This window comes from Barbus barbus (genome assembly GCF_936440315.1).
Source record: "Barbus barbus genome assembly, chromosome: 44".
Lineage (NCBI taxonomy): Eukaryota > Metazoa > Chordata > Actinopteri > Cypriniformes > Cyprinidae > Barbus > Barbus barbus.
This window is the reverse complement of record NC_136722.1, coordinates 15,331,453-15,617,814: the sequence shown is the minus strand read 5'-3', so window position 1 is coordinate 15,617,814 and position 286,362 is coordinate 15,331,453. Positions and strand designations below refer to the sequence as shown.

The following is a 286,362-nucleotide window of genomic DNA, read 5'->3' as shown; positions in this document are numbered from 1 at the left end:
ATGCTTTCTTAGGAACAGTCATCTGAGCAACAATGTACCAAGATTGGATTTTCATTTTCCTCTGTTATGTTTTGGTATTGGCATTTTGATCTTAGAGTTAGAATATTTTGCAAACTTTCTACAATTAAAATGTTTTATTTTAGAGTTGTCACTGTTATACTGATGTGCTGCATATAGATATGCTGGAGAATTGGGTTTAACCCAATTGGTGTGTGTGTTCAACACGCAGTATATCCAAAAAATTATTTTTCTGTAATGTTATCCATCAAAACATCAAAAGGACATTACTATTCAGACGTTTTGAGTTGGTAAGACTTTTTCTTCTCATATGCCCACCAAGGCTTACTTTGATCAAAAATACAGTAAAAGCAGTTTAAAATAAAGCAAGTTAGAACAATTTAAAATAACTGTTTTGTATGTTAATATATTTGAAAAAGTAGTTTATTCTTGTGATGGCAAAGCTGAATTTTCAGCATCATTAGTCATTATTATCATCAGTCTTCGGTCATATGATCCTTCAGAAATCATTCTTAATGTGCTGCTCAAGAAACATTTCTTCTTATTATCACTGTTGAAAACAATTGTGCTGCTTAATATTTTTGTAAAAACTGTGATGCAGTTTTTTGCAGGAGTTTTGGATGAATATAAGTAAATAAAATAAAAAATAAAAAATAAATTTCTGGAAAAAAATATTACTGACCCCAAACTTTTGAATGGTAGTGTAATTTAAGTTAAAGAAAGATTTTTTTTTTTATATAAATTGCTTATAATTGTTTTATTACTATCATTGAGAAGAGACCCCCAAATGATTGTAAAGTGCTTTGGGTGTACAGCTATACACAATAAAGCGCTATATAAATGCATCATTCATTCATTCATTCATTCATTATTTGTCTGTTGTATGTTTTTTAAAAAGTTGTCAAAATGCTTTTAAAATGTCAAATTTTTACCGATAATAATAATTGACTCTTGATGTCCATTTATTACTGTTGACTCTACTTGTTTGTTTTCTTCTCTCTCTCTCTCTCTCTCTCTCCCTCTCTTACAGACACTCACCTAAAGTGGTAAAGGCAGCATCTCAGGTTCTCAGTAGCATGTGGCAGTACAGAGATCTCCGGAGCCTTTATAAGAAGGTAGGAGACCTGCTTCCACTCACAACAGCTGTGTCCCACTTCATCCGTCCCAAACTGAGGAATTAATTTAGCATGCTAACTGATCTCCCACTCCCACACGATTGTGTTTGAACTTTTAGAGAAAATAGTTTAGAATGAAAAAAAACTGGAGAAGAGTTTTTGTACCCCTCCTCTCCGACAAAGATATGCAACCCACTATTTATTCAACACAACACCTTGTAGCCGACTGAAAACATTAATCTGCAGTGACTAGCAATGAATGCTCTATTGAGCAGTAACGGCCAGGCTGAAGAGATATTTCCATTCAATAAGTGCTTGGTGCTCTTACTATTGTGTGTATCCGTTCAGACGTCTCCGTTGCTGATTATTGAGGCAAACTTTGGCCTTGGCGAGTGCTGACGGCATTCAGAACGTATTGTATGGTCTGAACAGCATGGTAAATAGACTGACGTGAGGAGACCTTGTATGAATTTTGCCATATTTCAGCAATAAAAAGCATATTTATTTTCATTTCCAAACCAAACGTTTTTAAGCTAGCGTGTTTTTGGGGGCTTTGAATAGACAATGTGCTCATGAAATTAAATTTTTTTCTGTTTATAAACTTTTATAATAATAGAAGAATGAAGATACAAGAGAATAGAAACAAATATTTTTCCCAACCCTACCCGCCACCCCAACACCAAATTTTACAAACCAAACAGACAAAAAAAATAACAATAATAATAAAAATAAAAAAAAACTCATTACATAATTATGAAGTGTATGTAAATTATGTACAAAATAAGTTTAGAAGCAAGATAAATAACAATCACCCAAGTACATTGTACACATGTGCATCGGCAAACAAAACATAAAGATTATGTACATATGGTCCACATTCGTATACTCAATAAAATCAAGCCCCAATCATAAGGACATCCTAATGATTAGATTAACCAATTACAGAAGAAGGATTCACCTTACCAGAAAAAAAAACTAATAAAAGGGTCCCAGGTTTCATAAAATATACCAGTGTTGCCCTTTATTGTGTACCTATTTTTTCCAAATGAATGAAACTCATAACATCTCTCAGCCAGTCATCAAAGGATGGGGGAAGATTTTGTTTCCATAACAGAAGAATACGCCGTCTAGCCAATAATGTTGAAAAACCAAAAGCGTTTGCAGAACATCCAGGCAAACCTGTGACATTTGGAGGAAGTCCAAAAAGTGCAACCAAAGGACAAGGCTCGATTTGTTTTTTGTTACAGAATAAAAACATTTAAAAATTGACAGCCAAAAAGAGATTATGGATGGACATAACCAAAACATATGTATTAAGTCTGCAGGGGTCTGATGACAACGATCGCATATATGATCAACATCTTGCCAAAATGTTTTGTCCAATAAATTCGATGAATAAATTTTAATTGGATAAGACTATGACGTGCACAAATAGAAGAGGTATGTACACGGGACAATATTTGGCTCCATCATCAAATCTCATCATCAAATGTGAGGCCAAGGTCTGACTCCCACTGTTATTTAACAAAAGAGAGAGAAGGAGTAGAGATAGAGGAGATCAGCCTGTATAGAGTAGACAATACGCCCTTTTTATTTGAGGGTACTTCAAAAATTTGATCTAGATGTGATTTAGGTGGAAGATTTGGAAAGTTGAAAAAATTAGTTTTTGACAAAGTTTCGGAACTGCAAGTATCTAAAAAAATGAGCACTAGAAAGGGTACATTTTTGTGTTAACTGAGAAAAGCTGGGAAAAGTATTATCAATGTAGATATCATTAACGACTGAGATGCCTGCTTTCTGCCAACTATTAAATGCTTTATCATTAAGAGGGGGGGGGGAATATAGGATTACGATTAATCGGTGAGACCAATGGCAATCGTTGAAGGCCGAAATGGGTTCGAAATTGGGAACAAATTCATAATGATTGTCGGACAATGGGATTACTGTATGGAAGACATGAGACGGCAGTAAGAGGACCACACAGTAGTGCAGCTGGGGAGCAAGAACCCTCTTCAATGCTGACCCAAACTGGAACCCAATGACAGAGCCCAAAGTGGCTCTGAAACCAGAATATTGTAGAGTGTATATTTGCGGCCCAGTAGTAAAATAAGAAATTAGGAAGGGCGAGCCCACCCTCAACCCTTGGTTTCTGAAGTATTTCCCTCCGAATTCTGACTGGTCTTTTGTTCCAGATAAAAGATGAGATGTGTTGATTTAAAGACTTAAAGAAAGATTTAGGTATAAAAATAGGAACACACTGAAATAAGTGCAGAAATCTAGGTAACACGCTCATCTTTACTGAATTCACACGTCCAGCCAGAGAATTATATTCTGAAGTTCTGAAGCAAATTCGTTCTGAAGGAGCGGAGTGAAATTAGTTTTAAAGAGATCTAAATACTTACGAGTAATTGTTATTCCTAAGTATTTAAAACTATGAAAAGCAACTTTAAACATTGAAACGCTCATTGGTAAATCTCACTTTTACTTATATTTCATTTATAACCGGAAAAGAGGCTAAAGGAATTTATCATTCTCAGGACTTCGGGTAAAGAAACAGCCGGATCAGAGAGATACACGCTGAGTATGAAATAATCTGACCCCAAACCATCGAAGGTGAAGTCTCAGGAATAGTATTTACCTGCAAAAAAAAATCTAGTTTTTTTTTTTACGAATCACAAAATCTTTTATCAGAAAGAAGCAGAGAATTAAATCTCCACCCTCCAGAGTCAAGCATCTTATCTTGAAACAAAATAGAAATTGTAAGTGGAGCGTGATCTGATATGACAATACTGTTATATAAACAATCCTTCACTTTAGACAACAATTTCTTGTCTAAGAAAAAGTAATCAGTACGGGAGTAATTGTGGTGGACATAGGATAAAAATTAATATTGTCGTGCTGAGGGGTTGAAAAAACACCATACATCAGCTTGACCGCAAATATTCAGAAGTGACTGAAGTGTAATTGCAGATTTAGAGGGTTGGGTAGGTTTGTTGGATGAGCGGTCCATAAAAGGGTTCAATGCACAGTTAAAATCACCTCCCATAATAAGATAATGTGTGTTCAGGTCAGGGAGTAAAGAAAATATTTTTTGAATAAAGTTTTCATCATCATAATTCGGAGCATATATATTAGCCAGTGTTACTGTTAAACCATATAAAAGACTTGAGACAATCACATATCTACCACCAGAATCAACCAAAGTTTGTGAAGGAGAAAACTGGATACACTTATTGATAATAATTGCCACCCCTCTAGATTTACTGGTAAATTTAGATTTATATACCTGTCCAATCCATTTCTTAAAGAACTTTGAAGCGGCATCAGGGGTTTCAAAGCTGCGCGATTTGCTGTTGAAGGGGAGAAGTCTGCAGGTATACAGCATTCTAAATTTGACACCTGCTCCGTGCAAGTCGGCCTTGACTGACTTAAACTGATCGCGTCGTTTCTTGAGTTCCGTGGAGAAATCCGGGAAGATCAAAATCTTAGATTCCTTATAGTGCAACTCTCCATGCTCCCGTGACAAACGTAGGATTTCCTATCTCATTTGGAAGTGAAGAAAGTGTACAATCATAGGTCTTGTAGGCGTGCCGGAACGTGGTTTCGGTGCGAGGTACCGGTGTGCACGTTCAATCTCCGGCGTCTGAGATAGTTTGTCCCCGAAAAGTTCCGCGAAGAACGATACCATGAAATGAGAGGGCCTGGCCGTTTCCAAATTCTCTGGGATACCCAATATACGAAGATTGTTCCGCCTCAAACGGTTTTCCAGATCGTCTGCCTTAGACTTTAGCTCTTCGTTATCTCTTTCTAGGGACTGACATCCACGCTGTTCAAAGAAGTTTCAATATCTTTAATCTTGGATCCTTGGCTAGAAATGGTGGCTTGAAGAGCAGCTGTAGAGGCACGTATTTCAGCAAGGAACTCAGACTTCAGCGAAGCAATGTCCTCACGAATTGTTGCAGTGAGCATTTCTTTTAGAAGTGCTGGAGTTTACGCCGAAGCAGCCACAGCTATGTTGTCGGCGTCGTCAGCTTCATCACGAGCAGGGAAAATAGGAATAGTAACGATCAAAACATGCACCAACCGGGATCAAAAAGTTGTTTAGCGTTGTAGACGTCGTCTTAGATTATTAAAATCACTAAACGTTCCCATTAATTATTACAAAAAATACGATTTACGGAGCAGCTCCCGGATGCGCCTCACTCACTCAACTGCATACCGGAAGTTGAAATTAAATTTAATTAAGGGCAATAGGAATTAACCTACTTACATGTAGCCAGACCTCTCGTGTTGCATTCAAATAAAGATGAGCAGCCAAAGTAGTGCTAAACATTAACAAGGTCAAACCAAGCAAAAATGTTCCCAAATGAGTTCACTAATAAGAGCGTGAGAAGAGAAATTTTGGGTTGTGACAGACCACCGTCCCCCACAAGCGCTAGAAGCCTCCAGGCTGCGAGAACACACCGTTCTCCTTCACAGAGCAATAGCTGTCCTGACAGATACGATGCTGGGTGGTGAGGAACGTCCCGGACCGAGCGCTATAATGTGTCGTTTTGCCCACTTGGCTCTGTGGAGAAGGCGTTGAAGAATTACAGCCCACGGAGACAGCGACGGATGCCACGCTGACCTTTAGAGATGAGAAAAGGCCAAGAGCCTACTGCCTTCACCGCCAAGATGAGTTTAGAAGTGTGTCTGAGGAAATAGAGGCACCCCCTCCCCGAACTGCGTCGGAGAGCAAAATCACAATGCCTGTTTGAAAATGCCTGTAATGATATGTAATTATGGATGTTTGTGAGTTTACCCCGCTGAGCTCGTCGCCGTCAAAACCAAAGTCGAATTACGAGCTCTAATTTTATGTGCACATACTATTAATTACCCTCTCTGTCTTTTTTAAATATTTAGAGTGTTCGTCGAAAAGGTACCATGTGTAGATTATAATGAAAGAGAGTTATTAGATGAAATGCCGATTCCCATTATGCTAGCTGACTAAATATCTATAAATAATGTCGAAGTGCTCACAGGTTCACAGTGGCGTTGTGTTTGCATGCCGCCTTGAGGCAGGTTATCGAACAGCTGCTTTAGCTGACACAGATAAAGTGACAAGGTCTAGAATGTGGAGGACAGCCGGAGCTATAAATTCATCGTCAGAGAGGCCGAAGTTGTTAAATCTACACTAATGCTTATTATTGATTTTCGAGGGATAGAGCTCTGTGGATCCCTCTCGCACTCATTCCAGCCCCCTCCAGGTTGAGTTTGCCAGGTTTTTTAAAACCTCCCACAACCTAACCTGTTTCCTCCAACCCAGCTGAGCCCTGGAAATGTCACCGGGGATGGTATTAAGCAAAGGGCAGCAAGAAAGAGATTGCTATTATTAACATTTGCAGAGCCCCATCTCTCATCTCATGAGTGCATAATGACAGTTGTTCCACGTGGATGTGTCTTTCTCTCCTTCCATTGAAATGAAAGGTGTCAATTAGATGAGTTGGGCCACCTGAGGCGCGATTCTTTGTGTTTTGGGTGGTGTGATGGATGAAGCTGAGAAAGAAGAGAGAACACAAGAGGGGAGGAAAGCGAAAACAAGAGGTTTGGGAAGCCAGACGCCTCCCAAGGCTGTGAACAATGGCCTTGTGCCCAGGAAGCATCTGTGATCTTTTGGTTCTGATGCTTCTAGCCAGTATTGGAGGAAGTTGTGTGTTATGGAGTGTAACAGTGTTAAATAAAATACTTAGTTCTGTGTGTCCTGTGTGCGTTATTTTCCTTTGACGTCTTGTTTTATAGTTTCTTTAGGAATTAATACGTCAATTTTTAATTTTGTACAATTTTTAAACATTATTTTATATTTTATTATCAGATAGATAGATAGATAATATCACTATTGATTATTTTCTTTCTCTAATTTAGTTTTAAATATTATGTCTTAAAAAATAATTATAATAAAATAAAATAAAAAACACACTGATGCTCCAGAAGGAAAAACCATGCATTAAGACCCGGGGGGTGAAAACTTTTTGAATTTGAAGATCAGGGTAAATTTAACATGTCTTCTGCAAAACATTTAACTATCTTATGTAGCCTCTGAAGGGCAGTACTAAATGAAAAAAACAATTATATTTAGGCAAAATAAGAAAAATGAACACATCTCCATTTTGTTCAAAAGTTTTCACCCCCCAGCTCTTAATGCATGGTTTTTCCTTCTGGAGCATCAGTGATCGTTTGAACCTTCTGTAATAGTTGCATATGAGTCCCTCAGTTGTCATCAGAGTGAAAAGATGGATCTCAAAATCATACAGTAATTGTAGGAAAGGGTTCAAATACACAAAAATGCTGGAAAACCAAAGAATTTGTGGGACCTGAAGGATTTTTCTGAAGAACAGCAGGCATTTTAACTGTTCAGGACAAACAAGGGACTCAGAACAACTATCACTAAACAAAAAAACCAAAACTGCTGTGGATCATTCTGGTAAGAACACGGTATTAAGAATCAAGCGGATGTAAACTTTTGAACGGGGTCATTTATATATATTAAACTATTATTTTGTAAACATCTTTTATGGGAAATATCTTATTCAGATCTCTCTTATTTTGGTAAAATAATTAACATTTTGTAAATTCTGAAAGGGGAATGTAAATTTTTGACCTCAACTGTATATATATTTATATTAAAATGTATTATATTTTCATATTGTTTCAAATATATTTGTTAAATGTTCTCTTTGTGTTCGGGCCATTTGCGGTAGACCAAAGCCTGAATAATTTTTATGTTTCACAGATTCATTGTTTGAGATTGTGCATTGAATTTCTGCTCTAGGGAGGTCCAGATGTACTGTAAACAGATTTTGAAAACTGCTTTTTGAAATGTTTTTGGCCTATAATGCATAAATACAGTATTTATAATTTTGCATAATAAAATGCATTTAATTCATATAAAGTTACAGCAGTTAATCTACATAGACAGAAATCTTTGAAGAAGTGCAGACGGCTTCCAGCTCCAACTACTAATAAGGTGTGTGTTTTTGTGAGAAAGCCCAGAAGCGCTTGACTTGATTTACTCAGTATGACGTAGAGCAGGACTAAGATGAAGTGAAGTTCTAGCCTGAGAGAAGAGAGAAGTTGCTTATGCCATTGATCTTGAGCCTGAAGCCTCACTCATGTTCTGCTGAGAGGTGTTGCATTCAGCTGGCAGCCTCCTGAGATGCAATTCCATAGTCATCCCTCCCCAACGCTCTCTACGAGGAAGTATCAGGGTAGTCAATTGCCTCAGCGACCCGAGGGAGCCAACGCAGCAAGAGCAACGCTCCTGGCTCCATCCACCTCTGGGAGTATAATAATGAGCGCTTGTCATTGGTTTGCTTCAGTGCACATTTCCACGCCAGAAGTTTTTTTTCTGTCTGACACACAAGCAGCATTATTGAGGAATCACGGGTAGGCAGGTTGCCATAAATGACTCATTTTTGCATGGTCTGCTTGGTCTTTTCAGTCTTGGTCTGAGTCAGAATCAGTCCTGTAATGGTGCTTCATGCGTTCAACTGGAATTAACAGAATAAATTGGAAGTTTTTGAGTTTAAAAGACGAACGTGCATTTACCGTTCACCCTTTTTACACCTCAGGAACAATTACCTTAGCACGAAAGTCCATCAATTCAAGCAAATTATTCTGTTAGACCTGATAAAGAAGAAAGAAAGGAGTTATGGGATGTAATGAATACAGAAAGATTCTTTAATCACATTGAAACTCAGTCTTCCCTGCAAGTATTGTTTTCAAATGGCAGGAACGTCTTCAAAAGAAGTATTATCCATACTGGTATCTTTGATTCCACAGCCAGCCCAAATGTCCATCATCATGAAGAATATAGGTAAAAGTTTTCATTTCTTCTCATGTGGGAACTTCAAAGTTCAAGTAACACTTACAACAGCGTAAGTAAAAGGAAATGACAAACTCCGCTACTGAAGAGGTCTTTAGTCGACAGGCGACAAGTACCGTTTTCTCCTCGTTCCGTGCCTGGCTTCACGCCCCTTGGAGCCTTCAAATACCTGTCCAATGTCATTATTTGCAACAGGCACATTAGGTGGAGAGCGGTGGTTTTTCCTGCCAGAGTTTCTGCCGTGTTGAAAAAGTAGGGCAGCTTTGAACTGCACTGAGTCAGAGGGACCGACCGTTTGATCTATTCCTCACTTTTCCAAAAAAAGCAATGTCACGGAGGGGCAAATGGGATGTCAAGGGTAGTGTTCGTTGTCCCTGTTAGAGAGCTTGTTCAGTAGACAGCAAGTTTTCGGACATTCTCCATGTTTCTTTATTGTGTATTTGTAGCCTGTTAGCCCAGATGTAGCTAGCAGAAATTGAGCTTCTTCATTGACCCATTCTGAGACCTCGTAAGATGTTTGAGCTCGTACACTGCTCTGCATTAACGTTCACATGAATCAACTGTATGAATTATTTAATCTTTATTCAGTGAGAGTGAACTTATGTATGATCTGATACATGCTCTTAATATCTTATACAAGCAACATGATCCACTCAAACATTTGAAAGACTTCATATTTAAATAGAATCAGACCATCCAGGAGGATATCAAATATGTTTGATATTTTGAGGAAATTTTTGAGCACATATTGTAATAGTTTGTCGCTCGTCACAAGTCTGGTTTGTGATCTTCAGTCATCTGCTTAGATATTAAAAGTTGTGTAGTGTATTACTGCTTTAAGTTGTTCTTTTTAGTAATGTAATACAGGACTGTATGCTCTCAGCATACTCAGCAGACCCACTGATTGATGTTCACAGTGATATCACGTGTCATAGAGCCAGTGGCCAATGGCTTCAGTTTATCGCCTCCATCAGCCTTTCAGGTTGCTTCAGTCACACATCAAACAGGCTTTCTTCACAGCCACTGACTCCAGATCTTTCGTCCATTGATTTCTGTACCTCTATCAGCCCATTGATTTTTGTAATGACTCCACACTGGTAGGCCCTAAGCTAAACTGACAGAATAACAGTGGGCTAATGTAGCGTACATAGATACTGGATGTTGTGTTGCGCGCCCTTGTCTAGTAGATAAAATAAATGAATTTATGCATTATTATAAACTTTTCTCTGTCTATTTCTTTATTTTTTTAGGATGGCTACTCGCAGTATCACTTTGTTGGCTCTGCCTCAACAATAGAGAGAGACAGACAGAGACCGTATTCATCCTCACGCACTCCATCAGTATCTCCGGTCCGGGCGTCCCCTAATAACCGATCAGGTGAGTATACGAATTTATCTTTCTCAACAATGACAACTTCCCCATTTTGATCTAAAGTGCTGAATTAGCAAGTCGCTCTCCATGGTCCTGAAGTCCAAGATCTTCAGCCTGGATTTAAAACAATTACAAACAGTAGGTTGATTCTCTGTTTAACCCTGATAGAATCCTATTAAACTGATGGGGATTTCTCAATGCGTCCTGGGACTCAAGGTTAATGATCCACACTACTGTTGGGGTTAGTGGATTCACGGCTGGCTGGTTGTGCCTCTAATACCTTTTCCGGTGGACTTAGCATCTCGCTGAAGCAGAAAAGTACTTTTCTCAGATTCAGAATTTGAGAGGACCGTTGGCGGTGGAGGCTGAGCAGCAGAAGTGGGAATTTTAGAGCTAATGGGTCTTTAAATGGCTGGAAGGTGAACAGAGTGATGAAATGAAGTTCTTTCTTCCTTAATGCAAAATTTAAGGTGTTATATTAAATTTTGTATTGAATTCCTTCCCAGGCCATTTCTGGTCTTATCTGTGATGAATATATAGCCAGTGTTATCTTGCAGTTTTATTTTGAATTTTTTTTCCATGATATAATATAATATTAGTGGTCGACCGATATTGTTTTTTTATCCGATTAGAAAGGCAGATGATCGATATAAAGCCGATATACATATATATAATTTGCCATTTACAATTTTTGTTTCATTAATATTTAAGAAATCTGAAATCATTTGAAAATAAGATTTTTTAAAAAATGTGTAAAATAAACATACTTTAGGTGACAACTTCTTGATTCTGTCATTCTATTACAGTATTTTTCACAAATAAAGAAATATTTTAAAATACATAAATAGAAAGGAAGTAAATGCTGTAACCAACAGGGCACTAAGTAATCTGGGAAGTTTGTGTGCATTGGGAATCATATTTTTTAAACTAAAGCAATTTAATATAATATAATATAATTTCATTATTTACCCATATTTTATTTTTCTATTTTATTTTTACTGTGTTTTATATTTTATAATAAAAAATTAATAATAATAATAATAATCCCAAAAAGCAGAACCAGTCAGTAACAATATTGATTCTGACAAACCTTAACTACACAAAATAGTTTGGTTCAATTTTAACGTGACTGAAAATAAAATTTTGGGGTTAAGTAAATCAGATGTTAATTCATGGATTCAGTAAAGGATTCATTAGGCCAATTTTGTCAGGGTGATTCATTAAAAGATTTGGGTCATAAGTGTCAGTTCGTTCATTAATCGGATTAAACTAAACACATTGTTTTTACGCACAGACAGGATGGTGCGTTAGTTTTGCATTCAATTCAGGCTGAAAGCTCACGTCTCATGTAAAATGTAATTTATTTTGCCATGACACTAGATTCAGTTGACTAGCGGTGTAGGAAACATGGCGTAGAGCAGTGCTCACATGATTCAACATGCTCTCTGCAGCTTTTTAGAATAAATAGATTTATTGTCTGCTTGTTTTTCTCAGACAATCTCTGATGTCTCCAGTCATCCTCTGGCTTGCAACTTGGTTTCATGCTGTTCTGTTGTCTGCAGGCTTTTCCTCTATGGTCTGAGCTCCAGTGTGTGTCATGAAAACGGTGAACAGTAGATTTTTGCAAGAGATCAAAGCTCTGAGTTAGACAGAGAGAAGGAAGGTAGGAGAAAGAGAGACAGTGGTGTGTCTGAGGTAGAGTAGACACACACCAGAGTAGCTGCGCTCTTTGGCTCAGAGCTTCAGAATGTGACAGCAGGGTCTCGCCTGTGCTACTCAATTAACATTTCCTAAGATACATGTGAGCTCAATGCCAAAATAATACAGCAAAATTGGCAATACTATGTAATTCATTCACTTCACAACTATGCAATTATTTCTAATACCACGACCTTGCCATTTAGTTGCAGCATTAGAGACGTGTATTTACTGTGCGGAAAGATATTTATTTGTATACTCATTATTACCAAGTTCTGGCAACTTTTCTGAAACCACTTTTAAAAAAAGAACAAACAAGCATAGCATGAGTTTAATGTATTTTTTATTTCAAATTGAAGTAGCAAAAAGTGGTGCAACACTGGAGTATCAAATTTAAGGTAAGAAAATTATTTATTTAGTATTTCAATTTTAAGATTTCAAAAATTTAAGAATTAAAATTTAAACTAATTTTTTTGTAATTATTTCAACTTGTTTAATATGCCATTGCTAAGAGCTACTCAACTTTGAAAAAGCTCAGGGGCCCCAAAACAGAATTGTTTTTTAATTATTTTTTTTTAGGCAAGTAGACACAATCATATCATGATTTTATATAATATGATATTGTATATGATATATTTTTCCTATAAATCAGCTTTTATTTAGTTTTTTTGTTTTTGTTTTGTTTTTAATGATTCGCTAAATTAAATATTTTACAAATGAAAGGTACCTATTTTCTTGCTTTATTACTTTTTTTTTATTGGAGCTTGATGGACACGAACATGTAAGATTATTCATAACAAATGCATAAATTTGGCGGAAGTGCAAAAATAGATTCACTTATAATGTAACACTTGCATAAAAAATAAAAGCAAAACCATAATAGATTATAAATATGATTGGATGAGCCACATTTGGCACCATTGTAAAATTAGCTGATATAACCTGCAGCACCTGCACACAGTCTAATTCTGTATTAATGCACTAAGTTTTGCAATGTTACTTGGCAACCGTAAACGTATAGTTAGAGCAGACACCAGCAGAGCGTTGTGATACATCAAAAGTGAATCACTCCCATTATAATCAACGGATACACTGGAAGCGCTCATCTTTGAATTTGCAACATGAAAGCATTCATCACACAGTTCGCAGAGTAGATTATGGTTTTGTGCTTGGTGCATGTGTGAATATATTTATGTAGAATAATAAAGTAGATAAATTCAACTAAAAAAACATGCAAAATGCCTTAGTGTAAATCTTTTCATTTAAAAATTACTGAGCATCGCTGATATTTTTCCTAATTTATATTAATATCAGCAGACCTCACATTAAAATTACACAGAGATCAATGTTTCTAAGGCAGTTGCTCAGCTAAATTGGAGTTCTGCCTGGTCAGTACATCCACATTAAGGATTTTGGCATGAACTTCAATGCAGAGTTGACACGTTTTTGCTCACTTTTATAATTTAATCATGAAGCACGAAGGTAATGCTTCTAATGCCTTCAGATATACTTTTATGGGATGCCAGACCCTAAGAACACAACAGCCATGATGGAGTTGCCAGCTATTACTGTATTATTGAGACACATTGAGGCCAGCAACTCAGAGCTCTTTGTTAATTTTAATAAAGTACAATTGAGTTCATTACTGATGTTTAAAGGAGTAGTTTACCCAAAAATGACAATTTACTCACCCTTTGGCCATGCAAGATGTAGTTGAGTTTGTTTCTTTATCGGGACAGATTTGGAGAAATGTAGCATTACATCACTTGCTCACTAATGGATCCTCTGCAGTGAATGGGTGCCATCAGAATTAGAGAACAAACAGCTGATAAAAACGTCACAGAAATCTACAAGTTATCCACATGACTCCAGTCCATCAGTTAACATCTTGTGAGGCAAAACTATTTTAAAAAACCCATCAAGGAATTTTAACTTTGTACCATCACTTCTGGTAAAAAATGCCAGTCCATAAACCCCCTATAATGCATTTTACAGTGAAAAAGTTCATCCCCTCTTGTCCTCTCACATCAGAGTCCACAGACATATTTGATTAGAACTGTTTGGGACTGCTTTTGCATGATCTGTGCATAATTCTCTCCTGATTCAGACAAGATTACTTTTTCACTGGAGAAAGCAATATTATGGATAGAGGACTTGTATTTTAGCCGAAGCAATGGTTTAAAGTTTTAATGATTGATTTTTTTCTTACAAGCATGCAGCTTTTTCTGGATTTCTGGACTGGACTGGAGTGGTGTGGATTACTTGTAGATTATTGTGATGTTTTTATCAGATGTTTGAACTCTCGTTCTGATGGTACCCATTCACTGCAGAGGATCCATCGGTGAGCAAGAGATATGATGCTAAAATTCTCTAAAACTGTTCTGATGAACAATCAAGCTCATCTACATCTTGGATGGCCTGAGGATGAGTACGTTTTCAGCAATTTTCATTTTTGGGTGAGCTATTCCTTTCAGTAGAAATATCAAATACACGTTGTGTCTTTAATGACCCAAAAGTGTGAGGAAGCAATCTGTAGAGATCACTTCAAATACAACTTATGATGTGGCTAAGACTGAACTGTTTGCCCTGACTGAAAGAGCTTTTTATTGTCACAATTTAACATTTTTGAGGGAAAATGGAAAGTCGGCCTTCACACCTGAGTTTTTTATAGACATACAGATGGTTAATGTCATCAGATTTCTTAGGAATTTGCTTTCATTCACATGGAATTTATTGACAATAATGGTTGTTGTGTGTATTAGCTTGTATATATCAGAACATATTTCTCACAGAATCGAGTCTTTTCAGTGCTGTAGGCAAGGAGATACACACAAGTTTACCAATAGTTGAGTGTTCCTCTCCTGATACCATTGGAGCTCAGACACAAAACCCCTTTTGCCAAATCCGACTAAATCACAAAGATCTGCTGTGGTTCTTCACAATATAAAGTTTTCCTACATGTAATATATTTTCATTTTCTACCATTAAGGTCATCAACTGTTCGGTAGAGTTGCAGCTTTACCTGAAGAAAATCAAATCAGAAAGCACTGTACACGGAGTTAAATGCATCAGTAGTGATTTTCTACGAAACTGCTTTATGTGTTTCTGAGAATCTGTATTCATGAGGTTTATGGAAAGATGACAGGAGCCTTTGAGAGTCTTCTAGCTTGTTGACTCCGTAACCGCCGTAGCTCCTCGATATTTAAGACTGATAATCAGTTATGTGCATATTTTTGCAAAATCATGCATTGTTGAGAAGCAAAGATTAGATTAGGAGTCATATCAAGGCAGTTTAGAGGAGGGTAAAGCACTTGCGGTTATAATCTGATTATGGGTTTGAAATAATTAGCATGCTAATGTTTCTCTTGGCCATTGTGGGTAGAGTGGTGCTCAAAGCTATTATGTGTTTTATTAGGAGTGTGTGTATGAAAGAGCGTGTGTATATGTTTCGTGGTCAGGGCTAATCAGTAATAGGTGTTTGTGCGAGCGTGTGTGTGTGTGGGGGGGGGTGTGTCTAAATCCTTCTATGCTGGCCAAAGAGGTATTCCGTGCCCGTGAGCCCTCGGGTAGCTGTGTGCTTTGGAGATAGTGCCGCTGCCCACTATCCAGGGATCCAGGCTCGATCAGACCAGGCTGTAGGAGGGCCGGAGGGGGAGTGGCGCTGATCCGGTTAGAGCATTGAGGCTGGAAGGGATTTTTAGGCACAGAGGGAAGACTCTCTCCTGATCTCTGTGACCTTCATACAGCTGTTTTGAAGTGGCTAGGACAAAGCACAGAGTTCATGGACAGAGGGAGAAATCAGGTCTGGCAGCACAATTATAGGCCTACGTGAAGTGAGACAGTTTAGATCAGGGCTACCCCATCGTGTTCTTGAAGATCTACCTTCCTGCAAAATTCAGCTCCAACCCTGATCAAACACAACCAGCTAATTTAGATGTTCAGGAGCAATTGATAATTAAAGATAGGTATGTTGTATCAGGGTTGGAACTGAATTCTGCAGGTAAGTAGATCTCCAGGACCAGGTTTGGGCATCCCTGATTTAGATAATACAAGAAATCTGCTTTTATTATAATTCTGCATGAAGTAATGGTGAAGGACTTGTGCTGAATTGTAATTAACTTTTGCACATCGCTAGCATTTCCAAAGTTTAAAGGTGTCCGTACACTGAGTCCGAAATTTATGCATGCGGTTTTTCATATTCGTTATCCTAAAAATCCGTCTCGCACAGAAACCTTGCACACTGAGTCCGATCCGTATTAAGCCGTTGCGAAAAAATAAAATAAAAAAGTACTAAATGGAGTCTTCAAGAATTGAGGATGATTTAGTTGTCCTCTTGTTTCTTAAAAAAAGAAAAAGAAAGGAAATATTGGGTCCATCCAATCCTTAGATATAGAGAGGACAGAGAGTTCCCCCTCCTTATTAAGGAGCTGTGGGATTATCACAGGCAATTCAGAGTTTACTTCAGGATGTCAGTGGCTCAGTTTGATGCTTTGCTAGCAATACTAGAGCCACATATTCAAAAGAAGACCACCAATTTCTGTGAACTCGGTGCGCAAGGATCTATGCTCTGCGAGGCGAAGTGGATGAACTTGACAATCACCATTTTGGATTTTGCCGTTCGCTTGTATGGTGGTTCTGAACTGTCAAAACACCTCTCAAAATGCTTGCCACGGATGTGAAAAATACAAAAAATCAAACCAAATCCGAATTTTTATGACGGATGAAGCCTAAGGCACCTAAGGCCAGCCTAAGGCACACCTGTGCAATAATCATGCTGTCTCATCAGCATGTTGATATGACACACCTGTGAGGTGGATGGATTATCTCGGCAAAGGAGAAGTGCTCACTAACACAGATTTAGACAGATTTGTGAACAGTATTTGAGTGAAATAGGCCTTTTGTGTGCATAGAAAAAGTCTTAGATCTTTGAGTTCAGCTCATGAAAAATGGGGGCAAAAACAAAAGTGTTGCGTTTATAATTTTATTCAGTCTATGTTAGAAACTTTGCATCGTGATACAAATGCCAACTTTTGTGCCGATGCACCGAATGTGAATCTGTGAATCTTACCATCCCTATTATTTATAGATTTAAAGGGGTCATATGATGTGATTTTTAAGTTTTCCTTTCTCTTTGGAAAGACTAAAGTCTCAAACCCAAAGAGATATTCTTAAAAGTTAAGACTCGTCCACACCCCCCTAAAACGGCTCATTCAAACACCCCCCCACATGTCTACGTCACGATGTGGAAATATTGGCATAATGTAGCCCAAATGTTCACGCAAAGAAAGGCGGCGTGGTTTCAGTAACTGCAGTAGTGTTGATGTAGCCATGTCAGGGAGACGCTGTGTGTTTCTATGCGAAAGCAAAAGCACTTTATTTGGCCCTCCAAAAGTAGATGCAATTAGGAATCATTGGTTAAGATTTGTTTACAACACAACACCACAACCCAAATGTTCGAATTTGTGCAACGCATTTTATGGACGACCACTTTGTTAACCTAGGAGAGATTTGGCGCTTCTGAATCAGCGACTGTAAGTATGTTTTGTTATTAGTTCAGGTATTTGCTATTGACTGCTCAAATGCAGAGTTTTGAGCATAACGCATTGTGTGTGTGTGTGTGTGTGTGTGTGTGTGTGTGTGGAACAGGGTCACATCACAGCAGAGTGTACAGCCCGTCAGAAATAGTCTTAACCGCGGCTTGAGTACTGCAAATACATATGAGCATTATTACACTGTCTGTCACACAACAATGTTCCCCTCTCTGGCTTGAACTGATAAAACTAACTTGAAAGCTGAAGCTCGCGATTATGGTAAGGGGCGTTACATTTCCGATGCGTGCTTGTGGTGTTCGGCCAATCACAATGCACTGGGTCAGTTGGCCAATCAGAGCAGACTGCACTTGTTGGAAGGAGGGGCTTTGTAGAAAACAACGCGTTTGAGAGAGGCGGGGCATAGAGGAACTACAATAATGTACAGTATTTGAAAAATAATGTGTTTTTTGAACATTAAAGCATGTCAACATATTTCGTTACACCAAATACACAAAATAATGATCTTTAAAATAGCATCATATGACCCCTTTAAATGTTAAATCCAGATTACACGCAAGTAGTGACTACCCAGCACTGACCATAGAAACCACCCATAACCCCTAATATTCCCTCTGGTCTAATTACTTCCATAGAGGTGATGTTTGTCACACGGTAACTTTTCTGTCATGACTTGACACTTTTTTTCCAAAAGATGGCACTTCAAGGACAAATATGATATTCTTTGTGTGATTTGTTGTTTTTATGACTTTGTGGAGCTGGGTAGATTGGAGCTGGCTGTTACAGGACCTGTTGGAAACATCCTTCATGCTGTCATGCTAAACAGCACTAATGATGAATAATGATGCACATCTCTGCATGTCCAGCCTCGTACAGGCAGGAAATGTTGAACAAAGACAGTAAGAAAGAGAGAGAGAAAATTGGACAAATTAAAAGAAATTGAAAAAAGAGCAAATAACTAAATCGTCAAAGTTGGTTACACCGACATAAAGATGGCAGACAGCATAATATCTAAATAAAAAAGAAAAAGCTACAAAGTGTAAAATCAGGCCAGTGTGTCTCCAGATGCTCAATAAGAAGGTTTGTGTGATGATTTGAATTGCAGCCAGTGCCCCCACCTCACCCAGAGAGATGATCAGCCTCAAGGACAGGAAGAGCGACTACGACTCCACTGGAGCCAACGCCAGTTACCATGGAAACAAAGGAGAGCACACTTCCAGAAAAGACACAATGGCAGGTAGGTCTAACTTCAGGAGCAGGAGGAAGATCAGAGTTTTATTTGAAGCACTTAACAGCAAATAAACTAGATGTCCACTTACAGAACAGTTTTCTGAGCTTTTATATCAAATTACTTTTGAATGCACAAACAAATAAAGTCTAAACTCTACCATTCAAGAAAACATCCATGGTAAATTATTTTCCAACTGCTGTTGCACAATGTAAAGTTTTACACAAGAGAATGTGAACTTGAATAATTACAATAATTTTGCTAAAATTAAAAATAAGGTAAGATAGAGAACACAGTTATTTTATATCCATGAATTAGAATATATGGATTAATGTATATAATATTTTGTATTTATTGTTATATTGGTGCATGTAAATTATATCAATGTTGATATATAGTTATATAATGAAAATATATTAATATTTGAATTGTATGCTTTTATTGATCATATTAATATGTATTAATTTGCAATTATATTAATTAATAATTTGCATTTGTACTGTAAATATTAAGGGGGGCAACAACCTTTCTAGCAGGATTGATCTAAGATTCATTATTAATTCAGTGTATTGTGTATCAAATGTCATAAAATGTACATACGCCATAATATACAAATCCAAATTGGTTTGATACTGAAATGATGTATTTTAATATATATGAAAAAAAAAACAACAACACTGTCTGGGTTTGAACTCTTGGCCGGCCACATGTAAGTGTTATTAGGATGAAGTGTGTTTACGGTCCATCAAGCTTTATACCTGACTCACATTTGGTTGAAATAGAGCCCAGAGTTCCTTGCTACAGCCCTGCCAGAGTATATAAAACCCCTTATAAAAGGATGGATTTGTTTCACTCTCAATAAGTACAATTTCCAGAGTTTTTCATAGTTGTTTAATGCTTGATTTATTTTAAAAAACATTCTCTGCACATTCTCACACTCGCTTTCATCCCGCAGTTCAAACCTCCTGTGGAACATCCACATTGTTCCGCAACTCGTACGAGACTTCAAATGACGAGATCAAACACAACCAGGTGAGCAATGAATCAGCCTGAGACGTCTCAACTAACCAGGGTCAAACAGGGACTGCAGTTCCAAGGCTGCATGAGAAATATGTCTCCAATTGTGGAAATCCTCGCGAAAATCAGACACCATTTACAGTTACTACAACTGTTATGCGGCTATGTTGGGATAAGTCATTAGCAAATTTTTTCAACACAAGGCAGCTGTCTATCTACCAATCCAGAACTGTGTTGAAAACCAAAAGGCTGAAGATCTATCCATTCTTGCATAGACCTGTCAGATGTTGTTTATTTGACTTTGTGAGCCGTCATGCTATGCTAATGAATCGCAACTATATGCTTCCAAGTGCTAGACATATAGAAGATATATTACTTCTACTTGACAAGGTTCATCATGGTAAATTTTCTGATTTCATATGGATAAAGTTTGCCAGATGTCCCTGGCACACTTCCGAACCACACCGTATGTTGAGTTAGTCGACAGAAATACTTTCCCAGACGAGCAGCTGCGAGGAGGCTGGGTACTGATAAGCCTGGCTTCCACATGGATCTTTCCTTTCTGTAGCTGGAGAGCATTCAGCTCTGAATCTTTTTCAATTAGTAACATTTTCTGCTTCAAATCTCTCTGTTATCGAAAGCAGCTCTGAATGGATAGAATAATGTGAATTTAAAGGGTTAGATCACTTAGATTACTCACCTCGTGTTGTTCCAAACTCACCTGACTTGCTTCCACAAAAGGAGATGTTAGGCAGAATGTCTGTCTGCGTATTAAAAATATTCCGTTTTTGTTTTCATGAAATATTAAATGGGTCATGAAATGCAGTTTCAGATTTTTGTATTATGTTTCTCAAGGTTAGTTTATAACGTTTGCTAAGTTTTTTGCACCAAAAAAGTAAATAATCATTTTTCATCCTCATTGCACTCTCTGTGAAAAACACTCAATTTCAAGGGGCGTTACCTCTCGCAGATACAGACGTAAATGCTCACTGCTGCGATTGGCTAAATTCACTGCACCATATCCATAATAACAAATAATCTGGTGGGGGGGTCAGAATTCAGAACAACACCAGCAGCATGTTTCGAGTAATTCATAAAACAGTCTGTTGTGAAATGTGAAGGATAAATGAAAACTTTATCTCTCAGGCACAACATTAAAAATAAACTGAAGTCATGCATTTCTTTAGGAGGCTATGCAAGGGAAGTGCAGTTTCTTTACATCCACTGACAGAACAATGTCTGAGTTTGACAGTCTTACTCCTCGGATTGCTTACAATGATGATTAAGGGCGTCTCTAGGAGAATTGTGACATCACGATTTTCCAAATGTCAAATCTGAGCATTTCAGAAGGCTATAGAATAAGTCATGGTTTAAACTGGTGAGTTAGTTTTGAATTTTGAAACTGGCGATATTTTGATTCTCCTTTAAGTGTTCTTTGCGAAGACATTTTGCTATAACAGCTGGAAATTATGATTTTAAAAACTCCAGACAGCAGTAAATTCATAAATAAATACAGAGCCAAACATTATTGATTGGTTTGTAATTTTCAACCCATTTTTACTGATGCTACCAAGACATCACAATTTTTGGATGAACTAACCAACTTTTGCAGGCTTAAAGGTACAACAGAACTCAACAGTGAGGATTTTCTGTTTGCCAGATCACAAAATAGTAGTTCACAAAAAAAAATTATTTATTTAACTTTTTTCCACTATATATGCAGTGCCCTCCAAAAGTATTGGAACAGTAAGGCCAATTCCTTTATTTTTGCTGTAGACTGTAAACATTTGGGTTTGACATCAAAAGATGAATATGAGATGAGAGATTAACATTTTATGTACAGCTTTTATTTACAGGTATTTTCATCTGGATCTGATACACAACTTAGAAGATAGCACCTTTTGTTTGAACCCACCCATTTTTCATGTTACCAAAAGTATTGGAATGTGACTGACAGGTGTGTTTTGTTGCCCTGGTGTGTCCTATTAATTTATTATTCAAACAATAAATACCACTAAATGTCTGCGCTCAGTTTCAGATGCGTGCAGACTGCATTTATAGTTAGTTAGACGTGTAACCAACATGAAAACCAGAGAGGTGTCTATGGGTGAAAAACAAGCAATTGTGAAGCTGAGAGAAGATGAAAAATCAATCAAACCATTGCACAAACACTGGCAATAGCAAGTACAACCATTTGGAATTCCCACGAGGAAGAAAGAAACCACTGGTGTACTAAGTACACCTCAAATGGGTAGATCAAGGAAAACATCTGCAGTTGATGACAAACATTGTGACAGCTGTAAAGAATGACCCTAAAACAACTGTTAGTGACATCAGCAACAACCTCCAGAGGGCAGGAGTGAAGGTATCACAATCTACTGTTCGCAGAAGACTTCATGAACAAAAGTACAGAGGCTACACCAGAAGATGCAAACCACTCATTAGCAAGAAGAATAGGATACGAGCCTCAAAAATTCTGGGACAAGGTTTTATGGACTGATTTTATGGACCAAAGTGATGGAAAGGCTAAAGTTTGGAGAAAGAAAGGATCTGCTCATGATCCCAAACATACAAGCTCATCTGAAACACAGTGTACACAGGTGTACATTATAGTACACATTACACAAGTAATGTAATGGCTTGGGCTTTTATCGCTTCTTCTGGGACAGGCTCATTAATCTTCATTAATGATGTAACATGATGGCAGCAGCAAAATGAACTCTACAGAAATATTTAGTCGGACAATATACAGAAAGATGCAACCAAACTGATTGGGAGATCCTTCATCATGCAGCAGGATAATGACCCAAGACATAGTGCCAAAACAACAAAGGAGTTCATCAGGGGCAAGAAGTGGAAGGTTTTAGACTGGCCAAGTCAATCTCCACACTTGCTCCCTGTAGAGTATGCATTTTACCTGCTAAAGAAGAGACTGAAGGGAGTAACCCCCCAAAACTGAAAGAGGCTGCGGTGAAAGCCTGGAAAAGCATCACAAAAGAAGAAAGCAAAAGTTTGGTGATGTCACTGGGTTACAGGATTGATGCAGTTATTGAAAGCAAAGGATTTGCAACTAAATATGAAGTCTTTTTCACTTTAATCTATGTTAATTCTATCTGTTCCAATACTTTTGGTAACATGAAAAATTGGTGGGTTCAAATAAAAGGTGCTATCTTCTAAGTTGTGTATCAGATCCAGATGAAAATACCTGTAAATAAAGGCTGAAATGTTAATCTCTCATCTCATATTCATCTTTTGATGTCAAACCCAAATGTTTACAGTCTACAGCAAAAATAAAGGAATTGGCCTTACTGTTCCAATACTTTTGGAGGACATTGTATATATACACATACATACATATATATATATATATTGTCACTGAAAACTAAATGTTTGTGTTTGCAAGGCATAATGTATGTACATTATCAAAAAATGTATGAGAAAGTACTGGGCCATCCTTATTGCTGAGCTTTGTACAATATAAAAGAACATCAGTTCAATTTGGAAGCACAACAGCTGCCTTTTCCTCCCAAATTTGAGATGTGAGACTCTGGATGGTTCTATTGATTAACTTCACTCACAAATCCTTCTTTCACTTCAGGTCCCAGTGCCACCCGCACCACAGGAACCGCCGCGCAATGACTACGAGGCATACCCCATCTATCAAAACTCCACTAGGAACTTTGAGGAGCCATTTTTTGAGGATCAGGTCCATCGCCCCCCTCCTGCCACTGATCTGAATATGCACCTGGGACTCAAGTCCACCGGGAATTACGTGGACTTCTACTCTGCCGCCCGGCCCTATAGCGAACTCAACTACGAAACGAGTCACTACCCCGCGTCCCCCGACTCTTGGGTTTAGGACTTCGAGCACGTAGAGGCCGGAAACTGCATGTGCATGCATATCACAAAACATTTTTCAGCGAGTTTTGTTAGTCTAAGCTGGTTCCATGGCGAATATGAGTGAGTTGAGCAGAAAAAAAAGAAAGCGAGAGAGAAAAGAAGGCCTTGACACAGAAAGAAAGAATACATGAGATGAGAGAGAGCACATACTTTAAAGAGAAGTAAAAGCTTAACCTTTGGAGTAGAAAGTGGGTTTGTATTGAAAGGTATTTGAAAAGTGTAGAGGAAAAAAACTGAATTATAGCAGAGGAAGGTGAGGTATGTAAGCACAAGAAAATTAAGTTTGTAAAACAAGCTACGGGAACAGCTTTTCACCATTTTTGAAACATTCTTTTCTTTTATTTGGCGTCACGGTGGATCAAAAGCTTTTTCTTAACACATTTTCCACACTATTTTTGTTTGATCTTTTTTAATTCGATGTAAAGTATTTGGTGTACATTAAAGAGATGCATTACACAAGTGCATTGTGTAAATTACACAGACCACTCGGTTCTCCCATGGCTTTGGGTATTTGTTTTACAGTACAAGAAAAAGACAAAAAACAAAAAAAGAACTTTCAGTGTCCCTTCCTCAAAATTACATTTGAAGAACAAGGATGTAAATGCCAGTATCGTTCGTTCTGAAAACGTGAATATGTCTGTGGCAACTAAAACAAAAGCAGATGAAGACAGGAGCATCATTCCACTCTCCTCTCCTCTCCTCGTCGATGAAGTGCTTTCTCACTGCCTACAAAAATAGATGTAGATTTTTGACATAGTTTCTTTTTTCAATTTCACTTTTTCTTTCTTGATGACTCAGTGTGGAATAAAAATAAATGCGGCTATTTATCATCCATATTTGCAGGAAAACTGTCTGTTTCAGTTTTCCGTGCTAAGTGACTGTGCCAAATTTAAAAATCTCTTCAATCAGCACTGGAGAATACGTTTTTCAGTTGGTTACTTCTTCGATTTGTACCTGTGTTTTTTTTTGTTCATAAGTGTGTTTTACCGGAATTAAGCGGCATCTAGAAAACACTGGAATACTACCAGGAGGGCAAAACGTAACTTTGCGAGCTTAATTCCCTCCAAAGATGTACAAAAAAACCCTGTCTCTCAATGTTAGTTGAGTGTGTGCTGTATGTCGATCAGTGTTTGCTATGAGAGGCTTTGTTTCTGACACGTGGCTTCTTCTGTTTGACTTGACCAGAGATGATGAACTGCTACACTGAGATGTTAATAGAGAATGATAAATATATAAATATGAATATAAATATAGATCTATATAATTTTTATGTGCTGATGTCAGTGTCACTGAAAGCAACAAACCAGAAAAGACTTGTACAAAAAAAGAAAAACGATTCTGTTTACCTTCATGTTCTGATTCCAACAGAGAAAAGAGAAAATGAAACTTGAAATGTTGACCTGGTCCCAGTTGTGTTGTTACCAAGCTACTAAAATAATCACGCTGGATTTGGATGATGTTCTGTTGTCAGGACAATAAATTACTCTTTGCGATTTGGAGCCGTTTTCTTATGATCATTTTCACACCCAAACAATTCTGAATTAAAAGCAGTTACACCGGTATTACCACTGCTTGGACACTAGGCGGTGCTATGGAGTAAGTTTCACTACACAATAGCCACACACACACTGCAGCTAAATTCGGTTGTCAATTCACCTCTTAGTGCTTTTTGTACACACACAGTTCAGTAATTTATGAAAGTGAAAACCAAATTGACTTCTGAAAAATGCAGGTAGTGACGACCACATTTGCAGAAATTCTATGCTGTGTGTGCGGAACATAACTGAACAACTAGTTATTTAAATTTGTTGGCCTATCAGAGTTGTGGTACAAGAAATCACAGCCAAGGAGGTACGTCTTGACTTGAGTGTTGCCAAATCTTGCTATAAAAAAAGAATAAGAACAAGCCTATAATAAACTTAAATAAAGCTGCAGTTCGTAAGTTTTGCCTCTTTGTCGCCATCTCTTTTTGAAAACCTGGAATTGCAGCTCTGTGTGGAATTTTCTTCCTTGCGTGGGGTTGTGCTCCAGCACAGCTCCAGCGTGGAAGAATCTAATGTTTTGAGGAGTATGTCCTAATTAAATCTAACGATCGGTTAGCTCATATAACATCTAACCGTTCAAATCATTATTACTGTCATACTTTATTCTCAAATTATTAATGTTAACAACATCAGCATTGCGTGACAATGAGTATAGTGTGTAGGCTATTAGCGTGTAGATTTCAATGTCTGTACAGTCTAATTTAATTGTCGTGCCATTCGAATTTCATATTAAGAGATTATTTTAACCCAAAAAGCACTAATCTCTGCTCCCTTCGAACTGGTTGTCTTTAAAATACAAATCTTGTGTAATCCCACACTATCTGTAATCAGAAGCACATTTAAAACTGGAATATAATTTAATTTCATTCACGTGTTTCATAAACACATAATCCTTTCTGGATTACAATCAGCAATCAAAATTATACATTTAATTATTCTAGCTGCTGTGAGAAAAGGCTATAAACGTTACAGGATCCTCACATCTGATAGCCTAGTTGCCGGGACAACTTCTTTGTTTACAGACGTGACGTAATGGTTTAGTTCAAATTTCAGAACATAAGTCGCTGTAAATAATAAAAACGCGATGCCAGAATGCTGCTTGGCTACTATAGTCATCGCAGTTACGAGAGTGAGTTCTGTTCCATACACACACACACACACACACAAAAAAGATGATTTGGGGATTCACTCCTGTATTTAAATGTATTTAAACACTTGTCACTGGTGTTGGGAAGGTGACTGTGGAAATGTAGGCCTAATAGGTTACAGATTACCTAGAAGTTTCACTATTTAAAAAGTAATGTAGTGTAATATCAATTACTTTATTAAAATAATGTAACTGATTACTTTTTGATTACTTTTCTAAATTTCTAACAAATGTTTTTTCCAACTGTTAATCGTTTTGAAACATTTAAAGCAGGCAGGGTTAACCTTACAGTAGTCCTCAACACTGATTACAGTCAGACTTTCAAAATCCTTCATCACTTGAATTAAGATTATAATAATTTAACCTTAACCTCAAAGCACAGCCACCACAACATCAGACTTTAGCGCCTCTTTTTACTTCGAGATCGTTCTGAGTTTAAATACAGATTTAAAATCATAGTTTAATACCTACGATAATGTTTTTGAAATCAAATCTTTGCATTACTGTGACAAGAAACACTGGCATCTAACAAAGCCTTGGAAAAAAACAGCTAATCTTAAAAAATAAAGCATATACATAAAACAATATAGGAAATAAAACAGTTATTAAATAAGCACGTGTCCTATTCTGTGTCCTAAACTCAAACACTGGTGTCTCATATTTTAAAGCAGTCAATGCAATAATGTAGGGCAGTTTGATTCTAAACATTGTATGTGTTTTTTTTGTTTGTTTTTGTTTTTTGACAAAAATCAATTAAAAATAATTATTCATGTATACACTTAAAGGATAAGTTCAACTAAAATGCAGCAAGTTATCTAAAACAATGTAGAATAATTTCACATTTAAGTATCCTTTGTTCATGGCCATGCCAACCGCTTACAAGTGTTTGAGTTTTTTTGTGTATAAACAGGAAACCGAGAACTGTTGTTGTCAAGTCACTTCATTATTAATAAAATTTCTGTACATGGCATGCCTAAATTGTCCACATTAATGTGGTTTAAATGAATGGTATTATGTGTTTTCTATATTCATAATAGCATTGTATTTGTCTTTTAAACATTTGGAGACTCACCATGTAGGATTACAAAGAACCTTTGGCCAGATACACACAATCCCTTTATTGATCCGCTCCTCCACCACTTCAGGTGCGGTATTGTCAGATCCACAGCCATCTGAATGTTCTATCACCGTGATGAAAGAGACTACTGGAGCGTTCCCTAGGAAACAGGAAAACAGAAGCAAAAGATGCTGGCTTTGAATCCTTCCCATAATCCATAGCTCAGTGGAGAGCACAGTTTCAGAGCATTACATGCCCAACAAGCTTTGCAGGATGTACAACAGGGGTTTCTTGCGCCGATTTAGGCTACCCAACAATTCGCACATGGGCACACAGACGTGAAGAGAGGGCCTGTAACTGTTATTACCTGTAGTGGGAGAGGAAATAAATAAGCACACAGGATGGATTCTCCTCTTAAAGAAGGAGGATGTGGCGGCTCATGCCTGGCGAGGCATTAAGGGGATTAAGTAACAGGCACCTTAAATTTAGCCCTTTGAGACGGACTCTATCTGCTCATTTCCTGTCAGTGTGAGTATTGTCGTTACTTCTCTCCTTTCAGGGACAGAGTTTCTCCATCCAGCACAGAAGAGAGCAGGAGAGACAGAAATGAGATGTGTGTTTGGGTCTGTAGCACAAGAATGAGGGTCCTGATGGTCATGGCAATGCAAGGGAATTTTAAAACGGATTTTCTAGTTTTTGCTCTGCTCTGTAATATTGCATCAGCTAGATATAGTAGCTGGAGTAAAACTTTCCCTCGAGCGATCGTGATAACATCAGCTTGTCCGCTGAGGGTCTTATTGGAGACATTTGGACACTAGCAAGTGTCCTTGTTGAAATCTATTTTTTAAAAGATTTTTTTATTTTTTTCCTGACAACTGGGAATCTACCTCAGTGATATCTAATAAAGTGATTCCTTACAAGCAAGTACACATGAGCTGACTGGGAATGTCAGGGAAAAGTCAATGAAATTTTTTGATCATTGAATATTATCCATACACTTCAGTTCTTAAGTTTGGGTTAAATAAGATTTTTAATGGCCAAGGCTGCATTGATTTGGTTAAAAATACAGTAAACACAGTGTGAAATATTATTACAATGCAAAACAGATTTTTTTATATATATATATTTTAAAAATGTAATTTATTCCTGTGATGGCAAAGTTGAATTTTCAGCAGCCAAGTCTCCGGTCTTCATCCTATAGAAATCAGTTTCATATGCTGATTTAACTATTGCTATTAATTGTGAAAATGCCTGAGTTGCTTAATATTTTTATGGAAACGCTGATCAATTCTTTTTCAGAATTCTTTGATGAATAGAAAGTTCAAAAGAATAGCATTTAGGAAACTTTTGTTTTTACTGTCACTTTTGATTAGTTTAATGTGTCCTTGATGAATACATGTATTAATTCTTTCAAAATCTAACTGAGCCCCTTTGAAGGGTATTGTATAATGGCAGGAGAAATATTGTATGTAATAAACCCTTAAAAATAAAGGTTCTTTATTAGCATCTGGCTCCACAAAGAAACTTTAACATATTGCACAAAAGGTTCTTTAATCCCCCTTTTGAAACCTTTATTTTAAAGTATTAAAGGTTCTTTATTGGCATCAGTGGTTCTATGAAGAAACCTGAACATCCATAGAACCTTTCAAATGCAGAAAAGTTTCTTTGGATTTTTTAAATGTTCTTCAAATGATTAATTTAAGAACTGTTGACTGAAAGGTTCTTTGGGGAACCAAAAATGCTTCTTCAATGGCATCACTGCAAAAAACTTTTAAAGCCTTTATTTTTCAGAGTGTATCAGGACCCTCGCTAACAAGCAAAGTACTGCGGGAAGAAAAAAATTTTTTTTTTTTTTGGCTTCAGTCTTGCACAAAACATAAAACAAAAGTCTCCTCATCTGGAGTCCATTATTAGATTTGTGAGTCTAGACTCACAAACATTATCAAGTCAATAATGTTAGATTAACAGTATTTGCAGACTTGAATTCTGGGATATATTAGTCTGTATGTTGGCAATTGTAGACTGCTTGTCTCCGTTATAGTAACCTGTAAATGTTTCTGACTCGCAGGTTGAAATATTTCAATGCAACACTCAGTGTCAGACCCTCTCTGTCTCATCCCCTCGGCTCTGTGAAGTTGTAAAATTAAATTCAGAGGGTGTGCAGAATAGCTCTATTTCCCCTGCACCCATGCGATGATTAAGTGTTCAAAACCAAAGTTTCATTTTCAGTGTGTGCCGGCTCACACTGTGGGATTATAATCTAATGTGGCATGAAAATAGGTCTTCAATTGAACAATGTGATTCATTTTACACCAGGGCAAATACGGCAAGAACTCGAAACCCATCTCTCTTCCATACTGTTGACACATCCATGAATTAGAGTCCAAAATGCAGATTTGGCACAAAATCAATTTCTGTGTGGACAAAAGTTAAATAAAAGGATCATCAGCCCACTGCAGATGAAATTATTCATGAAGGGAAAATGAATTTCCGTCAGGATTCATTCTAGAGTCTGAACAGATTGAACAGGGTTGTTAGTTTAATAGGCATCTGTGAATGTCAGACGCTACATTTTTGTGCCAGACCTGATTAAATCAGTAATTCCCCAACAAAATGACCAGTAGTTTCTTTTTCATGGGATACAATGGAATATCAAAAGGAGTTCAGGACACCCCAAAAAGTCTACTATTATAATCATTATGATTGTTTTTGCATTGAAACATAATTATCAGAACAATTAAGATAATTCTACTCCACAATTGTCATTACTGTCATGTAAAATACAACCTTAATCTAACAACATGAAATTTAAAAAATGTTATCATGATTTTTATAATAATAATTGCTTCAACGCCAATTTTTTTCAATGTATTTGCAATTTTTACATTAATATTTAGGCCTAAATACTCAAATAATAAACAAATTAAATACAATTATATTTATATACAAAATGTTTTATGAATTATTATTTTTTTTTATTCTATTTTTAATATGAACCATGAAAATATTCATTTTTAAATAATAGCAAAACAATAGTTTTACTGTAAAAAAAAAAAAACATTGACTATTACAGTCATAATTATTTAAAAATACTAAAATTACCAGACATTACAGTATTAAGAATTGTGGGGAAAATTTGCTTTATATGACGTAAAAATATAGGGGGTGAATATATAGGTTGTATAAAAATATAGGTTGTCACAAAGTAACTTCATCTTTAAAAGTCCTCAATAATAATCAGAACATTATGGTTATTAGAGCATGCAAGCTAAAGGTTACATAAAGCTCCCATCAGTCTCCCATGATAGGTCCAATGTGAACGTCATAGTGCTTACTGACAGAGTCAGACATTACTGGCACAAATTTCTCTGCACAATACTGCTCTTCAACCAGTGAGCAATATATATCATGATCAAATACTGCCTCTGTCAGGCTCAGATCAGCAGCTCCTCTAGGTCCTAAAACTGTATGACAACTGTTTTCTTAAACCCAGAACACACTAGGCTTTTTGTGGTCACTGATGTTTATCCTTTAATGATGGGATGCTTCACCTAGTAACTATGGATAGTTTCTGATGCTACAAATGAAGAATTATGCTCCAAAATATTTAATCATATATTGATTTGTATGCAGACTGTGCATTATTTAACAGCTGCTTTAAAAAGTGCCATTCCAAAAGGCTTGCTTGTGTGGCTTGTTTCAAAATGAAGACTCCTGTCATTTATTAAAGCATTAGTCTCCCCTCTAGTGGTCATGATTCACCTGTGTAAATTCATCAATGCAGCTCAACATCTGCCTGGTGCACAGAGAGTACGATAGGGCAAACATCTCAGATTTATCCTATTGAAAAACTGATTTATGCACTTTTGAAGAACAAAACCTGATTTACTGATACTGAGAAATTGTATTTGCATCGCAGCTTCTGACTTGAATAGCCTTGGGCCAAACTCTGGCCCCTTTGATATGATACTGATTCTGCACACAATAACACAGGAGTTAATATTAAGTATAAAGGACAATGATCTCAAATAGGCTATGCATTCTAAAAAGTTTAATGGGAGGAACCCCTTGTGTTGTGTAGCCTACTTGTGTAAAACGGACACGATTCCCTTTTCCCTTAGTGCAGGAGTGTCAAACTCATTTCCTGGAGGGCCAGAGCCCTGCAGAGTTTAGATGCGACCCTAATTAAACACACCTGATCCAACTAATCAAGTCCTTCAGGCTTAATTGAAAACTGCATAGTTTGTGTGTTGGAGTAGAGTTGGAACAAAACTCTGCAGGGCTGCGGCCCTCCAGGAACTGAGTTTGACACCCCTGCCTTAATGTAAAACAGGCATCCTCAAATCTGGCCCACTCCTGCAGAGTTTAGATCAGGGTTCCTCAAATCTTACCCTGGAGGTCTAATCCACTGCAGAGTTTAGCTCCAACCCTGATCAAACTCACCTGTCTGTGATTTTCTAATGATCCTGAAGACTCTGATTAGCATGTTCAGGTGTGTTTGATTAGGGTTACAGCTAAACTCTGCAGGAAAGTGGATCCCTGGTTTAGAGCTAACCCTAATCAAACACACCTGAGCATGCTAATCAGAGTCTTCAGGATCATTAGAAAATCACAGACAGGTGAGTTTGATCAGGGTTGGAGCTAAACTCTGCAGCAGATTGGCCCTCCAGGGAAAGATTTAAGGAACCCTGGTGTAAATGTAATTTACCATTAAAATCACATTCAATGTATTTCTGATGATTAGAATGATGTTTTTTCTCTCTTAATTGCAGCTTCATCTGATATGATGTAATAGGCCTATACCAGCTGTAGTGATATGTGCACAAGCACTGTGGGGAGTTCTTGAATAAATTTTCCCCAGACATAATAGTTTAAAAAGATTCCCTATATGAGATTCCCTATATTGTGTCTGTTACAGTTTCCCAAACATAAATTTTAGCCTTCGTAAAAATTAACACACTTGCGCTTATTGCTTAACCCAGGTTGCGTCGTTCTAAACCCCGCTTTTAACCCCAGGTAAGGAACGTTTCACACTTATAATTTAGAAGCAGGTTATTAAACCTATAAATCTACACCAATAAGCTCTGCTGTATTATAAACCAATGAAATTGGAGGTGGGCGGAGCTACACGTGTCGCCCCGCCCCATCGTCCAGGGTGCACTGTCTCTAATCAAACGAGATTGAGGTCTCTGCAGAGTAAAAGAGGGCGTTTCTGAATTTGTGGGTGTTTTCAAACTGCTGGGAGTTTCTCAATCATACAAACAAAATAAGTCCAACCTGCCACAGGACTTACTGAAACAGTTCTACTCTGCCATCATTGAAATCCATCCTCTGCACCTCAATAACTGTCTGGTTCAGCTCAGCTACCAAATCTGACCTCAGAAGACTACGGAGGGTAGTCCGAACTGCTGAGCGAATCATTGGTACAACCCTCCCCACTCTCCAAGAACTGTACTTATCCAGAGTGAGCAAAAAGGCTGGTAAAATCACTCTGGACCCCTCACATCCAGCACACAACCTCTTTGAACTTTTACCATCTGGTCGACGCTACAGAGCTCTGAGCACCAGAACGACCAGACACAGGAACAGTTTCTTCCCTCAGTCAATACATCTCATGAACACTCAATAAATAAACGTAAAACACACAACTAATACATTATCCATTCACCACACTCACTTATTTTATTTTCTCATTTCTAATTTGCACATACTTGACCTGTACATACATAGTCGCCTATATTATATATTATATATTGTGTATTTCTTTTTTTTTTTTTGCTGCTTGTACATTGGTCATTGGCTATTTCCTGTTATTTTGTTTCATTACCTGTGTCCTGTCCTGTTACTGTCCTTCTGTTGCACTGTGGAGCTTCTGTCACTACAACAAATTCCTTGTATGTGTAAACATACTTGGCCAATAAAGCTCATTCTGATTCTGATTCTGATTCTGAAATGATCCCCCTTACCTAACCTCACCCCTAAACCTACCATCACTATGACGTCAGCCAATCAGGACACATGGTCTAAAAACGCCCCGATCTGGTAACTCCCATTACTTTGCTGCAGAGACCTATACTTGAATCAAACCGCAGTTGGGTTATTTTGACTAGGTTAAAAAAATAGCTAACCAGCACAATTGAAAATGTTATCTGTTTTTGCAAATAAACTCTTCATGCATAGCTGCAAGACGTATTTAGAGTGTTTGCTCATCTGCAATATGTCAATAGGCCGTTTCCTATCAGATGTTACCATCAATATTATTTAATTAAATGATTAAACACATGTGCTCGTGATTTCTTTATGATTTTCAAATAAATTTTCTTCCCTCTATCACCTGTTTGGGTTAGTATGAATTTATTAATAAAAGATACACGGCTCTTCTACAAACGCGTGCAGGTTTGCATTTTCTGGTTCTCCTTGTATGTTCCACCAGACTTTCCATAGTAAAGAGGAGGAACGTCCTTTCTCAATAAACGCTCCTATTGGTTGGAGCCGACCACTGACGTCATCACGCACCGTTGCCAAACAATGGGCAGGAAAAAGCCACGTTGACGAAGTAGACAGAAGTGTGCGTTAATTTTAGCCAGGAAACTGAAGGTTTTTTTATTTTGAAGACAACGAAGCAACTCTTTGGAAGAAGCGCTTGACAGCAACCATGTCATCGCCGCCCAAAGAGAAAATCGAGACGAAAGCTGGACATCTTCCTGCTGGTAATGTGTCTGTGCTACTGCTTCTGCTGCTGTTGTTTTTCTGCTTGTGGTGGATCGGTCCACCAATGGACGCCTTTTTCATTTGGAAAATGTGATTTATGAAGTGCATTATTGTAGATTTTAGACATTGCATTGGATCTCTTATTTAATAAATGTTACTTAAATAGCATTGTGCCATCCCAGGTTAATACTGCTATATAAATAAATTTGTTGGGATATAGCTATGCCTAAATAAAATGACAGGGTTGTTGGTTCTATTAGCCATGTGCGCAGGGTCATGACAATTTTAGGTGTATATTAGTTGTTTTTCACATGTTTTTTAAGTTTGTTAACTGCAAAAATATGCTAACAGAGTTGAGTATTATATATATGTATATATTGCATTATTATTGCATATAATGAAATTAGGATAATTTGGAAAGACAGGGCTGGAATGGGCAAAAAAGACAAAAATATAATATTAGTTACTGGATTTTGGTCCGCGTCAAGAAAAATACCTATAATAACAGAGTAAAAGTTGGTGTCAGCTCTTCATTGTTTGCACATATGCTCACAAGGGATGTGAAAGGCATACTTTTATGGAATTTCCCTAGTGCATGATTCAGCTGATGTGTTATGCTGCTTGCAAGCTCTTCCCAAGTAGCCATTTGTCTCTAAGAGGCAGTGTATATTAAAGATCAACCATGTTTGATTATGTGACATGGCGCAGATTTTCATCCAAATATTTTTCCTTTCACAGAATGTAAAACGTGTGATTTTTACATTGTGTTTCACTCTGTCAGCATATCTGTCAGTGCAGAGTAAAGTACACAAGAAATCAGATAACAACGTGTGTAATGGCCCTAAAAGTAGGGCAAGGGGAAAAAGATAGCATGAAGTTCCACATTAAAACGGTCACTTGTGATTTATATTATTTGATGACATTGTATAATAAATGCAATTTCAGTGACCACCAGTGTCTGGAAATAAACTCTGAACTGTTTGTGTTTGTTTGTGGCAGTGAAAGCAGGAGGCATGCGGATAGTTCAGAAGCACCAGTCTGGAAATGATGTGCCAGACAAGAAGAATGACAAAGACAGTAAAGAATATGAGACTGAGATGTAAGTATGCTGACCGTCACATTTCTGAAGTATGCATTTCAATTCCAGTTCACCATACACCTCTGCACTGACAGACTGGTTTTTTTTCTAGTGAAGCATATGGTCGTCTCTATTTTCAGCTATAGCTTGTCAGAATCATTATTGCTTTGTTTTTTTATTGATTGTTTTTATTTATGAAGTATATTTGAAGAGATTCTAAGTCTTATAATTCTGATGCTTCTCCAACAGAGAATAAAAATCATAATAGTTTTCAGTTCTTATACATCACTTCATAACTCTGTAGTATCTATATGCTCATGTTTATACTTTTTAGTTTTGTTTACTTGCATGCTACCAACCTTTTAAAACCTCTTCAGATAAACTATTTCCAGCAATAACCAGCCTCTTATCAAGAGAAACAGCATTTTATTTAAATTTATTGCACGGCTCACTGTAATACTTCATTCTGATTGGTCAGTCGCTGAATTCTGCAGGTGGATATTTTGAATAATAATATTAAACTCTGTTTGATTGTTTAAATGGATATTTTCAATTTTCTCATAGAAGTTTCTATTTATAATAAGGTTGTTTTTTTCTCTGAAACACTGAAAACAGCATATCATGAGCTGCTGGCATGTAAGAAAATGCAGTACCGTACTGAAACGCACAGTATATACATTTATTTAATTGAATTGCTTCTTTTGTGATTTGATAATTGCACTAAGCCATATCTCGGTTTCATTTTTAATGTTATTTAATCATGCAGTCCTAACTTCTTACCTTCTAAGTAACACAATTCTTTATGAACTTTAGTAACGCTATTAAAGTCTTGGTTTAGCATTGATCATTTGATCAGTGACACAGCTGTGCAATTCCCATATGACTGTCGGCACATGGAGAGGTTTCTGCTAAAACAAGAAATGTTTTTCTTGGCTTGGACTTTCTCTGCTCTGTGTTGTTGAAGCGGCCCACACTAAACCAGAATATTTACTATGATGATCAAGTCACTGTTAGTGACCATCTGTCTCTCGATGACTTGGAGTGAAGGTGAATTTGGCCTTCTTTAAACACATTTCTGGATTGGTGAGCACGTGACAATCATTTTTGGTTTCAAACTCAACGTAACAATCTTGGGTGAGACGGTTAGGAAAATGTAGCAACAGCCGGATATCGCCACATGTTCTTTTTTCCTTTTTCTTCATTGTGGTTGAGTGTGTTTTGGTTTCTTTCATTGAGTTTTCTTCTTGCTTGGTAGCTTTCTATCTGTTAGTTGCGCAACTGCACATGTGCAGTGCAAAAGTTTTCAGCGCTACTGAGGTGTGTTCACAGGGTTTGACTGCTGTTTCTGATGGGCTTAATGGCTTTGTTAGCGATCCCCTCCAACCCGGTACCTGATGACAGATGGGCCGCCCTGTTACAGCGGGTCTGCAAGCGAGCCCTTATCAGCTCGCTCAACCTGCTGCAGGAAATCCTACGAGTTGTATCATTTCCGAACAAGCTTAAAGCTGCTTTTAATATATCTTTGGCTTTCCTTCAGAAACGTGGCAGCCATTTGCAAGTGGACGTTTCAGAGAAGAGGTTGAAATGTGGTTTCAATGCCCAAGCACTGTGATGTTAGAATGTGATCCGTCCACCCACGTTATTAGGTTTGGCATTTTCTCGCACCGCTGGCAAGCCAAGAGGAAACTCTCCATTTTCCTGTGTAGTCTCTTTGTGCTCAGATGGTTTTCCAAAGCTTGTTTTAGTTGTTGACAACAATGAGATTCTTTGCATGGCTATTATGGTGGTTGGTTATTATCAGTTAATTCAATATTTTTTGTTGTAGTTATAGGCTAATAGTATGTTATAGGCTAGTTATGTTGTCTGCTTGGCTGATTAATTGATGTTTCTTCACCTTTGTGTTGATTCCCAAAACCCCCAATTTAATTGTTTTTATTATTTTTTTAATAAATCTTTTTATTTTATTTTTTAAACGGGAACAAATCCTTACACCAGAAATCATCTTCTATAAATGTTTTATTTTTCTAAATATTTAATATTAATATAAAAATATGTAAGTCTTTTTACTTTTTTCAAGTGAATGCTAAGTGAATTAATATAATGAATGTATTAAATATTTAATGCAATTAAATTTAAAATACTCTTATTTAAATATAATTGTAATACATTTAATTGATTTTTAATATAATTTCACCCATTTTCTGTATGTATCTGTATTTATGTAACTGTATACAGTATGTTTTCAGTCACTAAATGAGCAAAAATAGTGCATTCACACTATACCGGAATTTACAAAATTACAAGGTTCTGACTTGTAAAAAGTGTTCACATCTTCGTAGAACTCATAATCACAATTTGTAAAGCTTCAAATATGCTCTGACTTGCATCTTCTGACTACTGTAGTGTCATGCACAAGTGGCAGCAAATTTAGTAGTAAAATTCTTTAGTAATATTTCTGTTTAATAATTCTAAAACTGACTTATAATACTTATAATGTCAAAATAAAGCTAGAATAATTTGACATGAATCTGATTAAATAATATATATAATAGAGATGAATAACTAACTTATGTAAGTTTATTAATAAGGCATTTGCAAAAAAAAAAAGATTATAATTTGGTTTTGCCTACTGATTACTCAAATGTGACCCTGGACCACAAGACCAGTCTTAAGTCACTGGGGTATAGTTGTAGCAAAAGCCAAAAATACATTGTATGGGTCAAAATGGGTTCAAATGATTTTATGCCAAAAAACATTAGGATATTAAGCTAAGATCATGTTCCATGAAGATATTTTGTAAATTTCTTACCGTAAATGTATCAAAACTTAATTTTTGATTAGTAATATACATTGCTAAGAACTTCATTTGGACAACTTTTAAAGGCGATTTTCTCAATATTTAGATTTTTTTGCACGCTCAGATTCCAGATTTTCAAATAGTTGTATCTCGGCCAAATATTGTCCGATCCCAACAAACCATACATCAATGGAAAGCTTATTTTAAAAATTGACACTTAAGTTTTGTGGTCCAGGGTCACGAATTACAAAGATTCATTTTGGCATTAATAGTGTTGCCATAGAAACTCATAATTCCAAATCAAAGGAAATGAACAGCTTAGAGCTAATATTAATGTTAATATTTAGGGCCACTAGAAAAGTGTAATTATCATACCCTAATTTTAAAAGTATATATAGATAATCAAGTTACATTTACCAACCAAGGAGATATTTTTGCATCTGATCCACCATGTTACTTGTGTCCCTTCATTATAATGTATGCATCTGGGAGACTCACAAAACGAAACAATAATCCATCAGCAAAAGTGACTCATTTTGCTGAATGCTTGCCATTTAAAAATGTCTGACACACATTTGGTGAGTAAAGGAAAGAGATTTTGCCAATATAATGAACCAGACAAGGACAAAATACAAGACAATCGTTGCAAATAGAAGCTCAACAACAGAGAGACAAAATCCTTCACGATACATACTCAGAAAGTGCTGTGGAATTAAATAAGGACCTCTGTGACCCTGTCTCAGCTGGGTTTAGCTTCAGAACGCTGGAATAAAGGAAATTGTACAGTAGTTGTACAAGGCCAATACACAAGACCTGGTATATGGAGCCAAAACTGAACAATGGACAGAAGTAACATTGCTGAATTGTCATCTTACACTCGATTTCCTTCATCTGGGTTGGTTTTGTTTGGCGAAAGCTAAGCGGTGTCCTCTGCAAACATTATTCCTTCACAATGCTCCCATACATGCCTTTAAACAAATTCACTGATGTTTTCAGTGAGATCAGGATGAAGTCTAATGCTTTCCTTCGCCACGGATTATTGAACCTTTATGAGCAGCTCTGGAGTGAGAACGTCCATCTCAAAATTGAGTTTCAGTTTGATTGAAGTGTTCCTGCTCTGTTTTCCATCTTTTATTATAGATATTAATACATTTTTAAGTGTGTCCAGTGGCCGAATGTGCCAGACGTGCATAGACTCTTCCATGTCTTGCTCTGTTCACTCTTCCTCCATGTTCTCTTTGCTATCAGAGGGATGGCCTGTAAGCAGGTGGCTTCTGATGGAAAAAAATTGCACATTTGTCGAAGCAAGTCAAGTGGCACTGTCTGGGGACCACCTGTCATGTGATTTAGTCTTCTCAGATGGATCGTATGTGATGTGCTGTGCTGGTGAGCTCACTCCTTAATGCGTCCGCCTCCGCTGTCTTTTCTTCATACTTAAACCCAAAGTATATTTTGGCCATCCGCGATTTGCAATGATCCATAATTTTTGTCATCAGGAGTGTCCATGCATGCCGCATTGATTTTTGGAAAATCCAAAAGAACAGCATTTATTAGAACGTTTTATTTTTTTAAAGTTTGTTACTTTTAATTAATTAATGGAGGTATTAGCCAACTGAGCAGTAGTGTAAATAATATAATGTAATATTTATGTATAAATATACATTTTATAACATTGCTTATTTTGTGATCTTTGTTTGTTTTCATTGAAATAATTAGTCCGAATATTAAGGCATCTCAGTATGTCTGATTTAGAAGTTGTAAACAGTTTTCATGAGACCGTAAGAGTGTGTGTAACACATGGAGTGTGATTGCTAGTAACTGACAGGCAGATTCAGGTCATTAGCTGAACCCTGGAGCAGAAACTATTTCTGTAGAAGCTCATAGGCTGGATTGCGACTATTCTCTCACACACTGCAGTCAATTTTTGGCCACTTTACAGTAACTTCATCCACTGCGCTGGGGGAAACAACACCACATTTCAGCCCCTGCTAAAGCACATCCTACTGCCTGCGTTCCTCAGCGGATGAAGCGATGGTGAAACTTGGGATGGGGTGCTGACTTTTAATAAAGCAACACGAAAAATAGAAAAATAAAAATTGACAGTTTGATGACAATTATTTCCACACTAGTTTCCCTCTCTGCACTGTTTAGCGAAGTGTGCTGACGCTATTGGAATAATGGGCTCTTGGTGTGTTGTTTCAGTTAATCTGCTTAAATTTGCCTCACTGTGTCGGAATAATTTCTGTATAACTATATGTTCTCTCATTACCACAGAAGTTACTTTTTAAATGTTCCGCCTGTCAGTCAACCCACACATGGAGCTGCATAACTAAAGTCCAAATCTGACTTCCCCATCCGCCCTGAGGAAAAGATCTTTTGTGCATTATCTAGATTTTTGCCCAACTGGATCCTAAAATCGGTCATAATTGTGAGTATTTTAGTTTGGCAACACGTGTTTCCCAATTTTTCATCATCGGCTTTTGGCAGGAATGTGAATTTCTAATTTAGGAAAGACCTCAAGAGTTAGTTTCACTACTGCAAACTGTTGTATGATTATAAGGAACAGATACTGATGCCGTTTTACCCCATACCTTAGTTAATTTCAGAGGGGAAGGGTTTTTTGATCAGATAATAGTAATTATAGCAAGCCATTCATCAGAGTGCTATTGTGTCTGTGTCGTGCCACCTGTGTGTGGTCTTTCTAACCTATCATCAGGCCACACAGAAAGCTCAGCAGAACTGTAACACCTCTCATTAACAAACTCCTGCTCATGTCATTTCATGTTTATTGAATATTTTGGTTAATTTGATAATGGTTCCAGCCACCAGTAAGAGTGTACTACTCTGAGCTCTGTTTTACAGATGCTTTCCTCCGTCCACCCCTGTGTTTATATTTTGTTGATGTTGAGACTCAGTCTTGTTTGCTGCAGAGACTAAGCATGGAGCTTCAGGTCCAGTCCAATTTTGCTTCATTTGCACGGTTCATTCCCTCAGCTCCAGACGAGAGGTTTTTGCTGTTTCCTCCTGATTTAGCTCATCAGTAAATAAAAACTATGCCACGTGGTTGCCATGACGACAACAAGTTGTCTGTGCCGACTTCTTAATTGCAGCAATCGCCTTTGCTCCTGAAGCTGAGTTTGCTTGTAATGTACCAGCTCACTCTCTTCCTACACACAATCTCTATCACTCTCTACAGGGGGTCTTCCCACATCATACGTATACCGCTCAAAAGTGTGAGATCAGAAAGACTTTTAATGTTTTTTGTTTTGTTTTTAAAGAAGAGTCTCTTATGCTCATAGAAGTTGCATTTATTTGATCAAATATACAGAAAAATATTATGAAATTTTCTAACAATTTAAAATAATGGTTTACTATTTTAATATACTTTAAAACATAATTTATTATAGCTTCCAAAAAAAATTAAGCAGCAAAAAATGTTTCCAACATTAATAAATCCGAATGATTTCTGAAAGATCATGTGAACATTCAGTTTTGCATCACATGAATAAATGACATTTTACAGTATATTAAAATAGAAAATCTTTATTTTAAATTATAATAATATTTCACAATGTTACTGTTTTTTTTTTTTGTTTTTTTCTGTTTTTGATCAAATAAATGCATCCTTGATGAGCAGAAGAAACCTCTTCCAAAAATATTAAAAATCGTACTAATCCCAAACATTTGAACGGCTGTGTGTGTGCATGTGTATATATGAATGTGTGTGTGTGTGTGTGTGTGTGTATATAGATAGATTGATAGATGGATGGATAGCTCTTCAGTATCACATGAGCTATCAGAAATCATTCCAATATGATGATTTGCAGCTTGGGAAACATTTCTCATTATTATCAGTATTGATCATTAACTGTTGATATTAATGAATATTTTTTGTGGAAAATACAAATAAGATGGATTTAAAAATATAAATTAAATACCAATTTTATTCACAAAGGAAACTTTCCATTTATCAAAGAATTCTGGAAACAAATACATCACGATTTCCACAAAAATATTAAGCAACAAATACTGCCTCAACCTTAATAACAAGAACTATTGTTAATAAATAAGCATCAATAATAATTGATAACCGCATCAAATCAGCATTTTAGAATGATTTGAGAAGGATCATGTGGCACTGCTGCCTTCAGTATAAACTGTAGACTGCGTTTTCTGCACCAGCAAATTCTGCCTTGGCTTTCAGTTATTGACCTTCATATTAACCTTGTAGTCTATTTCAGCTTGTGTTTCTCCATCAATGATTTTACCTAAAGTAGACCCTCTTTAGGACTTAAAACGTCTCTGGCCTGGTGTAAATCCAAGCACCCTGCTGCCACTCTCAGGTGAGGAACGGCATTGCCGAGAAAGGAGTTTGGGTGAACAGTGTCCCCGATTTACATTTTATGTATGATAAATCTTAATCTGTTCACAAAGAAAGTTCAAAGTATTGGGGTTAATAATTATATCCCAAAACATACCTTTTTGAATGACCTCCAAATGAGAAATAGATAACATGTATTTGATCAGTTTTTATGTTCTCATCATTTTCCATTCAGCAAATTCTAAACAAGCTATAATTTATATTCTGTAAATTTAGAAATATAATCCTGCTTGCTTTTTTGAATTCGTTCACAGTATGATTTCAACAACTTGGCGATTGATCCCAAAATCTCTAATTTTCTTGAAAGAGGGAAAAATGGAGTGTCCGCTTAATCTGAGATTATACAGCTGTCTCTTTTAAAAGATAGGAAGCTATGAGACAGGTTGAACAGCACTGTTATGCCTCAAAGTGAGATTATCCCTTTGGCAAGTCTCTCTCTCTCTCTTTCACTGTCTTGAGCTATCTTTGGAGTTTCCTTGGCTTCTCAGTGAGATGAAAACCAAACTTCTGACATATACTGGATTTCACAGCATTAGAGATGAAGCCCTTTCTCACAAATCCCTCATTTATGTTCTGTCTCTAGTATGTTGAGACATCAGGATGTGTCTCACGCTGCGATTAACAATTGAAGTGTCTCCTTTTCTAGCTGTTTCCTGCAGCGTGCGAGCGGTGGTGTAAAGCACTACAGGCGCTGTAGTACTTGACTGGGGCTACTGGAAAACGGCCACTCTTCAAACTTTCTCTTTGACATTATAATTCTATTTCCAATAGACCATTTTTCTTGTCAAGGTCAGTTATCACTCTTGACCTTCTCTTCTGACTTGGTGCTTTAAGGGAAACGTTTGGCTTTGGGAAATGAATGAGTCATTTCTGAGGCGGACGGCTTGCACAAGCCTGGGGCCATGTTTCTGCTCTGTGCTCAGATGGTGGCGGTAAATCCCCTGTCCCTCGGGAGTTTTTATAGGCCGTTTTGTTACCTTACCCACTGCCTGGAGCACCTGGTTTTGTGTTAGACCCCTCCGCTTACTCCCCCCTAGTTTCCACATGCAGGCCTTGAGAACTGACCAGGATTTAAATATTTCACCTATAAAATTTACATTTTGCCGTCATTTTACTCTGGGTACATGCAATCTGGATTACATAATCAGATTCCAAAAATTAAGTACTTGTAATTAGATTAAATTACATTTTAAATACTCTCTATCAGACTACAGTTACTTTTTTTTATTGATTACTTGATTACGTATATTCACACAATAGCAATAAATTATTCGTAATTTATCATTTCTCCCTAATTCTTTTTCATCTTTAATATTTTCCTTTCTGTTATACCTACGTTATATATTTTCTTTGCATTTTAATATCAATATGGTGCAAAATTATCCTATTTAAATCAATGTGATGAACACGTTAGGTGAAAAGGAATCATAAAGTAGTCTGATTATATTACCTAAAATATGTAATGGATTACGTTACTAACTTGGATTTCTGTCATGTAATTTAGAATCAGTAAGTTATAGTATATTTGATTCAACAGTGGATTCAGTGTAAATTATTTCCCCAAAAAATCTTTTATAATACTATAACAATTTGTTTTATTTTAGATTTATTTTAAGTTTTATTTTAGTTTATAATATCAAAATGCATTTACTTTTGTTGACCTCATCAGTGCCATGTGCTAACCAATGTACAAATAGCTCTTTAGACAGTATCTTGTTTATTGTCTTGTTTTACTCATCTGTGGTATTGTATTTCATGATAGGCCACAATTAGAAGAAGAATTATCATGCTAATCCCGCTGTAATTGTTGGCCCCATCACACATGCAGAATGTGAAATCTATATGATGATGTTTCCATCAGTGCTGTAGCTAATTTGCTGCATTAGCATTCCATCCATGCATCCGATTAGATACGTGTCCGGACGGAGAAAACGCTTCCTTCCAGCGGTTCTGTAGAGTAGAGGGCATCTGCTGACAGTCGCGTCCGGTCTCTGATTGAGCTCGATTTTGCTCGAGCTCCCGCGAACATGATGCTGCCTGTTGACCTTTAGCTAATCAGCACAGGCCTCACACTTTGATTTCATACAGCCGACAATCTACTGTCAGCTCGGCGTTAATACAATTATAAAATATGTATTTGCGGATGCTGATAAATGATCTGTCAAAAAGCCTTGCTGTATCTATTGGGCTTTGTGATATAGCTGCTACAATACAATATCTTAATATATCTTAAGTATACTAATTAATGTCCCAATATTAATAACTCATTCATAACTATTCACATTCAATTTATAATTCAGTAATTATTAATTGTGTAATTTTTATTCTATTTCTTTTTTAAAGTTTACTTTTCAAATATTAACATTAAAATATATACTTAATAATTATTATTTAAATACAGCCATTTATGCAAAATTGTATATGTTTGGAAACCTCCTCATCTTGTTGCACTTATCTTACCAGCAAACACAAACTTTGGCCTTCATCGACTGAATAAATTTAGTTAAAGGTATCTCTGGCCTAGACACAAGGCTGCACTATTGAGCCAAATCTGGCTGAAATCTGTGAGGATTTTTCCCCCACTCTAAAATATGAGTGGTGTCATTCATTACCAGAATACAGAGTCGTTTGTGTTCTCCTTCACATATTCCCTGTGGAAAAATTAATGCTGCTAAAAAATCAGAGACTGATTAATATACAAGCTTATTTACAATTAGTTGCTATTTGACATGAGAGCTTTGCTTCATAGACACTGTCATCTGTTTTTCTTATACTTCATTAACTAGCTCATATATTTAAACGTTTTTGTTTTAAATGCATTACTTTCTGTTTGTAACGGTGGCTTTCTTATTTTCCTCTATCTCTAGCCCACCAAAGCTACCTGTTGTGGTCTCAGGAGTTGTCACTAAGGTAGGTACACATGCCAATTGATTACATAACATCTAAATCAAAGGCCAGATTGTCTCTGGTCCAACATTTTAAGTTTTTATCGGTGTCTACCAGTTAACTTTTTATTGGCTCCATCCAGAGCAACTTGGAGCAACCGCTGCTGTTTGCAAAAGATCTATTCATACCAAAGTTTGATAACTGAATGCTTATCAGGCTAAATTCTCCCTTGTACTGTAGGTGACACTGATGTATAAATGCACCAGTTGGTCTGCCAACAGAGTAGAAAAAAGGTGAAGACAGTCAAAACGGCTCTTTGAGAGAAACACAGTGACAGGATGCAGATCAAGCAAGCTGTTAGGATTCATTTTAAGTCCAAATAAATTGCCAGTTTTTTTGTTTTAAAGGGATAGTTCACCCAAAAAGGAGCCCACTGCCTGTATGTACCTAATAGGGGTAAAACAAAAGTTACAAAATATGTCCTTTTAAGGGTGCTGCTCCATTGACAAGCTGTTGTACCCCAAAAGGTACAATTCTGACCCTTTTTTTTCTGCATGTATATATTAATGTACACAAATACAAAGTGTAATGTTATACATTTCTATTCTATTATGTACATATTTAAATATGTCATTCTCATCTTATTGGTCTGTAATTTTTACTTTTAGACATTTTGGACTGCTGTACGTATAAAAAATATTGAAGCATGTAAATGTTTGAATAGCACTATAGGAACACCTTATTCATATTCAAACATTTATCTGCAAACAAATATTTGCATCTGGTGTAAATGGTTCTTTAAATAATCAAAAGCTCATATTTAAAATCACCAAAGCTTGGCTTTCTGAAACCCGAGCCCGAGGCTCAGGCATTGACAGTTTGCTCTGATAAAAGGCGTTTTAGTCTTGCATCACTTATTGAGATGATTTCAATAGTCCAATGCACTGGAGACTCTGTATTTGGTTTGTTGAAGAGCTCGTCGCATAAAGTCCACTCTGCTCATTTCCAGCCCGAGCTGACCTTAATCCGCTCCGCCGCCACAGGATTGGCCGCGTCTCAGGATTTATTGTGTCTTGATGGAGGCTGTGACATAATGCATCCATCTGTGCACACTTACAAGGATGAGCGTACAGCGTTATGTGGGAGAATTTGCTATATTATTATATACAGTCCTCAATATAAACATGTCAGGTGTATAAGAGAACATTGTGTTTGATTACGCATGTCACAGTGTGTGACCATAGTTGCTCATGGAGCACTTTTACTGAGGCAGTGGGCTCCTTTTACTTTGAAGTGATCTAAATAGTGCTCAAGTGGTACAATTTCTGCAATATTTCCTCTCTAAATACTCACATCTGAGGCTCTTTTTGTCCTCTGGCAAGCTGGTAAACAGACGGAAAACAGAAAATGCCACGCTTGTGTTCAGTCTTGGCTCGTTACACTGTCTTGGACTGTCCACCCTGTAATCTACTTCAAAAGCTTCACACATTTGCTCTGAAAGGACTCTCTCATACAGATTAAAGTGATGCTGAAGAATGTGTGAGACTGCTGCTTTCTCGCAATAGGATTTTTATCCACACTGGGAATCCAGCGGCTGCATGTCAGATGCTTCTGTGTGCTGCTTTTCTTTTCATGTTAATAGACATGAAACTAAGGCAAAGAGCTCTCAGCTTTTTTTTTTTAAAAGATGGCAACCAGAAAATATATACAGATGTCTTTGTTGTTGCTGATATGAATTATCATAATTAAGCAATATCACATTCGGGTACTGTATTTAATTCTGAGCAGCAGCACAGCTGTGAGTATGATATTCCTTGGAAATTTAATGTTTTACATTACATACAAAACATTCACATGTTCGTTCTGAGCAGAAAATAATTTTGTGGCATTTACAGCTTTCTTTTCAAAAGGTAACCATTTAGAACTAAACAAAAGGAAAGTTAATGTCTTATTCAAATGGAAACAGTTATTTATGTTTTTTAAACTATTGAAGCAAAATATTAATGCATTTACAAAATGATTTTTTCTGAAAACATGAACAAAAATTTATTTTAATTGTTAAAATTGCATTGAATTTAATTTTGTTAATTTTCACTTGTTTATTTAGTTTAAGTTCCAGTTTTTAAACCCTGTCTATAATTTTTAGTAATTGTTTTTGCTTTATTATTTATTGTTTCAGTTTTAGGTTAGTTCTGTTTATGTTTGTATGCATTACCATTTAGTAATTTTAGTGCATCAGCTTATTACAGTTAGTTGCCAAAACAATATTTCTAATTTTCTTTAAATTCTCACGATGCTTTTGAGAAAAGCAACCCTGGTTAACAACAGGGCACTCTTGGAACACCCTTCGGCCAATCAGATTAGAGAACCATGACTGAGTTTTGTACATTTATTGGTGTGATTTACTGCACACAAGGCATTTGCCATGTCACTTATCTTATGCACATATTGTAATTAGCTGTGTTGTTATTGGTTGTCCTTCTCAGGGGGATAAAGACTTCACCCCTGCTGCTGCCCAGGTGGCCCATCAGAAACCTGTGCCTGCGGCACAGAAGCTGCCCCTGGCCCACAACATCAACCAGCACATCCACCAACCCCGGAAGTGAGCCTTACACAACTCTAGACCACCCCGCCCCCCCACATCACCACGACCACACCACCCCAAACACCTGCTCAGGTTGCCAGGGATCTCTTGCCGTCAAGCATTCCGTACGCGCCATCCCCTTCCGTCTGTGCCTGCAAGTGTCCTGTTTCCACCAGTGTCATGACACGCGTTCCTGTTTTTTTTTACCTGTAGATCATTGCAACACTAAAATTGAAAGCTCCATTTCAAATCACTGATCAGAAACATGTTAATTATGTGCATTCACTTCATGAGGGGATGCATGGAGCTGTGTTTTATTTTGTTTTAATTTTGTCTTAATTTTGTCTTACATGAATAGTGCCAGAGATGTAAATTGTATAAATCTTTTTTTTTTTTTTTTTAAGTCGGTGAATGTTGTATATTAGGCATTAGGTACTAGGTGTGGCTAACTGAATAAAGAGTTAATATAAAACCACACATAAAACCTTTTTGCTCCTGAAAACATATTCATAAGATAGAATTTCATTGCCTGATGGAAATATCAGTGCTTTCTCAAACAAGTAGTGGCATGTAAGGCTGAAATGATTTACAAAACTGTAATAGGGAGTCTGTGTGCTTTGGGCTGAATTAATTTCAGACATTTTTGGAGAATAAAGTTCCTAGACAAAATGATCGGTTATTGAAAGATTGCAAGTGAATGTTAAGAAAATATAGAGGGGTAAATACTATAGCCATCAGTGCCAGTTTGTGTGTGTGTGTGTGTGTGTGTGTATTTGTATATACATACAGACACATTAAATATAATTTTACATAGACATTTGTATTATATTGAATTAACTGCAGGCATTTATATAGATTGAAAAGAGGAATTTCAATATTTGCTTAAAACATCATGCTAGAATTACCGTGTGTCTCTGTGTGTGTACATATGTGTCTTTGGAAGAGTCCAAGATAATAGAAAAAGTAACACAATTAAGGTTACAATTATCTTCAAAACAATGTTTTATGCCATTTTGAGCTATTCATGACAACAGTCTGAGCTGAATTGTACAAATTTGTGGAGATTAAGAAGTAGAGGAATTTCAATATTCGCATTGCATGCACTGAAATGTTATATATATATATATATATATAAACAATTGCCATGTCCTATTAAATATTTTTATGAGGTTAGTAAGTATATGCACTCAGCTCAGCATGAAAAGTTCATGTGTAATCCCATGGCCTACTTTTCCTGGTCTATGAACTAGTAGAGAGTGACAAAGCCCGTCAGCTTCCTGTTCTCCTCCGCCTCAGCCCATGCGGCGCTGAGCCACCAAACTAATTTTTTGTTTGGTGGATTTCACTCAGGATTTGCCCCGTTCTCTTCATTATCGCATGTTCTCCAGCTCTCCTCCTAGCTCGCTCCGTTCACTTTGTGCTCCGTTCAGGTGTTGATAAGAGCCAGCAGCTGCCACAAACTTCAGGTTGTTCCCACAGCATGTTCTGAGCCCAAAGCAGCAAGACTTATGCATGCATGCCATTAGCAGACCAGCTGGCCAAACCTGCTGTGCCCACTCGGACAAGGTGAACCTCAAAAGCATGAGTGGCAGCTAAACCCTTATGAAATGTCATGTTTCAGGTCAAGGTTGTTCTTTTCCACAGCATGGTATCTAGAAATTGAGCACTGGCTTTGAAGCCAGTTAAGAGTGACCCAAACCCTGGGGTCTATCTGACATTCAGGCCTTCTCAGTGTATTTGTTTTTGATAGGCTATCAGCACTAGAGCAGATCCCACATCGGTGCTTTGGTTCTCCTACAGAGGGCACTTCATTGTTCTTCATACAGTGTTGTCCTGAGGTAAGTGCTGACCTTGCAAGACTGATAAGTCCCCCGGCGTCTGTCAGCTCGTGCCGGTGACCTCAATAGTTTAATGAGGTGTGTGCTTCACCTTTACTCCTGCGCAGAGTTCAACAAATGGAGTCACACTTTGGATTTATAAAGTAGTTTTTATTCAAAAGTTACAATGAGATTCTTCTTCCAAGCATTGCTGGTCATTACTTTTGGTTTACAACCTAAAGTAGTGTAAACACGGTGTTATTTTAAGATAACAGGGTGACCTGACATTAGGTCTGCACTGGTCTTTGCATCTTTATGAATTTAGCTGTGTGGAGTGTGTTTTGTGTAGTCTGAGTGTTGGACACCGAGGCACAGTGGTGCTGTTTGAGATGATGTCTGTCAGTGAGAAGATATTTCAAACAGATAACCCTACACATTCTTTAATTAAACATTGTATTTTTCTGCATGCAGAAGCATTCATACCTGAGATTTGTTGTGATATGTTTGAATTTGGATTGTTTCCAGCTCTGGAAGAAATTATAAGGGAGAACAGGGTAAGCTGTGCCACTTTTTACTTAAGCTGCCTCCTATGAGAAGGGGGGAAAAAAGCCTAATATTTCAGGATGTGTTTATAAAAGGGCCCATGTTAGGGGTAAACTCTCATGTCAAGGTTAAATCGAATCATTGGGAAATAATGTACAGAAAATATTTACTAATGCACAGTGTAACCTTTGTAAAGTCTTACTTTGCTGCACATTATTTTCATTTTCATAAACCAAGATATCCAGGATAAGGTTAAATATTAAGAATATTTCATAACTTTCAGCATTTATATTATTAATAACATTATTCCCTATATTTGAAGGCAAATTTCAGTTTCACTATTGGGAGAGACACTGGCACAGCTTGCTACAAAGCTATTGTTTTTGGAAAATGGCTTAATTCCTGGCTAATTTTCAGCTAAATAATGAGTTGTTTTTTTCACAAGTAATTCACCAAAATACAAGATTTACAAAGTTCTGGGTCGGTAAGATTTTTAAAAATGTTTTTTAAAGAATTCTCTTATGCTCAAGGCTGCATTTATTTAATTAAAAAAAAGTAATACTGTGAAATTTAATTTAGAATAACTGTTTATATATATATATAATTTTTTAATGAATAAAAAGTTCAAAAGAACGGCATTTATTGTAAATAGAAATCTTTTGTAACATTATAAAATTCTTCAGTCACTTTTGATTAATTTAATGTGTCCTTGCTACATAAAAGTATTAATTTCTTTAAAACAAATCTCACTCGCCCTAAAGCCTGAACATTAGTGCGTATGATATATATTTTTAAACCTGTATACATTTGTGTTGGCTTTCATGTAGAACTATTTACTTTGACATGCAAAGAAATGTTTAGCCTTTTTAAAATACACCTCTCCATCACAGGCAGCTTTGTATGTAGAGCCCTTGAAACATAAAACCCAATCATTTAGTGTGCAAGACACATCTTACCCCGCTCTCCCCATATAGTTGCAAATGCCATTTGGTAAAAGACAATACTTGTTTTTTTTCTTGAACAGTTATAGGTTCAGAACAAAGTCATTAAATTAATGAACTTAGAGTGCTTTAGTAGTATAAATAATCATTAAAATACATGTACAGAAAAAAATCAAATAAGATCCATGATATCACGATCTATTTTTCCATCTTTCATTACTTGCTGGTGATTGTCTGTAGCATTTGTCTCTGAAATGTGTGCAAAATACGAAATACCATCAACATCTACAATGTTTAGAAAAAATAGTTTAAAAATGAGGTATTGACAAAGTATGTCTGTTAAATACATTCACAATGCTACTGTTAAATCTGAGACAATGCTAGCATTTGGACAACTCTAAAGATCAAAGAACCCTATTTTAAGAATGAAAACATATAGCTATTTTCCTGATGCTCAAAACACATGAAAAGGGATTAAAGGAGATGCTCACTTTAAATCCTTCACTTTACCCCATTTAAAGAACATTAAGGAGTTTAAAAGCATGTAACATTATAAAAAGAAATAACAATAAATAGTCAAATAAATTTGAATCCAACATCAAAATTGCATTTCAAGTATTAAATGGTGAGCAATATGTTTGCACACACTTATTTCCTTTTGCCCGTAGTGAGTTGACTCTTCGTTATGGCCTCCAGTCTTTTCCTTTCCGCCTCCTCTGCTTTCTTTCGCTCCTCTTTTAGTTCTTTATATCTCCACTTTGGGATCTGGAGGAACTGGTCATCTCTACAGCTGCTTTTCCGCCGCACTTTCTCCGGCATGTAGGTTGGCGTAGGTGCCTTGGTAATCCTCAGCTTGGGCATCACCATACCTGGCCTAACGCTGCTCCTCCTCAGCAGGTGTAAGGGGAGCAGACTGGCCCTGCGGATGGCTGTAGAGGAAGAGGAGGAGCCGCCTGATTGGGCCTGGGGTTGCAGACTCGCACGGCGATCTTTCGATTTGGGCACCAGCAGGACGCGGGAGTTCTGAAAGAGACGTTTGTAGTTATCGAGGCGTTCGGGTCCCAGACTTTTCAGCTGCTCGATGCGTTGTTTTTTTAGTATCTCCTGAACAGAGTACCGGCGTTTTCCGACACAGGGTGGGCTGCTGGGACACACCGTTCGACATGCCATTGCGATGAACGGGCTCCCCAGTGATGTTGTCATGCGCACCATGTGATCCAGAACCCCGTCTTCTGAAGCCTCGGTGACGTTACTGATGTCAAAGAAGTCACGTAGTGTCTCTGATATTTTCTGAATGCAGCCTTTGGGCGCCTGAGCTTTGGCCACCAGCGCGGGGAGAAGGGGCCACTCAGACCGATAGGTGTCGCAGAACTGATCCGCACACGGCTGCTGCATAAGCCGAGTTATGGCGAACACGGTGTCATAGCGGCTTGTGAAGATGGCCCACTCTAGTGCAGTGAACTTCCTCCCGTTGTCCCTGGCATTTATGTCAGCTCCTGAACAAGAAATCAAATGTGATTGTGTAATTGAAGTTAGAATTACGGTAATAAATCTGACTTGTACAAAAGCGTAATACAACTCAGAATCTGCTCTAACTTATAACCTGTAGCGTAAGCCACTGTAGCGTCATGCAGAAACATTCAAAATAGTGGTAAGTTTAGCAGTAAAATGTAGTTAAGCAGTTATTTTGTAATAATTCTGTTTAATAATTCCTATTATTGACTATAATTGTGTTACAACTGAGTTGAGTAACAAAAGAATTAAGTTTTGTAGAATCATTATGTAGCTCTTGGCTTACAACAACAAACACAGCAAAAAATTGGTAAATATAGTTCACTACATTCTTGCACTACGTCGTCTTTAGCCTTTAAGTCGTTATTCACAGATTTTCAGGGGATAAATAATAATTATAATAATTTTTTTTCTTTTATAAATATTAGTTGTATGAAAAATGTTATACAGTACATACCATGGAGCTTCACGTGTTAGAATATAAAATCATTTTAGAAAAAAAGAAAGCATGGCAAGAATATAATATTAATAATAATAATAATAAAGAAACAAGAGTAAAAAGCATCAAAATTAATTAATGATCATGAATAATTTTGTTAAAATAATTATTTGGGTGACATTTTATATATAAAATGTATCTTTACAGGTCAGAATATAAAATTGACTTTAGAAAAAAAATAAAATGTCAAATAAATATTGATAATATATATATTTTTTGTAGTATTATTCCTATGGCACACATCATGCATAAAATGCAGCTTCACAGGTCTGAATACAAAATCACTTTAGAAAAAAGCATAGCAAAAAATTAAATATATATATAAAAAAGATATAATATAATAATTTTAATATATAATATATAATAATAATTTTTAAGAAGTATTGCTATTCGAATGGCACACATCATACATAAACTGCAGCTTCACAGATCAGAATTTAAATAATTTTAGAAAAAAATTAAAGAATAAAATATGAAAAAAAGAAACAGTAACAAGCAACAAAGCCAAGATAAAAGCCAAAAAAAAGACAATGAAAAAAAATTCTGTTCCTCACACATTTGTGTGACTATTGTGTGGCTCCAAAAGATATATATGAACTTCTGTTGTATGGCAAGAGCTGCATTTTTTTCCACAGAAAAAAAATAATATCATGAATAAACAGTGAATAAATAATGACAACTTTTTTAATTTTGGGTTAACCATCTCTTCAAAATCATTTAGTAAATCTGTGGTATGATGATGTATGCATTGTATCCTTGTCTTGTAGCTAAACAGCTGCTTTATATTGTAGTGTTTCCTGACACGTCTGTCAGTCTATCACACAGTGATCTGAGGCTCAAGTACCTGCCAGCATCAGGGCTCTGACACATTCCACTCGACCCTGTATAGCAGCTTTCATCAGAGCGGTGAAACCATGGCAGTTCCTCTTCTCGATGTCAAGCCCGGGAAAGTAGTTGAGTAGGTAGTTAGTGATTGTGATGTGACCTGCAATTGTTCAGGTGATTTATGGAAATGCAGTCAGCTGTTGAATATGTAACAACATTTCTAGGGCACTCAGTGGTTCATTTCTAGTAGTATTTGGAAGTTTTCACACTCATCCATTTACTTTGAATGTTGAAACACTAGTTACTTAAACTTTACGGTAATCTAAATGTAAATATGTGCAGGTAGTGATTTGGATTGAGGCTGTCTGATCGCTCTTACCTGCCTGAGCAGCAGTGGTGAGCGCTGTATTGCCTTCGTTGTCCTGCCAGTTCACATCCAGGTGAGGACACTGGAAGAGAGCAACCACCACATCCACGTACCCTTGGTAACATGCCACTATTAGTCCAGTCTGCAAAGTCAACACACACACAAGGCATTACTGTCAAGAAGTTTCCACCCTGGCCAGGAACATTTAGTGGAACTAGCAGTTGGTAAATCTGAGGAAAATGGCTGGGTATTGATACAGATTTCACCAATCAATTTCCATTTGGATTTGGAAATATATATGGTACAGTAAGCTGTAAACTATGCAAGGATCTCTGTCAGTATATTTCTATAATATTACATGTAAAGTAAAAATATAATTAATATGTAATACGGTGTATATATTTAACAAAATGATCCTCTTGAGAATTCATTATAATGGCTTTCCTGAGATAAACGTAATGATACTTTACACATTGTTTACAAGTGTTTTACTGACGTCTATCCGCTATTAAAATACTGATATAGCGATTGCAAAAGACATTATATATTTCTGAACGTTCTATTGTTCTTTCAACAAGTTGCCAATTGATTGATTGAATTTTGAGTTAAAACTGAGCTAAGTGAATCTGAGTAGACAGCGAATCGATTCACGATTCATGTTTTCGATTCAATTCGAGAATGATTTTTTCAAATTCTATATGATTCGATTCAGTTCACTATTACCAAGAAAAGTTTTTGGTTTGTGCATCAGTGAAACAGTATGATCTGCTGAGCTGGGCGTGTGTGAATTCTAATCTGGCTTGACGTAGGCAGATTCAAACCTGAAAATGTGCAGAACTGCAAGTATTTCGCAGTGTCATTGGCATGATGAAGCAATGCGGCTGATTTTTGAGGGGGTTTCTGTAGGCGTCTGGCATGCCTGTTTCTCTCTTCACAGTCAGTCTGGCCTGTTTAAGTGTGAACAGTAAGAGTGTGGAACAGAGTGTCAGCAGCTTCTCATCACACTGACACACAGCTGGAGGCTGCGGACTAAAAATAAACCCCGGACAAGCTAACTTTACACAGGTATGACAATAAGAGAGAGATGCTTCCAGTTGCTGCACATCTGATGATGGTGAAAGTGTGTGATTAAGGTGACGTATGTAATTTTATTGACGTTTAATGTAGAGACATTAGTGAGCCATTAGTAGGTCAGTTTTCAACTGTAAGCACTGTGGCCATGTGACGCTGTGAAAACAGTATCATATGACCTCTGATTTGTATGTATCATGTATATTATTGCACTTTTTTGGAGCTTGAATGATGGTCACTATTAACTGTTGTTGTGTCATAAAAGAGAAGTGTGAAATGTTCTTTTGTGTTCATTGCAAAACAAATCAGCATACAAATGTGAAACAACACAAGGGTGTTTTTGGGTGAACTGTTTTGCAGTTTTGCTTTTCATAAAGTATTTTTTATAAATACATTTGCACTGTAAACTCATTTATAGGTAGATTTATTATTAAAATTTAATTTGGGGTGCAACCCGTTTCTGTTAGTCTGTATCTTTATATCAAATATACTGAGCTTGGTTTAAACACAAATGTAGACGTGTTGGGGTAATCTGTGGCCTGGTTGATTCTTAAAATAGAAAGGATTAGCCTTGTGAGCCATTGAATGATAGAGGAGTTACATGTTTTGTCCTCCAGTTCAGCTTTTGACAATGTTTTAGACAAAATACAGTAAAAAGAAAGAAGCTGTCCTCAAAAAAGTGTGACAGGAGCAAACTGGCCTGGATTTGATAATATCGTGTCAGTCTGGCTGTGAAGTATTGGAGTCCCAGAAAACAGGTCAGTGGGTAACATCCATCCACAGATGTTCCGTCAATGACTTGATATTACATCAACACCAGGCTCAAAGTGATCCTGACGCATTCATCAACTGGAAAGCCCTACCTGCACAGCAGTGTGTAAATGAAATGCCTTGAATCTGCCAGAGAGTGGTCAGTTAAGATGGCTGAATTTACTTCACCGCTAGGCCCAGTGTTGTAGTTTAACACTATTAAGCTTTCCTGAAATCAGCCCAGATTCTTGATACCAACAAATGCAAGAATACATATTTGCAAGAACACATATACTGAACTCCTATAGCAATAGTAGCTAGCTGCAAGGTAAACAGGATGTTAGGGGTCATGAGTATGGATGTAAGTAGGGCAGGGCGATATGGCCTAAGAAAAAAATCCCCGATTTTTTTTTACAGAAAATCCGATTAACGATTTAAATAGTTTTTTCCCCCTACTTAAAATCAATCTGCCAATGACAAAGAAATTGTTCAAAACAAGTTAACTTCATTTTGTTTTGATTTTCCCTTCTGGGATTTCATCTGGACTTCCCCCTTAGGGTTAAAGTGCAATCAGAAACAACAAGACAAAAAGACAAGATGGCAGGCCCTGCCATAGTAAAAAGTGAGTATGTAACTTAACATAACGTAACATAACATAAAATTATGTGACCCTTTTTGATAAGTTTTCTTTAAACACAAGTTTTCAAGTAGATAGGAGGTAGTTCTGATAAAGTGTAAACAAAACATTCAACAGCATTAAATATCAGTGACTGTTTTTGCGGGACGATGACAAATGGTTTGCAGATCCTCAGGACCACTGACAAACATCTGATCTTGTAAAATGTGTGGCAAGTACTGCCGCTCCATAGTATAAACAGTTCATCGCGAATCTCGAAGGTGAAACTAAAAAAACTATTGTGCATTCAAAAGCCGTTTCAATGCCAGGCGTAATCCCTGATGCCTGCAATTTTATATACAATCCGGTAGGGCTGTATACCTTGGAGAACCTGGCGATACGATACATACCTCGATACACAGGTCACGATTTGATACGTACCTCGATACAGAGCTGTCTCGATACGATTTGATACAATGTGACACGATTCGATACGATTCAATAAAAATACATGGGCCAGAGCCAATTAGTTAATGCTGAACACATTTACTCAACAAACAGAACTCTGCATTTTTCTTCAATTTAATGAAGACAAAAGTGCATTATAACAAAGTGCATTTTGCTTAAATATTTGCAACTTTAAGTGCTCTGATTAATTGTACACAAATTGTATTAATCTGGAAATTACCACAAGTCAACATTTAACTTTCCAAGGGTACAGTCTGAGCTCACACAAGCACAAAATCATCATCTTCTTATTAAATCTTCTTATAATTCTTTTTTGTGACACCATGTACTGCCATAACATATTTCACTATGAAATCACTTAAAGGTGCCATAGAATGCATTGATACAGTATTTTAAATTGTTCTCTGATATCTACACAGAAGGTATGTGGCTTAGGTAAGGGCAAAAAATCTCCAGAAACGATTTTACATGTCCATTTACAACCCTAGGATTTCTCCCTAGAATTAAACGGTCTGTTATTGGCTTATTTGGCAGGGTCATGAATAATAATGAGCTCTGCTCTGATTGGCTGTTTCACAGTACGGCTCATCAGCAAGAAGGAAGCACAGGGAGGAAAATATATATTTAAATACTTTCTCTCGCAGTTATATCGTCGGGTAATTATACTGTATATAAAACGCGGGCATCCGTTATTAATATGCGAGGCATTGAAACTGCTTTTGAACGATCCATCGATCGAGTTATAGTTCACTTTCAAGAGACGCGATCACACAAACTATGTTTACATTATGGAGCAACAGTACTTACCACACATTTCACAAGATCAGATGCTTGTCAGTGGTGCTCAGGATCTGTAAGTCATTCGCCATCATCCTCATCTCTCCTTACTGAGAGTGAAATCTTATGTACTGTAACAGGCTACCGCTAGCAAGGAGCTAACCATGTCCCTTTAGTGGCTCGCGTTATTTGCTTTCTGTGCCTTTCTGAATACAGACACCAACCCATCCCTGCACTTCACACCCCCTGTACAGCCTGGAACATAACATTTATTTTGTTATTTTCGCTGTTGTCCGCGCTTGTTTATTGACAATACCTGCAGAGCTTCTGATGCTTCGGCCGGCTTAGAACAAGTGCGGGTTTATGCAAATGTTGGGGGCGTAGTGATCCCGACTGTTGCGTCACAGTCGGTGTTATGTTCTGATTCGCCTGTTTTTCAGTGGTCTTTTTTAATCACGAGATTTACATATGAAGGAGGAAACTATGGTGTTTGAGGCTCACTGTATGTCATTTCCATGTACAGAACTGTTATTATTTAAATATGCCAGGGTAAAGACAGTTTTTCATTCTATGGCACCTTTAAATGCTACATCTTGCTTTAACATTTTCCATGAGTTTTTTTGAAACTCGCGGGCGCCGCTGCGCCCCCTAATGGCTGGGTGGAGTATCGATACTAAGGGCTAGAATATCGATACTGTATCTTTTTTTATTATATCGGTATGTATCTAAGAATCGATATTTTGAGCACACCCCTACAATCCGGGCTCTATGCTTACTTTTCTTTTTAGGAGCGCGTCAAATCAATAATAAAAAACTCTGATCAAAAATGAACCTTCCCATTACGAGGTGATATTTGACTCCTTAAAGTGATTTACAGGGAATTTAGTTTTTACCTTTGTAATGGCATTTTTCAAACTTTATTAAAAGTATGTTATCTTTTATGTCAAATAGGCCCGGTTTCACAGACAGGGCTTAGACTAAACCAGGATTAGGCCATAGTTCAATTAGGACATTTAAGTACTTTTTATTAACATGCCTTAGAAAAAAAAACATTACTGGTGTGCATCTAAAGACAAAACAAAGGCACTGATATGTTTAAAGATCAATCAGTGCAAGTTTATTTCAGTTGAAACAACTCAGAATTACATTTTAGTCTGGGACTAATCTTAAACCTTGTCTGTGAAACCGGGGGTACATGATTTAAATAACAGAAAAGATACTTAAAAATTAAATTAAATTAAAAATTAAATTAAAGCGGTATGTCACTGATTTGATCACTGAATCATTCATTTAATTGACTCGTTCGAACGCTGATTCATTCAGGAATGAAGTACACTGTCTTTATGAATGGGTAATTGAATCATTGACTCACTAGATTCGATTAAAAACGCAGTTCATTCATAAATGAAACACCGCTGTGTTTGAATGGAGATGCGCTGGGACTTTGTTTGAAACTATTTTCGTTGATGAAATAGAGCAAAATAAGTGAAGTGAAGTGAAGTGACATTCATCCAAGTATGGTGACCCATACTCGGAATTCGTGCTCTGCATTTAACCCATCCAACGTGCACACACACACACACAGCAGTGAACACACACACACCGTGAACACACACCCGGAGCAGTGGGCAGCCATTTATGCTGCGGCGCCCGGGGAGCAGTTGGGGGTTCGGTGCCTTGCTCAAGGACACCTCAGTCGTGGTATTGAGGGTGGAGAGAGCACTGGACATTCACTCCCCCCACCTACAATTCCTGCCGGCCGGAGACTCGAACCTGCAACCTTTGGATTACAAGTCCGACTCTCTAACCATTAGGCCACGACTTCCCCGTGCTGTTGGGAAGTCGTGTAAGGCAATAATAAGGCAATAGTGTTGTAGTCAGACAATATAAGTCATTTATTATTAACTTCTTGTTTAATGAACTGTTGTATTAAATCAATATCACATTTGCAAACTCCCTTAATAATCATTAAAAGCTGTCCCTCATCTTAGTTCATCGCGATCTCACAAAACTCCATTATAATCAACGAAGCTCCTACACTGTGTAAATAAGAGATGCATTGTGCACCGTCTACACTTCTTTGGTTATGTGATACATTACTCAACGCTGCAAAAACACGTAAGTACATTAGATACCCTTAAAGCTCCCTCAGCACAAACACAAATATGCTGATCGGGTCAGTCGCACTGGTGCTCCTAAATATTTGTTATCAGTCATGACTTAACGGGGAAAAATAGAGCAGACACTGAACATGGTTGAAGCTTTCTAGAGCGCATGCACCGGCCGCTTCAAAACTAAGTAAAGTTAGGCCTTTAACATCATGATGTCTATCAGCCATCGGCCAAACCCTATATGGCAAACGCACGTGGGGAGGGCTGAGCTCGTTCGGCACTACTGGAGCTCAGAGGGGAGCGTCGGTGGATGTTAAAAAAGAAAACCGATTTTCATTCAAACAAATCGACGTAAACTACACATTCGAGTTAATCGATAAAATAGATTTATCGCCCAGCCCTATATGTAAGTAATGGAAAATACAGATGGGCTTGAAAATACAGGTGTTATGAATCCTGTAATGATATTAACAGTTCAACAGCACTAAGATATTTGCCTGATGCTTTGTAACGTAAAACTAGTAATATAATGTCATTAAGTATTATGATGTGTATACAGCGATTAGTTCTTTTCCACAAATCTGTGATGTTCCAACAGTACTGGGATGTTTTACTGTGGTATCACTCTGCTTCTGTGTTTGCAGTATTCAAATATGTGAGCTGAGAAGAAATTTCTGCATGGTGTAATGCTGTAAATAAAAACATTAGTCCGGTTTTAGTAGTTGCCTTTATGTGAATTTGCTTAAGTATGGCAACAAAAATAAAGAAATTCTCTGAAATATTATTACAATTTAAAATAACTATTTTCTCAAATATATGTATTCCTTTGATGGTAAATATTAATTTTCAGCAGTCAGTCTTTAATGTCAATGTCACATGATACTGAAGAAATTATTCTAATATGCTGATTTGGTGATTCTTATTATTATTATTATTGATGTTGACAACTCATTTTTTTTGCTACATGAACAACAATACATTTTTTTGTGATTCTTTGATGAATAGAAAGTTCAGTGAACAGTATTTATTTGAAATTGCAATATTTTGTAACATTATATAAATGTCTTTACTGTCACTTTTGATCAACTGTATCCTTGCTAATGTATTAATTTCTTTTAAAATAAAAAAAAAAAAAAAAAAAAACCTTTCTTACCTCAAACTGAATGGTGTATCACAGTTTCCACAAAATATTAATGTTTTTAACATTGATCATAATAAGAAATATTTTAGCACCAAATCAGCATATTAGAATGATTTCTGAAGGAGTAATAGCTGCTAAAAAATTCAGCTTTGCATCACAGGAATAAATAAAATGTTTAAATATATTCAAATGGAGGCTGCTATTTAAAATTGTAATAACATGTCACAATATTTGGTTTTTACTGTGTTACTGTATTTTTTTTGTCAAGTCATTCGGCCCAGAAAGAGATGTAATACTCACTGACTAATGACCTTATTTACAGCATTACACCATACATTGTCTCAAATGAACAGAGCACATGCTGGAACTATTAGTGGGGAAATCCTGTGCCTGTTGCTCTGAACTGCCCTGTTTAAGAGTGATGAGAAATGAGATAAGAGATGAGGCTGTGTGAAGAGAAGCTCTTGAGGTCTCATCCCACTACAGCTCTGTCTGTTAGGCTACCAGGAATGGATAGCCATGCCATCATATCAGCTTCTCTTTATAGAGTGTATTGATTTTACGTTTTTAAACACATTCTCTTGAATCTAAGCTTTTAAGTTGTAATGTGATACATTCTGAACTGCTGAGGCCTCAAGCTCTGGGAGGTGATGTCATTTGGGGACTCATTTTTGTGAGGAATGACCAGGTTTGGGCTAGAAAGAGAAAAGGCAAGAGGCTTGTTCTTGTGACTGTGCAACTCCATTATTAAACCCTCAAGGCCTGCAAATTATTTGTGCATTACTCGTGCACACTTTGCACAATGTGTTTTGCATTTAGCTTTTATATAATGTAATTATCCCACAACACATGCCTTAGAGGTCACAGCAGACTGCCAGAATCAACCCTGAAAATTCACATGTTTTATGTTCATGTAAAATCGATTGCCTAACTAATTTTGTTAGTGGAACGCTATAACTCTACCACATTCACACCAAAATATAAATTTAAAGGCTAGATCACACTGCCCCAACAAGAAGTGTTGGGTTTTGTTAGATATTTGTTGGACTATCACAATTACGCTAGGTTAGATTGAAATACTTTGGGTATCTTGCGCATTATAAAAAGGTTTGGCATGTGGACAGCCTTTGCATTCCTCAATTTTTACCACAAACGTATACATCAGGGCTGTTCAGACTCGGTCCTGGAGGGCCGGTGTCCTGCAGAGTTTAGCTCCAACCCTAATTAAACATCAAGGTCTTACTAGGCATACTAGAAACTTCCATGCAGGTGTGTTGAGGCAAGTTGGAGCTAAACTCTGCAGGACACCGGCCCTCCAGGACCGAGTTTGGACAGCCCTGATATACATAATTAATTAAGCTCCCATCATTAACAATTATGAAACAACATCTTGTTCTTTATGAAAGTCTATAAAAAAAAAAACTCTATAAACCTATAAATAATAATATGAAACTATTTAAATCTGTTCTGTGTGGTAATTTCCAGTAGGCCTACGTTTTATTTGAAACATTTCTTCTATTTGGCTATTAAAATTGTTTTCTTTTCTCATTTGATTCCAAATGCTTTAACTATTAGCTCACTCATTGGTTCTCAACTCATTACAAGTCGATTTGGACACGTTCAAGCAAGGCGGTTCTCAGTTAAGTGAGTTGTAAAAGAAGTAGTTCACCCAAAAATGAAAATTTGCTGTTAATTTATCCATCCTTAGGCCATTCAAAATGTGACTTTTTTTCTTCAGTGGAACAATAAAGAAGTTTTTAGCTGAAATCTGATCCTTGGTGATTCATAAAGTGAAACTCAATGGCTGCCATCACTTTAAGACTCAAAAAAGCATATCATGCAACACAAAATGTATACCAGTGGCTCCTGGCGATATATTGAGGTCTATCTGACAATGCATTATTACCTGTAATTCGTAGCCTCAGTCAAACGGTCCAGAGTTATGTCCAGTTCACGAGCAAATGATTCTTTTGAACCGGGTCTTTTTAGTGAACTAGATGAATCGGTTCACCAAATCAGACTAAACCTTCTGAAACAGTTTGCAGCTCGAGCAACACAGATCTACAAGTTACTCAATCAAAGCTCACTTTTGGACATGACCAGCAGTCACTCAAAGGATTATACCAGTGTATATGATCCTATAATGCTGGTTTTTGCCAACTCGTTCAGTGCTCCAGTTCCTCCAACCATACACTGAACTGAGGAAACAGTTTGAAACTGAACCAAAGAATTGGTGAGCTGCTGATACGAGTATGTGTGAACAAACACGTTAAGTTTTATGGCTTCTCATAGTTTATGTAAAAAAAAATTGAGTTGATTATAGTTTATTCACTATGTAAAACGTTCAGTTTCTTGCACAGACCAATCCTTTTGCTTCATAAGACCTCAATATAGCGCCAGTAGCCATTGACTTACATTTTATAAATCACCAAGGACAATGGTTTCAACAGTTCTGCTGAAGTTGTTTTGAAGTTGAGTAAATTAACAGCATTTTTTTTGTTTTTGGGTGATCTCTTTTACCTGGATTACTGCAAATCGCACAAATCCGAAGACATCTCCTCAGACCGCCTCGCACACCCCTGATTCAATTCAATTCGTAAATGATTCGTTCAGACCAGTTTTGTTCAATTGCTTAAATGAAAAGAGCCGACTCAAGAAAACGATTCGTTACATCCTTGTTACACACTTCTCCAAGCATGCGATAGAATGTGTACTGTAATGTAAAGTGTGCCAACACTTAATTATTCATTTAATTTGTGTCTGATATACTTACTCTATTGTTTTTGTCCGTCTCCTGGACATCCTCCTCCGTGACACCTTGTCTAATCATGAGCTTCACTATAAGCGCGTTGTTGTTGCAACACGCCTGAAAAAAGGACAGCGGTGCGGGACTTTCTGGGGAAGGGGTTCTCTCCGAGTCATCGACCGGTGGATAAAAGGAGTCATCTGAGGCGATGCTCCTGGTATCCGGCAGATCTGAGAAGTCATCCAGCTCCTCGAAGTCCTCATCCAACTCGAGGAATTCATCATTATCGTTATCGGCCGAGCGATCAGGTGATTCCTCCACGATAGTGGGACAGATCTGGGCGCTTTTAGCATGTTTAAGTAGTTTAACCTTTCCTGGAGATGATCCTCCGCCATCCCTGCTGTCCGTTATCAGAACCATTTAACCCCAATAGGATAAAATCCTCAAGTCATGCGGATCAAACACCTCCTGGTCTCCTTTGGCTGCATTTAGGTAACGTTAGCCTAAGTTAAAGTCATAGATACCAAACGAGCAAAAATAAGCGTTTAATCTCCAAATTGAGGTTCAAATCTTCGTTTAAGTGTCCGCGACTTCATTTTGCCCCACTCATATAGAAACAAGTGCAATTGGTGTCCATGAAATAAAACCTTACCGTGGTTTTATCATCTGTTTTTGATTCTGTTTCTATAACGCCACTGTCAGTGTAGCACTCGGCGACGATCAGAAACGCACGTGGAAACAGAAAACTCACGAAAATAAGTATTTGCAGTTCCATGTAGTGTGAAACAATCTTCAGAATGTCGCAATTTGTTTCCTGAGAAACTTTTCAGATATTGTGATGTTCCAAACAAACTGCACTGAGTGAGGGTGGAAGCGCTGGACAATCCCCGCGGAAGATAACAGAGAAAAAGACGAGTGCGCTACAAAACTCTGCCTGCCTCCATAATCCGATTAGATGCCCTCCCCTCTCTCTCTCTCTCTCTCTCTCTCTCTCTCTCTCTCTCTCGCTCTCTCTCTCTCTCGCTCACACACACACACACACACTACTTTTTCTTCCTCCCTTACTCTATATTTATTTTTTTGCATATATGGGTCAGTTTTTCTTCTCCCCTGAACTATTAGGCTAGTTATTGAAAAATACACTATAATACTTATATTTAAAATTACAAAACACTTCGTTCATGAAAAGTGAATTTCTTTTATTATTTTGTTAGTTTTGTGGGTCAAAATGATCAAAGTGATGTTACTGTCATTTATTATAACCTTTGAAAAGAATGACAGCGAAATAAAAAAAAGTTTGGATTTTTTTTTGCCTTTTATAAAATATAGATTAAATTTAAAAAAATGCCTTCTTAAATAATTGTTTTATATCATGCGAACACAAAGTTACTGAAACGTGTTATTTCTGGAAAGTACAAAGTTTTGTTTATCATCATTGTGGGGTTTTTTTCTCAGCTCAGTGACTGTGTTGGGGATGTCCCTTTGTGACAGAACCAGAGTAATTAAGCAACTTTCCGTCACTTGTGGTTCTTTTTTAGACTTCACATATAACAAAACCTTGGATGGTTTCTATCATCTCAACTTTCTTCACTACAGTCCCTTTCAAATGATGTCATTCACATTTCAATTCTGAAAGCAAGCACAGCACTTTCAGATTCAGATTGACATTTAATTTAGGGAAGTTACGCCATACACACACAAACGCCTCCAAGTCACACATTACAGCTAATGTGTGTGCTCTATTACAAGCTCAAGCTTTTTCCACAATCCTAACACTCCCATTTCCTTGAAGTTCTAAGATAAGTGCCATAATTGCTGTGACTAATTAGTGAGTCGTTTAGCCTCAAACAGCTGGGAGCTTGGGCTCCATCCCCTTCACTTGCAGCTGTGATCTTATCAGTCAAACATACGTACAGTGCAGCAGTCCACCCCGCTTTGTATGCTTGCGCCTGACCGTTACACATCTGTTATAGAGGAAGTACTGTTGGTTTTAAAAACAAGTAAACTGTGCTGCCAAAAATGAGTCATTATCTAACTGCCAGAGCATGACTATCATTTTACGCCAGTGACACAATGGTGTTTCTGCAGAACTTCACTCTCTATTGTATATAATCCACTATATCTGCACAACTACTGCACTGCACAGTAGCCCTGCAATATTAATTATAATATTTAGAATATTAATCAATTTTAGAATTGACATACATTTGGAGCATAGTACTGATTATTACAAAAAAAATATTTTCACTTGTCCCTCTTTTTAAATAAATAAATAAATCTGGGTTACAGTGAGACACTTACAATGGAAGTGAATGAGGCCAATCCGTAAACAAAATACTCACTCAATATGAGTGTTAACATGATTTTATGGGGAAAATCACTTACTAACCTTTTCTGTAAAGGTTTGTCAACTTAACAACTTTGTACAACAACACCATAAATCCTAAACCCTCAAAATGGTTGTAAAAAAGGGCTTTACAGCCCACATAGAAAACACAATTCAACAGAAGATTGTAGGTGCTTTTATAAATTATTTCAACTTTTAAATCCTTCAAAAAAATTTCCATTTTCACTTCAATTTGAAATGCATACTTGCTTTTATTCTCAGGTTTGTTAGAATCAGCCTCATTAGTGAATTGTTAGTGAGAGATCGAAAAGGAAAACGACTGTCATCTCTCTTAGAAATGATAGACGCCTTGCTACTCCTTGGCTACTTTGGCTTAGACAATTACATTAGCTCAGCACTCTGGCCTGCTTAGGTTAATAAACCCTCAGGAGCCGATCAAGAAGGGAGAACTTCATGCTGAGTGAAGTTCATCTGGTATCTTCTGTAAATCATCCAAAAGCACCTAAATAGATCCTTGACCAGCAAGCTTGATATTACCCGTCCTGGTCTGTATCAAACAAATATTTTTCAGTCCGTTTCCAATTTAAAATAGTTTTAGATTATGCTTGCTGAAAATATTTTTTCATAAAGTGAACAACATCTCACTGTTGAGACTGTCATCATTCAGAAAGCCCTGTTAATCTAAAATTAGCTTGATTACTGATGGTTAATCAGTTCATTTCAGAGAAAATGTTGAGAATAGCCTTCATTAACAGGTCTGTGAAGGTTGAGTAGCTCCTTTTGGTTCCAAATTAGTACACAGCTTCTTTCAATCCTCAAAAAGGCAATTAATTATGCTACTGTTGCCTGTTGCTGTGCCACTGCTTCTCTGAAACACAAGACAAATGTGCGGTACAATGCAACGACAGAAATGTGATCTAGTTCATGTCATTGTTTCCAATATAAAAAGATTATGTGTGAGTGTTTGAAGTACATACAGAGTACAGTTTCTTTCAAACAGAAAACCACAATGGTAAGTGAGGTAATGGGGTTCTGAAAACCCCAACCTATAGTATCAATGGGACATCTGTAATCGAAATTGAAAGTTCATTATGCTCACATAAGCACCTAATATCCCATAAGCCTTGTTTTGTCTTTCACTTTCGCAGCATTATTCCAGGCAACCTAGATTTGACATTCAAGGATTTATTTGGGTTAAATAATCAAATCACATCACAATATCAGGATAAAGAGGGCAAACACAAGACAAAGTAACAAAAATCAATAGTTTTCAAGCATGTTGAGATACCACCACCTGAGGATTTGTACTGGATTTCACTCAGACTTCTCAGCACTCCGGAGGCTTGTAAAATTTGAAGGTTGCACAAATCCTCCTTGGCATTCTCTGGAAGCAGGAAAAACAAAATTTACAATAAAATGTCAACAAATGTCATGTGTAATGTGTTTTTCATCATGACAGGAGGTGTTCTTGCTTATTAATTGTTTATTAACATCCTCTTTTCATTTCGTTTTGTCATGTGTTTTTCATCATGACAGGAGGTGTTCTTGCTTATTAATTGTTTCTTAACATCCTCTTTTAATTTTGTTTTGTCATCATTAGTCTAAAACACTTCCCAAACATTGTGTATTCACAGGAACGGACTGCTTTTGTGTCGAGAGATCCTGTTAACACTAATAGACATTAGAGTGTGTATGAGATTGTAATCAAGACCACTAAATGTGACAAGAATCAGCTTATAAGAATTCATTTGAATAGTTTCTAATTGTTTTAGCACCTTGAAGATCTGAGCTTCTTCATGTACACAGAAGCAGACATTTTTAACTCTCTATGTTTGTTGAGAGTTAAAAAGGGTGCCCTGTGGTGAAGTTGGGTTGGTTTAGTGGTATCAGTGACTGGTACACACATGCAAAGCAGCAGAAAAAGACATATCTGTTTTTCTGTTGTTAAAAAGACATCAGTTTTTTTTAGACTTAAAGGCACAGTGCACCCAAAAATGAAAATTCTGTCATCAGTTCATGTCATTCCAACCTGTGTTACTTTCTTTCTTCTGTGGACACAAAACACAAAATATGATATTTTGAAAAATGTTTAAATGACTTTTTTATTATTGTGTGTGTGTGCGTGTTCCACAAAATAATTGTATTTTTTGGGTAAACTATCCTATTAAATGCCATTTTTGTTTAAGTTATATTATGGGAAAGTTACTTTTAATACTTTCAGGCCCTATCTAGTACACTGTAAGAACTCTGAAAGTCCATGTCCATTTTTTAATTCATAATTTAAATAACTTAAATTACATAAGTGTCAATTTGACTTTTTCATTTCTGCCTTTTAAAGTGCTGAAAACCTATGAAGAAACATATTAAATATTCTTCCAAGCAGAACTGGCAAGTACAAAGCACCTTCTGATGTATTGTCTGAATGGCAATTAAATAGACTAAAATAATATTTGTACTTAAAAATGTTAATTGTTACAAAGAGGTTGATTTATAACATGTCATACAAATATATAACAATACTGTACATAGGTTTTTGACCAGTATAATTATGAAGATTCATTGCTGGTCAAGATAATATGGTTCATGCAACGTTTGTTCATAAATTCCTTAAGTCTTAATTGTAAAATAATGTGCTGGGCTTTTGAATTGAGTTAAAAATATATTTCAAACATTCAGCAGCAGCTAATATAGAAAACGTGATGAAATCATATTTCTTTGAATGCAAGTGATAAAGACAATTGTTGTTGGTATGCTGGTAATGTACGACAACAAAACCCCATCAAAATGTAATAAACCACCCAAAGAACAAAATTCTTACAAATGCAATGTTCATTCCTGGTATTGTTTCTGCAGTTATAGACTGAATTGTCTTAAGAGTAAAGACAATAGTGGTTCAGATTTTTGTCTTGTATTATGGAATTGGAGAACTACATAACCTTATTGCATTATGTGATGTTTCAATCATTTCAATCATAGTTTTGAATATAGAACAGTTTTTTCTTTTTAAGAAAGAAACAACAGATGGTTTTGTAATTTCAGAGGTGCCTCAAAAAAGACTTCAAGGTGCCTCAAGTAACAGATGTCAAAGCAATTAATTTTATTTTGTATCACTTGTCCTCCTAAAAGACCTCTTTGGCAACAAAAGTAAAACAGAAAACCCTCAAAAATGTGTCTAATTCATTCAATAAATCTTGCCATTTTGTCTCAAACTACCGACTGTCAAAATTACATATTTTGCTCCTGCAAATGGGCACCTTTGATCATACCATTTTGCTTTTGTTTTACCTTGTTTTCCATTAACCATTGTAGTAGTAGTATTAAAATTGTATTTAACTGAATGCATTTGTGCGTGCGTGCATGTGTGTGTGTGTGTGTGTGTGTACACTCATGCATACTTCTCTAAACTATGCAAGAAGCTGTCGATCTGTTCTTTAGGAATTTCTCCATCCAGATGGGCCAAGTATGTGTAGAGACTCTGAAATGTGTCGAAAGGAATCTGGGCTTCACCACCCTCAGGGTCCTCTGTGAGTATTTCACAAGCATGTTTCAAAGCACTTATGATGGTCTGTGGGAACAGTACAGTAGACGCTCTTTCAAAAACATACACTTTTTTGACCTTGTTTAGCAAACTTTGAATGAAATGAATTGTCTGTATTGTCTTTGTAAATCCTTAGTTCTTGTTCAACTCCTTGAAATTTGATACCATTTAAAATCCAACACTGCCATCTAGAGCTCGTTAGTAGAATTACATTTATAGCATCTCAAATGAAGCCACCTCCATACAATATCATGAAAATAACAGTTCACCCAAAAATGAATTTGAAAGTCTACTGAAAATCTGAAAATTTACTCACCCTCAGGCCATCCAAAATGTTGATGAGTTTATTTTTTCATTTAAACAGATTTGGATCAATTTAGAATTACATCACTTGCACACCAGTGGATCCTCTGCAGTGAATGGGTGCCGTCAGAATGAGAACAACTGATAAAAACATAAGTAATCCACACGGCTCAAATCCATAATTTAATGTCTTGTGAGATGAAAAGCTGCATGTTTGAAATATCATTTTAACATTTCAAACCATTGATTCCATAACTCCATAATTAAGGATTATGGACTTGTATTTTGTCCAGAAATTATGTTTTAAATGTCTTAATGATGGACTGCAGGTTGTAATGGTCCCACAGATTACTTGTGGATTATTTTAATGCTTTAATCATCTGTTTGATGTCTCATTCTGATGGCACCCATTCACTGTACAGCAGGGGTCACCAAGTTCGGTCCTGGAGGGCCGGTGTTCTGCAGAGTTTAGCTCCAACCCTAATCAAACACACCTGAAGCAGCTAATCAAGGTCTTACTAAGTATACTTGAAACTTCCAGGCAGGTTTGTTGAGGCAAGTTGGAGCTAAACTCTGCAGGACACCGATTAAATCACACAAGTGATTTAATGCTAAATTTTTCTAGATTTCTTCCAATGAAGAAACAAACTCTTCTACATCTTGGATGACTAAATTTCCAACAAATTTGGATGAACATATCCTTTAATGTATTGTTAAATACACAGTTAGATATTTATAGCCACTCACCCCACCCAAAGCGCTGCATCCTAAAGCAAAAAACTGCACCCAATTGATATTTTCACTGAAGTTGCCAAGAGCAAGGATTGTGTCAAGCTGTTCTATAGGCAAGCACAGGCCTTTCCACTTCTGAAGAAGCTCCTCTTTTGTAATGATTTCTTTAGGTGCAAACTACAGGCGAGAAAAATTTCATCAATATTCATAAATATATCTGCTGTACTCTGTATAAAACATACAAAAGAAATGCAGTGGATCATACCTGTTGATGAAGGACCTTTAGAAGGCCTGGTGTAAGCCCTGTGTCTGTTTTCTGAGTTGCCACTGGTATTTCCAGCCTCTCTTTAACTGGTAGGTCCTGACCTTTTGATAATGCTGAAAAATAGCTGGAGGAGATTGTTGTCATTTGTCATACTATATTATATTTCCATTGTTTTATAAAGCATACATTATATATAATGCCAATCTGATGCATTACCACAGTATACAACTTACTCAGTTGCCCATTGCAGCACATCATGTGGCTGTGTCTTGATTGCAGCTTTTGTGAACTGCTTTAAAATATCAGGCAGTTCTGGAGGGATGTTGATCTGTTGGGCGCAGTACATTGTCTCAGGAGGAGGCATCACTTTTTTTGCGTTTCAAGATAATGACAAAGAGAGGGTGAACACAAAATAGCACAAAAAGGACATTAGCCAGTCAGAATATAATTCATACAGAGAAAGGCTCAGTCAGCATCTTTTCCGGACCAAGTACCAGCTACACACTAACACATGAAAACTGTATTACTTTAATTGGCTAACGTTATACCATATAGACTTGCGTTCAAGATCAACTTATTAGCATTTCATTTAAACAAACAAAATAACCTACCGTTTTATGGTTATTTTCAAATACAGAAGTCCTTCTTCATAAATAACTTCTTATAAACGTAGTATACGTTTATATATAGCACGTTATATGTATACTATATAGTAAAGTAAGCATAATATTATTTTGTCATCTTATGAGAAAGCAGCGACTTGCATCTCTGTGTTTTTCATAGCAACGGGTTGTTTGTATAAGCATCACCTAGAAACCAAAAAGACCCCAAGATCTGATTGGCCAATGCCAGCAAAGAGGGCGTTAACTAGAGCATGTGTTGCCATGTCCATTTTATTCATCCATCAGGATATTATAAGTGTCTTGTTTTTTTTCCACTTTTAAAAATCAAAGTGTACATTTTATTACTTATTAAAAAAAAAAAAAAACAACAACAACGGTATTTGGTTTGAAAAGGCTTGGCTCTTAAGTAAATCTTGAGTTTGAGAGGTGTAGACTAGGCTATGAAAAAAATATTAATGTTAAATGTTAATATTTTGTGAAACAAAACTAACTATTGAAAATATATTATTTTCAAAGGTTTAGCCTCGATTAATTAATGTTTCATTATCTAATATTTCTAAAACAATCGCTTATTTTGATTGTTTTGGTTGTTTGAGTTGCTTTCTCTTGTGATATCTGGCAACACTTAAACAGGTATCTTCCGTTCACATCTAAATTTGTTCAAAACCAACTTTGTTTAGTTTCGTATATTTGCAATAGGCTATTTTTATCGTCTACTAGAAACATAGCAAACAGTTAAGGAAGGGTTGATGAGAAAGTTTCCTGTCCTTATGAACTTTCATGAGCACAATAACCTACTTGGACTTCCGAGAAAGTACAGTCCACGTTAAGAGCCTATGCAAAGTGAAAGCTTGCATAAAGGTCGTCTAAAGGTGCATGCTGTTTGCTCCAGGTAGATGTGTTAATGGGCTTTTCTCATGGCTTCTATCTCAGATGGGCTTCGACGTGACTATTCTCTCCGGTCAGGTCAGGAATCGGATCACCGGTGCTTACGGACCTCCGTTTGACCACTTCATCACGACGGGGAAGCTGGATGGACACAGATAGCTCTATGATGTAGGGCTCGGCTCCGGGTTCCAGCTCCCTCTCTCTCTTGAGAAAGACACAAAGACAGTCCTCAAGTTCAGAGCCACGGAGCGTATCGCTTCAGATCTCAGGGAAACTTAATTTTCATGGAAGTGGCAGGGGTTGGAGAAGAATGTTGGACGGAACAGTATAAATGCACCCTGGAGCCACGTGAAAGAGATGATTTCAGAGCCATGTGTGATTACCATCAGAGTTCTGCTAGTCTCTGTTCACTCTACTGCCCACTGGAAGAATCACAATCATGGGCCACAGACTGATTGTATCCAGTTTGTCTCAGTGGATGAACAGCAAGATACAAAAACCACAAGACATCTTTCAGATGAAGAAATCACAGAGATGTTGAGAGAAAAGTTTGGAATTGTTCTTCATTCTTCACTCACTCCAAAAGATGTTGAGATTGTAACACCACCAGTTACTTATTAAGAAGTTATTTGTTGGCGTTCTTTTTGCTTTTTAAGATGGTCTGTTGATTTTTTCCCCATTAAACACACAAGGAAACATTTAATTATGAATTAAATGACTTTGTACTCTAAGTTTTGTATATAAACATCACTCAGGGCATGAATGTATGGGCTATTTGTAATCATTTATGTAGATTAAGATGTTCTAGAAGTCCCTTTTCCAATTAGTAAAAATGATTTTAAGGTTATTTATCTTTAACCATCAGACAAAATGTCTTCTTTAATAAATTCTTCTAATAAATAAGTAACATTTTGAAATAAAATGAATCAAATTTTGTTGTGTTATAAAAATTAAAAGGCATATAATTCCAGTAAATGTGAGCTGCATTGTTCCAGTGTTATTTTAGGATTTAATATTTAGAATTCGATTTTATTTTATAATTGTTTTGTTAGTTTTAGTAATTTTGTTGTTCTTTTGTCATTTAAATATTTCTATTTTGCCTTTATTTTTATTTCAGCTTTAGTTTTGGTAATGGTGATTTTAAAATGGTAGGAATTTTAATACTTAATAATAGGCAACATTTTTAATTTTCTAAGTTTTTCATCTAGTGTTTTAGATCAGCTTAATTTAAATAACCGAAAACGATGTTTAATAGTTTTAGTTTTACAGTAACAAAATTATGAATTTTTGTAATGTCATTACAAATGGATATAAAACATATGAAAAAGTAACATCTAATTTTTAATAGCCTACGGAGCCGGTAATAGTACTTAGAACAACGACTAAGAGAATGTGACTATATTCAGAATCATATTATTCTTTACAAAAACAAAAACGAATTATCTCTGAGAAGTTTGTCCTCACACAGTTGCCGTAGCAGAGCACTGTTCTCAAGAAAAAATGTCAAATCTCGGGAAAATAGCGAAGGTAAAAATGCTTTATTTCATTACATGAATTTAAATTATGGAGCTACGGTTGAATTTTTGTTTGCAATTCATTTAGATAATTATGCATAATAAGAAAGCTGAGATTATTCGGTAAAGCGTTTAGAGCAGCAGTGATGTAAGTTAGCTAAGCTAACTGGAGCTATGAACCTAATAGTGTATTTGTATTTTTATATTTAAACTATAAATAAAAATGTATGAATTTCATAAATAATTTTTATTTTGCCGCATGATTCTATAGGCTAATATATTTCTCGTGAATTCTAGAACATTCTCTTCTGAGTCATGTGCCTCATCTTGAATCTCATGTGTGAACTGGTGGTTTAGTGCAGCTCACATGCCTTGCTGTTTGTTTTTGCTCTTGTTTGGTAATTTCAGTTTTACAGTACTTGTACATAATATATGAATACATCATTTGCTTTGTTTCTAAGGTTATTATGACTTGTTTCATGTTTGTGTTCTCTGCCCTTCCTTGTTGAGGTGGTGCTGCCCATTGCAGTGCCCGGAGCCCTTGGCCTGATGTCTGCCACTGTTTTTGCTGCACATCAGGGTGGTGCAAATAACACCACCCTGATGACGGATGAGGTACTTCCTCTGCACTGTGTTTTGGGATGGTAAGAGGTAGAACGAGGAGGTTACTGGCATGATGGTGAAGGGTTTTTACAACAGCTCTTTATTTTTCAGCTTTCACTCTATGACACACCTGAGTCCCAGCTGAGGTACGAGGCGCCCGAGGTCGGTCATGTTGAGCAGGGTGTAGCATCTCTGAGGAAAACAGTGGAGCCTTATGTTTCATGGTGTCAGGTATGCTGTTGTACTGACAGTGTGAAGTGATTCAAAAAGAAAGCTTGAGCTGTAGAGATGCAGAATTTAGTTAATGCAGTGTACTTAACATAAGATGATATATGTAATACATAAATATCTTCTCCATATTTTTTTAGACATGATACATTTTCATAATGTTTAGTTTATAGTTTTCATTATTTCTTTATAATTATTTTACTCTTACAGGAAAAGAAACATTTTGCCATGGAGAAAGTACAGGCAAGTTATGTTGTTAATTTCTAGCAACTTCACAATTATGCTCGTAATTATGACTGTGATACTTAATCAGTAACATCTCCTATACCTTAATGTTTCTCTCTTTCAGTCATAGTCTTACTACAGGACAGTTGAGCCTGGTGTGAATACCACTCAATGTATTGTAAAAGGTATGGACACAAACTCATTAATACAAGGGGTTTTCGATATTTGATGCCACAGACCCCCCAAATATGATCATACTCATAAGGCCTCCATTATTAAATTTGAATGCAGCAATAGATTTTTTTTATGAATAAAGATCCAATTTATAATGTCAGGAATAAATATTATTTAGTTAAGTTTATCATTTTTTATAGTCAGTATAATACTGTTGTCTTATGTATTTTATAATTGTTTATTTTAATAACATTTCTATTATTTCAATTTATATTTTTCTTTTTGTTTTATTGTATTCATTTATTTACATTGCAGTTTTTTTATGTATTTTAATCTTTTTCATAATCTACTTCTGTATTGTTTATTTTTATTTATTTACAGTTTTTCTATAAACATTTCCATGGTTATACGAAATGGCATTGCATTTCTTTTCAGATATGCATGCGTTTTTGAATGACCCTCCATCTGAGTTCTTCTCCAGTGTGGGTGTTACAGGATTCTCTGGAATTCTTGGACTTTATTTAGCAAAAGGTATGATTCTTACTCCATTACTCTTGATTCAATTTTGATCATAAGGCCTTTGACCTCTAACATTTGTTTTGTGTTATTATTAAGAACCGTTTTTATTTTCTCTGTTGTGTCTGACAGGCAGCAGAGTCAAGAGGCTGATGTTCCCCGCTGGGATGATGGCTCTGAGCACTTCCATGTTCTACCCACAGCATGCCGCCACTGTTGCCAGGGCAAGTTTATAGTTCCTTCTGTTCAGATGGACAGAGTCTGTTGTTGTTTCTCAGCAGGCCATCCAGTACAGACAGCAGTAACTGAGGTTTTGAATAATGTAACATCAACTACTTTCCTTGTGTCCTCCTGGGATTTTAACAGCGCTTGTCTGGAGGAAATGCTGTCTGTGAATTGTGTATTCAGATAGTCAGTGTTCCTTCCTCTTTTCTCCTGTGTGGCCATCCATAAATGCTAAACTAGAAAGCGGAGGGAGATTTTGAGAATTTTTCCATGGATAAGCTCAGTCAAATAAAGTGAATAATAGACTACTCCCTGCCTCACAGGAAAGCATGGACAATTATATGAAGACTAATGAGCATGTTTTAATGTTTCACACAGATTTTACAAAATTAAAATATCAGACATTGGTTCACTGATTATGGATAATCTGAATTGACTGTTTTTTCAACATTAATAGTTTTTTCTTTAATAGACCTCAAAACACTACATATTTTCCTGGGGTTCAGAGGGGCGAGTTGTTCTGGAGGAGCTGCTGAGACGGAAATCATCTTCCAAGGAAAAAGTGAGGAGAAATCTGATACTTGGCACAGTGTTGTACTAGTTGTTTTCCTCTTCCAAGACAGAGTTCATACACTGCTAATGTCTTGAGCAGATTCATCCAAATGTCTTCAATGAAACCAAAACATAAACTACTGTTCAAAAGTTTGTGATCGGTAAGATTGTTCAATGTTTTTTAACTAATCTTATGCTTATCAAAAAGAATCTTATGCTTATCAAAGCTGCGTTCATCTCATTAAAAATTCAGTAAAACAGTAATATTATGAAGTCATTTAAAATAACTTTTCTATTTTAATATATTCAAAGAATTAATTTATTCATGTGATGGCAAATCTGAAATTTCTTATTAAGATCAGTGTTGAAAACAGTTGCGTTGTGCTTAATAATGTAAGGAGTCCTAAGTCAAGACTGTGCGGTGATTTGGATGGCACATATATTTGACATTACGATCATTCTAGAATTTGTAGACTCCTTTGCTTCTCTGTAACCGTTAACCTTTTTCTTTCCAGGTTGAGAAGAGACAAAAAACAGACAGCCAAAAATCAAGTTGAGACAAAGCAGTACGTTTTATGAGGAGTTCCTGCTTTGCACCTGGATTCTGTTCTCTTATCAATGCACTGATCAGTTTGGTATTTGCTATATATTATTGTGTTTGCTAGAACTGTATGTGTGACTATTTGTTTCCTTTGCATTATATTAATGTACTTTTGTACAAAATGTACACTACAGCTATAAGCATTTGGACCAACCTGAAAAAAAGAGCTACATACCTGACTTGCAGTGTGAAATTTCCAGACATTTTTAGGTCTTACTGATGGCTCCTATTGTATTGCCAGAATTTTTGTTGCATTCCCGGGAAGTTTCCTGTGTCATTATACACTTGCATAAGTGTTATAATCTTCACATACTTACAATTTCACAAAGCACTTCGATAAGAGTCTGCCCCATGTAACGTGAACCTAGTCTGGACATAAACAACAAAGGGATATTCTGCAAAGTACAGTATTCTCCAGGACAGTTATACAATCCATTCTATGTTCATTCACTATACAGTGCAGACAGTAGTCTGTGTTTTTACCCTTTGACCTCTATGACTGGGAGGAAGTCCTGAAGGTGTTAACTTGTGCATATATTCAAATACAACACATCACGTTTTTTTCCTTTTTTAGATTTTTAATGCATTAAATTGGGTGCAAATAAAAGACTATTGATAAAATAATCTGACATATATTGCAATCATATTATGTAGTTTAAGGATGAATAGAAGCACTACTGTAACTTCAGAGTAAATTGCTGTGTATTAATATGATTAATACCAACAGAGTATTTAAAAGTATTTTATGTAAGGATCATATTATTATTTAAACTGAGAAATGGTTGTGAACCATCCCTAGTCCCTCCTTGAGCACTGGAACTCGGGCCAGCTCACTCTTCGGCAGACATTTTCAGGAGATTCTCCTTATCGATCCTGAAAAGTCGCCATCCCTCCTGCAGCGAGAGGTCGGAGGCCCCGCGTCGCTTGTAAAAGTCGATGGATGCCTTGTTGGACTCAGCCACGATGAAATGCATGCTGCTGCACCGATTCTTCACTGCTGTCTGCAGGTGGAAACCGAACTGTTTATGGTTGCGTCTAGATATGTGTATATAATCATTTAAAGACAGAAAACATTTCTGTGGTCTGAGTTTGAAACTATTTGCTTGTACTAGTTTTGTGTCCATTTGTCTTTAATGATGGAAACTGTATGTGCAACAAATGTAAACAATATGACTTACATCACTGAGGGTTTTCAGGATTTCAGACCCAATTCCAAAACCTGTGAAGCATGAAATTGGTCAAGGGAATTTAGGAAACACATGAGCTGTCTCTCATTTCAGAAAAGCGAGTAGGACACTCTTTCACAGGAAAGCGGTGGTGTTTTCAACTTAACTTAAAGTACCTCCAGTAAAAGCGGATAAACTTTGTTCTTAATATCCTCCTTTTTTTCTCTAACAGATGTATGTTGTATGTAAGCTGCAGCTCCTCAAACACTGAGCAAAATAAAACAAGTAAAAGCATTTTTTTTTTTATTATTACTTTCCAAATTTAGAAATAATTTTCCTTCATTTAAATAGTGTGAGAGCACAACGATGCTCTAAATGTGTTGGCAAATCAACGGTCTCGTTTTTAATTCTAGTTTGAGGACACTTCCTTATGCATCCTTCTAAATGAGACACAGCTATGGTTTCACAAGAGATACCTTAATAGCAAACCCCCACCTCTGTACTCTTTCATTACATAGAAATCTTCAAGGTACAGCAGCTTGCCAATCCAATGGTCATAGGTGAAGTAGTACATGGCAAATCCAATCACAGAATAACCTGTAAGTGAACACAGGTGTCTTACACAATTGCATTACTTAAACATGCTTGTGCATGAAAGTGCTGTGTATGAATGTTGATTTTTTTTAAAACACGAGGTAAAACTTTCAACATCACATACTGGTCTATCTATAAATAGTCAATATAGCAGTTTGAAGTTCACTGAAATATGATGTTTTACCCTCGACTTTCTGATGCTCGGCTGGCACGTCTGCGACCATACAGTGATAAAACGGGTGGTCTCCGAATCCGTCCTCGAGCAGATCTAAACACAACTTTTGTCACTCCAGGCCAACTATTGATCAGATTTCACATTTGATTTCACAGTGATCTCACCTTTCTCAGTTAATATAACTTGGTCTTCCATTTCTTCATACTTAGCCAGTTCCTTTAGAACAAAAACAAACAAAAAGTGCTGTTTAACTTGAACGTCCAGTTCTTTAGACGGTGGGCCTGGGGCTTGTTTCCATGAAGGTTATATTTAGATACTCCATCAATGTCATGAAACTTTTAAAAATAATATAACATTAATATAAAAATCATAATAGGTGCTTTTATTTTAAGCATGTATATAAACTTTTAAAAAAGTTCGACAGCATATTTTGCTACCCTAAATAATGTTCTTCGAATATACACATGCAATTAAACCAGTGTGAAATCTACCTTTATGAGTCGCAGTATGTCAGACACGTCTTTTGGCTCCGCTTTACGCAAATTAAAATTGGCCATTTCCTTCTTTTACTCTTTTTCCCTTTTCTCACTAGTCCTCTATATGTGAAGAGAAGCAAAAGGTGTTTCTTCATTCGCTTCCCAGAATATTACCCTCCGCTGTCAAGTCTGGGCTTCTCCTGGATGGGACTCGCATGCAGCAACTGACCCCGCGGTGTTCACCTGGCTTTAGTAAATGTCCTTTGTTTATCAACTCGGGCATATATTTGCCGGTGGGGGAGGGGTTTGGTTACCATAATCACGTTTTTTTTCCGATTGCGGGCCAATAGCAATCGTGCATTCGATCTACGTCATGGCGCACCGTTATTATTCGCTCATGCTGGTGCATATATATCAGTGGGACCAAAACACTATAGGAATGTATGTATTTTCTACTGAAAATGTGTTCGTTTGAAGGACGTTTCTTTCAGAATAATGTAGAAGATGTGTAAATCCACGTAAAATGTTGTTTTAAGACAACATTTTAGCTTTTTAATGTCTCGTTCAACATTGAAAACTATAAGAGCACGACGGCCGTAATTACGGTAGAAGTTTTTACGGTCTTTTTTATGCGCTTTTAAAACGGTTAGTACGGTAGACTAGCCGCGCCTACGTTTCAGGAAGTGAGAATCACTGTCAAAAAGATTCAATATATGCGAGAAGCGAGCTGTGGAGTGTCTCACGAAATCATTGTTGTTATACAATAAAGTGGTGAGCCAAGAACAAGGAAGATGTTTTCTCCGCGGTGAGTTTTAAAATGCTATCATGCGTCACGCGTTTAGTGTAAACACATCATTTGTGAGTCATGCATGAAGGATTGCAGACCTGGTCTTTTAGTTAAAGGTTTAATGCTTTTGGGATTTTACTATTAGCAGTTCTGTGTATTAATGTTTTCAAGTCGGCTCTCTCTTCACATGTCTTTGCTTTCTGTAAAGGGTCCTGAAGTCTGCGTCGTCCCTAATGTGCAGAGGGTTTTCCACGGGTCAAATGTGCCGACAAGGGAAAGCACCAGATATGGCTGAGGGTAATTATTTAATTTTAAAAAATTGCATGTAAAATGCAACTTGAGTTGAATCTTTTATTATGTAGTATGTCTTTATTCTTATATATACAGTGGTGTGAAAAAGTGTTGGCCCCCTTCCTGATTATTATTATTTTTTTGCATGTTTGTCACACTTTAATGTTTCAGATCATCAAACTAATTTAAATATTAATCAAAGATAACACAAGTAAACACAACATGCAGTTTTTGAATGAAGTTTTTTATTATGAAGGGAAAACAAAATCCAAACCCACATGGCCCTGTGTGAAAAAGTGCTTGCCCCCTAAACCTAATAGCTGGTTGGGCCACCCTTGGCAGCAACAACTGCAATCAAGCGTTTGCGATAACTTGCAATGAGTCTGTTACAGCGCTGTGGAGGAATTTTGGCCCACTCATCTTGGCAGAATTGTTGTAATTCAGCCACATTGGAGGGTTTGAGCATGAACCGCCTTTTTAAGGTCATGCCACAGCATCTCAATAGGATTCAGGTCAGGACTTTGACTAGGCCACTCCAAAGTCTTCATTTTGTTTTTCTTCAGCCATTCAGAGGTGGATTTGCTGATTTGCTAAACACTTTTTCACACAGGGCCATGTGGGTTTTGGATTTTGTTTTCCCTTCATAAAAAAACCCTTCATTTAAAAACTGCATGTTGTGTTTACTTGTGTTATCTTTGATTAATATTTAAATTTGTTTGATTTGAAACATTAAAGTGTGACAAACATGTATTTACTCTGCCTACATCTTATGTTGCATTCACGTTTTAGTGTAGTATTGTATTGTGATATATCAGTGCATCACTGACAGAAATTTCATTAGTAATGTCTGGCTAGATCTTGGTGCAAAATAAATAATTTAGTGCACACACTGTAAGCATTATAATAATTTACCTCATTACATTAGTGTGTGTTCCTGGTCCTGACTCATTTTTATGTCCCCACAGGAAACACATTTTTACTTGTGAACAATGGTAAAATGAAAGAACATTTACTCTCTTTGATATTCTCAGACAGTCTCTTTCTGCATGTGGCTTAATAAACACTGTCCTGCTGTTATCTCATGGTACATGTGCATGTAGTTCTTTGTACTTTGACAGCTGTTTTTTTCCTTCAAACACCTTCACCCTGTGAGCAGCCTGTTCATGCAGACTAGTCTTGGTTCCTTTCTAATACATTGTTTCTTCTGACTAGTTTTGTCCATGTCTCCATATTACATTATGGGATGATACAGATGCTGCTACGCTTTCCTTTCCAACACTATTCTTTAGTGCATACAGTATGTGATATCTCAGTACATCATTCAAGCTCTGTTTTGTTCCTCCTTATTTTCCCAGTTCGCAACAGGCTGAGGGAGATAGTCGGAGCATCAACCAACTGGAAGTATGTTACTGTATTTACATATGTTATTCGTTTTGCAGAATGATAGTCCTTATGTCACTACTTTGTATAAAATGTTGTATTTTCTCCATTTTGTTGTACAGAGATCATCAGCAAGCATTAGCTGAACGTGCATCACTAAGCCAGTATCTTGCTCAGAGTCAAGATGAACTTCCTGCAAAGACAATGAAGGACAGTGCAATTGAGGCGCATCTTCCTCTGGGTACCCAGCCTGCCTTGAGAGAGAAATACCTCAACTATCACAACAGTGTCAGGTGCTAAAAGACCACCACCTCCTACCTACTGCATTATTTCCTGGTTGCCAATATTTTTGAATATTCATTCTGATCTGCGTACATTTTCTTTTGCTTAAATACCTTTTTCTCAACAGGTTTGGAAGGATTTTGGAGGACTTGGACAGTTTAGCAGGTAATAAATGCATCTTAAAAATATAGGTTCCAAAAGGGGGTTTTCACAGTGATCCCATAGAAGAACCATTTATGTTCCTCAGTGAACTTTTCTTAAAATAACCATTTTTCTTAGAGTGATGAACATTTTAATAATCTAAAGAAACTTTCAATGATTAAGAACCTTTTGTGCTCTGGAAGCGTTTCGTGGATGTTAAAGTTTCTTCATTTGATCATGGATGCCAATAAAGAACCTTTATTTTTTCAAAAAGGAGATGTAGGTAATCGCAGCAGTATTTGCTGATCATAACTCGCTCTTTCTTATCACATACCGTCTCATTCTTGTCTCTTTAGTGCTCATCTGTTACTCTCACACATGGAATAAGGAGCTGAAAAGATCTCCACTGTCTATTGTCACCGCCCTAGTGGACAAGATCGGTATTGCTTCTTGAAGTAGTAGACATTTATTTGTCGTTGTTGTTAAATTAATTAATTTCTGTTTTGTTTCAAAGATATGAGAAAAAACATCATCTACCCTGACTGTGACATTAAGTTCACAGGTCATGTGACGTGGGTTGGCAAAACCTCAATAGAAGCTAAAATGCACATGTCTCAGGTATTCCTGAAGTCTGTTTATAAAACATGTATTAAAAGTTGCACATAAAAGTGGCATTGAACTCAAATGAACCATTTCCACAGTATCATGATGGGGCATACACTGATGTATTAGATGCTACTTTTGTAATGGTGGCTCGAGATCCTCAAAACAAAAGGTAACATTAAACATGTTGGTATGATCAACATATTTATGATTGCTGTATTGTGTCTGTAAATTTAATGCATGGGTTATGTACTGTTTATCCAGGGCAGCTTTTATTAACCCACTAAAACTAGAGGGTCCAGAGGAAGAGGCCATTTTTCAGCAAGGAGAGAGTGAGTAGCACTTTTGTTTGTTTGTAATCACAATTGCCACTTCAGTATGAAACATTTTAGAGCAAGACTGATGCTCTCTATATTGATCAGTTAACAAGACGAGGCGTGTGGAGCTAAGCACAGCGTCTCTTCTGAAAGTGGCCCCTACAGCTGAGGAGAGGACTCTCGTTCACAACCTGTTCCTCAACACTCTAGACACACGGTCAGATTTATCATCAAAACACAGCTATAAATCTGTGCCTTTTATTTTTTGCCCTTTTGTTTTTTTAGCAATATTTACCTTCTCCCAATAGAACTGTCAGCTTTCGGAGTCGTATTTTATCGCCCAACTCGGTGTGGATGGAAGATGCCAAAATGAAAGGGCTTGAAATTTGCCATCCACAAGTAAGTTTTTTTGCAATACTTAATCAATGAAACGGACAATGTCAGTTAGTACATAACCGTGATGTTTTTATGTACCTGGACTTTCTTTATTCTTTGCATTATCTAGGAAAGAAATATCTTTAACCGCATATTTGGTGGTTTTTTGATGAGAAAAGCCTATGAGCTTGGTTGGGCGAATGCCTGTGCATTTGGGTAAGAGATTTCCCTTTTTTTATCTACTGAATATTTACTCTAAAAAAGTCTTTCATTTCATGACATGGCTGTATTTGTATATTTCAGTGGATGCAGACCAACGCTGGTGGCTGTAGATGACATCTTATTTCGAAAGCCAGTAGAAATTGGCTCTTTGCTATTGCTGTCCTCACAGGTTTATAAATTGTTAAATATCAAATGCACTAATTTGTAGCCATTTTTTGTCCTTCAGAATAAGATTGATAATACTGTTCTGTCAGGTTTGTTACACGGAAGGGATGCACATCCAGGTCAGGGTTCACACAGAGGTGCTTGACCCATTGACCCAGCAACACAGCACCACAAACGTGTTTCACTTTACTTTTCGTGTTGAGAAGGATATCCCAGCTGTTATACCACAGAGCTATGGAGGTCAGAGTACAGATTTTTACAAATATTGTTGCATTATATTTTAATGATATTACCTGTAACTTAAAATTCTCATTTGCAGAGTCTATGCTTTACCTGGATGGAAAGAGGCACTTTGATGAGACCATGAGGAGCCAAGGTTGAGCATCTGGGATGTGCTGATAGGATGAGATTCCTGCCAGAGCTGCGATGATGGTCACCGCTGTGGTTACATGAGTGTGTATGTGTGGATTCAACTTTTAGTTCCGTTCATTTTATTTTCACAAATTATTTTTTTCATAATTTTAAACTTCCAGTGGGAGAGGAGCATTTTGTGAAATGGTTTTACTCAATTGTGGCAATATTGAACCTTTTTAGTCATTAAGACTTATAACACAACCATGTTTTGTTTGCACTACAGTGTCATTTATAAACCAACTGATTTTGGTTGTACTGGCGGAATTAACCTGTTTTGTACTGTTATTGATTTGAATGCAGCCAAAGCGATTCATGAACAAATGGTATCCTGGAAAAGTATGTTCAGTATATGCCCAAATTCTGAGAATAAGTCCTGTCTTCCTTTCTTGATCTCCTCAAAAGAAAACAAGGAGATCCTAAACTGGAGATCAAATTATGAGGGCACTACCTCACAAAAACACTCCAAAACGTTACCAGACACATTTGGTCTGAAGAGCACAGTATGGATAAGAATCAGGTTTTGCTGTTAAATCTGTGTATGTTTTAGAATGCTGACAAATTGGCTTGTATAGAAACATCCATTTTTGCATTTTTATTATTTTAAATGTAACAAACAAAGAAGTTTAGTATGGTCCTAAAATGGACACTGTAGGAGGTTAATGTAAAAAATTGCATATGAGTGGAAGTTCAGGGAGATTAATATGATGCCTTTCATGTACACACTACCAGAATGATCCAAAAATGGCAAACAAATGCATGCCTTTTGAATGTTTTTGTTCACAAATTATATTTAGCATCATTTATTTTTTAAATTATTTTGTGTTTGAGTAGTCTTGTTTGTTTCTTATTAATACAGAACCTTAAATATGCTTATTTACATCTTTATTAATGGACTAACATTTGCCTTATGTATAATCCACATTTCAGAGGTGTATTCTCTTTTCTTTTTTTCTATGAGCGAAAGTGTCCAATAGTATTTGTTTGGTCATGTGATCTAAACACAGAGAGGCGACCTGCTCCATGTACAATAAAATAAAATTGTATTAGGCTACTTATGACTGGAGTCTTTATCTCATGTGAGTGTACCATTTACACATTTTGTACTATTTTATTTGCTTAAAAACATTTTACTGAGGAAATGGTTAGTGAGCTATGCTGTACTGACAGTGACCAATAGCGAAATTGCAAGTGTGATAAATAGCCACTATGACATGTTGAGACCGGTCGAGACTGCAAGTTCATACAGGTGTATCTCAATAAATTAGAATGTCTTGGAAAAAGTTAATTTAAGTTATTTCAAAAAGTGAAACTTTCGTATATTTTAGATTCATTGCATGTACATTTACAGAGTGCTGTATCAAAGCATATTAAATGCAAAGTTGACTGGAAGGAAGAATTTGTGTAGGAAAAGGTACACAAGCAACAGGGAAGACCGCAAGCTTGAGAATACTGTCAAGCAAAGCTGATTCAAACACTTGGGAGAGCTTCACAAGGAATGACTGAAGCTGGAGTCAGTGCATCAAGAGTCACCACGCTCAGACGTCTTCAGGAAAAGGGCTACCAAGCCACTTCTGAACCAGAGACGACGTCAGAAGCGTCTTACCTGGGCTGTGAAGAAAAAGAACTGGACTGTTGCTCGGTGGTCCAAAGTCCTCTTTTCAGATGAAAGTAAATTTTGCATTTCATTTGGAAATCAAGGTCCCAGAGTCTGGAGGAAGAGTGGAGAGGCACAGAATCCATGTTGCTTGAAGTCCAGTGTGAAGTTTCCACAGTCAGTGATGATTTGGGCTGCCATGTCATCTGCTGGTTTTGGTCCACTGTGTTTTCTGAAGTCCACAGTTAACGCAGCCATCTACCAGGAAATTTTAGAGCACGTCATGCTTCCTTCTGCTGACAAACTTTATGGAGATGCTGATTTCATTTTCCAGCAGGACTTGGCACCTGCCTACACTGCCAAAGGTACCAAAAGCTGGTTCAATGACCATGGTGTTACTGTGCTTGATTGGCCAGCAAACTCGCCTGACCTGAACCTGTATTGTCAAGAGGAAGATGAGTGACACCAGACCCAACAATGCAGATGACCTGAAGGCCGCTATCAAAGCAACCTGGGCTTCCATTACACCTGAGCAGTGCCACAAACTAATCACCTCCATGCCACGATGAATTGAAGCAAAAGGAGCCCCTACCAAGCACTGAGTACATATACAGTAAATGAACATACTTTCCAGAAGGCCAACAATTCACTAAAAATGTTTTTTTATTGGTCTTATGAAGTATTCTAATTTGTTGAGATAGTGAATTGGTGGGTTTTTGTTAAATGTGAGCCTAAATCATCACAATTAAAAGAACCAAAGACTTAAACTACTTCAGTCTGTAAATTTATTTAATACACGAGTTTCACAATTTGAGTTGAATTACTGAAATAAATGAACTTTTCCATGACATTCTAATTTATTGAGAGGCCACATAACAATCTAGACTAGATCATGTGTAATTTTATGCCAACAGGTTAGGTTTCGCCTCTATTACTCAATAATCACTTGGTAAACTTTCTAAACGATAAAGGTAACTAGAAACTGGCCGTGTGTTTGTTGTTCGTTAAAAGTGCGTTATTTATAACCATTAGTACGGTGCGCGGAGAAACACAATTATCTGCAAGTTCAGATCTGTTGCTGAAGAAAGCCCCTGCTGTTCTTTTTTTCTGAGAGAAGAATAAAAAGATGTTGTGCCCACGGTGAGAACATCGGTATCTTCAGACTCGCATTTAATCGGGAAGACACGTGTTCAATTTTATCCAAGCAGGCCTCGCTACAGTCCACAAGATCCAGGGGGCGTGGTTGTATCCACATATAAGGGGTGAGGATTGGTAGGTTTAGGGGTGGAGATGGGGTGGGTTTAGGAATCAGGGGGTGGAGATGGGTAGGTTTAGGTAAATGTAAGGTGGGAGGAGTTGGATCTGGATCCAACCACGCCCCCTGGATCTGAAGCGAGACGCTCCTCATTTTATCTGCCAAAATGTTCCTATTTACTTGTTAATGCATTGTTCACTTTTAGCAGGCTCTCTCGTCGTGACTCTATTTTCTTTTCAGCTCATTCATTTTGGTTAGGGTCCTGAAGTCTGCAGTGTCCTTTACCTGCAGGTTCCTGATATGGCTGAAGGTAACTGCTGGAATAGACTTGTCATTCCTGTTATGCAGTGCCTTTTAAATATATTTCATAAAAAATATATAGCAGGCTTTTAAAAATATGTTGGTTGAGCTCAGGCACTTGCATGTTTTAAAATATTTTCTCAATGGCAAAAACATCATAGAATGGAAATAAAAAGGTTTAAAGGATTCAGAGTGTCAACTTGATAATGTAATAGTTTTATTATGTCAATTAATTTAAATGTTATCCAACTGGATGGGATGTTTTAAAATGAGATCTAACCAATTTTTTAATTGTATGCAATGGTAAACCGGAAGAAAATGAAATTACCCTGTCTATTTTTTTTCTTTTATTAATTCTGAATGCATATTGAGCTCTTGAAAGTTTTTCATTTTTTTATTCTCTTTCTGTCTGCATGTGTCTGCTCTCCTTGTTGTTATATGCATGTAGCCTTTAATACATCTGATGTTTTTCATTTTTGAAATGCCTTTCCCTTTAAAAACCTTATACCTTGTCTTTGCTGAAGCAGTCCTGTTTTGATTCCTGCCTTTTGCTTCCTGTTTTACAACAAAGTAATGAAGTTAGTAATGAAGTTGCCATAAATTGACCTTACATTGTCAAACTCTTTTGTCTAAAGCTTAACGGTCTGTGTTCCTAATACCAAAACTGACAGGCTAACCACTTGAATGTGTGATGTCTCCTATTAAAATACATTGGTCTTTTTTTTTTTTTCACAGTTCGCAACAGGCTGAGAGAAATAGTGGGCGCATCTACCAACTGGCAGTATGTTCCTGATGTAACATATTACAATCATCAAACATTATGCAAATCTATTTGAAGTCTCTGAAGTGAAAAGTCTCTGACATCTCATGATGTATTTTCTCACCAATATACAGCAATCATCAGCAAGTGCTGGCCGAGCGTGCATCACTAAACCAGTATCTTGCTCGGAGTCAACTGCATCCAAAAAGAATGAAGGACAGTATGATAGAGGCGCATCTTCTTCTGGGTTCCCAGCCTGCCTTGAGAGAGAAATATCTTAACTCTCACAACAGTGTCAGGTGCTTAACCATTATTCTGCACAGCTTGGTTAGTAATCGCTGTTAGCTTGTATTGTATTATATTGTTAAGGGGGAAAAACAGTGTCATTCTGTTTTCCATTTTTCTGTTTTCTTCACAGGTTTGGTCGGATTTTGGAGGACTTGGACTGTTTAGGAGGTAGGCTAATGTAGATTTTAATAATATAGATAATTTAAGTTATATAGTTAGGCTTTATAGTTATATAATAGTCCATCTGCCATCAGTGGTTCAACCGTAACGTTATAACGTGCGGGGCGGCTGACACAGAAGAGCATACGTACTTTGCGTCCAACGGATATTCTCCAAAATGGCGCTACAAATTGTTGAATAAATTCGTTTGGAACAACATGGGGGTAAGTAATTAAAGGTGCCATAGGTGATTGTCTTCAGAAACATTTTTTGTTATTCCGGTTGAAAGTCACTTCATATCCTGATAACAATCATTAAGTTAAGTGGTCTAAATGTATTTATCTGTATTTATATATTCTGTGGAAGGTTTGGACCAAGAAATGTTCGTCCAATCAAAATGCTCGGCCCAAGCGTTTTAATTGGCTTTCCTACCTGCCTGTCAACGTATGTATTTGCATACCTCTGCGCACCCTGTTAGCGCAGACAGAGCGAGAATGGCAGGCACACATCAACAACCCGATCTTCCTTCCTGGTATTGTAGTACTTTTACAAACTGTGCTATAAAGTTTTCTCTCTGGTGAATGACACATGATGTAGCCCATCGGTTCCCAATTCCAATCCTCACGCCCCCCGCTCTGCATACACCCGATTCAGATAACCAGCTCGTTAGAAGAGAGCTACGTGCACGAACTGTGTTCCGATTGACATGCTCCCTACACAGTGTTCATTGCTCCCTACTCCCTGAGAAGGGGAAATCCGTTGAAGTTTATTTCACTTCGGAACATTCACTCACGGATTTGCGCTGCGCAGCGTCTTCACACACAGACGAAACTTACTAGAGAAGTGAGAAGTGTGACATAATATACCTCTGTAAATAAATACAATTTAAATTCACGTCTTGCACACTTTAATGCCCTTTGTATGGAACATACGCTTTCATGGCGAAATATCTGGTGATGTCCACTTCGCAGGGCACTTATGACTTACTGTCAAACAGAACAACTGTCGGACATGATAAGATATACATATGAAATATGCAGAGTGGGGAGGGTGCGAGGACTGTAACTGGGAACCGTTGATGTAGCCTATTGTTGCAATTTAATGTTGTCTCTGGTATTCTGCTCTTTGAGCGTATGCACGTTCAGGGGGTGTGGCTTTTGGACGGCGATTGCTGGGAGGGTGGGACGTTCGCTTTTAGTGCTATAAGGCTAAAGTTAGCATTTTCCGAGATCTCCATACTGCACCTTTAATTACAAAATTTACATTTTGGGGTGGAGTAACGTTTTAAATCAAGAAGATTTATGCAAGGGTAGATTACCTGAATTTTTTTGTTTGTTTGTGTTTGTTTTGTGTTTTTCATTTAAAAAAAGCTTTTACTGCCAAATTTATATTGATCAGTTAACAAGACGAGGCGTGGAGAGCTGAGCACAACTCTTGTGAAAGTGGCCCCTGCAGCTGAGGAGAGGACTCTCATTCACAACCTGTTCCTCAACACTCTAGACACACGGTCAGATTTATCATCACCTAACAATTATAAATATGTGCCTTTATTTTCGGTATGGGTATTAATTAAAAAGATTTCTTCCTTTTCTGTAGACGTGTGAGTTTTCACGCATGCATGTTCTGAAGCATGTTGTTTAAAATGTGAGATATAAATGTTAAAAACACTGTGACTATAGTACTACAATGTGTGACACAGTAAAACAGCCATCCACACAATTCTTTGTTTATATTCCATTTTTTTCCCTTCATTTTCAATCAGCTCATAATATTGTAGTTCTACACCGACCCCATTTAATTGTGATTTCCAGGCCTGGAAAAGCCATGAAAATTAATAAAATCTTAAGAAGGTATGGACATTTCTAGCAACTATATTCCTGTTTGCACCATAGACTGTAAAAAAAAAAAAAAAAGCTTTTAGATATTTCATTGACTATAAATTATTTTTGAGTTTTAAAATGCTTATTCAGAAAAACAAGCAACTGAAAAAGTCTTTGGTCAGAAATTGGATAGATATGCACTGACCTTACTCTTTCAGTCAAGAGATGCAATTCTTATCTTACAGATTTTGCTGTTGCTTAAACTATCATAATCTTTCAAATCTTTGTGAGTAGTATAGCTCAGTGTTATGCAACGTTGATGCAAAATAAAAAGTGAAGCGATTTAGTATTGGCAATTTGCTATAAACTTGACAACGCGTAGAAGTTGCGCTATGAGGAGTTTTAATGTGATTGATAACATGGCAAGACATGTACTCTCGCGTTATTTCAGCGGAGAGTGGTGAGACAGCATGGCAGTGGCGGTGTTGAGGCATTGTTGGAGGGGACTTTTGCAGAACTCGGGCAATGGAGCTGTCAGCACCGTCAGGTCGAAGATCCTCGAGGGTCAGTACAAGTAGACTTATAATAAGCTGCATTTAGATAACAAACAAGGAAGCTCCGCTTGTTAAAAGCTAGGCAAATGAAGGGGGTGTGGCAAGACGCTCTAGGGGAGTGGGATTCAATGCATAACACTGCACGTTATCTCTAAAAACAGTGGAAAGAGTGCTAGAAGTGCTCTTTTAAACCTTTAAAACAGTAAAAGTCATTCATCGCAGGTATGTTAGGAAACGAGTTGACACATGTTGTTAAGAACTTTAGAGTCAACCACGAGCCCTAAGATTTTCCGAAGACCACCTTTTATTCGTACGCATTAAAATCACTTAAAATTAAAATCAGCAAATTCGCATATTAGAATGATTTCTGAATTTAAAAAAAAAATGAAATAGTACTTTTAAATATATATTAAAGTAGAAAACGTTTATTTTAAACTTATAATAATATTTCTGTTGTTACTGGTAAAATAAGTTTTAAAAAATCGTAATGACCATAGTCTTTTGAATACTAGTGTAAGAAATGCAGAACAATAAACCCTAAAGCCCTGTTGACATACGGTTGTGTTTATTTGCAGGAGTTCGACAGAAATCTACAGTACAGTACATATCACGGCCAGATCATCCAAAGCTGGCCTATCGGAGAGTGAAGGGAAAGAGTCCTGGTGTCATGTTCCTGCCTGGATATGGATCTAACATGAGCGGACAGAAGGCAGAGGCCCTGGAAGAGTTCTGCAGGTCATTAGGTCATGCCTACCTAAGGTTTGTGTCTGTTATTCATTCACAAATACATGAAGTGGAGTCCAGATATCTGAGACTCAATGAAAAAAGTAACTGGAATTTTAAAAAATGTTAACGAAGTGTTATGATGTCAAAATGATTGAAGATTCTGTAATATTTCAAGGCCACTAATCAACTCTGCAAATTTGTGACACTGATCATGTGACCTTTTGTACAGATGGTCAGATTGTCTTTCTTTGAAGCTCAGTAGTCACTTTGGATCATGAACATGATCATAAGGTTTAACTTCAATTTGTTGAACTGTGGAAAAAAAAAAAAAAAAATAGGGGTATTTTCCTTGTTCAGATTTTTTAAATCACTTTATATGCTGACGACAATAATTTGAATCATGCGTAGTTTAATCTTTATATATATATATATATATATATATATATATATATATATATATATATATATATATATATAATAATAATTTAAGAGCTTAAACTGCTCAGCCCAGTTTTTTGTGTGTTTGTTCTTCAAATAATGTCCCACCAGTGTGTGTTGAAATCTTCTAGGTTAAAGTTCACACAAAACTCAGGTCAATTTATGTGGATTTACAGGTTTGATTACTCTGGTCATGGAGCTTCTGAGGGTGTATTTTCAGAAGGCACCATTGGAACATGGAAAAAAGACATCCTATTCATGTTAGATGAACTCGCTGAAGGTCCCCAGGTAACACTAGAAAGACTTTACAATGCTTTCATGGTTACATCTACACAGCACAGATGCTGATAGACCTGAGTCAATAATTAGGACCAGTTTGTGAAATGTTTTAGAACACTTTTTTTTATATATATAAAAAGGACTTCTATTAACTGAAATACATATATTATTTCTCTTTTTTTCATAATCATGTTCAGTGTTTTCCCTTAAAGGGATAGTTCACCCCAAAATAAATTTATTTCATTATTTAATCACCCTTATGTCAGTCCAAGCCTCTGAGTTACTTTTTTCTGCTGAACATAAAAGATATTTTGAAAAATGTGTGTAACAAAACAGTAGCTGGTCCCGATTGACTTCCATATTATGGAAAATACTATTAAAGTCAATGGGGACCAGAAACTGTTTGGTTACCCACATTCTTCAGAATATCTTTTTACGTTCAGTAAAAGAAAGAAATTCAGGTTTGCAACAACCTGAGTAAATGAGTGAATTTTCATTTCTGGGTAAATTATCCTTTTAATTCCTATTCATATTAAAGAATGACCACTAGAGGTCACTAATACTTTTAAATATAGCATGGAACACTGGCTTTGACTGTAAGTACTGTAGTACTTTGTCTCCTAGATTCTCGTGGGCTCCAGTATGGGCGGCTGGCTGATGCTTTTGTCTGCTATCGCTCGCCCAGAGAAGACAAAAGCCTTGGTGGGCATTTCCACAGCAGCAGATCATTTCGTAACAGCCTTCAAGACACTTCCTATAGAGGTGAGATGCAACTGAAGTCTGACATGGTTCACTGATCAAAACCATCTTGCTGATTAATGTGTTTCACGTGTGGGGGTATTGATATTCAAAAATCAGTTCACATTTGTTATTCAGGTGAGAAAAGAGTGTGAGGACAAGGGTGTATGGACAATCCCCACGAAAAGTAACGAGGAGGGCATGTACACTGTGAGTATGGACTTCCTGCGTGAAGCTGAGAACCACTGCATTCTACAGAGCCCCATCCCTATCACCTGCCCCGTACGTCTCATTCACGGCCTGAAAGACGAGGACGTGCCTTGGCACATCTCCATGCAAGTGGCCGAGCGTGTGCTGAGCCCCGATGTGGACATCATTCTGCGGCGCCACGGCCAGCACCGCATGGCTGAAAAAGATGACATCAAGCTCATTGTCTACACCATCGATGACCTCATAGACAAGCTTACCACCATGGTGTGAAACACCGTTTGGGATGGGGTTACCGAGCAACCTGCCTTAACCTGCCTCTCCCACTTTCTTTGCCAAACACCCACTTCCTGTTTTGTTGTGCAAGACAAGAATGATGGAAAAGGTGAACTGTGGAAAGACAAAAAATTTTATTTTACATGTTTACCGCAATACTGTGCCATTAAACCTTTTAGGTAAAGCTGCTGTTTGTGTAGCATAAGGTTTGTCTAGATCGGGGTGGGGAACGTTGATCCTGGAGGGCCGGTGTCCCTGCAGAGTTTAGCTCCAACCCTAATCAAACACACCTGAACCAGCTAATCAAGGTCTTCAGGATGCAGTTAGGTTTTTTTTTTCCCAGGGTTTTTAGGGTTGGAGCTAAACTCTGCAGGAGAGTGGCCCTCCAGGATTAACGTTCCCCACCCCTGGTCTAGATCATCTGTGCCTTTTTTACCGTATTTCACACTGTTTTATGGAAATAAAGCCTCTGTATGCCGATATGCAATGTTTTGAAGTAATTAAACACTGCTTCTTAAATTCCTTAAAGCAATAGTCCAGGTTCAATTCAACTCAGCTGACAACAATAATTTTAACTTAATCTATAATTTTTATACATTTTAATCCATCATTAATATACATACATACACGCCTGACCTCATTCATTTCAATTGTACCTCACCATAACCTAGGTTACTATTATTTTTTAAATTTTTGAAAAAAGAAAATAGTATGTGCAACAAGTGATAATGCAGTTTTGTTGCAGTTAACATTAGGTCACAAATGCTGTAGATTGAGTTTTTGCTGAACTCTGAACGTTCCTTTTAGGCCAGTATCTTGTAAGGAATTAGTGGTGTATGTGTGTGTGTGTGTGTGTGTGTGTGTGTATACACTACTGATTTAGCCCACCTGAAAATCCCACTAAGCAATAAGCATGTTATATTAAAGCTGACCTTTCAGTTCTCTTCTGCCCTTTGCATTCTCTGTTTAGTTGGAGGACGTATTGGCCCACTGCTCCAGAAACAGCTTGGTTGTTTATTAACGTGCATGATTAGTGTTTGACCGCATTCAATGGGCCAGGGGCTTTTTTTTTTTTTTTTTACCCGATCCCAAACCAATGAGCTTTAACAACCAGACTGACCTTTCTATATCAGTTGATTATCAGAGGCCTCTAAATTGAAATAGCACCAAGCAGTTTACGCAAAATAAAACATGACTAGACGGGAATACATTATTCAGGTGTCATTTAAACCACAGTAATTGCTCAGTAGAAGAGCTTGCTAGTATTATATAAGCTGCCTTATATTTTGATGTCGTTTAGCCACACTATTAAACTATTATAAAACACTATCCCCCGGTTTCATAGACAAGGCTTAAGCCTAGTCCTAGACTAAAATGTAAGTCTGAGCCGTTTCAACTGAAATAAACTTGCACTGACTGATCTTAAAATATATCATTGCCTTTGTTTTGTCTAAAGATACACGCCAGTATTATTTTTTCTAAGCATGTTTATAAAAATTTCTTAAATGTCCTAATTGAACTAAGGCCTAATCCTGGCTTAGTCTAAGCCCTGTCTGTGAAACCGGGCCTATGTAGTTTAATACAATCTTAGGGGTATGTTGTTTATTACGTATTATGTAATTAAAGATTTAAGTTCCTCAGTTTACTCTCTTAGGTCTACTTATGAAAAAAAAATTGTTTATTTAGTAGTATCTAAAGTAGCTTTAAGCCATGCTTAAAGAATTCAGTAATTATTTTAGCAATAGATGACTTGCTTTTCCTGTTTATCACGTGCTACTCACTTTTTCTCTCTCTCTCTCTCTCTCTGCAGAATTTGCATGCATTAGTAATGCATCTTAATCTAATTGGAAATGGGCTTGGTTATTTATTACTGAGAGGACAAGAGCAAAAGGACCTGGGTTTTTTTTCTGTCAGTTTTTAAACCGCTTTACATTTTTCTTCTTAAATCTGGCATTACGAAAACGGATTTAACGTTATAGGGAGGTGTAATTATATATTTTACAACTCGTTATTTTAAAACTAAGATTTTATTAGAATATTATTGCAATGCAGTCTGATTCGTTCCATAGTGCCCATTTTGTGTCATGCATCCACCGATGTAAGCTAATTAATATTCATAAGCCAAGCCTCACCATAGTATGATTCCGCGCACCGGACAGTGTGCTGGAGCCACGCCCCGTCCCCCGCCGCATGGATGTTTCAGTCCAGCATCTGAGCACTGACCACAGGAAGGATTTGACCTCGCTGCACAGGAGGACGACACGCGCATCTGCTTGTAGTAAGTAAATCTTTAATTATTGGCAAAATGATTTGTATAATGTTAACGCAATCAGAATTAAATAATTATCAGTAACTGTTTGAATGTAGTAGTTTAAAACTAATTTGTGTTAAATATGCACATGCTGCATATATATATATATTTTTTGCGTCTGCACGCTCTACTTGATTATAAAGAATCGTTGAATGATTGCAGTGGTCTCGTGGATTATTATTATTATATGTTAGAAATAGCTTTAGATTTTTAGATATTTATTTTTTCTTTAAAGTCACGCATGGGAACAGAAGCATGGACCACACCCCAGTCAATATTACCCCTTGTCAGTCCATGTGTTCATACATACAAATTTATATATGATACAGTAGCTAGTCTGTATCATAATACAGGAATACTGAAATCATATTTACAATAAGTTAATTATTGTTTGAATGAATATTCACAAAATGTTATACACAATTACTGTAACCAAAAAAGAAAGAAAAAAAAAGAACAGTAGCTAAAGCGAAAATTATAAAACCTTATATTTTCTTCCCTTTGTAGTACAGATTGAGCTAGTGTGTACATTTTTTGTTTTTGTTTTAGATATACTGGGTATAGATATACTTATTAAACTTGACCATGGCAAACCGAGGACCCAGTTATGGACTGAGCCGTGAGGTGCAGGAGAAGATCGATCAGAAGTATGACCCAGAGCTAGAGTCTCGACTGGTGGACTGGATTATTGCTCAGTGTGGAGGAAATATAGAGAAACCACAGCCAGGGAAGCAAAACTTTCAGAACTGGCTAATGGATGGCACTGTGAGTAAATACCACAATATTACACCAACATGATTCCATTCATCTTTTATTTATCATTATCTCCCCCATTCGTCCACGTCTGCAGATCCTCTGTAGACTCATTAACAGTTTGTATCCGCGTGGTAAGGAGCCTATTAAGAAGATCCCAGAGACTCAGATGGCCTTTAAGCAGATGGAAAAGATCTCCCAGTTCCTGCAGGCAGCTGAAGTTTACGGAGTAATAACCACAGACATTTTTCAGACAGTGGACTTGTGGGAAGGTACAGTAAAAATTTGCTTTTATAAGTTCTGGAACAGCACTTCGTGGACTTCGGAATTAGCTTGGTGCTAGTAAAAGCAAACCGCTGCAGAAAATTCATAAATACAGGTGCATATCAGAAAATTAGAATATGGTGAAAAAGTTCATTTTTTCTTGTAACTTATTTCAAAAAGTGAAACTTTCATATATTTTAGATTCATTACATGTAAAGTAAAACACTTAAAGTTTTTTTGTTTTAATTTTGATGATTAGAGCTTACAGCTCATGAAAGTCAAAAATCAGTATCTCAAAATATTAGAATATTTACATTTGATTTTCAATAAATGGCCATCCATACAGTATAAATTCTGGGTATCCCTTGTTCTTTGAAACCACAATAATGGAGGAACACTGCTGACTTGGCAATGGTCCAGAAGACAAACGTTGACACCCTCCACAAAGAGGGTAAGTCACAGAGGGTCATTACTGAAAGGGGTGGCTGTTCACAGAGTGCTGTATCAAAGCATATTAAATGTAAAGTTGACTGGAAGGAAGAAATTGGGTAGGAACATGTGCACAGTCAACAGGGATGACCGCAAGCTTGAGAATAATGTCAAGCAAAGCTGATTCAAACACTTGGGAGAGCTTCACAATGAGTGGACTGAAGCTGGAGTCAGTGCATCAAGAGTCACCAAGCTCAGACGTCTTCAGGAAAAGGGCTACCAAGCCACTTCTGAAACAGAAACAATGTCAGAAGCATCTTACCTGGGCTGGGCTGTGGAGAAAAAGAACTGGACTGGTGCTCAGTGGTCCAAAGTCCTCTTTTCAGATAAAAGTAAATTTTGCTTTTCATTTGTAAATCAAGGTCTGGAGTCTGGAGAAAGACTGGAGAAGCACAGAATCCAAGCTGCTTGAAGTCCAGTGTGAAGTTTTCACAGTCAGTGATGATTTGGGGTGCCGTGACGTCTGCTGGTGTTGGTCCATTGTGTTTTATCACGTCCAAAGTCAATGCAGCCGTCTACCAGGAGATTTTAGAGCACATTATGTTTCCATCTGCTGACAAATTTCATGGAGATGCTGATTTCCTTTTCCAGCAGGACTTGGCACCTGCCCACAGTGCCAAAACCACTTCCAAGTGCTTTGCTGACCATATTACTGTGCTTGATTGGCCAGCCAACATGCCTGACCTGAACCTCATATGGAATCTATGGGATATTTTCAAGAGAAAGATGAGAAACAGTTGATCCAACAATCCAGAAGTGCCACAGGCTGATCGCTTCCATGCCACACCTCACCGATGCTGGAATTTATGTTAAAGGAGCCCTGACCAAGTATTGAATGCATAAATTAACATACTTTAAAGAACTTGAACTTTTCTGTTTTGCAAATCCTTTTTTGATTGATCTTAGGAAATATTCTATTTTGAGATACTGATTTTTGACTTTCATGAGCTGTAAGCTCTAATCATCAAAATTAAAATAAAAAAAACCTTTGAAGTGTTTTACTTTACATGTAATGAATCTAAAATATATGAAAGTTTCACTTTTTGAAATAAGTTACAAGAAATGAACTTTTTCACCATATTCTAATTTTCTGAGATGCACCTGTAGAAGTTTGAATTGTTTTGAAAGATTGCTTTTAATCAGTCAGGCCTTGCATACTACAGTACATCATCCTAGAAAGCATTGCAAGTTGCGTTCTTGGTGTGTAGCCAAGTCACTTCGATGCTTGTTGGTTCCCTTGGTTAAAGGAAAAGACATGGCAGCCGTCCAGAGAACACTAATGGCCCTGGGTAGCGTCGCTCTCACAAAAGACGATGGACTTTACCGAGGTGACCGGGACTGGTTTCACAGGTGAGAGAGACAATTCCTGTGAAGATTAACGCCAGACTAATTCATAGCGGGGTGTTAAATCCTGTCTGGTTGTACTTGTGAATGGACTTTGTTGTGTCTCAGTGCCATGTGAACTCTTTTTGATCTCGTGTGACAGGAAATCTCAAGGCAACCGGCGAGAGTTTTCTGAAGAGCAGTTGCGACAGGGTCAGAATCTGATTGGTTTACAGATGGGCAGTAACCGTGGGGCATCTCAGGCTGGCATGACTGGTTACGGCATGCATCGGCAGATTATGTAAATCTATACCAGTGCCCGACAACTTGCCTAAAACACCCAGAAGACCTTAAACCCTCTCACCCCAGCCCTCACTAAGCAGTGTTCTTTGATGGTGCATCTATTTGATGAAGAAGAGCAGTCTTTGTAATGTCAGAAATATAGTATAATAGAGGTTTTAAGATATTAGAGCATGCTAGATATACGTTTTAAGTTTGGTTTGCTCAGCTTGTAATAAAATCAATTTATTTATTTGTAAATGTATGCAGAGTCATAGTTTTATCTAAACAAGTCAAACCAACTGCCTTATTCTCTATGTGCGAACAGTGTGTTGACATACCAATAACAGACAGCAACTATAACAGTCTACTAGTTTACACAGTGTTTGAATGTACAGTGAAAGACAAAAGTTTGCTCTTGCAGATACGGTATCGCACCTGTTGTTATTGCTGGGTTATTCAGTTCTTTTGCTGTTTTAATAGCAAAAGTTAAAAAGGATGTCAATGCACATACTAACCAGAAGTACTGTATGCAATAGTCATAAATATAGAAATATATTAATTTGCGTTGCCCATCGTTATTGTGTGTGAACATTCCATGTCAGTTTCATAAGCTTGGTTTTGGTGACCATGTTTGATGTAAATGTTTAATAAATTGGTACCTTAACATGATTGGTTAATGTGTTTTTGTTTCCATGAAAATAAAATGTAACATGGCATGAAGTTAAGCCTAAAGAATATTGTACAATGTTTTAAGTATACTTGAGGTTCTTGAATTGCTTATATAGTCCTTTACAGATTTAAAAAAGTTATTGATGTTACATTGTGCTATCAGGATATTGAAAAACACAAAATGACAATATATTGCTCCTGAGAAAATATTTAAGTCTTATGAGTTGAAACGATGAGTCTGAGCAAGACATGGAATCAATCTAGTCTACATTTAATAACCTATATTTTTAAAATGGCCTTAATTTATTTTTATATATTTAATTTAGCAATATATAAAATCACAATATTTTAATTTACAATTTCATATGTCTATACTCCAAAGGCATTTCTCTTAGTGTGGCACATTGAAGCTCTGTTATAGTTTCTCCTAAATGGCCATAGAAACCTTTTAGCTCTAATTGAAGGGGGAGGAAGGCAGACATGACATATTTCAAAAGCTTAAGGCCAAACGGATTCATAAAGGCAAGCTTTGGGATGCGTTGGATTGCATTTGCAGTGTCACTGAAGTGGAAATTTAATCAAGATAGAGTAACACCCATAAGGACCTACATGGGACCATATGCATTAAGCACTGAATTGCATGATGCTCTTTAGACTGACTTTATGACTGTTCAGTAACATTTTTAAAGCAACCAAATCAATTACAACAAATTAAAGAACAAGATGCTCTGGTCACATAACATCCCAAAGCCTTTAAAGAAGTGACAGACTGACTTTCATGAGGGTTTGTTCAGTTTGATTTTAGCTTTACTCCACAATGTAATGAATATAAATGGGTTTTGTTAGCAAAACCCTATGCTAATATGGATTGGGCAATAGCATGTTTCAGGTTGATTATTATCTAAGCTAAAATACAAAATGGAATTACAATAGAGGACACAGGTGATGTGTAACGTATTTGGGTAAAATAAGTAATCTAAACAATGACTTTCTGACCAATGAAATAGCAGGTTTACAATATGTCAAGTCTTAAAAACTCTTCAAATGTTTGTGCACATTAAGTTTCTTGAAACACAGAGACTGTTCTTGGACTTCAGCTGCTGAAGTGCTTGAGAGGACCATGCTCTTCCCCACAAAGATTTGTATGCTTTTTCTGGTTGCATTGGTCAATGCTGCAGAGCAGAGCGTTTCTGACAAAAACACCGGCTGTGCGTACGGTCACCCCGGCATACCTGGAGACCCAGGACACAATGGAATGCCAGGACGTGATGGCAGAGATGGGGCCAAAGGTGATAAAGGAGATAGAGGTAAGAATGACAGTAAAACGTTTGACTCCAGTTAATCAGTCACATTTGAGCTCAGTTATGAGGTCAGATAGATACACAAATTAAACAATGTTGTAAAAAAAATTATTCGGAAAGATGTTTGCAGTACTATTTGACATTTAGATGTTAAAGTTCAAGCTTAGTTTGCCAGATTTTGACCTCCTTGTATGTAACTGAAGTGCTTCATATGATACATACAAAAAACACAACTGTTTATATGATCTAAAGCTGATATAGGAACATGCAGCACAGCTGGTAAAGATGGACCAAAAGGAGATAAAGGAGAACCTGGTAAATATTAATCATCTCTTTGTGTCTTTTTCTTCCCATAATAGGAAGAAGTGAAAATTGTATTTATTTATTTAAATTAAGAATGTGTACCTAAAATGGCCAAAACATATTAAAAAATGTAAAAATATATTTACATCAATTTATATTTTGATACGTTTTAGTTATTAATATTAGCTATTAGTTATTATATATATTTACTTACAATTTATTACATATTTTCAATATAAATATATTTGTATTGTCCAAAATATATTTTAAAAATACAATGTGGTATTAACCTGATGTATTTTATTATTAGAAATGTATTGTATATATGTATATATATATATATATATATATATATATATATATGTGTGTGTGTGTGTGTGTGCTTGTGTGCTTGTGTTTGTATATATATATATATATAGTTTCTAAATATATGCATTCTATTCCAGTTGAGAAGAATACAGTAAATATTTTAATTTAATTTGGCTATCATCAGGTTGGTTATTTTTTAGGTGTTCCTGGCATAGTCGGTACGAAGGGGAAGCGTGGAGACAATGGAGAAAGGGGTCCACCTGGCAAAATGGGGCCCCAAGGCTTCTCGGGGCCACTGGGTTTAAAAGGTCAGAAGGGAGAACTTGGTTTGCCAGGACCACAGGGCATCAAAGGGGACGTGGGTCCTATAGGCCCTGTGGGACCACAAGGAGACATTGGCTATAAGGGAGACAAGGGCATACAGGGTCCTTTGGGGCCCCCAGGGCGACCAGGCCCAAAGGGTGAAATCGGCCATCCAGGTATCAAAGGCAGCATTGGTGTTCGTGGTGAGAAAGGGTCAAAAGGGGACATAGGGGAGCAAGGCCAAAAGGGGGACATGCCTGAGATACCAAAAAGTGCCTTCTCAGCCAGACTGAGCGAAAGCTCCAAATTACCTGCTGCTTACACTCCAATTGTCTTTGATAAAATCCTCTATAACAGTCAGGGACACTATGATCCTCAGACCGGCCGCTTCACTTGTGCCGTCAGAGGAGTGTATTTTTTCACCTACCATATCACTGTGTTCTCTCGCAATGTAAAAGTGGTCCTGATGAAGAATGGTCAGCCAGTAATCTACACTATGGACAGCTATCAAGGTGGTGAGGACCAGGCTTCCGGGGGAGCAGTCCTAGAACTGCAAGCCGGAGACAAAGTGTGGTTGCAAGTGGCTGATAAACTGCTGTTTAATGGGTTATATGCAGATGAAGACGATGACACTGTTTTTTCTGGGTTTCTCCTCTTTGCAACCTAAAGACGCTGCTACTAATGGGAATTTAGTGGTACAAAACAATGCTTTGAAAGAAGATATTTTAAATTCACTAAATGGTGTCATTATAATATTCTGCTAAATATAAATCATTGTTTATGTTTCTTATATTAATTTGTGAACAAAAATAATGTCTCAAACAAGTTAGCGTTTTAGTAGCCTACTTATGGGTCAGTCAACCTGAAGTCAATAGGTTTTTAGTTAAATGCCTATAAGGTCTGTGTATGGTTAACGCAAGCGCGAGATATTTTCACATTTTTTTCTATAACATAAAATTATGTAATACCCCTTGTGTTTTTTTTAATAAAGCGTTTTTGTGAGAAGCTTAATGATGTTGACATTTAAGTCATTTATAGTCTATGTTTAGCTTGTTACTTTTGATGATTGTATTTAGACTTCAAAATTTGTGTTCTTTTGTGAAAAGTATCATGATGAACAACATATGCAAGAATCATAAACCTTTGTTGGCAACAGAGCTTATTTTCTGCAATAATCCAAAAGGCAATGAAAAAATCCTATATGGACCCTTTTTAAAAGACTGACACATTTAACGGTCATCAGTGTCATAAATCCTCAAATGTTTTTTTATATTTTGATATTTTTTTTAAATGTATGTTCATTTATAACACTGTACTTTCTATTATTCACCTTTGCATCAAATTACAAAGAAAATGATAATAAAATAAAATAAATTAGTTAACACTACTAAGAGGGTGTTTAATGCAGTGTCTATGGGAAGGGCAGTACATTTTACATTGTTCTCTCTTCTGATTACCGTTATCTCGTTATAGCCTACCGTCTCTCTCAATTTTTTTCCTCTTTTGAAAGTCATGAAAACACTATCGTGGAGTTTTTCTTTTACTATTTGAGCAAATGGGAATGCTTTGCTCTCGAAGTTAACCCAACTATGATGACTTCCACTGCTGAGAAACCCGGAAATGTGAAGAAGGTCCATTGGGTTTTTGTTGAGGGAACCAGAGTGATGCTAACTTCCAGTTGGCCAAAAAAAATAAAGAGTTATAATGTTAGATGGAGATGACGCTAATGTTTTGGATTAAAATGAATTGGCACATGAATTAAAAAATAGTTATAATGATATGGATAAGTCATTTATAATAAACACTGCAATATTCCATTAAAAATATATAAGAATGGTCCATTTTGATTAACCTGGTAGCAACACCAGGAGGTTTGATTTCCTAGACCTAGGGGATATATTTGGAAAAGCATCTGCCAAATGTTTAAATGTAATTTACAGGCTCATATTTGGAGAATTTGAATACACCCTTTGGGAAAAATATTTGTTCTCATCCCACACTGTGTTAAAGAAATTGAGCATACCTAAAATAATCTTGGATGTACAATGGAGGCCACAAATGAATGAGGCCAAGCAAGAACTAACAAACACCTAGCACTTAGCTAAAAACACTAAGCACAATTTAGCAACCCACTGGCATCCACCCACCCTTGCGAGCTCTGCACAGACAAGTAGCACTAACATTTTCTTTAGTATTTCTTCATGTTTATTAGGCAGAACAGAAACGCATTATATAGTCATTTTGATGGCTGAAACGTGTCTAGTGATAGTCAAAGCATATCTTGAGGATAATGTTTTCTAAATGCAGTCATAGGGTTTGTGATTTTGGCAGGCGTCCCGTGGGCAGACTGTAAACCGCGTATCACAGTCGACTTGTTTCTCCGCCCCGAAGCAACAAGTGCACTGATGCTGTCCAATACCGTCGCGACGCTGCCTGGAGTCACGGCTCTCTGCCTGAGCATTTCCACCGCAGAGAACCAACTTTAAACTTTTACCCGAAGCCGTTCTGACCCGCAAATCTGCCTCGTGTCCGGTTGAATTCAGTCATGTGCTGTTAAATCGCCTGAGGGAGTGCTTCAGCCACACATTTCATGGAAAGTTTTCCGTCCCGATAGATCTGTGACTCCGGGGTGTTTGTTCTTGTGAATACACGCAGCGAACGAAATATTGCCTGGCTGTTCACTGTGTACTTTCGCATTCACCATTAGGCATTTAACGATTTCCGCTGAGTTAATATGCGTAATTCGTCGGACATTGGACCGTCGGAGGAGTTAGTCGCGGCAGACGAGTCGATCGAAAGTGTCGTGACACCGGGCCAAGACACCACTCAAGAAGTATGATAAAGGTAAGATTAAGTAACAAATAATTGTCGCGTTTATTTAGAAAGGCCATACTGAGTTTTTGTCAATTATGAAAGTGAGAATATATATAAAAAATGTGCGTTCAAAAGTTTGGCAGCTCTTTATCATCTTGCCAGATCCGTTGGGTTCAAAAGAAGCTGAAGGGAGGAGGAGGGGGGTATTGTGTGTATGCGTTACTATCCCACTGGTTGTCATGGTGATGTGGGGGGTGTTGGAGCGCGCAAAGCTTGTAGGGGAGACGAGGAGGGGGTTGGTTGGATGTTTGGGGTGGCGAGGTGCTTCTTAAAGAGCTTTATGGAGAGACTGAGTTAATTAAACTCACAAATAAACTACAGCTTTTATTTTCTTCCGTGGAAAAAAACCCAACTCCGTAATCGCCTTCATTCATACCCGCAGCTCGCTCTTAAAGCTGAAATATTTGTCTTAATATGTCCTGCTTGAAAGGTTTTCTTTGTGGTGGAACCAAAGGGGATTTTTCAGCTATGTTCGAAAAACTAACATTTCACTCCGTGTTTTATAAATCTCTGCTTCTCAAAAAGGGGGCCAAGGCCCACTAGGGGCCCTCAGTAACCCTGCTGAAAAAAAACGGTTTAAACCAGGTTACAATGGTTTGTTGTTCTGAACTGGTTTAGCAGGTCTCACGGTCTGGTCTGGCCAAGCTGATGGGTCAGCTTCTTAAAACCAGATTGACCATAGACCAGCATACTATTTTTGGTTGATTTAAACTTAGGCTATTTATTTTAGCAGAAACCACCAAGTGTGCTATGAAGTAACTCTTTTTATTTATTTATATCAAAGTATAAAAATGTTTGTATGCCATGCAAACTGACATTAATACCTTTTATTTTAATATTTTTTTAATATTTTAAAAGTGTGATTTGAAGTTTTTGTAGTTATGTCTATCTGTATGTCCACACATGTAGTCAGTGGAATGACAATAAAGCTTGACTTGACTAACTAAAATATTTGATCACATGAAAACTTAAGATCAGATATTAATTATAATTCTAGTTTAATGATTAAAATCCTTATCCGGTAATCACTAACAGCTACAAAAGTCATGGAAATTCATAGATCAGAAAGTGTGGGAACATACGACTTCAGGAATTACGAAAATGATCAAGGTTAATTGTTAATCGTTTAAAAACAAGCAGCTTTGTCATCATTACAGCCAAAGCACCTATCTTAGCCTGCATGGGGGGGCCTTCAAACATTGTATTTGACAGTGGGGGTCCATGAAATCCACTGTGAGAAGCACTGTTGTAAATGCATTCAAGATTTTTGTAAAATAAATTACATTTAGGTTTGTAAGCGACTCATTTTTCATGCTTTAATATTTTGTCTAAAATCAGCCACATGTTTGTCATATGCGAGCCATGTGCTGCTGTTGACATCATAACATGATTAATTTATGACAGATAAATGAAGCAGAAAAAGTCATGTAATTCATGGTAACAGCTGGTTGAAAAAAGTACTAAGCCCAGCACTTTTGCTTCTCTAAACAATTGACTTGCTTTAAAACATCAACACTGTACTGTGCTGGAATGCACTCCTCCACACATAATGAGTGTTTGCGTTATCACTAGACACGCACAAGGAACTTTAATGCCTCATTGGGTGCCTCCTAATCTATGGCTGCCGTAAATTAAGGCTAAATCTCACTTCCCACCTTCTTCTCAACGATCTTACTCCCTGATAGCGCACAAATGCACTGATGTGTTAAGTGTGTAATGGTGTTTTGTCAGTAGAAAGCATTTGTTTGAAAGTGCTTAAGTTTGAAAATCATATGCCACAACCAATACTTTGAATTCTATGCATGCATACAGCTTAAAGGGATAGTTCACACACAAAAAAATCAGTCACTATTTACTTGCTGTCATGTCATTTAAAATCTGTGCGACTGACTTTCTTCTGTGGAAAACAATTAGTTTTTGAGAAATATTCTGGCTGCTGTTTTTAACATGCAGAAAAAGTTAATGAGAACTGGCTCCAAAATGACAAAAAACACCACCATAAGCATATCGTAAAAGTGGTTCATATGACTTTTGCACTATACAAGTTTTCTAAAATCATACTTTTGTGTGAGAAACAAACAGAAATGAAAAGATTGACATCTGTCCTAGCTCTCCTTGGTAAGTTCATGAGAGAAGCAGCGATACTTTGAACAAATCATTCTTTTGAGTCAGATCTTTTTAATCACAGTTAATACAATTCACAAAACCTGTTTGAATGAATCGTTCACAAACCGGACTGATCCCATTCTCGAGTTCAACAGTCCAGTCGCTATAGTTCACCACCCACTAAAGGTGAAGATTATCACAAAAAAAATTCTTTAAGTCTGCTTCTCACACAAAGTTATTGTATGACTTGAGAAACCTGTAAAAAGGTGGACAAGTAATATGAACTACTTTTATGATGCTTTTGCGACACATGAAGCTTAAAATGTTGTCTGCATTCATTGTAATTGCATTGAAAAGATTTACTACATTGCATTTATTAACCCATAAACATCAAATTTTCATTTTTGGGTGAACTATCCCTTTAAGAAAAATGGTAATGAGCTGCTCAATTAATTTAGCTGATTCAGTTATTTTAGTGTTATATATTTTCTGCTGCTTTTTGAAGTTAAAACCATATTTTAACAAATCTACGTGCACGTTTAACATGTTGATCTCCAATGTGACGTAGTTGTTTATTTTTGTTCAGTTCGCACATTTTCGAGTTGTGAAAAAAAAATCTAAAAATTAATTTCTGGTTAAACCATATACCTGAAAAGGTTGAATTTTGATATGTTATAAATAGTTGTAAAACTTAATGGTCACAGGTATGTGGTTTTGAAATATGTTGTGGCAAAGCAAATAAAATACAAAAACTGTATTACTTCTGAAAAAGGTTTTTTTTATCTTCCCAGAAAAGTAATCATTTTGATATATGCTGTGGAAAAGCAAATAGACAGAAGAAAAAAAAAGTGTTATTTAGAAAAATGTTTTTTTTTTTCAATTTATCATAAACGCCCAATGTGACATATATGTAACATTACAGATCTTTCACAGGGGGGGTTGTATTTCAAAAACAACTGCAGAAACATGTTATAAGTGGTCCATTTGGTTTGTTTTATATGCCCCATAATTTTCCTATAAGGAGAAATTGGTCCGGGTTCTTACGGGTTAATATAGTGCTTTATACAAGACAAATTGTTTCAAAGCAGCCTCACATTAATAAACCAAAAAGTGTTGATGAAAAATAATCAATTATAAATCACATTCAATTTCAGCTGTAAAGCAGAAGGAAATTGTGTTATTATTCAGCTCAATTCAGTTCAAATTTATTCTCAGCCAATAGTGTCAGTACAGTTAAATATTACTAAATATTAATTCAAATATTCAGTAATATTAAAATATTCATGTCATTATTATTATTATTTATATTATGCAGATTTTCTCCTTCTGTGTTCCATTGAATAAAAAAGAAATGTACACAGATTTGGAATGGCATGTGTATATAAATGATGGCAAATTTGTTTTGATGTAGTCTCTTTAAAGGGATAGTTCAACAGAAATTACAATTTTGTCATTATTTACTCACCCTCAAGTTGTTCCAACCTTCATTCTTTTGCTGAACACAAAAAAAGACACTTTGAAGAATGTTGGTAACCAAACAGTTGACGGCAGCCATTGACTTCCATAGTATTTTTTTCCATACTATGGAAGTCAATGGCTACCATGAACTGTTTGGTTACCAACATTCTTCAAAATATCATCTTTTGCACTTAACAGAAGAAAGAAACTCAAACAAGTTAGGAACAACTTGAGGGTGAGTAAATGATGACAGAACTTTCATTTTTGGGTGAACTGTTCCTTTAATTAAATGCAACTTGCCCAAGACCTTTCTTGTTCCACATGTATAGTGAAAAATCTGACCTTTCCTTAAAGCTCAGCACTGTTTTTTTCACAGTTGTATTGACATGCACTTCCTTGACATGTTTTCCACTAGTGGACTTGGAGTAGACAGATGCAGGTCATGAGACAGGTGAGATTAATGGGGTGTCAAAGGGAGTATTACTTGACGCTTCCCATGCCTGAAGCAGGCAGGGCGTGTTTGCCTCCTAACTGTGCTTCTTTTTCTCACAGAGAACTGGGTCATAATATGGTAGGTGGCATCAGTAACCAAACAAAAATAATAAATCACATACGCCAAACCTAAGCGGTTATTGCTTCAGTGAACATCATCTCTCTCTACACACGTGGTTATGTGTGTGAGTGTGTTTGACAGTATGCAGATATATTGATGCTAGTCCAGACCGATAAAGCCTCATAATCAGATTAGGACAGGGAGAGGGGTGCTGCACTTTATCATGTGGGTTTGAGCGAGTGCGATCTTGTCCGGAGGGATGAGGAAAGCTAGCTTCCTTAAACATTTTCACTGTGAAACTCTGTGAAAGGATCATCATCGGGTGAGTCAAAATAAGTATTTTCATTCTCACACCAAACGTTGAAGATAAACATAAGATAATCAACAAAGATATAAATAAAGCAGAAAGTCTGGGTGGCTAAAGGGCGGTGTAGCCACCCAAAATGAAAGAGTTCAAAAAAGCTTGTAACAATTGTGGCTCTGGTAATTTGCCTGCTACTATTTAAATAAAGCAAGCATAGACTTCATTCCATAGTGATGTGACAGCATGGCAAGACTTGCTCGTCTTGATGGGCAGATTAAGAAAACTGGTGTGGTTAGTTATTCTTAGGAATTTCCTTAGTCAGGAAGCATCATTTTGGACTTGTGTGTTTTTATTTGTGTTGTACGATGTCATCCTTCACAGCTGCCACCTTCATTTTAAAGGGACAGTTCACTCAAAACAAGAACTTAATTTAGTCAACATCATGTCGTTCCAAACCAGTATGACTTTTTTCTTTCTGTGGAGCATATTTCTGTTCATACAATGAACACTGAGACATTTTTCAGAAAATGTTCTTTTGTTTTCCTTAGAAGAAAGTCGTAAAGGTAGATTTGTTTTTTTTTTTGAGTGAACCTGTCCCTTTAAGAACTATGATTTTTCTTTAATTATTTTTGTTTTGTTTTGTTTTAAAGCTCCAGGTTCGCTGTGATTGTTTCTAGGGCTTGTGATTGTATTTCATCGAATTATTATTATTAATACTAAAAATATTATAAATGTAATATGTCACTGTAAAATAAAAAATGACTAAGACAAAAGTTTTTACACTAAAATGACAAAAGATTTATTTATGTGTCTTAATTACTTCATTTTGAGCTTTTTATGGTAGGAAACTGTAGGGAACCCTTAAAGCTTCTCTTTTGTTGCCATATCCAAGCCATATTGCAATAATTGAATTTAATTTTGATTAATCGTGGAGCCCTATCTTTAATGCCTCTGTGAGTGTTCTTCCTTGTGTTAAAACCCTTACGTAAGCAGTTTTATTTTCTGGCAAGGAAGTTGTGTTTATCAAGAAGCATAAATTCTTTATCCTCCTCCATCTGGAGCTGGAAAATAAGTAAAGTAGTTTTTGACCACTGTCTGTATGCATCATAAAGGCGTGCTTGGCTTTAAGAATGTCATGTCAGTGTTTAGTATACATGCATCACTGCATATTAGTTGTAGGTGTGTTCGGGTGTATTAGAGGCTTCCTTAGGCATGCTCGTGTTGATGTTTGTCTGAGCACTTGTTTAGGGAGTTTAGTTTGAGCCTGATTCCAGCTGGTAGCTACACAGAGGTTGTTTAGGCTTTTAATTAATTTTTACTCGACAACAGTGATGATAAACAGGAGGAAGAGTAGGAGAGAAGTTCAGCTTTAAACACAGAGAAGTTGGACATGTGAGTAGACTGAGGAGTGACTTGGAAGTTGAGTTAATTGCATTCTTTTAAAGCTCTAGTTAAACAAAAAGGTCAGGTGGCAGCTTCTTCCTCATGCCTCGATGGAGCTGAGTGTTTATGGGTAGCAGGACTTGATGTGATAGAGATCAGCATTTGAGTTGAAAACTGAGCCAGAATCAACCAATGCTCACACAGCAAGACAAGAGGTCAAAAGGTACAGGTGGTTAATCTATATACAGTGGTCTCAGGAAGTATTTGAACACTGTTTGCATTAGATAACAAAATCTAAACAAACTTAAACCAAGTGGCATTTATTGTAAAATGTAAAAAAAAGATGGCAGCAACAATTAATCAATATATAACAGGTTTAAAAAAACTTTCAAATGGTAGAACAAAGATAAAATGAAGATTAAAAAGTAATTCTGATGGTTAAAAAAGAAATATTCCCATAGTTAATGTGATGAACTGTGAACTTGAAGGAAACTAACTTCACACATCCACTTAAATCACCCTAACACCAGCTGATTAAAACCAGAATACTTGTTGGTTAAAAATGAATGAATGTGTTATTTATTAGAAAGGGTGTAGCTCATTTATGACAGTACCACTTGATTTGATATTACATAATGTGTGAATTGTTTTAAGTTATTATTATATTAATATCTAACATTTAAAAAATTTGCTTAAGTGTCTAAGTATTTTTTACGGCCATTGTATATTACTTGTACACAGTTGGTTGAAGTGGTTATAAACTATATAATGTCAAAGGTCCAAATCTTTGATACAACTTGAAAAAGTCGAGATTTGAGAAACATCTCAGTGGGGTAAGAAGACTGGTTCACATTTAATCTACACTGTAAATATATATTTAAATTTTCCAAAGTTTCCTCAGCAATTGATACAATTTCTTTTTTGAATTACTTTCGTTCGGTTGGGGGCTTTTTATGAGCAAATATTGATATTAAAATTGATGCGACTTATTTATGATTGTCAGCATATCGTACATCTGTTCATTCTTACTTGGTAAAAAAAAATGGGTTAAAGCAGCTCAACCTCCAAAGTGGGCCCCTCTCTCCTCACTCAGAATATAACTAGAAAATCTTGGGCAGTTTATTGCATTAATCACAATGGATTAGAGGTTTTCATTGCTTAGTCATGCTCACAAAAGCCTTTCATCATAGCGAACATCGCACCAGGCAACAACGTCCACACACCCTGGTGTAGAGGGGCCTCGCTTTCTTAGCAAAAAAGGCATAGCTTAAATCATTTACAGGAAATTTTACAGCACTTCGTATAACCTACTCATGAGCAAAGCTCTCATACTACTTACTGACACCCTCCAATTTGCCAGATAAAGGCATTATTCATTCATAGGAGGAACGTTGAAGCTTGATTTACACTTGTGGGTGGATAAGAACACTTTGAAGTGCTTCACCTGTGCTGAGTTTTAGTATTGCATAGGTCAAGTAATCAAACAGGTAATATAAGGATATAGTTGAAAGTTCTTTCATAATGTGACTTGTCAAGGTTATGGTTATCACACTGGTGTTGTATTGTTTCATTGAAGTGTGAAGTTAAAATCTTCCCCAGACAAAACAATGGGTCATTTATTGTCTCGCTCCACATCACATGGTTTGTGTTCTTTGTTCCAAGACTTGATGCTGATTTGTCAGCTTGTTCATCAAGATTAAACTTTCTTCAATCTGGTTCTGCAGGTACCTTCGTCAGACCCACAGGGCTCCTCTCACAACAGTGATCCACAGAGTGACCCTTTCACAGAGGAGCAGCAGATGAATCCAAGTCTGAGATCAGGTTGTACGGTCCATGTGCAACCAGTCCTGTCCGAATCTTGTCATGAAGAGAACCAGCTTAACAGACTGAATTCTCAGGCCCAGACTCTTCCCGTGATTGCTGATGGCCAGGCCAAGCTGTATCCCTCCAGGTCTGTACGTCTGTTTTCCAATCAGACAAAATGTGAGGAGACTGCTCCGCTCAGAGGACCACCTGTCACACCACATGCTTGGTCTGGATTGGCTAGTTTTCGTGTCATGGGTTCTTTCAAAAAACTGCGGACTTCTGTGCTCCAAGGAATCCAGAACCGGAGCAATGCGATGGCAGCAGGTCAGGAGAGAAATCCGTCCTCTATGTTTGAGGATGGCGGTAGTTTCTTAGTAACCAAACGAGAAGTCCAGGAAACTGACAAAGTGTCAAATGGGACAGCTCAAACTGGAAAGATGTCTTCAGTTTTGGATGAAGATGATTGTGAGGAGGACGTGAATGGGTTTCAGAGGAATTCCCATTTCTCTCAGAGTATTCGCAAGGCTTATGGGGCAGGACGGATCTCATTGCTTGACATAGTCAAGACAGAGAGCCCGTCTAACAGTGAGCCTGATCCCAGCAGCACTGTGGAGTCCGTCATCCCTTGCAAGAACCTTGAAACTCAAGAAAATGTCAAGGTTCTCAAAAGACTAAGCAAGAGTGCAGATAATCTCCTTGTTTTCAAAAGTCATTTTAGACACAAAGCTGAGCCACAGAACCCAGAATGCCCCAGTACTATAATTTTTCAGAGGACCAACAGTTCTTCATCGGTTGACTTGCAGGAACATGGTTCAAGTCGACGTCAAAGCCCCATGAGGACACGTGGACATTTGCAAAAGCTTGTCGGGAGTTTAACCGACCTGTCAGTCAAGCATAAAAACACACCAGGCCCCGCCTCTAGAAAACCTCTGTCACCTCTCAGTCAGCTACATGATGACTACTCCCGCAGAACCCCATGTGTAACAATGAGTGGGCGCCAGCAGAGGCCTTCACCCGCACCCAGCAAAGTCCAGCAGGCCAACACTCCCCAACACACCCCAACTTTACACCCCGCGCCCTCCTGCCCCGCTTTCTTTAGCTCCACTTTAGATGACTCTCTGGAGCCTCCCAGCAAAACAACAGCCCTAATAAGTGACTATGTTCACGTGGCTGTGTCCTCAACAGATTTCCATTCAGAAGCCCCAGTCTGTCCACTGGAAAAATACTGTGAACCTATGGAGTGCAATCAAAATGGAATAAATAACTACTACTCTCACATGCCCAAGCAGTGCTCAAGCCCCAGTCATAAGCAGACAGTCAATGGTGTTAATGTTAACTTGGAGGTAAGACAATCCTAATGAGTCCATATTGTCAAATTTTCAATACAAGTTTAGATCTACACACAACATTTGTTGCGTAATGTCAATTACCACAGGAAAAATATGGCTAGGTATGCACATGCTGTATGAAACCAAGCTACAATTGTTTGATCGAGCAAGTACAATATCTGTCAAACAAAAGCGAGTGCATGACATTTTAGGAAGACAAATTATTGCTTTAGACTTGAATCAAATTTTAAAGTGCATGTAAAAGCTAAAAATGTTAAGTATGCATGAAACTAGTGTGATATAATTATTTACCAGTCTTTTCTGTCTAAAATTGTCTATTTTCACTCATCTCAGGACCAGTTAAAATGTTAAAACCCAGTTAATTTCACATAGAGATCTTCAAAGTTCATCTTTCTAGAATGGGTAGACCCACAACAAAAAGATGGTTTAGACAACTTTATAGTACAATTAAATAATTATTTATTTATTCATTCATTCTTTATATTTACCATACTGTAACTACTATTTTTGAGGGAACTAAGAGAATTTTCTGTGGGACATTATTCTATAAATGCTGGTGTTGTGTTGAACCCAGAACATTACTTGAAGACATGCAGTTTGTAGCCCAAAATGTGTTTCAGAGTCAGACATTACTTGCATACAACAAAACTGAAAAATTGTACTGTGTGCTGCTAATGTTACAATTTGTGTTTATATTTGCTTGGCAAGATTTCATTCGTAACTTGTTTTTCCTCGTCGAGATGATATTGACTAACTGTTGTTGTTTGAATAAGTCTGGCTGATAATAAGATGCAAGACTGAACAAGCACTTTTCTTTCAGACCATATGTGAAATCTTTAAAAACGTACAAGACAGTTGTCAGATTGTACGTCACATCAACAATTGCCATAAAGTCAAAGAGAACTTGGTAATCTAATTCTAAACAATTAATAAACGGAACCATCCAGTTCATTGGATGACCTTGACCTTAACATAGGAAGTCATAAATTACAGTAGACACAGATCTTTGTTGAAGCATGAACTTTAATGCTTTGCGTCATATGTTCCTCACACGGGTGACCTTTGTATCTGACGATGCAACCACAGCCTCGATCTGATATCATTTTGTAGTCGATCAGGACAAACCAGTGCTTTTCATTGCTCTGGCTTAATTGGTTGATCACTCCCTCTAACAAGACAAGTGTATTTTTTTTATTGGATGAATTACAATGCATTTCACAGTCGTTCTTCTAGAGTGGTACATTGCATCAGTGTCACATGGGCTGCTCAGCTGTTAGGCACACAGCAGGTAGAGTTAATGATTTGCTGGTGTTTGTGATTAGCGGGATTGCTTAAACAGAGCTTCTGGACCTGAGACTGGACACGTATCAGCAAAGACAGTGTCTCCTCCCCAGAAGAACAACCCAAGGGCCAAAGTCCAGCAATCAAACCAAGTGCAAATGGACTCCAGTAGGTCAGGGGAATATAACAGAAAGAAATAAGCAAGCTAGAGTGAACCCAGTCAAACTTTGTTTTGCTTGTCTATTTTGTGTTTGCATGGAAGTGTTTGTGTATATGTGTTGTGTGCCGTCTTCAATATGGTGCTTATTTATTGTGTGCCTTTTCAGTGTCTATGGACTGAAGAGAGGGAGACTGATGATCTTGAGGTAAGATATGTTATTTCTGTATTTTTTTTTACACAGTAGATTACAGACTGACATTGATATTTTGTACAGACAGACCTCCATTCAATCTGCTTATTTCTTTTTTTCTTGTCAAACAGTGTTGCTTTAAAAAAAATAAAGAAATCCACTAAAAACTGGCTTTCTGAATTTATTCTGCCACTATCACTTGCTTCATTTGTAAGAATAAAAATCCATAATATGTACCATATTCGTTATTTTTCAACAAAAGTATGCCTATGATTTCATAGCTTTAATTGAGTTGTATTTTATAGTGCTATGAATTTCAGCAATTATTGTGAATTTAAGAACAGAATACATTCAAGGAAATTGCTTCTTTTTTTTCAGACACATTTAACTTAACATTAAACGAAAAATAGTAGTATATTGATCTGATTCATGTAAAATATAATAGAAATTCAAAATAATGTTTAATAATAAAATAATTTATGCATACAAATAAAATGTATTAGTTTAGTTGTGAAGAAGATAATGTTGTATGGAAAAGTACATTTCTGAACTATTAGTTCAGAGCAATGACTGATGTGTAACAAGTTAGATATTTTTCCTCTAAAACCAAATGCCTTGCTTTGACATTTACAGTATCTGAAATGTTAATCATTTAAATTATTTTAATTATTTTATTTAATGAATCGTTATTCATTACTAATAGTGAACTATAATCACTTTAGGGTTTGCTATATTTTTTTGTATTATGTACTCACTGGGTCTTGACCACATTAATGTCTATAGAAAAATATTTAAAATATGTTAAATCATTTATCTGATGATGCAGGTCTTAAAGTAAAAACTAACTGATGACATTTGACTTCTAACTCTTTAGGTTTCATCAGATATCACAAAAACGTTTCTCAAAAGTGATGAGATCTCAGCCGCTGCTTCTTCACCTGTCACAAACACCTGTTCCTCAGAATCCCCCCTGGTAACTCCGACAACACCAATCTCTCCACCCTTTTCCAGTGACCCTCCCGCTTCTGTAGTGCCGAGGAAAAGGGCAAGTCGCTCCAGACCCCGGCCAGTGTCTGACTATGGCCAGCTGGCCAGCTTGAAGTACTGCATCCCAGAGGAGGACAGGGAGTCCGAGACTATGGACTACACTTCCCAAAAGGACTACAATAGCAATGGCAGCTACACAGAGAGCAACAGACCAGAGAATGGTCTTGTGAGCACTCAAACAGAGAGCAGAAAGAGACGTCCCATCTCTGTTATTGGAGGAGTGGATCTGTATTCATCCCCAACTGCTGAGCAGAAGGACGACACCGAAAACTTGCCTTCTGTAAGGCCATTTCTTTCTTCAAAATTTTGTTTTGTTGTTTAATTTCTGCACCATTAGCAAAATCAAATCAAATATTTCAGAACAGGTTTGCCAAACACTTTTCCCAGTCTTCCATTGGTTATGCAAACGGTCCATTGATTGAGGCTGGTATTTCTGATTAGCTAAAGTCTCTGGGACAATAACCATCAAGTAGGTGGGACATTTTATGTGTGGTGTTCAAAAAACACTTTTGATTACAACAACTATTTATGTCATAAGCATTTGTTCTGCCCACTGTTCTGATAGGCCTTGTGAAATCTTCTTACATTAGCATTTATTTTGTGAACCGATGCTTTCTTATCAGTATAACTTGTGTGCATTAAGTAAGTATTCTCAGGTAATATGTAAAGTACAAAGTCAAGTCTAGCTATATATATATACAATGTAATTGGTGTATTTCATACAGTGTTCAGCAGTGTTGTGAATTATTTACATGGTAACTGTTGAAGTATCCCAAGTTTTATGATCTAAATATTAATATGGTCCCATTTAGTCTCTCACTTAGGGTGTAGCATTATGGGTTTATGATGTCATAGTTCAGGTCTGGAAGAACTTTTTAGACCCCGATTGGAACTACTTTTGTTCTTAAGTAACAATGTGATCTGTGTGTTATTTTGAAGAAATGCTGCATCAGAAAGTCATTTCCTTGATGCATTATTTCACTGATCTGTTAAATGGTGAATCTAACGAAATCTGTAAAACAAAATGTGTATGAGAAAGAAGCCTGTTTTTGGGACTTTTTTTTTTCCTTTTTCGTAAATTCTTGTTTTCATTACTGTAATGTAGTGGTATTCAATAGGGAGTCCACAGCAGTACTTCAGGAGCCAAATTGTTTGATCTGAAACTAATTTTTGTAAAAAAAAAGAAAAAAATACATTACTTTTTAATTTTACTTAAAATATTTTAATGTACAATTATATGGTTCTGAACATCAATATTGATTATTTTAATGGATTTGCAGTGTTTAAATATAAGTATTTCTACATCATATCATATGGTAGTATTTAAGTTTTTGCTGATGATTTTTATTGTATAAAATAATAGTAGTAATATTTAAAAATAATTTTATTATTCTTAGTTTTATTATTATTATAATAATTTTATAAACATTTTTCTGGTAAATCTAATCTACACATTTCTTTGTGAGATTCAGCAAGAAATTCAATGTTATGGTTGTAATGTTATGTACTTGGCCGAGCGGATGAGCTGAAATTGCAGTGTTATCTAATCATAGGTCATTGTCCTGCTTTGTACAGTCACTGAACTCTGAACATAAGGCCTGCTGGACAGTGGTCTCCTTTTAAGGCTGCCGATTAAAGTCTAATCTGTCATGCTTTGTTTCAGCCGGTATCCCGTCCTCCAGTGCCCTCTCATAGAGTGCCTCCATACCGGGCCGTATCTGCCCGTCTGAGACCTTGCGTCTTCTCCCAAAGCACACCTATTGGTCTAGATAGGATGGGGCGGCGCAAAGGACGCAGAGTGCTCAGTGGTAAGTCTGTTTTTGTTAATATGTGTGAGTGTGTGCACTTGACCTACAAACATGAGAGCCTCAATGATGAGATTTTGATGGAGAGGGAATGTTGATTCTTTATGGCACAATTTCTAACTTCATTCTATGCGGTCATATTATAGATGGCAGCTCTAATCCAATGCTTGATGATAGTGTGAGTGAGGAGGATGGCAGCTTTGAAGAACTGACTGAAGGAACACCATATCTACAACCAGAAGTCGATCTTTTCACTCTCAATCAGGTTAATTAAAATTATCATTTTAATATTATAATAACTATTAATGTATTATTGTTTAGTAATAATAATTGTATTTTTATCATTTATTATAATGGTTTAATTATTATTTATTGTAATTAATTATTTAATTAATTTTTTTATACATTTTATTTAAGTTTTTACATTACAATTTTAAACAGTACTCCCCCTCACAACCACAGCATTAAAAAAAAAAAAAAAAAAAAAATCTTGAGTCAAAAACATTCCAGAGGTTTACAGTGAAAAAATAAACTGTCTCATGTTTGTTCAGTCCATATGATATCATGTAATGTGAAAGGCTTGACAACATCCAAAGAGAAAAAATTTGCAGAAGAAGTAAAAAAAAAAAAAAAACTACACACTTTCAGAATACCTGTCTAGATAACATAGTAAAGGAATTTAAATTTGTGGTAACAGAGGCAGATATATATACATGCATATATACTCAAGCCTAAATATATTAAATAAATAGTGAACTTTTAGAAAAGAAAAAGTAAGGGAAATATATAAATTGCATTAACATTTTAATAATTTGATAAGCTAGTGCTTTCTTTGTTTTCGGAGGTGATGTCGGCGACACTGACTCATCATCTCCGCAGTAGTAGTGGACGCAACATGTTTAATATGGATTACATAATCTGAGAATATTTGTTTTCCATTTGAATTGGTTCATTTGAAAGTAGACATTTCACTCTCTATAGATATATTTTAATGTCTGTAAGGCATAGATATACACGGATATATACGCTCAAGTTCACAGACCGAGACGGCAGAAAGCGCATCCTGTTTGCTTTCATTATTTTACAAAAGCGCAATTTGTTTTATTGTGAGTGCACACAAATAAACGTAGAGTATTTACAGATTTGAAAGATGTATTACTCTTATCTGTATGACCAAAAATTACCAGTATTTTAACAGCAAGTGAGTGCACTGGCGCCTCCATCTGTCCTGCAGACAGACACTTGAACAGCGCGCCTTTCTTTAGGTTAACATTAGATTGAGCGGCCATGTAAATTTGCTAATACTTACATATTTCAGATGATAAGCCATATTTGAGGTCGATGAATGATAGGCGAGCGTTTGGATGTCCTGCCTGAATGTACTGTATTACCACAAAGAGCAGCCATTAATGATCTGTTCGTCACGGACTGCGTGACTTCGCCTGTGGAATTTGTTTTTTTTTTTGCGACTAATAAAATTTTGGTTGACCAAGCCTCTTCTGGTCGACTAACGATTAGTCTGCTATTAGGGGGCAGCCCTGATTATATTATTATCAATTATTATAACATTATCATTTACACAGTTTATAAATGCAGTTTAAGATTAATAATTGGAAGTACAACGTATAAGTACAAATATGTTTAAATAATATCAAATTTAAATACGTAATATTTTATATATTTAAATTTTTGTAGACTGACTTTATTTAGATTTTGATTTTATTGCATTTTTTTTAGATATGACTGGAATTCAACGTGAACATTAAAGTAAACTATTAATTTTCTAAACTTTTACAGTAGATGTAAAACACTTACAGTAGCAAAAGTTACTTTGTGCACCATTTAATGTTATATGAAATCTACTTTTAGTACATTTACACACATTTTTAATATTTTTTTTTTACTGTTGTTTGCACTTATGGGCTGTGCTATACAGTACAGGTCATATTTCACTGTTTATCTCATCTGTTCAATCATGTGTTTATGTGGAGTTGTTTTAGTGTTTGCATATGTACTTATGTGGGATCGTCACACTTCGTGTGCATGTTGTCATTCCGTACTGTTCTTATCATGTCTGATCTTTAGCCTCAATATGTTTGGCCTATAATCTCTCTCTTTCTCCAGTACATACAGTTGGGACATGGCGTATATGCAGAGGCTCTGTGGGACCATGTCACAATGGAAGAGCAGGAGCTGGCCTTCAAAGCTGGGGATGTGATCCATGTTCTGGATGTTCAGGAGCAGGACTGGTGGTGGGGGGCGGTGGGCGACCACGAGGCCTGGTTTCCCTCCAGCTTTGTGCGAGTGAGTTGCACTATGACCCTCTCGGAGTAATGAATGTGAAACAAAAGCCACACAGCTTGAAAGTAACACTTGAACATAGTAACACATCCTGTGCGGTTGCACCGGGTGGCCCAAGAGGAAATGCTAGATGTGTCATCACGGTTGCATGTGCTGATTGACCGGTTTGCAAGAAATGCGGGTGTACGGAATGATGCTTTTTATTGTTTTGAGCTATTATTTTGATCTATGGCTCCAACAAGATGAGTCAGTCAGACACAAAGAGGCTTTAGGTGATTTGATGAAGACTTCCTGTAGAAGTGGATTATCCAATTGTCTCAATCACAATTGATTGTTGTCTTAAAATTGTGCCTAATCACGGTTCTGTTTAGGTTGATCCTCTGGAATTCATGTAATAATATGTTGTTGTCAAGGTTCGGGTGAATCAGGAGGATTCAAGCAGTGATAGTGTGGAAATCACACCGGATGCAGAGGAATCCGTCCCACCAGATGCTCACAAACAAAACTCAGAACACAGACAGCAGATGAGAGCCAATGTGGTCAAAGAGATCATGGACACAGAGCGCATTTACATCAAACATCTCAAAGATATCTGTGAGGTGAGCCTCCATCCCAGCCCAGTTTCACGTTTGTTTTAGTTTACTCTTTGTTTTATGGTCTGTGCATGTTCTATATTATAAAAGAACCCTTATCTTTAATTTAGCCTGAATGGTAATCAATCTCCTATGCCTATCATTTTAAATATGAGATCAAGTTTGAAACACATTTGCCTTTCAAGATAACATTATCTCTCTTCTCAGAATATAGGTGTAGTGCTCAGAGCAGTTCAATGATCTTTAACTCCATCCTAGTGGAATACGGGAATACTAGCATACTACATTGTATGTTACTGTTCAAAAGTTTAGGGCCGAATGTTTTTTTTTTTTCCTGTTACAAATGTTTTCTATTTTAAATACATGCTGTTCTTTTTTAACTTTCTATTCATTAGAGAAAGTAATGCATCACATTTTACACAAAAATATTAAACGGCACAACTATTTTCAACATTGATAATAATAAGAAATGTTTCTTGAGCAGCAAATCAGCATATTAGAAAGTGAAGACTGGAGTAGTGATGCTGAAAATTCAGCTTTGCCATCACAGGAATAAATTACATTTTAAATATGGATTAAAATAATAAAGAAACTGTTATTTTAAATATTTATAATATTTCACTGTATTACTGTTTTTACTGTATATTGATCAAAAGCAGTCTTGAAGAGTATAGACCTCTCAAAAACTTTCGAATGGTAGTTCATATACTCTGTGCTGAGTATTATGACAGTGATAATGATGATAATTGTCATTATTTTAGGTATTTGAAACTAAATGGTGTTTTTGATTTTTATGCAATGGTGAATATATCCAAAATTGTAGTATGCTAAAGTCTGGTCATGGGACTTCACCGCTTTGCATTTTTATTTATGCAATTGGTGTCCAGTGGAAATAAATAGTTGTGTTTTACACCAGGCTTGTTTGAAAAGCATCTTAACATTCAGAAATCTTATCAAAACATGAGTTAAGAAAAAAATGGTAAATATTTCTTAGTTTATCCATCAGATTGTGTTTATCCAACAGTCTCATTGATGACCTCTGCTGGTCAAATGCATAAACATATTTTTCAGTAAAGGAAATCTTTCCAAAGCAATGGAAAAAAAGTTAAATTTGTTGTTTCAATCCAAAATCATTTGTTATTGTAGGGATATATCCGTCAGTGTAGGAAGCACCCTGGCATGTTTACTGATGCACAGCTAAAGACAATCTTCAGCAACATTGAGGACATCTACAGGTTCCAGAGGAAGTTTCTCAAGGACCTAGAAAAGAAATACAACCTCGAAAACCCTCATCTGAGTGAGATTGGCTCCTGCTTCCTGCAACAGGTATGTTTACACACACAAGAACCAATGTAATGAATGTTTTCCTCACAATTTGCTCATATTCCTTTTATATATTTTTCTCCCTCTCAGGAGGACGGTTTCTCCATATACTCTGAATACTGTAACACACATCCAGTGGCGTGTGCTGAATTACAACGGCTGATGAAACAAGGCAGATATAAACACTTCTTCGAAGCCTGTCGTCTCTTACAGCAGATGATCGACATCTCCATTGCTGGCTTCCTACTCACACCTGTACAAAAGATTTGTAAATACCCTCTTCAGCTGGGAGAGCTTTTGAAATACACACCCAAAGACCACAGGTAGCTTATTTTCTTACATGCACTATCATTCAAAAGTTTGGAGTTGGTACAATTCCGTGTTTTTCCTGCATAGAGAATTATGAGGTGGCTGCCTCTGTCAAATTTTGTGCTGCCTTTGGCTGGGCTGTCGACAAAAACTCAGGCAGGCAGTCACATGCAAGTGTCACTAAACTAGGGCTTTTAGTCAAAAGTGTGCATATTTGGAGAAATACTGATACTTTTACATGTTTACTTTGTTTCTTTTGACAGAATCAGCATTTCTATTCTTTATCCACTGAATTCTGATCACAAACATCCGTTACACTTCCCTGTTCAGTTATGTACACAAACCCAGAGAAACATTTCTACAAACGAAATATGTAGCTAATAAATAAACGATTACTATTGTATATAATTTGTATGTGATTTCCATGGTATTAGGGGAATTTTCATAATTATGAATGAGACTTTTACATGAGAAATGCCAATGAGGTTTAGCAATTAGCATTGGTAAAAAAATATAACATAACGCACACATTTTATGAAAATTTGTAGTAAAAACAGTAATATTCAGATTTTTTTATTTTACTTTAAAATAACTGTTTTCTATTTTATATATTTTAAAATCTAAAATCCCACTCACATCAGATAGAGGGATGAAACTCTAAAAGTGCTGATCTTCTTAGCTGGTAAAACATCTGTGTGTTGAATCACCCAATAATAAAATGTGACATTCTGTAGTTTTGTCTCATATTCATCTTTTAATCATATTTGCAAATGTCTTGACACCACAGCCAACAGAGCAATTTTGTCTTTACTGTTCCAATACTTATGGAGGGCACTGTATATACTGAACTACTGTGTGTGTGTATATATACATATAAATATGCATACTACTACTTCAGTCTGTGTGCATTGAATTTATTCACAATTTGAGTTGAATTACTGAAATAAATGAACTTTTCCACAACATTCTAATTTATTGAGATATATATATATATATTTATTTTATAAAAAAAAGATCATAATAAAGTAATGTTTTTCTCCTCAGTGATTATGCAGGGGTGTGTGCTGCACATAAAGCAATGAAGAATGTGGCAAGTCTGATAAATGAGAGAAAAAGGCGACTTGAGAGCATCGACACCATTGCTCACTGGCAGGTGGCCATCCTCCACTGGGCGGTCAGTGATATTTTTACACTGTTTTCAGCATTAAACATTTTTTCTGAAAATTCAGGTAGCAGCCACAGCCTCTCTGATGTTTTCGTATCAAGAAATTTGATTAATTCGCAGATGTGTGCATGTCTAATGCAATAAGATATTAATTGGATACCATGTTGATCTGTTTATTAGATTACTTATTCGTTAATGCGCTGGGTCATTCACAGGGCTAGATGAGGCTTTGTGTACTACAGTACAACAATTTCAGGTTTCAAATCATGAAAAAATATTTCCTTTAGGGTGAAGATGTGTTAACACGAAGCTCCGAGCTTATCCACTCTGGCGAATTGACACGGATAGTGCGGCCCGGTAAGACGCAGCAACGCAGCTACTTCCTATTTGACCACCAGCTGGTGTTCTGTAAGAAAGACGTCCTGCGGAGAGACCTGCTACACTACCGCGGCCGTATGGACACTGACCTACTCGAGCCAGTCGACCTGCCTGATGGACGGCATGCTGAGCTGGGCCTCCTGAAGAATGCATTTCTCCTACGGCATGCAGAGAACCTGAATGTGCTGTGTGTGCTGTGCTGCAAAAAGAGCCAGGACAAGCAGCGATGGCTGGAAGCGTTTGCTCGAGAGCGTAGACGGGTACAGGAAGACCAAGAGATGGGTGAGTCTCACAGCTGAAGGGATATGTGTTTTCTTCTGGTATGAAATGTTCATGCCATGAATTCTAAGAATGACGTTCATTATTTTCATCGCTTTTCAGGGATGGAGATTACTGAGGCCCAGAGGAAGCAAGCAGTTCACAACGCCAGGAAAACTAAACAAGGAAATATGAAGAGTATGTATCTCAGTTGTCTTGTTGGAACTGGAGGTCAAAGCAGAGTTATAATAGATTTTAATTTAATTTTTAATGTAGTATTTATTTCTATTATTATTATTTTTCATATTATTTTCATTTTATTTCGGTTCTAAAGCATCTTTTCCAATTTATTTGAGATTTTATTCCATCATTGTTAATTTATTTGTTTTTTAATTTTGAGGTTTTATTTTAGATTTATTGAAATTTTTTATATAGACATTTTCATGTTCAATACAGATGAGATAATCCATATTTCAAAAAATATTTCAAAAAATTATATATATATATATATATATATATATATCTTTTTTTAAATAATGACACAGAGACTCTTTGGTAGTATTTTCTTTTTTATTATATTTTTCTTTTAATCTGTCTTCGCAATTCAGTTTAGTTATTAGTTTTTTCCCCTTAGATTTTATTTTAGTTTTAATATTTAGGGTTTCCAAGGATAATGAGCTGATATAACTTAAAAAATGTTTAATGTTTATTTTCGGTGTTAAATTAAGATTAGAAAGCTGTTAAGTGTAATGGTTTTCTAAAGGCTTTTTCATCTTTATTACAGGCCGGTCATACAGCATACAGGTTTCAGGTTTTATAATGCACCATATATCAAAATTTGTGAACATATTTATTTCATTTCAGTTGGTTGTCACAAAAATGTATTTTCTTTTAGTTTTTGTTCATTCAGCGACCATCATGTTCTTGGCCCCAGGCAGCTATTTTCAATCTATTTTGAATCTAGATAATATTTATACATTGGAAATTAAATGATTTCCAAAAACAGTTTGCTATGATGACATTTTAATACCACAGATTTTGTGTCTGTTTTCTTCCAGAAATGAATTATTCTGATCATCCTGTGCCTCCTCACCATCAGCCGCTGCATCCTCTCCATCAGCGACATGTGACGGTGCCAACCAGCATCCCCCAGCAGCAAGTCTTCTCTTTAGCAGAGCCAAAGAAGAAACCAACTCACCTGCTGTACTCACTTGCACGCAGTGCCCTCTTCAGGAAATGACAAAAAGACACTTCAGACAACATTTAGTGCTGATGAGATCCATAAATAATGACATATTACTGGACTACACATCTGTTTTTATGTCATATTCAAATGCATACACGTGAATATGTATATTTATATACATATGTGTGTACAAATGACATATGTGCCTCAGTATAAAGGCTGATTATTTAGCCTTAAGTCAGTGTGTTAGTGTGGAAAGTGTTAGTTTTTTGTCATTTTACTGATATGGTCAAAAAGCTACATCCCATTGGGTTTTTCCCATCCGTCACCTCACCTAAATGTGTGTCTTTCATGACAAAGAGTTGTATTCTGCTTTTTAGCTACATGTCTATATAATTTTATTGCTTTACATGAGGCTGGAGCCTTCTAAAGTGTAAAGACAGCAAACACTAACATCTATGATTCTGTAAATAAACTTGAACCAAATGTAGAGTGCCTGCAAGTGCTCAAATACATCAAAAAATGTTTTTAAGGTTTTATAAATTAAGTTTGCCCCTATGGTACAAAGGAGCTGAATGCATCAGGATAAGTGAACACAAGGCTCACTGTCTGCACACCTGCCTGGGTACAGTTACACTCGCCTGGTGTCGTTTACCTTCATTCCGTTGCTCGCGTTCAAGTGTAGACCGGTATTTTGGGGAAAACTGTTTTAACAATGCCGGATTGGATCCGAGCATTTAAGTTTGCCAGTCCAAATGAATGACTGTACGCCATGGAGACAGCGCAGGGGAGCGAGGATGATGCCCAAGAAGACGCTGCAAGTGTGAGTAATTCATGCTGCTGGACCCCTTAAATATCACGATGATAACTATAGTTTCCGACAAAATAACACACTTTAGTCATTGTTGTTACTGCGAAATCACAATATAAAATAGTGTGGGATCCTTCAAATAAAGAAGAAAATATAAATATATTTTATCGTTTTTGTTTTTATTGCACATTGATTTTTAAAATATTTTCATTATAATAACAGTAAGCTACGTTATTTTATCGTAAACTGCAGTCACAATGGTCGTTTCTGTGAGGGGTGAAGCATTCTGAGCTCTGCTGAAATTATGAATTTAGAGGCGGCTATAAAATTATAGGCTTGTCCTTTGTTTGACATGTGTCAGATAGATAAAAACTTCATTTGATCCTTAGAATACACAATTGCTTAAAAGTTAGTTTATCTAAGGTTGTCATCTCATATCAAAATATATATATATTTTTAACTTCCCTGGATGAATTGCCGTGTGTATAATGTTCTCATCATACCGCCAAGGCGAAAGATAGGGACCGTCTGCAAAGTGGCTACTGACTAAGACAAAAATGTTGAATGTCCCTGTTATTGAAAGTGAACGCAAATCATTTACACAAAGGAAAACACACACAAAGAAATCATGAAACAGAAATATATGTGTGTGTGTGCACATTTATACTTTGCTCTTCTTAATTAATTGTGACAGAGCTACACGTTTTTCTACCTCTATCTTTTATACTTCGTATACGGTCCCTATGTTTCGACTAAATTTTGAGGAGGCGAACATGACTTGATGTCAAATAAAACAATTCGAGGTTGTCTGAAAAAATTAAGTCTTGAAATGAATGTTATCTCGTTGTAAATTAAATACAGCGAACGAGATGGGATGGCATCGTGTAAATAATGTATGACTGGACAACCACAATGGACGCAACACTCATGGTGATGGTCGCAAAACACAAGTGAACCGACCAGTACCGACTGTAGACTCTTGTGCTTTGGTTTCACTCTAACTTACCCTTCAGAAATGTTTATGTCTAATGAAATTTACTTAATAAGTGATATCCAGTAAATCAGCTGGTATACCACAGTACATGAAATGAAAATATAATAGTCAACATTTGAAGTGGATCAAAAAGTTAATCAAAGTTGTCCTAAGACAATAATGCATTTTGGATTTAGGTTTTAGGACAAGTTTGATGAAAGGTTATGATCCACTTCAAATGTTGACTAGTGTAAGAGTCTAAAGACTGGTTTTGTGGTCCAGGGTCACATTTAAGAAATAAAAGGCCACTTAAGTGTTCTTAAAGAAACTTTCATGACTGTTTCTTAATACACTTTTAAAAAGTGTGCTTTGTAATGCTGTCAAAATAAGGGTTTTAATTTAAAGTACATTTTAAATCATTATGTATTTATAATCATATGTCATGTATTAAATAAGTACACTTATTTTAATGTTCACTTAACTAATAATCTGAACTGTTCATTATTGTAAATAATTATAATAATATTTATTATTACTGATGAGCATTTCATGTTAATATATTTTTAATATATTAATTTCAAATTCATCATTACCATACATCATTTTAAAATACATGACATACAAGTTTCAGTAGAAATAACATTATAGTATATTTTAATTTAGCATTGCTTATCAGTTATTTAGTTTAAGATTCAAAAAATTACATTCAGTTAGCACTTATTCTTTTAAAGTATTGTTCTTCCTGTTATAAGCACTCTTTTTAAAAGTGTATTTTCACAAGGGTATATAAAGTTATGTCCACAGTTTAACTGTAATTTAACTGAAATGCGCACTCTGTGTTTTGTAGTCCGGAGAGAGAGCAACAGTGGTGTGTATTTTGCTGGTATGTTCCGGGTTGCCAATGTTGAGTTTATACCAGAGTACCGGCACACTGACTCTAGTGAGTTTGTGTCCATGGCAAACCGCATTCAGCATGTGGTAAGTGATACAGCATAAATATTAATATACAGCAAAAACCATTAAAACCCTCACCGTAATATTTTAATCCAATACGATAACCAGTGTATACCGAACATCATCAGTGTCCAGGCTCTACAAACATACCGTCATCTCTGATCTGAGGTACAGTCACTCCAGTATTACTGCTAGGAAGATTTGGAAGATTTATAATGTCAATAAAGTATCCATTGAAAGTCTGGACTACTTAAATTTTCATTTGGAAGTTCACATTTAAAGTCAACATGAAGTCACTATTTATTTTCAGTAATAATATTTAACCATTATTTCAGTAAATAATACTTGAGATCTCACACTGTAATCTGTGACCTCTCGTCTTCAGTAATAACAATCAAGGTGGTGTACTGGTGCATTTCTGGATGATCTTCGTGGTGCCGCATCTGAAAACTCCATCAGTGTGTGAGTGCCATCCTCAAAGACTCTGTGCACATGAGTCTGAAGAACAGGTCTTCAGTGGGCTTCCTGCAGGGCCTTCCCGTGGACATCGACTCCATTCTTGTTAATGGTAATCTCTGCCACCGTTAACCTACTTTACATGTTACATTTTGTGCACATATTCCTTGTGCATTTTTTGTGTGAATAATTTCAGCTTCAAAACATATTTTAACTTTCAATTTCTATTTTCTTGTTTTCCCAGTTGCTTTACGCTCAGATTACACATCAACAGCTGTGGGTGAGTCAATCCAAACTGATAAGTACCAAGGTTGTGCACAATTCAGAACTGCTTTTTAAATTCTAGTTTATTCACTTGAATTTAGATTTAAGGTAGCAGAAAGAATGCAAAATTGCTATTTGAATTTTAAAAATGTAACATTCCATTGAAAAGTTAGGAGTCGGTCAGTATATTTTTATATATTGTAAGTATAGTTTTTGAAAGAAGCCTATTATGCTAAAAGCAGTATTATTTGGAAATATTACAAAATAACTTTTTGTGGAAACCATGCTAAATTTTTTCAATTATTTTTTGATTAACTGAATGTTCAAAAGAACAGCATTTATGCTATAAAACAATTGATATTAATACAGCAAGCCGACGGTCGACCATCGGGCAGTTTTTGTTCGTCGGTTAAGTTTTCTCACTGTGTTCCACGCCGTCGACTGAAGTTGGTCCTGGTCGGGGTTTTTTCGGCCGATTCGACATGTTGAATTGGCGTCGGAGCTCGTCGGTCAGTCGGGCCATCTGATCATTCTGATTGGCTGTTCAGCTGGCGAACCAGTGCGCGAGAGGCCCAGGTGATGCTGGAGTGATAACCAGTCCATTCTACCCCAGTCTTTTGCCCCGTCAGTGCTCCTGCACCTGGATGTTTCAGGTACTGCACCCAATCAAAAGCTTTTTCAATGTGTAGCAATATTATCCACAGCATCCATGTGACAAATAGATGTTTTTTGTCGGGTGTTTATGTGTCAGATGCCCAGCGGTGCTCTTGGTGTGGCTCTCAGGTTCCAGAATTACATGCTAAAACTAAAAGACTTGCAAAACTGTGAACACGGCTGGTGGAAAGTCAATGAGGTTATGTAAGTGATATTTCAGAGTCAATTATTTCATTTGTGTGCTAATACCATACATTTAGAATAGTTCACACACACCCCAAAACCTGCCCCCCAAATAACTATTATCACTATTTACTCACCCATTTTACTTTTTTACTGTTCTAAGTAAAATTTAGATCTTTTAAAGATCTGTTTTCCATACAACAATAGTTTACACTGACCAATCACCAAAAAAGACCCATAAAAATGTTCCATACAACCCAAACGTTTTGCCACTGAAGATGGTCAAACAGATTTGAAACAACAATATGAGTAAATAGTGACAGATGTTACTTTTGGTGATCTGTTCCTATAATGTTGATAGTCTTATTTATCATGTTATATACTGATTATAAATATTTTGATACTGTGGAAATTATATCGACCATTCAACCGTCTTCCGTATTCCTGCGCAAAACTCTGAAGTGGTTTTCCGCTGCAGCTCACGAAATGCAGACCAACCCTTCCGTGCCACTTACAGCAGCTACAACACCAGCCAGCGTAAGAACAATGCTGCTGAAATGGAGGAAATGCAGAACAATTTCAAAAGTCATTTCTCATCAGTAGTACATTCTCACTTACGAGCAGAGGAATAATATGTTGCAAGTCACTAAAATGACTCATGGCACCAAATGTTCTTTTTTTTTTCAAGCATGTCCATAGGGTCACTTCCTGTGCTCCACAGGTCTGTGCGTGGAGACGTTCAGGCGCTGTGATGGACTGGATGACTGTCAGGATGAAAGCGGAAAAATTTTTTGTTGTACGTTAACCGCAAAATCATGTAAACCCAGTAGTTCTACAATAGTAAAACTATCAAAATTTTGTCAATATTCATCAGTTTATTTTCAGTTATCTTTATCCAACAGCTAAACCGCCTAAAATCTGTGGAGGTTCGTCCCCATTGCACCCATTATACATCTGTAATGGAGAGATGGACTGTTCCAGTGGTAAAGATGAGACCAACTGTACTCAGGGTACTGTGAGAACTATTTAAAAATTCACACTTCGAGATGTGTTAATTGTATGTACAATGATTAATGTGTTGGCTGTGCAGAGACTAGCTGTTCTGGAGTCAGTTACCAATGTGGCAATGGAGCCTGCATTCTTAAGAAAAATGCTAAATGTGACGGCTTACACGACTGCTATGACCGCAGTGACGAGAAGGACTGTGGTGAGTTTTACTGTGGTAACATCCATAAACACTGTGTTACTCATCAAATTGGTTTGTAGACATATAAAGAGAACAGCTTTGTCATAGTTTAAACACCATTCATGCCCGTTTTAGGGTATTTTAGTCTTATTCTTGAATTCCACTATTATTATTAAAAAGTTATCAATATGGAGTCAATTTGATGTCAATGTATTGCCATCAAAGATTTTAAAATAATACAAATTAAATGATAAAACTGAAGACAAGAAAATGTACAAAAAATGAAAAATGAAGAAAAAAAAAAATCTGAATTGCAATATAAATGATGTTTTCTTTTCTACAATTATCTTGCTTTCACTAGTATTTTTGCTTACACTTTTATTTTCTCCTTACTCACACTTTGGTTCTTCACTTGTGATTCCAAAAACTGCAAAGAAAACCAAAGTATGAAGAGAGGGAGAAAATAAAAGTGCAAGTAAAAAATGTCAGTGAGCAAAAAAACGAAATACACATGTCAGATTGATGCTAAATATCATGGCAAATTCCACATACTACAAAGAGACACTAAAAGTTAATTTAAGACCACCAATTTTACGTATGACTGGCTAGCCATTCAACCGAAAATAGCCCTCATGTTCCCATGATGATATTGCTGCTATTATTTTGAACTATTGACCTTTTTGCAATGGTCGACTTGAAATTGTGTTTGGTAATTGGTGTGTGTGTGTGTGTGTGTATTGGAGTTGAATCAGACGGTGATTACAGGAGTCAAGCTGAGCTTTGATCATGCTTCATTCTCTTCCTGAACGCTCTCTGATTTTAATGGCTTTGGCTCATCAGATGCACCGGTCATGACTGAGCAGTTTATGCACATACAAACATGCACTTCTGGTCAAAAGTTTGGAATAATTCTTGGTGCAAATAACCTCGTGGTTAGCAAGCTGACATATAGCACCTTTGCAATTTGGGTGTCCCGAGTTTGAGTTCCGGCTCATGCTTTTTTTTATGCTTTTTTTAATTTGCGCCATTATTTAACACAAAAAAATCATTGTCTTAAACTATTTTGCACTTGAAATGGCTGCAATTATTGTTGCTAGGAGGAAGGGAGAGAAATTTTTCCACATGCATTAATTTATTTTGAATGTCAGAAGAACACATTATCCGAACATATCGTTTGCCAAGCCATGTTATTTTTAATTTGCTTCAGGAAATAAAAGACGACTTGGGACCCTCAACTAGGAGTCAGACCAGGTTTGTCAAAACTTCTTGTAACCTTTCATTTTTTGGCCTCCAGTTCCTTTAAAACCTTCTTATAACCTTAGTTTCCTGTTCACACTCACTGCATTTGGGGTATATATGACCCCAAAATTTAAAGAATGATTGTGAAAAAAATGTACATTTTTAATAATACATATAATATATTATTTTTTTTGTTTACTTCTCATCTGTACAGTAATGCTGTGTTTTTGGATATACAAAGTACTTTTGTACCTATTTACCACACAATTCCTCAACTATACCATTAGCTTGCATGTAAAATATTATTTTTTTATGAAAAAAATACTTAAACAATGATCTAAATTAAATATAAGTTGTTTCTGGATATTGATCTAGGTGTTAGCTGTACAATTCTGCCATCTGTTGGTCAAAGACAAACCTTTAGGAATTAAAATTTAAGAAAGAAATTGTATTGTCCATAGATACCCAGAAGAGGGCAATAGAGATCCATTCATTTTACTGGATGTAGCCAACTGCTCATATTATAACTTTTGTGATAGATTTTGTGAATTTATACATGTATAAACATTATTAAAGACATTAAAAATAAATATTCTTTCAAATAGTAGAATTTTGGTCGTTTTTGAAGCGATTTGAAATGTCTGTTTTTACAAAATACCACAGAAATTGCCACATAAGAAACACCTAAAGGACAAGACTTAGAATCAGATTGTAGTTGAATATTATTTATTTTAATGAACCAAATGTCTCAAATGGCTCAGAGTCATCGCCCTCAGTGTCTTCCAGGCATGATTCAGCTTCACTTGAATCAAGCAGGCAATCTAAAGTCTCCAGGAGAGTGTAACGCTTTGCCATACTGACACAGAATGAACTGTGTGACACCAAAGACCCTCTTTTATACCTTTGGTGTGGGAACTATTTCTTTGTTTTCAAAATAAAGTTGCAGCTCTTAGATCTCAGAGTAAACTTTCTCAAAGTTGAACAGGTCAGTTGCCTTTCATCTCTCCCTTGCTCTCTCTGTCTGTCTGTGTGTGTGCGCGTGCGCATGTGTGTCTGTGTGTGTGTGTGTGTGTGTGTGTGTGTGTGTGTGTGTGTGCGCGTGCGCATGTGTGTGTGCATTAGGTCTCACCCCTTTTATCTTTGTTCTGCATTTGTGGCTGATTTTATTTGGCTGTGGCAGTCATACCTGTCTGTGTGTGTGTGTGTGTGTGTGTGTGTGTGTGTGTGTTGAGTGAGCATGTCTTTTCTACATTGCATTTTTGCTCTAGTACCAGGCCTTCATTTCTGTGTGGAAATTTTCAGATTTATGCTGGAATTATTGATTTTATTTGTCAATTTCTAAAAAAAATGCTTTCAATTGGAGTCACACCTGTGTGTGTGTTTGTGTGCGTGAGCATGTGTGTGTGCAAGTGATCATGTTCGTTCCACATTACATTTGTGCTCTAGTACCAGGACTTCATTGTGGTATGGAAATTTTCAGGTTTATTCTGGATTTATAGATTTTTTTTGACAAATGAAAAATAAAAAACATTTTTTTTTTGATTTTCCCATTCATTTCAATGTGGGGTCATATTGACCCCAAAGGTCATGAGTGTGACTTTTTTTTTTACATACCTTTAGAACAACCAAATCAAGCCCAGTTTTTTTGTGTGTGTATGGATAGATAATTTAGAAAAAGTCACAAGATTTTATTCCACTGAGATAAAGGGAACCATTATTTTTAACTAAAGAAAAGTCGCTTGGGGTCATATTGACCCCAGAGGATAACTTAATTAAACGTACTGTGGCTTTTTTTATTTCTTTATTTTTTATTTGCGACTATGCTAATTTGCGCTGCGCTTGGTATATTGCGTTGGTCGATATTTAAATGAAATGTTGCCTCATGTGTTCTTTAATTTGCGCGTTGTTAGTAAATCACCAGCAGAAATGTCCACGCCCATCAGCGTTGTTTTGCAATTGCTCTGTTTAGTAAAACTGGCCCATTATATATTATTACATTTTAAAATGTAATTTAAAATAACTATCCTAATATAAAAAAATGCTGAACATTATTTTCTAAAAATTTAAAATCATAATTATTTCAAACTTTTGAATAGTGGTTTACACACCTGTATCAGTCACACATTTTTGCATCATTACATATCGTGTCATTCATTTTGGATGCTTGTACACTAATGCAAAGTATATAATCTCCTTGTGTCTCATATGTTTCCATATAATTTGTAGCCTGTGGCAATCCCACCCCTGCAAAGCGTGTATCTGACAGCACTGCTCCACAGCAGCGTATTGTGGGCAGAATCAATGCGGTGGAGGAGGAGTGGCCATGGCAGGTCAGCATGCATTTTTCTGGTCAGCTGTATTGCGGAGCATCAGTCCTCTCTGATGAGTGGCTCATTTCAGCAGCACACTGTTTCAGCAAAGAAAGGTGAGAAATGTCAGGTAGACCTACAGTATAAATCACTGAATATCAAAGTTTAATACCTTTTTTATTAGCAGCAAAGAGCTGGTCTTAATGCAGTTTGAGCATGTGTGAGCTTTGATGCTTTCAGGTTGGCAGATTCACGTATGTGGACGGCTCATCTAGGCATGCTAAACCAGGGCAATGCCAAGCATGTGGCCGAGATCCGTCGATTTGTTGTGCATGAATACTACAATGCGAGAAATTTTGACTATGACATCATGTGCAGTTGAAGAAGGCCTGGCCCAGCAGTCTGGAACAATATATCCAGCCTATCTGCCTGCCGGCCCCTTCACAGACCTTCACTGAGGGACACCGCTGTTGGGTCACCGGCTGGGGCTACCGTTCTGAACAGGGTAAAGAGCTAAAAAAACATTGACAAATGATGTAACAGTAACGTTTAAAGGTTTGGGGTCGGTAAGATTTTTCAATGTTTTGGAAATAAGTCTCTCATGCTTACCAAGGATGCATTTATCTGATCAAAATTACAGTAATATTGTGAAATATTATTATCAATTTAAAAAACTGTTTTCTATTTTAATATATTTTAAAATTTAATTTATTCCTGTGATGGAAATGTTATTATTACTTCAGTCTTTAGTGTCACATGGTCCTTCAGAAATCATTCTAATATGCTGATTTGTTGCTCAAGAAACTTACAATCAATGTTGTAATAACAGTTGTCCTGCTTAATATTTTTGTGGAAACTTTTTTTTTTTCAGAAATCTTTGATGAGTATAAAGTTCAAAAGAACCGCATTTATTTGCATTTATAATTTTTGTAAAACTCTAAATGGCTTTACTCTCAGTTTTGATTTGTCCTTGCTGAATAAAAGTATTATTTTCTTAAAAAAAACACTTACAGAACCCAAACTTTTAAACGGTGTTCAAACTAGAAAAAAATAAGAGTTTCTCTTGTTTATATGTCTCTTAGTACGTGTTTTGGTTTTTACAATATATGGCATATAAACAGCATTTTTTCCCTGTTTATACAGATAAGGTTCTACCCACTGTATTGCAGAAGGCAGAAGTTAGTATTATAAGCCAGAGTGAATGCAAGAGAAGCTATGGTGTTGTATCACCCCGCATGCTGTGTGCTGGCGTGCCCTCAGGAGAGCAGGATGCCTGCCGGGTGAGGGGAGATAACAACCATTGGACTGGGTCCTGCTTTATGAACCGAACATAAGCTTAGTATCTCATTTCAAAGCATTATTAAAAGACTAGCCTTTCTCGTTGATGAAAGTGAGCTGTCTCTCTGGATTTTTTTATAACCAATTTTTGATTCCAGGGAGACTCAGGCGGTCCTCTGTCCTGTCAAGCCCACTTGGGCGGCCGCTGGTTTCTGACGGGCATTGTGAGCTGAGGTTCTGGCTGTGGCAGACCCAACCTTCCCGGAGTTTACACCAGAGTGGCCAAGTTCATAGACTGGATCCAAAGACATATTCAAAACTTATAATGCACAGCCAATAAATCCACCTTACAATGAATTATGTATTTCAAACACTCAAAACAAGCCAGTGTCATCTCAACTGTTCCACAGCAAATATGTATTACTTAAAGGTCTGTCAATCATGTAACATCTTTATAATACATTTGTCTTGAATAAAACATTTCTTGTAGTTTTTTCCCAGAAATTACAAATAATTCCTGTCAAATAAAAAATAAGTTAACATTTATGCTGTATATACATAATAAACCTTTGCCTGGTCATAGCTGGTTTGCATGCTGGTTTTAGAGTTTTTTTTTTTTTTTAAAGCTGGCCTTCTTGACCATCTTAGCCAGGCTGGGAGGCCAACTAACCAGCTTTTTAAACTTAAACCAAGACCAGCCGACCATCTTAGTCCAGGCATGGCCAAATGTAACGTAATGTGCTATTTTTAGCTGTTTAAAACACTTGGTTTGCTGCTTGATTTCGCATACAGTATTATTTTAATGTATTATCTTATTTATGGACACACTGGTTTCAGTGCAAACAGTTTACTGCACTCGTTATTTTCCAACAGCACCTATAAAACCGGAAGTCTCGCATGCACAGAAAACCGTGCATAAAATAATTAGCCTATTAATGATTATTAACAATAGTATATGAAGAAGTGCTTTAATAATGTTTTTATAGTCTTCGTCTTGTTGCTAGAAAAGGTCCAATTGTCCTGTCCATTCATCTATCAAATAGCCAAGCGATTCGTTTATATATGCACGTGCACCATGGCCATAATAATATACCGCAACACATAGAGTAAATACTCTCATAAGAAGGAAAATGTCCCAGTTTGGCTCAGGAATCGTAATCAATATAGTGTGCAGCACACGGGATATATTGAGTCCACTTTGCTCTCAAGCTGCACGCCTCGCTGGCTCGTAACGTGAGACACGGTGGAAACAACAGGGAAATATTTCATCCACACCGACTCCTCTTAAACAAATATTTTAGCTATGCAATGATGTTTTTCATCTCCAGCAGACGGACCGCTGTAACGATGCATTCTTCTCCGCGATTAAATTAATGACGCTCTAATCGTGTAACATCAGACTGCCCATTGTGGCCCATGGCACACGCACACCACGGGAGAAGTTTGCCCACAATTTCTGTCGCACTGATGGCTATGTGGATTGTACCTGCTCATAGTGCTCCCTTTGTGCCGCGGTGCATGCTGGGTGCCGCGCAGCACCTGTTCACGGAGGGACACAGAGAGTGAATGCTCGCAGCGCCAGACCCGCTCAGGTCGGGTTTCTCCGGGATCGCACTACGTCCGCGGGCTGATTTCTCTGCCCGAGGTATTGTTCTGTATCGCTGCATCGGAGCCATAAGAGAGCGGGCCATGAGGACTTTTCCCAAAAACAGAAGCTGCGAAGTTTACAGCGTCTCTGGTTTGGGAGCCTGCGCCCCCGCCGGTGCACCTGCACAGGTAAGAGACCCTCCATCAGCACCGCGCGCACAGACACTAGAGCGGATTCAACACTGTCAAATGCTTCTGAGCACTTTTGGCGTCTTATTTCATTACAGTTGATTACAATGTGTTTATACTTATAAAATATTGTGTGAGGGAAACGTTGTTCAAACGTAGGCTACGTATGAATATCTGTTTTTAGTCTCAAACTTTGATATATTATTCCCGATTTGTAGCAGATTAATACAGGAATCGTATTAATTAATGTATTTTAATTTATAGCTACGGGAAAATGTTACTTAGTAGCCTATGATTAAAATGAAATGAAAATAATTTACACATTTTAAGGACACATTTTATCTTAAAGCAAACAGGAATAAATTTAGAAATACACAAATCATATCTAGCTAATTGTAAATTAGTCATTCACAGTTGGTGCAAATGCAGGTCTATATTGCAAATTGTTGTGGGTGCAATACAAGTTTATTAGTTATTTTTTTTTAACACAAGCTTGCATGGATGTTACATATCAAATTAAACAAAATAACATGCTGACTCGGATTATATATGAAATTACCTTGTAAGGTCTTTTTCACATGGTGGTTATGCATTTATGGTTCCATGAAGAACATTTGAACCATTTCTATTGACTCTTTCCTTTCTTCAAAAGGTTCTTCATAGTGGACGTTTCTTTAGATTTTTACAATGTTCTTTACAATAAGAAAAAAAGTACTGTTCCCTGAAAAGTTCTATGGGGAACCAAAAATGGTTCTTCAATGGAATCGCTGTGAAAACCCTTTTTGGAGTCTTTATTTTTAAGAGTTTCCAGTTTCTAATTGGTTAAACTGACATGTTACAACTCACCCCATGTTACAACACTCCCCACTCTCTCCTATACAAACTTACAAAAGGTATTTTAAGCTCATTTCAGCTGTGATAATGAATTTAAACCTTTTATTTGACCACCGGGTTGCCTGTGTCTAAACGTTGGTCTTGATAGTCTCATGAATGTGCTTGTCAAAGATGGAGTGCTGACACCGCTGAGAGGGGCCGTGGGAAAGCAGACCCTCAAATTACGCTTTGTGCGACTCCACAGTGGAATCCCACCAGGATATCCTAGTTCCGCGACCCCTTCCTCCTGATGAAAAGATGTTTAGAATGATGCAGCAGGAAGCCAATTAAATACAACACATAGGGTGTTGTAGGGTGACAGAAAGGTTGCGATAGTAATCATGACTAAAAGTAGTATGCTGTCTCAACAAGTGATGTTAAGGCAAAGTTTCTCGACTTGTGTTTAGGAGGACTTTGTGACGAAACCCACCCAGACGCCAAGTCCATCTAGCAGCGAGTCTGACATCAAGAGAGCAAATTGCAGGGCATGGAGTAAGTGGGCACTGAGAGCCTCCCCCCTCCTCCCTCTCTCGGCTGCCATTGCACTGACTCTCCATTTCCTTGCATGTAAGTTAAGACCCTGTGCTTTAGAGGAATGCTGAGATTATGATCTGGTATGTTCCAGTATAGCTAGTCAAGCCTCTCGTCCTTGGCCGTCCAAGGAGATTCTTCAAGGGAGCTTGAAAATGTTCTCATTTTGCAGACTACGCATATACACTGAGCTTCTAGATATGTTTTTAAATTCATATGATATATGTGATCCCCAAAATTACAGTGAAAACAGTAATATTGTTAAACATATTAATACAAATTAAATGAACTGTTTTCTACTGTAATATATTTTAAAATGTAATTTATTCCTGTGATGGCAATGCTGAATTTTTTGCAGCCATTCTCCAGTCTTTACTTTAGTGTCACATGATCCTTCAGAAATCATTCTAATATGCTGATTTTGGTGATTTCTTATTATCGTTATCAATACTGAAAACAGTTGAAAAAAAGAAAATTAGTCCATGTTTTACTCACCCTCAAGGCATCCTAGATGTATATGAATTTCTTCTTTCAGATGAATCCAATTGGAGTTATATTAAAAATTGTTATGGCTCTTTCAACCTTTATAATGGCATTGGCAGGTGTTTTTGTTCAACAGTCCAAAAATAGTCAAATAAAGCACATACATCCATATTAAAACGTGCATAAAGGCCTCCTGTAGTGAATTGGACTGTTGAACAAAAACGCCTACCTACTCCCATTCTAACACTTGGAAGAGCCAGGACAATTTTGAATATAGCGCCGATCAGATTCGTCTGAAAGAAGAAAGTCATATACACCTATGCCTTAAGGGTGAGTAAAACATGGACTAATTTTCCTTTTTGGGTGAGCTTACCCTTTAATATTTTTTCTTGAAACAGTGAATAATTTTTTTCAGGATTCTTTGATGAGCAGAAAGTTTTCAAAAATTTAATTGAAAAATAAATATTTTGTAACATTATGAATCTCTTTATTGTCACTTCTGATCAATTGAATGCACCCTTTCTGAATAAAATTATTAATATTAATTCTTACTGACCCAAATATTTGTAGTGTATGCATTATTTTTAGGGCCATCAAACGATTAATCGTGATTAATCGCATCCAAAATAAAAGTTTGTGTTTACATAATATATGTGTGTGTACTGTGTATGTATATGTAAATGCACACATATGCATGTTATGCATGTATACATTTAAGAAAATGTGGTATATATTTTCTATGTTATATTTATATGTATATTTATAATATATATATATATATATATATATATATGCATTAAATTAAAAAAATATATATATGCATGTATGTGTGTGTATTTTATATATACATAATGAATATACACACTGCACACACATATATTATATAAACACAAACGTTTATTTTGGAGGTGATTAATCGCGATTAATTGCTTGACAGTCTATTTTAGTATTTCACAACTGTTTTGTGAAATATTTTGCTTAAAGTATCTGTGTGTTTCTGTCTTTAAAATAAATGGCACTTGATTTGATATTTTGTTACGTAAGCCAACCGTACAGATCATTTTCAGCAACACTGAAACTTTTAAAAATAATTTTAAAGTGTTTTGTGTTATCGCTGAATGCGTCATCTCTTCATATAATGTTCCTGTTCCCGCAGCCTCTCCATCACTCTCAGTGTTCTACCTTGGAGGAAGCATCGAGTTCTCCAACCTCAGCTTCTCTCCAGACTTGGCAGACCCATCGTCTACACAGTTCCACCTCCAGTCTCAGGCGCTAAGCCATTACGTAAGCATAAACATACATAACAGTCTCTCTGTACCGCCCTCGGCAACAAAGCTGGTTTCTCCGTGATCTCTCCGGAATGTAGCGGCTCTCCAGAGAGCACTCAAGGAACGATGCTCGGCCCTGGCACTTTCAAACGCAAAGTCCGCCAGAGCTGCAGGTCCAGTGGTGCGCTCGTCCCTCATTGTCACCCTTTTAAATGTAAATCAGGCTCTGCTGAGTCTTCGGCCGCTCCATGGCCCTCTTAAATGTAAAGCCAGCGGTAACTGGAGCCCGGCTCCGTGTGAGGTGGCGCGGTGAGACTGGCTCCCAGAGGACTGCGGCTTTTCAGGGCCGAGGACAAGAACGGTGTTTGTGAGAGGGACAGGGCCCAGGCAGGCTGAGTGAGAGGAAGAGCAGTCCTTCAATAAAAACATTGTCTGTGGGCTTCCTCACACACAATCAGATGCTCTGTACCTCTTTGCAGAGAGGCTGCAGCCAGCGGAGAAAAAAAGGTAGATCAGAGGACAGAGTAGGACAGGAGAGAGAGAGAAAATAAGGATTTAGGGCACCGAAAGAGAGTGCAGGAAAGTGTGGGCCAAAAAAAGCCAGTATCATGGGAATGGATGGCATTTGTGTCTACATTAGGCATGAGATTAATAGAGGCCGATGAGGAAGCCAGTCAAGTGTGGCTTCTCGTCCGGCGTGATGCTCTAATCAACCTAAACCTAACCTGTGTCGTGGCTGTAATCCCGTTTAATAGCGAGCAAATGTGATTGTGAGAACTGACAGCCTGCAAGTGTGCACCCTTACTCATAAAACTAGTTCTAAACCCGCCGCCCGCCCCTTCCATCCAGCGCTTCGGGATGACATTGAGCCCCGGACAATGGTGCTGTTGTTGCCCAAAGCTCTTGTTGCTCAAAGCCAATCGCACAAGAACAGCTCTTTTGTGCCAAGGCTGCAGGTCTCGCCTGGGCCACTGATGTCTCACCTTCTTCAATGATGTCACGCCTTCCGTAGCTCTGATGTCATTGAGACGTCTCAAAATACTGTTTATATCAGGCGGAAACTTCATGACCTTGGTAGATGTTATCAGCGGTTTGTTTACAGCTTTTCAGAAATAGTTTGAGAATGGAAAAAGAATAGTGGCCGATGTTTGTCATGGTAATTTTTTTTTATGTTGTCTTTATCATCTCTTTACTTCCTTTCGGTTGATGTTCCATGGATCTAAGTTCTCAGAGTTGTATGATTCTTCACCATGGAGCTCGTATTACCAGCACTCAGGAATTATTGCATTTAGGTGAGTCTGTACATGAACACAAATATCACAGTTTTTTTTATAAACCACATCAAAATGAGCCTTTTTTTCCCCCATTGCGTTTATTTGCTAGAACACAAAATTGTTTCTGATTGGCTAAAAAGTGCCCACATCTCTATTTATTTATTTATTGCTGTTTTGTACTGACAGTTGTGATTTCTCGGGATTTCTGTTGCAGTGATTTCAGTTAGATAGTAAGGACATTTTATGTCCTCTTTAAAAAAAAAAAAAAGTAATTTACCGCACCTCTAATCAATGATAAAAAAAGAAATCATAGAAAAATATAAATATTAAAAAACTGTGACACCACTTTGAAAATTGACCACAATAGTTAAGTTTTATTTTAGTAGTATTTATGGTTACACTTTATTTACAGTGTCCTTGTTACAGTGTAATTATACATTTAAGTAGTGAGTAATATTGATTAACTACCTGTACTTACTGTATGGTTAGTTAGGTTTAGGGTTTGGCTTAGGGTTACTTGTGCTTACTTATAACAGTAAGGACATGTAATAAGGACACCTTAAAATAAAGTGTTACCCTATTTATATACTATTATAGTACACATTAATGTTTTAAATTAGTATTTAGTAGTTGCCAAAGAAGCATTTAAATTTTCAGACATTTTTCATCTAATGTGTATATTTTGTTTCATAACAGATTTATTTAAACTAACAGAAACTATTTTTTATCATTATAGTTGTAGTTTTAGTTACCAACAACACTGAAATTGTCTTGCAGTATGTTCAGCACTTAGTCTTATAGTCACAGCTATTGTTCACTAATGCAGATGTTATGTCTGCTGGAAGTGGTACAAGTAGCAAATCTAATGTGATTTACTTCTCTTAACTGCCAGTCATGAGGTCGTCTGCCAGTCATGAGGTCTGGCAGTCATGTGCGCTGGTTTCTCTGTAGTCTGTCAGTGCTGGCAGAGCATACCAACAGCCTTTATTCTCTGGTCTGGTGCCATTCAATGCTATATGAAATGTGCAGAATACTAAGTGTTTGTTTTTCTTGTAGCTTTGAATGAAGGTGTTGTTAGGATGACCTGATCCTGTTTAAAAGTGCACCTAATAAGCTTTTGTGAACAAAATTTGGGATCAGTAAAAATTTTTTTAAATAAATTAATATATTTATTAATGTTACAAAAGTTTTCTGTTTCAAATGTGACACTGAAGACTGGAGTAATGGCTGCTGAAAATTCAGCTTTGCATCACAAGAATAAAATAGGCTACATTTTAAAATATATTATATAAACAGTTATTATATTTGAGAATATTACTGTTTTACTGTATTTTTGCATCTATATGTAAATAAATGCCTCTTTGTGAGCATAAGAGACTTCTTTGAAAAACATTTTAAAACTTTACCAACCCCAAACTTTTGAACAGGAGTGCACAAACTTAGTAGTCATTTACACAGCATCATTATTTGTGGGTTTCTATGTCATGCATTTGGCACCCGTTAATATATGCATTTCCCCCACTTGATTTAAATTCAAAGCCTATAAACCCATCTTGTTAAAAGTCATGTGTCCTGATGACAGTGAAGGAGTGGAAGGTCTTTGTGTCTACTACTGGAGTAAATTCTCTGCTCCTCCTGCTATTGCTGAGGAACTCCGGAGAGTGAACCCATCCCGGTTGCAACGGCGTCTACCTGGAACCAACAAGGTCCTTTTTAGCAAGAACGAGGAACGCTACTACATGGAGAGGGACGAGGACACACTGCGTCTGCTGGGTTAAGAGTATTTCATCCCTCTGTTTTTGTCTTTTCCAAAGTAAGGAAAACATCTTAACGTCTGTTCCTGTGTCTGCAGGTTTGAATGCAGATAACGGTGGTGATGCCGAGGATGAAGACAATGAAGATTCTGATGACAAAGCGGAAAAAATAAAGAATCCAAACTCTTTACAGAGTGGCAAGTGGCAGTTGGGGCTGCAGGGTACAAGCATAATACACTGTAAAGCCTGTTGAGTTTACTCACATGATTTATGAACACTGACTCATTTGAGTTGCCAAATGTTGGTTAAACTAAGCTCTTCTTTATCCTCCATGATACATTGTACCATGAAGATAAACACAAGTAGGCCACGCATAGGTAAGGCAATTGAAATGCAACCATGTCCCATTAATCCTCTGAGTAAACTGGATGCAAGTCCTTCCACCAGGCAGGTTTTACAGTGTACTATCACTATCATACTATCATTCTGTCATGAAAACTCCTCTACAATCATTATTTTGGTTGTATTCTTGATTTATTCACTCATTTTGATCATGTCTTACTCTCATCTGCCTAACAGCCATGTCTTTTGACCTGTACGCTAAGTATGGAAACAATCGCACACTCAGTCTTGTCAGTCCGAAGAAGCCGTATTATCAGTGGAGGCTTCGGGTGCCGTCCGGTCACGTCGTCCGACTTGTCATTCTCACACTTCAAGGGGCGACACCAGGAAGCTGCTCTGCCAACAAGCTGTCTGCTTATGATTTCCTACTGCCGCTTCAGAACAAGATCATCGCCAGGTAAGTGGGACAGCACTTAGAGAAAACCAGTTTTTGTCCATCTGCATCTTTCAGCGTTTCTGTGTCATTGATTTAATTGCAATACTTGGAGGGTTAATTCACCCAAAAATGAAAAAATCTGTTATTTACTGTCCAAGCAACCCCATTTGTGATCTTGGATCACAAAGAAAGATATTTTGTAGAATCTTTAATGATGGAAACAGAAGCTGTCAAGTTCTAAACATGGCAAAAAAGCACCCTAAAAGTGGTCCTTTTATTTTATTTAATTTTAATTGTTTTCTAATTTAATATATTTTAAAATGTAATTTATTTATTTGAGGACAAAGCTGAATTTTTTTAGTGTCACATTACGCTTCAGAAATCACTTTAATATGTTTATGCGATGTGTAAGAAACATTTATTATGATTATCAAAGTTTAAAACAGTCGATCTGCTTAATACTTTTGTGGAAAACATGATACATTTTTTTCAGGATTCTTTGTTAAATAAAAAGTTGAAAAGAACAACATTTATTTGAAATAGAAATCTGTAGTGAATGTGACATACATAATTCACCTTTGTTATTAAGCGTAGTTCTACATACTGTTGATTATAAACGCAGCACTTTGTTCTTAGTGTGTTATTCATTACTACAGGGATCGCGGTCCCTTTAAATGGCGTGGTGACGTGGGACGCGGTTGAGCGCCATGTTTCTCTCTGTTTTACCTAAAAAATAAATGACACACGCATTCGTGTGCTCAAAGTGAGAAGTTGTCACTTGCGAATTATTGCAATTTCCACAAATCTTTTGTAACCATATAAAATTCTTTATTATTACTTCTAATGCATTCTTGCTAAATAAAAGTATTAATTTCTTTTAAAAAATCCTACTGACCTCAAACTTTTGAACGGTATTGTATATTTCAAGTGTTCTGAATTCATATGTTTGTTTGTTGTAAGGAATGGACAGAATTTTGCTGAATACTTCTGGCGTAGCTCTCAAATATCATTTAAATTCAAATATGTTGCATCATGACGTTGCTCACCAGGTTTGATGTCAGACATGTGAGCATGATATGGCATGATTTAAATCAAATACCATCCTCTCTCCTAAAGGATGTGATCCTCTATACCAGGCATCCTCAAATCTGGCCCACTCCTGCAGAGTTTAGCTCTAACCCTAATCAAACACACATGAGCGTGCTAATCAGAGTCTTCAAGATCATTAGAAAATCACAGGTAGGTGAGTTTGATCAGGGTTGGAGCTAAACTCTGCAGCAGATTGGCCCTCCAGGGTAAGATTTGAGGACCCCTGGTCTATACTCAATGGCGTTTTTCTTTTTGTACTGTCATTGTCAGAGTAAAGTTGGCTGAACATCAAACCACATCTCTCTTCTTCCCAGATGGTGTGGTCTGCCAATATCAGGAACATCCCCTGTAATGAAACTGACTTCTTCTGGAAACGTCATGCTTGTCACATTTTCTTTCAGTCGTCAGAGGCAAGGAGCCATCTTCAAAGCTTATTTCCAAGCTATACACAAAACCGGTGTGTGAATTAGCGGTTAGCATGAGATCTTATAATTTTAGTCATTAGTCTGTTCAGGAATCAGAAATGCTTTGGTTCTGTGTCACTGTTTCTGTAGAATGTGGTGGTTTCCTCACTGCGTGGAACGGCACGGTGACGTCTCCTTACTACCCCGCCTACTACCCTCCAAATGTGGACTGTAACTGGAAAATCCGGGTGAGCTAAGGCTAAAGGCTTTCCCAGGTATCCCATGAGCCTCTTCCCCAGTGCCCTGTGATCCCCATTCAGAGGCCTGGGATGCTCCCTCTTTGAGACGAGGAGCGCAGGGTGGCTGCTGCTTTGTGTAAGAGTGCGTCCGTTGAGAGTCTGGTTTCTCTTTTAGGCTCCGTTGCCGGGATACCTTCTCTCCGTGTCCATTGTGATGCTAGACATTCAGGATTCACTGGCCTCAAGCACCTGCGAAAAAGATTGGCTGGAAATAGGCGGCGTAAAGTAAGTGTCATGTTATTCATGACTAGAAAACAGCTGACTTAAACTCCCCTATACGAGCTGTGGCTCTACATGCACTAGGTTTATAATGCGTCCTTTGAGTATCATGTCAGATGTTTTTGCTGAACTGCTGGCATATTTGTGTGCATGTGTAAATTTTTCCTACGCTTCCACAGACTCTGTAACCCAATTGGAGACAGCAGCAGAAAGAGGATCTACTCTTCACCCGTCCTGCTGCACTTTCACTCAGATGAGTCTTTGACCCATAAAGGTTTTTATCTGATCTACAGGGCCTTCTCCCCTGAAAGCGGTGAGTCCTTTATGTGGTTTCTAGAAAAAGCATATTAAAGTTTTTTTTCTTTATTTTGTAAAGTAAATTTGGGTTTTAATTTTTGTTTTGTGTCTTGAATGCGGGATATTTGTCACTGTTACTACTACTATGTGATCGGGGTCAAAGGCAAATCATTTAGTTGTGAAAACTATTAGAGTTGTTAGACAAACTATTATTTAATATAAAATTAGACCGTCTCAAAAGGATTTTAGTTTTAAGTACATGAAATGTGTGTACCACCTTTAAAAATTGTGGTTTTTGGCCAGAGGTCTAAATACAACTTTAAAAAGAATAAAATTATTCAACAATGTCATAATTTTTACCATCTATTAAGTTTATAAACTAGAGTGAAGTATTTTTAATTATTATCTATTTTAATTACAAAATGATAATAATTATGTCCCACATTTTGTGTGCAACCCTGTTAGAGCATGTTTTTCCCCGTCACAAGAATAAATAAGTAAATAAATTAATGCATTATAAAATTCTTATATTTCCTTAAAATTGTGACACATAAGAAGTAACATAATTTGGACTGTTTCTACCATTTAGTAGGAAAACAAATAAATAATCTCATTTCATTTGGTCAGTTTTTACACACATTTTAGTGCACTGCATTATAGCTTTACCCTGTTACCCAAGTTACTGGGGTATGAATGACACAAATGATTTCTGAAGGTTAAATGACTCTTAAACTAACCATTTGTTGAAAAAAGAAAATTAATTACATTTTGTACGGATATTGAGGCCCAATTTTGTTCACTATTCCTTACACACTTATTTATTTTCCAAAAATAAAATTCTTAACCTATCATGGCATTATTTTATAAAGAATTATGAGCTAATGGAGTCACGTGACGTGCTCATGAACCTTGAGTAGAGCTCCGTACGTTTGGCCTCTTTTTGCTGATTTTTTTTAGTTTTGTTTTAAGTTTTATTCATTGGTTGTGCTTTATCTGATGGCATGCAGTCATAAACAGCAGGAGTTGTTTCCGTCGGCTTCTCCGATTAAGAAGAAATCCAAGTCACCGAACTCAACGATATGATGGACAAGATGGCGAACACTGTTACACACTTTGAGGACATTCTAAGAACCGAGTTGACGGCGATGCGGAACGAGTTCGCTTCTCACATGTCAGTTGTTCAGTCGCTATGCTCTAAACTAGATCTTCTTACAGGGGAGATGAGAGAACAAAAGAAAGTCATCGCAGATCACGATAGACGTGTTGCCGTGCTCGAGCAACAGGTTGTGGACTTGCAGGATCACAATAGGTGCAGCAATCTGCATCTGGTTGGATTGCCTGAAGTTTCCGAAAAGGACGACCCTATGGGCTTTTGAAAAGATCACTACCGACGTGGCTCCCGTCTCTGGCGGGCAAAGAGATTGAAGTGGAGCGAGCGCATCACGTGTACACAAGGCTCTCCTCAGATCGTGCTAAACCACAGGTTTTCATCCGGTACACGGACAGGGAGCTCATTCTGCGGGCCGCCAGACTTCATGCCCCGGTGAAAACATCCGACGGAGCAGCGCTGTCTTTCTTTCCAGATTTTTTTCTCCAATCACTGCAAAAAGAAGTGCATTTTCGCCAATTAGGAAGGAGATGAGAGACGCTGGCATCCAGAATTTTCTCCTTTATCCTGCAACGCTGAAGGTCATTCTCAATCAAGGTGAACCTAAAATGCTATACTTCCCAGAAGAAGCAAGAGTTTTTCTCAGATCCCATTCATCCACCAACTCTCAGTGAACTCCAGCTGGACATTTGCTGTCTAATCGGAGAAGAGATGCTCTAAATGGTTAGGTGACTGTATCTTTCACTGTTCACTTTAATGTTCACTTCTTTATTCATAGTTCATTGCGCATACAGTATCGCTTACTGATTGATATTTTATTTGTTTTAGTTGTATTCTATATATTTTTTTTTATAGAAATAGTCAATATGGGACTATGGGCCAAATGTTGGTGCTTCAGTTATGTGCAGGTTTTTGTTGACGCCACGGACCATATTAAGGGGTGCTGGCAGATCAAGGTTTGTTCTTGGTTTGAGCTGCCATAGTTCATGGGAATGTGTGTTTTTTTTTTTTTTTAATGGTAACGGGGAGGGTGGGGGGTGGTTTAATGGTAGACTCAACTGCTTTTATTCTCAAACTTGTATTTTGTCTTATTATGCAGTAATTCTGTTCGATACCTATGACTGAACTTAATATTCTGAGTTGTAATAGGCCTAAATGGCTCTCACAAACATACAGGTTTTCTGGATTTTTTGCGAAGAAGAAAGATTGATATAGTGTTAATTCAAGAATCCCATTTGAAAGAGGGGGATATACACAGGTGTAATAATAAGTTTTAGGAAATGTTATCTCACTCATCTTCGGATACTAAAACCAAGGGTGTCCTAATATTGGTCAGGAGGACTTTAAATATTACTATTTTAGATAAAGTTGTGATACAGATGGTAGAATAACGCATAAAAACAATAGTGGAGAATAAGAATATTGTATTTCTTTTTGTCAACCTATCTCCTGAATTTTTCAGATTTTGAAATTGTATTGGGTGCAGATATGAATTCTGTAATGTCGCATATCCTAGATAGATCTAGACCAAAGGAATCACACTCTCAAGCTTTGTGTTCTGACAAAATTTCAGCAATGTGTAACCTCATCCTCGTTGGTGGATAGTTGGCATTTATTCAAATTTATTAAACCCTTCTGCTAAGTCTTTCACTTTCGTTCTGCTACTCATAAATCCTATTCGCGAATTGACTATACTTTCATTTCTACTTCTTTATCTTCAGCTGTTCGTGATGCCGACTTCCTGTTCTAGTTACCGGCCACTTTCTTTGATAGGGACTGATGTTAAATTATATGCTAAAGTAGGCTACTATCTTGTCATCTAGAGAAATTTATGAATAGGTTAGTTCATCATGACCAAACAGGATTCATTAAATCTCGCTCCGCTTCGGATAACTTATGCAGGTTATATCATATTATTAATTCAAATAATAGTTTGTCCTCCCTTTGCACAGTATTATCTTTAGATGCGATGAAAGCTTTCGATCAGCTAGAATGGAACTATTTATGGGCGGTTCTACAGCATCTGGGTCTGAGATCGAGTTTCATAAATATGATAAAATATGCCAATCCAGCAGCCACTGTTCTCACAGGTGCTGTTCGCTCTAACCCATTCATTATACATCGAGGTACATGTCAGGGTTGCCCGCTGTCTCCTCTGTTATTTGCCCTATCCTTGGAACCCTTAGCTCAAGTGGTCCGACAATCTGAAACTATTTCTCCCATAAATATATGGAATACTCCTCATCATATTTCGTTGTTTGCTGATGATATCTTATTGTTTTTGGAGAAGCCGTCACATTCTATTCCTCATGTGCTGAATTTATTTGACCATTTTGGATCTCTCTCTGGGTTTATAATGAATTGGAGTAAGTCAAGTTTACTTCCCCTCAATTCTAAAATTGATTCCATGTCCCTTTCTATATCTATTCCATTGGTTCAAAACTTTTAAGTACTTGGGGATAGATGTTTCTCCTTCCCTGCAGGAAATCGTCTCAGAAAACTATAATGGTATTCTAGCCAAGGTATCCTCAGATTTGGAAAATTGGTCTCGTCTTCCTACTTTTTTTCAGGTTCGTATATCGGTGATTAAAATGAATGTTCTCCCACGTATCAATTTCTTTTCTTCCATGATTCCTCTCGCTCCACCGGTTGGCTACCGGAATAAACTAGATGCATGTGTTTCACGGTATATATGGGATGGGAAACATCCTCGTATTAAACTGACTAATTTACAGCGATGTAGATTACATGGAGGTCTTTCTTTCCCTAATTTTAGACTGTATGCTCAAGCCTTTTCCCTCCGCCCTTTATCAGTTTGATTTGATCCTGACGCTTCTGTGTGTTGGAGAGCAATTGAGGAATCTATCGTTTATCCGTATAAATTGAAGCATCTTGTTTTTTCGGGAGTTCCGTTTAGGCAGTGTAAATCTCGGTTTGGTCCCATTGTAACCCATCTCCTCTCCACATGGAGGGATGTTGAACGACGTGCACAACTTGTTACAAAATGGCATAGGCATTCGCCTATTTTCCACAATAACCTTTTGTCAGGCAGTACTCCATTAGTACTCTCATAATAAAGTAAACACTCTGGGAGATATCGATGATGATAGTGGTTTAAAATCCTTCCAGAATCTTAAAACTCAATATAATCTGCCTGGCACCTCCTTTTTTATGTATTTGCGCATTAAATCGGCCCTACGGGCATATGGGGTGCCTTGGAACTCTCAACTGCCTGTTCACCCTTTGCACAAACTAATCCTTCCTTCTGAGGACTCTCCCTCCTCTGCTTCAGTCATCTATCTCTTTCTTCTTGAGCATTCGTACAAACCTTTATCTATTACTACTGTTTGGGCTAAGGATCTTAATGAGGATGTGCATGTTTTATTTTCCGATCAGGTATGGGGTATGTTTAAATTGTCTTCTAAAAACCCTAATCACCAAATGATTCGTTGGAAATTGCTGCATAGGGTTTACTTGACTCCAATGAAACATTTTTATTTGAATCTGTCATCTTCTCCTAAGTGTAATCTCTGTTCCCAAGGAGTTTTAGGAACGTTTTTAGCATTTGTTTTTTTTTTTTTTGGGCATGCCCCTCCCTCTCACCTTTTTGGACTCAGCTCTCACAGGACATATCATATTTGTTGGGTACTGAGATATGTTTGAGTCTGCGCCATTTTTTTCATGAATGACTTTTGGGACTTCACCTTGTCCGTCCAACAAAGATCTTTACTCTTAGCTGCTCTCACAGCAGCAAAAAAAATGCTGGTCAATCGTTGGAATCCTCCTCACACAATGGTCAGACGAACCTGGACTGTGTATTTGTTGGACATTATCTCAATGGAACTCTCTAATTCTCGTATACATGGATCTAACGTGAAAACTGTAAATTTATGGCATTCAGCTTTTAATGTTGTCTTTTCTAAAATCTTTGTAAAAATTATTTTATTGTTATTTGTTTATCTATTAATATTAATTAATATGTGTTTATTATTATTTATGTTATTTTATTTTTTAAGTCTACCAAGGGGTGGAATGTGTTGGGGTGGGTTTTAAATTTGTACAGCTGATATTTGTTTTGTACTACTGTTCCACAAAATAAAACTCAATAAACAGTTGTTAACAAAAAAAAAGAATTATGAGCTAATTGAATCAAAACACAAATATACCCTTCATTAATCATGCTTTTTCTCCCATATTAGCATGTCCCAGGCAGTTCCGCTGTGGAGATGGCAAGTGTATTCCTCTGAGAAAAGTGTGTGATGGAGAAAAAGACTGTTCTGATGGACGAGATGAGGCCAAATGCAGTAAGTGCATGAGTTAGATTTTTCATACATTCTTTTCAGCCAAGCATAGTTGTTTTATTTAACCCTGCTCTACTTTGCCATTAGACACGTGTAAACCAGGAGAAGTTTATTGTATGGGTCAGTGCAGACCACACAGCCAGTGTAACACCGCATGTGGTGACAGCAGTGAAGAGAATAACTGTGGTAAGATTGTCTTTTTAGTAATCCTTAAGAAGATTTAATACTTCAGCATGCACAATTTCTCTCTTCCTGCATTCACTGATACTTAGAGATGTCTATTTTCATTGCTACAGATGTGTGGAGAGAGTTTGTGGTAAGACCTGCCTATGTTTCAGTGTGTTTCTGTGTGTACATGTATCTGTGCGGTCACATTAGTGAACATTTACGTGAAAAAACAAGTATAAAACACCCACACATAAGTCACTTTCAAATTAAGCAGCTTTCTTTTACTCAGTGAGGCAAAGTTGCTTGACTAACTTGAACATGAGTGAAATCTGCATTGGGAACATTTAACTCAAAACTCCCATTTGCGGATTCCTTTTGAAATGCCTATTTGACCTGAAAAATTTCACCAAGCAACAGTAATTGTGACCGCAATTGTCAAACTCATTTCATTTTGTGTTCAATTTACCCACTTTTTAGGAGGTAAATGCTACCATATGTGCCCAAACAAAATCTGCCTCCCCAAAGCCTCAGTGTGTGATGGGATTGTGGACTGCAAAGACCGCAGTGATGAACTCAACTGCACAAGAGCATGTGAGTAAATCCCACTTTACCACCAATTCTGCTCTATTTCGTCATCTTCTTACTTACTGGCCCAAAAATGCATTTGAACAGTCAAGCCACATGGATTTCAGTATGAACACATTCAAAATAAACCTAAATGACACAATCAGAAAGAAAACTGTGAAACTTTTTTATGATCATATGTCCTCAAGTTCTTTAATTGTATCAGTGATGCTGAATATTCTCTCTCTGATCAATGCAGTTTCTAAAGGATGCTCTCTTTCCTCCTTCAAATGTGCCAGTGGAAAATGCTTGAGTAAGATCAATCCGGAGTGTGACGGCATTAAAGACTGCAAAGATGGTTCAGATGAGTTGCGCTGTAGTGAGCATCCTCATAGAATTATATATTCACATCAAATTTATTATTATTGGCAGTTACATTTTTCTTGCAAGCAAGATTCTTTGCTTGCATAACAAATCCTACAAATGTCATGCTGTGCATGTAGGTTGTGGCACGAGGCCCAGGAAGAGGGCAAAGATTGTGGGTGGCACGGATGCCCAGGCAGGCTCATGGCCGTGGCAGGTCAGCCTTCAGATGGAGCGCTATGGTCATGTGTGCGGGGCATCTCTGGTGGCCAGCCGCTGGCTCGTCTCTGCAGCTCACTGCTTTCAGGACTCAGATGCAATCAAGTGAGGTTTTATTCAGGCACATGCAATACTGTTCAAAAGTTTGGGGTCAGTATTCATTTTGGAAGATTTTACTTTTATTCAGCAGTGATACATTGAATGTATCAAACGTGATAGTAAAGACATTTATAATGCTACAAAAGATATATGCTGTTCTTTTGAACTTTTCATTCATCAAAGAATCCTGAAAAAATGCATTAGTTTCCACCAAAATGTTAAGCAGCACAACTGTTTGGTACATTGGTAACATTGGTATTAACAAAAAATGTTCTATGAATGTTCTAAGCAGCAAATCAGCATATTAGAATGATTTCTGAAGGATCATGTGACACTGAAGATGAGTAATGACTGCTGAAAATTCATCTTTGCATTACAGGAATACATTACATTTTAAAATTTACTACTTACTATAACTAACTATTTTATGTTATTGTATTGTATTCCATTCCTGAATGTTGCAGGCTATTTAAAGGGATAGTTCAACCAAAAATGAAAATTATGTCATTAATTACTCACCCTCATGTCATTCTAAACCTGTAAGACCTCCATTCATCTCACACAACAACGCAAATTAAGATATTTTTGATGCATTCCGAGAGCTCTCTGACCCTCCCTTAGACAGCAATGTACGATCAACATCCAGAAACGTAGCAAGGAGATCGGTAAAATAATCAATGTGACATCAGAGGTTCAACCGTAATTTTATGAAGCTACGAGATTACTTTTTGTATGCAAAGAAAATAGAAATAATGACTTTATCCACGTGGTGCAGCTGACACAGAACAGCATACGCTGTTTACGTTCAGTGGATACTCTCCAAAATGGCGCTAGGGTGATGTGGAGGAGACTAATTGTTTAATAAAGTCGTTATTTCTGTTTTCTTTGCGTACAAAAAGCATTCTTGTAGCTTCGTAAAATTACGGTTGAACCCCTGATGTCACATGTATTATTTTACCGATCTCCTTGCTGAGTTTCTGGACCTTGAGCATTGTAGGATCCTTTCTGTCTATGGGAGGGTTAGAGAGCTCTCAGAATACATCAAAAATATCTTAATTTGTGTTCCAAAAATGAACAAAGGTCTTATGGGTTTGGAACGACATGAGGGTGAGTAATTAATGATAGAATTTTCATTTTTGGGTGAACTATCCCTTTAAGTCATTAGGACTCCAAAATATGTGACACTCCAGGTATAAGGTGTTTGTTTATGTTGTGGCAGGTATTCTGATGCGCGATCATGGAGGGCCTACATGGGCATGCGAGTAATGAACTCGGTCAGCAACGCAGCAGCCACCAGACAAATCCGTCGCATCGTCTTGCATTCGCAATACGACCAATTCACCTCCGACTATGACATCGCCCTTCTAGAACTAAGTGCCCCTGTCTTTTTCAATGAGTTGGTACAGCCCGTCTGCGTTCCTGCCTCCTCTCATGCCTTCACCTCCGGAACCAGCTGCTTTGTTACTGGATGGGGGGTTCTGTCAGAAGAAGGTATGGCACATTGTAGAAACTCATTCAGAACAAACAATTACTTCTTGTTGAGCTGAAGCAAGACAACGTTAGCAACACTGTCTTGAAACAAATGAATCAAAGGTGAGAAAAACGCATTCTAAAGAAACCATCTTTAACCACACCCACTGAAAAATGCCCAGGATCCCCATCGAAACGGCAAAGTCACACATTAAATATGCTTCACATTTCCATGGTTCACAGAAGCAGAAGTCATCATAGTTGGGTAAACTTCAACAATGATTAATAGAAACTACAAGAAATATATTTTTAAGATATTTTTGTTCTCATTTGCCCCAATAGCAAAAGAAGAATATGTGATAGCATTTCTATAACCATGCAAAAGAGGAACAAACATATCGAGACAGAAATATGTCAAATTTGCCATCACTCCTTCAGCCGTTCTATTGGAAACAGTAACGCAGCTAGTGGTTTTCTGAAATTGAATGCCATGGTCACATAACACAAAGATAGTGTTATAGATGTACTTTAAATAAAAGAAAAAGAAAATAAAATCATTCATTTTTTGTAAATGTAAAATTTAAATTTGTAATTTTTTGCTAGATTTTTTTATACGAATTTTATTGGTTCTTATATTTGCTATGGAGATCTTATTTAGAAATGATTTGAAGTATTTTTATGTCAGTAAACTTTTTTTTTTTAGAAATAAGTCAGATTAAGCAAGTAAAATCTTTTGCAAACACCATTTCATGTCAATACATACATTGTTTCCTTCTAAAAACTTTTGATTTCAGGTGAATTGGCCACATTGCTGCAAGAGGCCACCGTTAACATCATCAGTCACAACACTTGTAATAAAATGTATGATGATGCGGTCACTACCAGAATGCTTTGCGCCGGAAACATTCAGGGAGGAGTGGATGCCTGTCAGGTTAGTGTGTGCTTTTGTGTTCACTGCTTGTCAGTGGTCACCGTTCATATATTCACATCTGTGTTCGCACAGGGAGACTCTGGGGGACCTTTAGTATGTCTGGAACGTGGCCGGAGGTGGTTTCTAGCAGGCATCGTGAGCTGGGGCGAGGGCTGTGCCCGACAGAACCGGCCTGGAGTTTACACACGTGTCATAAAGTTCACAGACTGGATTCACCAGCAGACGAAAGGCCAGGTGTGACTTACACACGCACACATATATTTACACCAGAGAACGGGTGATTGGCCCACACTCAGTTGCATGTGATCGAGGTGCACCGGCCCAGCTCTCATGGTGCCCAGACACACAGCAAACACCAACACCTCTGCATCGGAAGCAATTTCCCACCAATTCCTGTTGCTCAGCGTTTGAAACCTCTACCCACGCTCTGCCAGCAGCTTCACTCCCCTCTTTATGCCCCAAACTCATAAGAACCACCTACAACCCAACTATACTCTATAAAGCCTCGACAGTGGACTAGTGTAGAGATTGAGGAGATTATTTGCAGTGGAAAGAGTTCTCTTGGTAAGATTTGTGTTATTTGCATACAGTGGCTAAATATTAGTTTTCATTCATTTATTCATGTTAATGGAATCATTTTGATTTTTTTCATTGTTTAAGAATGATATAAGCCCTCCACTTCATGGTCCTTTTCAAATATGTCCAACTGTGAAACTGATTGCATGTCAGAAATGATGACCAACATGAATTTTAGTCATTATTGTTACTGTTTTGTATGTTTTTGTAGGGTTTTTGTTTTCACAAAAGATTATTGGCTTCTCCTTTATTGGGCGAGAGCAGCAGCAGCCCCTAAGACTCTCTCTACTGGTCGTGATTTGACATTACATCTTACTCAGTACTTCTTTAGTTACGCACACATTATGATATGTATACCTGAAAAACCAGATGTAAATGTCAAAACTGAGCAAATGTTGATACTTTATATTAGATATATGAAAAATAGAATTATATTAAAAAGAGGTGCTACATTACTTCCACTCTGTGATCTGTTTTTATATTGCATGTTTCAATGAAGTGTCAATCATGCCTAAGTGTTTCTTACTGGTTTTTTTTCTTATTTAATGTGACTATAATCATGGTTAATGTATATAATATGCTTTTAGAGGAATGAAAACAAACGAGTCAGTTGTTTCTCCTAGACAGATAAGGTTAAATGTTCAAATTGAGTTTTTTCTCTCTCTCTTTCAATAGCTTTTTCTTTTGAGAAGAATATTGAATTAATCTCACTCTCACCTGCCCCTGAGATTTTCTCAAGTCTCAAACTAGGCTCAAATTTTTTATTTGAATTAAAATGAGAGATTTCAAAAATTCTCATTAAATTCTTTCAATTGACAATTGTCTCATTTGTGTCCATTTTTATTTCACCTGAGGAATTTTAGGAGAAACATCTGAGACAAAGTTGATACTTAAAAGAAAGATATAACGGAAAGAGTGGTATCTTAATGCAAATGTCCTATGTTATTTTCTATTAATTACTTTTCTGTTCGTTTGCATTAACTGCCTATATTGTGCATTGTTAATGTGCAAGCAGCATAACCCAAATTTCCGTTGATCTTCACTACTATCTCTTTTTCCTCACTCCTAGTCTCTCTGAAAGAAACCTCAGTTGTTTCTCCTCATGGATTTACTCTCCTCTTTTAAGGATTGCAAGGGTGGGATAACATCAGACAGCGCTGGATTTACAGCAATAAGCTTGTTTATTTCTGATTTGATTAATGAAGTGGAGGAGAGACTCAGGAGCGGTGCAGTACATCGGGCCCTTGTAGGTCACGTCAGTCGCGCGGGATGGGTGTGTCTCCGGTGGCAGTGGGAAATGAATAAATCCCAGCCCGCGGTCATAATGGGCAAGAGTTTAACTGGAATTCATGCGTGGTCCTCCTGTTTCAAGAGTTCATATACTCCGGACGATACCGAAGTTGATTGTAGTCCATATGAAAGCAGGGTTTGAGGAGTTTGGTGTAGTAAGCTGAATTGATTCTCTGGAGTATTGGATCTGCAGTGTTTCTTCATAGGTGTTCATATCCAAGCAAAGGACCTCAATCAAGACCAAGAGAATGTTCGATATATTATTTGTGATGATATTTGGATTGTCAGGGCGTGTTCTGACTAAAGGTAAGTTTAATGAACTTTACTTTTATCATAGAATATCAGTTTTCATTCTTATTCATATTAAAAATTTAAGCCATAGGCTACATTTATTTTTTCAAATACGCACGGTTTCATACGCATTTTGGGAACGCTTGAGGATGCGAGTGTGGCAGTCCTTGGTCACAGCGCATCATTTGCATTTCATAATGAGGAGACTTTATTTATTTTCTTTGTATTCATGCCCAGTTGGTAATAATGAGTAGGCTACTGCAAAATAACAAAACAACAAAAAACCCGCAAAATTACGCGCTGAATCAGATGTGCTACAATTTGTTTTTCCAAGACTATGGCAAGCCTATTTAACATTTACATTTATAATTTAAAACGAACTAGTGGTAGCATTTTCGTTTTTATTAATATAACTGAATCCAACTAGACTATGTATACAATTAGTCACAATTGTCCAAACGACTTGTCTGAAAAGAATAGTTGATAGCTGAAATTCACATCCCTATAAAGTTTGATTTAAAACCTTTTACACCTTTACAGAAAAAAGTAGTTGTTTGTATTTTGATTGGAATGGTAAATAGTATTGAATGAACAAGTGAAATGGAAACCAGAATGAGCGTTAAAAAAAATGCATATAAAAAATCAAAACAGACAAAATAAGTTATGTGCACAATAGACTAAACACATATGTACACGATACAATTATAGGGATACAATAATTTACCAATATAATCGTTTATTAATAATAAAAAATATGTAGGCTACTAATATAAAAACAAACATTAGTTAGTTTTAAGAGATGAATGCTAGTTGGCCTGCCATAGTAGGACAAGTTGTTTTGATAGTAGAGACCTTTCTGCTGTTACTTGGCATCCGTCTTTAATGTTTGGCCCTGGTTGAATCAGAGAGGGCGTTATTTCCTGAGCCTGATGACTTTGTGAAATGGAAGTTCTAATATAAATGACTTCGGGGTCATGACCACCGTGAGGCAGGAACCAGCGCTAATCAGGGTGTTATAGCTAAAACAGACCCAAGGGGAGGAAGCAGGGGGTGAAGCGATGTACTGTCCGCACTGCGTGATTATTAGTGCTTTATTGGTCAACAATTCACCACTCACATCACAGGATGGAAAACTGAAATTGATTAATGGCCAAACATGTGTTTTAAGCATATGTCCCATCTGCGTGCGCATAATAGGCCGGAAAAATGATTTTGTAAAATTAATCAGGCTATTGGATTTTAGAAAGATTCCTAAAGTGCTACAAACAAAATGCACTAGGCTAATAAAACCAATTCAAATGAACAAAAATTATTCACTATTTAAAAATACATAAATAATAATGCATATGAAATAATTATAGCCTAATAATAATTGCATTTCCGTTTAGCTTATTCTTGTAAAAATTAAAGTTCTAGTTTGCAGCACCTTAAGAGTTCAGAACCTTCTTATCAAAAAAGGGTTTCCTTCTATAGTTTATGAATGGGCTTTATTATTTTTTGTGATCAATAAATTTAAGCACTTAAAGTTAAGCAAAGAATAAAATTCCTTTGTAGAACTTAAAAATGTTTCCTTTACTTAGGCTACTTTTAACCGTTTAGAATAGCACGTACAAGACTATTTTTTTAATAATCTATTTAAATAACGAAAATTTTCAGTAGCCTATTTAGTTTCCCAGTGGGTGCTGTTTTAGCTGGCTACTAACATTTTTTTGAATCAGTCTTTAGATAGGCTATTGATGCATTTTTTTCTTCTTGTGATATTTAAGTTGTCACACAAAAAAGCCAAAAATGACGTAAATGCGTAGTGTTGATAAAGTCGTTTCCAACAGAAGTATAACTAAAATAAAAATCATTTTTAAGTGCATGCAACAACCATTCAGTGTTTTTTATGTTCTACTTTTTTTATTAAGAACCTGTTCGTGTAAACTTCAGCCTTATTTGCTCTGGTTCATTCGCGTTTATTCAAATATAACGTGTAAGGTTTGTTGAATTTGGCAGGTTTTTGTGCCGTCATTAGTGGCAGGCGCTCTTGAGGGTTTCTGGAACGGAACCTCAGCGTGTGGACCGGCTGATAACGAGCCTGTTTGAACCCCATGCGGGACTACAATACCATTTTAATGTATAGACGCCACATGGCCTGCGCATAGCTTGTGAATAATGGAAAGGAAATTATGCTGAAGTTTTTTTTTAAGCAATAAACAATGGTGAGAGCTGTTCGTGTTGTTTAGACACGTCTGCTTGGAGACGAGATGTTTAAAATCATATTGAATTATGTGCCACTTTAAGTGTTTTTTTTTTCTAAACGGCAAAAAGAGATGAAAGCTTGAGTATGCGAACACTAATTTTGATTTAGTGTATTTGTGCTTACAATAGGCTACATGTGATTCTGCATATTAAATAGGCTATTAATGTCACAGCATAACGCGGATATGGTAAATCATTTTTATAGGCCTGTTATTCAGTACAAAATACTAAATTCGATTTATGTTCCGTTGTGCCTGCTGTCTAATTAATCAGATTAATACAATTAAATGTATGCATGCATTTGTGTAGCTACATAGGCTATATTAGGCTACAAAACCATAACAAGAAAATATTATCTATATGCAAAGTTGAAAAATACAATTATTCTAGACTAATATATACAGAATTGTATGTCACAAAATGATTTTGATGATATTTTGAACTTAATCTACAGCTGACATTAAGTTTATTTTATTTATGTTCTTATTTACCAACAGTAAAAAAGAAGAAAATCTAAAAGAATAGATTATATTTCGTTTTTATCATTATTATTATTAATATTATTATTAAAAATGTTTTTAAACACCACATTAATGTGATGTTTTCTGATGATTTTTATTCAATGAATCTCCTTTATTTATTCTATAAACATTGCCTTGTAAAGATTCTCAAGTATTATATATATATATATATATATATATATATTCTCCTGAGTTATATCTCACACAATACACTACAGTGTCTCCGAACAATACTCAATTGACCTTCAATAACAACCTTGAAAATAATTGTACTGTGCCTGGAAGCACCTAAAATATAGCTCTATCAGTATTAGCAGGAACTGTATGTTTCTATAGCTTTAGATGGCATAGTCCTATTTTATGTAAGTTCTACATGGACTCTTGTGACCTAAATGTGGTCAGTGTCACTCTGTAAACCTTCACTTCAGCAACCTCTAACATGCCTTTCTGTTTTCTATCTGAAAGATACAGACACAAAAGGGAGGTTCAGTTCTCCAGTGTTGGATGTTACTGAAAAGCAGCTTATTATAGAGAGAAATCAGACACTTCAGCTAAACTGCAGGTGAGTGATATGTCATGGTTAAAGTAGGATAAATCTTATAGTTAAAGGAGGAGGAAGTGGTTAAAAATGGATCCTGAAGTTTTGGATGAGTCAAGTATGGCTTTATGATTAACAGAGGTGATACAGATTTTGGTCAGGAGGAAGGAAGGTAGAATTTTGGAGTGAGAGATTATAAAATGCAAACATTAAAGATGAGAATTGAGTGGGGTCAAAATCTTAAGAGCACACTGAAGATCTGGGATACGTAATTTGATTTAAACCTTGAAATAAACAGAACGCTTTGGGCATTTAAATGACTGAAATATTTAATATTGTGCACTATTTATAGGTCACTAACAATAATCAAATTTGACAAAAGGTCAAAAGTTCATATGCACAAAAGTCTTTCAAATCATCCTGGAGAACTTGATCATCAGCTTTTATGCATTTTGCGTGATGCTGTCATTAAAGAAAAAAACAAATCATAAGTCAACTATAAATCATGTCGACTGATCTGACTTCACATTCTATGCTAGTAAAACTTAGTAAAATACAAAATAGAAACTTTCTCCTAAGTGGTGCCAAACTTTTGGACTCCATTATATGTTGATTACTGAGATGATGTACTTGGACCATTAGGTATAAAGTTCCTTGTATAATCCAAACTTGATGTTTCAGGGGACGGTGGGAGCTCCATTGGGTTTTGCCATCAGACGTTCCAAAAGTCTACCACGGCACCCAGATAGAAGAGACTCGATGCGGGAAGAAAAATAACCAGTACTGCAGCCGCCTGACGCTCAGTCCTGCTTTAGCTCAACACACTGGCTCTTACCGCTGCAGGTACCGCCAAAAGCAGCGCAAACAGGCCTCTGTGTACGTCTACATCACAGGTAAGACGCTTCAGGTGAACGCTGGAACCCTCTCTTTCCAGCAATGTGATAAATTGGGTACTTCCTTAATCCTTGAAATTATGTCTCCATCAGGTTTCCAACTATCATTTAATAGGTATACCAATTAAACACAAAGGATATTACTTTAAAATATGTATATAACTGCTTACTATATAGTACATAATAAAATAAACTGAAGATATTTTAATTTCTTTGATAAACTGTTAATTAATAATGCATTACATTTACATTTATCTGACACTTTTATCAAAAGCAAAAGAGGAATAAAAGCAATTCTCCTAAGAGTCAACACTATTTGTCATATAAAATGTTAGGTTTATTTGACAACTAAATTAGGAAGCAAACTAGAGAAGACAAAAATAATAAACAATAATAAAAAATGAATCTCTTTGAAACTGAAATATTTGGACATTTAACACTTAATTTAACACGTTATTACATTAAAGATTGGACAAGAGTAGGGTAAGTGCAATGCATGGTGTACAAGCTAAGCTATCAGGTTAATTGGGCATCTGTATGCCATGCTAATATCTTAGCTAACTAAAGACCTATGAACGCCAACGATGATAACTATAACGATAAAGTTCATTATAAAGTTTAATTATCATTCTAATTCTCTAATGGTAATGACATAGAAACAATGTTGTTGGAATCACTTTCGAAATGGCTTTTTTTTTCCAGCTGTTGAAGGATAAAAACACTGGCAGCCAATCAAAATTGACTCAACTTTTAAAAAGCTTGAGCATTTAAAGCGGAATGTTAAAACTAAAAAGAATGTTATCGCCCATTGCTGTTGACACTGACAGTCATCGTTGTTGGTGTGAATGGGCCTTAAAACAAAGTTTAAACAACATAAAGTGATTTTGTAGGAATTGTAATGAGGCGCTAAAGAGAGTACCCATTAAATGCTGGGATCACTTGAGATCCTAGTGGAGACACGATTTCCCGGGAGGACCCAATTTGTCACGACACTGGCCTTCGTTTAATAGCTTGGCCATCTCACTGACCATTTCTGTTGCTTAAGGCTAAACAGGAAGCCTCAGGAAGCAAATAATACCTAAACACCATTTTTCTCTCGAGGCAACACATCCGACTAATTGAGTGTCTGGCATGGTTTCGCACTGGCATTTTTTGTTTTTGCTCTCACTGTAGGCTGTCCTCTCTCACTTCTAGCTAAATTTAAATGATAACTTTCATTTACGTGCTACCTCGAGGGCACAGAAATAGCCCCAGCTGTTGAAAGGCTCAGCTCTTGGGCAGCCTTTCCCAGGGTACCCAGCCTTATCTAGCTCCCTCAGCCTGGCCGTCCGTATCCTGTGCTGCTCTGGGGGGAGGGGCAACTTGGAGACGAGGATAGAGGATGCGATGTCTCCTTGTGTATGTTTGTTGGGATGCGTGTCTGTACATGGGAGTGGGCACCTTGAGGGCATGACGGGGCAGAAGAGACTCGGATCCTCCCTGGTCAGGCATTAAGGAAGGCTAAGAGGTGCCCCAGGTCACTAGGTGCAGCCCCTGGTTAGCCAACAAGGCCCCTGAGGACCATCAATCGCTCTTGCAGCCATGTCCATTTAGCCTCACCCTTCGTCCTTTATTTTAAATCAAAGCACGACAAGGAAGCATCCAGCAGTCCTTGGGGTACTTTTGTTAAAATGTTCAGAGATTTTTTTCCCGTTCCTTTAATAACACCAGAGCTTCGAACAATGGGGCGAGCAACACCCAAAGCCTTTCATTGCCACAAGAATATTGCAACTGGGGCAAAAGTGCAACCGAGAAAACAACAGAGAGAGAGCGTTTGATAACAAGCGAGCATTCTCTGTGTATTTGTTGCTGACTCTAGATTGTTGTCAGCATCTACTGTTTGTATGCAGTGTCTGTTTGTTACTGACCTCAGCATTGGCGTTTCAGATAGCCAGCGGCCGTTTGTAAAAGTGCAGTCGGCGATCCCAGATGTGGTGTACATGAAGGAGGGAGAGCCGTTGGTCTTCCCCTGCAGAGTCACAAACCCGGATGCCAAAGTCTTGTTGGTCAAGGTGAGTGTCTCAGCTGTGAGTCAAACAGATCATTTCATAAGACGCATCAACTTTGCCTCTTTCCAGGAACAGGAAATCTGTTTCTTTGAACATGACATGTGAGACAGCCTCAGCCAATCAGAACATGTTTGATGTTTAATTTGCAGAATTATAGACCAATGAGGGCAGTGGGCGGAGCCATCCAGAGAACTGGAAACTCATTAAAACTCATTGCTCTTTAGAACAGAACTTTCATGAATTTCTGGTTAAAACACATTGTCAGTCTTCTTGGCCTTTTCAGTTATCTCATAAACATAGGCTTTTTAATCTGTCTTTCAGATATTAACATAAAATGTGAAATAATCCCAGCCATTCAGAAGATATTTGATGTTAATTCTGGAAAAAGAACCAATAAGATTTTGACAGTGGGTGGGGCCGTTCAGAGAACTAGATCTATTATTTTGAAAGGGGTATTCATGACTTGTTACTTTACGATGCTTTGTCTGGTTGTTTTGAGACAAACTCCCTATGTCTAAGGATGAGTGTTTTTATTAATTATGTCTGTTTGAGTGTTCAAAAGACTTATTTTCTAACATCTCTGTTATAAAAATATAAAAAATATAAAAACGGCGAACTCTAAACTTAAAGTATCATGTTTCATCATGTAAACACTATATAATGAACTCAAATAAACCTCCTCATAAAATACATCTTGCTGCACTTAATTCTGATTACCGTAGGTTCGTCCCAATTTGCATACTTGTACACTAATCTATGCCGTTCTAGTGCGAGTAGTGTGTTCACAAAACTCCAAAAAGAAAAAGTGCATTTTAAATACCCAGATAAATCACTTAAATAACCAAAAAATTAAGTGTGGAAAGTTGGACCCTTCATGTACCATCGCAGCTTTAATTACGCATCAGGGGGGGGAGGAGTTAACAGACTACGATTATGAATGACAAAATAACCTTATGTAATTCATTCACTACACAGTGGATAAGTGCATAGTGTATCATTTGCGACACAGCTCGTAATTACTTTAAAAAGCGTTTTGACTTGCATCACGTTTGTAATGGTGTTAAAATCGTAATTTTACAAGATCCTCTCTAAAGACCTTGTGTTCTATTACATTCAGCTCTGTTTGGCTGTTTGAAAGGAAGAATGCACGTCTACAGTTTGTGTGTGCATGCACTATCTGTGTGCATGTGTGCAGTCGCTACAGTAAACGCATTGCGGTGTGTGTGCTTTCTAAGCATTTTAACGCTGTTGTTGCACTGGACTGAAAGTCGATGTTGGAGCAAACTGACGTGTGATGAATCGTTATTGCAAATAATCAGAAAAAGACCGATCATTAGTGCCAAGTACTTCTGTACTCAGCTATTCGTGCCAATCCCTACTCTTATCTATGGCTTCCACTGCCATACATGGAGTGCATCCTCTCACTCTCATTCACAAACTCTCCCTGTACTTATCTAACAATCACCCCAGGTTATAAGGGCAAGTGTGCGTCTCTTCGTGCCAGTTCGGATGTGTGTGTGTTCATGAGGGCATGTGGAGGGGATGTACAGAAGTCTTTTTGGCTCAGCATGACATGGATACTTTAAGACGATGCTCAGAGTGAGCGGCGCCCACAACTTCCTTGTCTTGTTGACACTGCACAAAGCCAAGAAGATGACGCCGAGACCACCTCACGCAGACTGATGTCTTCCACAGCTGGTGGCACAGACACAGATTTGAGGAATGAAGCTAAAAAGATGGCTGGCTGTGCATTTATGATATAGATACACTACTATATCTCTGGAGACAGGCTGAGTCCAAATATGGCAACAAAAGTCTCGAGAGGGTTTAAAAAAGGACTTAAGCATTTCAGGATGAATTTCAGATGAGAAGAGGAAACGGAAAAGAACAAGTTGACCAGTTCCCGTCGCGCTGCCTTTGGCTCCGCGCATGCAGGATGGAAACTGTTTTAGAATATGCTAGTGATATGACATCCCTATCCTCCCTCCTTGCTCAAAAAAGCACCACATTTAATTTCTGTTTGCTCTGTTTATGTCCTGCCAACCCTGCGCACAGATATTCAAAAGGTAAACGTGCTATAAATACGAGCTTTCTCCACCCTTCTCAAATTTGGACTGTCACATACTGGTAGAGTGTTTTTTTCCTGAGAGGATTTTGCACTTAGGAGTGTATCTTTAATCTTGCACCTTTCGCGTAGGGAACAATACATAGGCTCTCGCTGAAGCTGTGAAAGTAGCCGTGGGGCCCTTCCAGAAGCTGACCTGAGGGCCTAGCCGCGATGTCTATATCCTGTAGTAACAGGATGTGAGGAGATGGACTGGAGTCACGTTTCCACATCCTCGCCCTCCCTTCTTACGCACTGAACATAGGGAGGGATGTTAGCGAGAAGTTGGTTACCTAAGATTAGATGGTAAAGGTGAGGGGGGCACAATCTTTTACTTTAAAAGTGTTCATAAATATTAATTCAATGATTTGATGTTTGCCCAGTAATCTTATTTTTGCTGAAACTGGCACTAGTAGATAGTTGAAGTAGTATGTGTTAGTTCCAGTGTTATTTTAGTATTTGTATGTACTACTAAAAGTATTTATTAAGATTTTGAATTTGCTTATCTTTTGATTATATATTTGACATTTTCATTGTAATTTTAGTTTAAGCTATAGTAATGTTGTTATGGGCTTTTCTCATGCTTAAAATATCTATTTAACTTTCTTTTTGTGTCAGTTTTAGTTTCAATTATAGTGCTTCAACTTCAACCTACTACGTTTCGTTGCCAAGACAAAATTTCAAATTATTGTTATATTTAATTTTATTTCAGCTTTATTTAAATTCATGAATACAATTTTTAATAGTTTTAAAAATAGCACTGGTTTGTTCAGTCCAGTGTCGATTGGTAGAGGTAATTGCTTGGTCTTAAAATCGTAATTTTTTGTGGCTCTAATTTTGTCAAATTATGCAAAAAGTGTGAAAATATTATGTAATTGTGTATATTTAGGATACACAGACTGCTAGCTGTGCAATTAGCCAGTATTTTGTTCCTAAATCATTTCCACCACTGTCATTTCCGCCACAGAATGCTGTTACACAATACATAATTAGAGATGTGGCGGAAATGACAATGTAGTGGAAATGTTCATGAAAAATTACAGAATTGTATGTTCACTGTTGGTCATTGTTATTGGAAAATGTGTGTTTAAAAAGTTTTTAATTTTTTTATTTTAAGTCCACAAGGCCAAAAGTGACCATACCTAAAGAAATACTCTATAGTTGTTATGCTCCTGGGTAAAGGGCTTATCTAATGCCTTACCTAATATAGTAGTGCTTCCTAGAAACCAGCAGATTTTGAGCAGCTCACACTGGGAGGAAAGCATTCACCTGATCCCCTGAGAAAGGGCAGGACACTTCCATAGTGTCACATCTAAGCCTGTAAACATTTCCTCCATCAAATATGGAAGTAAACAAAATCATAACACCGCTCTCCAAGAATTTCTGAAGGACGGTGCACTGTTGAACCCATCAGAACCCTTGTGTGTGCTGGCCAAATGAGATTCAAACTGAAAGTGCAAGTTTGTTTTTAAAATACACACAATTGGAAATCTTTTAGAGCTTTGCAAAGGCTAAGCACAAATCTCTGTTGTACCTAAAATAAATGCAAAAGCTTGTGGTGTAGCTGTTAATGTTTTTTAATGATCTTTTTTGTTACATTTTCAGTTTCCTTTCCACCAGTTAGCTCCTGATTATAGAAACATCATCTGGAACAGCAGGCAAGGTTTCACTATCCGTAGTCCCACATTCTTCTACATTGGACTATTTTCCTGTGAGACTATCGTCAATGGAGTCAAATATAGCAACAAGTTCTTGACTCACAGACCAGGTAAGCACTTGGTCTCTATGAGGTTTCTATGAATAACTTCTTAGTGAACCAAAAATTGGGACCTAAATTTAAGTTTAAAAATTGCATCTGTTCTCTTTGCAGTGAATAAAATCCTGGATGTGTATTTGAACAGCACGGGTTTGGTCCACACGTTACAGGGCCAGATGTTAGCACTGAACTGCACCGTTACAGCTGAATGGAATGCCAGGGTTTCCATTAGCTGGACGTACCCACAAAAGGTGGGGTTTACACAGTATTTGTGATTTATGAACTGCTATTCCTAATATCTTTATTCTGCATTTGGTATTATCGAAATCTATAGACATGGATTTTTAAAAGAATAGTTCATCCAAAAATTTAAATTGTCATCATTTACTCACCCTCATGTCATTCCAAACCTGTATAAGTTTTTTTCTTATGTTGAACACAAAAGAAGATATTTTGAAGAACCAAACAGTTGTTGGTCCCCCATTGACTTCCATAGTAAGGAAAGAAATACTATATATTCAATGGGGACCATCAACTGTTTGATTACCAGCATTCTTCAAAATATCTTCTTTTATGTTCAACATAAGAAACTCATACAGGTTTGGAACGACATGAGGGTGAGCAAAGGATTACAACATTTTGAGAGAAATATCCCTTTAATATGACTTAAACTCATCTTGATGCATTACTACTAAATTAATTAGTTCCACAACTAACACCCATTAGAAAGAAAATCATGAATTTTCTTGTTTAATATTTTATTGAAAGCAAATGGACAAAGACAGTAATGAATCTCAAATTGTGCTAATATATCATCTGCCATCTGCCATCAAAACTCGTTAAATTATTCAAAATGATCAGGGAATTAATTAATCTAATAATCTAATAAACATAATTAATTAATAATTAATAGAAATGTACTGTATGTACACATACTGAATGTGTGTAAATACATTTCTTGATGTCTCATTTGCTTCTATTTTCATGTTTATATTACTGAGATACTTAAATGCAACATCATAACTTACTCCATTTAACCTCCTGAGCTTTAAAAGAGCAAACTCAAATTTTTCTTTTTGGCAACTAGAGTCATTTTAAATGACAGTTTGTGACCTAAGGAGGCATTCCCTTCTTTAATTAAGTGTTTTAAATGGCCATTAAATGATATTCAGATTTTCTGTAGACCTCATTTCATCTGAAAGCCATGTTGTTTATATTTTTTCCTGATGTTTGTGACAGAATTTGCTCTGCTTGTTTTTACTTCAGGCTAATGGATCTGCTACTATCATCAGACGCATATCAAGGAGCCGAGGCAACATGCTCTTCTACAGCATTCTCACCATCCCCAGACTGAGCAAAGCAGACAGAGGACTTTACAAATGTCATGTAACAAGTGGTCCATCCAAGCGAGAAACAAATACCACAGTTATTGTCTATGGTGAGTTTCAGAATCAGTCACCTTGTTGCTGGGTTAAAATTTGCTTTGAAACGATTGTAAATTTCAGATTCATAAGATATATACCATGCCAAACTGCTTATCCACCTCTAATGGATTCTAATTCACTATTTACAGCTTTTTATCTCACAGTTTTCCACACTTGTGTTTCTGATTGTCTTATTCTCTTGTCTGTTTGTTCCCAGACCAACCTTTCATTCGACTCAAGCACAGAGATGACCCTGTGGTTCAGGCTTCTGCAGGACAGAAATCTTTCCGTCTGACTCCAAAACTAAGGGCTTTCCCTGCACCTGAAGTCATCTGGTAAAATTTCCTGTGATTACATAGTTCAGCTGCTAAGTAGTTGATTAAATGTTCATTAAAGTGAACGGAAGCAACATATTTGGCTAAAGAGGAAAAAATCTCAATAACTGAATCCGTTGCTTAGGTTGAAGGATGGGATGGTCGCCGCCGAGCGGTGCTCACGTTACCATGTAGACGGGGTTTCTCTGGTCATTCGGGATGTTGCTGAAGAGGATGCAGGAATCTACACCATCCTTACTGGTATCCAGCAGTATGGACTTTATCAGAACCTCACACTCACGTTGGTGGTAAATGGTGAGACTTAGCATAAAGAGTTTTTTCTTTTAATTAGTGTAATCACATCCAAATTAAAAGTTTTTGTGTACATAATATATGTCACACATATATTATATTTAACCCTGGACCACGAAACTAGTCTTAAGTTGCACAGGTATATTTGTAGCAATAGCCAAAAATACATTGTATGGGTCAAAATTATCGATTTTTCCATAACACTTTACAATAAGGTGCTGGTTGTTAACAATTAGTTAATGCATTAGCTAAAATTAACTAACAATGAACAATACTAATACAGCATTTATTAATGTTAGTTCATGTTAATTTTAGGATTAACTAATACATTATTAAAATCAAACGTTGTCGCTGTTAACATTAGTTAATGCACCATGAACTAACATGAATAACTGTATCGACATGAACTAACATTAGCAAGAATTAATAAATGCTGAAAAACTTTTCTGAAAAGTTCATTGTTAGCTAATGTTAGCTAATGCATTTACTACTGTTAACAAATAGCACCTTATTGTAAAGTGTTACCGATTTTTCTTTTATGCCAAAAATCATTAGGATATTAAGTAAAGATCATGTTCCATGAAGATATTTAGTAAATTTATCAAAATGTGACATTTGATTAGGAATATGACATTTGATTAGGAATATGCATTGCTAAGGACATCATTTGGACAACTTTAAAGGTGATTTTCTCAATATTTCGATACCCTCACATTCCAGATTTTCAAATAGTTGTATCTCAGCCAAATATTGTCCTATCCTAACAAAGCTTATTTATTCAGCTTTCAGATGATGTATAAATCTAAATAAATAAATAAAAATTGACCCTTATGACTGGTTTTGAGGTCCAAGGTCACATATAACCAAAAGCTTTTATTCTGGATGCGATTAATCGTGATTTATCATTGCCCAGCACTACTTTTAATGTTATAGAACTGTTTTATCAAATTCAATCAAACCATTTTGGAAATTTGATAGTTGTACAAACTATAATTAAATGTAAAAAAAGATTACAAACACACACACATAATTGATCATTTATTATTATTTATAATGAAGACTATGACAATATCCCCTCATTGCCTTTTCCCTTTCATCAAAATCTGTTCACAGTGAAGCCACAGATTGGAGAAAAGACAGTTTCCTCTCAGCAATCTGGGACTGTCCAGCGAGGCAGCAGACAAGCCTTGCACTGCACCTCTCACGGTGTCCCACCACCTCAAATCCAATGGCTCTGGCATCCGTGTCCTCCAAAAGGCCTGTAAGTTCACAATCCACTCAGAAACACACAAATGTTTGTCAAATATGAAATAAGGCAGTGATGAATGCACATTGAAATGGTGATCAAATACAGAACCTTATTACTGTGAGCCAAAGTAGCCTACTCACATAACATAGACCCTGTTTTAGGAAGGTTATGGTCCCTCTGTTTTATTCAGGCCTCTGCGAGCGCTCTGAAATCTCATTTTATTTCCCACTCTCATGTGTTACAAAGTGAAAGCATTACAATGAACTTTCTAAATTTGAAAACATTTCCCCAATTACTGACTAATCCCCCTAATTGCCCTTTAGTCACAGAGGAAAGGGATACGGTGAAGAATACTGGGTTAGGGCCAAAAATTCAGTCACTTTTAATTTAGTTTTTGATCCAGGTGAAAAAACACATGCGAGACAATGCAGTTTTGCTAGGTTTGGATTTCCCACACTAGACTAAGTTAGATATCCTCTCCATCATTGCGTAATCTCCTGAAACAGTTATTTCACACTGTACCTGGTCACAGTGTGTTTGATGTGTTTTTTTAGAATAAATGCACATATGAGTGGAGGCGTGTCTATATTTACAGACATACACACACACATATGTATGTGTGTATGTGTTTGTGAATAGAGACCTGTTTTGTCTAATTCAGCATGTGTTCAGACAGGGTTTCCTCTTAGCCTGTAGAACAGATGCTTGAGAAGGCCTTTCATGTGTGTGTCTCTATTCATTTTTGTGTGGATGCAGACGCTCATGTGTGTGTGTTCGTATATGTGTGTGAATGTGTGCCTGGTACACTGATAGAACTGAATTTAACTCCCGAGTTGAAAGTGCAGAAAAAAGCACTTCAAAAGACGCCAGTTCCGTGCTTGATTTGTTCGTTTCTAAATCAAACACTATGATTTAATGAACTTCCTGTGCAGAATGCTGGCTGTTTATTATTGTGATTTCTCAGACGCATCCTGCCATGCCTTCTTCAATGTCTGACACACCACATATCCACGGTTCTCATGAGAAAAATTGAGCAAGCATTACTCATCTCACAGAAACACCCTTCCACATACGTTCCCGACTTACTCCCATATAGACACACACACACAAACCGAGATTTTTTAAAATCCACAAACCCTGAAAGTGTTACGCTACAGTATGACACTGCCATTTCTACTCAAAATGTGTCCATTTTTAGGTCAGGCTTCCCCTTATTGTACTGCCTTCATGACATGTTATATTGGTGATATTTTCTTGGCCTATTCTTTGAGTGCTTCCTAAAAGAACTAAAAATGAAATATCAATGAGAGGAAAAGTCTTGTTGGCTGAAATAATGCAACAAACTCCCTGTATGTGCCAGCTATCCTTCATGCAATCTTAAAGTGACAGTTCATCCAGAAATGTAAGTTCTTTCATGATTCACTTAATATTAATACTGTTTTGGTCCAATTTGGTCTAAGAAGGTCCAATTCTCGATGTTAACAAACCATTAACAATGACTTTTGCCTCTAAACTTCTAATTTGCTGCTTATTAATTAAGTTTATGTATTGGTTAGGATAAGGGATATAGAATATGTTCATGCAGAATATATACTTTATAAGCACTAATAAACAGCCAATATGTTAATAATAGGCATGCTAATAGGCATCTAGGTAATAGTGAGAATTGATCCCTATACTGTGTTACCTAGTTTTTTAATATTTCTAATTTTATTAAGTTTTAGTTATTTTAGTGCTTCAGTTTGAATAAGAAAAAAAAGAAAACTAGTTCAAATCAAAAGTTTGTTTTTTTTGATATTTTGTTTTATTTCATAAATGAAAATGATGAAATAAAAATATTGGTGATGAAAATATTTTTTAATGGTTTTAGATATGCATAGAATTTTGGAACAACATTTTTGGATGACCTATCCCTTTAAGAAATGCTTTGGAGTTCTAATGGCAAACCCACATGGAATTTGCGGCAACAAATATCCTCAGAAATGTAACACTCGTCATGCTCTAATTTGATTAAAAACTAAATTATTCATGCTTTCAGTAAGCAATATATATCTAACACTTAGTAACACTTAGTTTAACACATTACCTTGTTTAAATTCTTTCTGGGGACGTTTATGCTAAAATGCCTGTAGATTCTATCTGGGTCTGCCTATCTGATATAATTTTTTTTATCATTTGCATTGAGATATACTCATCTTAAATTTCAAAAGGTATATATGATTAAAAAAAAAATTTAAAAAAATGAAAGCACTGTGTAAAGCTTGATCATTGAAAGGTATTGTATGTAGATTCTGTTGAGAGGTCTTGACTGGCTGGACCCTGACTCAGGCCCTTATTCTTTATAGCAGCCCGGTGCGGCTGGCCTGACGCTGCGGTGGAGGAGGCCCAGGGAGAGTGGAGTTGTGGGCTGGGCCAGCCTGATAGCGGCTGGATGGGCTTGAGCTCGGCCATGGGAACAGCAGCACTCTTATCTCAGCCAGGCAGGAGGCGCAGACGGGCTTCCTGTGTGAAAAATCAGAGCGCTTTTCCTCTCGTTGTTTGGCTTCCTCCCCGACGCGAGACAGCTTCCCAGCAGCGTGATTGTCCCTCCGTCTTCAAACGTGGCACAGTCCGCTTCCTCAGGAGCTTGATCTATTCTTGAGAGTCCCTGATACCACACACACACACACACTCCCTCCACCCCACTTTACCGATCCACCACAATCCCCCTCACCTGTCCTGCCACACTCACAAATAACCCTACAACTGCCAGTGCCCTTCCTTATCCTGCCACCCCAGAGACATCACTAAAAGCAGGCCATCTCACGAGGATCCAGAACAGCTGGGCTCACACAGGACGGAGAGGCTGATATCTCTGCACCCCTGGAACTACATTCTAATTTATTCCTCTTTGTTGTTGTTGTACAGAGACAGTTTTTCTGCTCTTCCTCTTTCTGAGCATGATCCCCATCCATACACTGCCTGGTGCTGCTTTGCTTTTCGTGTTCTTGAGTGGTACTATAAAGGATGTATGAACAAGCCTCCATCTCCAAAGCCCAGACCATCAGTTGTAGTTCTAACATCCACAAAAGCTGTGAGTTCAGATTGTACATGATGAAAATATCCTCTATCTACTATCTCGACGTGAGCCAAGGAGGGCAGAGAAAACCGAGGCTCGCTATTTGGATATCAGTTTTTTTTTTTCTTTTTCCCAGACTGGACCTGGCCCAGAATGCCTGCTGTGTAGGAGTTCTGATGGGCTGTAAATGAAAGACAAAAGCTCTGTGTCATCCTGTGTGTCATCTTATGTCAAACTCTTCCACTTTACAGTGATGCTGTGTATTACAGTTGCTTTATTTTGTGCTGAAAGAAAAGATCCTGCCTGTTTGTATGCAAGTGTTTGTGTGTGTTGTGTGAGTATTTGTGTGTTTGTTTCTACTCTACGGGTCTCTCCCAATGTGATTCGTCCCTTTTTATACAGATTGTCTGAGTAATATATGATTCTAATATTTAATAATTTTATACAACTAACTTACTTATGGTAAATCTCAATAATTGCCAAATGTGTAAGAACACTGATAAAAATGTATTTTTAATATCTAATGTATGTGTTTATATCAAATGTATTTGTTTTTACATTAAATTTGCTTGAAATTATTTGTACAATATGGTCTGTTTGGTTCTAAAAAATGCATACGTGAAGTCCTAGCTGCTGGCAAAGATGTAGCTGAAATATTGGCTGACTATAACTGTTTCTTAATGGATGCTTTTCTAGAAAATAAAACAGAGTAGATTTCATAATGACCCACAGAAGTCAGTTCATAATACTGTACGCAGGCACACAGAGTACATGGATGAAGGTGTGTGAATGCAGAATGAGTGGGGATGTTTGTGGTAAAACAAATGGGCGTTTGAAGTCTCTATGTATGTGTGTGTGTGTGTGTATGTGTGTGCATGAGAGAACGAGCGAGTAACTGTTCCCGGAGAGCCGTGGGAGAGTGGACTGTGTTTGAGAAGAGCTGTTGTCATGATCAGGGTGGGACATACGAGGACAGAACACTCACTGTCTCAGCCAAATAGGAAGAGCAATCAGAAAGAGTCGTCAAAGCCAGGGAGGGGTAACAGATACCCATCACCACGGCCCATCAGAACCTTGCTCCAAAGATTAGAGACCTTAAAGAATTGGCATGGATAAGATAATGGGATAAATGCCTAGAAGCTAGTGTGCAAAGTGGATGAGAGGTTGGAACTTCGGAAGCTTGTCTGGGATGATTTACCGGCAGGAAAAGGAACACATCCAAGCCCCACACACTGCTAATTACGGAACACTCCAACGAGTGTCACCGTATCCTGACACAAATGACACACACACACACAGAATATGAATTTTAAAAAAAATCCCAAAGAAACAATTCCATAAATTGACTATAGTGAAAAATGAATTCCCAAGAGACCAAGGATCGGAAGATTCCGGTCTTCCCCTTTCAGACCGCAGCTGCGCTACACATCTGTTTCTTGTGACATCACTGCTTCGACACTTGTGAACTGAGAGTGCTGTCGTTCTCTCTTCCTCTTTCTCGTCCTCTGTCTTCCTCTCTCTAAGATGTGAGAAGCCTCCTCCTTTGTCCTGGACTGCAGTCAGTGAGAAGACAGAAGTCACGTCCACCCACAATCCCATCCTGACAGTCAGCCACAGACAGGAAGTGTTAGAAGGGAAGAATAAGGTGAGTGTTTGAGTGGGTGGACTGATCATAGGGGACAGATGAAATGAATACACAAGAGGGCACACAAGAACGCAAAAGTACTCCCCCGGGATTCACACGAGTGCATCTGCGCTCAGTTCTGTGGAATTATGAGTTCCACCAAATGTTAGATAACAGCAATTAAGTTCCAATTCTAGTTAGTTCTGTAGGTTGTTAAACAGGTGTCCTTCCTCTCTGATTACTGGAACAGCATTAAATGATTTATTTCAAGAATAGTCCATCTCCATCCCCCATGCATGTACCTGAATCGCCTTCCTTGTTGGTGCTAGAACAAAAATAACAAATAACAACAAAGAGTATTAAAATAAGTTTGTTTCGGTATCAGTTGTTAGAACCTCCTTTTATAAGAAACATGGAGGGAATAGAATCTGATGGCGAGCAATTCAGCTGTCAAAATCAGTTTCCCCACACCTGTGGAGAGGCATGTTGATGTAGTGGCTTAAAAGTTGTGGATAGGTCTTAACAAGTATCAGTTTGATACATTCTTAAACTTACTTATATCAGAAAAATGTGTAAAAAAAAGTCTGATGGCGATCAACCCTGGTGTCAGAATCTGTTTCCCCAGCCCTGTGGGGAGACATGTTGATTATATGCCTTTTGAAGATGAATCTTTTCCAAAATCAGTTTCATAAATATTTGAACCTCCTTAACAGGGGTGCTCAACTCTGGACCTCGAGATCCACTTTCCTCCAACTTTAATCAAACACATCTGAACAAGCTAATCAAGTTCTTCAGGTTTAATCCAGGATGGAGATAATCTCTGCAGGAAAGCGGATCTTGAGGTCCAGAGTTGAGGACACCTGTTCTATAAGAAACATGAAGGGAACAGAATACAATGGCGAGCAATCCAGCTGTCAGAATCTGTTCCCCCAGCCCCAAAGTTGTTGATCTGGTTCTATTTGCAAGTTGTGTGTTCCTGTATTGACTGTGCTCTATGCTGAGGTTTTTTGTCTGTTCTCACACTGTACTCCCGTTCAGGAGCATAGTGTGAGGATTATTTTTTTTCTCCTTTCTTTCCTCATGTTGTGCTGTATTCTTCTTCTCTATTGCATTTCGTTGCCTTGTACCTAACGTTACATGTGCAATGACAATAAATTGAATCCAATCCAATCCAATTTGGGTATAGATCCTAACCAAATCAGTTTGATAAATATTAAAAAACCTCCTTTTAAAAAAAAAACATGGAGAGACATGTTGATGTAGGGTATTCAGATTTGTTTATTATATCCAATTTAAGAATGCATCTTAACCAGTATTGGTTTAACAACAAATATTAGAACCTCCTTGTATAAGAAACATGGAGGGAATAGAATGGTGAGCAACCCAGCTGGCAGAATCTGTTGAATCTGTTGATTCTCTCCCGTTTGGGTCTTGGAGATGGGTCTTAACATTAATCAGTTTGATAAATATTAAAACCTTCTTATATAAGAAAAGAGAGGAAAGAATCTGATGGCGAGCAACCCAGGTGTCAGAATCTGTTCCCCTGGCTTTGTATAGAACCATGTTGATGCCATTTGAGGATGGATCTTAACCAATATCAATTTGATAAATAATAGAACCTCCTTCTATAAGAAACATGAAGGGAACAGAATCTGATGGTGAGCAATCAAGCTGTCAGAATCTGTTCCCCCACCCCCATGAGGAGGCATAATGATGTAATGGCTTAAAAGCCATCTCTTCCATTTGGGGATGGATCATAACCAGTATCAGTTTGATAAATATTAGAACCTCCTTCTACAAGAAACAGATAGAATTCGATAGCAAGCAAACCAGCTGTCAGAATAAGAATGAAACCATTTTTTGGATTTTGGTCACTCCTAAGCTTACTCATTTTGTGGCTAGAGGTTATGTGAAATGTCATTACCTTGTGTGAGCTTTGCGTTCTCAGAAAAATGTAATTACCACAATTTACCCAACATGTCCCTGGATCAACATCATTGGTCATGGCTGGTCTTGGAACGACATTACTAACCAAACTAATGACTCATTTGTGCATAGGACTTATGTTAGGTGCTTGAACAACATTCTTATCCATCAAGGTTAGGGTTTGAATAGGGATTGTGTTATAGCTATGATTGTTTAATGAGAATGTAGTTCCTGGACAAACAATGGAAGTTGATGCAGGAACATGTCCAACTTGATGAGATCGTATAATGCTTAAACTTTCTAGCCGTGCTTGCTTGCATGCAACAGTTGTTTTTTGTGTTTCCACAGACTGTAGCAGTTCTGAAAGTTGGCGAAGCATTGATTTCTGGCATCTATCGCTGTGTTGCATCAAATTTAATGGGCAGAGATGAACTAGACATCCGTTTCTATGTCACAGGTACTTATATATACATATATATAACTAAATTTTAAAATATTTTTAAACCTCAACATCCAAATATTTTACCTCGTTCTCCATATCTTTTTCTGTCATGCTCCCTCTCTCTCACTCCTTCTCTTTCTTCCTCCTCCGTCCCCTTGTTTTCGAGGTTTTTTTTTCAAGCTGTGCTAAATTCAGCCACAGTGGATGTAGCCCATCCTGGCTGTTGTCATAGCGACAGGGTGGAGGAGTGAACAGGAACCTGTGGCTCTTATCATACTGCCTCCTCGTGCGGTGCATTATTTGGAGAACACTGGTGGTGTTCGGGAAAGATAAACATTATCTTATCATAAACATTACATTATCAGGAAACCCTCGAGTGGTTTCCACGGGAAATTTCAAATAGCTAAAGTAAATAGCGCACCTTTACACTAGCATCTTATTGCTACTTGTACTGACAATGGCTATTCAACATTGTCATCAAAGGTTACAAAAAATGCTGCTTGGTCAACACTTCTAAATTGGTTTCTCTAGGCTGTTTTTTGTTTAATAGCCTGAAACAAAACTCGGTTGTTGCCAGGAGGTCTGTATGTGTTCGGTCTCACTGTATCGAGTATTTTATGCACAGGAAGTGGAAACTGAAACTGCTTTTCTCCACCACCACAGATGTCAAAGGAGGCCTTATCACGTCTTTGGAGGAAGAGCCCAGAGAGGGAGGGGACCTTCGTTTGGTCTGTATTGCCAATAGGCACCTCTATTCCGACCTGTCATGGTATAGATTAATGAATCAATCCACAACATCAGAGGGAGCTTCAGTTCTCAGCGGGGAGCTCAAAGAGGGGCAGTTCTCTCATACTCTGCAGCTTCTGCTGAAGAATGTTACTGCACAGGATTCGGGAACATACCGCTGTTCTGTCACACACCTGCTTACAGGAGAACATTCACACCTAGATACAGCCGTGGAGGTCACAGGTGTGTCTTTAATAGTCATTGTGCTCAACACACACACAGACACAGACATTCATGCTCTCTGTAAAGGGATCGTTTATCAGGACAAGAACATTCTGTCATCATTTACTCACCTTCATGTTGTATGACTTTCTCTGTTGCAAGGAACACAATATGGATATTTAACAATAAGTCCTGGCTGCTCTTTTCCATAGAATTAAATATGGATGAACCCTAAAAAAATGAAAAAAGTACCATAATAGTATATATATATAATATGTAGAATTTATTTTGCATTCATGCACATACTTGGCCATTTTAGGATGTGGCACAACAGCTTTGACATCAGTGTCTCTCAGCATTAACAAGAAAAGCATACTGTTTTAAAACAACAAATAAGCCCTTTTTTTTTTTTTTTTTTACTGAAAACTGATTTGTTTTTACTGCTGTGATCTTTGGCACTTTTATGGGGGACAAAATAGGGTCTGAAACTCTCAAAAATTATTTTTTTCTAAATATTTCTTCCTCCACATCTTGAAATATTATTATTATTATTATTTATTCTTTTATTTTAAAATTGCATTTATTATTTATTAAAAAAGTATTGCTTGTCTTTTTGTTTGGAATTATCCCTGTAATTGCTAAAAAATTGCTATATATATATATATATATATATATATATATATATATATATATATATATATATATATATATATTACTAAACAATTAAACAACAGTTTTAAAAACAGTAGTTACTGATAAATTTACATTTTCCATTAGGTAATAAAAATATTTTAATATTTTTCTTACAGTATCTTACAGTAACAGGGTTGAATGAGCTTGACAAATTAAGCCAACACTTACTTGCTCATATTATGTTACTGCTTGGGTGTCATAGTTTAAATTTTTTGTAACTGGGAGAAATCGTATGGTAACAGGTTTGTATGCAAAATGTAGGATACATTTCTGGTCATTAAAAATAGTACAAAATAAAATAGAACAAAAAAATAACTAATTGATAATAAATAATAAGTTTAAACATCTGATAAGGCTTACATCAAAAACATGGGATTTGTGTCTAATTCTTAAAATAAAAAAAGGACACCACAGTATTCGTGCTCATATACCATATTGCTGTATCATTTACATATGCTTGCAAATGCAAACAGATCAGAAATAGCAGGTTATTGCAGGTCACAACACAGTCAGAAGCCATCAGACTTCTCTGAGATACTGACTTTAAGTCACGTAAGGATGTGTTTGCAGACACCCACACATTCAGAGACAGAGGCGGAAAGAGAAACAAAAAGAGAAGAGAAAGACAGAGCAAAAGGGGTCCTTGGGAACTGGGTCCCAGAGCTTCCTTCTCTCCAAGGCTGCGTGAAGCAGAACCTCTTTGGTGTGGGAATGAGATCTAGTCAGGAGGAAGAGCACACAATGGCACTTCCCACTATGCCACATTTACAGGCTGATTCACATGGCCAAAGAACAATCAGCCAATCAGCCACTGTCACAGAACGAGGAAAGAGACAACAATCAATTGTGTCCAGGAGGAAAATATTTTTCTAGAGTTTTATGTAATCACGCTTCATGTGAAGAACCCCGCATGGTTTTTATTTTTATTTTATGTAAATTAAGTTACAGACAAATTAACCTGCGATTCTTTCATATTAATCTACATAAAGTTGAGACTACACTGTAAAACTTTCAACAGCCAAAGCAATAGTAGACATCCTTGGCCGGCTAACCCAGAAATATCAGTTGAGTCTGTGAAATGCTGAATGTGTCATTAAGACAAACAGAGGGATTTCGCTGAATGGCACAAATCCAATGGCTGCAATTCAAACATTCCAGGCCTCAGTATTCAATGAAAGAAATACAACTCGCAGCCTATTCACACTTCTGTAACAATAGTGAACCGCCTTGCCCGTAAATCACTCAGCTGCTTTATAAGGCGGACGTGTAATGCTAAGTGCCTCATGTGATTGCTGTGATTTCCGTCAATCTCCCTAGGGGTGTTTTTGATCTTTTTTGATTAAACTGATTCAGTGGACGTGGAACATCATGCGTAATGACCCCTGACCCAAGCCTTTTTGTCTCACACTGTATAGTTCTGAAGGCACCGGTGCTGCTGCAAAATCTGAGCGATCACAGTGTTAACATAAGCAACTCAGTCACTCTCCGCTGCCCCATTCAGGGAGTTCCACACCCCCGGATCACATGGTATAAGGACCAAAGAAAGCTGCAGCAGGTGTCTGGTGAGACTAGAAAATGTGTTTTTTGAGTATTTATTTTAAGTATCCTGTATGTGAATAGATTACATATGTGTTTCTTTTATTGGTAGGTATTATGCTGCTTCCAGAGGAAGGGACTCTTCATATCGACCGAATTACAGTTGAAGACCAGGGACTTTACACCTGTAAGGCCACCAATGAGAGAGGGTCTGTGGTGAGCTCCGCCCACATATGGGTTCAAAGTAAGCTACTGCTTTGTCCTTTGTCTCAAAACCTGAGAGTAAATGTACTAATTTTAATTTGTATTATTATAACTTATTTTAAATTTTATGGCAAGTATAAATTTAAGAATAATAATAATTATTAATAATTATTTATAATAATAATAATGCAATGAAATGCAATGAAAATCATTTTTAAATCATCATCTAATATGCACTACTGTAGAGATTGGGGTCAGTAGGATATTTTTATTATTGTATTTTGCAGCAACACATTTTATTAGATCAAAAGTGTCATTCTGTTTCAAATAAATTCAGCACTTTTAAAAATAAAGGTGCTTAACAATGCCATAGAAGAAACGTTTTTGTCTAAATGGTGCCAAAAAGAACCTTTAACATCTGAAGAACCTTTCTATTTCACAAAAGGTTCTTTATGGCTAAAGAAGGTTCTTCAGATTATAAAAAGGTAAGAAAGAGATGGTTTTTTAAAGAACCTTTGGCTGAATGGTTTTTGGAACCAAAAATGGTTCTTCTATGGCTTCGCTATGAACCTTTTAAGCACCTTTATTTTTAAGAGTGTGTTCTATTGGACTTTCTGTTCATCAAGAAATCCTGAAAGAATAAGTATCACAAAAAATATTAAGCAGCACAACTGTGTTTAACATTGATAACAATAAGTAATGTTACTTGAGCACCAAATCAGCATATTAGAATGATTTCTGAAGGATCATGTGACACTGAAGACTGGAGTAATGATGCTGAAAATTTGAGCTTTACTGAATAAATTATATTTAAAAGTATTAAAATAGTTATTTAATAACTCACAATAATTCTATTTTTTACTATATTTGTTTGAAATAAAATTAATGCAGACTTGGTGCGCATTAGAAGCTTCTTTCAAAAACATAAAAAAATTCTACAGACCCCAGATTTTAAACTTTGAATGTATGCATGAATAGTCCTTTAACACAGTTCTATGTTGGTATTACCAGTAGTTTGCTGGGGTTTTTTTCTCACACTTTATTTACTCTTGTCGGATGCTTCTAAACACGGTGCTGAGAGGAGACGTTCACGCTGTTCTCTTCCAATAGGCCAGGAAGGAAACTGTCTCCCATTTTCATTTCCCACAGATGGCCTCGGCTTTTCAACCCTTAAACTGTTTACCTATTTTTATGTAGGTTCATTTGTTTAGCTGTTTCTATAGAGGCTAATGCATTACTCATGACCTATAGGGATTTGTAATGCTCATGGGGACAAATGTGATCCCGGTCATGTCCCAGTCTCTTATTTTTTCTCTTTAAACAGCACTTGTTTATGTATCCAAAAGGTTCATCTGAATCCCTTTCTCTGGAGATCCCGACTCTAGCATGTACATGTGTGGTGGCCACTCTCTTCTGGCTGCTTCTCACACTGCTGATTCGCAAACTCAAACAGGTGAGAGCCAATCAAGGCCAATAAAAACTGCTTATATTATTGTACCATTTAATATACAGTCATGGCCAAAAATATCGGCACCCTTGGTAAATAGGATCAAAGAAGGCTGTGAAAATTAATCTGCGTTGTTAATCCTTTTGACATTTGACATTTACATTTATTCATTTAGCTGACGCTTTTATCCAAAGCGACTTACAATTGCTATATATGTCAGAGGTCGCACGCCTCTGGAGCAACTAGGGGTTAAGTGTCTTGCTCAGGGACACATTGGTGTCTCACAGTGGATTCGAACCCGGGTCTCTCACACCAAAGGCATGTGTCTTATCCACTGCGCCATCACCACCCCACCACCCCATGATCTTTTATTTTTAAAAATTCACATTTAAAATTCACATTCAAATCTAACCTTTCATTGGATAATAAGAATTTAAAATGGGGGGAAATATCATTATGAAATAAATGTTTTTCTCAAATACACGTTGCACACAATTATCAGCACCCCTAAATATTCTTATGAGTAATGTATCTCTGAAATATATTCCCATTCATATTCACAATTTTGAGCACTCCAGGGTGATTATGAACATGAAATTATCCAGCCATGACTTCCCGTTTCACAGAAATATAAATAGGAGGGAAAACAAAGCCCAAATTCCCTTAATCATCCATCACAATGAGAACAACCAAAGAATATATTTCTGATGTGCAGCAAAAGCTAATTGAGCTTCACAAATTAGTGAAGTGGCTTTCAGAAAAGAGCTAGAGCAGTGAAAATTCCCATTTCCACCATCAGGGCAATAATTAAGAATTTCCAATCAACATAAAATGTTATGAAACTGCCTGGAAGAGGACGAGTGTCAATATCGTCCTTATGCACGGTGAGGAGGAGAATTTGAGTGGCTAAAGACTCTTCTTTTAGAGTTCTTCTGCTATGGCCATTCCAGTCCTCTGACCTGAACCCTGTAGAAAATGAGTGAGGTGAATTGAAGAGAAAAAGCACCATCATGAAGCTGGGAATGTGGCCAATGTGTATTAGAGAAAGACATTTATTTCATAATGATACCCCCCCCCCCCCATTTTAAATTCTTATTATCCAATGAAAGGTTTGATTTTTGTGAATTTTTTTAATAAAAGATCAAAAGGATTAACAATGCAGATTAATTTTCACAGCCTTCTTTGATCATATTTATTCTCAGCCAAACTCCACTAATGGCAAAGCAGAGTATCTGCCAATCATCCTGCATCCAGGGGAGGAGCCTCTGGTTGAGCACTGTGACCGATTACAGTATGATCCCGCCCAATGGGAGTTTCCACGTGACCGCCTTCAGCTAGGTAAATTGTGTGCATGCTTTATAAGTTGTATTGATGCTGTTATGCAGTATACTGATATGTGCTTTATTGTTCTGTACTCCAGAAAAGCCCCTGGGGCGAGGGGCATTTGGCAGAGTAATGCAGGCCTCAGCTTTCGGCATTAGCAATTCAGCCAGCTGCACCACAGTGGCCGTCAAAATGCTTAAAGGTATATTCTTAACCATTAAAATGGCTCAAGAATCTTAAAAATACCTATTGTGTAATAAAAAGCCTATTTAGCAAATATACATTAGTGTCAGGAGTTATGTCTGTCGTGTTCCTGCAGATGGCGCTACACCCAGTGAACACAAGGCTCTGATGACAGAACTGAAGATCCTCAATCATATTGGTCATCACCTCAATGTGGTCAATCTTCTCGGTGCATGTACCAAACCAGGAGGTCTGCATGTCACCAATTATCTCTAAACCCTCAAAGTTTGGTTTTGCTATATAGCATCTATAAAAGTCATTCAAGATGCGTATGGCTTGTGACAGGTTACCATTTTAGGGTCAGCAAGTTTCTTTTAAAAGAAATTAATACTTTTTATTCAGCAAGTAAGCATTAAAGAAGTTGACAGTAAAGGCATTTATAATGTTAGAAAAGATGTCTATATCAAATAAATGCTGTTCTTTTGAACTTTCTATTCGTCAAAGAAATCTTTCCTCATTTTTTTTTTATTTTTTATTCGTTGATAAGAAATGTTTCTGAATGTTAGCATGAATGTTTCAGCATATTAGAATGATTTCTGAAGGATTATGTGACACTGAGGACTGGAGTAATGATGCTGAAAATTCAGCTTTGCATCACAGAAATAAATGACATTTTATAATATATTAAAATAGAAAACAATTTAAATTGTAATAATAATTCACAATATGACTGTTTTTACTGTATTTTTGATCAAATAGCATAAGAGACTTCTTTCAAAAACATAAAAAAATGAATTGACTCCAAACGTTTGAACGACATATATAAAATTCATGGTATAGAGAGGAAAGGGTGTTGTTCTATATGTATTCATTTTATGTTTTGGTGTTTTCAGGGCCTCTGATGGTTATAGTTGAATACTGTAAGTTTGGCAATCTGTCTGCGTACCTTAAGAGCAAACGAGAGGTCTTCCTGTTGAACAGGGTTAGTCTATCCATCCATCCAATATCTGTCTGTGTAAATTCACTTCAACAGTTTAATTTCAGTAAATATTTTATAGGCAGTCATCAACTTCATGTCTGAAACACAATCTTTTATTAGTTTTGCAGAACATCACTCAGAAAGTCTTCTGAATGTCACTGTATTTTGAGCGGGGAACTGTTGGTTTGTGGTATTGAGAGATTTATATATGTCTGATGTCAAGTTTATAGACTTCTCTTATTTCCCTCTGAAATAAACAGAGCAGTGTTCATCAAGACAACAGTCATACTTCCCTTTGTGTGACCGTCTCTAGAGCTTCTCACCTCCTTGAATAGCCTATACAAAAGTTCACACAAAGAACAATGTGTTTCTGTGATAGTCCTGATCCAAGATCAGTAGGGCCTAGTGATAAAATATGAGATACATATGGAGTCCCTGTAGTTAACTCACACTGATATGCTGATATATGTTGTACATTATTCACTAGATGTGTGGCTGCTCATTTCATGTGTCGTGTGTGTCTGACTCAGGTGAACAGAGAAGAGCAGGAATATAAGGGACGATTGGCCAGTGTGTCCAGTAGCCAGAGCAATGCCAGCTCAGGGTTTAGTGAGGAGAAACGAGAGATCTCAGAGGACGACAGTGGTGAGCTTACATCACATGCATGATATCATTTAAATGAGCAATGAACCATGAAACTTGTTGAACAGTACGTCAACCTTTCCCCAATACAATAATGATTTATTTTGAAGCAAAAAGACATTAAGGGAATAGTTTACAAAAAATAAATGAATTGACATCATTTACACTACCGTTCAAAAGTTTAGGGTCAGTAGGATTTATGAAAGAAATAATTATTTTATTCAGCAAGGATTCAAATGTGATAGTAAATAATGTTGCAAAATATTTCTAAATAAATTATTTCAAATAAATGTTTAAATGCTATTTGTTTGGATTTTCTATTAATCAAAGAATCCTGAAAAATGTATCTACAAAAATATTCAGCCAGAGCAACTGTTTTCACTATTGATAATAATAAATTAGATTAGATTAGATTCAACTTTATTGTCATTTAAAGTTGAATCTAATCTAATCTAATTTATTATTTATTATTAGCTCTGGGAAAGTCTAATTTATTAAATGTTTCTTGAGCAGCAAATCCGCATATTAGAATGATTTCTGAATGATCGTGACACTGAAAAATGGAGTAATTGTGGTGAAAATTCAGCTTTGACATCACAGAAATAAATTACATTTCCTAATAAATTCAAATAGAAAACAGTTATTTTTAAATTGTAATAATATTTCACAATATTTAAATATTCTTAAGGATATTGCTTCAAATTTCACCGTTTGTGTTACATGGAAGAAATAATAAATAAATGACAAATAAATTTGGCATGACAAGAGATTTTCTTTTTTAGGTGAACTGTTCCTTGACCTAAAAACAAATATAATGTTGATTTTAATATTAAAATTAGACATTTTTTGGGGTCAGTTCATTAAAGAGAGACTAAAGCCTTACTGTTTGTCTTCTGTAGGTTCTCTTCCTGAATCCAACACCCCTCTGCTGCTTGAAGACCTGATTTCTTACAGCTTTCAGGTAGCCAGAGGAATGGAGTTTCTCGCCTCTCGCAAGGTAAAATACCTTCCTGTCTGCATCAGAATATATGAACATGAATATGGATTTGGTTGAATCACATGGGGTTTTTTTTCTTCATGTTTTCAGTGCATTCATCGTGACCTTGCTGCCAGAAACATCCTGCTGTCCAACAACAATGTGGTGAAGATCTGTGATTTTGGCTTGGCCCGAGACGTTTACAAAAACCCAGACTATGTGCGCAAGGGAGATGTGAGTGTACAGCCATCAATCCATAAAGTTTCTGGTCAGCAACATAAAAAAATGGTCAAATGTGTGTAATGAATGTGTGTTGCCATGAAGGCACGGTTACCACTGAAGTGGATGGCACCTGAATCGATCTTCGACAAAGTCTTCACCACTCAGAGTGACGTGTGGTCGTATGGAGTTCTGCTCTGGGAGATCTTCTCACTTGGTAAAGTCAATGCTCTTTATGTACATTACATAATTCAAGCATTTGGCACATGCCAAAGATGATTTTTTTCATAACACAATCCCTTTGAAGTATGGCACAATAAAACCATTGACAGGTCATAGCAAGAGAATGAAAGTCAGGAAAACTGATTAGGAAACAAGAAATATAACAGTGTTTGTGGTCCATAGGAGCATCTCCGTACCCAGGGCTGAACATTGATGAGGAGTTTTGTCACAGACTGAAGCAGGGGACTCGGATGTGTCCTCCTGAGTACAGCACCCCGGAGATGTCAGTTCTCACCTGTATACATCATATTAAACATGTTCAATCATTGCCCCATGAACTAATACATTGCTAATGGCTTGTGGTATTTGTCTGACAGTTACAGCATTATGATGGCATGCTGGGAAAATAACCCTGAGGACAGACCTTCTTTCTCTGCTCTTTTGGAGATACTGGGAGACCTCCTGCAAACCTGCGCCCAACAGGTGGGACATTATATAGTGTGTGTGTTTGTATTTGACTGGTCAGAACTTTTTTTTTTTTTTACACACTTTTTTTTTATGAACAGGATGGAAAGGATTATATTCCACTGAATGCTTTTATTTCTGGAGAAGGAAAGACTGTGATGACGTACATAGACCAGAACGACATAAGCCAGAAAACACTGGGAACTTCAAGGTACAAATGTTATCATATGTGAACATATTAATATGTATAATAATTACATGTGAAATACAATATGTACAATTCAAAATATATACAATGTGTGTTCAAAAAATACACTTATTTCATTAAAACAAATATTTAATTAAATAATTGGAACTTTTCAAATTAATTATTAAAGGAAATTAAGATAAATATTCAAATGCATTAAATGTTTTTTAGCTACATCAGCTCTGGGAAAGTCAAAGCCATCAGCACTTTTGAGGATCTGCACAAAGAAATCCCTGATGTAAGTGTTTTAAAAATATACAGGTACATCTCAAAAAATTTGAATATCGTGAAAAAGGAAATTTTTTCTTGTAACTTATTTCAAAAAGGGAAACTTTCATATATTTTAAATTCATTACATGTAAAGTAAAACACTTAAAGTTTTTGAGTTTACAGCTCATGAAAGTTAAAAATCAGTATCTCAAAATATTAGAATATTTACATTTGAGTTTCAATTAATGACCATCCCTACAGTATAAATTCCGGGTAACTCTTGTTCTTTGAAACCACAATAATGGGGAAGAATGCTGACTTGGCAATGATCCAGAAGATGAACACTGAAAGTTGACTGAAAGGAATAATTTGGGTAGGAAAAGGTGCACAAACAACAGGGATGACTCCAAGCTTGGGAATAATGTCAAGCAAAGCTGATTCAAACACTTGGGAGAGCTTCACAAGGAATGACTGAAGCTGGAGTCAGTGCATCAAGAGTCACCACGCTCAGACGTCTTCAGGAAAAGGGCTACCAAGCCACTTCTGAACCAGAGACAACGTCAGAAGCATCTTGCCTGGTGTAATGTGTTTAGCGTGTCACACTAGTGTAACATTCAGTATGGGCCAATTGATCAGAAGAAAGATACGACTACTGGAGAGAGGAAGACAGCACAACAGGTGAGTGAACAATCAATACAAAGTCTTGTTTTCTGATTCAGTTTGATTTTGTATTAGAAGAAAAATTTAGTCTTTAGCCTTTTGCTCAAAATGTGTGAATCACATAGGTAAACAATTAAAGTACAATAAATTATATTATTATTCACACTTTTGTTGTTTTTTTTTACAGATACGTGGACTCAGTTTTGGACGGCAGTTCTGAACACTTTACACTTATGAATAATAAAAGAATAAAATAAAACTCTTGTGATTCAACACTGTCAGATTCTTTGTAACACAACAAAATTAAAGAAAACAATACACAATGCTTTCACACAAAATATTGTGATCAATAACTTGAATACCTCAAAATATATGATCAAATAGACAAGTAGCAGATAGGCGGGGCTTGGTTCACTGCTGCTATAGCTCTTAAAGAGCCCATCGCCACATTTAATAAGTGATTTCTTTCTGATTCTTCCTTAACTTGTATATTATTGGTTTTTACTTCTTTTATTTTATTTTATTAGTAGCCTGGGTTACCCGGGTTACACTGGGCTGTGGAGAAAAAGAACTGGACTGGTGCTCAGTGGTCCAAAGTCCTCTTTTCAGATGAAAGTAAATTTTGCATTTCATTTGGAAATCAAGGTCCCAGAGTCTGGAGGAAGAGTGGAGAGGCACAGAATCCATGTTGCTAGAAGTCCAGTGTGAAGTTTCCACAGTCAGTGATGATTTGGGCTGCCATGTCATCTGCTGGTGTTGGTCCACTGTGTTTTCTGAAGTCCACAGTCAACGCAGCCATCTACCAGGAAATGTTAGAGCACTTCATGCTTCCTTCTGCTGACAAGCTTTATGGAGATGCTGATTTCATTTTCCAGCAGGACTTGGCACCTGCCCACACTGCCAAAGGTACCAAAAGCTGGTTCAATGACCATGGTGTTACTGTGCTTGATTGGCCAGCAAACTCGCCTGACCTGAACCCCATAGAGAATCTATGGGATATTGTCAAGAGGAAGATGAGAGACACCAGACCCAACAATGCAGATGACCTGAAGGCCGCTATCAAAGCAACCTGGGCTTCCATTACACCTGAGCAGTGTCACAGGCTGATTGCCTCCATGCCACGCCGCATTGATGCAGTAATTCATGCAAAAGGAGGCCCAACCAAGTATTGAGTGCATAGAAATGAACATACTTTTCAGAAGCCTGACATTTGTGTTTAAAATATCCTTTTTTTAATGATCTTATGTAATATTCAAATTTTCTGAGACACTGAATTTTGGGTTTTCATTATCTGTAAGCCATAATCATCCAAATTTCAAGGAACGAAGGTGTGAAATATTTCACTCTATAATGAATCTACATAATATATGGGTTTCACTTTCTGAAATGAGTGACAAAAAATATTGACCTTTTTCATGATATTCTAATTTTTTGAGATGTACCTGAAGTTGAATTTCACTTAGGTGAAGTTGTCGAGATTTACTTTTTTTTTATCTTACTTTAGGACAACCAGTCTGACAGTGGAATGGTTCTCCCGTCTGAAGAATTGATTCGGGTTAAGTGGATGGACAGATTTAAAACCAAAAACATCACTAAGTAGGTGTCATGACATTGGCATTGATGATCTCTTACATAACCATTAAAAAGTTTGGGGTCAGTAAGATCTTTTATTTTAAGGACTTTTTATATAGTACTTTTATTCAGCAATGATGCTTTAAATCGATCAAAAGTGATAGTAGAAAAATTTATAAGATTACTGTTTTAAATCAATGCTGTTGTTTTGAACTATTTGAAACTTCTGTTTCAGCTTTGCCATCACAGGAATTACATTTTTAAAGTATATTTTAATTCATTATTTTACATTGCAATATTTAAAACATTACCGTTTCACTGTATGTTTGATAAATGCAGCCTTGATGAGCACCTAACTTTCCTAAACATTAAAAAATCTTACCAACCCCAAAATTTGAAATTGAAGTGTACACTAGATTCTTAAAAATAAAGGTGCTTCGCGATGTCATAGAAGAACCTTTTTGTCTAAATGGTTCCAAATAGAACCTTTAACATCTGAAGAACCTTTCTGTTTCACAAAAGTTTCTTTGTGGTGAAAGAAGGTTCTTCAGATTATAAAAAGGTAAGAAAGAGATGGTTCTTTAAAGAATCTTTGACTGAATGGTTCTTTGTGGAACCAAAAATGGTTCTTCTATGGCATTGCTTGAAGAACCTTTTGAAGCACATTTATTTTTAAGAGTGTATATGGACAAAAGTATTGGGACACCCCCTTCTTTAGAACTGAAAAAGGCACTTCAAAAACTGTGGCAACAAAGATGGAAACATAATTCATGCATTTAAAAGTTGTATTTCCATCTTTGTTGCAACAGTTTTGGAAGTGTCTAAAATGACTGTACCCATAGTTACAAGTCATTGGTGTTTGGTAATGAGTTTTTGGCTCAAGGTCTGCATTTAGTCACACCAGAGGTGTTCAGTTAAGATTAGGACCTGGCTTTCTGCAGACCAGTCAAGTTCTTCCACACTGACTGAATCAATCATTTCTTTTTGAACCTTTACCTTATACACAGGCACGGTGATGTTAGAATAGAAAAGGTTCCTGTCCAAACTGTTGCTATTATATTAGAAGCACACGATTCTCTAGAATAGCATACTATCTATGCTTAAACATTACAAGATTTGTAAATTACTAAAGTAGTCAAACCTGTTCATTAGAAGGGGGCGTCCCAATACTTTTAGCAATATAGTGTGTTAAAATGAACGTGTATGTAATTAGTTACATAAAACGAGATCACTGCCTTTTGTGTTGCAGGTTCTTCTCCAAAGGCCAAAACCAGCACATGAAGCTGCCAGCACAAATGCTGCCTTGTATGAATAGCGCCCCCTGTTGTCATCAGAGGGAGGTTCTGCCTGTGTGTTACTCAGAGAGGTGCTGCTCTCCCCCACCAGACTATGAAGCTGCTCTCCTTTACCCCTGTTTCTGACACTTGCGTCAGCCAACCTGCCTGTAAACACCAGTCAACATCCGTTACCACCACCACAAAAACACTGCTCATCTCAACTCTTTTGCTTTCAGTACCTTATTGTGCAAGATTTGTCCTGTCAAACCAGCATCTCTGACTGAATCTTTGCACATTCCCACACCTCTTTACACAATCAACTTCTGTGAATTTAATCACTCAGAATTACTGGTTAAGGATTTAAAAAAAATGTAATTAAATTAGAACATTTTGAAATCATTTTAGAGCTTACACTTACATTCATGTGGAAATTTCTATTTTAGGAATTCATTGAGATCAATCTAACTTCTTCAGGCCTGGAAATTTCCATGTTTTGCATGACTTTTGTCTGCAGTGTTACTATCGTGTTAGCAACTAGCATTTCAGCGTTTTTGTTTTTAAACTCTTTTCTCATATCTGTATACCCTCTTTGAAGCCACTGGTAATCTGTACCACTTTAACAGTCACAGAGCAGATATTATTATTTAGGAAAAGCATTACAATCACTGCTTGTAGGTACCAAATGTTTAACTGTAGAGCACATTTCATGTGCTGCAAGCCATATGCTGGAAAAGTTCACCTTACACTGTATTTATTTACATTCAACACCTTAATGAATAGTAACCTCTGAAAATATTATAATGGTGTATTTAATGCTGAAAAAGAATGAAACCGATTTCAGATCTAGAGCCAAAGCACTTTTTTCATATGACACTGCCAATGCACAAACCCTGCAAATGAGGACAGGACTTTCTAGTTTTACATTTTAATTGGAAATATATATATATATCTTAGTAGTTTAAAAAAAATACACTTTAAAAGTTTGGGGTCAGTAGAAAAAAAAGACACCTGACAAGTACAATTGTGAAATATAACAATTTAAAATATTTAATATTTTAATACATTTTAAAAAGTGTTATTTATTCCAGTGATAGCAAAACTGAATTTTCAGCAACCATTACTCCAGTTACAGTGTCATATGATCCTTCAGAAATCATTCTAATATGCTAATTTGCTGCTAAAGAAACATGAAAACAGTTGTGCTGCTTAATATCCTTGTGGGAAACCACAAGAATGTTTTCAGCATTATTCATATTCAAAACAGCATTTATATGAAATGGAATTTTTGCACCATTATAAATGTCTTTACTGTCACTTTTGATCAATGTAATATATCGTGGCTAGATAAAAGTAATAATAAAAATAAATAAACTTTACTGACCCCAAACTTTCTAACAGTGTGTTATAGTAGTTAAAAAAAATGGGTTAAAAAAAAAAAAAAAAACCTTCGCTATCATGACACTCATCTCAACCCGAATGATAGCCACAAAAATTTCTGCTGTAAAACATTTGCACCATTCAAAACCATATCTGAGACTGGGTCTCATTGCTGCTTTTTCATTGCTGATCATTTTTGTGGCATCTATTTTGGAAAGCATCTGATTCTTCTCTGTGCTCTGACTTTCAGCCAAAAGTTGCAAACAAGTTCCTTTTTGCTGCTGTAGTTCATCATACTCTACTCAAGCAACAATCATGCCATTTAAGAACAAACAAACGAGTGTTCTCTTTTATTACTCTTTATTAAAATACTGCTGTACACACAAATATTGCAAAAATGTGACAAACACAAGAAGGGCATAAAACGTACTGGGATGGTGAAGGAGGATTTCATGTTCGAATGCATATGTATGTGTGTGTCTGGAGTGCGTTCCACTGGAAACTGGGTACATGATATGAAATTGGCCTGTAAAAGGTGTATTAATGTGTATGTGTGAGATTCGGAGAGGGATACAGGCTTGGCACCATGTCCACCAAGAATCAGTTGACTAAAAAAAGAAGAGGGAAAAGTACATTATTGAACTCACAGCATCCTCAGATCTGCCTGCTGTATCCTGCACCCTCTCGGTCCAGTGTGGCACACCCAAATCTGTGCTGCAAGTCCCGCCTTTTCCTTGACTGACGGATTGGGCAGTCACCAATGACAGGTCAGACACATTCAGTCATTGGCATATTCCTGTCAGGGATCAACCTGAGCGAATTCCAAACTGTTTTCCGGATGTTGTCACATAATTCATAGGTCAAATCATAGTTAAACAAAAACCAAGAGAAACCAATACAATCCCAACCGTCCTGCTGGGACTGGTCCACAGAGATCACACTAGTGAAGTGAGAAACATCCCATCTTGCATCTCTGTACAACAACTTGGTGATGAAAAGGGAACGACAGCAACAACACAAAAGAACTCTATACTGAGATTCATATCCAAACCAATACTAGCATGGAGAGCGGGAAAATGAGAACTAATTAGGAAAAAGAATGACGAAATGGACAGAAACCTGGGATGCTCCACAACAGAGGCATAAGAGGACATTCCACAATGAAACAGAACTGGTTTCCCTTGCTAGCGTGGTCCAGTTCTTTGGTTCCTATCACAAGGAAAAAAAAACAAACAAAAAAAAAAACAACGAAAATCCATCCTCTCAAAATCCAATTTCAAAAAGCATCCGCAAAATGAAAAAAGGATGTTGCAAAATTCTGAAGTAAACGACAAGTTTACACAGCAAGAGGAGAGAGTACCCCTTTGTTATGGAATCCCCCCCTCGACTGCACACAACCAGTAACTTCCCCTCCCGCCTCCAAGTTGGCCAACTTTTAAATGAGTCAATACAGCAGACGAGGAGTGGCGGCACATTACTACTTATGCCACACATTCATAAGTGGTCAGTCTCATCAGTTTGCCCAACCCAGCGGTTTGTCCCATCAGAGAGGACTCTGAACACATGACCAGTGGTCTGTCCCAATTCGTAGTACCTCATTAAAAACGCATGAGGAGATGATGTGGAAAAAAACGGCGCTCTGTTTTTCTTCCATTTCATGTCTGAGGCCCCGGCCCTCAACGCACCCTGTGGGACACGCACAATCACTTAAAAAGGAACTTAAAACGTTTAGTGCATCCTCCAAAGAAAAAGTAAAAAATTTAAAATTAAAGCAGGAAGTAAAGTCTCTTATTTTTTGGACATTGTTCCCAAGTCTAAAAAAAAAAAAAGGAATTCATCATCACAGCTCTCAGTTCAGTTCATAATTCTGCAGCTGCGGTGTTGTTGTGAAAACTAAAAAAATAAGCTTTAGAAAACAACTTTCTCTGGACAGAACAGTGTATCTGACTGGAGGTGAGCAACCAGCTGGCTCCGCCCTGGTCGTGAGATCCTCATTCTGCACCTATGGTTCCAGGCTGTAGTGCAATGTGCTCTGTTTCAGGCAGTTCCAGCCCACTTATGTGGATGGCTGGGGGTTACAGAGGACCGTTCGTGGCGGCATGCAGTTCCTGGAAGGTGCTCTCAAAGCAGCGCTTCAGGTCCGAGTAAGTCACCACGAGCACGCTCTTCTCATCCCGTGACACCAGACTGATCTTCTCCGGTACTCCAGCATCCAACTGCAATGAGAAATTAAAGGAAGTTAGTGACAAAAATAGTGAATTGGTTAAACTAGCGAATTGGTTAAACTAGCACAGCTGAAGTGATGAATGACAAACAATAGAGTTTCATGATAACGAATAAGAAAAAATGGTTACATTTCCTTGTACAAATTATATACGTAACTTAAAATATATGTAATTCTACAATCAAGTACTGAGTAAAATTAATTAACATGTACTTACGACAGGGTTATAGTCAGGGCTCGAATTGAGGGGGGATGCAGGGGGATGGCATCCCCTGATTGAAAAAAATAAATAAAAATACAAAACCATCCCCTCAGTAAAACAACCATCCCCCTTGGATTAATAATGTGCATTATGTAAAACTTGTGCAAATGAAATGTTAAAACTACTAATAATTCACAAACTAAATAACGGCAACTGGCCAATCAGAACTTGGTACTGTAAGCTGCTTTTTTAAAAAAAAAAAAAGGAATGACTTTTCCTTGATTAGAATTTATAGACATTCCCCTGACAATGTTATTACTGTATGTGTGACTGAGGGACTGAGACAATATGAGAGCTGACATTATCAAGTATGCCACTTTGCAACAAACCTATGAAACCTATTAGAATGCAGTTAGAATGCCCTTATAATTCAGGCAATGAAAGAAAAAATACCCATGTATGAGTTTTTGGTTTTATATTCATTGCACAACAATGTCATTTTCTGAATATCAGCACGTGCAGTTAATTTTTTTTTTTTTTTTTTTTTTGACAGTGCACAGCAACACAGTGTTTTGTTCCTTGAATGAATCAGTTTTTGAACAAATAGAGTGAGCCAGTGATTCAATTGGTCCATTCAGATGGACTCGTTTCTAATTGAATCAGCTGAATCAGCTGTTTTGAACAAATCATTTGATTTGAATGATTCAACAAATCATTTATAAAAACAGGGACTTGCTACCTTCTTAGTAATGTATGGTTTGTTTTCATATTGGTTTTGAAAAACATTCACTATTTAAGATAAAACAATTTTAACTTGAATGGCTCTAAAAATGTCATGTGGTGTAACTATCAAGAAAAATTTATAAAATTTTCTTTACACCATAAATACATGTGTATTCATTTTTTTTTTTTTTTTTTCAAGGGTTTAAAAAAATTTTTTTTTTTACATACATACATGCATACATACGTACGAAAAAGAGCTTGCCCCCTAAACCTAATAACTGGTTGGGCCACCCTTAGCAGTAACAACTGCAATCAAGCGTTTGCGATTACTTGCAATGAGTCTGTTACAGCGCTGTGGAGGAATTTTCCATTTATCACAGCAAGTCTTCCAGGTCCTGAAGCAGCAAAACAGCCCCAGACCATCACACTACCACCACCATATTTTACTGTTGGTATGATGTTCTTTTTCTGAAATGCTGTGTTACTTTTACGCCAGATGTAATGGGACACACACTTTCCAAAAAGTTCAACTTTTGTCTCGTCAGTCCACAGAGTATTTTCCCAAAAGTCTTGGAGATCATCAAGATGTTTTCTGGCAAAACTGAGACGATCCTTTATGTTCTTTTTGCTCAGCAGCGGATTTCGTCTCGGAACTCTGCCATGCAGGCCATTTTTGCCCAGTCTCTTTCTTATGGTGGAGTCATGAACACTGACTTTAACTGAGGCAAGTGAGGCCTGCAGTTCTTTAGATGTTGTTGTGGGGTCTTTTGTGACCTCTTGGATGAGTCGTCGCTGTGCTCTTGGGGTAATTTTGGTCGGCCGGCCACTCCTGGGAAGGTTCACCACTGTTCCATGTTTTCGCCATTTGTGGATAATGGCTCTCACTGTGGTTCGCTGGAGTCCCAAAGCTTTAGAAATGGCTTCATAACCTTTTCCAGACTGATAGATCTCAATTACTTTCTTTCTCATTTGTTCCTGAATTGTTTTGGATCTCAACATGATGTGTAGCTTTTGAGGATCGGCAAACACTTTTTCACACAGGGCCATGTGGGCTTGGATTTTGTTTTCCCTTCATAAAAAAACCTTCATTTAAAAGCTGCATGTTATGTTTACTTGTGTTATCTTTGATTAATATTTAAATTTGATTGATGATCTGAAACATTAAAGTGTGACAAAAAAAATAAAAAAAAATCAGGAAGGGAGCCAACACTTTCTCACACCTGTTATTTATATATATATATATATATATATATATATATATATATATATAATTAGTCGTGGCCTAATGGTTAGAGAGTCGGTCTCATAATCCAAGTCATTCGAGTCTCAGGCCTGCAGGGATTGTAGGTGGGGGGAGTGAATGTACAGAGCTCTCTCAACCCTCAATACCACTTGAGCAAGGCACCGAAACCCTGACTGCTCCCCGCTCACAGAATGCAAATGCCCACAGCTCCGGGTGTGCGTTCACGGTGTGTGCGCGCTCACTTTGGATGGGTTAAATGCAGAGCACGAATTCCAAGTATGGGTCACCATACTTGGCCGTATGTCACTTTCATATATGAATGAGTTCATAAATATCACATGACGTTACAACCTAAACTAACCTTCCGTCATAAAGTCCAATTATCTTATACTTTTCAAAATATTAATAAGCGGTTTTGTTATATTTTTATATTAAAAAAACAAAGATTGATAAAGATTTTATTTTCAAGTATTTCATTCTTTTAATGAAGCTTCTTGACAGTTTTTACTTACCCCTCCAAAAATATGAAAAGTTTAATTTCAGAAATTAAAAATGTTGCATTAAAGTAAATGGGTGTATTATAGTAATTGTATGTACAAGTTGCATTTTAATATAATTTTAAACAATTTAATAAATTGTTGGCCCAGATATAACATGAGCTCCAATAGACCTTAGCCAAGGTTTCTTAGACAGCTGATGAAACATCTTTCCATATAAAAAACCTGCATAAAACTGCTCCAAACTCCAAAAAAAAGCTGTGAGCTTTATATAGTACCTGTAATTGAAAAGACAGAGGGTGCTTCTCATTTCTTATTTGTGTATCCTCATTTCCTTGAGGATGGAGGAATCAAAGGATGAACATTGGATTGGAATATTCTTCACCACTCAAGCATCACTTAAAAGCTTCATCAGCTGCGCAAAAGGATCTGCCCTTATGTTGTTAAAGTTAGTTAAGGCATTCATAATAAATATTAATAAAGCAAGATTAAATATATGACATGTATGGTTTACTTAACTGCATAGGTAAAATATAAATGTAAATTATTACAAAAGATGTGAAGAGGGAGGAGAATTTATGCGTGCCAGTTTTTTTGCCGAAAAAGACTTCTGCATAGGATACACCTCAGGAAGCCTCCTCACTCCTCTATCCTCACGGTGCAATTAGAGAACTGAGATGTCCTACAAGATGGCTGAGCTCGATTGGTTTCCGGGTCATAGGATGGAGGGCGGAGGAGCGAGGAAACGAGGAGGGATATTGAGAAGCACCCAAAGTCTGTAAAGTCTGTCACTCACAGCTTCGTTTTCATTTGCATTAAATTCATTATGGTGTCTAACCTGACTAAGGTCTATACACAAATATGCACAAGCTAAACAAGCTCACCTTATTGAGACAGGACACGATGTGGCTGAGGTCGATCCAGGGTGTGCCTGCTTCAGTTACCTGGTGGAACAGGTGATCTCTGAAGAGCTTCAGCAGGTAACGATCACCAGTCTCAGACCACGTTGGGTCCTTCTGGAACCTACAAGAATTAATATTACATGTTGAAGTGAAGCATTTTAAAAGTATTCTATAAAAGTTTGCCATATCAGAAAGGTTTCAATACTTTAGTTGTAATAAAAGACTTACTCCGGTCTCTCGTTGATCGTTCCCAGTTTTGCCAGTAGGCGGAACAATCGCCCGTTTTGAACCTCCTGCAAAATGCAGATGCATTAGCAAAAAAAAAAATAATACAATTTATTAGAATTGCTTTTGAATAACAAAAAAAGGTTATTTTGGGTTTGCGTAAGTGAGACTTTGCTGATTATGAGAAGGGAAGTTCGAGAGGAAAACAGGTCATATTTAAACCTCTTTCTGAGTCACATTTGCTCTCACATCAGATGCAGCGGTATCAAACAAACACAGGAGACACGCACTGTTTAATATAGTAAGTCCACATTCTTGATGAAAAAAGGGTTAAAGGTTGGTATAAAAAAAAACAACAAAAGAAAAACATCTGATACGAGAGTCCAAAAGGAGGAAAGCAGAAGAGAGAACAGCTGAAACCATCCAAAATATCTAAAGTGATCACACCTCCGCCCCCTCCAGTGCAAGATCAGCACACACTAGATAATGGCATACTGAGTAAATTGGATAGCTCGGTCTGCAAGGGTCTTTTCTTTTTGTTTCCTGAACCGATATTGAATCTACAGCCTAGCTGTGACTCTGAATGGAAAGTGACAAGATAAAAAGACTGACAAAATAATGCCTTTTTCAACCCAACTTTCCAGCAACAACTTTCTATTCACTGGCTGTCCGGCTTCAAAAACAAACAGCACAGCATAACTAGTGTAGTTCGATTAAAAAAAAAAGAAAAAGGAACGATTCTTTTGAGCTGGTTCTTTGAATGAATCGCAAATAAAGTCAGTTATTTGTTTCAATTAATCTGACAATTCTACTGAATGAATCACTGAATCCATCAGGAATGAGTAAAGAATCAATAACTGATTAAGAATCTCAGAGAACTGCACATTTTTATTTTCAGTGACATCCAGCTCTAAAGTTTGTTAAATGCAAGTCAATATCGTATTACTGATTTAAAAAAAATTCTGTTTGAAACATTAGTGTATCCACCTTATTTTTCAATGCGAAAGCAAGCTGTTTTTGTGAATGTGCGAGACTTCCAATTCATTAGCTGCTATAGAGAAATAACAAAAATATCAAGAGCAGTAAAAGGTCAAAAGATTTGCGCTACAACCCAGTGTGTTTATAATTAAGACAATACATTAAAATAATAAGTTTGCAGTTTCAAGCAGCATAACGAGCTGTTTTGTACATTTAAATATAACTGCAAGCGAATGACACCTGAAGCGAGACACATTAAATTTGTAAATGCTTGCAGCCATTTACTCTTGCGCAAAAAATAAGGTGGATAGAAACTATAAACTTGACACAAATTTAAATACCTTGGCCAGGTCCTCCTCAATGACATCATTTCTCATTTGCGAGGCATCGAGTTGAGTGTAAAATCGTGCTCCAATCATGGGCATAATGTCATTGACACTGCGCAGACGGCTTTGTTCTGATAACAGGTACCTGAAGATCGAAACATGGCCATAAGATGTGGCACCACATTCAAACTAATGCACAATCGAGAATGTTTGAGTGCATAAACATAAGACGCATTCAGAAACAAAAAAAATTCATATGTCATAGTATAACCATTTTGAGAGCATTTTAGGCTATACAAATGTGTGTAAGAAAGAGATAAGAGGCCCACAGTATGAGGTTCTTGAGGTCAGAAGAGTAGTTGATTGACACCAGCTCCATGGCCTTCTGCAAATTTTCTCTCTTAATGCCAGCTAGAGAGTTACACGCCAGAGCCAACACCACCTTCCCCAGGGAGATGAGATCTGCTTGCTGATGGACACAAAGAGGAACAGCAACTGATGAAACGTAGAATTTAAACCCAAAGTGTAAAACGACAAACACTCAAGACAAAAAAAAAAAAAAAAAAAAAAAAAAGTGGCACCACAACAAAGCAGCCTTCAAAACCCATTGCTAGTACAAATAACTTCATACCAATATTAACACTCTGATGGTTTACGGGGTCTTTTTGACCGCAAATGACTTTTGCTCAATTTTTAAAAAATGTTCCCTTTGTCCAAATGGTATGAAATCTTCTACGGCTCTCAACACTTTCTAGATCTACAAAAAAAAAAAAAAAAAAAAAAATTGGAATGATATCTGTTTTTATGTTAGCGTGACAAAATTTGTGACACTCGTGGCTTTCGGGGTCTCTGGAGACCCCGCAATCAAAATAGACAAAATTCATCATCAAAATCAGAAACAACGCAGAACACATCGACAGAAATGGCACAAATAAAGTGGCACACTTCCACCAATGCAAAAAACATCCACAATGCTAACTTATATTGCTCAAAACACACACACACACACACATAGAGGAACACATTTTTGAGACTATAAAAACCGTTCTCTTATCATTTGTAAAATAAAATCATCCAAAATGCAGTACCACCACAAAAATAAATTGGTGACACTGACACATTGAAAATGTGCACACTCACTCACACACACACACACACACACATTTGTAAGGCTATAATTTGTCAAATAAAATCATCCAAAATGCAGAACCAACACAAATATAAAGTGGTGACACTGACACCGACAATGTGTACTCACACACTCTCTCTCACACACACTTATTGTTCCTCGTTGTTTGATTTCTTTTACTAAATTTTATCTTTTTACTGCTTTATTTGCTCACTTGTTATTGCTGTTCAGTTCATGTGTTCATATGTAATATAACTGTTCATTTCTGTTCTGTTACAGTTAGTAACTGAAATATTGATTAAAATTGTAGAATTATATTAAAAATAGATAATTGAAATAAATGATAAAATCTTAAGACTCCAACATTTCTCTTTGTAACATTTTGTTCAGGTTTGATTCTAATCATAATGTAACATTGAAAAACTGGGGGTTTTTCAGTACAAAAAATACTAAACTTTGACAAAAAATATTTTATTTTTGTTATAATTGTGATTTTATAATATTTAGATATGAATCCAACTGAATCCAACTTGTGAAAAGATATCTTTCAGGTAGTCAAATAGCAAATAGCATATAGTGGAGCTCTATGGCCATCTAATGGTTAAAGTGATATTTTTTTATTTTAAAACTGCATTTTCCAAAAAAATGGGTATAAATGTTACATTAAATCATTTAAAATGATCCATGTTATCCCCATTAATGAAAGTTAGAAATCTGGGCCTTTTATAAAGTGAATTTTACATAAAATGCTGTTTTTTTGTAAATTTGTAATTTAAATAAATATTTATTTATTTATTTATAGAAATTTAAAAGATATCACAAATCCTCCAAAAACTGCACAAATGTTGAGTAAAAACATTAACAAACAGAGTAAAATTACATTTGTAAAAAAAAAAAAAAACTATTATCTTGTTACAAAATTAAATGTTATTGTCTGGGGTCTCTGGAGACCCCAAAAAAACTATAGGGTACAGAGATCTAAACCATCAGAGGGTTTTAAAGTGGTGAATAGTCACGGTCATTGAAATTCTGGCAATTAACTGCCATAAACATAATTGTGATTAATTTATTAGTAAAATGTTATACACACCAAAGTTTGGGGTCAAAAAGACTTAAAAAAAAAAAAAAAAAAAAAAGTTTTAAAGTAATTATATTTAGGATGGATGCATTAAATTGATCAAAAGTACCTTTTTTAGGACGTTTTGAAAGAAAAGCATTTATTTGAAATTTCATTTACCAAGCAGCACAACTGTTGACAAACACTGATAAAAACTTTCCTCGAGCACCAAATCAGCATATTAGAATGATTTTTGAAGGATCATGTGACACTGAAAACTGAATCAGAAATAAATTAAATTTAAAAATATAACATGAGCAGCATAAGAAACACGGTAGTGTTACAAAATCTGATTAAATGATGATGCAGAGTCAAATTATGTATGTGATGGGTGTAACACTGTGTTTGGGTGTAAAGGAGATGTTCAATACCTGGTACTGGGGCATCAGCGCCAGGTGGTTGGTCTGACTATTGTCAAATGTTAAGACATCAAACATTCCTACACAGTTGACTCGTAACCTATGGAGAAAAAACAAACATTTAGCAGCGTTGTGTTTGCATGTTTGGTTATTTGTGCAAACACTGCTGTGAGAAGCTGATAATAGTCATAACGGAAGAGCAAAAATAATCTAACACTGAACTTCTCCATTCACCATTTATGGCTAAAAAAACAAGGCGTCCACAGAACACTGACCGATCTGTGGTTTGACTGTCCCTCATTTCATAAGTTGGCAAACTCTTAAAAAGATTCTACAGAACTGTGCTTTGTCTTTGCCAGTTACTGTATTGTTTTGCATAGTTAGGGTAGTAGTTAAGAAAAAAGCTAATTTGCAAAACTACCCAATCAATTAACGCCCTGCAGTAACATGAATGTACTTCTGGGTTTAAATGTGCAAGATGCGTGTGGCTGTACCGTGTCTTTCCAGTGATGAGGATCTTACTAGGGTCCATGACCCTGCAGGCAAGCCCAGCCGTGTGAATGGTGCGCAGTGCCGAGCTCAGCTGGACAATGTAGGCCCAAATTAGCGACTCTGGTAACAGGCCCGCATGTTGCCGTGGAGGAGGGAGCTCATGCTGCCCTGATAGAAGAAAACTGAAAGTTATTTCTCAAAACAAAGAAATCAATAAGTAAATAAAATTAAAATAATTCTAAATAAATAATATAAAACAATTAACACATTAACTAAATGTCTGAAAAATGTCTGTAATATGGTAGCTGACAAATAAACACAGAAAATTAAATATATTGCTGTATTTTAGGCCATCCTGATAACAAACACACGTTTTATGGTTTGAGGCTGCACTGCGGTTGATGCAGCCATATGTGCTGCAGCTGTTTATAGCTAAACATCATCTCTGGGTTTTGCTTCCTCTGTCAGTCTTGAGCTTGCAGGTACTGAACCCACCTGAGGCGGGATCGGTTTCAACCACTCCTTCCTCTTTCCTCGCTACACATTCAGAGAAGCAACTGCCACCAAGCACTTGACGTACTCTGTATCTAACGGCTGCATCCTCACACACACAAATAGAAACAACAGAGCAAGAAACAACTAACCCCACTTTCTCTTTGTGAAGTAAGAATCTGCTGCCGGATCGTTGAAGTGCCTGCTAAACATGGTTTCCGCCCCCGCATGGAAGTCATAGGAAAATACCAGTGCTGCGAAGGATAAACGTGATCATATGAAAAGACTTCAAAAGGGTCAATGACACGAACATCCATGATAAAGAAAGCTTTTAAAAAAACATTCCTAGTCCTCCTTTGAAAAACATTTATACTATTTTAAACGTTAGTAAGAAAAAACATGGTTTAATAAATTAATGACCACTTTTCCGATAAGATTTTTTATTTATTTTTTTTTAAAGAAAAGCTCTTTCAATTATTTTTCTTCAGAAATTAGTCGTTTAAAAATGTCTCAGAGCAGAGGTGTGTTCAAGTCATTGCATGTGTAAATTGTTTTTAATAGTACTTTTGAATAAATTAATAGATAGGACAAAAGAAAAAAAAAAAAAAGAAAAAAGAACAGCTTAATTTCACTGACCCAAAGTCAAATGTTTAATTTCAAAACCTAAAGCTTTGTTGCACAATAGTAAGGACATGGACATGCTCACACACTTACAAAAAAAAAAAAATAATTATTCGTACAGTGGTCTCCAAATGCTTTGGTGGTGAAGACCTCTCGGAGGGTCACAGTATTGGAGTGCTGAATCTTCTTCCACATATCTACCAGCATCATACACTTGGTGTTGACCAGCCTGAAGCCTGTGAATGCCCACAAGGACACAAGTTACTTATGCGAGTATAAAAAAAACAAAACAAAAAACTAAGCCACAATGTGTCATTTGTGCTGCCAAAATGCAGAGATAGTTTATCGTTTTAGTTCTCCAATTTTTAGAGATTAGATCTAGGTACTTTCATTACCATAAGCACTTTAAAAACATACTGAACTTCAAATTATTTAATTTTTAGTTAAATAAATAAATACTGCCATTGTAAAGAACGGTGATGTAAAAATGGAATTCAAAACAAATGTGAAGACTCCCTAGAGGAACAGCTGTACATACAAATACTTAATGCCTCACCATGTATCCTCCTGAGGCAGTAAGGCAGGTCATCTTTGCTGTTGACTGCCTTGTAACAGGAAGTGATGTAACTGAAGTTGCTGGTTTTCTGAAGACGGTTTGGTGGGGGAAGGGGTTCCAGGGGAAAGAGGCTGTGGTAACTGTCTACCTCAGATGGCACTCCTGAAGGAGAGATGGAACAGATTTCAATCATCCAACACACTTTTCTTACACTCATATTCACCAAAATAAACACTTGACTATATAGAAAGAGAGAGAGCGATGATAGAGATGACACAAAGGTGGATAACTACGTAAAATGTTTCAAACCAATTAAAAATGGCAGACAGACAAAGGATGTGGTTTTCTACTCAGACAGCAGGTGAGTCCATATGCTCGGACCACAAAACAGACTTTATAACTGAACAGTAGCAGTGTTGTCCATTGAAACCAAAACACTGTTGACATGTCATGCCAACACAAGACAAACCACATCCTTACCAGGGTTCTCAGACTGATCTATCTGTGCCATCGTTATCAAATGCCTGTTAATCAGCTCCTACAAACAAGGACAAATATGTGAAAAATGACAATCAACAACCAACTACTAAAAAACACTGGCTAACAGATGAGGGCAGAAATGGCAGATTACCTGTCGGAGTTCGTCAGCCATGAAGAAGGACGGTGCATTGGCTTTTGGCTGCATGTATGCCACATGAGGTGCCGTTTGCGGATACATGTGATATGTTGGGAACACCTGTGAATGCGAACAGCACATTTTATATTTCAGGTAAACCAGATAAAGGCAATAACAGCACACAGCAAAGTCTGATTTACATGGACCATACCATTCCAGCCAAGGGAGCAGGGGTGTTGTCGGTATAGAAGTAGGTAGTCCCGCCCACGGTCTCCTTTTGAATTACGTGGGCTCCGCCTCCCTGGTCAGACGCAGTGGCGGGCACCATGTAATTGGCTGGGTTGGGGTTGGGGTTGGGGTTGGGCGTGTGACTGCGCCGCCGCGGGGCTGGGGACGTGTGAGGGGTGATTTTGGGGGAGTGAAGAGGAGAAGAACCAGCAGAGAGCGACATACCTGTCCAAGAAACCAGATATTCAAGCCTAATTAAAAACAGAGAACCCTGACCAGATTCACAACCTAAAAGATCATAGACATTAAAAGACTGAATAGAAGTGCTAAACATAAGAAAAGAGATCTAGCAAAAAAACAATAAGGACAGACAGAATGGCAGAACACCAGGTGGTACTTTCTGGGAGTGAGTCACTGACCAGGTGCAAGAGCAGCCGCCGTGGAGCTGCTCAAGCCAGGATGAGGGAAGATGGGGGAGGTGAATGCTGGCACGGTCGTCTGAGACATGGAGGCCATCCGTGGGGCCCCTTTAGGGACAAACTCACTGGCTGTGGGGTTAGGAGCCTGAAAAAGAACCGCAGATACAAATAGAACCATAATGTTTTCACCCTGACCCCTTTAAGAAAAGTATCTTTTGGCAGTGTTATCTTGGTATTGACAACTTTTTCCAAGTTAGGGATGTGAAAAGCAACATTTATTCAAAATTGACTACTCAAGGAACACCTGTATCATTAGGCTGGTTTCTGATTCACCTGATTCCAATCAAGACTCGTTTCTTAGAGCAGGGGTTTTCAAAGTGGGGTTTGTTTGTTTGCTTGCAAAAAAAAACTCATTAAGATTGCAATAACTAAAATAAATTATAATTATATATAAAAAAATAAAAAGTTATATTAAAATACATAATAATCAGATCAAAATTAATGAGGAGGAAATTATAAATACACAAATTGTCTTTAAGGGATTTCCTGTGCAAAATCTCTAAAAGTTCAAACAAAGCACTATGTCAGCATAGTAATTAAAATTCCACTGCTAAAAATATATCATTTTTAAAACTCACTAATCAACTAGTAAGTTGTTGGATGATCAGTCTTATCAAAATTGGTCAAGAAACGTTTTTATTCCATTATGCCTTCTTGAAAGATGTCAGAAATACAGGTGATTCTTCCATCAACACAATACCCTGTCAGAGCACAATACAAACAGCATAAACTGACATTAAACCCTTACCTTTCTCCTTTGTGATATACTCAAAGCACAAAAATCACTGAAGAGAGATGATGTTGGAGAATTTACTGGATCTAAAAAGTGGAGCGGACACATAGAAAAGGTTTTCAAGTCTTGCCATGACAGTTTTATTCCCACAACAAAAATTTCAAACAATTTTTAACTCGCCATGTGTGCTGTGGCTGAAGCTCTTGGCACCATCATTCAGCAGACTCGGAGAACTGCTACTGCTGGTCATCCTCTAATAAACACAAGCAACCATCAAAATGTGTCCCATTATGAATCACCACTGTGTGCTCCATTTGACGGACCCAGTTGCTAGTATTTTCTTTTGGTTTCCTGTTTTTCACCACACACAGTCACTAGTGATTATGTTACCTGCATCATTGAATATTTGGACTCTGCTGGGCCTCCAAACCCATTGACCCCAATAAAGGTGCTGCTGAAGTACGAGTTGGTCAGACTGGCATCATTCAGAGCACCTCCCTCCATCCCAGGGACTGCAATAAAGCAAAAACACACGTGAATCCTTTGTTTACACAGTATCTTACACAAAGTCCTATGCAAGCCTTTTTTAAACTAAATAAATTAAATAATTCAAATAACGCAGTGAATGATTGCTTCGGTATATTGTTTTAAAAGATTAATGTGCTCTCCTAAAAGCAAGTTCCACAGAATTTCTCCTGAATACTAAAAGTTTTAAGAGCCGCTGGACATCATTTCCAACTTTACTGTGAAAATGCACTCAGACTCTTCTAAAGTGTCATCAAAACACTGGCAAACATGATGTTTGCTATTGGGTTAGTTTATAAAGATGCTTCAATCTTGCCTGTGAACAATGGCAGATCTCTTTCTATGGCAAGTCATTTAACATTCATCCATTAAAACTAGTATCTACACCACTGTTAAAACATTTTTGCCACTGAATTCTGTGGCGATGCATGTAACTACACACTTTGGACCAGTATGTATTCCAATAGGAGGAGTACCCTTTTTTTTTTAAATCCTCACTAATTAATCAATTTAAAACTATAAAACTTAAAACTATTATTTTAATGCTATATAGTATTTATTACTTAGGACACTTAAATTTTTAGTACCCATTTATGAGACACTATCATCTATCCCAGTTGTCACTAGCATTTATTGCACCTATTTCACCCAACCTCTTTTTTCTACCTTTCATATGTACTAACTAGCCAGGGGTGTTTCCCAAAAACCATCACGAGCCAACTATGGTCGTTAGTTCCATTAAACTCTATTGGTAATGACGGAACTTGTGACCATAGTTGCTTCTGGGAAATGAACCACAAAACAGCAATTGTAAAATTATTTATATCTATTACCAGTACGATTAAGAAAAATAATTACTTGCAACAGCTGGACTACAATAGTATCTGAATGGCAGGGCTACTACGGTCAACTCGTTTAGCACTTGAAAAAATTGAATAGATTAGTAACTATTAAAATAATTACTAGAATAAGTAGTAGTGTCTCATGATGAGCATTTACAGGTGAAATTGTAAAAGATAGTAGTCAACTCCAGATTACAGGTACATCTCAAAAATTTGAATATCATGAAAAAGGTAAATATTTTTTGTCACTCGTTTCAGAAAGTGAAACCCATATATTATATAGATTCATTACACAGTGAAATATTACAAGCCTTTATTTCTTGAAATTTTGATTATTATGGCTTACAGATAATGAAAACCCAAAATTCAGAAAATTAGAATATTACATAAGCTCGATAAAAAAAGGATATATTAAACAGAAATGTCAGGCTTCTGAAAAGTATGTTCATTTCTATGCACTGAATACTTGGTTGGGCCTCCTTTTGCATGAATTACTGCATCAATGCGGCGTGGCATGGAGGCAATCAGCCTGTGGCACTGCTCAGGTGTAATGGAAGCCCAGGTTGCTTTGATAGCGGCCTTCAGGTCATCTGCATTGTTGGGTCTGGTATCTTTCATCTTCCTCTTGGCAATATCCAATAGATTCTCTATGGGGTTCAGGTCAGGCGAGTTTGCTGGCCAATCAAGCACAGTAACACCATGGCCATTGAACCAGTTTTTGGTACCTTTGGCAGTGTGGGCAGGTGCCAAGTCCTGCTGGAAAATGAAATCAGCATCTCCACAAAGCTTGTCAGCAGAAGGAAGCATGAAGTGCTCTAAAATTTCCTGGTAGATGGCTGCGTTGACTGTGGACTTCAGAAAACACAGTGGACCAACACCAGCAGATGACATAGCAGCCCAAATCATCACTGACTGTGGAAACTTCACACTGGACTTCAAGCAACATGGATTCTGTGCCTCTCCACTCTTCCTCCAGACTCTGGGACCTTGATTTCCAAATGAAATGCAAAATTTACTTTCATCTGAAAAGAGGACTTTGGACCACTGAGCACCAGTCCAGTTCTTTTTCTCTTTAGCCCAGGTAAGACGCTTCTGACGTTGTCACTGGTTCAGAAGTGGCTTGGTAGCCCTTTTCCCTTTTGAAACTCAAATGTAAATATTGTAATATTTTAAGATACTGATTTTTGACTTTCATTAGCTGTAAGCTCTAATCATCAAAAAAAAAAAAAACTTTTGAAATGTTTTACTTTACATGTAATTAAATTAAAATACATGAAAGTTTAACTTTTTGAAATAAGTTACAAGAAAAAAAAAACATTTTCACGATATTCTATTATTTTTTTTAGATGTACCTGTAATACCTGGAGTATTCCTGTAAAACTAGTGTATCGCTTAGTCTTAAAAGATAAATGTTCTTCCAGTTTTATGGCAAGTTACAGACCAATATTAGAGGTGCATACCGCCACATACTATATTGGAGTGTGTAAAATCATGGCTTCATTGATCTCATTTTGTATTCTTCTAATAAGACCAGTTTCATGCAAAAAATTCCTTAGTGCCTTAACAACTTCCCATTGAAAATGATCTAAAATAAATGTCAAAATGGCTTGCCATACCAATAAGTTATCAAGTACTAAACAACTTATGCATTTGGAAGAACACTTTGAAACCAGCAGAAAACACGTAGAGTATTAACTAAACGCCTTTGCTTCGGTTGTTGTAGTATTTTCGTCTTTCGTTTCAAAAGTGCTTGCGCGCTGTGGAGTAACATGTTGATTTCCCATGTTGTTTTGGTAGCGAGATAGGCCGCTGAATCCACGGCCTCGATTTACAAAAAAGCCGCCGTGTAGCCCCATAACCGAATAACAACAGAGGACAGGATACGTTAGGCCTCAGTGCAAACTTACTGGACAACAGATGTCCCTCCGGAGCTGTTCCCGCGGGACCGAGAGAATCGTTCTTTTTTGGAACGTTTGCCGGAGCGCCGCTGGCCGCGCTATTTCCGAGCACGTATCCCGCTGCCGTCACTACTCCTCCGGCTAGAGATAAAGAGACGGGGCTTCCTCCGCCGCCGCCAGCACCTGTACCACCACCGTGCAGAGAAAGGCTCGCCATGGACGGGTCCTCGTGCAGAAACTGGCATTCATCTCCGTAAAAACAAGTCTTGTCTTTCGCATAATAACGGCAGAATTTCACCTTCACACCGGGTATTCCGACACCCCCGAGCGGAGCAGCTGAAGCTGGGAGTCCACTGTTCATGGCACCGCTGCTGCTGCTGCTCCCGCCAGAAGACACATAGACTCGAGATATTTAGCAGCAGTATATTTTAAAACACTTGAGAAACAATGAGCACCTTAGTGGACGTTTAGCAATAAAATCAACCTCCTCTTCGAGCCAGATGACTAGTCAGCAAGAGCCACACTTTTGTTGCCATATACTGATACTCGTTATCGGGGTCCATAGCTGGCCTAGTCCATCAGCCTGGCGTTTGGCTGGGCTCATGCTGTTGTTGTCGTCTTCTGTCTACACTTGTTCAGCTAAGCGCTAATAGCTCTGCTGTGCATGCTGGGTACAACTGCAGTTCGCATAAGGAGTCAGTAGGGGATTAATTTAAATCATAAAGCACATATTACAATTATTAATAATAATTTTGACATTTACGATTTTTTAGAATGATAAAATGTTAAATTTTTGTATCTTGAGCTAAAGTGTTAAAAACAGGGAATTTTACTTTGCACCTTTCATATCGTAACTTCAAATTTATTTTTTTATTAATTTGGTATTTATGTGTAAGTATGTGGTTTTAATTGCCTAAATTACAAATCATTGATTGATATTAAAGCATTTATTATTATTGTTTTTGTTGTTGTTACTAATTATTATTATCATGTATACATTTTCCTATTTATAAGTGTCTGTAGATAAAAGGGAAAGGGAAGTGGTGTGTGGCCAAGTATGGTGACCCATACTCAGAATTTGTGCTCTGCATTTAACCCATCCAAGTGTACACACAGTAGTGAACACACACCCGGAGCAGTGGGCAGCCAATGCTGCTGCAGTTAGGGGTTCGGAGCCTTGCTCAAGGGTCTCACCTCAGATAGATAGATAGATGGATGTACATTACAGTTAGTCATTTAGCAGACGCTTTTAACCAAAGCAACTTACAAATGCGCAATCAAAATCAACAAAAGAGCAATGATATGCAAGTGCTATAACAAGTCTCGGTTAGCTTAACGCAGTACACATAGCAAGTTTTTTTTTTTATTATATAACAAAAAAAAACAGATAGAATATAAAAAGATTACAGAAGCTAGTGTTAGTTTTTTTTTTTTTTATAAAAGAAAACAAGCAGTTAGTAAATGAATAGAGTGTCAGTCTAAAGGGGACAAGTTTTTTTTTTAAAGAATAGAATTAGAATAAAGAGCGCTAGAGTTAGAGGGTTAAATAAAGATGAAAGAGATGTGTTTTTAGCCGATTCTTGAAGATGGCTAAGGACTCAGCTGCTTGGATTGAGTTGGGCAGGTCATTCCACCAGGAGGGAACATTTGATTTAAATATATAGTGGGGAAAAATTATTTGAACCCCTGTTTTTGTATTTGTGCATTTGCCCACTGACAAAGAAATTATCAGTCTATAATTTTAATGGTAGGTTTATTTGAACAGTGAGAGACAGAATAACAACAACAAAAAACGTACAATAACAATCTTGCAACTCGAACCTTCAGCTCCCTCCACAGATTTTCTATGGGATTAAGGTCTGGAGACTGGCTAGGCTACTCCAGGACCTTAATGTGCTTCTTCTTAAGCCGCTCCTTTGTTGCCTTGGCTGTGTGTTCTGGAAAAACACCCCCAAAGCATAATGTTTCCACCTCCATGTTTGACGGCGGGGATGGTGTTCTTGGGGTCATAGACAGCATTCCTCCTCCTGTACATGTGCTTTCTTGAGCAGGGGGATCTTGCGGGCGCTGCAGGATTTCAGTCCTTCACCTTGTGTTACCAATTGTTACAGCGTGTGTTACCAATTGTTTTCTTGGTGACTATGGTCCCAGCTGCCTTGAGATCATTGACAAGATCCTCCCGTGTAGTTCTGGGCTGATTCCTCACCGTTCTCATGATCATTGAAACTCCACGAGGTGAGATCTTGCATGGAGCCCCAGACAAGATTGCAGCCTTGTGTAGGTCTACAATCTTGTCCCTGACATCCTTGGACAGCTCTTTGGTCTTGGCCATGAAGGAGAGTTTGGAATCTGATTGATTGATTGCTTCTGTGGACAAGTGTCTTTTACACAGTTAACAAGCTTTTAAGTGAGTGCTCCTAATCTCAGCCCCTTACCTGTAGAAAAGACACCTGGGAGCCAGAAATCTTGCTGATTGATAGGGGATTAAATACTTATTTCACTCATTAAAATGCAAATCAATTTATAACTTTTTTTAAATGCGTTTTTCTGGATTTTATTTTTATTTTCATTAATTTTTTAATTTTTTGTTGTTGTTATACTGTCTCTCACTGTTCAAATAAACCTACCATTAAAATCATAGACTGATAATTTCTTTGTCAGTGAGCAAATGTACAAAATCAGCAGGGGATCAAATGTTTTTTCCCCCACTGTATATATAAACAAAACAAAATACAGAAATTAATTACTTTATATTAACTGAAATAAATCAACATTTGGTTTAAAACAGCATTTGTCCTATATACTTGCACAAAGTTTTTTTTCAGGTAACTTTGCAGGTAGGTTTCTATATATATATATATATATATATATATATATATATATATATATATATATATATAAACCTACCTGCAAAGTTTAATTAAATGAAACTACCAGCAATTAAATTAAATATTTATTTATTAAATAATTTTATTATAATTATTATTATTATTGGAGCAAATTTCGATATTGGCTGTAATATCTTATTTGTTTTTCCAAGTCAGGGCAATCTACTTGCCAAAACACAAAGGAGTCTTCTTTTAATTGCTCTCAGACTAATATCCAATCTGAGGAGGCATTTAAAGAGGTGCCTAAACGTCAGTAGAAGTGATGTTTTGTGTCATGTGCTGAAGCGACTGTCTGTGCCTGTGCCATATTAAGAAGTGATGTTTTGTGTCATGCGCTGAAGTGAAAGTCTTTGCGCCTTTGTTCGCTGTCCATTCTATTTCATGATCAGACAAGGGTCGGGGAGGAAGCTGTTATGCCTTCACGCGATGCGTCCAGGAAAAAGGCTTTTGGTGGGTAAGTCGGACAAAATATTTGTTACTTGTAGGACAGTGAACTGGTGACAAACTGTAATATATAGTTCATATAGGCTATTTATGTTATTATGAGCGCATTTTTATGTATTTATGTGCTTAATTGTGCTAATTTGTAAGTTATACAATTTGATTTATTCAAGTTTAGTTGTTTTTAGTTTCATTCTCTTTCTCTCATATTTGTGTTGTTCTTTATCTTGCATCGAAGTGTTGCTCGTGCTGCACTGGAGCGCTCGCGGCAGCGCGGTGACTGACGGTTCAACCGAGACTCATCCCCAATGTGACACTGATGGATCGGTAAAGTCCTTCTTATCAGCCCCGCACTGACTTACTACAGCTTTCTGCCTGTAGTTCTCAGGCTCATTTCAAGCAGATATTTTAACTTCACACACAGAGAGATTCCTGAAGATGAACAATTCGCCATAGCAAGATTTGCCTTACCAGTGATTTTACATTCATTTACATTCAATGCTATTTTTTAGGCACATTTTTTTGTAAGATTTAAACATGATAAACTTTGTTTTTACTGTATAAATGAATGGTAACAAGGTTGTTAATGTTATAAAATATAAAGTGATTAAAAAAGAGATTTGTCCTTAAAGTGTCATCACTGTAAAAGGGTTCTCTTGAAGAAAGATGAAAAAATCTAATCATTGTTGAATTAATGTCTTTAATAAAACAGTAAAAGTATTAATTAATTATTAAGATATTTAATAATAAAATATGTGAATATTAGCCTATATTATAGTTAAATGCTCAACATATTTAAGCACCATTTTTGTGTTTCTTCTGATTATTTAACAAGATTCTGTAAGAAGGGACATAAGGTCTTTTTCTTACTTTGCATTCAAGGCTTAACCAGTTTTTAACAGTTAAAAATAAAAGCAGAACTGACGATTTTACAGAAATTGCCGTAATAACCACAGAGATATGTATTTTAGTGTCACTGTCGAGCTATGTTTGCTATTTTGATGATTAACGTCAGTGCACTTGTTTTTTTTTTTTTAGACTGTAAGATGCACATTGGAAGAGACTCATTTGATGAGTCCTGACCCAATTAAACTGGATTTCACTGAAGGACAAACTGTTGAAATTTACAGTGCATGCCAACAAAATGGCTCAGATGGGCTTAAATGTCTCTGCCACCAAAGGTTATAAAGTATCTGTTGGATAGATGATGATTGTTCAATTAAGTTTTGAATGGATTATTCTAATACATCACTTGATATGTAAATGTCATAGATAAATGATAAGTTTAGATGTTGATATTATAATAATATTTATATGTTTCCAACAGGATAACCTCTATGCATGCATTACAGCACACTGAGAGATTTGGAAATGAAACATACACTGTAATCTGTGGCAATCATAGTGTTACATTTGTTCGGTCACCACAAAGTAAGTCAAACGCAAACATAAAATGGAGGAAATATATTTATATTGATACTAATGCTTGAGTTGCTACATTTAGTATCTTTGTTGTCTCTGTAGGGAGGCCATCAGTTCCAGTGCTCAAAGCTATCGCAAAAGCAGGGTCTACAAATATAGCTCAATTAGTGTGTACTTCTGAGGGGAACCCAAAACCAACCATCAGGTGGTATGGTAACAGGTAATATGACATTATGGCCTGCTACCACTGTAGAGACTGCTTCTGAAGAGCTGGTTTCTTGTTGGGAGAATTTATTACATAAAATGCTGCTGTAACTATGTCTGTGATTCAACTCTTTGTTTTCCTTTTAGAAATAATCCAGAGGAGGGCAAGAAAAATAAGTGGTATAAGACAGAGAGCATTGCGACGAGTAACGATGATCATCATGAAAGTCCAAATATCACGTGCTGTGCCAGCAATTCACTGGGAAAAGAATGTACTCAGCTTCATCATTTCGGTATGTTATGTATTGACATGACTTTTAATACATTAGTACACTACCGTTCCAAAGTTTGGGGTCTGTGTTTGAAAGTTTCTTATGCTCACCAAATCTGCATTTATTTGATCAAAAATAACATTTTCAGCAGCCATTGCTGAAAATCCTTCAGAAATCTTTCTAATTTGCTGCTCAAGAAATTCCATATTCCATTTCTTCTTATTATCAGTGTTGAAAACATTTGTGTTTCTTAATATTTTTGGGGAAACCATAATAGATTCATCAGGATTCTTTGATGAATGAAATGAGAACATTTATTTGAAATAAAACTCTGTTGTAATATTAAAAATGTCTTTACTGTAACTTTGAAACAGTTTAAAGCATCCTTGCTGAATAAAGCTTTAATATATTAAAAAAATCTTACTGACCCCTAACATTTTAGTATTATGGTAGTGTACATGTGTCTGTGGGTCATGAGACAAGAAGACATTGTTTCAATTTTTTCAGCGACCAATTTTACTTACTGTGATACTGAAAATGAAATGTTTTTCAAATATTTGCTTTCTTGTATAAGGAACAATGCTGTTATATATATATATATATACTGTATATATATAAAATAACCAGGGTTGCCAGATTTTCACAACAAAACCTGCCCAATTGCTATTCAAAACTAGCCCAGCGGCATTTTTAGGGAGGTCCCCTGGTAAATATTGCATTCCAGGGGGTAAAGTACATGTTTTTGGCGAGGTTCCCATGGCAAAATTTGCATTGCAGGGGCTAAATATCATGTTATTGGGGTCGCTTCAACCTACGGACATGAAAAACAACCTGCGGTAACAGTGTTGAAATAGCCCAATTACACGGCAAAACCACGGACTTGGCTACACTGATAATAACCCAAATACTCAGCTGTGCAATCCTTATACAATAACATTGTCAATATACAATATATATGCACTATACATGTTAAAATCATGCATCAACAAATGACTTCTACCTTAAACACAGAAACTTTAGATGCTGAGTATTCAGACAATGGTAACAAGTTTAGCAAGTTTAATAACTTGCTTAGAAACTTGCTTGGAAAATTTCAGCACTGTTTGACAGCAAATATTATTTAGATACTATAGGATGTGGGTTATATATGGATATTTGGTTTAACATGAAAACCTTCTGTGAATTGTGTTTGGTTATCTATCAGATCTCAATAGGAATGTGGATGGGCAAAAGGCTCAGACAATTTTTCTGAAATCTGGTCAGTCTCTGCTACTCCGATGCGCCATAAAGTCTATGGATGCTCCTGAACTGAGATGGCACTTCAATAACACAGCAGTAAGATATGGATGATAACCATAAAGAAATATTACATTCACTGTTCTGACCATTTGCTAATGTTTTCACCTTGCTAATATTTTTCATGCTCTTAATTCAGGTCAAGGGAATCACATCGTTATATTTTACAGCCTGGACAGAATACTTCTTTATTGAATCAGTGAACGCGACACATAGTGGGGAGTATATCTGTGTATCTAAAAACAACCAAACTAGGAACACCTATGTCAGGGTCCTTGGTAAGTAAAACCATTGCCGTTTCTATTAAAATGTTACTTAAAAAGATTTATTTTAATATATGACTTTTAAATAGAAAACACAATGATCAGTGCAGATTTAGTGCTGCTTCTAAAGCTGCCACGTTCTAATGTGTACAGCATCAAAACTGAGACAATCATTTATTATGCAAATAATAATTAAAGTGGTATTTTTGCCCTTCTTTTATCGGTGATTCTTCCTTGACAGAAAATGACAAAATTAACGTATTGCAGTTGAATGAGAACAACAGCATCCTGGCACAAAATAAGGCAAGCTTCTGCTTCCAGGCTCTGGTGTTCTCATACCCAAAAGCCCAGTGTCACTGGATTACACCAAATCAAACCAAAATACAGTGCAGAGAGACTCATTACCATAATTTTAATAGGTATTTTCCTCATGCTATCCATTTCAATGCAAATGATAGAGTGTGTTGTTTTGTTTGCTTATTTTGTTAATTCTCTCATTAGTACGTTTAAGCTGTGTAACCCTGAACCAGGCCAATATCAAATGAAACTAAAGAATCAGCACTATAGTGTCATAAGGAATATGGCTCTCTGCATTTCAGGTGAGTGGTCATAAACATTTTGACTGAAAAAAATGAGATGTTAAAAGTGAAATAATATTTATATGCAATGCATTTTGCAGACGATCCTAAAATTGCAATAAAATTACACAATGATTCAAATGTCGTCTCTTGTGAGACTGAAAGTTCCCTACCTATGACTGCATCCTGGAAGATCTGCCTATCCCATACCAAGTAAGAAACAGTGATAACCAATGGTATAAACATGAAATGTGTGTGTTTTTTGCTCATTTATTAAACTACTTATTTGTATATTTTTGCAGTTGTAATAATGAAGGCTGGAAAGAGATACCTGTTGCCCAGTCCAAGGTCATGGATTCAGATCGGTTCTGTCAGAAGAAAATTTACTTTGCCAGACCCAGATCGAACAGCGAGGACCATTTTATCAAATGCTGCATCTCTAACGTAGCAGGGACTGAATGTAGTGACCAAATACGACTTTCAACAAGTGAGCATAAACCCTAAATTGAACACTGGACTCAGCAGAGTTAACCTATACGCAGACTAGTATAATCTTACTTACCTAATCTTACTAGAGTTTAATAAGGGTTTCCTAACTCTTTACATTACCTTTCAAAAATTTTTAAATACTTTTATTCTGCAAGGACACATTAAATTGATCAAAGGTGACAGTAAAGTCTTTGTTTGGTCACATTGTTACCAAAGATATGCATTTTAAATAAAATTATTTCTAACATTCTATTCATCAAAGAATCCTGAAAAAAAGTAACATCCAAAATATTTGATAGCAGAACTGTTCTCAATATTGATCATAATAAGGAATGTTTCTTGAACAACAAATCAGCATATTAGAATGATTTCTGAAGGATCATGTGACACTGAAGACTGGAGTAATGATTGCTGAAAATTAAACTTTGCAATCACTGGAATAAATTACAGTTTAAAATATATTAAAATAGAAAACATTTATTTGAATTTGTAATAAAACTGCACAATATTACTGTATTTTTGATCAAATAAACGCAGCCTTGTTGAGCATAAGAGACTTTAAAAACAAAAATCTTCAAAAATCCTACCAACCCCAAACTTTTGAACTGTAGTCAAAGACTAATATGTGAACTATTCCCCATATATTAACATATTTCTATATGTAAATATTTGGGAAATAATTTTACTCCACACATAGAGAAACAGAATTTAATTTAGCATGTTCCTAAAAGCCCCGGCCCTTATTTCAGTCTTTGCAGATTTGAAAAGCTGATTTTTACCGGGCACTTTTATTTTTCAGGGATTGATATTTATAAAAACATATTTACATTTTTTATTTCTGATATGAATCAGATATCACAAATTGTCTGCCGATGTTAGTTCAGTAATCAACCCTAATTTTCGTTTCAAATATATGTTTAACACTTTTTCACCTGTTGTTTTCCCTCAGTTTTCCCCAGAATTGATTATGTGATTTGTTTCCTGGTCATCTTTATTCTCATCACGATCATCTTTGCCTTAATCATCTTCATCAGAGTTAAGGTAAACCTATACCTGCTTCTGTCATGATAACAAACAAACACCTAGAATCCTATTTCTTACCTCTTCAAACACATGCTCTCACTCCTTTGTTACAGAAGCCTGGGTACCAGTGTCAGATCCAGATGATTCAGATGATCGGACCCAACGACAATGACTATATATATATTGATTTCAGGGAGTTTAAGTATGACCTGAAATGGGAATTTCCAAGAGAAAATCTTGAGCTTGGTAAAGATCACCAGGAACTTTCTTTAGACTTGCTATATATAACTAATTAGGTGTTATGAATTTGTTTTGTGTGCTTTTTAAAGGGAATGAGCTGGGATCTGGAGCTTTTGGGATGGTAGTGCAGGCTACAGCATATGGGATCAGCATGCCAGGAGTGTCTATTCAGGTAGCAGTAAAAATGTTAAAGGGTAAGTAATGATATAATTAGCATTAAGTCTCTACAAAGCTAAATAAATCAATTGCATACATCATTGGCATATGATGGCAAACATGTGCTTTGTGTTGTTAATTTATGGATTAAACAGACAAGCACCAGGCAGTGGAAAAGGAAGCTCTGATGTCTGAACTGAAAATGCTGACTCATATTGGACACCATGAAAACATTGTCAACTTGCTCGGAGCTTGTACAGGCTCAGGTAAGGTTTGGAGAAGTCGTGGGTTTCTGAATTATATCCTCTACTGGAGACACCTATTGAGCAGCATTGGTTCCAGTAATATTTTTTCCCATAGTGATTTTTTAAAAGTCTTTGTTAACATGTTGTAAGCCATGAACCAAGCCAAGCAGCTATAAGGTGAATCACAACATTACAAACTTTAATTTGAGGCCAATATTTGAAAATCTTAAAGAAAGGCTGTGTACCTAATGGCTATAGTCAGGGAAAGAACTACAACTAAAGGCCTACTTGATTATGATTGCTCGGATGTATGTTTGACAATCAAAAAAGCAGGATTATATTATATACAATCAGCCAGTCCTTAGGGCCAAATTTACTAGCTGTGTTTGTTTGTTTGAAATCCACAGGTCCTATTTACCTGATATTCCAGTACTGCTGTAACGGAGATCTCTTGAACTATCTGAAGAGCAACAGGGAACGTTTTCATAAATATCTGACAGATGCTTTCAACAGGGACAGATTCAGGGGCCTCTACCACAACTTCCAGCAGAAGAGAAACTCCAGGTTTGCATAAATATCCACCAGACAGTGAATTACAACAGTGGCCTTTTCGACAAAGAAAAAAAAACAGTGTGGAAGAGAGGGAAATTAATACATTGTGTAAAAGGGGAACCGTAAATCTAAAGGTGTACATGAATGAATAAACTGTCGTACAGTTACTGTAAATGACTGTGTGCCTCTCTCTCCTTGTTGCACCTCCATAGTGAGTATATTGAGCCTGATAACATCCAATACGTGCACATGACTCCCTCAACCAAAGGACAGGAGGACGAGGCACTCCTCAGTCCCAGCATCAGCTCAGTGTCTATTATTGAGGGTAGGTGGAGAAAGGGAGAATCTGATCATCAACTGAATAAATTATACTGTGACTTTTAAGAGAAGCAACTTTGTATTTTATCTATTTCTATTTCGATTATTCATATTCACTTGAGTTCACATATTACATGAATTAGAGTAAGCAAACATGTGATTGTTGAATGTCTATATGCTTATTAAACAATTATGTTAATTCCATAAAGAAATGCTTGAATGCGAAGACAGCCATCAAGAAGAGGAACTTCAGAGTCTCACCTATGATGACCTTCTGAGTTTCTCTTTCCAAGTTGCAAAAGGCATGGAGTTCCTGTCCTCTAAAAATGTGAGCTTAACCTTCTGATCATGATACTTAATAAAACTAAAAGTTTTATTAACTTATCTTTACTTTTTTGTCTAATGTTATCTTTGAATACCATATGAGCATGTTACAACAGCTTATGTACATTACGATTTTAGACATATTTTGATTATTAGAATAGTGCTTTATTTCTTGATTTGTTTTCTCTTAGTCAATGTAATAAAGGCTTTAGTGAATAATTTTTTGCCTAGTGTATCCACAGGGACTTGGCAGCCAGAAATGTTTTGGTGACACACGGCAGACAGGTGAAGATCGGTGACTTTGGCCTCGCAAGAGACATTGAACATGATTCCAACTACGTTGTAAGAGGAAATGTAGGTATCGTGTGTGCATACGATAGTCTTGATGTGACTAGTCTTTATTTTTAGCTGACTTACAATTTTTTACATAACATTTTTGCAGGTGCGTTTGCCCGTGAAGTGGATGGCTCCTGAGAGTATTTTCAAAGGGGTTTACACAATGCAGAGTGACGTCTGGGCCTATGGCATTTTGCTATGGGAAATCTTTTCTCTAGGTGTCTCTCTCTCTCTGCTGTATACAGGTTTTAACTTGTATTGAGCCAAGAAAATTCCTATAAATGGTTTCTCATTATGAACATATTTTGTACTCACTATTAGGAGTCACCCCATATCCTGGTATAACTGTGAATGACGCATTCTACAGAATGATTGAAAGTGGATATCACATGGAGCAACCCTATTACGCTGAAGAATCTGTGTAAGTACCACTATATATATATAATATTTTTTATAAAATACTGGAGAATGATTTTTAAAACGTGTTTGTGTTTGTTTAGTTACAAGGTAATGTGTCGCTGCTGGATGCTTGATCCTGTCGACCGGCCTTGTTTCTTCAAGCTTGTGGCTTTCATGGAAAAAGAGCTGGCTGCTTTGGAAGAGAGGGTGACTTTTAAAATATATATATATTTTTTAAATGGGTTAAATTGTTGGTGGATGCACACTCACTGTGATATCTGTTTACAGCTATATTACAATGTTGGAGGATACTGCCACAATGACATAACATACCAGAATGCACCTGTGACCCCTGATGCTACACTGATGGAGAAAAAACAGGATGTTTGCCAGTCTGAGAATTCAGATGAAAGCAAAGCTGTGGACAATCCTGGATCAGTGAGAACAGAACCTCTTGTTTGAACATAGGAGTTAAAGCCTTGCATTAGGAAAACATAATGCATAACTTGTGCTTTCATTAACAGCCACTTACACATGGCATTTTTAATTCCTAAGAGAAAACGTGGAAGGAATTGGAATGAATCATTTATGTGCACATCGTACCACAAATAATGTGTTTAAAAATTTTTGATTAAGGGTTATTAACAAATTTTCAATTTTGTCCACGAGTGTTTACACTGTAATTAATAATAACATACAGTTTTTGAATGTTGTTTTGTGCAGGAAGCTTCTTTAGGAACTTTAAAATATATATATAAAAATAACAAACCTTCCCAATTTTAATTAGAATTCTAGATATTGTACCTTACCACTGTAACAGCTGAATAACCTGCTTCTGTACTCCATAATGAAAAGATGCTGTGTTTGAGAAGTACAACAGATTATGAATTATTTTATTTTTGCTGCATTTTGCAGATGAAATTGCTCTATTTTTATAACAAAAAACCTTTTATCTTAATTTTTCATTATATTTATTCAGTTATCTTAGACGTTCATGTTTTAATCATTCTTGAAATATTATTTATCATGTAATAAGAATAGTCTACAGTGTGCTTAGTTGTGCTTATGTTTAACAGAAATTTGATTTGCACATTTGTGCAGATTTTCTAGAAACAATATAGTCCATAGCTTACATTTCAGTGTGTCTTTTTAACAGTCAACAACTCAAAATCAGCAAAGTCCAAACAACCTTATTGTTTCGGTTAAGCATTCCTAACTTTTTTCAGTCCACTGAGACAGTAAATATGTGGGCATGATAATTGAAAAGGAGTTAACAAACTGTAAAATGTTAATGAAAATATTGAAATACGTTTGTATGTAAGGCTTAAGATGCAAAATAGCAAATAAAAAACAATACAAATTGTGCATTTTGTGTCTTATGATTTTGTGTAACTTGACAGTGTTTTGGAATAGGCCTATGTTTTGACTGAAGGTGTTTATATCATAGACCTGCAGAGGGTGGCGCCACGGTGCATGATCTGACACCAGGGGTGTAGTAACATTTCAGATAAGAGCAGAACAGAATATAAGACTCTTACTCATGGGTCCTCTTTAACCCATTTCAACTGTTATCAGACCTCTTATAACATGGCCTCAATATTTACATTGTTATAGCATACATATTTACAGAACATTACATTTCAAAGCAAAATCTAAACTCAAATAACTGTAAAATATTAACCAAACCATTAAATGTAGGCTACAGCAAACAATAGGAACAATAACTACTGTTTAGCCTTTAATCTTTATTTAATGTTTATGATGTTTAATCCATATTTAAGATTTGTGGTTTTTTTGTGTTTAGTGAAGCTGTTTTATTGAATTTCTCTATTCGTTTCAGTCACGTTTCAATTAGGCCCTACGTGATTTTTTCTCATTAGCCATATTTATGCTCATTATAAACGGTGGTGAATACAAAACATGAATCTCATTGTATCTCATTTTACAAAGAAAACCAAGATCTGGATTTGATTCATACCAGAAAACATATTACTGATCTCGTGTAGCACAGACCCTACCTAGGCTAGGCCTACAAAATTGAACACTGCATGGCATATATTTATAATAGGCTACATTTAGACTATAATCCTCCTCTCAGCAAGAGTCCATGCATTAGTCGGGCTCTTAAACATATTTTATAGGCTATATAAACCCCAATAATCAAACCTGTATTGTGATGAGGATATTCAACCTCTTTAGTGCGTCACATTGAGACAACTACTGATATTTAAATGGGAACAGTCTTATAAAAAAAAATTTAATTAAAAAAAAAAGAAAAGAAAAAAAGTATTTTGCGCATTTTGCGATGTCACCCTGATTTGGCTGGCCGGGACCTCCAGAGCGGGACTCTAACACTCGTGTCTCAAGAGCAGAGTCAAGCCGGAATGACCACACTAGACAAATATCACTTTAACCTTCAACCCCATTTAGGGCCTCGCAGGTGAAAATAACCTACCTGAATTAAAATGGTAACAGTTTGTGACAAAGTGTGCTTACACAAACAAATTAGGTATCTTTGGAAAGAAGAGACTCTGGGCTTTACTATCTATCATCCAGAGTTGATAATGCTCAAAAAGATAAAAAGTTATAGACACTGACGTGCCTTGAAAAATATTTTTCCACACTGAATGTTTTTTTATTTCATATACAAATACATGAAATAAGTCCTGGAGCAATCCAGAAAAGTAATGGATCGAAAGCCATGTGTCTCATCAGTTCATATTTCAAATTTGAAGAAGATACCATGAAAAATGAGATTCCTGCAATATTTTTTCTGAAACTATTTATAGTCCCCCCACCCCCCCGTTTGAGGAAAAATAACCACCAAATGGATTGCAGAATTATACAAGCTATTTTAGTCATTATACATGTTCCTGCATAGTTTTTCAATTATAAAATAATAGACAGATTTATTTGAGCACTAAAAAATACAAAAATAATTATTTGAGTAATAAAAAAGGAAAAAAAATAGAAAAAAATGCTTTGTATATAGTATGTATACTGAAGTATTCTTCGTTATTCGTTATTACAATGATAAATATCACTGCCAGACGTGAAGTGATATTGCCAGACATGGTCATAGAGTCAGTAAACACACGCTGATGTGCTTCCATTCAGATTATAATCAAACAGATGGGCCATATAATCAATAATAGCTGATCAATGAATCACAATGATAGCCGTCATAGAGTCGGTAATAAACACGCTGATGTGCGTCCATACAGATTATAATCATGCAGACACGGCCACATTCCCCACACAATACACACACACACATATAAAAAATGTAGAAGAAAAAAAAAACAGTTTTTTATGGATAAAGCAGATCGCTAAGTTATGCCCCGCTCAGATGACAGCGTGCGTCACAGAAGCGTCACTGCCGGCAGGAGGGAGCGCCAAATTCAAATAATCTATATTCCGCTTTTCTGAGACTTTTTTTTCCGTAGACGGTCTCATTATGTTTGTAAGACCGTATTCTACAAAATCGTTTTGTTTTTTTACCACCAAGACGCTGTTTTTGAGCGTAATTTATTCCATAACGGACGCGAACAATAACTCTCTGAAGAAATGAAACGTAAACAAAGGAATATTCATCCTTATTACAACGTTACTGTTTCGCTGGACTAAAAGTGCTCGCTGGGATGTTTTTCTGTGGACCCTTACCTCTCTAACTAAACTGGGATTTCAGCAGTGGACGCGTTTGTGGCTCGTTATTACAATGATAAAGGTACGTACGGCTTTTTTACTCTGCGTGTTTGGATGTGTACTGCTTACACAAATGTAGCAAATTTGTGCCACTCATTCCTTATAAGCTTTCCATCGAAAAACAGCGATCTGTCGTCGATGCTTGAGGCTTAGACCCTCAGAATGATATAGAGTTTGACAAGATTAACTTTGTCCCGTTTCATTTATTCTATTAGAAAACAATGACACATGCAAACAAAGAGCGTTCAGTGCGAGGTCGCTCTGGTGCAGGCTAACAGGATATATACCGTCTAAGGAGCGCTTTGACTTCCCTTTTGTCATCTGTGCCCGTCTCAACAACAAAGCAGATATTGTGCGCCAACTGTCTGAACGCTTGAAGAATGACCGCGCAGCGGAACGAGAGCGCGCGCTCGAAGAGGTTAAAAACACCTGTAGCCTCAGGTTACGCAATATTGTCTTATCTGACATTCAAACCAAACTGCAACAAGATACAGTTACAAAAAATGTTTACTGCATCTCTCTACTTGATTGTATATTTATAAGAAAATAGGCCTAACACACACAAAAATAATTGTCTACTTAGCCTATGTTTTTGCCAATGTACCCTAGTTATCCTAAAAATGCCTGACCAGCTTGCTATGATTAATTAATAACGAATAATCCCAATATAAGAAATTATTGCATTACAAATATTTTTTTTTGTGGCATCGGTTTATAAACGTTGGGTTATGAAAGCAGTAAAAATAAAATATTGATTATTAATCGGCCGTCTTTTATGGGTTGCTTTGTTTTAGACTACTTATCTGCACCAAATTAAAACAAATGACATGACGCCACACATGCACACATGCTTTTAATTTGTTTAGCATTAACTACATAAATATGACTGTTATTGAAATAAATTCATGATAAGAGATATTCATTTGTATTTGACTTTTCATTGTCTATCTATAAATACGAATACAATTATAATAATGCCCAATAATGTTTTGCTAATGAACATTTGATGACGTCATGAATTTCTATTACACAAAACCTGACTCCAGGGGAGCTTCGCCTCTCACACAACTGAGATCGCCCCCTACTGTCAATCTTTAGTAGGCTATATACTGTACAGATCTACAGGATTTGACTAACTCTTGTCCTTGTCACTGGCACACTTGTAGTTCCACTCGTCGATGGCAGGCTGATAGATTGTGTTGATGACACGTGTCTCTTTTGGTCAGTGTTTGTTTGACGAGTCTTGTGGGACTGGGGGTAGGTGAGAGTGCAGGGGTGAGGGGGGTCCCGTTGCCAGAGCGACACACGACTCCTCCTTCAGGTCACCGGACGTGATGGAGGAATCCTGTTCGGGATCCACTCCTCTGGCTCTCCTCTTGTCCTCCTCCTTTTTCCACTTCATGCGCCGGTTCTGGAACCAGATCTTGATGTGTCTCTCGGTGAGGCTGAGGGTGAGCGCGAGCTCCACGCGGCGCGGGCGCGAGATGTATTTGTTGAAGAGAAACTCTTTCTCGAGCTCGAGCAGCTGCGCTCTGGTGTACGCCGTCCGCGTGCGCTTGTTCTCCTCCGCCTCCACCATATAAGGACCTAAAACAGAATAACAGTAGTGAAATTTTAGTAAGGTCATGTTTTCGACACAGACCACACCATATGCCTCTGAGCCTGAGGATATTATTACAGATTGAAAGTTATCTGAACGTATGATCAGGGCGTTATATATAAAAAAAAATTAACGATCGTCAACTCAAAGGTCAAAACCTCTCAACTGAATTCAGTAGCCTATAGAGTAGTTCATGTACAAATGAGGACTACCTTAAACCAGATGTTTCAGACTGAAAATAATATGCATTTAACTCGAATTAAGCTTTTTATTTCGATAGGCCACGTTTGCTATTATTATTCAATGACAAGAAATAGCCTATAAAAGCATGGTCTCGAATGAAGGTTCTGTTGTAGCCTATAATCACTCAACATCTGGACAAATTTGACGTGCATTAGAAATGTTTACAGGACCCGTCTGTTTTATCCGACGTCTGATGGTTTTTCAGGAATAATCTTCTCTTTTTCGTTTTCGAATCATAGGCTACTAATAGGGGGATTAAAATTTAAAAAAGGCATTTCTTTAAAATAAAATAAATCAATATCAAATTAATTTTCACTGTAAAATTGTTCCATAAAAAGGATACCTTGCAATGGTCAAGTAATATTTATGTTCATCATGCAGGTCATTAATTTAATCCCAAAATAATAACAGTTAAAGGATATTTTAATCATTATATAGCCTATATGACAAATTCTATATAGGATATTATATAGGGAAAAATCGCATTTAATGTTATTATGTTTTTTACTTTTATTTCATGATTTCATTTTATAATATAGGCTGTTACAGTTTACAGTAAATATAACTAGCCTATTAACATTGTTCTCGAAAATATTTATTAAAAATAAATAATATAATAAATATTTAGAATTAAAAAAAAAAAGTCATTAATTGTATGCCGTAGCCAATTGAATTTCTAGACTGTTAGACAAAAGTAAAGAAACAAAAAACTAACTTTCTTCCTTTCTTACTGTTTTCTTCTTATGGGCGATTTTTAAAGAAAGACAAAAAAAGTGATTTGCGTGTGGCCTAAACTGAATGACCACTCAAGAAAAATGGGATGCGTTACTGAATTGTGGCTGCTGAGATTTTTTTTTTTTTTTTAACGATAATAATACTTTTTCATGGCCGCATTTCAGCATTAAAATGCGTAAAACGATGCCTTTGGGAAACCCAGTCCATTGTCAGAACCCTGGTCCTGTATATACTTTTCTTTTTCTGAACAACGAGGGATGGTTTGGAAACTACAAAACAAAGTTATTTTTAACTAAATGGGGTAATTAGAAATATAATCATCTTTCAAATGGAAATCTTGTAACACAATGATTCTTTTAAGCCCTTTGGAGATCATAAGCATGAATTTGACATTAGGGCCTGCTTTCATTTGGTCAAAAGTTAATTGGTGAACCTAAAAATGAATGGCCGAAGTACGAGAGTTACCTGTCCACTGTCCTTTCCAGGAGTGCGTGTGAGATTTTGTTGACTTCATCCATGGGAATGGCAGATGGTATCTGTTGCGATCCCCGCACAGGTCAAGAGAGTCTCCGTAAACGCCGAGCGTCTGTAGAGATGTCTGTGGAGTCTGGGGAAGGTGAAGATGAGGCCCCGTCAGATCATCCCGGGTCGACATGTTATAAGAAGTAATGTCGGTAAGATTTGGTTGGTCCTGGCCGCCCAAGGACGGTGATGCGTAGATGGACTGAGTCTGTCTACTCATATACAGACACGGTGGAGGGTTTTGGCTGCCGTCTTCGTTGGGATGTCTCTGGAAGGCGCAAGAGTCCTTGTACAGGTGGTTAGGAGGGTAGTAGTGCTCTTCCCGATTCATGATTGCCACAGACCGTGGAAACCGTGCTGTACACGAGCACATGAGCCAGCGCCCTGCCCCTGATCAGGACCTCTGCTCTACCTGCAGTCTGATCGTCTGGCGCCGATCGAGGGCCTCATAGGTGTGCCACCGTGACCATGTGACCCTGCTGCACCATTGGTTTCACTGTTTACACAAAGCTGTTAACTGGCAGTAGATTCTGTACTTGTTTCCTTTCGACTGCCCCGAAGTTTGACAATAATTGAACAGAACTGACCATGCTCAAATCAATGCCCTTGGCAAACACTTTCTGTTTGCCTGCGACTATATGTGCTACACCTGCAGTTGTTAGATTCTACTGCAAAGACAGGTGAATCCGTATCTCTGATCTCCGCAGAAAAGGCTGCCGCAGTTTAAAAAACACCGAACGGGTATAAAAAAAAGGGACTTCAAAATGTAGAATAAAAAATGTTGATAAAACATTCTCAAATTGCTCAAATTCTCTTTATCAAGAGGAGAGACGGGATCGATTCTCACTTATCAAAGGCAAAATAATCCAGACCTACTTTAGCTTTAATCGTTTTTAAGCAAAAACAAAATATGACAACAAAGTAACTGCACTCTTATTATATAACCTATGGTTCTATGAATAACATTTAACGTCCATGGAAACTTTCTATTGCACAAAATGTTATTTAGTGGGAAGATGTCTTTAGATTATTACAATTTTCATAAATTTCTTAATATTTATTTGGAAAAATGGGAAAAACTTTTTGAAACTGTTTTTAAGTGTAGAAGTGTAAAATTGCATATTAATTTATTTATTTTTTACATACAGGCTATAGGGTACGTTTAGGTTTCACAAGTATATCGATTATCCTGAACGCGCAATTTCACCTGAAGTCCAATAGTAGCCTATGCAAGATAGAATTTACCTATTAAACTTTTTTTTCTCGTAGGCTTACACATTAAGAGGCACCAATATGTCCTTGTTAAGTAAAATCTGGACACTGGTGACAAGGGCGATCATTACGCACACCTCTCAACATGTTGTCCGTCTTTTGCTTTAACCAAGCTTACCTGCCATTAAGCACACCCGTCCACGGTCCATTAAACTAAAGTCCTCGTGGATAAATAAAAACGAGCTGTTCGGTGTAAACGAATTAACATGGAGAGTGAAACAGAACTCAATTAGTTTGAGATGTATGCGCAACGTGAGCGCACCAGGCAGTCCTGTTTGGAGAGGTCAGAACAAGGGAGAAATGGGCAGCAAAAGGAGATTTTCAATTAGGGGAATTTAGCAAGTCTCGTATGTGGAAGCAACAAAAAAAATAGTTCTTTTAAAAAACAAATGATATATAGATTTAAGCGTTTTATTGAATCTCAAATTTTTCTTAATTTGAAAAGGCTTTAAAAGGCTGAAATGAAATTAGCCAGAATTTCTCTATTTTGGATTTGTCCCCCAACTATACTTTTTAATTTAACACGTTTGGAAAAAGTGTGAAATGTTATTCTTTGACCAATTATTTTTTTTCCAGAACTCCATCCGAGCATCCTTTCGATTCGTTTGCATGCATTCATGAATGAATGAATAAATAAATAAAGGGTTATTTAAAACGAATGGCATTTAAATCATTATTATTTATTACAACCTTGCATTTGTAAAGACTTCATGACTTATATATATATATATATATATATTTATTAATAGAAACAGAATGTTGTATTACATTCGAGCAAATTTCGAGAATATGACATAGTGCTGTGTTTGCATGGACCTCTTCAAATGACAATAATGGCACTCTCTCTCCTATCTTAATGGGACTCTCATGCGCCATCATAAAGTTCAGGCAAATCCATTCCTCGCAAATCAAGCCTTGTAACCATGCTTAATGGTGTTTATATATGACCTCGTTTGAAAAGGGAAGGAAACCGTTATCCGCGACTATTTTCACAATGTTGAAAGAGTACAAAGGGTTTTATGAAGCGTGAGTGAGACGACGCTGTTTGGAATCATATCCATGGAAAGTTATGAGAGGGATAATGGTGTAAAGTGATATGTAATGTAGCTTTCCCATGCCAGAGAGGAAATGCACAACTTAAGGCACTGGTACATAAAACCGGCTAGCAATTAAAATGCGTTTTGAGACTTCAGATAAAATGCAATAAACCAGTTAGGAGACACGCAAAAGCGTTCTGAAACCACTTGTATGTTTGAGTAGGAGTAACGTGTAGCTATAAATATCCAAGTGCGACTCGATAATGGGAGTTCAGATAAATCATAATGGTACAATTGCGTTATATAAAACGACACGTAATCAGATGTTGATAAACCAAGTGGCCTACACCCACAATATTCTTCCTTCGTCTATAAAATTGAAGGAAAATGCAGTTTTGGATTAGCCTACTTTACGTGTATTTTGATAAGTTAAAGATCACGTGAGGTGCGAGTAACCAGGTAGAAGGAAACTGAGCCTTTTTCATTTAAAGACTCTTTGATAAGAAACAATCCGTCACAGAGGACGAATGGCGATAAAATATGCTTGCTTAGTGGCGACAGTACATCTTGGACAAACATGTTAAAGAATAATGACATTCAAGATGATATTTAAGCCGCCCATTGAAGAAAATCTCTGGCGCAATAATTCATTCAATGGAGAAACGTCCTTGACAAACACTTATGTTTATTGCGTTTTACTTTTTTCTTTTCTTTACTAAAGACCATTATTGCGAAAATATAAATTGCTGTTCCGAAGTAATTACGACTGCGAACATCATGTTTATTGCTGGTTAAGTTTTAATTTACACAAAGTAATGATATATAAACATATACTTGGTGTGTACACACACACACACACAAAAAAAAGTACATGTTTATACAAACAATAAAATGATATAAAAACAAGGAAACAACACAATGACCTATTAAATAGTCCTGAAAACCGTCCTTACAAGTCTTACAATAACTCTCAATAACGAAATTCCATGTTTTAGTTGTTTTAAAAATGCTATTTTTAATATTATTGTTCAGCAATATAATAATAATAGAAATTAGCAGAACGCCTCGTTGTAGGCATTCATAAGACATGTAGAGATCTCAGTTGTGCGCAAAACAAAAACACTACAAAGAGAGTGTTACATCATTTCCCCCCTCTGTCAGTGTATTTTTTGACATCTGGGGAACTGTCCTGCACTGGTGAGCGAGATCGAGTCCTTTTTGACTTCCGGGAGAGGTGGGGGGAGTGTCTTCTTCGGGAAGGTGAATGATTGCGTGAGGAAGAGTGGTGTCTGGAAGTGTGTGAATGAGAATCAGAGTGGTATCTTCTGTGTGAATACTCTTTTTTGGGATTGCACATTTCACAGTCCGTGTTACGATGTTTTTCACAAACTCTTTTGTACCTATGTTCATCTCTTTCCGACGCGCGTTCATTTGTAGGCTCATGCGTCACAGCACTGGTACCAAGAGTGTTCAGCAAAAAGCTCTCGTCTGTGCTACCCAGCGGACATTTCATCCTAGAAGACATGCAAGATACATAAGGAAAGTCCGAAAGTATTCATTTATAAGAGATAAAGCCTTCTAAATAATAAACTGTCAATCAAGGACAGCAAATAAAACATGCTGCACCTCTCAACATGATTACCTACACTTACCATCCAGTAGCACCCATCGTCTCAGCACGGACTTTTGCTCTGCTAGTTTCTTTAAGGAGCTCCTCCACTGCTTTCCTGTTGGAGAAGAGAATATTTACATGAGTGAGAGAAGCGGGCCCGAAGCACAGCATTCAGTATTTCTAAATGCTTAAATGTATCAAACCAATTGTAAAAGTAGGCTACTTCAATTACAACTAATATTGTGATCACAACATATAACAGCTAATATCACGATGCACATGGTTGATTTTTATTTAAATGAATAATTCCTTCCAAGATATCGGAGATGATTGTTGCATGTAGTGTGAGACCCGGCCACATTTTACCAATACCGTTGAAGAGTTAGCCGAGTCACACGTTTAATCAAAATCAACAATCCCTTAAAATGGTTGTAAGCAAAAAAAACGTATCTTAAGGAATGTCATACCTCTCTAGTTCACTTTCATCCATGATTTCTTCTTAAACGCAATCTGTGTTAAATTCAAATTCGTTTCAGCTCTGATTGCTAACTGCTGTTATTTACTAGGCTATAAGTTACTTGAGGACCCAAATTAGGACCCCGTTTGACTTCCTAAGTGACGGGTGTAAAAATAAAGTATAACCTACGTCATCTGCGGACAAAAGCAGGACAGTAAAATTGAACTATGTTTTAAATCTTTCTGTATATATAATTAGTAGGTACAGCTTCTAAAAACAAGATTTTAGTGTTAGACGTTATGTTCCACGATCGCATTTCAATCAGGCACCTAAATGGTCGCCTCTGCTATTCGATTGACAGCGTGAGTGCCCGCCTCCATGCTGAGTCCGACCGAAGTTCCTCGAATCGGTTCCTTTGAACAAATCTTCTGAATGAAGCGGTTCTAGAATGATTCGGTGGTTCTTTACATCATTACATGGTCCCTCAGCATATTACATGCTCTAAAACCTTCAGTGCATGCTCTAAAAAGCTATTTATTACGTTATTTTCGGTAAGTTTAAATAAATAAGGGTTTATTGTAATATCATGTGTCCCAGTTCAATTTGTTATAGCCACTTAAGCCAGGAAATCCACAAATTGGAACTTAAATAGAATTGGCATTTACAATACGCAAAAATACATTAATTTAGGCCTGCATCTCTTGGCTATAAATAAATAAAGTTTAAAATTAACCTATGTATTAAAACTAACTTCAATTACGTTTGCTTTTGTTGATAAATCATACAATCAAGTCGTAAATATATTTCCATAATATTTTATTTTGTAACATTTTTGCTATTCTTAATCATTCAAATCCTCAGTTACATTTACATTTAATTATTTAGCAGATGCTTTCCAAAGACTAAAGGCCCGTTCACACCAAGCACGATAAAGATAACTATAAAGATAACGATATTAGCGTTGATATTGTCTGTTTATTCTAAAGTATTTTTATCGTTCATCAGCTGGGAAAAATCGTTCTGGAAGCGATATCGTTTCTTTGTGCCTTTATCGTTGTATTTGTGGTGTGGACACTGCTATTCTTTAATACTGAGAACGATTTTTAGAACTATATCGGTATCTTTATCGTGCTTGGTGTGAAAAGGGCCTTTACAAATGAGAACAGTAGAAGCAATCAAACAAATAAAAGAGCAACAATAGGCTATATAAGTGCTGTGACAAGTCCCGGTTAATCTTACACGTATTTATTTTTAAATAGGCCTATAATAATTATTAATTTTTAATAAATATTAAGAATAAACACAATGTGATAGTGTCAAGTTATTATTATTTTATAAGCCTATTCATGCACTTTTATTCATATGCATATTATATTTTACATAGTTCACTCAAATGCATTTATCATGGTTTGGACATTTTTGAAAGAGACGGTTCTCGGTTCAACGAGTCGGGCCGTTTTTGATTCAGTTCAATACATGCACTAATAGTTTAGACCACTTTTATGAACCGGTTCAGATGATTCGTTCAAAAGAGTCGATTCAAAAGAGCCATTCGTTTACAAGACAGATACGGGGGTGTTTTGACGTGCGGCTGCGGCTCGGGCAAGCTGCAGTGGATGTGATTGAGCTCCGTGATTCTCCCCTCTCGGGGCCAGAGTTCACATCCGAAGGGAACGCGAATAGGTAATGTTATTGAAATACTCATATTATCACCCGCCGATCCTTTATTACTACACGCATTTTGTTAGATGTCATTGTCGCCTATTGCACGGGCGACAGCACAGACAGAGAGAGACAGTGAACGAAAAAAATTAACGGCGAGCCGCTCTGTACCAGAAATAATGACATATCAATATCTGTGTGTGTCTTCGATCCGGATTGGATAACGTTACGCCTTATTAACGAGACAATTCATGCAGGTGGCATCCACAGACATTTTAATTCAACAGAGAAGCACCGTCCCCCTCCCTCCATTCATTTATTTTTGTTGCCTACCTGTTTGTGAATGTGCAACCTTTCTGTAAAATAAGGTTAATGTATTGATTTGGAAAGGTGGGTGTCAAAAAATGGTGGTTTGTGAATAGATCTGGATTGCATGTCATTGCTACTGAAAGCCATTTTTGCTCAAGAAATAAAGACTTTAGAGATGTGCATATCATTCTACATGGAGCATATCAGATATTGTTTGCTTCCTTTGTAGATGTTTAAAGATCAGCCATTAATTTGCATTATTTTGTTATGTCAGTTCAGCTGAACAAACATTTAATTCTTCATCCGCCAGGCAGCCAGATAAGCGTGAATGTGCCATTTTGCAAGTGAGAACACAGACAACTGTGACAAGCAGCTAAAGATACAAGGATACAACAAGTGAGTGGCCTTGAACAGCCCTTGCGGTCAATATCTAAACACTCCCTTGTGATTAAAAGTCATCAGAGGATCCAGCATAGAATAGAAATACTAATGGCAGCTGCCCAAAGGCCATTAGGCATTCCGGCCTTATGTAATGAAGTCCCAAATCATGCTATCAAGGGATGAGGTTTAAGCGCAAGCTGTTTCATTTAGACCAGACTTTTCACATTAAGACATTTACAGTGTGCGGGACGAGTGTGCATGGGTATGTGTCTGATGAGACGTTGACAGGGCTTTGTAGTGGGAACAGAGAAGCCTTGTGTCCTCATGTTTTATTCATGTCCAGCTGCAAGATAAAAACAGAGGCAGGTAGTCACAGAGATGCCGTCGACAGACCATGCGTGGGGCTGCTCACGGATGCACAGCTGTCAGATACTGTGAATACAGGCGAAGGTTGTAGTTATCGTCGGCCCAATAGAATGCCCCCTGCTGTTTGGTGGCCTCAAAAAGCCAATTATTAGAAGCCAAGTTCAGGGGTTTTCAATCTTTTAGATGCTATGGCCCCCAAATTTGATCACCCTCATACAAGGGACTCCCATTTTAAAATTGAATATTTTTAAGGCCCAGTTTATAGTGTAAAAATTGTGTGTACAATATTATTTGGAAAATATTTAGGTTTTATTACATAGAACATAATCAGGTGAAATGGCATATTGAACACAGACCAAAAAGAGGAAGTGAGGAATATACTTAGTCTTTATAATGGCACACACTATATGATCATAACTGATGACTTTCCATTTCCGACGACAATTCATTGAACTTCTATCCCTCACAGCCTCATTTTCATTCTTGTCAAAAATGAAATATAGTGCTACCCTGACTAAGGTCAATTACATTTGTTTTGCCTGCTCACTACATCTTAGTAATGTACTGTAGTATTTATTTATATCATATTTTATTTTTTTATTTTCTCAGACCCCAGTTTGAAAACCCCTGGTGTAGTTCACAGACTAATTAAAATTGTCATATTTTACTGACCCTCATGTTTTTCCACTCTTGTATGTCTGTCATTCAGCTGACGCAGATGTCATGATTTTCTGTGAAAATTAGCTACTAAACCAGTGTATGATTTGAAATACAGCACACAGATCAGTTTTATGTTCCCTTTATGGTGCTTTTTGGAGGCTCAGTCATTCACCTTAATCATACTGAAAAAATACTCTTCAGAAATTTGAAAAATACTCTTTCACCAAATATTTGATAAATATTTGTATTTAACAATTCGGATGAGTTTGCATCCACCCCCCCAATCTGGGTTTTCTGAACAAATGTTATCAATTCAAACCTTATACAGTATCTATTTTTGTCCCCTTCTCTTGCCCCCCATTCTCACTTTCACATCAAAACCTCTTGACTCTGCGCTCCCTGCCTCAATCCAAGATAATTCTCTCTCTGCGGGATTGAAAGATTGCTCCAGGCGAGAGAGCAAGAGATTACACTGTCAGATTAATGTGCAGCAGTAAACCCACACTGCTCTGCAACATAATCTCATCCTCACAACACATGGCACACACACAAACACGTTCTCTCATTCAGAACAGTTACCTCACTTCTTCTCCTTCAGGGTGATGTCACACCGTCTACCAGGGGGTGGCCGTCCCCTGCCGGAGTCGCACAGCCTCTGACGCCCATGGGGCGGACGCCCCCGTAACCAAGCCACTGAGTGTGTTTGTGTAGCTGAAGCCGAGCACAATGGGCAGTCTGGGAGAGGGAGTGGACCCAGGCATGGTGAGCGAAGCTCTTCTGGAGGCCCTTTGCTCTGAATGTGGACAGATTCACCGCGCCTGGGAGAACCACCTTTATAATTATCGTCTGGAAGTGGATGATGATTTGGTGTGCCACATCTGCCTTCAGCCGTTAGTTCAGCCCCTGGATACACCATGTGGCCACACCTTCTGTGCCCGCTGCCTGCGCAGCTTTCTGCAGGAACGCGACTTTTGTCCACTGGACCGTGCGCATCTGCAACTGCAGGTCTGCCGGCGCTCCAGCATTCTGGTGCACAAACTGCTGGATAAGTTGTCGATCACCTGTCCGCTGACGCCTTCTTGTTCTCTCAGCATGCCACGCTGTGACCTGGAGGCACATCTCAAACACAGGTAAAATACTCCTGAATATACACACTGTGTTTAATCTTAAATGCAATATCTGTTGAAATAATCATATTATGGTTGTATTCTTATGCAGTGAAAATTTTTGTGTAGGATTTGTTGAATTAAAGGTAAAAACACCAGGAGTTAAATGTAAAAATTTGAAGTAGAAAAACTGGAATAGTTTTTTCTTGTAAAAAGGTATTTAAAGGGATAGTTCACCCAAAAATTAAAATTCTGTCATTAAGTACTCACCCTCATGTCGTTCCAAACCCTTAAGACCTTCATTCATCTTTGGAACATAAATTAAGATATTTTGTATGAAATCCGAGAGCTTTATGACCCTCCATATACAGCAAGGGAACTACCACGTTCAAGGCCCAGAAAGGTAGTAAAGACATCGTTAAAATAGTCCATGTGACATCAGTGGTTCAATCTGTATGTTGTGAAGCTGTGTATACATTTTGTATGCAAAGAAAACAAAATGACTTTATTAAACAATTTTTCTCTTCTGTGTCACCGTCCACAGCCATTCATAATGCCATGCGTGTGCATTCCTCTGCTCGTAAACAAGGCGCAGCGCATGCGTGTGCTACTTGAGCTGCATAACACACATGCGTTGTACTCTCATGAATGGCAGCGGACAGTGATGCGGAGAAGAATTGTTGAATAAAGTTTTCTTTCCGCACCAAAAGTATTCTCATAACTTCATAAAATTGCGGTTGAGCCACTGATGTCACATGGACTATTTTAACAATGTTTTTACTTATGTTTCTGGGTCCGGGAACATTTCAGTTACATTGCTGTCTATGCAGGGTCAGAAACCTCTAGGACTTCATCAAAAATATATTATTTGTGTCTCAAAGATGAACAAAAGTCTTACGGGTTTGGAACGACATAAAAGGTAATTAATCACAGAATTTTCATTTTTGGGTGAATTATTGCTTTAAATAATCTTTATTTTATTTTATTTACAACTTTGCAAACCCATTTTTATACAGTATAGTTCAAACAGTAGAACATAATACTAGCAAAGTCAAACTCACGGGTTTGATTCTTAGAGAATGCAATATATATCTTCATATATATATCTTGAATGTACTGTAAGTTGTTTTCTATAAAAGCATACAAATGTGGAAACGTACATGTAATGGTTACATATTTTAACACAAGACTGGACTGTAAGCAAAAAGTCTTGTTGCCTTTGCAGCCACAAACTACCCAGTTAAACTCACCCAGTTAAAAGTCACCTGACTGGCATTGGCTCATTTTTCCTTGACAGGAACAGTGTTCTTTCTTGTGTTGACATGAACTTTTTTGTGAATGTTTGAGGATACACATTCATTGTACCAGCCTGCAATCACAAATTAGTTTTCAGGCAGACTGATAAAATAATGTGCCAGTCAACCAATCAGATTGGAGATAAAAAATGTTTATCTTTTTGTCTGTTCCTCAGCTAAATAGGTGGTCTTACTAGACTTTGAGCTTGCCAAATTTCTTTGGACACTACAAAGGACAAGATATGATGTGGCACCTTTTTAAAAAAACAATTTCAAAAAACAAGAATATGCAATGCACTCCACTCCTGCAATGTTGCAATCCTGCAGTGTCCAAGTTTGTGTTCTTTTAATTCAGCTGAAAGGTCACAATATGATGTATCATTCTTCTAATGGTGACATGACTTCATGTGATACGATTTTGCAGGTCAAGGAGTTTATCAAACTTGAACTTGTAATGCAGTGAATGTCTAGTGAGCTTGTGTTTCCGGTCTCCTGCATTTGCGTCCCCATGAATGCCCCTTAAGACCATCTCAAGTTCAGATAAATAAAAATTCAATTATTAGTAGTAGTACTACCAGAAAGTGTAACAGTTGTTGTTGTTTTTAATTCTCAGGAAAAATTCTCATTTTTCAAACAGAATATTACCTACACACACTTGGGGTGTACCATTATGAGTAAACCCCAAATAAACCTCATCAGCATACAGAATACAACAGTTTAACTTGAGCATTACCACATGTCTCTGGGGCTTTTGAGTCGGAACATGCAGAAGGAACAGATATCATACTTAGGTATCTGTTAGAGTAAGACAATGAAGCTTAACAGACAAAGGCTCCAGTGACTCTTAGAGCCACTTTCTTGTGAGTGGAGCCCGCTGGACTTGATCTGACTTCCCATCTGGGGATTATTTGCCCCTTTGACATGTGATGGGAGATTAGTCGGTCCTGTGTAATCATATTCTCTTCAACTTCAACTCTAGAAACCTTTTCAACCACTTCTTCTGTGAGACTGCCAAGGGCAACCCAGAGCTATGATGAGTTAGAGAGTCCAGTATGGTATTTTGTACTAAGAGTTAGCAGAGAGTGGTAAAAATGTTAAGATTAATACTGGTGCACAAGATAGCATTGAATGGTACCTTTGGAAGAACTGAAGGTCTTGGCCTACTGAGGGTTTGGTGTAGAGTCTGAAGCCAAACGTGAGTTGAATAGTTCAAAGTGAGTTAGCTCTCAAATCACAGGACAAATTAGCTAAAGTCTCAACTGTTTTTGTAAAAACAAGTAGGAAAATGGAAGTTATTAAAGTTTTGTCATCATCTATACTCCTTAATTCATTCTTATTTGCAAGAATGTTTTATTTATATCTTAATGGAAGAAGACCTAAGGAGATTAACCTTAACAGCTTCCTAAGAGAAGGCTCTGCCAGAATTAGCAGTCTTCTCTTAGCTGTGACAATCCGGTGCTTTCTTGCTATAATATGAGACCTCAGCATGTACAGGTCTTTGTCCCCACTGATGCGTAGAGTAATTAATTAGCGCTGTTAATTATATTACAGTCATGTTAGTGAAATGCTGAAATCCTCCAAGCTCAAAGGCAAAGAAAGATCGCATAGATTCACTGGACCAGTGTTGTTATTGTTAGCTAAAAGTAAAAGTAAAACTATTAAAAAATGGATTTTGGTAATTGAAATAAAAATAACAACTAACGAAAATGCCAAAAAAGTTTAAAATACTAAAAGGTAAACTATAATTAAAACTGAAAAAAAACATTTTTTATCCAAAATGTTAATAAATACACTATAATAATATATAACTAATACTAAAAACAACACTGGACTAGACTGGGTTTGGGAATACAATATCAGGACCTTTACTTTACTGTAGGTTCCTGGAATAGCATCTGCCCTGAGGATGTAGCGCAAGGTTTCTCATGGAATTTGCTTCCTTTTTCTTGCCTTTGTCTTCCATTTCATGTCAACTGGATCTCTGTGTACTTAGCCTCCAGAATATTTAATTTATTGTGTTTGTATGTTTGCATCTATGTGTGTGGGTCTAGGTGTCCTGGAACACAGAGTCAGCGAACAAAGCTGGATCGGACACAGATGGAGGGAAGCGAGGACAGGGTCATGGCGACCAACCCTCCCAGATCCCCCCAGACTGAGATGAAGGATAGTACGCCATCACCACCTGCTGGATCCACCGCATGCAACAATGTTCCTACATGGACAGAAGAGCCTGGCGTAGATAACCCAGCCTTTGAAGAAAGCACTGAAGAAGACAGTGAGTACACTACCAATAATCAGATATAGCAAAATTATCAGTAGTTGGTATTCTCGAGGCGGATCTGCTGCACTCCATGACACACTGTGCTCTGTATTGTTAGGATGACATTTTTAGGGTGGCCTGCCTCAGCATATTAACAGTGCTCATCAACGTAAAAATGTTTGAGTTGGCCAATCAAATCAAAGACGATGGGTCTTTATTGGTCACAGAACCTGAATTTCATTCGTCTTAATAGTTAAAGAGTTTAAGTAGCAGCTAAATATTTAATATTTGACAGCTCTTTAATAATAGAAATGGTACACAACATAAGTAATATTCACTGATGCAAAGTATTACATTTTTTGTCAAATTTTGCTTATATAATTTACGTAATTTATAAAGTCATTTGTAATTGAGTATGATGAGACCAAAAACATTAAGAGAGACATTTTTAGCATATTAGGCATATGATTAACGTGATTGTGTGCGTATTTTAAAAAGAATAGAAATATTATTTAATATTAAATAAAATATATTAAATTAAATTAAAAATAAAATTTGAATATATTGTAATGCATAATATAATAATATAATATATAAATAATATGTATGCAAATAGTTCATATGCGTTAAAATATATTCAAATTTTAGTTTTTACTATTTTTCTTTCTGTTAATTCCCTTAATCCTTTCAAATCCTTTAATATTTTTAACTTAAAATTCCTTGAAAATACAAACAAAACTGTGCCTTACAGTTTATTTATTTATTTTTTGGTCCCCCACCAATGTCTTGACTGTAACTATAATATGAAACCCCTACATTAGCAACTTGAACTCACTTGAACTTAGTTACTCAGTTCATTCCAATAGAGACTTGCATTAGCACATATTGCAAAGCTAACACAATAAACAAATAATACAAAATAGTACAGTAAAAAATACATAGCATACACAAATATTAGGTTAACTGGTCAATGTTAATCAGATGGACCAGTTTTTATAGTTTATTCCATTAGAGATTTAAATTTTCGCATGATGCTAAGCTAACAATACTCTGTGGTGACTTGCATGTTTTATGGAGTGAAATGTATATTTTCAGCTGTCTTTTTGTCCCTCAAAGGTGTCCATGGTTTAGAGTGCGCTCCTCCTCGTGTAAAGCGTCCTCTCAGCAACCCGTGCATTCATCTTCTCCGCACTGGCAGTTCTGCCTCTTCAGGATGGGACTTTGTTGAAACTCTGCCTCTTTCTGCTGAAGAAGGTATGATTATTTCACATAGTCCTAGACTAAACCATATAATCACTTTGTTTCTTAAAGGAATACTTCACCAAAAAATGAACATTTTGTCATTATTTACTTGCCCTCATGTCGTTCCAAACCTGTATAAGTTTCTTTCTTATGTTGAACACAAACAAAGATATTTTGAAGAGCCAAACAGTCTTCCCCATTCCCCATTGACTTTCATAGTATTTCTTTCCCTACTATGGAAGTCAATGAGGACAATAAACTGTTCGATTACCAGCATTCTTCAAAATATCTTCTTTTATGTTCAACATAAGAAAGAAACTCATACGGAATTGGAACGACATGAGGGTGAATAAATGATGACCAAATTTTCATTTTTGGGTGAACTATCCCTTTAAATACCTTTGATATCTTTGTTTGGGTTCCATACGTTTTGTTCTTCAGGTTGTGTGAAACTTCCATCTCTACCTGAGGGAGAAATCACAACTATTGAAGTTCATCGAGCAAACCCCTACACAGAGCTGGGCATAAGTATTGTCGGTGGAAATGAGACCCCCCTGATAAATGTGGTAATACAGGAGGTGTACCGTGACGGTGTTATAGCCCGAGACGGACGGCTGCTGGCCGGTGACCAATTACTTCAGGTATTGTCGTTGCTGTTCCAAAATAACCATTTGATTAAAAAAGGCATTTCACTGCTATTTACAGATCAGCCCTGATACTTTAATCAATCTATAAAGAGCTCTAATGAATAGTGGCTGCAGAATCACTTCCTGCATGAATAGATGCAGAACAGCATTCTTCAAACTGACATTCACCAAAATATGTGACCTGCTCTATGATTTTGACCCAGAAATATATTTTAAGCTTCATGAATTGACTGAAAAGGAAACTCTCTTTTTTTAGTTTCAGTTTGAACAGTTGAGATATAATTTAATTTAAATTGCATTTATAAATAAACAGAATTTGACAAAATTACTAAATTAAATTAATTAATTAGAATTTTATATTTAAAAATTAGGAGATTTTTTCAAACATTTAGTTGTTGTTTTTATAGAAATTCATACTTTTATTCAGCCAGGAAGCATTAAATTGTTTAAGGGTGACAAAGACAAATATACATGTGTATCCCTTTAAATTATATATATATTTTTTCTTCAAATAAATGCTGTTCTTTTGAACTTTACATATTTGTCTGAGAATCCTGAAAGAAATGTATCATGGTTTCACCTAAAATATTAAGCAGCACAACCATTTTCAACATTGATAAGAAATGTTTCTTAAGCAGCAAATCAGCATATTATCATGATTTCATAAGGATCATGTGACACTGAAGACTGGACGAATGACTTCTGAAAATTCACAGAAATATATAATGTTTCACAATATTAATGTTTTTACTTTTGGTAAATAAGAGACTTCTTTCGAAAGCAGTATTGTACATTAAATAATAACAAATTAAGTAAAAATATAATACATAATATAACTAAAAGCTGAAAAGACTTTGTTTCATCATAAATATAAAACATGAAAAAAATCTCTTTGTCTTAACTACTGACACAAAAGCTTGGCCCGTATGTCAAACCCATTCATTTTTCCTCTGCATTTCCCATTTGTGTGCAGGTGAACAATGTAGACATCAGTAACGTGCCCCATAACTTTGCTCGCTCTACCCTGGCCCGTCCCTGCACCACCCTGCAGTTGACGGTTCTGAGAGAGCGCCGTTGCTCTGCCAGGCCACCTGTGGCGACTGCGACGCCCAAGGGCAGCCCTGCCAGCATACGTATCACCCTGCACAAGCGGGAATCATCAGAGCAGCTGGGGATCAAGCTGGTGCGGCGTACAGATGAAACGGGTGTGTTTATCCTGGACTTGCTGGAGGGAGGGTTAGCCGCTAAAGACGGACGACTTTGCAGCAACGACAGAGTGCTGGCCGTCAACGAGCATGACCTGAGACACGGCACGCCTGAGCTGGCAGCTCAGATTATACAGGTAGAGAGAGAGCATGTGTGTGGGGCAGTTCAGGTCAAGATTAGCACGCTAGTAGACTTCGCTAACTGATAAATGGCTGATATTAACATGCATCTTAAAATATAGATATCTATACTCTGGTTTCTACATAAATGAAAAATAAAATACTAAAAACTTAGTGAATTTAAGCATCACAGCATTATAATGTAAAGTATGAAATATGGATAGTCCTTTTTAGATTTGATAGAGTTTACATTTAACTGTTATTCAATTATCAGTGTTGTTAAACATTAACTTTAAGTGAGCAATAGATGACAGCAAAGGTAATTTAATTACCTTTATTTACTTTTAGTATTGTTTACGTTTTATAATATTTATTAATATTTTTAAGTCATTTTTATATTTTTCGTTTTTATTGTAAGTGTAGTAATCTTGTGATTTTTCTTGTCATTTAAAACAAAAAATAAATAATTAGCTTTAGCTATATTTAATAAAAAAAATTAGTTTTAGGATTTTTTTTACTTCAACATTTACACAACCTGATTTTACTGCTACATTTTTCATTTCAATTTAAGTTTTTGGTAAGTAAGTTTTTCTTGTAATATTTATATTTTATTTTATTTCAGCATGTTGTTAAACATTAATTGAGCAATAGATGATGGCAAACGTAATCTAATCATCTTTATTTTATTTTAGTAGTATCTAATTATCTTTGTTATTTTTATTAGCATTTATGTACTACAATATAATTCTAATATAATTTTTACAATAATATTTTGAATTAGCTTAATTTTTATATTCTCAGCTTCACTGTAATTTATGTTCTTTTGTCATTTAATTACTTTTTGTTTTTATATTTCTATAAAAAAATAATCTTATTTTATTTCAGTTTTAGTTTTATTAATTTTAGTTAGATGCCAGTCAACGTTTCTGATTTTCAGTTAAGTTTTTGTAAGTTTAAGTTTTTCATGTGATATTTATATCTTATTTTAGCTTTATTTAAATTAGCTCATGTTTTAGATAATTAGGTAATATGATACGAAAATGTCTAATATCGGCCACTAACCAATATGATTACCAATATATTCTGCATTCTCAAATATTGGATAAAAACAATCCATAGACTTACACTGAAAGAGGGCTTCAGCCATATCTAGAGCCCAGAAAACCAGTCAGTAACAACCACATAGTTCATCCTGACAACCACCCTAGTGCGGTGGTGACTTTTACTCCAGCAATAGCGCTCACATTTTCTTCAGAAAATAAACATCTAGTTTCCTCTAATAAATATTCTCATAATAATACAACTATTGCAAATCATCTGTGCAAATCTCAATGCCTGTTTGGAACATAGGACACTGTCTCTGCTGCCCTGCTCAGAGGGTAATGTGATTGATAGTATCTTTATGTCTACGTGAGCTGCTTTCTGCCATCTGGATGCCCTGATCACACAAAGAAAGGGCAGATAAAGCATTATTAAGAATAGCACTGGCAGGCAGCAAACTGTCTTTGTTGGATATAAAGCCACCTCGGCACTCAATAGAAGAGTATTAGGTATTTATACAGACCGCCTACTGTCATCTTCTAGGCTAGTGGAGAAAGAGTCAATCTGCTGATTAGCCGGTCCAGCAAGCAGACTATGGCCGTGCACATAGGCTCCACCTTGACCAGGGACGTTTGGAGCCATGAACACATTCCGCCGCTTCCCTGCACTGCGACCCCAAGCCCTGTCCCAAGTCTGCACCTTGCCAGGTCTTCCACCCAGAGAGTGAGTACAAATGCCTACAGCCAAGAGCGAGAGCAAGTCTGTGTGTGTTGCAGAATCTATTTTAGCTTCGTTGAGACGTAATTAGGGAGCCCTATTTCCGAAGCATCTGGGTAGCTTCCAGTTTTTCCATGAGTTCAGACCACAACCTTAATTACTCCTGGTTGAATCTATTATGAGATCAATTACGAAGTTGGAGTAGAGCTGCTCCCTTTGGGAAGATGAACAGCACTCTACTGAGAGCCGATCAGAGTGTCAATTTAGAACTGGGCTTCCCTTTTCCTTCTCCACATCTGAGACAAATTTAGATTTGATGCTATGATGCTTGTGTTTTGTAGGATCTCTCCCAGTGTGTGACCTGTAAGGAGAAACACATCACTGTGAAGAAGGAACCGCATGAGTCTCTAGGTATGACTGTGGCAGGGGGACGGGGCAGCAAGAGTGGAGAGCTGCCGATCTTCGTCACGAGCGTCCAACCCCATGGCTGCCTGTCACGTGATGGTCGAATCAAACGTGGTAAGTTGTATAAACCCATTTTTTTCTTAAATTAGTATCTAGATAATCTTGACCCACGTTTAAGCAGGTTTGTGGACCTACCATCAACATGACTTCAACATTGAGCCTGTTCACTTTCTTAATACATACTACTGGTCCTATTGCACGATTCACTTTATTCCGAGGAAAAATAATGCTTGTTTTTGTTAGCAATTCCACTCCAAATAATGATACGAGTGTAATAATAAATACATTTAAAACAATTCTCACAAACAGTGTATTTAGTCAGTCTTTTTAAGACTTATTCAAGTCTTAGTTAGTTGTAAGCTGCTCAACCAACTCATTCAAGTCATTCATTCAGGAATCAGACTACACTGGTTGTGCTGTATATGTTTGATTTACTGTAAAGAACCAACTCATTAGTCACTAAGAAAAACTGACTGACTAGAATTATTCCTTCAGGAATCAGACTACACTGAATGCACTGCATGTGTTTGATTTACTATAAAGAACCAACTAATTTTTTTTGGCATCAGAGATCATCAGACTACACTGGTTGTGCCATTGTGTTTAATTTACGAAATAGAACCAACTCATTATTTTGGAAATTAGACTACATTGGTTGTGCTGCATGTGCTTGGTTTACTAAAAATAACCGGGCATTTAGAGTCATTCATTTGGGAATCAGACTACACTGATTGTGCTGCATGTGTCTTGATTCACTAAAAAAAACAAGGTTGTTTTTGAGGAATACACTGTTTCCCACTCGTGTCTTTGATGATGAAGTGCACTGAAGCGAGACCTGTCTCCATGGGGCTTCAGCCGTGTTTCAGTCCTCTGTGTGGCTGTTAGGAGTGTCTAAAAGTATCTTTGTTGTCTCATTGCTCAGGGGATGTACTGTTGAGTATTAATGGTCAAGATTTGACCTATCTGAGCCACAGCGAGGCCGTGGGCACTCTGAAGTCCAGCGCTGCGTCCTGCTCTGTCCAGCTGATAACACTAGAAGTGAACACAGTTGAAGAACCGGGCCCGGATGAAGAACTTCTCCCTCCGCACGAAAACAACTATGACGCAAGCTGGTCACCTTCATGGGTCATGTGGCTTGGACTTCCCAGGTAAGAGAGCAGTCAATCAGATTTTGTAGAACTTTGGGAGATCGTTCGATGAATGAAACAAGAGACTCAGGGCTATTAAAGTGGATGTACTTTTGGACGAGTCCAAATGGCTCTCTTTGAACTCAATTGGGAGGCTTAAAATAGCATTCTCACCTTGCAGACCACTGATCCAAATAACCCTAAAATAGTCAAAGCAATCTGGCCAAGACTACCATCATGCCAGGTTCATCTACTTTTTTCTATTCAAATCTGAGTGGAAACAGTTTTGAAGGGAGAGAATGCAGCTATTTTGATGACTTGGACACAGAAAATATCTGTAGTGTTGATGTGTTTTGGATCAGCAGCTTTATGCAGTGCTAACCCACGAGGGGATTATGGCTGTATCGTGATGTAAACATCAACAGCTGCAGATTATCAGATGAAGTATACGTGTGGAGATAACTTGCTCCTAGCCCATTTCAGCCCCGTCTCAGGTCATTCAGTCCAGTCTCAATCCCTCCTTTTTTACTCTGGCCTCTTCTCTGTCCTCTATCATCCGTCCCCTTTGCTTTGGCACCCTTCTGTTTCCTTCTCCCTTCCTGTCATTGTGCCAAATCCTCCATTTCTATATATCTCCAACATGCATCTGTTTTTCTCCTTCTGTGCTCCTGATTTCTCTTTGTTGCCTAGTTTCCAAGCAATCTGAAACACAATTTTTGATTTCTGGGTGATAAAACAGATGGGAAAAAATGTTTTGCTGATGATGCTCACTTGTTCTCTGTCCCCATCGTTCTCTGTCTTTCTGATTCTCTGTCACAGCTACCTGCATAGCAGTCATGAGATTGTCCTCCGCAGAAGTCACCCTGGCAGCTGGGGCTTCAGCATTGTTGGAGGTTATGAGGAGAACCACAGCAACCAGGCGTTCTTTATCAAGACTATCGTCCTTGGAACACCCGCTTACTACGATGGCCGTCTAAAGTGAGCAAGCACAACAAAACAAACAATAAACAATGACCTAATGCTTCACGGCTAGATGATACAGCACTTTCAGCATTACCTTCATTAAAATTTTATAAAACAAGCTTACATCTCTGCCCATCAATGTTGCATAAAAGATGATTTTTTTTGTATATACTAAATAAAAACACTACCATTTTTTAAAAATATTTAATTACAATTATTATTCAATGAAAATATTTATTAATTAATTATTAATAAATGAATATAATTTATTGTATCATTATATTCAGAAAATATTTATAATAATAATAATATATTTGAAAATTATTTTTTAATTTTTTTAATAATATTACAAATTTTTACAATTTAACTTTGTTGAATATTTATGAAAGGGACATTTTCTACAATGCTTATTGTGAACCATTTATCAATGCAGATGTTAATTTTTTTATTTAATTTTTACCTTATAATTTTTTAATCAAAGTGTCTTTATTCGATCTCCTGGTGAAATTACTTGTCCAATCGTTTAGTCTGATTAAACCCCGCCCCTTTATTACAATCAACTGCAATCTTGAATTCAGCCGATCCGCCTCCATCCAATCAACAACCAGTAGATAGAATCAAGTCTCTGCGTTTTTTTAAATAAAGATAAACATAGCAACTTTAAACACTCATTTACTTCTGAAAAGCCAATCAATATTTAGTCTCACAAAACACATTAATGGTGCTTGTGGTCAGATCTTAATTCAGTAACCAACCAATTCAGTGAGCTGGTGAGTCATTTAACAAATTGATAGCTCAAAGTGAATTGTTCTTTTAACTGATTGATTAAAAACAACTGTTGTGTTTTGACTGATTCATTGAAACAGTGATTCTTTGGCACTGCATTCACACGATCACATGGTTTCATTTCCCATTCAGGTGTGGTGACATGATAGTGGCTGTAAACGGTCTGTCCACGGCTGGCATGAGTCATTCTGCCCTGGTGCCCATGCTGAAGGAGCAGCGGAGCAGGGTAGCACTCACCGTCGTGTCCTGGCCAGGAAGCCTGATCTAACCCCGCCAGGACACCATGCCTCACCTCAGACTGCGCTCATATCTGTGTGTTCTCCTCTCTGCCACGGAGGTACCATACTGTCAAAGCCAGAGTCTCGGAAAATCGAATGCTTATACTTGATGCTGAATAAACCAGGCCTTCGAAAACCTGCCACGCCCATGAGGCCACCCCCCTCTGGAGAGCAGCCTTAAGGTCTCCCCTCACCATGCCGATCAGCAGTCCACTCTACCGGAGGTTTTATATACATGTTATCTCTAAATGTGATTGTTTGTGTAAAAGAGAGACCGAACAAAATTGTATGCGTGCAAGTATGAATGGATGAATGTGCACAGCTGTTTAATAAATCTTTCCCAGTGAGGATACAAGAGTTAAGCCTCAGTTGATGTGTAAAAATTATTTCTAAACCCACTTATCAGATTTGATCCAGTCTTTTTGCTACAATAATCTTGGTCTAAAAGTCTAATGTTAATAAATTCTAAGCTTTCTAGAAATATAAATATGGGATAAATATTTACCATCCTAAAATGCTTTTAGAAAATCTTTGAAAAGATTAGCAGTTTAGCAGATTTTTGAGGTAGAGGTAATATTTTAGCACTTCTGGTTGCATTGTCCCAAAATCAGTGGATTTTTTGTCAAATGCCTGAAATGAGGTCTGTGGTTCACACAATCTCAGGATATTTTAACATTTTATTCTACAGCTTAAAATCCACTGGTAATGCCTCCTTGTGAATTTTTAAAGCTTTTACTTGTTTTGAAAACACAAAGGCGGCTGTCGCAGCAGACTAGCGAGTAGAGAAGTCTTCGTTGCACATAATGACGATTAATGTCCCCGACAACCTCTGTAGTCCCATTTAGCCACTTGTGAGCAAATGCTTTCATTTGCAGACAACCAAAATGCGCCTAGTCAGTCCACTTTCATAGGCTTTGTGTTTTTAAATCACTTATGCGGTGAACAATTTCAGGGAACTTTTTGTAACAGAGTAAGCAGTTTATAGAGTGCTTCAGAGACTTCGGACAACTGCCTTTGACAAAAGGCAAGTGTTGACAACCAATTTCTTGTTTTGCTCCGAGTGCATGCTTAATATAATAAGAGGACATAGAAAGTTAACGTGAACAGACAGTTCCTTTTCCACCATCATGAACTTTATTCACCACAAAACAAGAGTTGCATAAGTGACCATTTATTTTGTAAAGTGATCTAAACTGAAAATGTTAGGTCGATAAACTGAACAAAACTTGGAAACTATGGGACAAAGGGGATTGTTCCATAAAGAAAAAAAGTTAAGGCAATGGCTTCGATGCGGTCTTGTTCAAGGACACATTTTGCAGACGCTTGGATAGTTTAGCAGCATCTGACAAATTAGTTTCGGATGAAGTCTTCTTGCACTTACGCTGCTTGACTTTTGGCTTCTGTAAGAGGATTTAGATGAGCATTTCCGATGCATCATGTATTGAAACGCATATTGAACATAACGGTCACTTAAGTTTACCTGTAATTTTGTCTTCTGAGGATTATGGACCACAAAGTGCCTTTTCAGACTTTCCTGTGAGAAAGAGGACTCAAATTTAAAATGAATAACAGGATCTTTATAGGTTTCAAATGCGGACATAAACAAAAAAAAAACCTGACCTCCATAGCAAAAGCTTTACCACAGCCTGCAAAAGGGCAGGCAAAGTCATGCTTCCCTTCATGGAAGACCAGAATGTGGTTCTGGAGGTTGAAGTTTGTGGTGAAGCTCTTTTCACAGCCTTCTCGAATGCATTTAAACATGCGCCGCTCCCCAGAGTGAACAGATTGTTTGTGCTTCTGCAAAAACCAGGCATTGTGGAACATCATCTTGCATTGATCACATGGCAGGGTTACTGTAAACAAAATATGATTAAGCACAGGAACTTTACAACTTGCATTCAAATTATGAAAGTGACTGAGCACATACCTCTGTGCACGGTCTTTTTGTGTTTCTGATACTCTGACCAAGTCTTTCCTTTGAAGTTACAGTACTCCTCGTCACATGGGTAACCTAAGATTTAGGAGTGAAAGCCATGCATCTTAAAATTAAAAAAAATAAAAATCCCAAACTGGACTGTTTGGAGAGGAGAAATTTAGGTTTTTGCCTGATGTAAACATTACCTTCATGCATCTTTCCGTGTCGTTTTAGAGCTTTAGAGGAGGCAAATTTGTCATTGCATCCCTCAACGTCACATCTGTTAGAATAAAGCATGAGTAACTAGTCATAATATAAAAGCCACCAAACGAAGCACATAAGATCTTAAGCAACACTTACTCAAAGGGAAACTGGTTTGTGTGCTCACAGATGTGAATCTTCAGTTGCTTTTTCTTACAGAACTCCTTTCCACACCCTTGATGGTGGCACTACAAAATATTTCAGACATTTAAACAACTGAATGAATAACAACTTTGAAAAATTAAATAATTCAAGTGACTCACCACATAATAGCGCTCTTTTTGGTGGTGAACATGAGCAACATGGTTCCTCAAGCTGCCAGGCGTGGAAAACGCATCTGAACACCCGCTGACTGAGCACCTTTACCAGTTTAAACCAGTCGATCAGCAGAAATGTGCACAAATTGGCATAGCAAGGGTAATCTGTGGTTACACATAGTTAGCTGCCTAGCTAGACAGCCTTTTAGGTATCATTATGCCAACAAATACTGTCAGGGCAGCTTAGCTCTCCAAGGAAGGAGCCTGATCATTTTACATTCAACTCAGTGAATCGGTTGCATAAACGATTCAACGATGAATTAGATCACTCACTACACCAAGTTCATTTTTGCCACCCACTGGCGTAACAATGTAACCTGCAGAAATGGCCACTAAACGAACTTTTTGTGAACGGATGCAAAAGGGTCACTGGCATGAATCAGTCCACACCACCACGAAATTTAAACTTGGAAAAAAGTAATAAACTCAAACGCATGCAAAGTCCAGTAAAATAAGTAAATAAGCTATATTGATAAATCAGTGAAAACATATGCATCATATGCAAGTTCAAGTAAACTAATAATTTGTGTGTGGACTCACAGGTAGGGTTTCTCCAGGCTGTGGCTCAGTTGATGTCGGGTGAGCTGGTAACGGGTGCAAAAGCTCTTCTCGCAGTCTCCACAAGCAAAGGGCTTCTGATCAATTATAAAAGAGAAAAAAAAAAACACTAAGTACTAATATGAACCGTAGGCCTACTTGAGTATCTAAAATCCAGACAAGATTACGTTATTGATTGCGGTCACTCACCAGTCCCGTGTGTCTGCAGTAATGAGCTTCCAACTTCCACAGCTTTGAAAACGTCGCTTTACAGTCACCGAAAGAACAAATGAAATGTTTATTCGGATGTTTAAGTCTTTCACCCATTATAGCCGATTATTAACAGCTACTATCAGACGGTGGCAGGTCGGCGTTCGGCCCACAACACCGGGATTTGATTGAGCTTCGTTTTATTGTGAGTGGAACATACCAACTGAGTTTATTTTAGCGACAAAAACAAAGGCGTGAAATTAACACGCATCCTATTAGCTTACACAGTATTTTATCATGTATCATTATTAATAATAATGAAAGACACACTAAGAATTATTCAATGCTTTTTGCTCTAATTGTAGTGTCGCGCTCTCACAAGGCAGCATGGCTTGTTCCTGATTGTGTCAGGCTCTCAATTATTATGTTTTTATGATTGCTACCATTAAAAAACATCAATTTGAAATGAAATAAACAAGAATATTTTTTTTTTTTAAATGTCAGGGGTGTAGAAAGCATATCTAAACAGGCACGTGTAGAAGAAGGGGCTTTGGGGACTCGTTTGTTTTTCTATTGTAATATACATTTATACTATTTTAATAAAATATCATTTATTTCTGTGATTCAAAGCTGAATTTTCAGCATCATTACGCCATTCTTCAATGCATGGTCCTTCAAAAATCATTCTAATATGCTGATTTATTATCAATGTTGGAAACAGTTATTATTTTATTATTAGTTATTTTATTTTATTTATTCATTTATTGGAACCTGTGATACTTTTTTGGGGTTCGTTGATAAATAAAAAGTTTAAAAGAACAGCATTTATCCAAAATAGAGATGTTTTCTAACAATATCAATCTTTACTATCACTGTTTCTATCAATATAACAAATCGTTGCTGAATAAAAACTTTTTTAAAAATTTCTTTAAAAAAAAAAAAAAAATACTGACCTCAAGCTTTTGAACGGGAGTGTATATTGTTACAAAATATATTTTAAATAAATGCTGTTCTTATTTAACTTTTCATTCATCGAAGAATCCTGAAAAAAAGCATCACAGGTTTTCAACATTAGAAATCCATAAAATGCATTAAGTAAATTAATAAAATAGCCTATATTAAAATTTCTATCAAATAAATGTAGGCTTGATGACTCTAAGTGACTTCTTGGAAAACTATAAAATAGTAATGTGTCCAATCTTTTGACCTATATTTATTTATTTCCTCATATTGACCCTTTTTTACATTTGTGACCCTGGACCACAAAACCAGTCTTAAGTGTCAATTTTTCGAAATTGATATTTATACATCGTCTAAAAGGTATGGTTTGTTAGGATAAGACAATATTTGGCCGAGATACAACTATTTGAAAATCTGGAATCTGATTAAAAAAAAAATCTAAATATTGAGAAAATCGCCTTTAAAGTTGTCCAAATGAAGTTCTCAGCAATGCATATTGCTAATCAAAAATGAAGTTTTGATATATTTACGGTAAGAAATTTTAAATCTCTTCATGGAACATGATCTTTACTTAAGATCCTAATGATTTTTGGCATAAAAGAAAAATTGATCATTTTGACCCATACAATGTATTTTTGGCTATACAAATATACCCCAGCGACTTAAGACTGGTTTTGTGCTCCAGGGTCACATTTGAGCCCCTGCCCCTGAGGAACCCTCTGCACATCCCTGCATCTAAATATTAAATAAATCAATAATTAGAAAATATAGGTTAACTAACTTTTTTTATAGTTCGTATTGCTTCCATTATTTTTTTTTTACTTTTAGATATGGTTTCAATATATGTGTTTTATATTCATAAATTTTCTATATCATTGATTCTAAAATGGATGTAAGTTAATAGCCTCAGAATATAGTCTATTTCTCCTATTTCCATCTGGGTATTTTTACTAAATGAACCAGCATCACTGTTTATTTTCCATGGTGATTCACACCTGGTATAACACCTGATAAACACTAAGTAACTGCTCACCTTCACAGACTTGTGATCGAGACTGAAGGTCTTTGGAATTGTCTGACAGAGATTTATGTGGATATTAAACTGTCAAGTGGCTCCTTTCAAGTATATGTATGAATGTGTCTGTCTAGGGTGTTTAAAAGACTGCCTGGCTCCATCCATCACACACACACGTGGAAATTACTGCCCTAATTATGGTTTATCAGCCTCCAAGAACAGCCCGCTTATATGCATGATTTACTACAGTCAGGATTGCTCCTATTTGTCTCAAGGTGACCATGTTTTACTTCAAAACTACAGTTGCATATTGTAAATTATTTCTCATTTCCGGCTTGATGCACTTTATCCTGAGGCAAAGGGGAATTGTTTTTCTCTTTCTCCAGCTTGGAAATATCTGATCCAGAACTTTTGTGTATTAATTATTCACAGGGACCTCGTATTTAAATTATTCAAGGGTAAACAACCGTAAACAACAAAAATCTAAACAGTCCACAGTAAGCAGCTTAGAAATTCAAGTGGGCCCGCTATCAAATTCATCCAAACTCTTTCCATCTGACATCAAGTTCAGGGGACATTCCTGCCCCACGATCACTGTCGTGCATCTTCCTTCACATCATCCGGTCTTGCAGTGTCCCAATCCTCCCGTGTTTGGGATAGATCAATAAAGCCGCCTCAATATCTCACTGGCCATGATCTGTCCTGATAAGCCAGCAAGCAAAACGACAAACACCAGCTCACAGCCAAAACGGTGTGTGGATGGTGATTGGAGAGTCATGCTTTCAGTCTCCTATTTGAGCCATATCTTGCTGATTTCACAACCTTTAGGGGATTTCAAAAATAGTCAGAGACTGTGGTGGGAGAAGACAACATGATGTCTAGTTGTACAATCTCTGTATGCATTGTTTGCTTGTCTCCCTGGCTGAGAGAAAGTTAATGTGTAACATGGGCAGTCGATACGGCTGCCGCGCTGCTTGATGGTCTAAAATCTGTGAGTGTCAAACAGGTATGATTAAGGACCTCAGGACTTGCCTCTGCCCACTCTGCTCCATCCCTTTTTCCTCTTTACCTCTCCTCTGTTTACTTTGTTTAATTCAATCGATGAGTCAGAGGCTTGTAGCAATGTTGCGGAAGCTACTTTGAAAATGTAGCTTGTCAAGCTCTGCTAGTAGCTACAAAAACTTAGATAAGTGCATTGAAGGTACTTAATATATATATAAAAAAACAATTATACATTATATAATTTATCATTTGATTAGAGCAGTATTTTCTGGCACAAAAACAGTGAGGAAACAATTTATGAATGAACAGTATGAAAATATAAACAACAAAAATTTACAAATAAAGTTTTATAGACTTGGATTGATGAATCACTGTTTATTTATGACCCATCTGAACCAACCAATTCACTAAAAAGAATTGGACTATTCCTCAGTGCATATGAGAGTGAGGACCATTCGAAAGAACCAGCTGAATCAGACTTTCCAACATTACATATGACAGAGGAACGTTAAAAAAAAAACAATATCTGAAAATACAAACGAAAGACAGAAACTATCGACCAAACTGTTTCAAAAGCATTATTCAGAGTTTTCTAAGCATATGACAGAGACAGTGGAGGACTTGTTGGACAGAGAGGAATGTTTAGGATGAGACCATTTACTAGAATGAATCAATCAAGCTGTGTTACATATGAGAGAGAATGAATGAGAGAATGGACTGTCTGAACAAACTGATTCACTAGAAAGAATCAGACTATCCAACGTTATGAGACAGAGGACAGTTCAACTGATTCAGAATTAATTGGAATATCTAATGGATTAAATGACTGTCATGAGAGCTCTTGTAGAGTTTAGCATGGTAATATACATGGCAATGTTAAAGTGTTTGGTTTTGGCGGAATAGATCTCCTACGCTGCTGTGGCAGAGCAAGTACAGAGATTGCTGCTGCCAATACATCAACAGACATGCTGCTGTGAGCATGTAAGAAATACTGCTTACATATATGAAATAATCCCCATATATAACATACATAAAAATCACCCTGTAGCAGATCTAGACAGGTGGGGCTGGGGAAGGTGGAGGGTTTCTGAAGCACACTGCAACTGCTACAGCAAGCACTAGCTGAGTATTTGAATGTTGAGCAGCAAGCTGGTTGGCTGCTGATGTGAAAAGAAACCAAACAGCTGCACCAAGTGAATAATGATGTCATTATATCATATTGATTTAGAATCTATCAAACTACGCCATCTGGAGTTTCATTACAGAACTTTGGATTCAATTCTATAATTTAAATAAAAGATTGTGGTAATGTTGTCCTGTCTTTGATATGTTATACATTATTCTGTCTGATATTTGAAATGTCACAGTAGCGTTTTCGATTCAGTGCATGGGATATAAATTAACAGTGTAAAGACATGGACTCCCCTCATCACAGGGCCCTTAAAGTTTTGCACAATAACAATCTAAGTTTGATGTAAAGGTCCTGTCTTAGTGGCATATAGTCAGTATTAATTCATTACTAAAGAAAATTCTTCCGCCATTCTTGCACTTTCGACATCTTTGTAGTGATCAGTTCCAGGGCAGCATGTAATTTGTTGATTGATACTATTGATTATGACCTCTGCGAGCCCTCCTCACCTTCATCCCAATGCTTACAAATATCTAACAGCAGCACGATAGCAGAGGGAACAGGGCCAGCGGATAGGCACAGCACACAATGAGGTTATCTATTCATCCTCACACATTCTCACAGTCATGCTATGACCTCTCAGCGTGCCATCCTAATACTGTGGCTAATTCCCAGACCTGTGTGTCCTCTGAGGCCAGAATGAATAGATCACACCTAAAAAGGAATAAGGTCAGATTCTACCTCATACAGCTAAATCTAAATGAAGCTGTTCAACTATAATGCAGAAATGCTGTGTACATATCATGAAATAAAAATGCAGTGAAGGACATGCATGTGAGAACATCATGGAATTAAGGCTATTTCTCATACGCACCCACACAGCTGCTGCGTATCTCAGGAACTGACCCTAATTGAAGCAAATATTGGGTGAAGTACTGAGGTGGGATGAGATAACATTTGTCAGATATGCAGTTAGGCATTTAGCCACTCTGATTACACAGCACAAGTCAAGATAGAGAGAGGTAGTCCTCTCTTACACACCAAATCACACAAAGAACATCACACACACAAAGGGCCCAGAATAGTAGATATTCAAGGGTACATACTCCACAAACCAGCCATGTATCAGCAAATTTGGGTATTTACAAGTGAGCAGGTTTTTTTATTTAGTCGTAATTTGACTCATCACTTTAGAAAATTTGAACATACCTTCATTTATAGCTTATTTGGTGTTTTCATATTGGTCAACCTGTTGTTTTATATTATAATTTTTGAATAACACTGCCCTTCATCATATTTGCTGAATGAAATCAAATACTTGTTTCCTACTAAATTCAGGGAGTTGATTCCAAACGTAGTGTCTGTTTTGCTGTAGCACACTTTTTTACAAAATATGATTTTATAGCATTTTAGAGCATTTTTTGCTTTTGAAAAACCATAAGATGAAGAAATCTTGTTTTATGCCTTAATCACCAGAAAACTGCCACAATGATATAATTCCTTCCTATATATTTTTAAACCAGATTACAATTATTTGTTCAATTCTCACCTTTTTTCAAATGTATCGGTCATTCTGAAGACATTATTTTATGCCTGATTTTCACTTTTTCCACTTCCACTTTTCAGATCGTCATTAAAAGACATTTGACTGTTTTGTTATATTTATAAGTGTGTTAAAGTTGGCACATACATATCATTTGAAAATGAATGTGATGGAATTTTTGAGCCCAGCATTACAAGATTAGGTAATATTCATCAATGTTTCCCAAAATGCAGGGCTGTGTTATGAATGCAGCACTTTCTTTTGTGAATAACGTTTTATCACTTCATTAATGTCAGTATTAATAATGTGCATGAACATATATCATAACGTGGTTATAGTGTAGGGATACTTCAATAATCATGTTCTCCTCAACAAAAAATCACCGTCAAGAACACAGTGACTGAAATTTGTCTGAAATTTAAACACAAAACTCCATATTGTTCTGTCTGATCATTTTGATGCCAACAAAACTCATTAATTCATTTTTAATACACTGTCATGATCTGTGCTACAAAAGGAATCAATACTTTTCTCGAGTCTAATAGATATTCTAATAGAGTCTAAAAGATATTAGATAAGATATGCAATTAAAATATATTCAATTATGTGTTTTAGCACACTTTAACTCAAGGATCTTTTCAGTTGAACGGAAATGGGATTATTCTGTCAGGACAAGGGCTAATGCTGCCTTCTAGTGACAGCTCGTGCTAACTACCATACAATTTAGCACAACAATCATTTCGGAATATTTTGCGACCTAGTAATGAAAATAGTGTAGAGTTCATTCAGAAAGTGTTTTCTTATTCCATTGTTCTGCAAGCGAAATCTTCTAAATAGGTATTTTCTTTGTAGTAACTTGAATTAAATGTCACTACACTAAGAAGGTACATTTTTACTCATTTTTGAATCCAACTGTGTTTAGTTGTAATGACATGATTACTTTCAGCTCCTTTTTATAACTGCACCTACAGGTAAGAGCAGTTCTAGGTCTGTGAACAACAGCATACTCTGGAACTGGTTTTGAAAAGAATGGAAAAAATGTAACCTTCCTATAATCACAGTCAAGTTCTTTGTAGACTGGACTGGATATGAAGATCAGACTGTTCTACTAAATTGAGCAATTCAACATAAGGCCACCTACAATACTTTAGAAAGGTACAGAGCTATTTCGCTGAGACATTTTCATTACAGCCTCAATTTTCTTCTGTGCTTATTTTAGCCTGTATGAAAGAGCAACTTAAAGGAAGCCAGTTCAGACAGAGAAAGTTGTCTATACAAAGTTGCCAAAATTGTATTACGTTTGGAGTTTGCTGTAATACACAAGACAGTTTTATAAAATAAAATATTTCTTTGGCCTGTTAAAATGAAAGCTGGGAACTTTGTCAATTATTTGTCCACTTGATGTTTGGCACAAACCACATGCAGTTCAAAACCATGGCAAGTATCATACTCATACTGCTTAAAAGCAAGAGAAATTGGAAAGCTTGTTGCTATCCATAGCAAGATAAAACGACCATTCTAATATTGGAATATCCTTGGACAGAACAGGCTGTGGCTAACCACATTTCTAAAACAGAAATCTTTCTGAAGAAACAAAAAGTACCATCTACAGTACAGGTTGAAGTGACTGCAACAAAACCAGGTTTTTCAATCAAATATGCAACACAAAGTACTGTGAGCTGCAAATACAAGTAAAAATGTAGCCATGTTTGAACAACACTTACATTCTCTACTGAGCTGTGAATTATAACAAAAAATATGGTCTTTTATGAAAAACATATGTACCTACAGTTATATTATAGCTTTATCACATAAGTAAATGGACTTAAATAACAATTGTGTATTGACATGTTTCCTATAGTACTCTTATTAAACGTAACTGTCAATTTACATCTCAACAATAATACTCCACACACAAGCTCATATTCATTCACACAATATAAGCACACTTGAACAATGGTTAAAGAAAGAGTTCCAAACTAACAGTATATGGTACAAAGAACTTTATTTTGGTCAGCAGATTTATGCCATGAACTCGTAGGGAATGGGCTCCAGGAGCTGAGGCTCGTTGTTCTTGGTGCTGACAAAATGTGCTGGCCGTGGAGCAGCAGGCTGAAAACAAGATAAAAGACACATCAACACCACAATGAAATCTGTTATAATGGTGTCATTTTAACCAATCACACAAAATAAATATCATAATGGCCTATGTTTTAGTTTTACTTCAAATAACAGTTTGGCATATCAACATTAATTTACATCAGGGAGTACAATGAAATAAATGCCTGTCGACTTGTACATTAGTACATTTAACATTCAAGACAGTAACCAATAAATACTGAATGATCTTATACCTGGCGTTTCAGCTCAACCCAGGTGCCCTTCTGCTTGGCCTCCAATTTCTGCTTCTCGTTCTCCTGAACGCGCTTCAGGAAGCTGTCTCTGCTCTTTGAGTGCTTAACGTGCTCGATGCGCACATTAATTCTCTTAGCCAGGATCTTGCCCCTAAAAGTAAAACAATAATTCGTCACTTAAATGACAAGCAGAGTTGTACATTTACAAGATGTATCCATAAGTGGCATGTTTCCATATTGACAATCTGGTAAAGGCATTAATGTGCCAATCCAGGGTACATAAGGATGACTGCTCTCGCCCACATTAATGACCACTTAGGACACTGGAAAGCCCTTATGGCAAAGTGAATATGGGGCATTACACATTAAAACCCTTCAGTTATGTTGATAAAATATATATAAAAATGTTAAAACTATGTTAGAAAACTTCTTCAAACTGGTAGGTTAAATACTTAAGTTATAAATAAAAAAAAGTGTTCTTTAAAAATAAAAACAATGTATTATTAAAAGTTTACATTAGGCATTTTTCCTAAATATTAATTCAGAGCCAAGTGGTTTCTGTACTTGTTTGACTGGTGTTAACTTAACCTCCAGCTATCACCAACTAATCTAGGTTGCATTATTACGCCATTTAAAATGTCTTTTTATCAAAGTATAGATCAAGTCATGTTCAGTGTGGTACTTACTTGACTTGCTTGTTGACAATGATGCCCACAGCATGCTGTGTAACATTATAAATGCGTCCTGTTTTGCCATGGTAGCATTTATGAGGCATGCCCTTCTGAATTGTTCCTGTGCCCTGGATAAAAACGTAGTTTTAATAAATTATCTTGACAGCAAAAAAGTATACTGTAGCAAATATTTCTTTTAATAAATCTTACCTTGATGTCTACAATATCTCCCTTCTTGTAGATGCGCATGTAGGTGGACAGAGGGATTGGACCTGTAAACGAAAAGCAGTGTCAGATCTAAACATTTCTGTAACAGTGTTTGTGCTAAAGTAAAGTACAAAATAAATAGTGATATAAATGAACTCACCATGCTTGCGGAAGGGCCTGGCAAACATATACCTGGTCCCCCTCCTCTTGCCTCTGGTGTTTGTCATGATGCCTAATTACTGGGTGCAAAACACATACAATAAAATTAGACAAATTTGTTCTCAAGTATTTAACTATACTTGATATCAAGTGACGGTATATTAAATACCATACTTGGCTTACAAACTTTGGTTATTAACTATATAATTAAGTAAAATGACACCAAGTAAAATATACATTTGCTTATATAGACGCAACAAAGCAACTATTCCAATAATAAACAAGAAATAGTTAAAGAGACTTAAACACATTTTACAAGACAAAAGATCTCTTTAGCTCCAGTAAACATTAGTTCATGGCCAAGAAATACATGGACACCATTGAATAAAGGACCGAACTGAAGTGACATCCTGCAACTGTGGAAAATATTCCTGTGTTCGTAATACATCTTACGATAATACAGAGAAATCGGTATATTTCTACGTCTTTATTTTTGACTCTCGCGAAGCCTGTACACGCATGGCCCACATGGCTCCAGCTGGACTCTGTATTTTACTCTTTACGGCATCCAGCAACGCTCGTGCGGGCATAATTTCGATGGCATGCCAGGTAAGGTATTTTTTGACAGCTTTGCGTGGTACTTCTGCTCAACGAGAGCTATGTAATTAATGATTTAATACATAATGTCTGGAGCACATCTTACCCCCGGTTGCTCGCAAGATGGCGGGTACGGCGGAAAGAGAATGATGGGGGCCTGTGGTGCTTCCTTCATAGCACGAATAGGAGGACTACTCGTTTGCCTGAGTAAAAGTATCAGAGCTGTTGGTCCATGGGCAGTGACGTCATCGTCTTACAAAACAGTGAACTTTTATTTTATCTTTATCAAATTTTTATTTTTTTACTCATTTAAACCTGCCTGAGAGAGCATTGCGTGGATCGTTATAGTTTCAAAGAATCGCGTTTATATATTTATTTATTTTTAAATGCGAAGCTTAACCTTTCAACCTTCATTCTAATTTGTTTAATTTAGATAAAACAACCTTATTAGATAATATAAATATATTATCATTTGTATAATATAATTTATATTTATTTTCAAATATAAAATGTATTAAATTAAATAATTTTGATATGAATTAACATTAAAAAAAATCGCAAGCTCTTTAAAATACTTTAAAAAGATCAAACTTTAACAGGGTTAAGTTCATCAAAAGTCTTACGTAATTTGTTAAACAATTTAATCGAATCCTGGCATAAATACACATTTTATTTAACATCACACCATCAGTCCACAACTCTCTAAGTGAAGATTTACATTAAAAAAAGCTTTAAACCAGGTTCATGAAAACACTTTTTATTAATGATAGATGTAATGACTTAAATAAATCCTGGCATAAATGAACAATTTCACAAGCTTTCTACTATACTGAATAAACATTCAAATTAAACATAATAGTTTACTAATTGTTTAGTCCCGATGTTCAATAATATTTTCCCGAAAGTTTATTTTTCAATTGTATATTGCACTTGTTATTTTATTAAAATTACTGACGTGTTACAAAAGTTTAATATTTTTATAGTACATTTTATTGTATTCTTTTTTATGTAATTTTTGCCTTGTGCGTGTATATTAACCTGGGTGAGATAGGCGCTAAGACCCCGCGGATCTCGCTCTGGCAGGGACGCAGTCTGTCCTCACTGGGACTCCTCTTCGCCTCCGCGCGGTGATTGGGTGGAAGATGGCGCTGGGCGAATGGAAATCCTAATGACAGTTTCCAAATTTGCCTCTTTTTGTACCATGGTGAGTAAATATCACTTCAATCGCCGATAATTGGACGCCAGTACTCGCGTGATATTGTTCAGGGCCGCTTGCTGCATTAGTTCAGTCAATCGGACTCATTGGGTTGCCAGTTTTCCTCTGCTGCAGTTGCGAGCTGTCTTTATCCGTCTGTGTGCTTGCTATGAATTATGCCTTGGGCCTAAATAATTACTGTTACACGACCGTGTTGTCGTCCTAACATAGAGTTAGGCTTTTAAATTCGCCCGTCCTTATAGGATTTGCTGAAGGCAGCAAAGCAGAGATCTGCTAACTGCTGAGCTGAAGTGTCATTCAGCTCGGGTTATGATCGCGAGATGTGCTTAATAAGCGCGAGACAGTGACATCTAAATAATCTCCGATTGTTATTTATGTGTAATAAATGAGTACAAGCATTCAGACAAGCATTGTGTTAGGTATGGCAAACGTGAGCATCATGCTTATGTAAAATGCGTCCAGTGTACCTGTGCTTCAGTGCTAAGCTGTTGCCAGTGCGGTCACATCGTGATTTCACGGTCCCATCCCCTCTCTGCATCTCCATACCCAGTGTGTTCCTCCATATATTATCTGCTTTATTCGCATTTTGATTGTTAATTAAATTTTTTCCCATTGTATTTGGCGTTTTTATATGTAAAAGTGACGGCAGTGAAATGCTAATGCATGCTAATGTAGTTTTACCTCATCAAATATACTGTGTGTTTTTATAGGGTTGTTTTTAGGGTCACATTTACGTGTTTTTTGTGATATTGCATTTTTAAAACGCTAATCAGTGGATCAGGATGTGTATCAGACGTCTTTACCATTTAGCTTAGTTAATCATAGTTTCCGCCACAGTGTCGTAAGTTACTAAAATTATAGTTAATACTGCGAAACCACAATTAAATTGTATCTTCTTCTAAATATGTAAGAATTACTTAGTCATCTTATTTATTTAAAAATGTGGTGGCTAATACCAACTTACCATAGTTTTATTGTAGTAACAGTAACTTTTTGTGGTAGAAACTGTGGTTACCATAGTTATTTAAGAGACTCTCTATTCAGCTGTAAATACCTGAACAGCTGTTCACCTGTTCTGTTGCAGGGCGCCAATGCCTCCGCTTTGGAGAAAGAGATCGGCTCGGAGCAGTTCCCTGTCAATGAGCATTACTTCGGATTGGTCAACGTAAGCAAAGACATTCCCTACTGTCTCACATTGTCTTCTCCAACCAGTGTGTTTGTTGTTATGCTCAGGAATCAGTGTGTGTTCTGTCTGTTTCGTTCCACAGTTTGGAAACACCTGCTACTGTAACTCTGTGCTCCAGGCTCTGTACTTCTGCCGGCCGTTCCGGGAGAAGATCCTGGCGTACAGGAGCCAGCCGCGCCGCAAGGAGAACCTGCTCACCTGCCTGGCCGACCTGTTCCACAGTATAGCCAACCAGAAGAGGAAAGTGGGCGTGATACCCCCGAAGAAGTTCATTACGAGACTTCGTAAAGAGAATGGTAAGGAACACAAGCAGGAAGGGATTGTATTTGAATTCAATTGAATTCTCAGTTCCACTAGTTCTAGGTCAGAAAATGAAGAGGTCTGAAACCCAAGAAGTTGTTCTTACAGTGCATTGAAGGCAACAAAATTACTAATAAACAATGAACACTGGGACAACAGCTGTATCACATTTGCTAAATCTATATAATTTATGCATAATATCTAACAAATAATTAATTAATTTGCATAAAGCAAACCATTAATGAGTCGTTAGCTACAATTTAGTTAACTATAAATAAAATAATTTTTTTCATATACAAAACTGCTAATACGTTACAGTACAGTCCCATTAGTTAATGCATTAAATACAATTAATTAGCAATGAGGAATTCAATACATAGGAGTGATTGATTGTTCAAGTATTTTTTTTACCATAAACTAACTAACAATGAAAACTGCTTCTAAAGTATGTATTAATCATAGTTGAAGTTAATGTTAATTTCAACATTTACTAATACGTTAATAAAATAAAATGTTAGCTCAAGTCCATTAAACAATATTTACATAGATACATTTTATTTTATTAACGTATTAGTAAATGTTGAAATGTTGATTTTATTAACTAATGTTAACAAAGACAAATAAATATTGTAACAAATGTGATGGTTGTTGTTAGTGCATTAACTAATGTGACCTTATTATAAAGTGTTATCAAGAAAATAAACGGATACAGCTTTTGATTTTAATAATGTTTTAGTGAATGTTGAAATTAACATGAACTGAGATTAATAAATACTTTAAAAGTATATTTTTCATTGTTATTGCATGTTAACAAATGGAACAATTTTGTAAAACTTAATGTTTTTCAAATGCAGCACTGTAAATGAAATATCATCGCAAAACCATCTACTACTTAGTTGTTGACACATTCAACATTCACGTAACTCATGTAACTATTAATCTAGATGAAGCAAGTAAATTAGAAATGTACATTTTATAGATTCCATTTAATTATAATAAGTGTTTTTATATAATAAGTGTTTTTTATTGTCCAGAAAAACACATTGGATTCATAAAGATTCATGATTCCTTGTGATAACACTCTTTCTCCCTGTCCTCCCACAGAACTGTTTGATAACTACATGCAACAAGATGCACACGAGTTCCTTAACTACCTGCTGAACACTATAGCAGACCTGCTACAAGAAGAGCGCAAGCAAGACAAGCAGAATGGCAAATTGGCCAATGGCACACTCGATTCACAGAACAATAACAGCACCCCACCGTCCTCCACCTGGGTTCATGAGATCTTCCAGGGCACGTTGACCAATGAGACGCGATGCCTCACCTGCGAGACGGTAATAGCACCTCACGTAAACCCTTTAGTCCAATAAGACGGTATCCTGATATCTGCCGACTGTGATTGGCTGTGCTTTTATCTGAGGTGTGTCTTTGGACTTTGTTCTCTCACAGATAAGCAGTAAAGATGAGGATTTCTTGGACTTGTCAGTGGATGTGGAGCAGAACACTTCAATCACACACTGTCTCAGGTCTGAAAGCATACTTGCACTTAAACCCAGTTTAAACATGAATATGTGTCTGTTTTATAAACTATTGTTTTTCTCTCTGGCCCCTTATAGAGGTTTCAGTAATACAGAGACCTTGTGCAGTGAGTATAAATATTACTGTGAGGAATGCAGAAGTAAACAAGAGGCACACAAACGGTGAGCATTAATTCCCGCCAGCTGCTTCTTGGTTTTCTGAACGTATATTTACTGCATATACTTAATATATGAATGTGTTTGACTCTAGAATGCGGGTTAAGAAACTTCCCATGATCCTCGCCTTGCACTTGAAGAGATTTAAATACATGGAGCAGCTGCAGCGCTACACTAAGCTAAGTTACCGAGTGGTCTTCCCTCTGGAGCTCCGCCTCTTCAACACCTCTGGCGATGCCACCAATCCCGAAAGGCTTTACGACCTGGTCGCTGTGGTGGTGCATTGTGGCAGGTGAGTCGATACAAGTTTTAATGGAATCCAGGAAGCCAGAATGGACTTTCAAACCTTTATAAACGTGTTTTTCTTCCTCCTCCATAGTCTGATTTCACAATACTTGCTTGTGTGAACAGAATCTCTTCATGCAAGCTTTTTGAAATCTGCCCTTGCAAAAAAAAAGGAGAACTGTACTGATTTGCTTCCTTTATTTGTTTTTGTGTGCGTGTGCTTTTATAGCGGTCCAAACCGAGGACACTACATCGCAATTGTAAAGAGTCATGATTTCTGGCTGCTGTTTGATGACGACATCGTAGAGGTAAGCTGCCATCTTATATAGAAATTTGCAAGATTCAGGGTTCCCATAGTCATGGAAAAAAAATGATATTAGGGAATTTTAAGATAATGATTTGCAGGAATTAAAAAAAAAAAAAAAAGATGTGTATATATACACACGCACAAAATCTTAAAATAACTATGAAATTTTAAGATAATGATTTGCAGGAATAAAGAAGTGTGTGTGTATGTATGTATGTATGTGTGTATATATATATATATATATATATATATATATATATATATATATATATATATATATATATATATATATATATATGATAGATTGATATACACAAAATCGTAATAAAATGACTAAACAATGAAACCATGTAGAGTTGTAATATAATAAATAAGTGTTATATGTCATATAGATACATACTTTTTCAATTCCTGCAATATATATATATTAGGGGTGGCATGGTTCACAGATGTCACGGTTCGGTACGTACCTCGGTTCCGGGGTCATGGTTCGATACGAATTCGGTACTACAGGAAAAAAACAAATCTACTATGCTCCGTTTCTTTTCATTTATTTTGAACAGAGTAGTATAGTAGTAATACTAATTACATTATTTATATATATATAATCTGCAGTACATATATACATACAAGGAATAAATTCTGCTGGTATAAGGAGACAGTTGAAGTGATCGTGTCACACGCACACACACACACATCAGTTCCAGCATTGCTAAAGTTGGTACTTTATCAAAATAAAATACAAACATCAGCACGCCCGCCTCAGTGTCACCATTGGAGAACGCGACTGAAGTACAAAGCCTATAATTTACATAAATAATAGTTTAGCATTCAGATACATTACATCACAAATATGGAAATATTATGGAATATTTGGATTTGTGCCGAATGAGAGAGGTGGGATACACGAGCACAAAGCTCCATTTCGCAAACAGTTGAGTGCGCAGGCCTTTAAAGTATAGTCCTTTATCAGTCGATGTGAGCGACACAGTCACTGTTTAGTGGGCTTTGTTTTCAAGTGCGCAACTCATGGCATTCTCTGTTCTTCGGCTGGCACTTATCAAACAGCGTTGCATTGCTGCGGGCGCCCCCTTCTGGAGTGGGGGGAATTGCCTATATTCATTGTAAGGCGTCACCGGGACGGTTCGGTACGAATACGTGTACCGTGCCACCCCTAATATATATATATATATATATATATATATATATATATATATATATATATATATGTGTGTGTGTGTGTGTGTGTGTAAAAAATATTAAATCTTTATATCTAAATCTTTTTTTAAGTATCCACTTTTTAATAATTTTTTTCTTATGTATTTATTTATTTATTAAAAAACTATATATAAAACTAAAAACTATAGAAATCTATATTTACTTCATAAGAGTGCAATCTTTATCAAATAATTTGTTTTAAATAATAAACAAGTAAAACAAATCATATAGTGTTTTTATAGTGAATCTATATTTTTCTAGTTATGCTTCTCTACAAATATCATGGGAAAGTAAGTGATTACAGAATGTTTTTTCTGCATTTGTTAAAAAAGTGATTTGTTCCCCCTGTAGAAAATTGATGCCCAGGCGATTGAGGAGTTCTACGGATTAACCTCGGAAATTTCCAAGAACTCTGAGTCCGGGTACATCCTGTTTTACCAATCCAGAGACTGAGAGAGGCCAGAGCGGCGTCCCCTTACGGACACCTGTGCAGCAGGCGTGCCTGTACGCTGAACCCTGCTGCATCCCACCTGCACAGGTTCTTACTGCAGAGGAGCCTCACACACACCCCACCCGTCCAAGCCCACCCACGCCGGTCTCCACGCAGCAGTAACGTTGGAAGCGATGCAGTCGCAAGGCCTTTTGAACGTTGTTTGTCAGTTGTATTTACGTTGTGGGAGCATTTCATCACTTGTGTTCAGTCCTTTACTGTGGAGAGAATGTTTAATGTATCAGACTGTATGATATGACCGGGATTTGCATTCAGCTTTCATGCTGCGACCTTTTGATTCCTGTGGCTGTGAGGAGACTGAAGACTTGTGCATGGGGAAAGCGGGTGTGTTTATTATAATGGTGGGGAGGGTATAAAACGCTCCGGGTGCGGGGCATTGCGGGTTATGTATTTCTACCTTGTACAGAGTGATATTTGTATAAATATTATGAGAATTATAATAATATTACTGATATAGCCAAAAAAAAGAGGATAGAACCAGAAAAGATGTATAACACTATGGTGCACTTTTGATACAGTTTTGTAGATGTCGGAAGGTTAATGTGAGGGTTTGCTTGAGACGGCTTGTTGTGAAAATTATCATTTTCTGTTTTAAAGAAAAATAAATAAAAGTGTATACACCAAGATAGGATGTATGCATGCAAGCATGTAAATACCAGCTATTACCAGCCTACTGCGATTTGATTGGATGCCTTTTTCATACAACCAAACCTCTTTTTTTTTTTCTCCTGTGCTGATGACTCATTCTTGGCCGCTGTGGCCCCTCAGTGGCCGGTCAAGATTACTGCAAAATGGTGCATCATTCCCTTTTCACCGATTCCTTTCCTCTCACTCCAGTTTTAAAGGTTCTGTGTTGTTTTGCTAGCTCATTATTGCGTAAAATGAGGTTGAATCCTTTTATATTTGCATGAAAGGTTACATATATTTATTAGTGCTCAAAAGCAATTCTCAAATCTGTCATGTGAGAGCCATATCGAGCCTAGTTTCAGACTGGAAAGGCTTTTATCAGGCGTCATCACTGACTACGCAGTTTAGTCTGAGGAGGTGTGAGTCTGTCTGAGTTAGAGGCATGGGGATGAAGGCTGCGTGGGGTTAGAGGATGGAGGAGAGAGGGAAGATATGGGGGAAGTGGGTGACACAGATGAGCGTGCTGTTAATATCACGCGCCGAGAATAGCTCTCACAGGGGAGCAACACAATGTGCATCTTTCCAGAAAGATGCAGTCTGAATGTCAGATGCTAGATAAATGGGTCTCATCCTACACAGACACGTTGCAATACCTTCTGGGTCATTTGAAATGGGTGCTTTTTCTATTTTGAAAAGGTGGTTTTCAAAGTGAATTAATAGTTTAAATGTTCTATTGGACAAAAGTTAATATTACATTTTGCCAAGTCAAGCTAAACTGAAACCTTGCAATACATGTTTTTGTGCTTTCATAAGAGTAACAAAGTTCAGTTTTACAGTTAATTTAGCCATTACCAGCCTTTCAAGGTCATGGTTTATTAATTATTATAATAATTAGTATTAGTTATTTTCAAAACGAAAATAACTAATACTACTTTCTTCTCAATCACTTTTTTTAGATGCCCTTTGTTTTTTAATTAAAATAATATTGTATATATAATTTTATGTACATATATCACACAACAGTAGGAGACCAAACAAGCAGAATGAGGTTAATGAGATGATATTTATTGAAAAAGGAAAAGGAAGCCGCAGAGCAGCGATGGCAGGTAAGCATGGAACAGTTCGACGGACTTATCTGGCTGAAGATAACAGGCAGTAAACTCTTTTGTAGGAGTTCGGGAAGGGGATCGGTGCTGACGAACGATAGCTGGAACCAGTAGCAGTAGTGATAGGTGAGTCCGAAGATCATGACTATCAAGACCAGACAAAGGTGAGTGGCAAGTGACAGTGGTTATGGTCTTGATTAGGAGGTACCAGGTGCAAGTGGTTAGAATTCAGGTGAGTGTGATCGTGTTGGGACCTGACGAGGCTGATGGTTCTCTGACAATATATATAGGTCCTTCTCAAAAAATTAGCATATTGTGATAGTTAATTATTTTCTGTAATGTACTGATAAACATTAGACTTTCATATATTTTAGATTCATTACAACACAACTGAAGTAGTTCAAGCCTTTTATTGTTTTAATATTGATGATTTTGGCATACAGCTCATGAAAACCCAAAATTCCTATCTCAAAAAATTAGCATATTTCATCCGACCAATAAAAGAATGGCCGTTATGTTCAGTTATGCACTCAATACTTGGTCGGGAATCCTTTTGCAGAAATGACTGCTTCAATGCGGCGTGGCATGGAGGCAATCAGCCTGTGGCACTGCTGAGGTGTTATGGAGGCCCAGGATGCTTCGATAGCGGCCTTAAGCTCATCCAGAGTGTTGGGTCTTGCGTCTCTCAACTTTCTCTTCACAATATCCCACAGATTCTCTATGGGGTTCAGGTCAGGAGAGTTGGCAGGCCAATTGAGCACAGTAATACCATGGTCAGTAAACCATTTACCAGTGGTTTTGGCACTGTGAGCAGGTGCCAGGTCGTGCTGAAAAATGAAATCTTAATCTCCATAAAGCTTTTCAGCAGATGGAAGCATGAAGTGCTCCAAAATCTCCTGATAGCTAGCTGCATTGACCCTGCCCTTGATAAAACACAGTGGACCAACACCAGCAGCTGACATGGCACCCCAGACCATCACTGACTGTGGGTACTTGACACTGGACTTCAGGCATTTTGGCATTTCCCTCTCCCCAGTCTTCCTCCAGACTCTGGCACCTTGATTTCCGAATGACATGCAAAATTTGCTTTCATCCGAAAAAAGTACTTTGGACCACTGAGCAACAGTCCAGTGCTGCTTCTCTGTAGCCCAGGTCAGGCGCTTCTGCCGCTGTTTCTGGTTCAAAAGTGGCTTGACCTGGGGAATGCGGCACCTGTAGCCCATTTCCTGCACACGCCTGTACACGGTGGCTCTGGATGTTTCTACTCCAGACTCAGTCCACTGCTTCCGCAGGTCCCCCAAGGTCTGGAATCGGTCCTTCTCCACAATCTTCCTCAGGGTCCGGTCACCTCTTCTCGTTGTGCTGCGTTTTCTGCCACACTTTTTCCTTCCCACAGACTTCCCACTGAGGTGCCTTGATACAGCACTCTGGGAACAGCCTATTCGTTCAGAAATGTCTTTCTGTGTCTTACCCTCTTGCTTGAGGGTGTCAATGATGGCCTTCTGGACAGCAGTCAGGTCGGCAGTCTTACCCATGATTGCGGTTTTGAGTAATGAACCAGGCTGGGAGTTTTTAAAAGCCTCAGGAATCTTTTGCAGGTGTTTAGAGTTAATTAGTTGATTCAGATGATTAGGTTAATAGCTCGTTTAGAGAACCTTTTCATGATATGCTAATTTTTTGAGATAGGAATTTTGGGTTTTCATGAGCTGTATGCCAAAATCATCAATATTAAAACAATAAAAGGCTTGAACTACTTCAGTTGTGTTGTAATGAATCTAAAATATATGAAAGTCTAATGTTTATCAGTACATTACAGAAAATAATGAACTTTATCACAATATGCTAATTTTTTGAGAAGGACCTGTATATATATATATATATATATATATATATATAGGTGCTGGTCATAAAATTAGAATATCATGAAAAAGTTTATTTATTTCAGTAATACCATTCAAAAAGTGAAACTTGTATATTAGATTCATTCATTACACACAGACTGATATATTTCAAATGTTTATTTCCTTTAATTTTGACGATTATAACTGGGAACTAATGAAAGTCCCAAATTCAGTATTCCAGAAAATTAGAATATTGTAAAAATGTTCAATAATGAAGACACATGGTGCCACACTCTAATCAGCTAATTAACTCAAAAGACCTGCAAAAGCCTTTAAATGGTCTCTCAGTCTAGTTCTGTAGGCTACACAATCAGGGGGAAGACTGCTGACTTGACAGTTGTCCAAAAGACGACCATTGACACCTTGCACAAGGAGGGCAAGACACAAAAGGTCATTGCTAAAGAGGCTGGCTGTTCACAGAGCTCTGTGTCCAAGCACATTAATAGAGGGGCGAAGGGAAGGACAAGATGTGGTAGAAAAAAAGTGTACAAGCAACAGGGATAACCGCACCCTGGAGAGGATTGTGAAACAAAACCCATTCAAAAATGTGGGGGAGATTCACAAAGAGTGGACTGCAGCTGGAGTCAGTGCTTCAAGAACCACCACGCATAGACGTATGCAAGACATGGGTTTCAGCTGTCGCATTCCTTGTGTCTTGCCTGGGCTAAAGACAAAAAGGACTGGACTGCTGCTGAGTGGTTCAAGGTTATGTTCTCTGATGAAAGTAAATTTTGCATTTCCTTTAGAAATCAAGGTCCCGGAGACTGGAGGAAGAGAGGAGAGACACATAATCCACGTTGCTTGAGATCCAGTGTAAAGTTTCCACAGTCATTGATGGTTTGGGGTGCCATGTCATCTGCTGGTGTTGGTCCATTGTGTTTTCTGAGGTCCAAGGTCAACGCAGCCGTCTACCAGGAAGTTTTAGAGCACTTCATGCTTCCTGCTGCTGACCAACTTTATGGAGATGCAGATTTCATTTTCCAACAGGACTTGGCACCTGCACACACTGCCAAAGCTACCAGTACCTGGTTTAAGGACCATGGTATCCCTGTTCTTGATTGGCCAGCAAACTTGCCTGACCTTAACCCCATAGAAAACCTATGGGGTATTGTGAAGAGGAAGATGCAATACGCCAGACCCAACAATTCAGAAGAGCTGAAAGCCACTATCAGAGCAACATGGGCTCTCATAACACCGGAGCAGTGCCACAGACGGATCGACTCCATGCCACGCCGCATTGCTGCAGTAATCCAGGCCAAAGGAGCCCCAACTAAATATTGAGTGCTGTACATGTTCATACTTTTCAGTTGGCCAACATTTCTAAAAATCATTTTTTTTTGCATTGGTCTTAATTGATATTCTAATTTCTGAGATACTGAATTTGGGACTTTCATTAGTTGTCAGTTATAATCATCAAAATGAAAGGAAATAAACATTTGAAATATATCAGTCTGTGTGTAATGAATGAATCTACTATCCACGTTTCACTTTTTGAATGGTATTACTGAAATAAATCAACTTTTTCATGATATTCTAATTTTATGACCAGCACCTGTATATACTGTATATATACAGTGCCCTCCAAAAGTATTGGAACAGTAAAGACAAAATTGCTCTGTTGGCTGTGGAGTCAAGACATATGCAAATATGATTAAAAGATGAATATGAGACAAAACTACAGAATGTCACATTTTATTATTAGCTGTTTCAACACATACATGTTTTACCAAATAAAAAGAACAGCACTTTTAGAGTTCATCCCACTCATTGATGTGAGCGTAAGTATTGGGACAGTTGAACATAAGGCAGATATAAAAGATTAAAATCTATTATTTAGTTGCAGATCCCTTGCACATAATCACAGCAATGAGTCTGTGACCCATAGACATCACCAGACTCTTGGTCTTATCCTTTGAAATGCTTTTCCCAGCCTTTAATGCAGCAATTGTTGCTTGTTTTGGGGAGTTTCTGCCTTTACTCTCCTCTTCAGCTGGTGAAATTCATGTTCAATCGGATTTTAATCTGGAGATTGACTTGGGCAATCTAAGACTTTCCATTTCTTTGCCCTTATAAATTCCTTGACTGAACTGGCAGGGTGTTTTGGGTCATTGTCCTGATGCAATATGAAGCACTTCCCAGTGAATCTGGTGGCATTTTCTTGAATATTGGTAGGCAAGATGGTTTTGTACCCTTCCAAATTCATTCTGCTACTGTCATTATACATTAAGTCATCAGTAAAGTTGAGAGGGCCTGTTCTAGAGACAGCCATGAATGCCCATGCCATGACACCACCTCCACCATGCTTTATAGATGAGGCTGCTTGGGATCATTGCAGTTCCCCTTTTCTCTCCACATTTTTGCTTTCCCATCACTTAGATAAAGGTTGTCCTACAATTCTGTGATTTATAATTGTAATAGTTGCAAACTTACAACAGTGGTAAAGTGTTAATTTTCACTTTAACATTCAAAGTCTTAGGTCAAATTTTCACAGACAGACTAAACCAGGATTAAACCATAGTTCAATTAGGACATTTAAGTGATGTTTATAAACATGCCTTAGAAAAAAAATCATTACTGGTGTTCATCATAAGACAAAACAAAAGCACTGACATGTTTTAAGATCAGTCAGTGCAAGTTTCTTTGCACTGACTGATCTTAACCAACTAATCGGATTAGACTATTAGCATTTGGTCATCAAAAATGACCAAAGAGTTTTGATAATTTTCCAATTTAAAGCTTGACTCTTCTGTAGTTACATTGTGTACTAAAATGAAAAGTTATGGCTAGGAACTATGCTCTCATTCCTGTGTAATAATCAAGTTTTAAGTCAAGTTTTAAATAGGAAAATTATTGAAACTCTTTGGTCATTTTTGACCAAGATGCTAATGGTGTAATCCGATTCAATGATCTATGCTAAGCTAAGCTAAAAGTGCTACTGCCAGACCCGGAGAACGGCTGAATGGAATTTTGCATTACCGAACGCAAAAACGGTAAAACTCAACTGTTTAACTCTAGGGGAGTTGTAAAATGAGCCTATTTGCAAAAAAAGTGGAGTGTTCCTTTAAAGAAAACAAGTAGATAGAATATAGAAAAAAGAAATCTAGCGTTTTTTGTTTGTTTGTTTGTTTGTTTTATATATATATATATATATATATATATATATATATATATATATATATATATATATATATATATACAGTGCAGAGAAAAGGTTTTTGCCCCCTTCCTGTTTTTTATTTTATTTTTTGCATATTTGTCACACTCAGATCATCAAACTAATTTTAATATTAAAGATATGCAAGTAAACACAAAATGCAGTTTTAAAATGATTTCATTTATCAAGGGAAAAAAGCTGTCCATACCTACCTAGCTCTACGTGAAAAATTAATTGCCCCCTCCAGTTAAATCATGAAAGAACTGTGATTAACCACACACTAGCCAAACCCAAGTCTGATTACTGCCAGACCTGTTGAATCAAGAAATCACTTCAATAGATCCTGTCTGACAAAGTGAAGCATGCTTAAAGAGCAACACATCATGCCATTGAAGAACAGATGAGAAACAAAATAGTTGACGTATCAGTCTGGAAAGGGTTTTAAAACCATTTCTAAGGCTTTGGGACTCCAGCGAACCACGGTCAGAGCCATTATCCACAAATGGATAAAACTTGGAACAGTGGTGAACCTTCCCAGGAGTGGCCAGCCTACCAAAATTACTCCAAGAGCACAACGACGACTCATCCAGAAGGTCATAAAAGAACCCAGAACAACATCTAAAAAACTGCAGGTCTCACTTGCCTCAATTAAGGTCAGTGTTCATGACTCCACCATAAGAAAGAGACTGGGCAAAAATGGCATCCATGGAAGAGTTCCAAGGCAAAAGCCATTGTTGACCAAAAAGAACACAAAGGCTCGTCTCAAATTTGCCAATAGATATCTTGATTATCTCCAAGACTTTTGGGCAAATATTAATAACAGTATTTTGCATTTATTCTCATATTCTCTTATATGGACATATATTTTATTTAAGTATATATAATTTATTTAGGCCTATGTGTCCCCATTATTTAAAAAAAAAAACAAGCAAAAAAAACAAGCAAAAAAAACGAGTAAATGGAATATAGAAAAAAGAAAGCTAGTGTTAGTTTTACAAGAAAAGCTAGCAGTTAGAGAATAAATATACAATTGATAGAGGGTCAAATGTGTGTGTTTTTTTTATAAAAAGAAGACAGATAAATAAAATAAAATTAGAATAGAGAGTGCTAGAGTTAGAGGGTCAAATAAAGATGGAAGAGATTAGCCGTTTCTTGAAAATGGGTAAGGATTCAGATGCTCGGATTGAGTTGGGTAGGTCATTCCACCAGATGGGAACAGTTAATGAAAAAGTCCTTGATTTTGTGCCTCTTTGGGATGACACAATAATGCGTCGTTCACTTGAAGAACGCAAGCTTCTAGAGGGCACATAAGTCTGAAGTAATGAATTTAGAGGTGCAGAGCTAGTGGTGGTTCTGTAGGCAAACATTAATGCCTTGAATTTAAGGCAAGTAGCTATTGGTAGCCAATGCAAATTTATGAATAGAGGTGTGACGTGTATTCTTTTTGGCTCATTAAAGATTAATCTTGCAGCGGCATTTTGAATTAATTGTAGAGGTTTGATGGAATTGGAATTATATACTATGATTTATTATTCATTATTATTTTCTTTGTTTTGTTGTTGTTGGAATAAAAGCATGTAGTTCCACCCCCAAAATCGTCATTGTGGCGTATGCAGATCGTACGGAAACGTACGAATGGGATTTTACGAATTCACAACAATTCGTGGAATTAAAATAGTAACATAACTTAATAGTAACAAAATGCCACAAGACTGTGTTGCAGCCTCGGTGTTGAGGACTGGCCAAAAAGGCATCCTTGATGATAATTTAATTTATAAAATTGATTTAAAAAAAATAATTAGGCTATTTTTAAAAAATACGTTACTGTATTTTTGTTTATATGTTCACGAAAATGCTCATTGCAACAAACAGTCGCGTCGATCAGTTTCCGAGCAGCAGATAAATAGGTGATGGGACCTTCTTCTCTGAAGGAAAGCTCACCCCTCCCCGCGCCTCGCACAGCCGCAGTCGGTGGCGATGCTCGAGCAGACGGCGAAGAGCCGCTACCGCTGCTGGCTGTGTCGATCCTCCGATCCGGCATCACAGCATCAGACTCCTCCATCCGTCCGCGCGGCGCTGCACCTGCGAACAGCGCTGCCATTGAATACCATGGCAAGGCAAGAAGGACGCAAAGACATTTAAACAGGCGCCTCTCCTCCAAAAGACAAGGTAAGGAAGCCTCCAGATGGGGAGTGAATGGGACCGGGTATATTTGAAATCAGTCTGCTTTGCATTTTACAGCACATAAATGAATTTTACAGAGCAAGAGCTTAAGCATTATTATAAACCTAAAAAGGACTGAGAGGCATTAGTGCTTGCATCCGGCTGCTTGCAGTGAAGATGTGCTTTAAGGGTCCATATCTGATAGATGAAAGGATGCTGATGCAGGGGTGCTTTTATAAGCAGTGGAACCCGCCTTTATTTAATATCAGCACTCATCAGGGCCCTCCCTTCCTTTCTTATTCTCCACCATTGTACTGTAGGCTGTGATTCAAAATGATCTCAATAATAGCAGGTTCCTATATCCACTAAATACAAGTAAATGTGTCTTTAATTTATCTTAATTTGATTCTTTGTTCTGCACAAAAGAACAATGAGTTTTAAGAGACTAACAGAAGGAATGCATAACTGCAGAGAACAATGGCTTTTGTGATAATAATGGCTAATTGCTCATTTTCTACTCATTTCTTTTACAATGGATGATCTGATGTTTTTTTTAATATATATATATATATATATATATATATATATATATATATATATATATGTATGTGTGTGTTTAATTACCATTGCATGCACTGTAAAAAAAAATATTTTAATGAGGGAGGGGGGGTAAAAAGTATGAATCACTTTATATACTGAGTAGTGCAATACTGAGTAGTGCAATAGTGCATTATGCTTAAGGCATTGTATTTATAGTATTTTTGTTTAAAAAAATAATAATAATTGTATATTTTTAAAAAATTAAAAAGTAATTGTTGTAATTTACAGGAACAGAGGCGTTCCCAGAATTCACTGCACAAACCATGACCTGTTTATATTTTATTCAAAAATATATTTTATTCATATATTTTATTTTGTTTATATCACTTATGTACAAAATCGTTTTATGTTACAATTATGTGTAAATATAATTTAATATTATGTAAATAGTCACCAAAATGCCATTCCATAATGCTTGTAACATTTTTTACAGTAAAGTTCTTGCAACCACAGTTTTATAAATTTAATATTTAAAGGGATAGTCCAGCCCAAAAATGTTAAAACAAAAAATGTATTTTGTAGTTATTTAATAACCTGCATGACTCTTTCTTTTGTAAAACATAAAAAGATGGAAAGAATGTTAACCAAAAAGTTTCAGTTCCCATTGATTTCCATATGGACAAAACTTACAATGGGAACCAAAATTGGTTACCAACATCCTTCCAAATTTCTTCTTTTGTGTTGTACAGAAGAAAGTCAGTCATGCAGGTTTGGAATGACACAAAGGTAATTGTAGTAAATGATCATAGAATTTTCAGTTTTGGGTGAACTTCCCCTTAAACACACACACACAAGTTGGTTTTTACGGTTTATGCAGACTCTCCATAGGCGTAATGGTTTTTATACTGTACAAACTGTATTTTCTATCACCCTACCCCAACCCAACACCTAAACCTACCCCTCACAGGAAACTTTGTGCATTTTTAGATTTTCCAAAAAAAACAAAACAAAAAAACATTCTGTATGATTTATAAGCATTTTGAATTACAGGGACACCGAAAGTATCCTCATAAATCACCTTCACGTTGTAATACCTATGTTATACCCATGACATTAAACAAATTTGTGTCCTCATAAACCACACACACACACATCCACAAAATTTATAGTTGACTGACTTTTTTGGGGGGAACAAAAGTAGTGGATTTTTGTTTTGTCTTTTTTCTTTACACTACCTATACACCTCATTATGTTTTTCTGTATGTGCCATTTTAGACGGGAGGCAGAATGAGTGAAGAGGTGCCAGTTTCTCCCAGCTGGCTAGCTCAAGAACCCACCTGGGGCAGCAGTGGCGCGGGGAGCATAGAAAACATCACCGTCGGAACATACCCACCTGCGGTTGTCTTGCCGGCAAGGCCGCCTGCTGAGCTGTTGGTAAACCCGTGGGACATCCTGCTGTGTTCATCTGGCACCCTAATAGCCTGCGAGAACGCCCTGGTGGTTTTGGTCATCTGGCAGAACCCGGCTCTGCGCGCCCCAATGTTTTTGCTGATTGGCAGCCTAGCTCTAGCCGACTTATTGGCTGGTTTAGGGTTAGTTCTGCACTTTACATTCGCTTACCTGCTAAGATCTGACTCGGCACAGCTGCTGACTGTAGGTCTGGTGGTGGCATCCTTCTCAGCATCCATTTTTAGCCTGCTAGCTATTACCATCGACCGCTACCTGTCGCTATACTATGCCCTCACCTACAACTCAGAGCGAACAGCAGCATTCACATACACCATGCTGGTGCTTCTGTGGGGAGTATCGTTGTTTTTGGGTTTGCTGCCGGTTACCGGTGTGAACTGCTTGGGCCAGGAGGCGAGCTGTAGCGTGGTTTGGCCCCTAACAAAAAACAACGTAGCCGTTCTGTCTGTCTCCTTCCTTCTACTGTTCGGCCTCATGCTTCAGCTCTACGTGCAGATTTGTAAAATCGTCATGCGACATGCGCACCAAATCGCCCTACAACACCACTTTTTAGTCGCAAGTCCTCACTACGTCACAACGCGGAAAGGCGTATCCACCCTGGCGATCATTCTGGGCACATTCGCCGCTTGCTGGATGCCGTTTACGGTTTACTCGCTCATAGCCGATTATACGTACCCGCCACTTTACACGTATGCCACCCTGGTTCCCGCCACCTACAACTCGGTGATCAACCCCGTAATTTACGCCTTCCGCAATCAAGAGATCCAGAAAGCGTTGTGGCTGGTGTGCTGTGGATGTATCCCTGCCAGCGTGGCCCAGCGGGCACGGACCCCCAGCGACGTCTGATGTGCCTAGGGAATTACACTGGCCAGAGATTCCCCCAATCCCTGAGACGAGAAGGGGCGTGCCCGTCACCCGTTTATGTCTTCCCCTAATAATTGTTATGTGACAACTGTTGTGTATTGATACAACAACCACTGCCACACAATCTTTGCCTGATCCCTATCCGACCAGCTGCCACACCCTTTCCAAAAAAAAAGGGGGGGGGCAGATGCTGTGTGGCAGACAGCTGTAAATATCTTGTATATATATATATATGCCTTTGCATTTTTGTGCTTGTTTTGGCTTGGCCACAGCGACAGCCCCCTGTTGCACGGGCTGTGAGGGAGAAGGAGGATGAGGGGCAGCACGAGGCAGTCCTCTTGACTGGATCCTGAAGCTCATTCATTTCGTCCTGCTGTTGCTGCATTCAAGAACGTGCGCTGAACGTTAAGTAACCGCGGTGTGCTAAAAATAGGCGCTTGGTGATCCGCGCCTTGAGTCCTCCGAAGATACGACCTGGAGAACGCACGCACGCACGTGAGAGATAGAGACAGGCACGCTCTCTCTTCTGTTTGATTTAAATCTCAACCCAAGCGTGGCGGAATGTAAAATGTCCTCCAAAGTAGAAAACCATGAAGAGCTAACTACAATCTCAGAATGAGAACCACTCTATAAATAACCGAACCCATCGATGCCTTTATTTTGGTTTAGAGCGGAAGTCGAACTGTCTCTGCATTCTGGATGAAAGCGACTGGGAGAAAGTTTATGTATGTCCATTTAAACAGCCCCCTGTGAATAGCACTGTTGAGTACAAAACGTGCATTAAGTGGCAGAGAGGAAGAGGTTTGTTTATATGCAGCGACATGGAAGATGGAACCGAATGTATTTTCTATTGATTTGCTTTTAATTTGCATTGTCATTGTCGCTCTGAATAGAGCACTGCTTCGTTTATTATGTTCAACTGGTAATTACTACTGGATATGGGATAGCTGATAGCATTTTGCTTGAAATTTACATGTATTGAATTGGCAAAGAATTACGATTTGGGCATGACACTGAAATATATTAATTAGAGGTATTTTGTTTGAAACAACGCGAGTGAAGCTTTTTTCGTCCCAAATTCAAAAGAAAAAATTAATTGCACTTTGACATTATTTCCACAAATACGAATAAAATATTTATATACCCCCCCCCCCCCCCCCCCCCCCCAAAAAAAAACAAAAAAAAACAAAACAGCCCTGAAAAATAACACAAATATTAAGCAGCAGAACACTTTTTCAGCCATTTTAAAAATGACTAATAATAAGAGATGGCATATTTATTTATTTAGTCATTTAGCAGACGCTTTTATCCAATGACACATATATGGGACAGATATCTAAATATATATTTTATGAATTATATAGTATATATTATAATGCTATATAATGCATATATAATCAGATTATATAATTGGTTATATAATTATGAAACTATATAATACTAGTTTTCTTATAATTAATAGATTCATTAGGTTAGGGTGTAAATACGGATTTATCTATCATGGAAGGCCAAAATTAAATAATAGTCCCAAAATAAAAGTCATTGTCTTTATGCAAAGTACATTTTTTTTCTTTTGATTTTGGGGTGAAATATGACCTGGACAAGATTTTGTGAGATTCACCCTTGATAAATGCTATTCTAAAATATATGAAACTGTTCAAAGATGTGCCAGCCAAGCTACACTTTCACTCTCAGATGAGCGTTCCGTAGATTTACATTCAACTTGATTGTTAGTAATCTGGTGAACCTCCTCAAACGGTCCACACGACATGATTATAATGAGGAGAACAGCTGGCCTCTCAGACCTGGCAAATGTCAGATGAGGGAGAATGTTATTATGAAATTTATCTTCTCGTACTTTCATCACAACTGACGCTGGATTCATGCTACTATTATGAGCGGAAGTTCACCCCTGCTTTTTACCTTACGCCCTCCAAATGCCAACCAGCCACTATCCATTTCAGTGCTGTGGCAGAATCCATCAGCGAGCAATAACTACGGACCAAGATTTCATCAAATTATAGCAATACTCTGGCAGCAATAACAGCCGTGCCCAAGCAAAACCAACACCTCAGTTAGCCGGAAAAAAAACAACATCCATGAAAAATCCACCATGACAATACAAGTGGTTAAAAAATACAAGTACTTATTTCAACATTATCCAAATGATATTAGTGAATAAAAAAAACCGAAACTGGACAGATGTCCCAATCCCTGTAAACATGTCCATAATCTCACAGCCTCGTGTTCTCTCGTGAAAGTGACTGTGCCCTGCCTGTGGTCGTTTACAATATCTAACTATGAATGAAATCTCTCTGTACACTCAATGTGACCTACTCTGCCGTATGCATTTGCTTTTGCAAACTTTAGAGATGTTTATAATGTGTGAGGAATGTGATGTGTAAGGTGTGACTGTCGGTGCATGGTGTGTGCGTGTACTTGTACGTGTGAACGCATGCATATATGTTTGTCTCTCTAGGGATAATGATGTAGTTGGGGGTATTAATGTATATTCCCCATAGACCTGCATGGGCTAGAGTGGCTACCAGTCTTCCCATTGTGCCCTCTTTACATCGTGCCTGCGGGTCGGACACACCCTCGTGACCTTTTTTGCCTGAGTGACCTCTATACAATTCCACTGAAACAGCACATGAGCGGTAGAGAGCAGGTTTGCGAGTTTTAATAGGGCTTAGCATGGAGGCGATGATTGGTCTGTTGCAGGCCTCGTCTGATCTTTGAGGAATAACTTATTTTGCTATATTCATCGAAAGTCTCTATTTTTTCCCCCTCAGTCTGGATTCTTTCGGAATTCCTGAGATTTTCTTTTGTATTCTGATGCGCTGTACGGTCTCTTTCTGAATGTATCGACAAAGACATTCTTATCGTTACTATGGCTGATCGTCTTGATCCTGTAAATAAGGCATGATGGCAACTCTCACTTGATGTCAGAGAGTGATGTGGGGATGATGTATTTTTGTAACCCGAAAGTTAGCATCACCCTAGTTTCCATTGACAAATACCAATAGGATTTTTTTGGATTATTGCAGAAAATAAGCTTTGTGACTTGACAAAAATCCTGATAATCATGATAATAATCTTCACAAATGAATTTAAGCCTAAATACAATCACCAGAAGTAAAAAGCTAAACATAATCAGGTTACCCATTTAACATTTTTTTGGTTCCCAGAACGTTCTGGTAACATTAGTTTCAGGTTCCCAGAACAGATATTCTAATGTTCTCCGTTGGTTAGCAAGGAAAGTTTTCTTTATGTAAATAAAATGTTCCCTTTAGGTGAAGAGATTTTTCCCAGAACATTCTTATTTGGTTACCCCAAAAATAACTAAAGGGGAACCATATGATATAGGGACATTAGGGGGACATTCTGTGCTTGCTGGGTAGACGCAAAAAACAAAGCTGTGAGAGATAGACTTACAGTCTTTACTATGGCACGCACTGTATAAAGGTCCTAGACCACCCAATTTTCATAGCTCACACAACGTTTAAAACTGTTTTAAGTTTTTGCCTACTGACA

The 286,362-nt window shown here is 37.1% G+C and overlaps 23 protein-coding genes and 2 pseudogenes across 38 annotated transcripts in view; 17 read left to right on the top strand and 8 right to left on the bottom strand.

The window, feature by feature from the left end:
• LOC306863509 (catenin delta-2-like) overlaps nt 1-23,830 on the top strand; it is a gene marked incomplete at its 5' end in the record, with an annotated part of 323,056 nt that extends 299,226 nt beyond the window's left edge. For both annotated transcript variants that reach the window (XM_079406884.1, XM_079406883.1), the window contains 5 exons: nt 1,049-1,133; nt 10,245-10,371; nt 18,718-18,849; nt 19,796-19,872; nt 23,456-23,830. In XM_079406884.1, the coding sequence (XP_079263010.1) occupies nt 1,049-1,133; nt 10,245-10,371; nt 18,718-18,849; nt 19,796-19,872; nt 23,456-23,716 (682 nt within the window). In that variant the 3' untranslated portion in view covers nt 23,717-23,830. The remainder of the gene's footprint in view (nt 1-1,048; nt 1,134-10,244; nt 10,372-18,717; nt 18,850-19,795; nt 19,873-23,455) is intronic.
• A 10,166-nt stretch (nt 23,831-33,996) lies between these two features.
• LOC306862995 (death-associated protein 1 homolog) lies at nt 33,997-48,614 on the top strand. The gene is made up of 4 exons (XM_079406129.1): nt 33,997-34,215; nt 35,216-35,315; nt 45,340-45,382; nt 47,845-48,614. The coding sequence occupies exons 1-4, from the start codon at nt 34,161-34,163 to the stop codon at nt 47,962-47,964; spliced, it is 318 nt and encodes a 105-aa protein (XP_079262255.1). The 5' UTR covers nt 33,997-34,160; the 3' UTR covers nt 47,965-48,614.
• A 3,277-nt stretch (nt 48,615-51,891) lies between these two features.
• Nucleotides 51,892-64,546, bottom strand: LOC306862973 (ankyrin repeat domain-containing protein 33B-like; the record flags this gene model as incomplete). The annotated part of the gene is made up of 4 exons (XM_079406099.1): nt 51,892-52,739; nt 54,099-54,239; nt 54,459-54,588; nt 64,154-64,546. 4 exons carry the CDS (start codon nt 64,544-64,546, stop codon nt 51,892-51,894), a joined length of 1,512 nt encoding a protein of 503 aa, XP_079262225.1.
• A 1,929-nt stretch (nt 64,547-66,475) lies between these two features.
• LOC306862975 (ropporin-1-like protein) lies at nt 66,476-72,122 on the bottom strand. Its single transcript, XM_079406101.1, has 6 exons — nt 71,923-72,122; nt 71,545-71,677; nt 71,312-71,435; nt 71,062-71,223; nt 69,869-70,038; nt 66,476-67,857 (listed from the first exon to the last, which is right to left on the bottom strand). Exons 2-6 carry the CDS (start codon nt 71,673-71,675, stop codon nt 67,788-67,790), a joined length of 657 nt encoding a protein of 218 aa, XP_079262227.1. The 5' UTR covers nt 71,676-71,677; nt 71,923-72,122; the 3' UTR covers nt 66,476-67,787.
• Nucleotides 72,123-72,810: 688 nt separating this feature from the next.
• LOC306863300 (arylamine N-acetyltransferase 2-like) lies at nt 72,811-73,443 on the top strand (annotated as a pseudogene). The gene has a single exon. The product of its transcript is annotated as an arylamine N-acetyltransferase 2-like (transcript).
• Nucleotides 73,444-74,263: 820 nt separating this feature from the next.
• Nucleotides 74,264-78,899, top strand: LOC306862971 (MICOS complex subunit MIC26-like). Of its 4 annotated transcripts, none has more exons than XM_079406094.1 (10): nt 74,264-74,349; nt 74,634-74,734; nt 74,847-74,951; nt 75,051-75,170; nt 75,378-75,410; nt 75,523-75,577; nt 76,002-76,097; nt 76,215-76,306; nt 76,780-76,869; nt 77,375-78,899. In XM_079406094.1, exons 3-10 carry the CDS (start codon nt 74,886-74,888, stop codon nt 77,414-77,416), a joined length of 594 nt encoding a protein of 197 aa, XP_079262220.1. In that variant the 5' UTR covers nt 74,264-74,349; nt 74,634-74,734; nt 74,847-74,885; the 3' UTR covers nt 77,417-78,899. The 4 variants fall into 4 exon arrangements, with proteins under 4 accessions (XP_079262220.1, XP_079262219.1, XP_079262221.1 ...); XM_079406096.1 differs by having other exon boundaries at nt 74,285-74,349; nt 74,847-74,980; XM_079406093.1 differs by lacking the exon at nt 74,634-74,734.
• On the bottom strand, nt 78,033-80,163 carry LOC306862972 (diamine acetyltransferase 1-like). 2 transcript variants are annotated; one of them, XM_079406098.1, is made up of 7 exons: nt 79,887-80,163; nt 79,560-79,611; nt 79,405-79,488; nt 79,122-79,223; nt 78,803-78,893; nt 78,639-78,679; nt 78,033-78,461 (listed from the first exon to the last, which is right to left on the bottom strand). In XM_079406098.1, exons 1-6 carry the CDS (start codon nt 79,950-79,952, stop codon nt 78,661-78,663), a joined length of 414 nt encoding a protein of 137 aa, XP_079262224.1. In that variant the 5' UTR covers nt 79,953-80,163; the 3' UTR covers nt 78,033-78,461; nt 78,639-78,660. The 2 variants fall into 2 exon arrangements, with proteins under 2 accessions (XP_079262224.1, XP_079262223.1); XM_079406097.1 differs by lacking the exon at nt 78,803-78,893.
• Nucleotides 80,164-80,244: 81 nt separating this feature from the next.
• LOC306863244 (acyl-coenzyme A thioesterase 9, mitochondrial-like) lies at nt 80,245-85,905 on the top strand. 2 transcript variants are annotated; one of them, XM_079406489.1, is made up of 16 exons: nt 80,245-80,676; nt 80,867-80,955; nt 81,915-81,941; nt 82,305-82,350; nt 82,452-82,622; nt 82,739-82,776; nt 83,109-83,192; nt 83,267-83,370; nt 83,454-83,527; nt 83,620-83,687; nt 83,778-83,889; nt 83,981-84,071; nt 84,178-84,263; nt 84,351-84,438; nt 84,524-84,674; nt 84,754-85,905. In XM_079406489.1, exons 1-16 carry the CDS (start codon nt 80,663-80,665, stop codon nt 84,813-84,815), a joined length of 1,305 nt encoding a protein of 434 aa, XP_079262615.1. In that variant the 5' UTR covers nt 80,245-80,662; the 3' UTR covers nt 84,816-85,905. The 2 variants fall into 2 exon arrangements, with proteins under 2 accessions (XP_079262615.1, XP_079262616.1); XM_079406490.1 differs by lacking the exon at nt 81,915-81,941 and having other exon boundaries at nt 84,754-85,902.
• Nucleotides 85,906-91,463: 5,558 nt separating this feature from the next.
• On the top strand, nt 91,464-94,767 carry LOC306863646 (palmitoyl-protein thioesterase ABHD10, mitochondrial-like). Its single transcript, XM_079407139.1, has 5 exons — nt 91,464-91,588; nt 92,154-92,337; nt 92,919-93,030; nt 93,646-93,783; nt 93,898-94,767. Exons 1-5 carry the CDS (start codon nt 91,495-91,497, stop codon nt 94,237-94,239), a joined length of 870 nt encoding a protein of 289 aa, XP_079263265.1. The 5' UTR covers nt 91,464-91,494; the 3' UTR covers nt 94,240-94,767.
• Nucleotides 94,768-96,440: 1,673 nt separating this feature from the next.
• Nucleotides 96,441-100,382, top strand: LOC306863376 (transgelin-3-like). The gene is made up of 5 exons (XM_079406677.1): nt 96,441-96,520; nt 97,103-97,318; nt 97,404-97,578; nt 99,307-99,409; nt 99,546-100,382. Exons 2-5 carry the CDS (start codon nt 97,139-97,141, stop codon nt 99,685-99,687), a joined length of 600 nt encoding a protein of 199 aa, XP_079262803.1. The 5' UTR covers nt 96,441-96,520; nt 97,103-97,138; the 3' UTR covers nt 99,688-100,382.
• Nucleotides 100,383-101,453: 1,071 nt separating this feature from the next.
• c1qtnf9 (C1q and TNF related 9) lies at nt 101,454-103,216 on the top strand (the record flags this gene model as incomplete). Its single annotated transcript, XM_079406375.1, has 3 exons — nt 101,454-101,640; nt 101,887-101,949; nt 102,447-103,216. 3 exons carry the CDS (start codon nt 101,454-101,456, stop codon nt 103,214-103,216), a joined length of 1,020 nt encoding a protein of 339 aa, XP_079262501.1.
• Nucleotides 103,217-104,933: 1,717 nt separating this feature from the next.
• Nucleotides 104,934-127,326, top strand: LOC306863116 (spermatogenesis-associated protein 13-like). Of its 3 annotated transcripts, none has more exons than XM_079406301.1 (15): nt 104,937-105,393; nt 112,952-114,376; nt 115,990-116,028; nt 116,888-117,340; nt 118,724-118,868; nt 119,012-119,130; nt 120,990-121,169; nt 121,580-121,765; nt 122,906-123,085; nt 123,173-123,405; nt 124,436-124,565; nt 124,844-125,216; nt 125,316-125,390; nt 125,977-126,003; nt 126,251-126,895. In XM_079406301.1, exons 1-15 carry the CDS (start codon nt 105,385-105,387, stop codon nt 126,430-126,432), a joined length of 3,756 nt encoding a protein of 1,251 aa, XP_079262427.1. In that variant the 5' UTR covers nt 104,937-105,384; the 3' UTR covers nt 126,433-126,895. The 3 variants fall into 3 exon arrangements, with proteins under 3 accessions (XP_079262428.1, XP_079262427.1, XP_079262429.1); XM_079406303.1 differs by having other exon boundaries at nt 125,977-125,996; nt 126,251-126,867; XM_079406302.1 differs by lacking the exon at nt 125,977-126,003 and having other exon boundaries at nt 104,934-105,393; nt 126,251-127,326.
• Nucleotides 127,327-129,017: 1,691 nt separating this feature from the next.
• On the top strand, nt 129,018-137,011 carry LOC306863299 (transmembrane protease serine 7-like; annotated as a pseudogene). The gene is made up of 14 exons: nt 129,018-129,140; nt 129,217-129,284; nt 129,502-129,684; nt 129,817-129,848; nt 130,385-130,489; nt 130,588-130,694; nt 131,074-131,210; nt 131,362-131,469; nt 131,576-131,683; nt 131,764-131,880; nt 135,325-135,523; nt 135,648-135,912; nt 136,551-136,687; nt 136,844-137,011. The product of its transcript is annotated as a transmembrane protease serine 7-like (transcript).
• A 1,240-nt stretch (nt 137,012-138,251) lies between these two features.
• LOC306863298 (suppressor of tumorigenicity 14 protein homolog) lies at nt 138,252-157,193 on the top strand (the record flags this gene model as incomplete). Its single annotated transcript, XM_079406549.1, has 19 exons — nt 138,252-138,461; nt 139,742-139,901; nt 141,505-141,632; nt 142,841-142,908; nt 144,473-144,663; nt 144,743-144,865; nt 145,224-145,443; nt 146,826-146,968; nt 147,066-147,163; nt 147,330-147,439; nt 147,613-147,746; nt 153,038-153,142; nt 153,227-153,325; nt 153,785-153,898; nt 154,131-154,250; nt 154,375-154,558; nt 155,772-156,043; nt 156,817-156,953; nt 157,026-157,193. The coding sequence occupies 19 exons, from the start codon at nt 138,252-138,254 to the stop codon at nt 157,191-157,193; spliced, it is 2,784 nt and encodes a 927-aa protein (XP_079262675.1).
• A 1,667-nt stretch (nt 157,194-158,860) lies between these two features.
• On the top strand, nt 158,861-194,793 carry LOC306863093 (vascular endothelial growth factor receptor 1-like). 3 transcript variants are annotated; one of them, XM_079406267.1, is made up of 30 exons: nt 158,861-159,125; nt 162,341-162,437; nt 163,095-163,306; nt 165,233-165,357; nt 169,064-169,226; nt 169,329-169,465; nt 170,481-170,652; nt 170,856-170,973; nt 171,098-171,267; nt 172,378-172,525; nt 177,096-177,216; nt 179,470-179,578; nt 180,227-180,532; nt 182,620-182,766; nt 182,853-182,984; nt 184,291-184,397; nt 185,594-185,729; nt 185,812-185,916; nt 186,034-186,147; nt 186,791-186,879; nt 187,407-187,521; nt 188,418-188,515; nt 188,606-188,728; nt 188,819-188,930; nt 189,119-189,218; nt 189,319-189,418; nt 189,502-189,611; nt 189,819-189,885; nt 192,022-192,113; nt 193,339-194,793. In XM_079406267.1, the coding sequence occupies exons 1-30, from the start codon at nt 159,068-159,070 to the stop codon at nt 193,508-193,510; spliced, it is 3,855 nt and encodes a 1,284-aa protein (XP_079262393.1). In that variant the 5' UTR covers nt 158,861-159,067; the 3' UTR covers nt 193,511-194,793. The 3 variants fall into 3 exon arrangements, with proteins under 3 accessions (XP_079262393.1, XP_079262392.1, XP_079262394.1); XM_079406266.1 differs by having other exon boundaries at nt 189,313-189,418; XM_079406268.1 differs by lacking the exons at nt 158,861-159,125; nt 162,341-162,437; nt 163,095-163,306; nt 165,233-165,357 and adding an exon at nt 167,677-167,770 and having other exon boundaries at nt 189,313-189,418.
• A 305-nt stretch (nt 194,794-195,098) lies between these two features.
• On the bottom strand, nt 195,099-212,812 carry LOC306863094 (PAN2-PAN3 deadenylation complex subunit pan3-like). Of its 2 annotated transcripts, none has more exons than XM_079406269.1 (18): nt 212,160-212,812; nt 209,276-209,397; nt 209,066-209,138; nt 208,901-208,971; nt 208,093-208,237; nt 207,657-207,898; nt 207,461-207,565; nt 207,310-207,367; nt 206,830-206,991; nt 206,393-206,509; nt 205,805-205,906; nt 205,163-205,328; nt 204,681-204,768; nt 202,393-202,532; nt 202,079-202,208; nt 200,763-200,827; nt 200,517-200,655; nt 195,099-196,959 (listed from the first exon to the last, which is right to left on the bottom strand). In XM_079406269.1, the coding sequence occupies exons 1-18, from the start codon at nt 212,509-212,511 to the stop codon at nt 196,819-196,821; spliced, it is 2,418 nt and encodes an 805-aa protein (XP_079262395.1). In that variant the 5' UTR covers nt 212,512-212,812; the 3' UTR covers nt 195,099-196,818. The 2 variants fall into 2 exon arrangements, with proteins under 2 accessions (XP_079262395.1, XP_079262396.1); XM_079406270.1 differs by having other exon boundaries at nt 212,606-212,809.
• Nucleotides 212,813-215,312: 2,500 nt separating this feature from the next.
• Nucleotides 215,313-224,962, top strand: LOC306863139 (receptor-type tyrosine-protein kinase FLT3-like). 2 transcript variants are annotated; one of them, XM_079406342.1, is made up of 24 exons: nt 215,313-215,492; nt 215,718-215,806; nt 216,518-216,660; nt 216,807-216,910; nt 217,004-217,121; nt 217,253-217,398; nt 218,582-218,712; nt 218,813-218,951; nt 219,178-219,355; nt 219,438-219,535; nt 219,616-219,727; nt 219,817-220,001; nt 220,953-221,044; nt 221,140-221,272; nt 221,356-221,460; nt 221,578-221,688; nt 222,075-222,231; nt 222,432-222,544; nt 222,747-222,865; nt 223,093-223,215; nt 223,304-223,415; nt 223,519-223,618; nt 223,698-223,803; nt 223,885-224,962. In XM_079406342.1, exons 1-24 carry the CDS (start codon nt 215,420-215,422, stop codon nt 224,056-224,058), a joined length of 2,961 nt encoding a protein of 986 aa, XP_079262468.1. In that variant the 5' UTR covers nt 215,313-215,419; the 3' UTR covers nt 224,059-224,962. The 2 variants fall into 2 exon arrangements, with proteins under 2 accessions (XP_079262468.1, XP_079262467.1); XM_079406341.1 differs by having other exon boundaries at nt 215,399-215,488.
• Nucleotides 224,963-225,772: 810 nt separating this feature from the next.
• Nucleotides 225,773-228,491, top strand: LOC306863297 (2-oxo-4-hydroxy-4-carboxy-5-ureidoimidazoline decarboxylase-like; the record flags this gene model as incomplete). The annotated part of the gene is made up of 4 exons (XM_079406548.1): nt 225,773-225,794; nt 225,871-225,997; nt 227,572-227,794; nt 228,468-228,491. 4 exons carry the CDS (start codon nt 225,773-225,775, stop codon nt 228,489-228,491), a joined length of 396 nt encoding a protein of 131 aa, XP_079262674.1.
• A 32-nt stretch (nt 228,492-228,523) lies between these two features.
• On the bottom strand, nt 228,524-230,774 carry LOC306863296 (pancreas/duodenum homeobox protein 1-like; the record flags this gene model as incomplete). Its single annotated transcript, XM_079406547.1, has 2 exons — nt 228,524-228,888; nt 230,345-230,774. The coding sequence occupies 2 exons, from the start codon at nt 230,772-230,774 to the stop codon at nt 228,524-228,526; spliced, it is 795 nt and encodes a 264-aa protein (XP_079262673.1).
• A 2,602-nt stretch (nt 230,775-233,376) lies between these two features.
• Nucleotides 233,377-235,147, bottom strand: LOC306863649 (protein POLR1D-like). 2 transcript variants are annotated; one of them, XM_079407143.1, is made up of 4 exons: nt 234,790-234,925; nt 234,363-234,437; nt 234,111-234,224; nt 233,381-233,999 (listed from the first exon to the last, which is right to left on the bottom strand). In XM_079407143.1, exons 1-4 carry the CDS (start codon nt 234,810-234,812, stop codon nt 233,852-233,854), a joined length of 360 nt encoding a protein of 119 aa, XP_079263269.1. In that variant the 5' UTR covers nt 234,813-234,925; the 3' UTR covers nt 233,381-233,851. The 2 variants fall into 2 exon arrangements, with proteins under 2 accessions (XP_079263268.1, XP_079263269.1); XM_079407142.1 differs by having other exon boundaries at nt 233,377-234,224; nt 234,790-235,147.
• Nucleotides 235,148-236,344: 1,197 nt separating this feature from the next.
• On the top strand, nt 236,345-251,770 carry LOC306862998 (ligand of Numb protein X 2-like). Its single transcript, XM_079406132.1, has 11 exons — nt 236,345-236,462; nt 238,756-239,287; nt 242,610-242,833; nt 243,935-244,072; nt 244,502-244,701; nt 245,681-246,049; nt 247,617-247,796; nt 248,132-248,309; nt 249,178-249,403; nt 250,202-250,360; nt 251,264-251,770. The coding sequence occupies exons 2-11, from the start codon at nt 238,884-238,886 to the stop codon at nt 251,397-251,399; spliced, it is 2,214 nt and encodes a 737-aa protein (XP_079262258.1). The 5' UTR covers nt 236,345-236,462; nt 238,756-238,883; the 3' UTR covers nt 251,400-251,770.
• A 758-nt stretch (nt 251,771-252,528) lies between these two features.
• LOC306863168 (transcription factor IIIA-like) lies at nt 252,529-254,856 on the bottom strand. Its single transcript, XM_079406379.1, has 9 exons — nt 254,650-254,856; nt 254,443-254,537; nt 253,849-253,945; nt 253,685-253,773; nt 253,531-253,604; nt 253,337-253,420; nt 253,030-253,262; nt 252,890-252,943; nt 252,529-252,809 (listed from the first exon to the last, which is right to left on the bottom strand). The coding sequence occupies exons 1-9, from the start codon at nt 254,764-254,766 to the stop codon at nt 252,681-252,683; spliced, it is 972 nt and encodes a 323-aa protein (XP_079262505.1). The 5' UTR covers nt 254,767-254,856; the 3' UTR covers nt 252,529-252,680.
• Nucleotides 254,857-262,286: 7,430 nt separating this feature from the next.
• Nucleotides 262,287-264,463, bottom strand: LOC306863361 (large ribosomal subunit protein eL21). Its single transcript, XM_079406645.1, has 6 exons — nt 264,393-264,463; nt 263,691-263,769; nt 263,534-263,595; nt 263,339-263,451; nt 262,653-262,803; nt 262,287-262,410 (listed from the first exon to the last, which is right to left on the bottom strand). The coding sequence occupies exons 2-6, from the start codon at nt 263,755-263,757 to the stop codon at nt 262,321-262,323; spliced, it is 483 nt and encodes a 160-aa protein (XP_079262771.1). The 5' UTR covers nt 263,758-263,769; nt 264,393-264,463; the 3' UTR covers nt 262,287-262,320.
• An 893-nt stretch (nt 264,464-265,356) lies between these two features.
• On the top strand, nt 265,357-271,673 carry LOC306863359 (ubiquitin carboxyl-terminal hydrolase 12A). Its single transcript, XM_079406643.1, has 9 exons — nt 265,357-265,490; nt 266,587-266,667; nt 266,771-266,984; nt 268,093-268,325; nt 268,441-268,517; nt 268,608-268,691; nt 268,780-268,977; nt 269,200-269,278; nt 270,847-271,673. Exons 1-9 carry the CDS (start codon nt 265,443-265,445, stop codon nt 270,946-270,948), a joined length of 1,116 nt encoding a protein of 371 aa, XP_079262769.1. The 5' UTR covers nt 265,357-265,442; the 3' UTR covers nt 270,949-271,673.
• A 10,111-nt stretch (nt 271,674-281,784) lies between these two features.
• Nucleotides 281,785-282,810, top strand: LOC306863051 (G-protein coupled receptor 12-like; the record flags this gene model as incomplete). Its single annotated transcript, XM_079406212.1, has 1 exon — nt 281,785-282,810. One exon carries the CDS (start codon nt 281,785-281,787, stop codon nt 282,808-282,810), a length of 1,026 nt encoding a protein of 341 aa, XP_079262338.1.
• Between the last annotated feature and the right edge of the window lie 3,552 nt (nt 282,811-286,362).

Bases quoted from the DNA above. Each gene is read 5' to 3' on its own strand.
- LOC306862975 (XM_079406101.1), bottom strand. From the start codon at position 71,675: ATGCCTCCTCCTGAGACAATGTACTGCGCCCAACAGATCAACATCCCT. The intron at 71,436-71,544 runs GTAAGTTGTATA...AATCTCCTCCAG, and splicing joins GTGCTGCAATGGGCAACTGA to CTATTTTTCAGCATTATCAA. The intron at 67,858-69,868 runs GTATGCATGAGT...TCCTGCTTCCAG, and splicing joins TTCTTGCATAGTTTAGAGAA to AGAATGCCAAGGAGGATTTG.
- LOC306863359 (XM_079406643.1), top strand. From the start codon at position 265,443: ATGGAAATCCTAATGACAGTTTCCAAATTTGCCTCTTTTTGTACCATG. The intron at 265,491-266,586 runs GTGAGTAAATAT...GTTCTGTTGCAG, and splicing joins TTGCCTCTTTTTGTACCATG to GGCGCCAATGCCTCCGCTTT. The intron at 266,985-268,092 runs GTAAGGAACACA...GTCCTCCCACAG, and splicing joins GAGACTTCGTAAAGAGAATG to AACTGTTTGATAACTACATG.
- LOC306862972 (XM_079406097.1), bottom strand. From the start codon at position 79,952: ATGGCCAATTTTAATTTGCGTAAAGCGGAGCCAAAAGACGTGTCTGAC. The intron at 79,224-79,404 runs GTAAAACATCAT...GTTCACTTACAG, and splicing joins CGAGCATCAGAAAGTCGAGG to GTTATTCTGTGATTGGATTT. The intron at 78,462-78,638 runs GTAAGTCATATT...TTCCACCTGCAG, and splicing joins TCCTGAAAACCCTCAGTGAT to ACAGCAGTGAAGAATCGGTG.
- LOC306862971 (XM_079406093.1), top strand. From the start codon at position 74,323: ATGTCAAATCTCGGGAAAATAGCGAAG. The intron at 74,952-75,050 runs GTACTTCCTCTG...TTTATTTTTCAG, and splicing joins CCACCCTGATGACGGATGAG to CTTTCACTCTATGACACACC. The intron at 75,578-76,001 runs GTATGGACACAA...ATTTCTTTTCAG, and splicing joins CACTCAATGTATTGTAAAAG to ATATGCATGCGTTTTTGAAT.
- LOC306863139 (XM_079406342.1), top strand. From the start codon at position 215,420: ATGATCAGACAAGGGTCGGGGAGGAAGCTGTTATGCCTTCACGCGATG. The intron at 217,122-217,252 runs GTAATATGACAT...TTTTCCTTTTAG, and splicing joins ATCAGGTGGTATGGTAACAG to AAATAATCCAGAGGAGGGCA. The intron at 217,399-218,581 runs GTATGTTATGTA...GTTATCTATCAG, and splicing joins TACTCAGCTTCATCATTTCG to ATCTCAATAGGAATGTGGAT.
- LOC306863244 (XM_079406489.1), top strand. The intron at 82,623-82,738 runs GTGCTAAAAGAC...TTTTCTCAACAG, and splicing joins AACTATCACAACAGTGTCAG to GTTTGGAAGGATTTTGGAGG. The intron at 84,264-84,350 runs GTAAGAGATTTC...TGTATATTTCAG, and splicing joins GCGAATGCCTGTGCATTTGG to TGGATGCAGACCAACGCTGG.
- LOC306863094 (XM_079406269.1), bottom strand. From the start codon at position 212,511: ATGAACAGTGGACTCCCAGCTTCAGCTGCTCCGCTCGGGGGTGTCGGA. The intron at 207,899-208,092 runs GTCAGTGACTCA...TTTCTTGGACAG, and splicing joins GGCGGCTGCTCTTGCACCTG to GTATGTCGCTCTCTGCTGGT. The intron at 202,209-202,392 runs GTGGGCCTCTTA...TTCGATCTTCAG, and splicing joins GACCTCAAGAACCTCATACT to GTACCTGTTATCAGAACAAA.
- LOC306863646 (XM_079407139.1), top strand. From the start codon at position 91,495: ATGGCAGTGGCGGTGTTGAGGCATTGTTGGAGGGGACTTTTGCAGAAC. The intron at 92,338-92,918 runs GTTTGTGTCTGT...GTGGATTTACAG, and splicing joins TTAGGTCATGCCTACCTAAG to GTTTGATTACTCTGGTCATG. The intron at 93,031-93,645 runs GTAACACTAGAA...TTTGTCTCCTAG, and splicing joins AACTCGCTGAAGGTCCCCAG to ATTCTCGTGGGCTCCAGTAT.
- LOC306863376 (XM_079406677.1), top strand. From the start codon at position 97,139: ATGGCAAACCGAGGACCCAGTTATGGACTGAGCCGTGAGGTGCAGGAG. The intron at 97,319-97,403 runs GTGAGTAAATAC...CCACGTCTGCAG, and splicing joins ACTGGCTAATGGATGGCACT to ATCCTCTGTAGACTCATTAA. The intron at 97,579-99,306 runs GTACAGTAAAAA...CCTTGGTTAAAG, and splicing joins GACAGTGGACTTGTGGGAAG to GAAAAGACATGGCAGCCGTC.
- LOC306862998 (XM_079406132.1), top strand. From the start codon at position 238,884: ATGGGCAGTCTGGGAGAGGGAGTGGACCCAGGCATGGTGAGCGAAGCT. The intron at 244,073-244,501 runs GTATGATTATTT...TTTGTTCTTCAG, and splicing joins GCCTCTTTCTGCTGAAGAAG to GTTGTGTGAAACTTCCATCT. The intron at 246,050-247,616 runs GTAGAGAGAGAG...GTCATCTTCTAG, and splicing joins TGGCAGCTCAGATTATACAG to GCTAGTGGAGAAAGAGTCAA.
- LOC306863116 (XM_079406301.1), top strand. The intron at 116,029-116,887 runs GTAAGATATGTT...CTAACTCTTTAG, and splicing joins GGGAGACTGATGATCTTGAG to GTTTCATCAGATATCACAAA. The intron at 119,131-120,989 runs GTTAATTAAAAT...CTCTTTCTCCAG, and splicing joins ATCTTTTCACTCTCAATCAG to TACATACAGTTGGGACATGG.
- LOC306863361 (XM_079406645.1), bottom strand. From the start codon at position 263,757: ATGACAAACACCAGAGGCAAGAGGAGGGGGACCAGGTATATGTTTGCC. The intron at 263,596-263,690 runs GTGAGTTCATTT...TTTCGTTTACAG, and splicing joins CAGGCCCTTCCGCAAGCATG to GTCCAATCCCTCTGTCCACC. The intron at 262,411-262,652 runs GTATAAGATCAT...TCTTGTTTTCAG, and splicing joins GGGTTGAGCTGAAACGCCAG to CCTGCTGCTCCACGGCCAGC.
- LOC306863649 (XM_079407142.1), bottom strand. From the start codon at position 234,812: ATGGATGAAAGTGAACTAGAGAG. The intron at 234,438-234,789 runs GTATGACATTCC...CTTCTCCAACAG, and splicing joins GATGAAAGTGAACTAGAGAG to GAAAGCAGTGGAGGAGCTCC. The intron at 234,225-234,362 runs GTAAGTGTAGGT...CATGTCTTCTAG, and splicing joins ACGATGGGTGCTACTGGATG to GATGAAATGTCCGCTGGGTA.
- LOC306862995 (XM_079406129.1), top strand. From the start codon at position 34,161: ATGTCATCGCCGCCCAAAGAGAAAATCGAGACGAAAGCTGGACATCTT. The intron at 35,316-45,339 runs GTAAGTATGCTG...CTCTATCTCTAG, and splicing joins AAAGAATATGAGACTGAGAT to CCCACCAAAGCTACCTGTTG. The intron at 45,383-47,844 runs GTAGGTACACAT...TGTCCTTCTCAG, and splicing joins TCTCAGGAGTTGTCACTAAG to GGGGATAAAGACTTCACCCC.
- LOC306863168 (XM_079406379.1), bottom strand. From the start codon at position 254,766: ATGGGTGAAAGACTTAAACATCCGAATAAACATTTCATTTGTTCTTTC. The intron at 253,605-253,684 runs GTAAGTGTTGCT...TTATTCTAACAG, and splicing joins ACAAACCAGTTTCCCTTTGA to ATGTGACGTTGAGGGATGCA. The intron at 252,944-253,029 runs GTCAGGTTTTTT...TCTTTCTCACAG, and splicing joins GTAAAGCTTTTGCTATGGAG to GAAAGTCTGAAAAGGCACTT.
- LOC306863093 (XM_079406266.1), top strand. From the start codon at position 159,068: ATGTTCGATATATTATTTGTGATGATATTTGGATTGTCAGGGCGTGTT. The intron at 169,466-170,480 runs GTGGGGTTTACA...TTTTTACTTCAG, and splicing joins GCTGGACGTACCCACAAAAG to GCTAATGGATCTGCTACTAT. The intron at 186,880-187,406 runs GTTAGTCTATCC...TGTCTGACTCAG, and splicing joins AGGTCTTCCTGTTGAACAGG to GTGAACAGAGAAGAGCAGGA.